Genomic DNA, 208,463 nt, shown 5'->3' on the forward strand with positions numbered 1-208,463 from the left:
TCTGCTTGCTAAGAGGCTTGCAATTTTTTTATAATCCTGACTCAATAGAATGGTTGGCCTATAGGAATATGGATCATTTGGATTTTTACCTGGTTTTAGTATGAGAATTCTTCTTGATGTTTACCAAAATATGGAGTAGAACTACTTTCCAAAATATGATTAAACAATTTAATCAGGCACGGGGATAGCAGTTCTTCAAATACTTTATAAATAATTCCCTTGAAATCATCCATGCTTTGTTACTCTTAATTATTTTAATAGTTTCATGGAGTTACTGAGAAATTACTTTCTGGTTTAAAAGAATTTTGTGTTCTTTAGTAAATTTCTTGAATATATTGGACTGCTAATACTGTTTCATTTGGTTTAGGTTTGAGGAGAACGTGGTCTAAATATATTTTAGTCTTTGAAAAACCGCCTATGAAACCCCCCCGATATTTTACTATATATTATTTTCCCCTATTCATTTTTAATTACTGATTTTATTTTGTGAAAGGTTTTGGGTTTTTATTTTCAAAATTCATAATATCTTTGATTAATATATAGTTAATTCATAGCTACTTTGCCAAAATAATTTCTTCTTCTGGTTAGACTTTGGACTGAGAATCATCATCCTTGGTTTACTGTTGTAATTCTAGTAACTTAATATCCTGTAACAGTTGATTTATTTTCAGAATTCATTTCTATAATACAATGGCCCCAAATAATTATATACTACATCCAAAAGGGTGGTTATATCTGTTTTGTTATTTTCTTTGAAGCAGTTACTTAATTCCGGTGATAATTTTATTTTTGATTCCTTTCAATGCAGCAGAATTGGATTCAGCTTCCTTGCATACATTTTGGAGTGAAGAATGCTTAATATCACCATAACAGAGAGAGGTTCATGGTCTGAGACTGTAATGTTACCAATATTAGCCTTAGCTATCTTTGGTAACAACTATGTGAAATTAAAATGTAATCAATTCTGGAGTATGTGGATTGTTTATTTGAATAGAAGGTGTAGCCTTTCTCTTATGGATGTTCAGTATGTCAAGTCTGAGAGGTTAAATTCTTGTAAAATTTGTGTTATCTGGCTCTCTTGGTTTTGTAAATGTATATTGCCCTTCCTGCTTCTATCCAGACTCTCATCAATTACTATGTTCAAATCACAAAGGATTACTCCCCCTTCCTTGAACTTGTCTAGAGTACACAGTGTGTGTTTTAGGAATTGTAATTGACCAACATTGGGGCTATATACAGCTCCCAATGTCACTTTTCGATTGAGCATATTGATTTATGTTCTGGGTGGGCTTCCTGTATCGTTATCAAGACATAGCTCTCTTTTTTAAGAATATTCTGGACCCACTGGCATTTTTGTTGTGAACCCATACATATTAAATTGCTTGCCAAAATATTCATACACATTTATACCTTCATATACACTCACAAACATACACATATAAAGTGTACAGACATAACCTTTTTGCTTGGAATAGGTATTGGCATTACTTTTCTTATTCCTGAATAGCCTCAGTACGTATTACACACATATTAAAATTTGAAGAAACCATAACAAAAACAATATCTCAACCAAAACTAACATAGTGGGTGATCAATGTTGAGGGCTCAGGAGCACAATTTCAATGGGATCATCACTCTGCTGTGCATATATTATATTGAATAAACTTATATAGAAAATACAGTATTATCCAACAGATTTCATGTGTGTGCCAACTGTAGCTACACTGGCATTTTGTTCCTCTCATGCCACTGTTAGTCCATTCTTTGTCATTTGGTATTTTAATCTTGCTGTGCTGGCACATTTGGCTGTCTGCGCTTTTCTCTTTTTTTGCTTGATGTTTGCCATTTCATATCCTGTTGCCGCATCAGCCATGTCATCATGCTCTCCTGGTGGAATCTCTGCAGGTGTTCTATTTGCCTTGTACATGATTAACTTGACTGGATGTTCCCCTCCAATCCCAACTTTGCAGAGTTGCTCTGAATAGGGATGGAACACATTTTTTTCCTGTAAACTTTCTAGGTCCTGAAGATTTGTATTTGAGCCCCTTTATATTCCAGTTTTGCCTGATGCCTCCAAGATGGCCATTTTTTGTGAGTCTCCCCCAAGACATGCTATTATGTCCTGTGTCCTTGCTCCAGGTGGGGGCTTTGCATATTGGGCCCTGTGTGCCTGATCAATTTCTACAGTAACAAGTTCCAGTTCATGCAACAATTGCATAAACTATTTAGTTAAGAATTCAACCCTCCAAATTCTCCCTAAGCCCTCTAATGTGAGGGTTTGGCCTCTGACGCCAATTCTCTAAGAATTCTAACCTAAAGTAAATCTCCGAAGGGTGCTGAAGGGTGTGTGGATCCATAGGTACATATCTGCATCATTGATACATAGGTACATATCTGCATCAACTCTTTTTTGGTTGAGATTGATTGATTGATTAGTGATTGATTAGTAATTTTGTTCATTTCATTTTCAATTAGTCTTGATGCAGGTCTTACGCTTCTTAATTTATATTACAAATTCAATATTAACTATTTTCAAAAGGATTTCATTTCATTCCTTTTGCAGGTTGCTAACAGATTTTTGCCAAAATATGGAAGTATGACAGGCTACCTTATTTGCGTGATTTGTATGGGGGAGTGTGGAACTTGGCATTATTGGAGAAATTGACTCAGCTTTAGGCATTTAAGAGACCAATCAGATATCGACACATTTGAACATACATGATCATCATTAACTTGATTGATTGAGAAGGTGATGGATTTCAGTCTGCCCTGGTGATTCATAATGATATATGGACAGGTCTACTCAGCTCTATAAGATCTGAATATTAAGACTTTTTATCTCCATATGCTTCCCTTGTCTTGAGATTTTGTGTCTCTCTCAGAATGTCTAGCAATGTCATTTGACTACGTGTTATGTATTAGTTAAACTAGCTGTATCTTCTGTTTTATATATTCTCTGTTTTATAGATTTAGATAAATTTGTAACACCTTTATATATTAATAAAGTTTTTAAAAAACAGCTCATTGTTGTCTTCCCCAAGTCCTCACTTTATAGCTTTGGTTTTGGCTTTTAAACAGGCAGTAAGGTGACCTTCTTTGTTTTGCTGATTGCTCTGTGTCATGCCAAATCTCCTGCTGTCGATCTGTTTTAATTTAGTAGCTGTTTTGCATGTGTTTAAGATGATTATTGCAATAGGTCAGAACTCCAGCTCAAAACGCCATCTTAGTCTGATGATGTCATCCCCCCCTTTAGTCATCCCCCCCCTTTAATCAAACTTAATTATTACAATGCCGGATTCATGCAGTTTCCCTATAAAGAAATGACTTCCTTATAGGAAATGCATCTTGTGTGAAACAGAGCTATGATAAAATTAGATTGTATTAGTCTAGCACAAGGAGTTCCAAGACAACACCAAGCACAGTATTTAAACAGAAAAAATAATAACAATATCACCAATTTCCCCTCTTCTAATACAACAGGGAACTATGCTACAATTACATATTGATTTGTTACAAAAGAAAAATTTCAAACTACACCATTATATTGATTTCTATAAATAGGACTATTTGGAAAATGCATTTTCCTGGGTACTTATGGAAACTTGGCCTTTTAAAATACATTTACTAATTATTGGCTCATAACATGGTGAACTGAATGCTCAACGCATTAGGCCCAGGGGCCTAGACAGTCACACAAAATTATAGATAACAGTTCTTATGTGAGCAACTAGGTAAGACATAAGCAGGGCTCTGATGAATTTACAAAAAGACCAGGACCATCAGCTATGAGTTCCAGCAAGATTGCTCATTATGAAACAAAATGTTGTCGTTAATCAGGATTTACAGCAGCAATGTTAGATGTTTAGGAAATGCTTTAAAAATATGGCACTAGCCCACAATATTTTTACTTAATCCCCCCCATGCCTGCACTAGATGTTTGTGTCTTAAAAGGGAACAAGTATAACATTTTGTAAAACTTAGCCATCATAAATGACTGACTGAGTGCTTCTTTACAGAACTGTACTACAATGAGCAATGCTGCAGATAAGAAGAGTAGTTTACCATGTGCCTCTATCTCACAGAACAGCATACTTGTAAAGTTACTTTCCCTAAAGGAATGACTTGCTTTGAGCACCAAGTTATTACTCTACATAAGAAGAAAACGACAGAATCAGAATTATTACAAATCAATAATCAATTAATTGGAATGCTCCAATCTGTTATTTGACTCCCAGTATTCTCAATGGAAATATATCCAGGAAATACTTATTCACAAAAAATAAACTCAATGTAGGGTTGATTTCACAGCCTGGCTCATTAAATAATATTTCATACAACTGTGAATTTCAAGTCTTTAGAATTTCATTTAAACTTTATAAAGGGGGAACCTGAAACAAAACTACAGATCCCATGCATACACAAACTTAAATCTAAGAAATAATTCACTACTGGCATAACATACAGGACAAATCTGACAACGCTGCAACCAAAACAGAAAGCGTACCATCAAAAACAAAAACCACCAAAATCTGGGGGGAGGGAGAGAAATATTTTCCAATTTGAATTCTTCTAGAAGAGCAGCTTAATAAGGATTGAACAATGTTTTCCAGAACAATGAAAAACCAGAACATGCAGAACACAACACGCAGAACACAAACAATGCAGAACACAACAGGGAAGCGAAGAAGTTTCCCTTATAAAATCCCTTATAAAACAGCGAACAACTATACATTTTCCGTATCACTCATTGAATCTCTCAAATCAAGTAAGAAATAACTTCCCTGTCAGTGTCAGGGCAAATGTTAAAAGGGGAAATGGTGAGAGGGGGAAGAAAGTGTCCATACAGAACTTGCGGGCACCCCCTAGCCTCTGGGTAATTAGCCTCTCCCGAAACGTGGTGTAAGAGGGAAATGCAAGGGGCCACAGCAGCCCCGCTTCTGCCTTCCCGTGGACGCGAGGCACACTCAAATTTCCCAAATTCCAAAATTCCTGCAGCTTGCAAATTTGGCCAGAGGCAACTCCGCGAACAATATGCTTGCCACCAACTTATTTCCCTTCACGAGGAGAACCGATTCCCTTCTGGGGCTCAGACCACCGCACCCGCTTTAAATCCACGCTCGACCCTAAGCACCTCTTTTCCAAAGAGCTCGAACGCTGCCCTTTTCTTCAGGGTGGCGGGAGGAAGAGAGGAAAGGAGGACAGGGCTTCCCAAGGGCGCCGCCCCCTTCCCAGCTGCAAGGGCTTCCCGCTCCGCCCGGACCCCACCCGAAACCCTCCCTTTGCTTGCCTTCTGCCTGAAGGAAAAGGAATAAGCGGCGCCGAGGGGAAGCCACGGGGGAGAGTCAGCGGAGCAGCCTCGCGACAGATACTAGCAGCCGGCTCTCTGGCAACCCTGCCGGAGCGGACTTTGCCTACTCTCTCAGCTGCCAAGTGCCCGGAAGTGACGCATATAACTATGGCCTAACGAACGTGCCGCGCGCCGGAAGTGGGTGCCGAGAAAGAACTTGCGGCAGGGACTACCGGGAGACCTGCAAGATGGTAAGTACCGGCATTGCTTTCGATGTTGTATCGATAGAGTTGGGGTTTATGAGGGCCTGACTTTTACAGCTCAATCCTGTGCGTGTTAGTCTGGAAATATATCATTCTTGTGTTACTCCTTCCCCTCGATTCACTTCGTGGACTGTCACAAAGGTATATTGGGAGGGGATATCCTAGCAAGGTATAGAAATGTCTTGGCAGGGATAGGTTTTGCAGGGTCAGCAATAAGCTGAGTGAATTCCACGCTTAAAGGTGGCCCAAAACTGATTTTAAATAAATTTAATGAATCAGCAATCATATACATAAATGGTGCTCCTCCTGTAGTCATGATCAGCTAGAGCCTGGAATAATTACTTTCAGCCAGGTGCTCTGTTTTGGTTATTGGGGACTTCTAAAAATAAAGAACAGCATAACCAGAGTGATTTTCTCTCACCAACAAGTTACCACAGCCAACCACACACATCTAGAGTTAGGGGAGAAGTCTTCTGGGTCAAAAGCTGAGCCTTGGCACCATTTTTCTTAGAAAAGTTCTGATTGTGATAATTGTATGGAAAGGAATGGAGAGAGTTTCATGGTATTTATTCAGAACCATGATATATTATTAATTATCTCTTTTTAGGGGAAACAGAAGAAAACAAAGAAATATGCTACCATGAAACGCATGATCAGCCTTCGTGACCAACGACTGTGAGTGTTTTGGTATTATTTAGAAGTAGTGGGTTCTGCTGAAGTTTTTTGATTGAACTCCAAGAGCTTTTCGTAATTAAGGGTACAATGCTATATGCTTTGCTGTGGGTATTCATAAGCCTCTGAACTCAGAGGCTTATGAGTATCCTATGCACAGTGGCAGGCGCACTGTGCCCATCACTTTACAGTTAAGCTAGGTGGGTGATTTTGACTGTCTAGCTGAGGCTTCAAGTACTGGGAACAAAGGAGCCTGGGGCAGCAGTATGGTTCCTCGTATAGCTGATGTCCCAGTCTCCCCCCCCCCCCCCTGTCCCCAAGAACACCCTTTTCCACCTCCATGCTTGATTTCTAAGTGCAGAGACATACCCAGCATAGAGAGAACCACGCCAGCTATGTGGGGTGAGTGCAGTTTCTGGGCTTCAAGATTGAAGCCATGTTTCTAACTTCGGAGCCCATAATTTGAATGATTATATAGGACTAAGCCTTTACAGTGCTATCCAATGCATGTCTACTCAGAAGTAAGTCCTGTTAAGTCAATGGAACTTACTCCTAGATAAGTGTGTATAGTACTGCAGCCATACTTGATCAGTTGTTTTATATCAGTTAGATTAATTGATGTAAAACCTTTTGATTAAAAATGTGCCTTGTTTCATTTGGTAGACCTTCCACCCCACCCTTTTTTTTTTAAAAAATGCAAGTACTTACAAAAATGACAGGTGCTATTTTAAAGAGCCATACTGCTCCAATCTTTCACAGGAAGAACTAACTCCTGCAAGATGATGCCTTCTGTGATATGGTTTCTTCAGAACTATTGTTCTTATTCATATACAACTATATTTATTAGTTGAATGTTTACATGGCATCTTTCCATTAAAAGAGTGGGTGCACTGAGCACTGTATTTGTATTCACTTCCCTATAATGAGTATGGAGAAGGCCTTCTGCAGGGTGAGTTCTTTTCAAAGGAGTTCCTTGATGAATACTAGGAGATGAGGGAGAGCACTAGAAGTATCATAAAGGGATGGGAGAAAAAACAGGGGGAGAGTCTCAGTTAATTGTATGTTCCTATGTTCTTGTTCGTTTGTAATTTGATGTGTTAAACATTAAATAAAGTTTTGATAGCCAAAAATTCCTCAGTTATTTTCACAGTAAAGTCATAAGACTAGGAACATTTCAATTTCCAAAAAACAAATCAATAAAAACTGAAAATTTGTTGGCATCAGTAACTTTAAGTTTGCACTGTGACATTTTTGTACTATGAAAAGAATTGAAATTTCAAAAAAATGGGGGGGGGAGGAAGAAAAAGATAGCCATTCTTCAGCTAAAATGTCACAGGGGAAATGGAAGGGAATGTATTCTTTTAAAACATGATTTTGATGTTTATTTCATACATGGTTTCTGGGGCTGGCTTTAGGGAATTCTATTGTTTTTACTACATTGTGCTACAGTGCAAGGGTTCAGGATACTTTAATGTTGGTGAGAGCAAAAATGTTGTAGCTTTACATTTTCTTCCTTAGTCCTATTAAGTATGAAGTTCAGGCATCTTTGCCGTTGAATTTGTATAATGAGATTTCTCAGTAGGGAAGTTGTAAGCCTTTGGAGAGATGACTTTTCTAGTCCTTTACTTGAAATTACACAGAGAGGTTGGCCTGGTTTTCTGAAGAGGGGGAAATGTTCTACTTTATGGTTTGGATTATTATTATATACATTTGAACTATATTTTCCTGCTGTGTTTATCATCTGATCCTGTATTGATATATTTCTTCCCAACTTTAATGTTATCATCTACAAGAGTTACTGAAATGACAGTAAGTAGGTGGTGCATGCAAATGTTTTTAAACTGTTATCATTTCTAGCAAAGAGGCAGATCGAGCAAAAGCCAAAGACAAGAAGAAGGAAGATCCCAGTGCAATCAAAGAGAGAGAGGTGTAAGTACCAAATGATTTCTTGTTCTCTGTGTAGTGCTCACCGGAGAGTTATGGGAAATTACAAATTCTGATCCCCAGTCTTTGTGTGAGCAATGTTGGGAATGGTCTTTTGAAGCTGCTGAATGGGTTTAAGAGTTCACAATGGACTGCTTAATCCTAGTGCTACCTTCATTACTTCATTGCTTCAGGGAGCTTTGGCTGTTGGGTGGTATAAAATGCAATAAATAATAATAAAGAATAAAGAATTATGCATTTGAAAAGGACTAAAAGGTCATCTTGTCCCACCCTCTGCTGCAATGTATGGACTATTAATACAGCCCTCCACAGATCAATGTATACAATGTGTTACAGGTAGAGAACTAGAGTACTGGGTGGTGGGTGGGGGGAGATTCCTACAGGACAGGTGGTTTGAGCTGATTTGTGCAAAGATCCAAGTCATGTTGTAGGGAAATACAAAAATACACTTCTAACATCATTGCAAGTTGCGCCTCAGAGAAAGCATTCTAACTCAAATCCTGAGTATGAACTCAGTCCCAAGGGAAATGGAGATGTGTACAATCAAAGCATCCTCTCTCTGGTTGTTATTTCTGGACTTCCAAAACTCTTCTTGGACCCAGCAGGATAGCACTTAAGACATAAGCTCAGTTCAGACAACACGTTTCTTAACGGTGGTTTTTAGAACTCCACGGTGGAGTCTTTAGACCACCGTTGAGAAATGTGTTGTCTGGCAGGAAAACTCCACCCCATGGTGGAGTTTTTTTGGGAAAATACTCCACGCTGAATATCCACGCTGTGCAGAGAGTTCCTGCATGACTGTTGTGTTGTGTGGAGGGCACCGTGGAGTTTTTTGTTGAGTTGACTGCTACAGAGTCCCACTGACTCTGTTGAGTCCCACTGCTACAGAGTTCCCTGGCAAGAGTGGCAAAAGAAGTGAGTGCCGCTCTAGGAGAGCCACCGGGATTGGGTCTTTGTTTTTTTCAGCAATGACTGATGGGATACCATTGGGAGGACCGGGGAATGAGAGAGGGCAGAGGAACTGTCAATCAAATGTCGCAATGGATTTTACTCGACTCCATGGTAGCCCACAATCACACAACAGTGGAATTAGAACATGTTGTGTGGGGAGTACCTCCTAAAAACTCAACAGTTGAGTAGAGTTTTCACACTACGTTGGCTGACATGTTGTCTAAACTGAGCCATAGTCTCGGTCCTATTTCTGTATTACCTAGCAACTCTGTATATTATCTAGATCCAAAACAAGAAGTAAGTCTGATTTGGGTAGTTGTTACTTTCAAATAAGTATGTTTAGGATTGTGTCCTAATATCATGAGAACTTTGTTATGCTGGCGTTTTCTGTTATGTGAGTTATCAGCAAACTTTGCTGAACAAGCAGGTTGTAGGACTCTACTTGCACTTCTAAATATCAGGTCTGTTTGCAGTTCAGTAATAAGATTGCCACACTTTCCTTATCTTAAGAGTGGGTCATTTCTTCCAAATAAAACTGCTATAAAGAATTAAATTTAAAGATTTCTTTAATGAACCCAGCTAATATTTGTTCAGAATAAGGATTTGATGTAGTTTCATTTTTTAAGCAAAAAGCTTTCTGGAGAATCAATTAAATCCAAGGGTAGGCAACCTAGTGCCTTCCTGAAGTTTTGGATTACAATTCTGACAAGCGCTACTCCTTCTGTCAAAGTTTGTACCTGCTGTAAAGAGGGAACAGACAATAAAGCCTGCTCGTTGGACCTCAGTAGATGAGTTTTGAGATGTAATAGCCTCTCCTTTTAAATACAAATGCTTGTGACTGCCATAAACAGCAAATGTAGGTTGTGTGGGTCTTTACATTCTGAGCAGTTGGCATACACAATAATCACACTTTCCAAGGTATTTTCTGAAAGTATGAGAGCCACAATATTCCTTAACTAGTTAAAATTAAGAAGAGGTTATATAAGCCAAGAAAAAGTGCTTCTGGTGTAAACAGTATGTCTTGTTTCCTTGTTTTAAAGTAATTTTTCTTGTCTCTCTTTTCAGTCCTAAATATCCTTCCTGCTTGTTCTTCCAATATAACACGCAGCTGGGGCCTCCCTATTACATCTTGGTTGATACCAACTTCATTAATTTTTCCATTAAAGCCAAACTAGATCTGGTTCAGTCAATGATGGATTGCCTCTATGCCAAGTGTAAGTATCTAGATCTATTGCAACTCCTTCCAGAGTAGTGTCATTGTGATAATTTAAAAACACCTCCATTTATGAAGACACATTTTTCAAAGTGATGTCATAGTGGAGACCAGGTTCTGGCTTTCATCATCATCATCATCATTATTATTATTATTATTATTATCCTAGAACTAAGTGCTTTACCATTAGCTTTGCAAGTATATCCATTTTTGTCAACACAAGTAGATCTTGTTATTATGAAATACCGTGATTAGTTAAAGTTAAACACAGCATTTCTTTAAAATAAAAGCAGCCAGCTACAAAGGTATTACTTGCTTGTTCCTAATGTTGTTGAAATATTGTTACATTGTTGAAAATAAATAATGTGTCAATTATCAAATTTGATCCTCTGACAGTTATGGTCAAAGAGGTCTCTTTGAATGATGTATTTTTCCTTCTGATGGAGAGAGAGAGAGTGTGCATAGAGAGATACATCTATACATCTCATCTATACGTAAATGTATATATAGAAAGATGGATGACAAACCAATCAACTAAAGAGTGTGTAGTTTAATTGTCCATGGTGCTTTCATTAAGATTGTCTTTCAAAGGGATTAATAGAGTGACCAGATGAATAAATATGTATAGATCTGAAACTTAATATTTTTCAGTATTGGCCACCTGTAGGGGTTTGTTGCAATGCTTGTTTGTTATATTATACATAATTATGTTCCTGCAGGTATTCCCTGTATCACAGATTGTGTCATGGCTGAAATTGAGAAACTGGGACAGAAGTATCGTGTGGCCCTAAGGTAGGGACATAATAAATACGTTCTTTTATCTATATTGTCTAAAGTATGAATGTTGAGACAGAAGCTCATCCTGGATTCAAGATCTGGTTCCTGGCTGCACCTCATTACATTCAGATAGATTGTCGCCATCTCCTCCCTTTGCTTCCCCTGAAGAGTGTTAAATATGGTAGCTAGGCTACTAACTGGTGCATGGCATTGGACCATATTAACCTGTTCTGAAAAAAACTTGCACTGGTTGCCGATTGCTTTCTGATCATAATTCAATTAAATCATAATAAATAATAGCACAATTCTCTCTCTAAAAATTGGGACTGAACTATGTAACTCCTGGATTTAAATACAATAAATTTGGTATCTCCCTAATGAAGAAAAGTCAGAAAGGCTAGTTTCTACTAGAAATTTTATTTTGTTAATTGTCTAAATGCTGTCCTGATTTTCAGTTTTATGATTCTACAGGATTGCAAAAGACCCACGATTTGAGCGCTTGCCATGCGCTCACAAAGGAACCTACGCAGATGACTGTTTGGTGCAGAGAGTCACTCAGGTACCTCCTGTTCAATATTTTTTCTACTGAGCTGTTGATATCAAATGTATTTAGAGATGCTTAATTTCTGTCAGTGTTACTGACTTGGAAGAAGCTGACATTCAATTGAGGCTGATATTGCCTACTTGGGAAGAAGGTATTTTATTTTATTGTTTTACTCTGTACAGCACCATGTACACTGATGGTGCTATATAAATAATAATAATAATAATAGTATCAATATTGCACAGTTGATCGTACACAGGGAGATCCTGCTTCCTGTACATCACCTTGGATATCCTGGGTTTTAAGGGAGTGAGACTTTGTTTGTCCAAATACCTCATTTTTTTGAAGTGATTGTCCTCTAGCACTCCATGACCAAAGGAATGGAAGCATTTATTTTTTCCTTAGTATGAGATTTTCCATTTTTCTTATAGCACAAGTGTTACATAGTGGCTACTGTAGACAGAGATTTGAAAAGGAGAATACGGAAGATCCCAGGAGTTCCGATAATGTATATCTCCAACCACAGGTAGGCGAGCTCCCAAGTTGGAAAGCACTGGATAAAATCCAGGATAAGCCTTACTTAGAGTAGATTCATTGAAATGAATGGAACTTCAATGGGTCTGTTGGGTTTTACCCTTTGTCTCTCTTCTTTAAAACTATTTTAAATTATTGTTATAGCTTTTTATTTATTTTAATGTCCTTTATGATTGGTTTTATTATTCTTGTTATATGTCACTCTTGGAGTTTCAGCTATCCCACCCCCTTGCAGCCACCACAGAAAGAACCGTGGTGTCTGCTTTCCAAGGTCACATAAGCGTCCTTGGAGGAACTGATAGAAGTCAAAAAGAGGATGTTCCAGAGCGTAGGGAGGGGAGAGGCCAAGATATGAAAAATCCTATGATCCCTCCAGCCCCTAGCAGTGCACCTCCTCTTGAAAGGCTCAGAGGCCTGTCTAAGGGGGGGTGGGGAAGGAAGAAGGACAGAGAAGGGAAAATCACCTCTGTAGCTCCTCCTGCCCTGCTGTCAGCAGCCTAGCAGGGCGCTGGACACTTAGAAGCCTCCAAGTGTAGAGGCCTCCTTCTAATAAATTGCACCTTAAATAATAATAATGTCTAATGACAAAATGAAATTGCAGTTTATCTTGAAATATAGTTTGAATCTTTGCCAGCATATACGTATGTTTCTAGATAATTGATCTGTGTAAATGAATGGCTTAATTGTAATAAAAGCCACATCATGCTTGCATTGGTTCCTTTTGATGCTGGAGTAAGCCATCAACACCCAACCTGATCTAGATTAATATACAATTGTTTGTTGTTGCTTGAATAAACTTACAGTGCAATCCTATATATGTCTACTCAGAAGTAATCCCTATTGAATTCAGTGGGGCATACTCCTGGTTATGTGATTATAGGATTGCATGTGGGTTTGCTCATATCCATAATTCGTTATTTTGAGTTATTGGCTTCCTTCCCTAACCTATACTAACTGCCATCACTGTTGAAATTGTGATCTGTAAGTTCCTTTTGGCCAAGGACCTGCATTTTTGCTTACGTTACTATTTAAAGCGCTATGTAGAATGATGGTGTTATATAAGTAATACAAAAAATAACTAGTACTACTAATAAATCATATATAACTTCTTTCTTCAGTGTACATAGCCCTTGTTATTGCCTGTTCTCTCCTGTCTGTGTGCCTAAATTCCAGCTAACTAGCTATACTTCACCACAGTGGAAGTATGATGGATGACTTATCAAAAGATTTCTTTTCTCATTCTAGATATAACATTGAGCGGATGCCTGATGACTATGGAGCTCCCCGATTTTAACCACCTGTTGGAAAGAATACAAGACTGCTATGTCAATTTGTCAAATTCCAGAACACTGAGCCTGTTATAAGGTTCCTCTGTTTTTAATTTACTTCCTGTGGAGCTTGGAGCTGAACTGGTTTTTTAGGCTGGTCTCTTCTAGAAAAAACGTACCATCTGTTCCTTTGCTCTGTGTTACAGAATAAATATTCCTTATTGTTTAGAAGTGGGCTTTTGAGAATTTCTCTTTTGGTATTTGAATCTTTTCTTATGTTGCAATCATTTCAATTAAAGTTTCTCATGACACTCTTTTGTGAAATGTTGCGCAGCTTTAGGTGTAATGCATATTTGGCCATTTGCTTGAAAATGAAAGGTAGAATGTTCTGAATATCTGAGAGCTGCAGAAAGAAACATTTCATAGGCAGGATCAGTCAAAGATACATTCCATTCAAAGCTCAATTTCAATTAGCAGTTTAAAAGAGCTAGGTTAACAACACTAATGTTTCCAATTTGTACTTTTTAAGGTATAATGAGCTCTGAAGAACAATGGAAATAGAGAAAATGGTTAAAATTAGTTTATGGGTTGGATCTACACTAAGTTAGGCACACAACGGGACAAGTTATCACAGGGGTGGTGAGCCTGTGGTCACCAGTCATTGCTGGACTCCAGCTCCTATCTCCCATGACCATTGGTTTCTTGTTCTCAAAACACTTGTTGAGTGCTGTGAACAAGCAACCTTTTGTTTTGCAAGCACTTTCTCTAATCAGACTAATGGTCTTTCCCTGCAAACACTTTGTTTCATGCACACATGTTGTGATTTCTAACCTACTTCCACATCTAAAACTCTCACTTGTTTTGTGTATGGCTCATGCTAGAATTAGTTTCTAGGTGGTGTTCAGTATGGAACCATCAGTGCATATATGAGTCAACATCATAAAGTTGGAGAGTACTTTTGGTAAACTTTATTTTTTCCACATGCTTCCCAAGAAAGCTCTGAATTTTTGAGCTGAGTTCACCTAACAATAGTTTTTAGTGTTTTAACATATATGTTTTTAATATATGAAATTCACTTCAATGGAAGTCCATAGAACTTTAAGAGGAACTGGATTGTATCCATTGTGCGCTTGGGTTTTGCACTCCCACATCCCTATCCTAGGAACACAGAATTATGTTCCACTGGAATCAATAGGACTTACTGGGTAAGCAGGAATCGGTAAACAGATTAGGCTACAAGTCTGCTTCTTCCCTTGCAGAAGTCAGACATGAAAAAAGCCCAGAGTGTCCACAGTGGCATACTAGTAGTTTGGCAGTAGACCTTAAAAATGGGAAATACTGCCATCTAATATGTATTGATGTTTTCTTTACATTTCAGGTTGGCTTTTCACAAATATAAATTATGTTTCACAAAAAAGCAAAGGTAATTGTGTAGACTATGAGAATTGGGTCGTAACTTTAAACACTGACTGTTAAAATCCTGGCCTGTATTTTCTTTCAGGCCTTTTGCCTTGAGCAGCTTACATATCATCAGTAAAACAAGAAAACCCATCTAAAAAGACACACAAGGAAAAAGGAACCAGGAAAGAGGTGAGGGGGAAAAATTTCAGCAAGGTTGGTGGAATGGCTGCCACTGTCTTCCAATCCCCCTCTTCCCTTACTTAGTACAGCCTGCTGGAATTGCCCAATTACCCACCTTTCTCCTCTCTCTTAAAAAAAAGTTTTTAAGATAAATGTGCAGTTCTTCTCTTCAGCATTTTCTATCATAATTAAAATTCACTTGTTAACTTTTTGCCAGATTTAGTCTGCACAAGCAGTTTCCTGGGAGTAAGCCACATTGAATACAATATTTAAGTAGACATGCATATGATTGCACTGTTAAAACAAATCCTAAGCACTGGTAGCAAAAGTCCACTAGTTTTGTTTGGGGAGGTCTGAGATGACAGGAATGCAGCATAGAAATAAGTGCTTAACGTAGGGAAGACACATTTACTGAGAACGAACTTAACCCAGTAGTACTTTGCTCCTGACGACTGTGCAGACCGATGTCCAAGGCAGGCGACATCCTGTGGGTGTCACCCGTTTTGTGTTCCGCCCAGCCCGTTCCATAGTGGCGAGCCGGAAACGCTCTACATTTTAAGGAAGTCGCATTCTATGGCTCTGGCGGCCTACGAACCTCGGTACGCAGGCGCAGTGGACTGCACGCACCCCCGTTGCCGCCCGCCGCCGTTGCGGCCTGTGGAAGTCCAGCCGACGTCGTGTGAGACCCGCTCCCCGGCTCCATGTACCCGTCTTGGGGTCTGTATGGCGCGGCACCCGGGTCCTACCCGCCGCCGCCCACCATGATGCCGCCACCAACTCTGCCGGCCGTGCTGCCTACCGCCATGCCGCCACAGGTCCCGGTAGTGCCGCCGCCTGCCCTGGGAGGCTACGCGGCCACCTCGGCGACCCCCGCCGCTGCTGGCACGGCGGGCTTTCTGAGTTTGCAGGAACAGCACTTGGTCCAGCTGCAGCAGCTCCAGCAAATGCACCAGAAGCAGTTGCAGTCGGTGCTGCTAGGGGGGCCTCCTCCCCCCGGCGCGCCTCCCCCGAGCATGCCGCCCCCCCTGCCCAGCACCTCTGTCCCCCCTGCTTCCTGGCAGCCGCCGGTGCCCGCCGGACCGCCGCCCGCGCGCAGCTATCAGAAGCAGTTTAAGCACCGGGACCCTCCAGCGCCGCCTCTGCCCCGGGAAACGCAGTTCCGCAACCCCCCGATGCCGCCTCTGTCTCTGGCAGAGGAGGTAGCGGAGCCGTCCCATTCTCCTGAAGATTGGGAGCCCCTCGTCCCGTCGACCAGTCCCCATCCTCACATGGATATGGACATGGACCTGTCCTCTCCGCCACAGTCTCCTTCCCAGGCTTACATGCCTCCACTTGAGAGTGACTCCTACATCCCCCCGCCTCAGCCTCTGCCGTCGCAGAGTCAGAACCCACCATCACAATCTTACCAGGCCCATTCACAGTTGTCTCAGGCAATTCCACAGACCTTTGCGGACCCGCTCCCTTCTGCTGTTTCTCAGCCTTATCTGACCCAGGCCCAGCCTTACCAACCAACTTCCCAGTCCTCATCCCAGTCGGTCCAGCCCATTACTCCATCAGTCTCACAGTCTGAATCTCGCTTCACCTCATCCCAGATGTCACAGCCCACTCCTGAACCTCAAGACTTAAGACAAGGTAGTGGCCCAGGCATAGATATGTGTGAGCGACAGCAGAACACCTCACATGCAGATCCCTCTGCAATGACCCCCCAGGTAAGAATGAAGTATGCCATCTAATTTGTCTCCAGATTGTGAAAGCTATCTGGAATAGCTATCTAAGCAATCCAATTTTGAGATGTATATAAGTGGTAATTGAAAAGGGTTAAAACTGATGATATGAAATAGTAGATTCTTATTTATATGTGAGACATCTGGGTTAAAATTAAGCCATGGAATGCAAAAGTGCACATCACCATGATTCTCTATTTGTTGAACTGCAGAATGAGGCCGGATCTACACTACTGCTTTAAAGCGCTTTATAACAGTTTTATAGCGCTTTAAAGCAGTAAAAGCGCTTTATAACTGTTATAAAGCGCTTTAAAGCAGTAGTGCAGATCCGGCCTGAGTCTTGTTTTCTGCTTTCATATAAGGCAGAGATAGGCAACTTGTGTTTATCTAGATGTTGTTGGGCTTCAACTCCCATCAGCCCTAGCCAAGGGTGAGAGCTGATGAGAGTTGCAATCCAATAGCTGGAGAGCCACAAGTTGCTGGCCCCTGACATAAAGGTGTCATCATGTATTATGCTTTTTAAAGCCTAGGAAATAATGGGAAATCCACATGTTAAGATTCCTAGAAGATCGTCATGTGAGTGCTAGTCTGTATGTGTATGTGTACATTTATGAATGTGCATTTGACTAACATAGTGTTCACATCTCTTCCTTGAAGGAAGTTCTTCATTTTAGAAAAAATGAAACACATGAATAAACTTTAAGGCAGTTAAATTTTCTGGTTTCACAATTCCCAAGCATATAGATATATTTTTAGGGCTTAATATGACAACTTCCCCAACTTGCTGTCTTGATGTGTTGGCCTTATAACTCCCTCCATCCTCAGCAAGCATGGCTAACGGGGAAGGCTGAGAGCTAAGGGGTCCTAACTCGTATTTTAAATGCTGGGTTCAGCCCAAACATGTGAAATAATATTGGAGCTTAAGCAGAATACTTTTCCTCCCTCGCCACTGAGAACCACAGACAATTCAGCATGTTTGAGATTAAGGAATAGGGCTTTTGGAAAGATTAGTACTTTGTCATTCTTTTTCTCTTTGGTCTGAAGCATGTTAACTTGGAAGCAAATTCCATTGATGTCAATGGAACTGCTAGGTAAATCTGTTTGGAATTGCAGGCTTTAAAATTAACCTCTGGGTATCTTTAAAAAGCAAAGTCATAGTGCACTCCATTATTATTATTATTATTATTATTATTATTATTATTATTATTATTTCATACTGCCCATAGCTGAAGATCTCTAGACAGTTTACAAAGATTAAAAATTATTTAAAATACATTGTACAAAGTCTAAAACCATTTCCACATAAATATATAAACAATATATATCTAAAACCAATTTTAAACAGTCAACTAGAAGACAAATTCAGGACCTGATTAAAAACTCATCATATGCTGCCGAATGCCTGGTGCCCAAAAGATAGCAATGTTGGCACCAGGTGAGCCTTGTCCGGAAGATAATTCCATAAGGGGCAGAATCCTATGGGGTGTTTCTACCCCTGCCAGTTCTCTTGTGCCCCTTCAATTCCCATCCACAAGCGGCGCCAACTGCTTGTGGAATGGAGATGTAGCGCTTCTGGGGGCCACCAGAAACAAGTGAAAATGCTTGTTTGTGGCACTGGAGCAGGGAGCTCTGCTGACCTATCCCAATCAGAAACTAATGTTACCACTCATTTTCGGGATTCTTCTGGGAAGTTTTAAATCTCTGTTCTGCATCAACAGGGCCCACCGCTTGTACAGTAGAATCTGTGGGACACAAGAGAATCTGCAAGAGTATAAGTGCCTGCTGGATTCTCTGCAAGGCATCTCTGATACTGACATAGGGAGTTCATGACAGCTACTAGTCTCTATACTTGAGCATCCAGTAGGTGGCCAGTGAAGATCAATAAAACCACAAATAGATAGTTGTGTGCCCTACAGTTTCTTCCCATACTAGGAGACCGATGTTATACTAATTGAGGACTGCTTTCAAATTGGCCATTCATTATCAGGGATACGGAAGTGTGGACTATTTTGCCCGAGAAGAGTTAATATTTCCCCTGATAAGAAACTAACAGGTATTTGTTCAGCAGTAACTGATAAATTTCTTTCTTGACTAAATGTCTGGAAATGTTTGTGTTGGGATTCTGTACTCCACACATTTGACTATATCTTAATAATTGGTTTACTTGTGCATCAATTGTAGGGAGTTAGTCTGCACTGGTGAAACTTTATAACAAATGTTTATATTTTAGTCTTCTCTTGACAGCTTTGACAAATAATTTATGGGGGAAATTTACATTATTCCCCCATCTTAAACATCAAAATAACTATTTAAAAAGCCAAGTTAAAAAGGTGTTTCTTGACACACACCCTGTCCTGACTGCAGAGAGCGCGGGAAACAGTTGCAATTCCAAAGGGAGCACATTACAGAGTTTGGGAACAAAGCAGTAGAAAGCCCTTTCCCGCATGCCCAACGAGTGGGCCTTTACAAATGGGCCTTCAAAAGGTCTTAATAATTGAGTATGTTCATACTGAGATAGGGCCTGGCTATTTGAGGGACCACCTAAGTCATTTAGAGTGTTAAACATTAAAGCCCAGTGCCTTGAATTGAGCCTGGAAAACAATTGGCAACACCGGTGCACGTCTTTCAGTGTTGGAGTGATGTGATTATGATTGAAGCTTCCAGGTACTCTTCAAAGCACACACAAATGGCACACTACAGATAGTTGTGCAAGCACACTCCTCACTGCTGCAGCCACCTGAAGGATAACATAGAATCCAGGAGCACCACAAAGATATGAACCTGATCTTTCAGGGAGAGCGTGATCCCATTCAGAACAGGTTGAAGTCTGGTTTTCTGCTGAACAGCAACACCTCTGTCTTATCTGGATTTAATCTCAATATAGGACATTGAGGCCTTGCATCTCTAGAGGGGAGGGGACAGAGTTGTTGCATTTTATGGATCTTACTGTTTTGAACCAACCTGAGAGCTTCAGCTATTGGGTGGCATAGAAATGTAATACATAAATAAATAAATAAATAAATAAATAAATAAATAGATAGACCCTGAATAGTGGTGTAGTCTGATAAATTCATTCTTTGGGGCCCCATGCACATTTCAATCTCTGGTGGATCATATGCCATAAATAATAAGGAAATAATACTAGTGATTTTATGTTCTTCTTTTACTTCTGGAGAAGTCATAACTTAACTTGATGCACAGTAGAAGGTTACTGTTAGTTGTATACCATGCTGGGTGGCAATTTACCTTAAAAGAGAATAGTATGAACTGAAAAATAACACCTGTGGTATTTGATTGTGTGTTTGGTACTAGTCTTTGAGCATTGTGGTATAACTTCCATGCAGTTATAGCTGCTAGTAAAAATTATTGCGGCACTTTGTTGTTTCCAGCAGCAGGTGCACCATTAATTTTACTATTTCTGTCAAAAATAGTTGTGCAGTGTGTCAGAAATAGGTAAGAGATTTTTCGGGAATGCCTTTCTTGGAACATGGAAGTGTTTTTTTGTGTGTGTGTTTATATATAGATTTGGATATCATGAGAGCGGAGTCATAATTTTAACAGTGTAGAAAATCAGTTTTAAGCTGGCAAAAATGAAGAATGTATGCTGCATTTACACTAGTCTTTGCTTTCGTGCTAGGTGTATTTTCACCTTATGCTGTGCAAGAACTGAATGACTGTTCAGATGACACTAAGTTATAGTGGTTAAGCATTTTGGGCTAAAATTATAGCTTAGCGTGTTGTCTGAACCATGACTTAGTGTGGCATGTGAACTATTCCTAACCATGGTAGCTACATAATCATGGTTTAAATATGCTCGCTAACAATTTGTTGCAAAAGAGTTAGCAGCCTAACCATGGCTTAGTGTGTTGTCTGAACAGGTCCAATGTGAAATCTTGCTGTCTGGTGTTTTTTCGAGCAGGGATTCAGATTTGTGCGTGCTCAGCTTCTGCTTCCTTCTTCCATGCAATGTGTACAAGTTTGTATAAGTATATATATTCAGACATTGACCTGATTTACCCAGAATACAGGTTGAGTATAGTTTGTTATTGAATCATGGGTTTTCATTGCATGTGAGCCCTGCACTATGGTTTAGCTATGGGTTATTAACCATGAGCAACCCAGAGTTCACAACCCAACAACAAACTATGGGTTCACTTCCTGCGTTACTTGTGGATCAACAATGCTTAGTTAAACCATAGTGCAGGGTTTGTATGTAATGACAACCCATGATCAATGACAGCCCATACTCAACCAATACTCTGGATTGTTGTTATGTACAAACCAGGTCATACTGTGGGTTGTTGTTATGTCTGAACCAGGCCATTTTGTGTTACATTATCATTTTTATTTCTGAAAACCATTTTGAGATCCAATTTTTAGCTGAAAAGTGAGATCAAAATATTCATGACATAGATAATGTTTACAAACATGTCATCTTGTAGTAATAAATGTTTAGCTTTAAAGAGGGTCAGGAATAATAAATGGACTATGGATGGATTTCATATTGAACAGGTCAGTAGTTTTAAATATGTAGAAATCTATATAAATAACTATTTGACGTGGAAATGGCACAAACCTTTAAAGCCCTGTATGGCTTGGGCCCTAGGTACCAGAAGTAGCACCTTCTCCTACGTGAATTTGCCCACACACTGACATAAGTTTCAGAGTTTTTTCTCTAACTGCCCTTGATCTCTGAGGTGAGGGGTGGTGATGAGTGGCAGAGAGCTTTGGTTATTGGGTGGTATAGAACTGCAGTAAATAAATAAATAAAGAGGGTTGCAGCTCTCTACTTTCAGATTGGCTTACCCAGGAAGGCTTGCTTGGCATTCACCTTCTTATTTTTTCAGTGCCAATCAAAACCCTTTTTATTTTCCCAAGCTTTGTAAAATTGTGACTGTCAAGTTTTGTTCCACTGCTGTGATTTTTTTTACTGACTGTTTTTATATACTATTTTTATGATTAATATATTTGATTGTTAGCTGCCCTGGAAGTAGCAGCAATACTGAAGGTGACATATATATAGCAGCAATAAAATTTACTACTTCCAGATTCAGGTCATCCTGGATTTCTCTTGGCTCAGGGGAGGAAACTTCATGGCTCTATAACTGGAATCTGAGTTGGCAAGATTATTGCTCAATTACTGTATGGTGCAGAATTTCGGGGGTTGGATTATGTTGACCATCTAGAGTTAGAGAGTTGTTTACTTAAAGACCTTTTTGTAATCCCTAGTGGTAAACTAGCTGCATTGTGAGAAACAGATATTGGTGTCATTTTCAGGGCAAGAATGTACAAAGTGGGCATCCAAAGTGGGAAAGTGGGCATCCAAATGGCAGATACGGTTCAGTGTAAGCAAGTATAAGGTGATGCATGTTGGGGCAAAAAAACACCAACTTCAGGTATAACCTAATGGGATCTGAGCTGGCAGTGACCGAACAAGAAAGAGATCTTGAGATTGTGGTGGACAGCTCGATGAAAATTTCCACCCAGTGTGCAGCTGCTGTAAAGAAGGCAAACTCCATGTTAGGCTTGATAAGAAAAGGATTTGAGAATAAAATTGCCAGTATTATCCTGCCTTTATACAAATCTATGGTGCAACCACACTTAGAATACTGTGTACAGTTCTGGTCACCACATCTAAAAAAGGATATTATAGAGCTGGAAAAAGGGCAGAAAAGGGCAACTAAAATAATTAAGGGGCTGGAGCATCTCCCCTACGAGGGAAGGTTACATCAACTGGGATTGTTTCGCTTGGAAAAAAGGAGGCTAAGGGGAGACATGAGAAAGGTGTACAAAAGGTGTGGAGAATGTGGATAGGGAGACATTTTTCTCCCTCTCTCAAAATACTAGAACCCAGGGTCATCCCATGAAGCTGATTGGTGGGAGATCCAGGACAAATAAAAGGAAGTACTTCTTCACACAGGGCATAGTAGTGGTGGCCACCAATTTGGATGGTTTTAAAAGGGGGTTGGATAAATTCCTGGAGGCAAAGGCTATCCATAGCTACTAGCCCTGATGGTTGTGTGCTATCTCCAGTATTCGAGGCAGTAAGCTTGTGTGCACCAGTTGCTGGAGAACATGGGTGGGAGGGTGCTGTTGCACCGTGTCCTGCTTTGTTGGTCCCTGGCCGACGGCTGGTTGTCCACTGTGTGAACAGAGTGCTGGACTAGATGGACCCTTGGTCTGATCCAGCAGGGCCCTTCTTATGTTCTTATTTTCTTAAAGTGCTCTAATTGTGGCCAAATACATATGACTGTCTCAGGAAGTGGGAAGGGTTTCCACCATAGATTTGCTTGGTTGTCTGTATTGACGAAAATGGTGAGATTTTTTCTGCCATCTTAGAACCTTTTGAAATAGTCAGGCTCCTTCCTCTGCCACCGATTAACTACTTGGTGAGTCAGTCAGTGCCTCTAATAGCAACCAGTGACAGATGACAATGAATGTGGAAGGCATTTTCCCAAGGAACATGTTGTCTCATGTCTAGGAAAAACTTGTCTTCCCTGCTTTTTCTTTATGATTTTCAAATCTTAAATTTAAGATTACTATTTCAAGTGTTGCTTATGTATTTTGAAAGACTTAATTATTTGCTGTTATCTGAAGTACTTTCTAAAATTCTCTTTGTTTTGGTGTGTTTGAGGAAGGTTTTCAAAACAAGAAGCCGTCTCCCAGAATGTGCGAGCATGTGATAGTGGTGGTGAAGGGGCTTTATGCAATGTGTGTTTATGTGATTGTTCTTGATTTCAAGGTTTAAATTCAACATTATTTTAGGGGAAATTTCATCAATATTTTTGTTCTGAATTTTTTGGGCGCTAGTAATATGAAATACTGAAAAATGAATGAAGATGTTTTTCTCATACTAATCAGTTTTACAGGATAATGAAATTGTGCAATAACTTGTTTTGGCTGTGAGTGACACAACCATAAGGGATAGAAAATATTACATAACAACTCATAGGCCATACAAAACAGCCATGGGGGGCACATATTGTCCACCTTGGTATACACAATTTTTCAGGAATATTTTTGAGAATAGAAGGGAAAAATGTTAGATTATTTCAGTTTATTCAGCCATGCAGTGCCAGAATTTTGCATACAATTCATATTGAGGTCTTTTAAAATAGGGAATTTTCATTGCTTGAACTTGTTTGCTGGAACTACAACCCAAAATGTGAACATAATTGTGTACACAAGTTCTACAGTCTATCTGCGAGCAGAAGTAGGTGTAATGCCCATTTTATATTTTATTTTGAGGGCGATTTTTTACTATTTTTAAAAACTGAAATATTCTGTATTCTGTATTTTAAACTGTATAGCAGAGCAGGCACATTCACCATCTCAAAACACCTGGAGAGTTAAAAATAAATCTTTACTACAGAAATATGGGCTCAATCCAGATGCCATTTTGCTGCTGTAATTTATTCTAGCAGACATAAAATTAAAGCGCATTGAGAGTTATTTGGAAAAAAGAATATATACGCTATCTGTCTATCCAGATTTTCTGATACCTACCCTTTTTTTAAAAAAAGGACACCACAGGGTAGAGAAGTACTTGTCTGGTCTAGATCCACCTCTTTGAAGGCGTTCACTGCCCTGCGCTGCCAGACAATGAAATCCAACTTTTTGGAAGGTAGATTCAAGAAAATCCCCAGAGATCAGCGCCTATGCATTTGCAGCGACCAATGGGTAGAGGACACCATACACTATATGTTACACTGTAACCTGTATGAAACATCTCCTTGCAGTCAGTGATATGGATAAGATCAAATATCTGTGGTCCAGTACAGACAGGTTGTAATGTTTAACATAGCCAAATTTGCTGTGACGGCTGCTCAGCTTAGACAAATTAATGTGGCCTGCCCTGAGATTTAAGATTTTAGTTGTATGTGCATGTATGTTTTAGTATTTTACAATATTTGTTATATTTTTTGTATATGACACGCTTTTATATTCTATGTATAATTTATGTGTTCTTGTCTGGCTAAAACCTGTATTTGGTTGCCTTCAGTAAATTGATTGGTATCAATAAATTGATTGATTGGTGTACACAAGTTCATATAATTGATCTCTGGCTTCTGAATATTATATAGGAAATGTTGTTGTTGTTGTTGTTGTTTATTACATTTATATACTGCCCCATAGCCGAAGCTCTCTGGGCGGTTTACAAAAATATATCTAATGCTAGAGCAAGCAAGCAACCTTCCTACTATATCCTCTTAGCCCCCCACCCCCACCCAAAGCCTCACTTGAGGGTCAGGATTGCCGTGGCAAAATTATATGGTGGTGCGTGGGATGAGAGGCTTTGGGTGGGGGGTACAAAGGACTGCAATAGTGAGGAGACGAAAGGGAATTCCCTTGTACAAGGTTTTTTCTTGCTTGCACTAGCATTGGTTGCAACTCATAGGATAACTCTGTGTATCTCTCATACTGCTAATGTGGATGGAGGTGGGGATTTGCAGGAGAGAATCAGTAGTTGGAAAGGAATACTTCTCTCTTTTAAACATCTCACACAGCCTTTAAAAAGCCTCAAGGCTCAAGGAAGCCTGGCTGCAGGGGGGAAATGAACAGGCAGCACATGTAACGGATAACCTGCAGATGCAGGAGATGTTAAGACCTTCACTTTTTTTGCTGCTGATCTTCCCCTGCAAATTTATATCCTACTATCTTCAAAAAGAAACCAAAATGGCCAAAAATAAGAAGAAAAACATACATACAGAAATTAGACATAGTAAAACAGCAGGCAGTAAAAAAAAAAGAGGTAAAGGTGTAATGTTAATTGCATGCACACCATATACAAGAGGTACATTAATCAGTTAGTGCTTCAAAGTCACTTCATAATTCTGTGTTTAATTTCTGCTACTTCGTATCCTGCAGATCTACAGGATGAGAAGTAGCAGAAATTAAACACAGAAATTATACTGTTGTTTTATACTTTGAATGTTTTTAATTTTTGTGAACCGCCCAGAGAGCTCCGGCTATTGGACTGTATAGAAATGTAATAAATAAATAAATAAGGCAGCAAGCAAGAATAATAAAACATATGAATATTGCCAGGTCAAAGGCCAGCAATTAAAAATCATTTCCATAATTAAAATTCTGGTAATATCTGTTACCTAAAGTTTCATTGGGCCTTTTGAAGTTTACTGTAATAGAAATCATTATAGCAGCTGGATTTCTTTTCTGAAGTAGGTCTCCATTTTCATTGGTTAATGTAGCTTGCTTCAAGTTCTAGGATATGATCTTATCAATTAAGTGTAGATATTACTATTCTCATCTTTTTGTTTGTTTGTTATAGGAACAGCAGCAGTATTGGTATCAACAGCATCTGCTTACTCTTCAACAAAGGGCAAAAGCACATGCAATGGGACAGCAAATGCCATCAGTCCTAGGAGTTGTAAATGATGCTCCTGAGCCAAGGCAAGAAGAAAGAGAAATGCCTGTTTCTGATGAGTTTTCTCAGCCCACCTTGCAGTATGAACCCATATTACCACAGCCCAAAGATGATGACCGTCCTTTGTCATCTGTTGAGCCTAAGGTACGCTGTGCACAGAGATGTCACTGTGTATTGTGTTAATTCATAGGGAGTTGTTTCCCTCTTTTGCTTATTTCTGATTATCCGTTATAAGTAGGAAGGACTGGTAGAAAAACTTCTGCCAGTGGCATAGAAGCCTTAAAACACAAGGATGATTAATGACAACCATTTCCAGATCAGTTGAGGTTTACAGTGCTTCACATGCTAAAATAGATTCATTCAGTAGAGGGTGAGGAGATGAATTTACATGAGCCACAGCTCTTCCTCTCTGTGAGCTGACTGGCCATTTCAGTTTCATGATTAGGGTTTCTAGTGCACAAGTAGGGGAACTGAGGTCACTGTTTGGTGATGCTGCTTACATTGAGGGATGTCTGTATTTTGGATAGAAACTTTTAAAAGTTGGTATTGCCAATCAAAACTTATTCTAGGTATCTTCGTTACTTGAGACTAGCAAAACCCAAAGGTAACACCATTTTACACAGTATAATTATTTTGCGCTTCTACCTTGACTATGGGATCAGGACCAAGTCACATTACATGATTTTTCCAACACTGTAAAGAAAAAGTGACTCCATATTGGGATCAAGCATTAACACTTTAAGGTGCCTTGCTGGATCAGACCATATTAATTCATTGGAATCAGGGTGGATAAAAATCAATGATTTTTTAAAAATATATATAAAAAATCGGATATTTTTATTTAAATCAGATTTTTTTTATTTAAATTGGATTTTTTTTAATAAAATGCTTTTTGAGGAAAAATCTATCTAAAGATAGTTTTCTGTTTAAAATACATTATAGTCCAAAGGTTATTCATCATGAAATAAGGATTAGTTTTTAGTTATGTAGCATGAGGCTGTTTAAATTTTTTGGTAAATGAATTCCATTAATCCATTCACAATGTCATGCTCTTCCAGAGGTTTCTGTGATTTTTCTTCTTCCAATAAAGTACAGCAGAAAAGTTGTCCAAATATGAATGATTAACCCATTAAATTGGAGATAGTTCACCTTGCAATAATTTCATAATTATCTATCTATGATGTGTTTCTAATAGTATAACCAAATCAGTATTTTTTTGATGTAACTGTAAAACTAATCTGGAAAGTTGCTATTCTAAAAATGAAACCTTCATCTGTTTGCTCTGTGTTGTGTAAAATATAGTGAGGAAGAGTGCACTTTTTTAAGGGGGTGAAGTCACAAGATTAAATCAAGTCTTTCTGAATATTGATTTAAATCACTGTTTATATTGATTTAAATCAAATCCACTCTGATTGGAATAAGTTTAGAATTTTGTTTCTGGCAGTGACTAGCCTGTTTTCTCAAGCAGGTAAGGATGCAAATAGGCAGCCTATCTTATCTCCTCCCCATCCACCACCACCTGACAAGCATCTCCTTCCCAGAAATATACTGACCTGGTTCGCATGAGACAACAGTATACTGGGACCAATTCTTTTCAACTTATTCATAAATGATTTAGAATTAGGAGTGAACAGTGAAGTGGCCAAGTTTGCTGACAACACCAAATTATTTAAGGTTGTTAAAACACAAAGGGATTGTGAAGAGCTCCAAAGGTCTCTCTCCAAGCTGGGAGAGTGGGCATCCAAATGGCAGATGCGGTTCAATGTAAGCAAGTGTAAGGTGATGCATGTTGGGACAAAAAAAACACAACTTCAAGTATAACCTAATGGGATCTGAGCTGGCGGTGACTGAACAAGAAAGAGATTTTGGGATTGTGGTGGACAGCTCGATGAAAATGTCTACCCAGTGTGCGGCCGCTGTAAAGAAGGCTAGCTCCATGTTAGGCATTATAAGAAAACGAATTGAGAATAAAACGGCCAGTATCATACTGTCCTTATACAAATCGATGGAGCGACCACACTTAGAATACTGTGTACAGTTCTGGTCACCACACCTAAAAAGGATATTATAGAGCTGGAAAAAGGGCAGAAAAGGGCAACTAAAATGATTAAGGGGCTGGAGCATCTCCCCTACGAGGGAAGGTTACATCAACTGGGATTGTTTAGCTTGGAAACGAGGCTAAGGGGAGACATGATAGAGGTGTACAAAATAATGCATGGTATGAAGAATGTGGATAGGCAGACATTTTTCTCCCTCTCTCAAAATACTAGAACCCAGGGTCATCCCATGAAACTGATTGGTGGGAGATCCAGGACAAATAAAAAGAAGTACTTCTTCACACAGCACATAGTTAAATTATGGAACTCACTACCACAAGATGTAGTGGTGGCCACCAATCTGCATGGCTTGAAAAGGAGGTTGGATAAATTCCTGGAGGCAAAGGCTATCAACGGCTACTAGCCCTGATGGTTGTGTGCTATCTCCAGTATTCGAAGCAATAAGCCTGTGTGCACCAGTTGCTGGGGAACATGGGTGGGAGGGTGCTGTTGCACCATGTCCTGCTTGTTCATCCCTGGCCAATGGCTGGTTGGCCACTGTGTGAACAGAGTGCTGGACTAGATGGACCCTTGGTCTGATCCAGCCGGGCACTTTTTAGGTTCTTAACAGCCTACCATGGGTTAACTTACTTGCAGGGGCTGTTCTGTCATGTCGAGCACCAGCATGCACTATTTTTGCACAGTGCCTGGCTTGTTGTGTCAGGAAACCCAAAGATTGCAGAAATACATTTTTAAAAAGCTTTATGAAAAAAATCCCAAGGGGTAACATCCCTCCCCCATCAACCCAGTGAAGACTGGGCATGCTCAGTTGTCATAAAATGCTGAGCATCTGGATTTTTTAAAAAAAATGGGGGTGGGGAATGGTACGGAGTATCCTGGAAGAGGGTATGGCTGGCTGTTTGGAACCCTGAACAGGAGCATTTATATACCACCCCATAGCTGATGCTCTCTGGGAGGATTACAAAGTTTAAATCACTGAATATTAAAAACAAATATACAAAATTTAAAACCATAAAAAGCACAAAAACAGATTACAGATTAAATTTTGTTAATATAGAAAGTACAGAATTATTGCATGCAGTTATCCTAAGTGTTTCTTTTAGGTATTTTTTATTGTTATAATTTTCTTATTTGTATTGTAATCAGCATTGTGCTGCAGTAATTTATTTTATTCTATCATTTCAACCATTGCAGTTTGTTACTAAAGTGTGTTGATTTACAGTCCGTTTGCCTCCTTTTTTATTGGGGTTCAAACTTAGCACCCTCTAAGAAGCCCTTAAACTGGGTTCATTTATCACAATTGATTTTAATTAGAGATTGGTTTACAGTCCCCAAGGGCTTATTCAGATGTAGCAATTTCTGTTTCATAAGCTATGGTTTACCAAAGCTAGAACAAGCTTCAGGTCCTTCCTATCCTCACGTTGAACTTCTAGAATAGTTAGTTTAAACCAGTTTTCCACTACATCTGAACTGGGAAGCTGTGGTTTCAACTAAAGTGCCAGACCTAGTGTGCAGCAGAGGAGCAAATCTGTGGCGTAATACTCATTCTCAGTGTAGTAAACTATAGTTTATTAAGCTGAAACTGTTACATCTTGAACTAGACCCAAGAATGAAATTTAGAGTTGCCATTGGAGAATATACTAAGTCGTGAAACAAAGTTTTATTTTGTCCTAGGTTTTACAGAAGTTTGTATCTAGATAAAAACATGAAATTCATGGCTCAGGGCTGAACAAAACCTTCAAATATAAATGCCTGGACCTCAGTATGGTTCACATCTGAACTTTTGGCTATTTTGGCTATGTTCCCTGGATTGGATCCAGAGGTGCTATTCTGCAAGTGGAGGGCTGCTTCTGTATTCGGAGGGCCTTTTCTGACTTAGCATAAGAATTTTGAGTGAGAAAAGAGAACTGAAATCCTGAGGTACACTTACATTTGGGCAAGGCATTGCACAATCTCTCATACAAAGACTTCTACAACATTACACAATGTCTTCCCATTAGCTCTTGCATAACATTTTATGGAACAGTGCAGCTACTTGAATTTCTTCTGAGCTAGCACATCTCTTGGAGCCAATCACCTGTCTCTTTTTTATATAAGTGATTTCTTTGTGAACCGCCCAGAGAGCTTCAGCTATTGGGCGGTATAAAAATGTAATAAATAAATAAATTTGTTGGCGATTCTCATTAAAGAAGCAGTCTATATTTGAAAATCAAGGAACTTGGATAGTTCTGTTCCACCAGAGACATTTCATACCCGGAGCATATTGTTTCATTATGCTGTGCCTGAATGATTTAATCTATAAACTATTGAGGGACATGTATGTGTAAAAAAGAAATCACACACACTTACCAGTATTATTAATGATCAGAGCTGTGAATCGCTGTATCTTAATGTTACTGAACAAGCTTTCTTTTGTTTGATTATTGTGCCTTTAGCTGACCATCAAACCGCCGGAGGATCCTGAAGAAAGTTTGAGATTACAGCAGTTGCAGGCTGCTGCAACGCAATGGCAGCAGCATCCACAGCAGCGAGTGGGTTTCCAGTATCAGAGAATAATGCAAAAGCACTCACAATTGCAACAAATGCTGCAGCGCTATCAACAGATCATACAGCAGCCACCACATTTGCCAGTGAGTCAAAAAAAGAATAGGATTTGATTTGTACTTTCTGCTGTTTGAACTGAAATGGTCACTGTGCTCTAATGATCATACTCAAATAGATCTAAACAGTGTCCTCATTTATCTGCGTAGACCTTTGCCCACCGGGTAAATATTAGCTCCTTGTTCTCTTCTTCAGAAGTTACAGTCTCACAGATCAAACTGTTAATGTGGAATCAGCTTCCATATGAGAAGAAACTAAAAATATTTGTTTACTAATATCCTAATTTGAAATAGATTCTGTGGAAAGAATTCTCTTTATGTTCAGTAGACTTAGTCATGCAATATGTTTGGGATCAAAGCGTGGATTCATTTTATATTGGTGGAGGGCAGGTGCTTGATGTTGAGAATGTTTTTTGGGGTTTTTTAAAGGAATAACAAGTTCCAAAGCTCTAGTGTATGATTTCACCTTTAAAGTACATTAGCAGTTCCACTATAGCTGTGGAAAGTGTGAACTGTTTTATAGATCCGTGTTTTGCTACAATGACGCATTGTGAGTTTAAGTTGTTGCTCTACAAGGAATTAACTTACAATCTGTTCATTATTACTTTTTTCTTTCTGGCAGACAATGTCAGTGGAGATGCAGCTACAGCATTATGAGACTCAGAATAAACAATTCCAGCCCCTTTACAAAGAGTGGGAACGTGAATTTCAGCAATGGCAGGATCAAATTCAGGCGTACCCTCACAAAGACCAGCTTCATGAGTGTGAGAAACAGTGGAAGATGTGGCAGGGACAGATGAAAGCTACTCATACCCACCTTCAGGAGAAAGTGAAGTCGCTTCGGAACATGAACAGTCAATATACTGGGAATGTCACTTTGCCACCTCCATTTTCTTCATATTCTCAAACAACGCAAGGTGGCATGCCCATTGTGCCCTCAACTTTGCCCTCAGCTATACCTCCCCCAGCATCCACTGGATTCTCTTCTGGCCCTCAAACATCTGAAATACCTGTTCCAAAAGAATCAGGTCCACAGAGCACCCAGGCTACTGAAACAAGGCCATCTATGTTTCCTCCTCCTGGTTCTTTTAAATTTAAAGTTACTGAGTCACTTCCCACTTCCCAGACCACAGAGATGGCCAGGCCAGGTCTACTTCCTACCCCTTCTTCGGCTTCTTTTACATACAAAGCAACTGAGTCTCCTGCCACTTCCCAGACCGTGGAGACAACCAGGCCATCTATGTTTCCTACTTCTGGTTCTTTTATGTTCAATGTCACTGAGCCACTTCCCACTTCCCAGACCACAGAGATGGCCAGGCCAGGTCTGCTGCCTACCCCTACCTCTACATCTTTCACGTTTAAAGCAACTGAGTCTCCTGCCACTTCCCAGACCATGGAGACGACTAGGCCGGCTCTGCTTCCTACCCCTACTCATTTTTCTTATAAAAGTACTGATTCATCTGTCAGCTCCCAGGCCACTGAGACAAGACCAGCTCTGCTTCCTACTCCCTCTTCTGTTTCTTCCTTTTCATTTAAAGTTCCTGATTCAGCTGCTACCTCCCAGACCATGGAGACAACCAGACCAGCTCTTCTTCCTACCCCTTCCCCTGCTTCTTTTTCTTATAAAAATACGGATACATCTGCCACATTGCCTTACCACTCAAATGTGACATCATCTGCTGGCTCTTCAGATCAAGGCAGTTCTTATGTTCCTTTGGGCAAACAGTCCATGCCGTTTGGTTCTGTCTCTTCTGAATTAACTTCTGCTGAAATGAAACCCCATTCTACAGTGTCCTCGTCATCTGCATCCTCCACCACTACCACCACTACTACTACCTATCAGAACAGACCAGTTAGGCCAACTGGGTTTCCTGACACCCCCAGAGGACCATACTATGAGGGCCCAAGGGGGGCAAGGTAGGTTTTCTCTCTCATTTTTGCATGTGACTATTGTAGAGAGACCTTTAAATTAGAGATGTATGAGAATTTTGTTTCATTTTGCAAATCCCTCAGAACTGCCCCATTCATAACTCTGAGTGAGAGGGCATGTTCTCCAAAAATGTTCGCACTTTCCTAAACTTGCAGTTGTAGACTTTACCCTTTAAAAATCCAGTTTTAAAAATGCACACATTAAGATGCACACTTAAAATTTTCACGTGTTAGTCAATGGGGGGAAAGTGCACACTTTTGAAAGATGTGTAGTTTTCCCATTCGAACAAACTGAAAAACAGGTTGCAAACAAGAATGGGAGCAAGCAGAACTAAGCTTCGAAGTGAAGTTCGGAGAAGTTCAGTGAGCTCAAACATGCCTGGTTCTCCCATCCCTACTTTAAATGTAACTTTGCTATACTGTGCACCTGGCCTGTAGAGAGGTAGCATTTCATGTGAATATGCTCATCCTGTGGTCATTGCCACATTCAGGAATGTTCAGTCCATCCAGATTTGTCTTTCTTGATGAAGGGTAATGTTTGAATCACAGCTGTGGGGCAGGTGTCAGTAGGTTTGCTCCTTCTAATAGCAAACTCAAGTGATGCAGTGTTGACAGCTTTGTAGCCAAAAAGGCTTCACCTACAAACAAGACGAAGGCATTTGCATGAGCCACAGCCACTCTGTTACCTCAGCTGCTCCATAGCTTCCCACATTCTAAACAAGAAGGGCACCTCTGAAGCTATGCAGATTGTTGATAGCTGGAGCCCTTCTCATCTTCTTAATGGAAGATGGAGAGGACTACCGGAACCTGATGCTGCTGCAGCAGAAAGGAGGTGAACACCCAGAGGAAAAGCTATCCTCTGGAGCTTAAAGGGCAACCGTCCCTTTTCTTAATCCAATCAACATTTTATTGCACGTCCCCACTTGTTTTGCCTATAGTGCATATCATTCAGCATCAGAAATAATCTCCTCTATAGTTACTTCTTTTTAAGTAAACACTTATTTTACATATGGAAAACTTATTAATTTAATATAATTATACATTTTTGTGAACCGCCCAGAGAGCTTCGGCTATTGGGCGGTATAAAAATGTAATAAATAAATAAATAAATAAATATTTAAATATTTATTTATTTATTTGTTACATTTTTAAATTGAATATTATGCCCACTAGACTTACTCTCTGTTATGCTGTATTCAGAGAGTAACGTCTGACCAGGGCCTCTTCTTTGAGGCCGAGTCTAACTTTCACCTAGTTTGCCAGAGCCTCAGTTGCCCCTGTTTTGTAAGGGCCAGGGGAATCACCCTTGGAGTGCATGAAAAACACCACCTGTTTTTCTGGTTAATTTTGAGAATCATTATTACTTCACGAAGTTTGAATTTGATAGCTATTTCCCTGACAAAGGAGGGTTATGGATTTGTTTTGTAGGTAAGGCTCATCAAATCTATTACTTGAATAAAATGTGTTTGTGTATCACACAGGTTCGATGGACCACGAGGAAGAGGCTTTGAAAGGTTTGAACCTCCAAGACCGAGAGGTCCTCACTTTCAGGGTCAACGTTTAGAAGGTTCGAGGCCAAGGCTTCAAAATCAGCACATGGATGGATCTTCAGGCAAACAGGGGACAATTCCTCGGGGGCCAGCAGCAGCATTTTATACTCCCTCAGGTGCACCACAAATGCAGACTTCCCAAGCAAGTGGACCACGGTGGCGGGGGCCTAGACCTCCTTTGGGACAACAGAACCATCAATCAGAAAGTAAAGAATCTTTTACTGATATGGCCAGCGATCAGACAGTGGTGAATAAATCTAAATTTACAACAGATACAAAACATTCTGGCCCAGTTCAGTCGGATAAGGGCCTTTCTAAAGCACAGCAAAATATATCCCAAAAAGAAGGCAGAGAAGTAATATCAGAAGCAAAGAAACAGAGTTCCATTGAGTCTGGGTTGCAAACAGAAGCATCGAAATCTACTCGTACTACAACCGGTCTTCACCAGCCACCAGTTTCTACTCTTCCTCCAAAACCAGGAGGGAAGAAAACATTGCTACCACCACCAATAATAGGAAATAAAGATTTGAACTCTACAGAAAATAAATTGGCTTTGCCAGAAAATAACCAGAGCAACGAACCATCTAAACTGGAAAGCAGGGAGAGGGGGCAAATTAAGCCAGGAGATAATCAGGCAAAGGGGCCAGTTAGCAGAGGCAGGGGCCAGGGTAGAATGGAAGATAGTAGAGGTAGGGGCCGAGGCCGACTGGAAGATGGCAGAGGCAGGGGAATTCCAAATAGAGGTAGAGGTCAGACCAGAGATGTAACTGGTAGAGATGTGAGCGGTGGGCCAGGAGCCCATGACAAATTGTCAGAGGGCCACTCGGGCAACTGGGAATCTGGCATGGGTGGTCAATCGGGCAGCCAGGAAAGAGCATTGGGTAGACACTCAGGCAGCCAGGAGAGAGGGTTACCAGGTCCTCAGATCGGCAGCAGAGAGAGAGGCCGTGCAGGTAGCCGGGAAAGAGGCACAGTCAGGCACCCCAACAGCCAGGAGAGGGGACTGGACCGACACGCTAGTAATCGGGAGAGGGGCTCAGGTCGGCAAGCTAGTAGCCGAGAGAGGGGCCCAGATCGGCGGGCTAGTAGCCAGGAGAGGGACCCAGGCAGGAGGCCTAGTAGTCAGGAGAGAGACCTATACAGGCGTGAATCAGGTCCTGGAGGCAGTATTGAAAATTTACCTCCATTTCGTGAAGAATCACTCAGGCCACCATGGGCTTACGGAGAGGTAGGCCTAGAAGAGGGGCACCCATTTGAATACAGGGATGCTCCTCCCCTAGAGCGCAGACGATTGGATGATTGGGAAAGAGACAGATACTGGTTTGAGCGTGAACAGCGATATCATGATGAGCCTTTTGATCCATATGAGAGAGAAGACTTGTTACCGCACCGTCATCCATTGCCTCCCCTTTCACCTTTGCCCCCTCTACCTCCTTTACCTCCACTGTCGGCTGATCTTGACAGACGAGAGCCATTTTGGGATGACTGGGAAAGGCCAGTCGGGAGAGAGAGGGAGATGGACAGAGACCTGGACAGGATCAGAAGACCTTTGGATGTGTATGATCATGAATTTGAAAGAGACTGGGACAGAGAATACATAAGACCATTGGGGGATAGAGATACGCTCAATTGTGATCTGGACATACCTCCTCTCCCACCTTTGCCTCCTCTTCCTCCCCTTCCTCCTTTGGACAGGTATCGTGACGATCGATGGCTGGAGGAGAGAGAAAGAGATTTCTATGACAGAGATTGTAGAGATAGAGGAGAACTCAGAATTCGAGAGTATCCAGAAAGATGTAATACATGGAGGGAGCAGTCTGATTTCCCACCTGAGAGGGGTGATTGGGAGAGGGAAAGGTTTTCAGATAGGTGGTATCCAGATGAAATGGACAGATTTCTGCCTTTGGAGGATCATATGGATCCACCACCTATTCCACCACGTTCATCTGAATTGCTGGGAGAAGAGCCACACTTAGCCTCTGAGCAGTCTGTAGGGGGAGTAATGGTCCTTAGTCAAAGGCAGCATGAAATTATCTTGAAGGCTGCTCAAGAGCTAAAAATGCTACGGTGAGTTGGCTGCTGTTTTTGTTTATTATTTTTTTTATTATTTTTTATGTTGCTTTTTCAGTTGAACCCCAGCTCCTTTGCACTGCCCCTTACATAACGCTGCAAAAAATCATACATCAAGGTGGCAGGTTGTAATAAATATTTGGGCCACCGCAGGTTTGATACTCTTGTGTCAAGGATCACTGAGATAACGCTACGCTTTAAACCAGGGGTAGTCAGCCTGGTTCCCCCCGAGATGTTTTGGACTACAACTCCTATCAGCATAGTGAATGATCAGGGATTTGGGGAGGTCTAATCCATGATGTCTGGAGGGCACTAAGTTGCTTACTCCTGCTTTAAACAATGCTTTTTTAAACAAACGAATATAAGACATTTTCTTTTAAAAAAGAAAAAGTCAGAAATCCTTCCATACAATCAAGACAAATTATGAGCACAGCATACCTGTGATAGAAGAAATTCGTAGTTGGTGATGATCCTTTATCCTTGAACCTGGGTAATGAAGTGGGTAATGAACCTAGATGATGAAGTGCAACAATCCTGCTCTTGCAGACCTGCAGTGGGTTTTTTTGTAAAGAATCCAGAAGAAGTCAAAAACAAAAGGTCTGTGAAACAGAAGTGATTCCTCATTGGCCTCCAGGACTCAAATCAGTTCGTACCCAAGGGCTACAGAATCCACTCATGCTAATGTTGCCTAAAGGAGGCAGTTAACCACTTGTTCTCCTGATCCCATCAAAATACTTAAAACTAGAATCATAGAATCATATTATGGAATGATCTCCCCGATGAGGCTTGCCTGGCGCCAACATTGTTATCTTTTCGGCACCAGGTCAAGACTTTTCTCTTTTCCCAGGTATTTAACAACATTTAACAACGCTAAGTTTGTTTGTTTTTTAACGGACCCCAGAACTGCCCTTTACTGAGCTAGGAATGTGGCCACCATTTTGGTGTTCATTAGAATTTTGACCTGAAAGTTTTCTAGCCAGGAGGACTTGCATTTTTTTTTCTCTTAGCACCAGGATGATAGCCTCAGAAGCCATAAAGAGATTTGAGGTTACAAAGAAATATATCTTGGTTGCTAAATGTTCTCTGCAAAGTCCTCAACTAACCATTTATTTAAAATTCATTTTAAAAATGTATAATCCTGCCTGTCTTGTTAAAGGGCAAGCCAAGGTGGCTAACAACACACATTGACCTGGTTTGTATGTAACAAGGATGTGTACAGCATGTGCTGTGACAAATCATGGGTTAATTGATTAACCCATGATTTGCCACAGCACATGCTGCACACATTCTGCTGTTTCTTTAAATATGCGGCTTCCAATTGGCCGTATTGGAGGTTGCTCTGTGACATCTGAACCCAGACACTGTGTAGTTAACTTTGGATTGTTTAACCTACTGTTAACTCAAAATAACCGCCAACTGGAGGTTGCGTATAAAAAGTGGCGGTGGCCGAGAAACAGGCAACTGAAATGATCAAGGGACTGGAACACCTCCCCTATGCGGGAATATTAAAACAGCTGGAATTGTTTAGCTTGGGAAAAGGAGGGTAAAGGGAGACATTATAGAAGTGTACAGAATTATGAATAGTGTGGAGAATGGATAGGGAGACATTTTGTCACTCCCTCAAAATAGTAAAACCCAGGGTCATCCCATGAAGCTGATTGGTGGGAGATTCAGGGCAAATAAAAGGAAGTACTTCTTCACACAGTGCACAGTTAAACTATGGAATTTGCTACAACAAGATCTAGTGATGGCCGCCAATTTGAATGTCTTTAAAGGGGGAATAGATAAATTCCTGGAGGAGAAGGCTATCAATGGCTATGTACTACCTCCAATATCAGAGGCAGTAAACCTATGTACACCAGTTGCTTGTGAGTTATATGAATAGAGTATGAATAGAGTCCTGGATTAGATGGACCCTTGGTCTGATCCAGCATGGCTTTTTTATGTTCTTATGTCACATGCTAGCATGCACTGGGGCAAATCATTGGTTAATTAATTAACCCACAATTCGCCGCCATTATGTTCAAACAGCCCCAGTGTTAAAACACGATAGCAACAAGTCAAAACAAAGTAAATGCAGCAAAAAGAACTAGAAGAAGAGTGATATAAACAGCAGAAATTAACAGTCACCAAAAAAAAAACCCAGGCCAAAAGAAACCAGTAGCAGAACCGATACAAATGAGTCTGAAAGTTTCCAAAATAATCAGTTTTTAGCCTGCTGTCTGGAGAGGCCATTAGGGTATTCCATGATGTTTGCACCACAACTGAAAATGTGTATGCTTTGATGTCACTGTTGGTTTTTAAAGAGATATTTAACACAAAAACACTTTTTTACTCTGCAGAGAACAGAAAGAACATATGCAGAAGATGAATGAATTTGGTCCTGAGCCCCAAATGGCTGAACGGCCACCACATGAAATGCCGAGATCCCAAAGTACAATTGCTAGGAAGGATAACTTTCAGGTAAATCCAATATTGCTACAGGAATACTGTGCAAATGTAACTTGGATGTGATGAAGATGTTTTATGGTATGTTTTAAAAAGATGTAAAAACTGGTTTTCTGCCAGAAGGAAATCCAAAGCAGTTCGTGAAGTTAACATAGTACAATGTAAGCATAATGACACCTAGTATCAAATAAAAACAAAAAATAAAGTCGCACAATATCACAAAAAAGATTTAACCGTAAATTCCTGGTTTAATAAACATTTTTAATTATTTTTCTAATTGATTATAAGGTTTAGTTCTTGGGGACCTCTACCACTGTTAAGAAGGCTCTGTTTCATGTTCTATCAGTCTTTTGTCTTAAGAATTCAGTTCCAGCTTCAAAGTTTTAAATAAAGACAGAAACGTCACTCTCGTGAATTTAAGGCACTTCGGATGACACAAGCACGTTATCTCTGATTACTGTCAGTTCCCCACCATCACTGCTGTAGCCCATATGCTTACACTGTTGTATCAAATGCTGTTCTAGTAGATCCCCCAACCCTCAGAAAGGGTTTTCAAGGAGCTCCAGAGAGGAGGAGGAGAAGCTGGGAAGTCCCCATCCCATCTCATAACAGTCAGAACCAGAATTCATTAGTAATACAACTGCAATATTTAATTGTAAAGCAAGGACCGTTGACAAGAAGAGAATATAGGTTTTCTGGACTAAATAGCAGACAGGCGGTGTTGTCTTCTTGCGCAAACCCGAATTTTAAAAAATGTTTTAAAGTTTGCAAATGCATTACCATATTTACAAGCGCTCAGAAAATAATATGCATTTGGTGATGTGATGCGGAGTGGAGCAGATTTCCTCATGAGCCAGCAACCCCAGTGGATCACTTGCAGAAAAGTTGCTGATGTAGGGAACGAGGAAACGAGGATTTCTGCTGCAAAGGTGCCTGGGGTATGTGCCGGGAGTGAGTGGGAAGACCAAGAGGAAACAACCCACAGCAAGCTGCAATACTTCCAGTCGTCAGTCAGTAGTAATGTGGGTTATCGAGCGAAAAGCCAATTCACTGTGGCTTATCTTGAGGGTGGCTTAGTGTGACATGTGAACTTGCCCATTGTTGGTAATTTATACCTTTCTTTTGTGGCAACTCATTTGGTGAATGATACTTAACTGAGGGGTGGTTCAGATATTTGTACATTTCTCTATATAGAGCAGTCCCAAAGACCAGAAATAGACACTTCCTAATACCTCCTCCTTGCTGTGTGGGAAGAGGACACCACCTCATGGCTCGCTACAGCTCATAACTGCTTGTGCATGCTAAACCGTGTTTTAGCAGGACACGTGCCCCGACAACATGGTTTAAACTCTTACTTTATAATTGATTTATAAACTTCCTTTTATCTAGGCCTCTTCTGAAATGCAGGCTGAGATGTCGATAGATGAACAACCTATTAAGCCTACTCCAGCTGTAATTATAAAGCCACCCATCTTGTTTCGGAAGCCTACCCCAACAAACAAGCCAGCTGGTATGGTAGCAAAGCCTTCTGCTTCGGTGATGAGGCCGCCTGTTCCAGCTTCAAAGGCCCCTCACTCAGCAGCAAAGCTGCAGGGTCCGCCATCACAGCAAAGTGGTCCAATTCCCATTTCAGCTGCTACTCAAGTCTCAACTCCTTTGGTAAAGCCATCACCTGGCATAAACCAAGAGCGTTGGGATGAGGATTCTTTCCAAGGACTTTGGGATAGCAGTGAAGATAAAGGGTTAAAATCAGAATACGACTTACTCTCGTCAGATCCCTCATTGCCTTCACCAACTTCCTTTGCGCCAGGTATGGCACAGCTTTCCAAGCCACCAATTATTCATCAGACTGTTGACTATGGACACGGACACAGCCATGGGCAAGGTGAATACTGTTTATTGATATGCTACTTAACACATCAATTGACGGAAGCATAAAAGAAACTTAGCCAATACTGTTGTCTTCATTGGAGTGTACTGGATTATATTCTGTGCATTGAAAACCTTGAAGGAACATTTAATGGTGATATTTAATAGGGAAATCCGATCCCTTTAATATTTTAGTCTTCTATTGAGGTTATGGACTTTTGTGAGAAAAGGATTTTGCTTTTATTCCTTTCTGTAGAGAATATGGCTTACTTTTCAGAGGTATTGAACCTCAGGCCCGTGGGCCAAGTATAGCCCACCTTGGATCCCAGTCTTGCCCTCCATGTTCTCCAGATGGCCACACCCCTTTCCCTAGTTCGCACCCCCTTTCTCTGACCACCAACCGTTTGGTGATTTCCCAGCTTTTGCACTATTTCCCCCCATTCTAAAAGGTTGGAATGCCTCTCCTGAGGCTTAGTTACTGACAGTAAGAGTTTTAAAATAGTCCTGCTGTTCTGGGTATTTGGCCCTTTTGCCTTTGGTCCCGCTCACCACTGGAATATGGCTCCCAAGAGTTTCTCTGAAATTGACTTCTGCCTTCAGGATGAAAGAGGTTCAGTGCCCCTGCTGTACTGATAAATAATAGAATAGCAACTGGCAGTCTACTGAACTACCAACATGGGGCCTAACATGCAACAGTATGAATAAACTAGAAGATCCACAAAACACTGATAGTCACCTAACAGTTTGTAAATTGATCATGTGTTTAAATGACTCTCTAATCTTAATAACTACAGCACTAAATGTGGAGCCACTTTCCTGTAAAGAAAAGTTAAAACGTTTGAGGCTTTTTAGTTTAGACAAAAGATTACCCTACCAGGTTTATAAAGCTATGAATAGTGTGGAAGCAGAATGCCGGGCCTTGGCATGGTTGAACAAGGCAATTCTTACAGTTTTGGTAAGAATTATTTCTTAATAATCATTACTGTGGTGATTTTGTTGTGTTGAAATACCTATTTTGGCAAGTTGCCACTGCTCTATAATGCCTACTTTCCATTCACCTGCCTCGTCCTTACTGACAAATAGCAAGTGGGATTTGGGTAAGTGTGAGGGACTTTGATCAAAGCTAGTCTTTTGATTAGGGTGACCATATGGCCGGATTTGTCCGGGTTTTTGACGGCAAATCTGGGAGGGGGAGGGGAAATCTGGATTTTCTTTCAAAGAGCAGCTTTAATGGGAATTAACAAAAATACTTATAACTCCGTCATTTTTTAAGATAAAGACATGAAACTTGGCACAATGGTAGCTCTTAGGAAGGGCTTTAGTCATACCAAATTTGAAACAGATCCGTTCATCCATTGATTTTTTAGGATTTTTTTAAAAATTGAGGTTTAAAATTATTGTTTTTAAAATCGTCATTTTTAAAGTTAAAGAGATGAAACTTTGTACCATGATAGGATTTAGGTAGAGCTTTAGCCACACCAAATTTGAAACAGATCATCCATTGATTTTTTTAGGAATTTTTTAAAAATTGAGGTTTTAAAATTATTATTTTTTAAATCGTCATTTTTAAAGATAAAGAGATGAAACTTTGTACCATGATATGATTTAGGTGGAGCTTTAGCTACACCAAATTTGAAACAGATCTGTTTATCCATTGATTTTTTAGGATTTTTTTTAAAAATAAGGTTTTAAAATTATTATTTTTAAAACTGTCATTTTTAAAGATAAAGAGCTGAAAGTTGGCACCATGATAGCTTTTAGGTAGAGCTTTAGCCATACCAAATTTGAAACAGATCTGGGGGCAGTAGCAAACCCTGTTAAGATAGTCAGAAAAGATATTTGAGGGAAGGGGAGAATGTAACACACAGAGAATAGCAAAAGCTTCAAAGTACAGCAAAACCTACAAAAGTAGGAGTGAGTGAAGTTAATTTCAGATACATTGAATCTCTCACTTGTTCTTTATTTCAGTGATTTTAACATTAAGATGTTATGTAGAACAGATTTGTCTTAAATGTGTGCTGTAAAATCAGACATGTGACCAAGGCTCTGTTCGGGTGGGCACGCCCCCTTGGTACTGGACACGCCCCCTTGGGGGCGACCATGTTGTTCTCCTTTTTGGTTTCCAAAATATGGTCACCCTACTTTTGATGATTTGTGATTCTTCTCAGGAAGCCTTATTGGCATCTGTTGTTTTGTTTTTGGAAACAAATACTCATGTGAATGGGTTGCAGCGTTTCCCCTATGGAGAAAAAACTCTCATGAGAGCTTTAGCTAGGCAATTGTTTTTAATTTAATTAAACATTTGTTAGTAAGGCAAAATACAAAAACATTTTGCTAAGTTGGCCTAAGTGATTGATACAGTTCATTTTTTAAAACTGTAAAGCTGTTGCCTCTCCTGGAGCCGTTGCTTATTAAGGAAAGGACAAATGTGTTGAAAGATGGACTCTGGGGCAATCTCTTTAATTCTTTTATTGCCAATTTGTATTTAACAGATATATCCACCAGTAAAGGTGGACAGATTCCTTATGGGGAGCGAATACCACTACGTCCAGAATTTCCTCATGAGAGGCCGCCCTTTTCAAAAGGTGAGTGTCTTTGAGATATCTCTTTGAAGAAGGCATTACTTTCATATTTGGTAGGTTGCCTTTTTAGAAAAGAGATGCATTTTTCTCTTCCATCTTACAGCAGAGGGACTTAAATATATTCATTACATTTTGGATTGTTTTAAGTACTCAGCTGTTCTAAATAGTATGTAGAATGTGATGGTAGGATTCACTTCAGACTGTGAGTGGAATAGAACACTTTGACTACTCCTCCGTATAAAGAGCTGGTCGCATGTAGAAAACTAGTACATCAGGGAAGAGAGAGAGGTTTAGCATAGTCTTTTCCCTGGTAATGATAGGTTTTTTCTTGAAGAGGAAGTATAATGCAATCCTTCACTTGCAGTCTGAAGTGGTTCAGCCCAAGAAATCTGCCACTTTGCTCCACCTCATTTTGAGAAATGAAAGAGTAGCTCTAAGATTATTTTGACTTCTTTTTAGAACATCCAGGCCAAAGAGATCGATACATCAAGGAGAGAGACTCTTACTTTGAGCGGCAAAATAATACCAATGTAGATCACAGAGATTTCAGGAGAGAACGGGAGTCTTACAGGGACCGAATTTCTGGAGACCATGAACGGGAAAGATTTGACAAAGAACGTTATCCACGAGAAGACAGGTATGTAGTGTAGGAATAGCTGGAATACAAAAGTAATAGTTTTTGTGTGGAATCCTCAGGACTGTCTGTTTTATTTGTGGACAATAATAGTCACACTCCTTTCTGCATTGATTCTGCATATATGAGCAACGTTGTTAAAAACAGCTGTGATCCTTAATTTGGATAACATTTAAATTTTAGTTCAAGTATAGTAATGTAGGCTTGTGTAAAAATAAAATGGCTTAACCTAAAGAACAGGTTAAAAATAACCTGTTATTTGTCACACTGATTTGTCAAATTGAGGTCCACACATTTTTGGCTGGATAGCCAACTATTGTTTCTAGTAGCAATCTAGGCTTGGCTTTCTCTCATCCTGCTCCACAAAAGCAGTGTAGCTCCACAAGGGATTCCTGTGTGGAGGGGGGCATAAAGGTTCATGTGTTTGTAGCATCCCCTCCTCTCTAACTTGTGACACTAATGCTGCATCACAGGATGAAACTCATCATGGCACCATTTTGAAAGAGGCGTACTCTGCTTGCCTGTGTTGCTGGCACCTTTAAAAGAAAAATTCTCCTGTTGCTTTCTTTGCTGGCTGCCAGAATTAAATGTCTGGCTGCCAATGGTAATCTGGTGGATGGTATTTGTGGTTATATTTATATTTATGGTGCTTTTGTGTTTTAATGTTTAGTGTTATATTGATCTGGTTTGCATGTAATGACAGCCCATCAGTTTAAAACCACGCCTCTTCCACTTTACTGCACAGGCCACGATAGGCTCCTTCATAGGTTGTTCAGCATGACAAGCGAACCTGGACCGCTGGGTTGTTTAGGGCATAAACAACTCAACAGTTAATCCATTGTTTGTTGTTAGGTTAACTGCTGGGTTGTTTCACCCCTAAACTGCCAGGTAGTCTGGGTTTGAACATCATACTGCACAACCTACGTAGGAGCTGATCATGGTTTGTGCTGTAAAGCTAATGAGGCACTATTCATGTACAGCAACCTATTGCTTTTTAACTGATGGGTTGTCATTACATGCAAATAGCCCTATTGTAAAGTGAAAGGATGTTTACAATTGCTAAATTATTGATTTTGTTATAATCAAAACAAGAGATAAGGCAAAAGTATAAATGTTTTAGAATAAAAAATAAAACTCTTCCAGTAAGTTAACATAAATATATTGGGCTGCTATAGAAACTTATATTAAAGAGCTAGCTTAACAAATCATAGTTTTTCATAGTTTGTTCTATAGAGTTGCCAATTGCTGCTCACATTGGAGCATTATTATTATTACCCAGAGGACCTTCTCTTGTTGTTGTTGTTGATAATAATAATAATAATAATAATAATAATAATAATAATAATAATTCAATTTATATCCCGCCTATATACAAAATACTCTAGGTGGCAACAAAATACCCTAGGTGGCACATCTTATAGAATATTTGAAAGGAAAGGAGAAATGAGGGTAGGAAGAGGTGCTTCTGTATTCCTTCAGATCTGTTAACGTTTCCTTACAGATATGTCATTTGGGGTGGGCAAACTAGAGTATATTCATTGCGTCCAGTAGCAATATATGGGGTTGGCCAGGGATTAGGTGATCAGAGAGCCTCATGTACATTTGTTGTAAAATGTATGTAATAATTGTATGTGTCACAAAGTGCTATGAACTGCCCAGAGAGTTTTGGCTTCTGGGCAGTATGGAAATGTAATAAATGAATTAAAATGCTTTCTCCATTTGGCAGGCCATCTCCTTCAAGAACTCAGTCTTACCGTGACAAAGACCATTCAAACTCAAGAAGGGGAGGTTTTGAAAGGCAATCATATGAGAGAAAGCCTGATCGTCCTCCCTATGATCATGGACCTTCCATGTTTGGAGGTACAATTGTTCAGCCTTGGACTATTGAGGGCTTGGAATCAGGATGGGAACATGAGCTTGTTTTCCTTCTTTATCAAGAAGGGGGGGGTATTCTTAATTTTTCTAACTTTTAGCTCTCCCTAATTCAAAGAAGAGTAGTTTTAAGTAACTATATTTATTTTGTAGATTTGTTTTATGTAAACCACCTTGGGAATTTGACTGAAGGATGGTATAAAAGATGTTCTAAATAAATAAATAATGCAAGAACTTAGTTCTGTCCCTTTGGCCATTAATATCAGTAAGATACAACTCCCGACCCTAGAATATTCTGTCATATAATTAGATACAGTGAATATGACAATGGTTTTAAAATCTGTGCAATATTTTCAGCACGTAAAGCCATTGCATACACTGGATAAATGTTATTATGCGTAGCACATTCCTGGCACATTTAGTCAGAAGCAAGTCCCATTGTGTTCAATAAGACATCCCAAGTAAATGCATGTAGGATTGCAGCCTTAGTCCTGTGTGCAATGCTACAAATAACATCTCTCAACCATATACTAAGGTTTGGATTTAGCCCCCTTCATGGATGAATTGTGTGTAGGGCAATACATGTAGAAAGGGGCCGCAGAGCTATTCTGATGCCTCCTGGCCCTGTACATGATCACCATGCATTAGGCATCGACATCTGCAGGAGAAAGTCTTTGCGCATAGTCCTTTATGGGAGCTGGAACCCTACATGACAGAGATAACAGCTCACCTGGAAGGCCTGTGGACAGAGAGGTCTGTGAGTTCTTCTGCTGGCATCTACGCCTAGCAAGTGGACATCGGGGGGGGGGGTGTGAGACCAATTGTGCAGCACATTTTTGCGTGTGATCTCTCTTCATGTGACTCATCTGGTAGTGGAAAACTTCTGCTTAAGAATGGCTCATTCTGACCTAGCGGAGCTTGCTGTGTGAGAGAAGTGATGCAAAGTCCAGTGAAGTGGTTCTGTTTGCACAAGCACTTTTCAAGACCTGTAGTGTTTATATGATACCGCCTGCTTCTTCCTTATTCACCTTGTTTCTCATACTATAATGTAGCACCCACATTATAGTATGTGGTGCTACACTATAAGAAATCTGATTGTGCTTCTGCAAGATTTCATGAAACAGCATTAAAATATTTTCTCCTCCTGCAGACAGTTCTTTGAACTGAAACCAAACTCAGTAATGATTATAAGAAGGATTTTCTCCCCAAAAAGTGTAACATATATTCTGCAATTCCACCCAGGCGTAGAAGTAAATCTCAGATGCCAGGGGCTGGAGGCTTCCATGGGTTGAATCCTGGAGAAATGTCTTGTGCCAAAGAGACGGAATAATGTGTGCAAATTAAGCAAATATATGCTGATTAATTTGCATGATTTATACAGTCCACAGCATTCCGTATTTTGTGGTGCAAGGTGTGTTTTCGCCATTGCTGGGGAACATGGGTGGGAGGGTGCTGTTCCACTCATGTCCTGTTATGGGTTCCTGGTCAACAGCTGGTTGGCCACTGTGTGAAGTGAATACTGAATTAGATGGATCCTTTGTCTGATCCAGCATGGCTCTTCTTATGTTCTTACTTAATTTTGTTTTTCTCTTTTGTGTAAACCTCATGTTAAGGTGACCGGAGAAATTACCCTGAGGATAGAATGCCTATTTCTGCTCCATCAATACCACGTCAACCACCACCTGCCCCACGTGTAGAGAGGAAACCAGAATCTAAAAATGTGGATGATATACTGAAACCACCTGGACGGGAGAGTAGACCAGAGAGGGTGAGTACTGTAAATGTGACTTTCCAATCTCAACTCACAAAATGTATAAGAAATGAAGCACTTCTGCTAATGTTTGTGTAACAGGTTTCCATGACTTTCAAAGTCATGGCTAATCTATGAATTTCAAAACAGGAAGAATATTAGATGCCTACGAAGTTATTTGATAAATATGAGTGCAGTTCTACTCTGTGCTCTGCTTCATCCCCCTCCCTTTGTTTGCCACTAAACTAATATGGTGTGATGGTGAAAGCAATCTTCACAAAGGGACTGCTATGGCTGAGTGGCAAGCAAGGGGCGTATATGGCCAGGCCAGCTACTGCTCTAACCACCCCACAGAGTGTCTAAGGTTGTGTTTTATTGATTCTGTCATTGCAAAATTAAATGTTGGCACAGAATACTTCAGAAGATGCCTATATGTGAAAAACTAAGTAGCTGGATCTTTTATCCGTTCTCTTCAGGGAGGACTAGGATTCAACTGGAACCTGTGAACTGAGGGCAAAGGATGGGCTTGAAGGAAGATCAGCTTGTAAATGTTCTCCTCCCTCTTGTGCTAATGGTTCTATCACCCCATTAACACCTTTATTGCCAAAGATGCCCCCTGTGTGTGCCTTATTACATCTCTGCTTCCTTCGATTTGTGTGTGCACTGCCTACCTTCCCAAATTCCTGCTTAAAAGGTGGTCTTGCAAGATGGCCTAATTTAAGCTTCTCTATATTCCCTTAGGAATTTTCCTTAAATAGTATTAAGTTAGTCTGAGGAATTATGCCAAGTTAAAACTCAAATCTGGTTCTGTTGTTACCATAGTAATGCTGCAGTGGTGGCTTCATTTCGTGAGTCCCTTCCCAAGAGGCTACAAGGGGTTATTTTATTTATTTATTTATTTATTTATTTATTGTATTTGTATACCGCTCCATAGCCGAAGCTCTCTGGATGGTTCACATAAGATAAAAACACTTGAACAAAAATTTAAACCCACAAAAACATGCAAAATGCACATACATTTAAAACCACTATAACAACTTATTTTATTTTATTTATTTTATTTGAGCTGCAGCTTGCCTGTGGATAGGCAGAAAGATGTTTGTCTACTGAATACTCATTATTCAACTCAGTCCAGTCTTTCATTTATGTGATCTTTGTTTTAGATTGTCATCATCATGCGAGGCTTGCCGGGCAGTGGAAAGACTCATGTTGCTAAGCTCATCAGGGTGAGTGGATAAGCAGCCACTTCCTTTATGCCTGTACTGAAAAGTAGAACTCAGTTGCATCTTGGTACTTGCCGTCCATGTGCAGTTTCCTTTCTTTATCCATTCAGAGCACAAAAAGAAATGTATTTTGTACATCTCCTGGGTGGGAGTAGTTTTTGGGTTCTGTATATTATTTATTCAAATGCCTCAGGTGCCCTTTTCCAGTACAATAACATACTGAAATGTTATTGACTGAAATGAAAAGTTGAAAATAGAATGTTCTCTTACTAATTGGGACTTTAGCTGGGGGTCTTTATATTCCAAGATGAAGTGCTCACACCAGAAACTTAAGTTGTTTTCCTTCATATTTCCTTCCCAGGATAAAGAAGTCGAATGTGGAGGAGCTGCACCCAGAGTGCTCAGCCTGGATGACTATTTTATCACTGAAATAGAGAAAGAAGAGAGAGACCCAGATACAAAGAAAAGAGTGAAAAAGAAGGTGCTCTTAATGCACATTCCAGTTGTTGGTTAAGGCATTGTAACTGACTTGTCAAGAAAGCATGGATCACAGCAGTAGGATTCATGGTCGCCAAGGCTACCATGGGATTATCCCAGCCTCTAGGGCCTACCATATTCTGAGCCCAAAACATGTGGCAGGATTTGCACTTGGTTTGGTTCTTGCTCTAGAATGGATGATGATCTGGGAGCAGAAGCGATATCGGCCATGTTCTTTTCATGAACAGATCTTTCCCCAGGAAGGTTAAGTCTCTTGGCATCTTCCAACAACTGCGCTTGGTCCACTCTCAGTGCCTGATAGATCGAAATGGGTTTCAGGTGGCTCTGTGGAATTTTCCTGCTGACATGGCTGGTATTTCTGTTCGCTGCCTGATCACTCCAAAAAACGAAAATAGCTTTGAGTCTCATAGGCATCCTCTCACACTGACAAGAGCCAGGGTGTGTAGTGGCTAGAGTGTTGGACTGGGAGTCGGGAGATCCGGGTCCTAATCCCCACTCTGCCATGGAAGCTCATTGCGTGACTTTGGGCCAGTCCCAGACTCTCAGCCCAACGTACCTCAAAGGGTTGTTGTCAGGATAAAAATAGAGAGGAGAAGATTATGTATGCCTTCTTGAGTTCCTTAAGGAGGAAAAAAGGTGGGAAATAAATGTAATAAATAAACTCCCAATATTTTCCAGGGGAATGACAGATCTGAAACAGTAATTAGGATTCAGGTGGAGAAAATCTCTGAATGAGTCCAACTGAACACTGTCTAGAGCTTACTTGAAAGATTACTTGGTGTCTTGATGGTAGCAAAGGCAGCCTAGTTTTACGACACAGTTGCATCCACAGCAGAACCTTTCCAAGTAATAAGGGGCCTTCTCCATTTTGGCCCCCAAGAGGATCAGAGACAATTCTCAGTAGCCCATTGAGATATATTTGCCTAAGTATTTTATGGATAAGATCATGTGTGTCTGATGTAGCCTGGACTTCAGCTTGAATACAGTACTGATGTAGGGTCCCCTATAACCTTGTTTGATCACAGTTGCTTGGATGAATTGCAGTTATTGTAGCCCAAGAATGTACACTTTGTGCTTAGAGATGTGCAGCCTACTACCTGTATCTTTGCCAATCTTGGCTGGTAGTATTTAGCCAAGAGGGTGCAGCTGGTTAGGTCAAGGAGGTGGTAAATAACCCAAGGGAGTGGGTTATCCACCAGGCTGCACAGAAAGAATAGTGAGGCCCCTCTTGAAGAAATACTCCTTAGATCCTAATAATCTTACCAACTATTGGCCAGTGTTGAATCTCACTTTTTTGAGCAGGTGATGGTGGCCAAGCTTTAGGCATTTCTTGGCAATAACTGATTTGTTTAATTCATTTAGTGTGCCTTCCAGCCTAATATTTGGACTGAAATGGCTTTAATCTATGCCAAGAGAGCGACACGGGAGTTCATTACTGTTGATTCTTCTGGTCGTGCCAGTGGCTTTCAGTACCATCAGCCATAGTAACCTTCTGGCTCCAATGGGAATTGGGCGCATCACATTCTAGTGTTTCCACTCCCATCTGGTAGGCAGATTCCAGGTTGCACTGCTGTATTATTTTTTATTATTATTTATTACATTTGTATACCACCCCATAGCCGAGACACTCTGGGTGGTTGACATAGGATAAAAACACTTAAAAACAATATAAAAAAATTTAAATCACAAAAACATACAATTTAAAACTACAAAAACAAACCCAGGCTAATTACATATTGCTAAATGCCTGGGAGAAGAGGAAAGTCTTGACTTGGCACCAAAAAGATAATAATGTTGGCGTCAGGTAGGCCTCGTCAGGGAAATTGTTCCACAGTTGGGGGGCCATCACAGAAAAGGCCCTCTCTCTTGTTGCTGTCCTCCAAGCTTCCCTCGGAGTAGGCACCTGACTTTGGATGTTGAGCGCAGTGTACACTGTACGGGTAGGTTCATGCCATTTACGTAGGTCTCCTCCTTGGATTTCTGGCACTTACACCATAGGCTTCCACAGGCTTCCACCCATTTCCCCATGCTGTTTAATACCTACATGAAACCTCTCAGAGAGGGTACTCAGGGTTGGTTGCCATCAGTATACAGATGACACTCTGTGCTGGAACACGCCCCACCCCCCACCCCGGTTCTCCTTTTCGTCTAATGCTTGTGAACAATGTGATTTACTGGGCTATTGCTGCTATGCTACCCTCATAAATTTAAGCTCTTCTTGAAAGAAGAATTGTTTTTCTTCTTTTGTCTAACTTTTTTTTTCCTGGAGCAGATTTTGGAGTATGAATATGAAGCTGATATGGAAGAGGTCTACCGTGCCAGCTTGTTCAAAACCTTCAAAAAGACTTTGGATGATGGCTTTTTCCCCTTCATCATCCTTGATGCCATAAATGATAGAGTACGCCACTTTGAGCAGTTCTGGAGTGCTGCAAAAACAAAAGGGTTTGAGGTAAACATTCCTGGATAATCTCTGTAGTCATTTAGGCAATTCATAAATAGAGTTTCAGTGCCTTTGAACTATGAGCGTCAGCGCTAGGCCATAAGCCGTCAAGGCCAGGGCCAAGCTTAGGTACTGTAGGGTAGGAGGTCAGTTTTACCAGGGAGTCCAAGTAGCTGATGCCCCAAGGCTCAAGGTATTACTGATGGGCCAGAGTTCAGTGATAGAATATATGCTTTGCATGCCAAATGTTCCAGGTTCAATCCTTGGTGTTTCTAGGTAGGGTTGGAAAAGATTCTTGTGTGAGACTCTGGCAACCTGCTGTCCGTCAGTGCAGACAATAGTGTGCTAGATGAACCAGTGGTCTGTCACGGGGAACTTACTATGTTCCTATCACTGGCTTGGACTGAGATTGAGATATCAGTCCAACAGCCTAGGATACATGGAGGCAGCAGACAAGGAAGGCAATGAGGAGGTTGGAGTCATGGTGCAAGGTTGATGAATCATAAACCTAAACTAAATTGTTGCTCAGGCAAAGATCCAAGTCTGAGCTGAAAGCATATATAGCCAGGCCAAAGGAGACAGCACAAACAGGTTTGGGGTAGTGGGGAAGCCAGGCTGAAATTTAACGAAGATACTATTGCACTGCAATGCAGAGTGGTTGTTTGACTGTGGAATTCCGTGCCAACAGACCCCCGAGTATTCACCTCCCTTTCCACCTTTGGGAAGTTGATGAAAAGCAACTCAGTTCTGCAAGTTTTGCCTTGTTGGAGCAAAAGCACTATTTGACGTGGCTGCTGTGATTTACTTGAGAACTGTTGTGTCGTTCTTGTCTTTGATATTAATGTTGTGTTTACAATGGTTTGTTTTATAACGTGATTTTATTGCTATCATGACTGGGTTTTTTTTAAGTACTTGCATACACATTCAAGAAATAACTGAAGGGCATGAGCACATAGGCCATGAAGTTTCCAGTTTAGGTCCAACTGATCCTGATCATGTCTTTTTTCTTTTCCATCTTAATTTGCATACACTATTTTTCCTTTGTCTACCAAACTTATATTGGAAAGTACTTCTTAGGACATTGATCGCAGGCTTTTGAGCACATACTATTTTCTTTCTGCATTCTAGGTCTACTTAGCTGAAATAACTGCAGACAACCAGACTTGTTGCAAGAGAAATGTCCATGGACGCAAGCTCAAGGAAATCAATAAGGTGATTGTATAAAGATGCAGAGGCATAGATTTAATTTTTCCCGGGGCTGCCAGAAGCAAATCTATCTATTTTGAAAGACTCTATGAAGCTATTGCCAACATTTAACAGACACACTTTTAAAAACTTGTGGGTGGGGGTGGAGATTTCTTTCTCTTTTTTCTTTCTCTCTCTCTTTCTTGCACACACAGACACACCCCATAATTCTAATCCAGCTGTACTCCGAGAAAGGTCACAGTCCTGATCAAAAACAATATTTCCCCCTGAATAATTCATATGTTGTAGAAGCTTCTTCAGTTCCCATTTCCCATTTCCAGATGGCTGATCATTGGGAGACAGCACCCCGTCATATGATACGTTTAGATATTCGCTCTCTGCTACAAGATGCTGCTATTGAAGAGGTGAGGTTTGCAAGATGTTAACTTAAGCATATAGATAATATTCATGACTGAAGAAAATATATGAAATGTGCTTATTGAAGGAGGAACCAGGCACAAGTGCAGGGTTTGACTACAGATTGATCAAGTCATTCTTTAGTGAAATCATACTGAAAATTATTTAAAGTTTGGAGGAATTCTGTCAGAGGACTCACGTGACAGAATAGTTTAATTAAGATAAGAGTGAAAGAAGCATTGTAAGATTTCTTAGAGATGAATAAAGAACTTAGCTTTTTGAAAGACATGGCTGTAGTTAGAAACAACATGGCACAAATAGAAGTCCACTTGCACAGTAGATTTCTCCTGCTGTCCTCTCTTCCGCAGCCTCCTGTGTCCCCAGAAATCTGCTCTAGAGGGTCCCCCCCAACCTTCCAGAGCAACTGTTGAAGGCATGCAGGTGGCTGCAGGTGGGAGGGGGAATCACCCCCCCTCCCAGTTCTGCTGACATCAGAAAAACTGGATTGGATTACACTCTGTAACTGTAGGCTTCATTCTATTCTAGTTTTGGACACTGGCTTTGGATTCTAAGGAATTTTGCAGAAAAACTTGATCCATTATGGATATAAACATCAGAAAAGAGAAATGTTAAAAGTATAGTATATTAGTATGTTGAGTGAATCCCCCCAAGGTGTTTTATGTGTTTAAGTTCATACAATAGTATGCTTCAGTGAGTTTCATGACTAGCTGATGCAAAATTTCATATAGTTTTGAATAATCCAATAATTATGCATTACCTTAGGTGGAGATGGAGGATTTTGATGCAAATATTGAAGACCAGAAAGAAGAAAACAAAAAAGATGCAGAGGAAGAAGAGAGTGAATTGGTAGGAAACACGTCATCCAAACCCAGCAACAAATTTCTTTTATTTCAGTGCCTAACACAGCTTCTGTCTGCTGTAAAGTCCAGCTGCTTTCCCCCAAACTCTTTTCTCTTTCACTACTGTCATTTCCTGGAGCACTGGATGTGTAAATTACTGTTTATGAATTTCTCAGCAATTTTAAGACGTTTTCAGTACCAGAGCCGTTTTTATTTGAATTTAGTTAAAGGCCTGGTTTGTATTTTCTATCAGTAGAAGTTAAAATCTGAACAGAGCTGGCAGCATGTCCTGGGGATTCTAAAGGCTCTTGCTAGTTTGAAATGTTTACAGGTGGGTTAGATAAATTTCCTTTGAAATATTGAATGTAGAAAGAAACAGTTAAATGAGTGATTTTATTTTGCAGTTTTTATAGGAACTATATTTAACGACGCTTTTTCTAACTTAGAAATGTCTCTTATAGCGCAATCCTCTGCATGTTTACTCAGAAGTAAGCCCTACTATGTTCAATACAGCCTTCTCCCAGGAATGTGCACAGGATTGCAGTCTCAGAAGACTGGGTGGAAGCCTTCATTCCCATTCAGCTGATAAGACAGCAGTCAGCAAAGAGCTAATATGTTCTCTGGCTCATAAAACAGAACTCACAAATATGACACTCTTACAAGGAAAGAGTCCCCTTGTTTCAGTCCTAGTTTCTGACTGGAGGGCTGGACTCCTTTGGAGCTCCAGCACAGAACCAAAGCCAACATTACTGTAATCACAGATATCCTAGTAAGGGATAGTGATCTTCATCTTTCACAGCTTTTCCTCCTGAACTGCTGAAACAGGTAGATAGGTTTGGATGTGCCAACACAACCCACCCATTCTTGCATGTCTATACTGTTCTTTGCAACCTCATACTCCGGTCGCACCTTGATGGGGAATGGCAGGGCAGGTCCACAGACATGCTCTCTTTTACTCTCACTGGTGCTTTGTCTGGCATGAAGACTGCTTTGAGAATGGGAGCCATTCTAGGCAAAAAACAGATCTTTTCTACTTTGTGGGAAGAGACATACTACTCCACAGGCATATCAAGGCACGGTGACCAATGGTCTCCAGTTATAGATCAGCTGGAATCCAGATAATAAGAGCATTCCCAAAAAATATCTCAGAGGTGTTCCTTGTGTCTTCCATTCCAAATGCATGGTTCTTCTTTCAAATTCTTCAAAAGGGCAGAAGCCAAGGACCCAGATAGGGCTAGGGTCCCCTGCAATCTAGTTTAAAAACCTGTAAATTCTGCCTAACTGTGAAAATGTGGATGTTGCTGTTGGGCTTCCATTTATTTATTTATTTATTTATTTATTTTATTTAGAATATTTATATACCGCTCCCCATTGAAAAATTTCGGAGTGGTGTACAAGGTAAAATGAAAATAAAAACAGAATAAAACAGTTTAAACAAAATTTAAAAAGAAGCAAAAATCAGAAATCTAAGGCTGCATGTTAAAGAAAGGCTTCTTGGAATAAAGATGTTTTCAGGAGGCGCCGAAAGGAGTACAAGGTCGGAGCCTGCCTGACCTCCAGAGGCAGGGAATTCCACAGGAGGGGTGCCACCACGCTGAAGGCTCTTCCCCTGGTGGATTCCAATCGGAGGATGGATCTAGGTGGAACCACCAGGAGCAGGCCCTCGGATGACCTCAGTGACCGGGCAGGTTGGTAAGGGAGAAGGCGCTCTCTCAGGTATCCTGGTCCCAAGTTGTTAATGTTTAGATGTTACCCCTATCATCTAAGATGATAGCGCTCAAAGACGGGAATGAAAAGCTTGGAGAAAGGAGAAAAAGTCACACTGGAATTGGTCACAAGTACCTGTGGAAGAAGCTGAATAACCTTCCCTAGGCAGAGCTGGCTACAGTTTTTTTCCTGCTCCATATTAACTAGTGTGATAATCTGGAAAAACATGGCTAACATATTGGAATATAAAGTTCAGATCCAAGTCCAGCCACCTCATAATTCCTAACGAAATAGTCTAAGAAGTGGAGACGTTTCCTCTTCCCTGTTCTTCAAAATGAGTAGACTGTAAATCTTACTCAAGGAGGCTTGAGGACCCAAACCTGTTTGATCAAGAAAGTGGCAAACTGGTAGGTTAATAAACTCTTCTGTTGAACAAAAGCAACAATAAAAGCAGGAAGAAAGCAGATAACAGCTGTATGCAAGGACCCTGCCAGTGACAGGTGGGTTGTGGCTACAGTTCCTGCTACGTATAGGAGTCTGTGATCTTCAACTACGATATCCTCGAGAAATTACAGCTGTGAAACAAGCCACTGTGGCATGAGACAGATTTGTCATCTTTCTCCGAACCAGGTCAAACCAATACCATCGGACAGTGCTTGATATCATTGCTTATTTCTTGGACGTAGGAGCCCTCAAGGAAGTTCCGCGGGTCTAATCCTCCCCCTCCAGCTTCCAAAATAAATTGGGCCTGAAAAACACTTTCTAGACTTCAAGTTCCTGAACCATTTCCCAAGCAAGAATTCTGAACTGTTATTATTGGAGGTTGGGGGGCATTGTGAATTGGCCACCTTGAGGCCCAGTATTGGCTGCCTTGAGGCCCAGTATTGGGCAAAAGGGGGGATACAAATAAATAGTAGTAGTAGTATAATAATAATAATAATAATAATAATAATAATAATAATAATAATAATAATAGGACCTAGAAAGGTTTCAGCACCTATAATAAACTATTTTTATTTGTGATACTTACAGCGTTATATGTTAATATGCTAGTATTCATTGCCATTTATCCCCATTACTAAGATTTTGTACCAAAATGGGCTATTGGACAAACCTCCCACTGAGAGGGAGCATGATGACGTTTGGAGACATATACTCCAAACCTACACACCAAGGGAGAAGGAATTGATTTGACTTGACATGCATAAAGCATTCAGTGTTTTCTTCAGAAGGTGCAACGACATCAAATGCTCAAAGTCTCCTGTTTATAAGTGTGCAGATCCAATGTCATCAGATGGACTGGGGAATGAACATGTCTTTTTCAGATCTAGGGGGATGTTGCATCTGTCAGTAGAGCAACATATCCCTTAGAGTTTTCCAATAATGTCCTTATGGATATTAACCAGAAACAAGAGATGGGCTGGAGGAGAGCAACTATTAAAAATCCACAGTGTGTACTGTTAAGCTAAGATCAAGATTTATTGAGAACAATTCACAAATATGTAACCATCAGGGCATCTGGTGAAGTCTTCTGAGAGTTGTCTGCTGACCCAGCAAAGGACAGGGTGAGGATTAGCCTGGATGTATTCATGACTTCTGAAGCATCTTCAAAGTGTAAATGGATGGATAAACAACAAAGCCTGCTAGCTTAAGACCTATTCTTAACGTGTGGTAAAGAAGGGTCACCAGACCTCTGGATCTTGCCCATTGACAGTGATTAACCAGTCTTATTGGAGAGAAATTTCATAACTTGTCTCCTAATTTAGGTAGATTTGGTTATGTTATGAAACATAGAGGGTGTATTATGAGAGACAGTTCCTGGTACCTACCTCCACATGTTATGGTTTTCGAATCTCATAAGAATATGAGAAGAGCCATGCTGGATCAGACCAAGGATCCGTCTAGTGCAGCATTCTTTTCACACAGTGGGCAACCAGCTGGCAAGGGGAAACCCACAGACAGGACATGAGTGCAACAGCACGTTCCCACCCATGTTTCCCAGCAAGTGGTGGACATAGGCATATTGCCTCTGATACTGGAAGTAACATATGGCCACCAAGACTAGTAGTCATTGATAACCTTCTCTTTCATAAAGCTCGACCTCTTATTTATTATTGGAGACACTTCCTCATGTCATGGAAATTTTGTTATGGAACATAATTTCTACTGTGTTGTTCCATCTCTCTGAGAAGATGAATTTTGCTTTATAAGATGGTCCCTTTGCACCATAATCGCTGAGGCCTGGTCCTAGCTACTAAAGTACACTGAAGATGAAGTACATATATATGGACTTTTCCCAGCCACGTTTGCAAGATATTATGAAGTAGGAACCAAAGCCACAACAGATTGCTTTGGAGAAGGATGCTACAAGTACTGCAGGGTGCAGATTATTTCCAGTATGATGGTCCATCCCTGGACTGTAGGTACTGTTGCTGTGCATCCATTTGTTGGCTGTTCTTCTACCATTTGAACTAGAAAGGGAAGCTGGACTTTCTGTAAGGTTCTTTTCTGTTCAGCAGATAGAAGACCAGTCAGGCTCAGCCTTGTGACTGCAAAGGCCTCCCAGTGATACCCTTTTATTTTGTCAACTTTCCATGCCCCCTTTTTCTGGTTTTCTTGCCTATAGAGTGGCTAAATGTTTTATTATACAATTATAGAAGTTGGAATGTTTTCTCCAGTGTGCTGACATTATATCACCTATCTGTGCAGGAATTCCTTCCTAAAACAGTTGTCAAGTAGAAATGTACGAATTGGGTAAAATCCATTCCATCTGCATTTCGTGGGCTGTCAGATGCTTTTCATTCCATTGTGTGCTCATTGATTGGATTTCTTCAAGTTCCCGGATTTGTGCAAATTTGCCTCCCTAGGATCATTAGCTGGAAACGAGAGGCAGAGCTGAGTGTCACCCACATATTGATAGCACTTCAGCCCAAACCTCTGAATGACATCTCCCTGCAGTTTTATGTGGATGTTGAAAAGCATATGGGAACAAGATAGAACATTGCAGCACTCTGCAGGCCAGTGGTCATGGGATGGAGCAGAAGTCCCCAAGTGCCACCTTCTGTTCATCCAGGAAGGACTGGGACCAGTATAACACCTCACCTCCTATTCCCAACCCGGATAAACGTTCCAGAAGGATACCACTGTTGATGGCATCAGAAGCCTCTTGGGAGTCCAGGAGAACAACAGGGTCGCACTCCCCCCTTCCATTCTCCGGTGTAAGTCATCTGTTAAGGCAACCATGGTCTATTTCTGTCTCTAAACCAGGCCAGAAACTGGATTGGAATGGATCCAATCAACATCATCCAACATTACCTGGAATTGAGAAGCCACAACACATTCAAGTATCTTGCCTAAAAATGACAAAATTGGCACTGCACAGTAATTATCAGAAATTAGCTGATCTAAGCTAGGGTGTGTGTGTGTTTTCAATCGTGGCTTCAACAGTGCATTCTTTAACAGGGACCACCCCTTCCTTAATGCCTTCAAGGAGGCATTAATCACCTCTGAGGACCAAATACCCAGCCCAGTTCTGTCCAGTTTCACAAGCCAAGATGGGCAAGGGTCAAGAGACCAAGTGGTGGGCTTTAATTGTCCAAACAGTTTGTCCACATCCCTATGCCGTAAAAGCTGGAAGATATTAATGATAACTTGGCTAGAAGCTACTGTGGTCACATCCTGTGCTGACTCTGTTAAAACAATAGCATCTAAATCTGCACGGATATAAGCAACTTTATTTGCAAAATGTGCAGCAAATTCTTCACAGCAGGCTTTTGAGAACTTAAGTGGTTGTTTCCCAGGGCCTACTCCAAGAATGCCCTTTACCACCAAAAGAGCTCCCCTGACAACCTGAAGCAGACACAATCAAGGTAGAAAAGTACAATCCCTTCGCCACTGCCACAGAAAAAGATCAAGGATGGATTCTTAGCTGTGTTCGGTCATACTCATTACAAGTCTTTCATCATTTGTGTTCTAGTTGTCCTCTGCTCCCCAGAATTCACAGGGCTGATGTGGCTCTATAACTGAGTCAAGAACATTTGAGAGCAATTGAATCGAGAGACTGGGTCAGACCCCAGCAAACCCATTGAATTCATCAGCCTTCTGGGACACCCCACAAATTCAGTCCACTCCAAGGCAGGCAGCTCGAAGGTCAAAACTGATCAGATAATGATGCCAACAGAACCATTTCTGGCTGTTCCACCCACAGATCATTGTCTCCTAGTCCTGTTCAGAAAACCAAATCTAAGGTATGTCTTGCCACATGCTTTGGGACAGATATCTGAGAAAGGCTCATGGTTGACATGGAGGCCATGAAATCCTGCCCCTGTCAAGGCAATTTAAAGTCCCCCAAAACAAACAGTCTTGAGGTCCTCAGCATTAAACTTGAGACCACCAAGTCAACTCAGTCCAATCCTGTCTTGAGGTCTTAAGACTAGGCATTCAAAACTGTCTGACTGCTGGATTGGGTACCCAATGAGGGCGATGGATTCCCTATAGACTAGAGCTACCCCTTCTTCCTGCCCCTCGAGCAAGCTTGGTGCGAACTTGGTGGTCACATCTGGGAAACTATTATCGCAATCACTTAATCCAACCAGATCTCAATGACGCCAACTAGGTTGGCATGTTCTTCCAGAATTAGGACCAAAGTATTGTAATGCATCCTTTTCCATTAACCAACCTGACATTTAGCAGCAGCACCTGCAGGCACAAGAGGCTGGAGGAATCCTCCAACATTACTGAGGCTGCGAGGCAAAACAGCACAGAGATGTCTCATCCACCTCCCCCAATGGCGTTGCTTCCCATCTTCATGAGATCTTCTGCCATGCACTATACTTACATTCGTCCCAAGTTCCTCACCTCTAGAACACATAGCAGGCCTCAGTTGGCTCCAAGACCCACAAACAACAGTAACTCAACCCATAGCAATGTTCCTGGCAGAATCCTGTACACACCAGGATGGAAATTACCCCCTCCCTTGAACAGGTGTTCCTCCAGCTCTTTGGGCAGCGCTTAATGTTCTGAGATCAGCTCTGGGCAATCTGACAGATTTTACTTATCCCATCCCTCACCCCTGCAAAAGCAGCCGTCTGCTGCTATGGCTGAAAACCTTTGCACTCTTGTTCTTCGACTTCTGCCAGAAGCTTGCACCTCCAGTGAGGTGCAAGCAATGGAAGAACCAGAAGAACAAGCACAAACACCAGGTGAAAACAAATCTGCACCCGCCCTGCTCTTCTCCTACCTCTTGGTTGTTGTTTTTTAAGCTCTTATTTAAATGGGGAACACAGGTTGGCAGATACATCTAGCTGTAGTCCTCAGACCACTTATTTATCAAGTAATCCTACTGAAATAACTTCGACAGTGGCTTGGACCCCAAAGTGGCTTTGCACAAGCAAAATACAATTCTACTCATACAAAGGAGAGGGATTACGAATTTTCACTCATTCTCCCTTCCCACAACAGCCCCCTATGCTGTTCCAGAGAGCCTATCAACCTTTAGAAGCTGCTTTTCATGGTTAGCCAAGGGCTACAGGGGAGCTTGGAGAACACCATTTTGTAAGCAGAACTCACAGGCTAGGATCAAAGCCATTGAACATTAAGAAAGTTTGGATGAAAGCCATTGAGGATAGTTTGAAGAAATTCAGCTAATATTATTTATTTACTTTATTTACAATATTTATATACAGCTCCCCATACAGAATTTTAGAGTGGTGTACAAGCTAAAATAAAATAAAAACAGAACAAAAACACATTAAAATAGATTTCTAAAAAAGCAAAATGCATAGTGAACCATGGCTGGTCATCAAGGGAAGGCTTCCTGGAACAACAACATTTTCAAGAGGCGCCGAAAGGAATACAAAGTTGGTGCCTTCCTGACCTCCAGAGGCAGGGAATTCCAGAGGAAGGGGGCCAACACACTGAAGGCGCTTCCCCTGGTGGACTCCATTCGGAGGACAGGACTATGTTGGACCACCAGGAGCGTGCCCTCGGATGACCTCAGTGACCAGGCAGGTTGATAGGGGAGAAGGCGCTCTCTCTAAAACCTATTCTAACTATACAGGGCAAATAGAAATGTGAGATTATTTGCTTTTATTCTAATAATCAAGATTAGTCCATTGATTTTAGGCTAGCTGTATTGGATTTCTGGCATTCTTTAGAAATACTTGTTGGGCTTGATGACTGAAAGTTGCATTCTAAACAGAGTAATTAGGATGCAAGACCCATTGCATACAATGAGATATACTTCTGGTTACTAATACGTAAGATTGGACTGAAATTTTTGCGTTCGTATTGTATTGGCTGAACATATGTGGAACAGTGTTCTATTAAAAAGATGCATATAGTTCAATCCCATGCATGATTTTCCACTGAATTCAGTGGGCTTATTCCCAGGTAAGTGAATATAAGATTCCCACCTTAAATATATAACAGATACCACTTCATACTAGAAGCATTTGCTCACACATCAATGTTGCTATAAAAAGCGTCAGGCTTATAGAAAGGGTGATGTTGCAGGGTATGCAGTATATTCAACAGCATGTCTTTCTGCAGTTATATTTTCTTGACTTACTATACTACCTTTTAATTATTGATATATTTATATCATCAAATATAATAATGTACAAAAGAAAAATAGAATAGAAATGGGAAGAACTTAACATAATATTAAACTTGTTTATGTAAGGTGCTCATAAAACTTGTTAGGAAGGAGATGAGTTTATTCCTTTTAAATTAAGATTCTGTTACTAACAGCCTTTTTGCATACCCAGATAGCAATTTGTATAGCATTCTTTATAACAGAATTGAGATCCAAGTTACACATTACATGGAGTTCTGTATGAATTACTTCTGGCTTTCCTCTCCCATCTTTTCTCCACTCCTGACTACAGCCTTCCGAGTCTGCTTTGGTTTTGTTTTCAAAAATCCAACATATAGTTTAGTAGTTAAGTTCAAATGAACACTCTTCATTAATTTGATTTGTATGGACTACGGCCATAGCTAGACCTAAGGTTTATCCCTGGATCGTCCAGGGGTCAAACCTGTTCATCTAGGTGACACACAGGGGATCTAGTGCTCAGGCAGAGGCGAACCCTGGATGATCCCAGGATAAACCTTAGGTCTAGCTGTGGCCTACAAGTTAAGTTAATACAAATTAAATGCAAATTAATTTGATTTAATAGAATACACAATTATTTCGGGGGGGGACACCTCAAAACCAACAATGGCAAGCTGATTAGGGAATAATCCATATGGGAAAAACAAGAGGCAACAGAACCAACTGATTCCGCAGGCCTTCCTAAAAACCTAGGTTTTTGACTAGTGAGCATACAGTATTGTGTAGGCATACAGTATTGGGGCTAGGTGGTTTTTACTGGGGAGGGTACTCTATAGATTCATTCTTTCTTCAGTAGCTTCCAGAGTCAATTACTTTAACACATTTAATGTAGGCGCTTGAGAGGTGTCTAGAAACTTTGATGCATAATGCTGCTGCTAAAGTGCTGCTAAGAACTGGCCAATCAGAGCATTTTACTCAAGAATTGCTCTGCACTGGCTGACTGTTGGTTTCTGGGTTCAATTGAAGATGCTGGCTTTTACCTTTAAAGTCTCACATATCCTGAGATCTGGGTATCTGAAGGAACACCTTCTCTTCTATGTACCCTCTGAAGTGCTCCGTTCCACATTTGAGGTCCTGCTCTGTGTACTCTCAATGACTGAAGTCTTGCAGTTGTCCATTAGGAGCAGGGCCTTTTTAGTAGTAGCACCAGTTCTGAACAGGTGAGAATTTTCCAGCAGAGGGTTCAGCTGATATACTAACCTAAGCTGCTAAAAGGTGTTCATAGTGACTACTTCCATCTAAGCCTATAAAAGCAGTGCTGGATCACGGAGAACACTGTAAACTGCAAACCTGATTATTCAGAGGGAGTACAAACCACATCCAAACAGGTTTTACACCTACTTCTAGATCAGGCGGTCTGCCAACTAACAGTACTTCCTTCTTATCTGGATTATGTTAAATGTTGTTTACATTCACTTGAGACAATAGTTATAGTCACATAAAGTATATGAAACAACAATTAAGTTTTAATAGGGTTGGACTTTCATTATTAAAAACTTTCACCCTGATCCAGTTAGGCGTTGTATATGCGTATTCCTAGCTGGGAGGGTAATGATATACACAAATAATTGCTGCTCTCACTATACTGCTTTTCAATCTAACAGTCAAGGTGGTGTGCGTATCAGCTTTTTCACAAAGCTGAAATCGTGTCATCAGCTGTTCAGGAAGAGGAGCAAAAGCTGGACCCAGTCCATCATTTGCTGTCAAATAGCTGATTGGTGGGATTTCATCTTTTTTTAAAAGCAGATTACTCATGGACTTCTGGCTGCTTTCTATGTGCTCTGCTGGATGAGAGCCAGGCCCAGCTATGTTTGCATTTTACACTTGGCATTGGCCATCTAGCTATCCCTTGATAACTTGAACATGTGAACATCATCACTATCCTCTAAACTGGGCTAGACTGGTAAAGGATTTAAAATTGGATTCACACTCAACTCTTATGCTCACTAATGCATGTAACTTTGTGCATTTTCTTTTGTAATTCTTTAACACAAATACATAAGAAAAGTCTGACCATGACTTTCAAAAAATCCATATAATTGAAGAAGACAGTTACTTCAGAATAGTTATTTGAACCTATATTTCTAGAAAATCCTCCAGGCACAATGCAAGAGAGCTTCGGCTATTGGGCGGTATAAAAATGCAATAAATAAATAAGAACAATGGGTAAAGTTCGTACTCCTACCCTGGGGCTTCTGAAGACCCCTTCCTACTATGCTCCATGCCCCCTTCCAGAAAGTCGGGGCATTCCAGTGGAGCCTATGGAGTTTCAGTTGGAGGGGGAAATCTGGAAAGCTCTGGTGTGCACGCGGAAGGACTTACGCATGAGCATAGGACTCTATGGATCCTGGAAATGTGCTGAGGTGTCTGTCTTCTGGACTGCAAAGTTCACACCACATTGAGAGAGAGGTGGTACATATTTGTACCACTGTTGCCCTGTGCTCACTGCGAGTTATTTTCTTGTACTAGATGCAAATTGAATATGAAAATTAACATTATTTTGTATTTTCAAATATCTTCTCTCAGCTCACAGTTCAGATTGAGTTTGTCCTAAAGAAATGTTTGCAGTATAATGCTGATGCAAGTTTAAATGTGTGATAATCTCTCTCTATATATCTCTCTAATCCTTCGAGCTTCTCTCTGTATATGATTTAGGGTTACATTCCGAAAAGCAAATGGGAGATGGATACTTCTGAAGCAAAACTAGGTGGGTATTTCTATTATTATTATTATTATTATTATTATTATTATTATTATTATTATTATTATTTAAAATCAGATGAAATATTTGCACAACTGTAGTTTCCTGCTATGATCATATGCCTAAGGCAGAATGATATGGATTAAATTTGACATTTCTGAAGATACACATATCTCTGAGCACTTTGTCTTCTGTAGTTGCAGAGACACAAATAATCGAATCCTTTCACTTGTAGCTTTTTGTGCGGCATGTGCAATGCATTTACTTTTATATTAGTATTCAAATAAATACATTATGAGAAATGGTAAATATTTGCAGCGTCTTAAGATTTCCTACATAGATGCTGAGAACAATAGGAATTAGTGTGTATTCTTCCTTATACTATTTTTGTTTATGGTCCATACACATTAAATTCTTACTAGTTTGCATACGTTGTCCAGCATTATGCTTTGCTTTGGCATGGCTGCAGGAAGCAAGTGACCACTAGCATTTTATAGTATTGTTAATGGGAAGTAGTTGTTGTGACATCACTTGTTAATTGCATTGAGACTTCAGTGCTTTTGAGAGAAAAGAGAGATAAAGGCTACAGTCAATGTGCTTCTGTCTTACATTTATTTTCAACCATCTTCCTTAATAGCCTTTTGTTTCCTTAAAGGCCAGCTTAAGTGCATTGACCAGCCTAAGGTCCTTTCTACGTTCCTGCCTGCTCCCGGGACCCCCTGTGTGTCATTTGCATGCACAGTGATGAACCCGGGACCATCCCTGGAAAAAAGTCAGGTGTAGGAATGGCCCAAGTGTATGCTTCCTGGTTTAAAACTAGCTATAACCAACCAAATCAGTGCAATAATATAATTAATTGAAAACACTTGTAGAATCGGAACCGTTTTCATAGAAACAGATCTTACTGAAAAGGAAGCCGCTTTGAACACTGAATTCTTATTAGCATCTTTGTGCTGCAAAATGTCCCTGGTAAGAATCAAGAAGATATATAATGCTGAACAATGGTAAATATATGGACATTAAGGAACTTCCATTACACTTAGGTATCTGTATCACATAACAAAATAAATCACTGGTGCATGCCTCCCAAAATCATTCTTGGAAGCTTTGTAGAAGATACTAAGGAATGCTTCATTCCTTCCTGTGTACTTTTGACTTCCAGAGATTTAAGGTATTCCAAGCAAATTCAATCTTGAATACCTTAATTCAGCATTAAGATGGATTTATTGAGTATTCTTCCTAATAATCTATTGCTATACTTAAAAACAATACTTTGGATTGTGTTTATTTAGCAGACTAGTTGGTTGAGAGAGTGTAACATCAACTTAATGACGTGTATGTTGTGTCCTTTCAGAGTTTGAATCTGGGTATTGGTACATCCTTATTTAATCTTTTTTTTACATGTCCAAACACTTCTACATTCTGGAACTATTTGCATAAAATAGCTTTTTGATCGTTCTGGCACCTTTGCTGCTGCTATGTTCTGTTGATAAGCTATTGAAGTTTCAAAAGAACATAATAATTTCGTAATACTTAAGGTGTGCCCAGCAAAATGACCATGTTGGGGAATTAAGTAGTTGGAAAAAAAACTACTAATAATGATGTGTGCGTTCATTGAATTTAGAGCTTACTGTGATCTTAAGCCAATTGCTTAATGTCATGATTTTGTCTTATTTGCATGGTGTAAAATAGTATCAATGAATTTAACTGTCAATAGTTATATAATTTTTAAAAAAATCCACACATTTTACCACATATAAAGAACTGTTGTACATCTCACATAATGTTTACTAAAGTTTTCTTTGTTCCCACAGTAAGTTTTATATCCAAATACATAATCTGTGAATCTTTGCAAGATATATCACAATTTTGTCCCCTAGGAAGTTCTGTTATCTTTCTGGGAATTTGTCTTTATATCCTAGTGGCTCCACATGGTTTCAGTCTATTAGGATAAATTAAACTGAAAATTGGTGGTAAAGGTTGCTGATAGAAGTCCCAGAAGTTTAAAGATGGGAGACTGCAACACAATCTGGATCTGGACAGAATACACTCTAATATGTATAAATATAGAAAGTGGCAAGGTTGGTCTCTACCACATTCTGTAGGTATTAATTGGGGAAAAGTTATATATATGAAACATCCTTCACTATCCCAGAGTCTAGAGATTCCTGTAATTCTCAGCTGCTGCATGGAGCAAATGCTAGAAAGTAGTTGTCTTATAATGGTGCCCAAATTAGTGGATGTACACGGCATATGATGTGTGTGTGGATAGGTGGTCATTATTAGCTTCTGCATTTTCTGTAACACAAGGTTTGTTTTCAATGAAGAAAAACAATCCAAGACTGAAGGGGAAAGAATAAAATAAAAATAATTTTATCCAGTTTTATAAGCAATTTAAAACAGCAGTGAAAACGAGGGGTCATAAATCCCACTTAAAGCCCATGCAAAGAGCTATGGCTTCCACTGGCATCTAAACACCAACAAAGCAGATTGCTAAGCAAATGGACAGAAGGAAGGAGTTCCACAAACATGATACTGTGAGCATGAAGGGCATATCCTTAGTTGGAACCCACCTTACCTTGGAGAATGAGGGTGGGGTGGGTGGGTACTCTGAGCAGAGCCTCTGAAGGTCTTAATAGTTGGGCAGGGTTTTATAGGAATATGCTGTCCTTCAGCTACCCTGATCCCAAGCCAATGCTTTAGGACTTTGTAAGTCAAAGCCAGCATCTTGAAATGTGCGTAGATGCAAATTGGTACACAATGAAGCTCTTTACATACCGGTGAGTTCAGTTCTTTACTATCAGTACCAGTTTGTTTGTTTATTGCATTTCTATTCTATACTGCCTTTCTGAGGCCAAGCAAGGCAGTTTACATGTTAACAGCCTTGCAGTTGTATTCTGGAGTAACTGAAGTTTCTGAACAGTCTTCAAAGGCAGTCTCACATAAAGCACACAGCAGTAATCAGGGCATGGGTAACTGCACTTAGGCTTCATGTTTCTACAAATGGCAACAGCTGGTGTGCGAACTGAATTTGGTTAAAAATGCTGGGAGCCATTGAGGATGCCCAAGCATCTAATCCTTTCTCAGTCAACTACAGTGTCAGTCAACTGAACTTCAGACTTTTCTGGCAGTATGCCACTGAATACCAATAGCTAGAACGCAACAGTGGAAGAGGGCTATTGCTTTCATGCTCTCCTTGTGGGCTTCCCAGAGGGATCTGGTTGGCCACAGTGAGCAATGGCATGCCAGAGTACATGGACCTTGATCTGATCCAGCAGGACTCTTTATGCTTTTATATTCTTAATGCACTTCTGCTTTTTGGCCCACATCCAGCCCATTACCGACTTCAAACACCTATTCAGAGCATTTTTGTGAACCACCCAGAGAGCTTCAGCTATTGGGCGGTATAAAAATGAAATAAATAAATAAAACTACATAAGATGCAAAGGAAAGAGATGTCATCTGCATACTGATGACAGTTTACTCAAATCTCCAGGTGACTTCTCAGAAGTTTCATGTAGATATTAACAGCTTGGGGGACAAGATGGAGCTTTGTGGAACCCTGCAGCAGAATGCCATGGGGCAGAATAGGAGTCCCCCAACACTACCTGCTGGAACCCATCGGAATGTAAGCACAGAAGCACAATGCCTTCCAAATATCCATCCGATACGAACAGTGCAGAGGTTTACCATGGTTAATGGTATCAAAAACTGCTGAGGGTCCAGAAGACACATCAGTGATGCACTCCTCCCCTCCCGGTGGAGGTTAATCTAACGGCAATGTAGAGAGACAATCATGTAGGCAGTGTAGCAGTGTTGCTCCTTTTCCAAAGTAGCTCTGAAGCTAAAGTGCTGCTGGATGTTGTGATCTCAGCTAGCACTGAGATCACAATAGCAGTAAAATTCCTCTATGTGTTAGGTTCCTGATTCATAGGCATATCTCAGATGTTGAATATTTTGCTGCAAATGTTACCTGTAACATATCATGCTGTATTGGTGATATATTCTTCTGAATACTGTGTACCAGCAATCTCCTTGCATACTTGCTTGCAAAGGAAATAATATTTCAGCTAAAATACAACTGCTGCTAAATAGTCATGAGTCCATCTGACAACCTCACTTTTGTTGTAAGTCCTTTCATGCAATAATTTCAACATGGTTTCAGTATCAAGGCAGTCTTCATGGAAACAGAAACCAATTCTATTATAGGTCTAAAATTTGTCTCCACTCTCTCATTTTACAATATACATATATATACTTGTGTGAAATGGTTATTACTGTTGGATGTGCCTTGCACCTTAAACTGCTCTTCAGTTCTTTTGCAATTGCTTAGGTGAGTATTCATTACATTCCATAGAATCATAGAATCTTAACATCACATTTTAAAAACATACTGTAAGGAAGGAATGAAACCAAGAAATAAGAACAACATTTTATGAAGTAGTTTACAGAATGAAAAAGGACTTTGCGCTCAATACTTGTTTCTCCCTCTTCTATGGGAGTATTGCATACACCATTACTATGCCACTTGAATGAAAGTATTAACTCTTCCATGTTGATCAGATATGCCTGTTAATGGTTTGATTCAGAACAATTTGATGCAAGGAACCAGTATCCAAGGAATTGTGTGTGCAGCACGGCTTTTCTGGGGGCCCTTTCCCATTGCAGTCTTCCCCCAAATTCTGCTCCAAAACATGGGCAAGGGGTGCTCTGGAGCAGAATGTGGTGCAGAACTGTTAAGGACTGCAGATGGGAAGGAAAATCAGCAAAATATCACACACACACCACACATCTCATGAGCAAAAATACTTTTCGCTTGTACTTGGGGCTGTTTGGAACTTGGCCCCAGTTTGTGAGAGTTTCAGTGTGGCTCTATTTCATATCACAGATCATTTATCTTAAATATGTACATATACTTCTGTCTTATGTAGCTTTTATGCTATTCATGGTTGAAGCTGTGTAATAGAAAATGGTTTGTATAAACTAATTTGTGGTTAATAGTCAATAGATTTCAAAACGCTTTTACTATTGCAAAATGTTAAAGGTGCTTTTCATATCATGCTGCTGGCAGATGGCATCTTTTTATGATGCCATCTGTTTTAATTTGAATATAGCTGGCATATTAAACTGGAGCTTTTTAAACTACAATTAGAGTTTAACTAGAATTAAATTGCCCCAAATAATCATAATATTATGGATAAACGTAATACTCCATTTATTGGCTATATGCCGTCTTTTAAGCTTGAAGTAGTTTCAGCAAAAGTGGCGAAGTGGGTATACACGTTTTGAATTAATATGATTTCATATTTATAAATTATGTTCCGGTATATAGAAATGCATTTGTTAAATTACATGTAGCTGCCACCCTTCTGTTTGCACTATTAAGAAATGAGCATTTATGATTTGTAATGTTCTATCCTACAAACAGGGAGGATGGGGTTTTTGCTAATTTTTAATAGCAATCTCTGGTAGCCATTTAGACAAACTACAACCTTAAAATATACTATTGTGCATGTAAACATTGACATATTTGTAAAAAACATTTAAAATGTTTAGTCTACTACACAATATTGTGAACCTGTGAGAAACATAGATTATGCATATGGAAAGTCTTCGTGAGTTAAAACACTAATTTCATCCATTTACACCTTCCTGCATGCTGACAATAGAAACTGCTTCCTAATAATACAGGTTTTGAAAGATATTGTTCAGGAAAAAGTGACAATACCAAAAAATTACAACAACCATAATTCTGAACTTCACATCAGGGAGTCATGTTCTTTTAAGCAAAGGTAGAAAACAGTAAACTGCTTGTGGATTTAATCTCTTCGTAGTGGATACTCTGTACCATGGATTTCTTGGTGAAGTGTAAATGTCTGGTGGACTCCTGATGTATCTGCCACTGACTGGGGAATACAAGAAATGAAAGGTTGCTTTTAGTAATTAAACTGCTGGAGTCAAAGTTTCCAGAACATGTTGAAATATCACTATAGTATATGAGCTCTGGCATGATTATCCAAGACAAGAAGCGTTTCTTCCTCCTGTGTATTTATCTTAATATATTTCAGACTCATGGCTTGATGATTTGAAAGGGCAGAAATGGGTTTTCCCATTTATCTGAATTTATTCCACTCATGAAGACACCCAGCAACATGTGGAATCCACTGCTATAAGATACAAACTTGCCCCATTTAAGAGTATTCCCATGCATCTTGTTTGTGTTGGGCGTTGTACAAAGTTTTCGTCTTTAACCCTAAGGCTATATGTTTGTTCTCAGACAAATTGGATGGATTGCGAACTGGTGCTAAGAGGAAACGTGACTGGGAGGCAATTGCCAGCAGAATGGAAGATTATCTTCAGCTTCCAGATGATTATGATACCCGTGCTTCTGAACCTGGAAAGAAGAGGGTAATAAATGCCACTTTGGGTTTAATGTCTCAGAGGGACTCACCCAGAAGCCTTTCCACAAAGCAAGGACTGTATATTTTCAGTCATCTCTGTTTGGGGGCATTGTTGGGTCCATTGCTTTCATTTGATGGTTTCATTAGGTTCCATTTCTCGTATTGACAAACCTGAAAATCAACATTAGTCATGTGTCTGTGGTAGAAAGAGAAAATAGCAAAGTTTAGTAGTATGTGTGCAAAACTAAAGACAGGAGAGGCTATATAGCAAGAGGGAAGGGGGAAGTAAGTCATTGGGGAAATGGAAAACATGCAGATATTTGATAGATTTGCAGTATGAGTAGAGGGCACATATTAAAGCTATCCACTGAAGCTGCTACAGGTTCCCAAAAGGATAATCGGTTTCCTTTTAATACTGTGCCAGATTTTCATGAGGTTTGATTTTTACACCAGAAATTACTGTTTGGAAAGACAGTAGAAACCATCTATTCTCTCTCTCTCTCTCTCTCTCTCACACACACACACACACACACACACACATTTTACAAATACAGCTCTTGTTCCCCTGATCCCCATTGCCCAGGCAACAATCCCAGTCTTGCTAGAGTGTGCTGGCAATTTCATGGCCCTACATTGTAATGAAAGTAATGCATTGCAAATGGATGACGTTTGGATGTGATTCATCCATACTGCCTTACGTTCAGTAGGATACACATTCAGATGTACATCTAAATTCACATCCCCATCCTGCTCAACTCGTTAACTAAACACAATTGAAACAGGGCAACATACTATTAGCCCTGCTGCCTCTGCAGCGGGGATGGATTTGCGCTTTCCTCCAGCACCTCCCTTATGAATAGTTTCACATCCTTTCACAAGGGATGCAGAAAAGGCTAAATTGTGGGGTGGGGAGGGATCTTCTGACTCAGCACCAATTCCTTTACAATTTGGTGAACTTTGAGAGTTGAAAGACAAGTGGAAAATAAGATGAGAGAGCACAGCAGAGTAGCACATCTTTTTGTTCCTTGCAACTCCGATGCTTCATTGATAATTTCATTACTGTCTATTTTTATATTATTTTAACAGGCAAATAATGTGGTTGATAGAAAATAGAGTTCAGTGAACAAAGTGAGGCATCTGACTTGTGCCCATTTTCCCTGTCCCAGTTTTGGATAGCAGGCCTGGACAAGACCATTGTGTTGCACCCTTAGTTTGAGACTCCACTGCCTGTGAGAGTTGATAATACTAGGTTCAATGGACACCTGTCCTCATTTAGTATATTGCAACACCATACATCTAAAAGAAGTTAATCACAAACAGCTTTGGAGAACCACAGGAGAAAGTTTCAGTAATTGAAGTAAGAAGTAGTAAAAATATGAATGAATGGTCTACCTATGACATCATCATGTTTCAGTAAAGAAGCAAAAAGCGGGTCTGAAGTGATGCACTTCTACTTTTGGTGCTTCCTAGTTACATATGAGGAAGGACATTGAACAACTTCTCTAGGATAAGGTGTGTGAATGTCATACTCATGAGTTCCAAATGTGTATGGAACGCTTACATCTTACTGCAGGGGAATTTCCTGTACGGTATGCAACTGGGTTTTACAGTCTACAGCAGTGGTTCTCAACCTTCCTAATGCTGCGACCCTTTAATACAGTTCCTCATGTTGTGGTGAGCCCCAACCATACAATTATTTTCGTTCTCTACACGATCCATTGTCATGGGATGGTTTGCTAATGAAAATAATACATAACAATAGCTTTAATAATACAAAAGATGATACATGACATAGTTCAGTCAATACAATTTCCTAAGACCATCGAAAATATGTGTTTTCCGATGGTCTTAGGCGACCCCTGTGAAAGTGTCGTTCGACCCCCAAAGGGGTCCCGACCCACAGGTTGAGAACCGCTGGTCTACAGTAACTAGCACTGAAAAGGAGAGCAAGTCAGAAGGATGCTCTCTCATCATCTTAGACTTCTTTCTTTATGAGCAAAGTCTTCATCTGAATTGTGCAGTGACGTCTGAAATTACAGAACTGAAAGTGGCTCAGCCTGAAGGTGGTGTGTCCACCTCTCAATCAGTATGTTCGGATGCTCAACTGATGGGATTGCTTATCCCTTCTCTAAATTGTCTGAAATCTTTACTAAGTGCTAAACGTATTGGAGTAAAAAAAAAAAAAAGTTTCACTTCCTTTTCCTGAAATGAGAATCATCCCGACCTTGTGTTCTTTGTAGGTGAGGTGGGCAGACCTTGAAGAAAAAAAGGATGCAGACAGAAAAAGGGCCATTGGTTTTGTTGTGGGACAGACAGATTGGGAGAAAATCACAGATGAAAGTGGTCATTTTGCTGAGAGAGCCCTCAATCGCACCAAGTACATCTAGTGCAGCTGTCAGATGGATTTTTTTTCTGCGTTTCAGGTAAAGAGCTAAACCTTTTGTGCCTTTGTGGTTTTTTGAGAATGAGTTCAAGGATGTTCAGTGATAGAATTCTCCTCTAGATAATGTTTTGGACGTTAGGGCACAGATAGACCTGTCAATTGCGCATATCTATTTGACATCTAATCTCCTATATTATGTGTGATAGGAGGCAATGGAATGCCACAGTTCAACTATTTAGCAATGAGAAATTTTTCAAGGGAAGCCTGAACTGTGGTTATTCCTTACAAGCCCAGATACTGACTAGTTCTCTGTAACCATTTTCTTTTCTCTGCAGGCCAATTGCTTTGGTGTGAACTGAACACAGGGTGGCACGGAATATGTTATTCCCCATCTCGAGAGTTGTGGGATTCTTTTCTTTTGAAACATCTATTTTATTGTGTTCCTTGAAATTTAAACTGGTGGTATCCAGCATCCCCAAGTTATATGGAGTCCTCTTGCATCTAAATGTGAAAGAAGTTTTTTGTTTTACAATTGGTAGTCTTAGCTTTTATGTGTGCAGTAGAATGGAAAGATAAGGCCAAGGACATTTCCTCTGCTGTATTGTCACAGAATGTCAGCATTACCCTTGCATTGTTGCTTTGTGGCTGTTGTTATTTTATACTGTACAAACTTTGTAGTTTATTGTACTAGAAAGCGGAACAATAAACTTTCACTATGAACCTAGTGAATGATGTAGTCTGCCATATATATTATTTGGGCTGTTTTATGCGTGTGCGCGCATTACCTTTTAAAACATGGGTTCTTCATCTCTTGGCAGAATGTCAAAAGTTCATATTGGGGAAAGCAAGTGAAGGAGCCTTTGATGATAATCCAGAACGCTTTTGGTCATTAAAGGATCCTGTTTCCTTATAAACATCTTCAAAGCATTTTTACTCTTCACATAAAGAATTGAACGTGCACACAATTGCCAGAGGCATTGGTGTATGGATAGAGACTAAAAGACACCTCAACTGTCCCCAAGAAGAGGGCTTTATTTCATGTTGGAAAGAGTGATTTGTCTGCAGGACGATGGTTGAGCAACTTTAAATGTCTCTGTCTTATGACATGCAGAGCTTCACGTGCTTGCTAATGAACAAATGGAATGAATTGTTCTTGTCTTTTCAGTTTTCCAGTTCAGTAGTTTGCGTTGTGAATTGTATGGCTAGAGAAGGAGACAGATCATCTGAATGAGGCTATTTCCATTACTGAAATCTTTGAAATTGTTGTCTCTTATTTTATTTTAGAAAAGGGGGGGTGGATGACTGAAAGCTGCTTCAGCAACTCTTCTTAGTCAATCAGTTTAGTGATTACCGTTGCAAACAATTTCTATTCATAAGTACATTAGTACTGATGAGGGCATTTTTTTATATATTGAAGGAGGACCACTGTTTAGTATTTAATGAATCATTTCTTATTGTAATGCATTTGTTTACTTGACATTTTCAAGTTTGCTTAATTAGGTATAATTTGGGAGCTGTTCCCAGAATGAATAATAGAATAACTGAATGAAATGCAAAATGCAAAAGGGCTACAAAAGCTTATTCATATATATAGTTTCCCATTATGCCGTTCTATGACATTTTATTGTTGATAAGTTATTTTTGGACACACATTGCACAATAATTACAAGAAGACATAGGAAATTGGAAGCTATTATAACCTTGTAAAGGTCAGGATGAAACCCTTCATTTGATAAGGAGACAAAGACATGCTACACTGTTCTCAAAGCCAGAATAATAAATGGATCTTTTGGATAAAAATGCTTAGGAGAATCTCTTGTTTGATATAGGTGATTTTAAAAATAGCAGTGTCATTTTTTTATGTAAGCATGCCTCTTATGTCTAACCTTTTATCAAAGAAAAAGGAATTAGTTCCACATTGTAGTCAGTTAAGCAGGCAGATGTAGTATTAATCAGAATAATATGGTTTACTGCTCTTGTGTGAAGTGAAACAATAATGGGAAGACTCAGAGTCATCTGCAACATTTTAAGAAAATGCAAACTTTCAAAGTGCACAGCACTGATTTGGTTATGAAAATGTTCTGTGCATGCTGTGTTCAAGTTTAAGCCCACTGAAAGCTGTCCTTTGTCAGTAGTACCTGGCATGGTAGATGTTTCTCTTAATCTTTTGCACTGGCTTCTTTACAAGAAATTTGAGCATCTTGTAAATTTGTGTGAATTCACAATAGTAGTGCATAAGAATAAACTTTTTTCAAATACCCTTTTGTCATACATGGCTGAAGACTAAAGATCATAGAATTATAGAATAGTAAAGTTGGAAGGGGCTTATAAGGCCATCAGGTCCAACCCCCTGCTCAATGCAGGAATCCACCTTAAAGCATACCTGACAGATGGTTATCCAGCTGCCTCTTTGAAGGCCTCTAGTGTGGGAGAGCCCACAACCTCCCTAGGTAACTGGTTCCATTGTCGTACTGCTCTAATAGTCTGGAAGTTTTTCCTGAAAAACTTCCAGACTAGCTGGAATCTGGCTTCCTGTAACTTGTTCCCATTATTCCGTGTCCTGCACTCTGGGAGGATCGAGAAGAGATCCTGGCCCTCATCTGTGTGACGAACTTTCAAGTATTTGAAGAGTGCTATCATGTCTCTCCTCATTCTTCTCTTCTCCAGATCAGTATCTGCTCTTCTGACATCAGAACTCTGACCTGTAGAGTCAACATATCCTCGAGTTAGGCAGATTTAAATGTAATGCCAGGTGAACAAGAAGAACTTACTTGTGCAGGATTGCATGCACTCAGCACCTCATTTAAACAGCCACTGTATATTGTTAGTATACCAGCGCGGTGCTCACCTGATCTATGGATCCCTGGCACAGTACCACTGCACACACAGAGGCGAGGAGATTCTTTTTGGCCACTTGGCATCATGTTTAAATTAGGCCCGTGTTCTTCCTATCCTAATATATCTGGTTGCAGATAATTGTACTCTAATTGTTGTTTTATCATGGTTGTGTCACCACAATTTAGTGCCTTTTTGTGTATTCAAGCCTTATACTGTGGTTCAATACATTATTTGGAACAAATTGCATATTCTAGGGAAGACTTCCTATTCCGCGCCCACCCAGTTTTACAGTTTAATAGCACCACCGATGGCAAGTTTGCTACACATATTGGAATGCAGCAGTTGATGCTTCAATAATACAAACAATAGATTGGCCTGTTGGATCTCTGAAATGCATATTCCATTGGATCACCGTGGATGACGTTCCGTGTTTTCAAAGCTTCCTTGTTCTCTTTCTCTTTTCTGTGAGCAGCACTTCAGGAATACCTCCATGGTCAGAGGCAGTTGAAGACTTAGTTGTTGGTGAACAAGCAATGTGGAAGAACTGTTGCCTTCATTTTATTTTATTTTCAGCAATTATTTTTTATTTTTCTCAAATATTTGAGGCAATTTACAACCAAATAAAACCATACATACTGATTAAAATAAAGAATGAAATGACAATGACAATTTTTTTTAAAAAAAGCAAAAGGCCAGGCAGCAAAAAAAAAAAATCTAATGATGATACTCTACAAAATTAATAAACTAGTTTTCACTGCTGATGTAAAAGTTAACAGTGAAGGAACCTGGTGGATCTCCCTTGGGAAAGCTGTCCAGGATCTGGGACATCACAGCTGAAAAGGCCCTGTCTTGCGTTCCCAACTACCATTTCTCTGAAGCACAATTCCTGAAGATGAATGAAGTCTGCCAGGTTCGTGTGGAGGAAGCTGATGCCCTGATTATGGGCTTCCTGGAGGAATCTGAAAGGCTAATGTTGAAAAGAAGATGCTGGACTAGATGAATCCTTAATCTGTTCTTACAAATGAAGGTAGGAAAATTGATACTAAAGCTGGCAGACAACCTCCCCTTAAAGGCAATGGTAAAACTGGCTGCTGCTATTAAGGTTGAATTGTTTCTACTACATTTGGCAACTCTGAATGTCTGATTAAGCTTTTTTATTTGCAGACAGAGTTTGTATCATTCTGCCTTAAACTGACATCCTGGAAAAGGTACATTTCACTCAAAAGGCCATTAGTACTCAACACTCTTTAATTCGTCATTTATTTATTTAAGAAATTTCTTAGCCACTGTTCATTATATAGTGATGAAGTCTCTTCTCCTAGTGCAGTCTTAGAGTTACTGTGTCCAGTGAAGCATTCTGTGTTATAAGAAGAGCTAAGAAATAGTTGCATTATGGCTACAGGCATCTGATGTCATGAATAATATTAAGGCCATGGATCCAGATGATTTCCCTGTGGAGTGGCATAAAAACCATCAAGAACCTCCAATCCCTTTCTTGTTAAAAGCTGTAGAGCAAGAATGGACTTGTAGCCCTCTGGATGTTTTGTCCTACAACTCCTGTATCATCCCTCACCATTGGCTGTGCTTCCTAGGGCTGATGGGAGCTGTAGTCCAGCTACAAGTTGTAGGGGATACCCTCAAATCTATCTCCCTAGTGGGATGTATGAGGCTGTCGTATCAGTGCTTCTTAAACCAGCGAGAGACCCGTACTCTTTTGCAGACTGTTGGCTGATTTCTATAATGAAAGGTGACACAAATTTGAATCATGGACATGTATCTTAAGGTTTTCTCCCATCTTCTCTATCAAAATCAAGTGAGATTTGGGAGGGTTGTGGTTTTTTTCAAGCAGGGTTTGAATAATTTATTATTTACATTATTATCTTATTTACATTATTATCAAAGTAAAATATTGATGTCAGGTATGAAGAGAACATCTATCTTAATGATATATTTCATTTACCTCCTGTGACATTATTACGGCATTGCCTGGGTTTTAAAACTGTTGACAGTCTTGGAATAAAATAGCATGTCTAGCTATTGCCGTATCTAGCAGTAAAAGAGTGAAATTAACAGTGATAAAGTGAAATTTCACCTAGAACCAGTACGCCTTGACTGGATCACTAACCTAGGAGTACTATTATGACCTTTGCAGTCAGCTTCGAATTGAGTGAGGATAACATTTTTCAACCTCAGGACGTGTCTGGATAAAACAGGGGGGGAAATGCTCAAATCACAATGGTCTCATTTTTTCAAATGTAGCTTTGCCTTGAAGGCAGGTGCCAGAGATGTGGATTACCACAGGTAGGCTATGTGCATATGGATTGCAGTTATTGAACTTTATTATGCCATATTAGCTATATTCACTCATTTGGTCTTGAGAAGTCAAATATATCAACAAAATATACTTGTTATATTTTGTTCATAGAGGTACTTCCTAAATATGACCTTTCATGGTTTCAGCAAGCTGCTTTGGTTTCCGCACATTACGTGATAAAAATTCTTAAAAGGGGGAAGACTCTTGACATTCATCTTTTTAAAAAGTAAAATTATAGAATTTTGTTAATTTCTTTTCAGTGCTGAAGCTCGGAATACTTTCTTCTCACTCTTTTCCATTTTTTCCTCCCAATGTTCTCTTTCTCTTCCCACAGATGTTTTCCTTTTCTTTCTGTTTCCATCTTCCTTCCTCCTAGCTATTTTTTGTCAATTTGGGGGTTGGAATTTTGTGATTGGGGAAGTTCTGGGTTATTGTTCATGTGATGAGGTGTTGTTGAGCATGCTGAGTAAATTTAGAAAACTAAAAAGCAACATTTTTTTAAAAAAACAACTAGACTGTTTCTAAAGATTTTACTGGGACTTTTAAGTCTCGGGAGAAGGCAGGCAGGGTTCCTCCTCAGAATTTCTCGCCCTTGGCTAAAGGAAATGTGGTGCCTTTAGTTGAATATCTTTGGTTGCAGTCTACTTCAGTTGTGCTGCCTTCTGCAGTATAGGGCAGTTGTAACAATGCCAATTCCATTTCTGCACAACATGATTAACAGTCAAATATTCTGGGGACTTACTGCTGAAACTTCTAGACGTTAAACCTTATGCTGAAATTAGATATGACACAAAAACACGAATCAATAATTGCTGATTACCAGATGCTGGTGCCAACAGCAGGCAATGGTATTTCCCTGAAGCTGTGTTTGAGAGCATCCTGGTGTTGAAGGCAGAATTGCTGCGGTAGATAATCCTTTGATCTGGTTCAACAACTAATTCTTCTATTTAAAGAAATACTTTCCTCTCATGCATAGAGTGGCTTCCAAGAGTAAAGATTGCTCCTCACCATTCATTGACATAATTGTGTATATTTTGACACATTTATATTAAAAACATAAATAAATATGATCATTGACTACACCAGGGTAGTCCATGATTTAATATATTTAATAACATCCAAGGCAACTTGCATTCCTCTGGAAATGTGCAGATGAAAACCAAGAACAAAGTGTGTAAGGATCAGAAAGCATACAGAGTGGAATGAGCTGTTGCTAGAATTGCCTTAGACTACTATTGGACACTGGATAGGTGTAGTAGTCAACTCTGCAGATGTTGTCCAAGTTACATTCTAATTCTTTGCCAGCTAGTTGCTATGCTATAGTGAAATGGTCCTTCATTAAATAAGATAAGCTACATCATCTACATTGCAAGTAGCTGTGGAACTACCATGTGGCAATTGTGAGTGCAGTGTGCACCATGGAGATGGAATGCAACTGTACCTCCTAAAGACAGTGCAGATAAGCTCATGGAGTTATGAGTGGAGCTGCATGATTACTTTATGCCTTTTGAAGCAGAGCTGCACAACCATTTCAGTCCCAAGGGCTGCATCCAATGTCAGCTCAAATACTGGAGACCACGCACACGTGTGTGCGCACACACACACTCTTCCCACACACATACATCTCCCTTTCACTACTTGCTGAAACCTAAGATCTCTTGGGGGGAAAGTAAGAACTTACCATCCCCAAGTAATCACCACTAAGACTGAGCAGTGATCTCACAATCCAGAGAACAGCCCAGCTAAGTGGGTGAGGTCCTGCCGGCTCAGGGGCTGCACAGGGAATGTTCAATGGCCACAGATTGTGCACCTTTGTTTTAAAGGAAGAATCTTGTTTTTCCCTCTTCTTGGCTTGCTTGGATCAGCAGGATGCTATTCTGATGGTGGAGATCATATGTATAGAACGCATAAGAGATCCATATATGTTTTTGCATGACTTCTATTCAATCTGAAGTCTCACAATAACTTGATATTGGTATATGTTGGTAAGTTACATAATAAGAACTTCAAACTGAACTAAAAGAAGCACTATAACAATGCTAGCATTATACAGTGAGTGCTTTTATTTTCACAGGTCTGTATGTACATAGCACTAAAAGAAATCTGCACCTAGACAATCTTAATTCTGCACCAAGGAAAGCTGAATTCTACAAGCTGTATAAATGAAATATGCGCAATATTTTATTTTACATAATTTTGGTGTGTGGGGTAGTGGGGTAGTCACAGTCCTAACCATTGAAAATCTAATTTACCTCTCTGGCTTTTGAGGTTTCAGTCATAAGAACTGGACTCTTGTTTTAAAATAAAAAATAATTTAAATGCTTGTGATTCCTAGTTGAATTATGTATCCACTAACACACTTCGTACCTCTCTGCATTCCTGTGAAATCATGGCGTACACATCACCGTTACATACAGTGCAATCCACTTACACCCATGCGTGCTTTAGAATGACAGAAATTATATTCTGACACCCTTGCTTTAAGAAGCATAATGTCTGAGGCCAATGTACATGAGACGTTTGGCCTTATTCAGATACAATGCTGATCTGGTTTTGTGTTATGGGATTGAGTGGCAGGCTTGTCAGGTCCTCATTTCCGTTTTTAATTAAGCATTATGTCCAAACCCAGACAAACTGGTTAATCTTAACTATAGTTTAGGAAAAGAAGCTAACTTCATACCATGGTTTCTGAGGCTGGTTTATTTTTATAAACCATAGTTAAATTAACCACAGTTTGCCTGAGTTTAGACATAAGAGCGCAAGACGGGTAAGCTTCCAAGCATCCAAGATGAACCAAAAAGAGAGAGGGATAAACATCTCAATATGGTGTAGACAAATTTATTTTGGACATAACAAACTGGTTAATTGAAAACAAGCACAAGTGTCTGATCTTTGTTTGCAGCCATACCAGCCACATCTTTAGGTAATGCAATGACTTATTATGGAGACGGCTGCTAAAGTATGCAGTGTGCATGTATCATGTGTATAATTAACCATCTTGAGATTTATGCATTGGAGATGTATGTCTGGGGGTTTTTAAGTGCATGACCGAAGCAGCCAAAACTCCATTTGAAATAATCGACATTAAGGTTGTTGTGGAATCCCAACTTTCATAGTGAGTTTAAATTAGGACTAACAAACACACTCAGACTGGCTCGTATTTATTTATTCCCAGCTCATTTCACTGAAGTCTATGGAAGCGGGGCTGAACTGAATGTCCGTTGATTAAATATTGAGAATTAAATCATATTAAACACAGGCCAAAGTCAGCATGCAGTTCAAAATCACTTAATGGGCTTGAAATTTTACAAATAGAGTACTTATTTTACTGTTTTCCCAGTGTTTGCAATCTAAATATTTCTGTTCCAGGAATGTACAGTGTATTCTTTTATGTAGCTTCCTTGCTTGAGAATAGGCTAATGGATCTTACGTTCAACAAATGCTGCATTTGGCCATTCATACAACCACTCCACTGTGGAGTTTGATATTTCTAATCATAATCTTCAACAGGAGAGTGGTAAGTTATAGTCCTGTAACACACTCATTTTCTCAGCAAGTGAGTTTTCCACAATTATGAACAACTTCTTTATTTATAAGCTGGAACAAAGTGTGAGTATTATAGCATTAATAAAAGTGGCACAGGAACTAGACTAATGTTTACATTTCCCTGTCTCGTTTCTTTTGTAATTTGAGCATTATAACAATTTAAACTCATTTTTCAAGAATCCTCTTGCCTTCAAATTGTTGAATAAGCATGTATGAACTTTCTTCCAACCAACTAACTGCCCATACCCCAGATTCCAGTCTGTGATCACAGCATCAGATGATGTCTTGCACAGAGCAAATGCTGGACCGAATGTCCATATTGCACCAGTTCAAATGACTCTTCTCATTATAGGCAGTTCTCACATTGAACTACTATCATTGTACCTACACATGTAAAGCAGACCTAAGGCTGAGTGAAGAGTCTGCACAGGTCTTTCTGTTGGGTATCTACTCCTTATTCACATTTTTTCTGTGTATTGAATATGTTTACACTAAACTGGAAATGATTTGTTAGCTTACTTTTAATTGTGAGCAAAGTGAAGTATGAACTAATTTACTCTTTATTATGTCCTTTGTAATGTTTCTTCCATTGCATTACATGGGACTGAATAAAGTGTAACCTCCTAGAATTACATATGTCTCCAGTGGGATATTTTGGTTCATAAGGAAGAAGCTTATCTGTAGTTTCTTTCACTTATTCAGTGATTTGATCTTCATTCCAGTATTTGGTATGTGTTGAGAGGTTATTTACCAATCAAATTCAGTAGAAGAGACATATCTGCTGCAACTGCCTAATGTGAGATTGGCAGTCACACACCAGAGGACCTTTTCCTTTGCCGCCCCACAGCTGTGGAATGACCTGCCAGTTGAAATGTGCCTTCTGACTTCTTTGAATGTCATTAAGCAGGCATTAAAGACTATTTTATTCCACCAGGCTTTCCCTTTTTAGAATCTTACTGGTGACTGTTATATATTCTTTTTATGCTGTATGGTTTTATTGATTATTTGTATCTTTTTAAATTGTTTTTTTTTTTAAATTATGCTACCTATGATATTTTATTGATTGTTTTTATCCTGTTGAAATTTTTTTAATTTTGTATGCCGCCTAGGGTATTCTGTATATAGGCGGGGTAGAAATTGAATGGATGAGGATGAGGATGCAGTGCTCACAGAGTTCCCGTCCGTGGCAGGGTCTGAGGGCATGTTACAGGCAGCCTTGGATCTACAAAATCCAAAGTCCCCTCATTTCCCTAACAACCCACCTCATACCCTTCCCCCACAAAACAGCCAAGAACTGCACCAGTCCAGGAGCTGGTATAGGTTAAGTTTTAAAAGATTGTGCTGGGGGGAAACCTGCCGCGGCCACTTTAAGCCAGCAAGGCATAAGAAATGGTTTTTGCTTCACTATGGATTCTCTCCTCCTCCATAGGATGTTAATATGAACATATGAATTGGCCTGAAATGAATTCACGCATGCAACTGCTATCTTCAATAACAGAATTAAGATAAGTAAAGTATCTTAAATCTATGATATTAACTCATCTGAAAAATCTGTCAACAAGCAATGCTAACAGAGGGGTGGAAGGCAGCAATGCCATGAGGAAGAAATCCACACACTATTTGGAAATGTTGGTTTTTTACGTTTGTTATTGTGCATGAGAGAAACATTTAAGCAAAATTTGTAATTTCCCCCTCAAAACCATTCTTTTTGTTCTATTGATATACGAGGGCCTTGAAGCACTATCATGTGAATCTCCAATCCAAAAAAGGGAGTTTCATGGAACAGGAGAGGATTGTAGAACGTGAAAGGTGGAACTGAAGAGGAAATTCTCAATTCGTTCCAGTGTAGAATACACTTGTTCGTTAATGGCTTTAGTATGCTGTTGTATCGAAACAAGGATGGAAAAAATAGTGCACATTGGTGGCCATGAATCCAATGGTGTGCTATCATCAGCTGTAGGAAACCACTGGCGAAAATTATTTCCTCCCCAGTTTTGGCTTCACTATGTACTCTTGGTGGTGGGAGAGAGTACAGGGAAAGCTGCTCCACCAATGTTGGATTTAAGGCATTGGAGACACTACCAATCATTTAGGAGCTAACCTTTAATTTAGATTCCCACCCACCCCCCAAAAGCGCAATGCAGGTTACAAAAGTCTGTTTACAGGCACGAGAACATAGTTGGAACTATGTCCAGAGTTTAGAAGCCTGAGAAGATCCCTGGCATTTATCTAGCCTTCACCTCTGTACTTGCAATAATCTGTCAATAAGCACTTAAATACTTTTAAATGCTGAGAAGCAGAGACACTGAAAAGGAACCTTTCTTGCCATCATTTGCCTTTACACACCGAAATGTAATAGTAAAAGGAATAAAAAATGGTGATGATGCAGGAAAATAAAAATAGGTGCCATTGGTATTTTGACATGGGAAAGCTGAGGTGGGGGATCCTTAAACCATTATTTTAACTAAACATTCACTTCTTTCAATGGACAAATGGCTTTTGGGATCATCTGCGGAGACCTGGCCCTTTTCTCATGCTTCATTTTGCAACACAAAATTTCAGACTACTATACCTAGCAACTGAAGGCAAGAATTTACCTTGCATCTCCCTGCTTTTTGGGAGATACAAGCTAAATTCAAGCTAATTGTCTGGCTACCTTAATTTTATAGTTAACATAATTTTTACTACTGAATGTATCAGATGTGACTCCCATCTTTCATTGCTATTGCAACTATACCACAAATCCTGGGTAGGATCTACACTACTGCTTTAAAACAGTTTATAACAATAGTGACAACTGTTGGGATACAGGACACACACCATATACAGTTTTCAAACCAGTTTCAAAGTGTTATATCCTGCTTGGTGTAGATCTGGCCCTAGTAGCAGACTGAACAACAGTATCTTTGCTGGGAGAACATTGCTAGCCAGAAAGGTCCACAAAGTAAGTTTTCAAATCCCTGCTGTAAGTGTGAAGGCAAAGAAAATTAGTACTGATAATAAGAACCAATACAATGTAAATAACCAGTGGGTTGTGCTGCTACATGCATTGTGGGGTGTTCTAAATGCAGTGGACTTACAGAGAAAAGGCAAAAAATAACCATCCTGCTGGATGGCCCCCCATGTTTGGGGAGGGACTGCAGCTCAGTGACAGACCACATGCTCTGCTGGCAGAAGATCTCGATTTTAATCCCTGACATCTCCAGTTAAAAGAATCTTGGATAGCAGATAATGTGAAGTACCTCTGCCTGATACTCTGGGAAGCTGGTGTCAGTCAGAGAAGTTAATTCTGGGCTAGAGGAACAGTTTGATTTGGTATAAGGTAGCTTTCCGTGGTAGCAGTTCCGTTTAGCTCATGGCATACTTAAGAAAACTAGGTCACAAGAACCCCATGCTTTCTCGGCGGAGCGGTGGCAGTGGCTAATCCAACGCAGTGGGAGGGCATGGGCTTTCCAGCGGCCATTTTGATCGCCCGGCCCATCCTCTGACCAGGCTGGTGGCAACCAATTAGGTTGCCATCTGCCCAGGAACACTTCTGCAATGCTGGAGCGAGGTTAGAAGGCAGATGCGCCATCCTCACCCCACTCCAGTGAAACCGTCAGGGAAGGTCCCTGACTTTTTAAATTTGCAGCTTCACAAGGAACCTCTGCGATGGCTGCGAGCTGGCTGCTGTACAGACACAATGCCACCACACAGCCACCATAGGGCTTTCAAAGTGTACAGACAGACAGGCCCTGGTGTGTGTGTGTGTGTGTGTGTGTGTGTGTGTGTGTGTGTGTGTGTGTGTGTGTGTGTGTGTGTTCCACTTTTATGTCCTCTTCCAAAGAAGTTCAAGGATTATCCCACTTTATCCTTACAACTACCCTAGATTAAGCTAGCTGCGTGGGCATGTGTGAGTGAAAATGTGAGACTGGCTGGAGGCCATCCAGTGAACTTTGAACCAAGATTAAAACCCTGGTCCAAATGCAATTCTTTATCTGCTACACCCCACTCTCTCAATAGGACAATGACTTCCATGCATGTTCAGAGGGTGATTTGTCACAAATTTAACTACACTGCCACAGCTTGGAAGCCATTTTCCACAGTGTCTGCTACATTAGTACATAAAAGTCCCTTTTCTCTCCCAAGGTTTAATTTACTCAAGTCCCTCAGTTCCTTTTTGTGCCTTTAAATGTTTTGCTTGTAGTATTACGTTCCAGTTAGTGAGAAGACTGAAGAAACTTCAGTGGATCCAGATCTAGCAAGTTTCTTCCTTGCCTTCTGTAATTTCCAACTGCAACTATTGTAATATGCTCTGCACGGAGTGCAAAAATGTAATAGTCAGGACCACTTGAGAGATGTGGGTCACTAGGAACATGCACTGGCTTCCTGTATGCTCCTGGACACAATTTGAAATGCTAGTTTTGATCTCTTCTGTTCTAAATGGCTTTGGCCAAGAAGCTCAAGAGGCATCCACTTCCCATACCTCTTTCTCTCTCCTAAGTGGTAACAGAATAATATATATATACACACACACACACACACACACATATCTTCTTGAAACATAATTTCATGGCCTGGCTGTGTGAAAGGTGGGGGGGTAGCTATTTTAAACTGGATTTTAATTGTATATTTGAATATATACATATGTATTACCTGAATCTGGGATGGAATAATCTATAGAATGATAGAACTAACTGCATTTCAAGTAGTTTCTCACAGAGCCACTTCTCTTGAAGATATACAGCAAATTGTAGCCAAGAATCTCATTAATCTGCCAACATTTGAGAAAACATCAAGATTTTAGGCTTCATATGTAATGCTCTTCCAGTATTGCCAAGATGGTGATTTGTAAAAAAAAAATGCCTGGTACATTTCATCTTAGCAGCATCCAAATCACCTTGCCTGGTGTCTTGGGTAGAGTTCATGATTCACAGTAGGTACACAGTAGCATTTACAGAGGCCCATAAGGTGATGTGATTGTGTGAATAAGCCTTTAGCTCCATTTTGTGACCTGGAAACACCATGTTTCTTTGCTTGTTAACTGCAGAAAGTGCTGCCAGTAAGTATGTCTGTGCAAGCCAAGTCTCGTGTGGTATGTAGGTCTGTAAAAAGGTGGTTCTTAAATGCTAGCATGCAGGTAAGTATTGAAACATCCACTTATGTAGCATCTATGCACCAAAATAAATGTGAACCGCCCAGGGAGCTTCAGCTATTGGGTGGTATAAAAATGCAATAAATAAATAAAATAATTCAATTCCTGAAATAAAGCATGCTGTTGAGACCAATCAGCAGCCTTTGCCAGTCCAGTAATGAGTGTACTGCTGCTGGCAAGATTTAGATCTGGGGAAGGACCACAGCTCAGTGGTAGAGCAAATGTTTTGCATGGAGAAGGTCCCAGGTTCTATCTCCTGGGAAAGACTGCAAATATCCCTGGAGAGCCACAGCTAGTCATTGTATATAACACTTGAGATAGATGAACTAGTAGTCTGACTCTATGATTTGTGTTCCTGGCCTCAATTTTAGCAGTGGATGCAAAAAGTGTATTAGGTTGTGAATATATTTCTGTCATGACCCAATGAAATGTCCGCTTCAGTCCTCACTTAGTCTAAGCATCCTGATGAACCAACAGTCTAAACTGGGCTTTTAAGAAGTGTTTGCCTCAAAGGTCTGAACCAAAAAATACTCCAACCTCTGGCCTTCCCCACCTGACTGGGCTGTGGTCCAATTCATGTATCTAAGCAAGCCTATGCGAATACCTTGATTTGCATAGGGGGCTGATTGATTCTGGAACCTGCATTAAACATTAAAGCAAAATTTGTGTGTTGATTTTTTCATTTAATATTAATTTAATGTCCTTGAACTCATGGCTGAGAAAGAACCTCTTGGAAAGTCAGGAACATTTTTAATTGGTTTTTGAAATGAGAAATGTTTTACCTATCTTGTTAATTTTGCTTTTAATTCTATGAGATTGCCACACTGTATCCATCTTGGTCAGTTTTTTAAAAAAAATTAGTTTACAAAATAATTTCAGTGGACTTTTAAGAGCTACACTTTTCTTTCCACTACCTGGCCTTCAGAATTACATGATGGTGGTTGTTCTACAGAGCAGCTGATGATATCTGACATCATTTATTTTAAAAAAGCTTATAAAACAATATGCTGATGCCTTGAAATTCTATGATACTAACGTGGAAAATAACTGGGTCAAAATGGAAGTTGCCTTATACAAGTTGCATTCTTTACTGCTGTAACTTCAAAATGTTTCTGTCCTGGTGTGAAACTTGACAAATCAAGAAAGAAGGAAAGAATCAAAAGTTAAATGGAGAATGCTGGCAGAATGGTCCTTAAATACTACTGTTGGCCTGATTCTGTAATGTTCTATGTGTACACACATCAACCCTTAAGATTTTTTTTTAATGAAAGTGAAAATGCATGTTTGCTAAAAGCTACTCAGTAGAATTGCAAATAAACATTTATTTTTCTTCGAGCTTAGTGATATTCACTACTGTGTTCCCCTGTACGTTATTAAGCTTAGTATATATTAGTATATATTATGAGAACATTTGCTGATAAGTACGCTTTGTGTGAAAAATAATAAAGAATTTTTTTTAAGGTATATGTGTGTTGTTCTTCTGTATAACCCAGGGTGTATGTATGGGCTTCTCCCGGAAAGGAAAGGCAGCTTCCTAAGATCCCTTTTCTTGAATGAGTTGCAATATCCAACTATTAATTGCCCAAGCTTTTATGGCTAAGGCCGTATTAATAATTTCCCATAAAGGTGGGAATCGCAGCACACCCCTCATTGTCTGTAAAAGGATCCATATGAGTAGGTGACATCATTAGATCGCATGGCAGCCTTGCCAAGAAGTAACCACCTCATTTGCCTGGCCCACGTGGTTTTCTTACTAGCTGGCCAACTATGCAGAATGCACTACAGAGCACACTGCCCTTGTGCACTCCTAGGTCTTCTGTTATCCATTTGAAACATACGTGAGCAGCAAGGAAGAACTACAATGTGATGTCAAAGACCAGGACTTTCTTTACAAGCAAGCAGATTGGTGATAGAGGGCAGGAGGTCAAATACAATTGCTCAGCATGGTTGCTAGGTGGAAAAAATGGAAGAGAATGCGGTAAAGCAGGAGTTTTAACCAATTCTGGACTGCTACTCAGAGCCATAACTGGGAGTCCACTTTTCCTAACTGAAAACCAATTATTGTTTTGGGCACACACAGGCCTATTAAGGCTCATTTTAAGATATGTGACTCCCCACAGCTTATACCAATCTTCTCATACCTGGTGTCCTCCAGATTTTTTGGACTCCAAGAATTCCTTACTATTAGCCATGCTGGTGGGAGCTGATGGGAGTTAAAGTCCAAACCATCTGGAAGTCAGCAGGTTGGGGAAGGTTTCCTTAGACTTCTTGACCCTGTTCACATGGCACACTAAACCATGGTGGTTAAGCATTTTGAGCTAAACATGGCTTAGTGTGTCATGTGAACCATGAGTCAGCATGTTATATGAAGCATTCCTAACCATGGAGGCTACATAACCACTGTTTAGACACACTCCCTAACCATTTACAGCAAAAGGGTTAGTGGCCTACCCATGGCTTAGCATGTTATCTGAAAAGGCCCAGTACCTGAGTGCCTGCTAAATACGAAAACACCGATGAGAGTTAAATGGAAACAAGCAAGACCCAAAGTACTCAAATTGCCAAATAACGGCTTGTTCTAGTTTCTCAGAGGCTACGTTCTTCAGACCCTCTCTTCCATGTTCACATCTGTGGCCCCCTGTTAATATCATTAGAGGTTAAATTATACCTGTTTCATTGTATCAGCAGATATGCAAATAGAGCATTTGCTAGACATTGCACATCTTAGAGCTGGACCCCTATTGATCAGACCACTGTCTTTTGTGGACTAGAAACCACTGCTTCTTCATGGAAGCAGGAGCATTGTTAACCAGACATCTGTGAGAAATTAGATCTTCAAACCAGGTTACTATACTGAGGCGCATGCAAGTTCCACCACTTACTATTTATTTAATTATTTAAAATATTCCTAGGCCAAGTTTCAGGGCAGAAGCCCTCCTATGCCAGATACACCTAAGAGAGACTGCAGCAAAGAGTTGCGTACTTTTAAAATCTATGTTGGTTTGTGACCAGTGTGCTTTAGTTCTAGTGTTGTTGGATTGGGATCTGGGAAATCAAATGGCTCTGAGGAAATTATATATGCATGTGAAAAATGGAACACATTTGCCAGAGTAAATGGGACAACAACATGTTAACAGCTCTGACCTCCAAGTGACTTACACATCTGAATGATATGTGGGAGAAAGCCCAGAATACATAACCAACCAGCTCAAGCAGAAGATCAAGCCCATTATTTCCCTACATTTGCTTCCTTCCAGAGATGTCTCTTTAGGTTACCATTACTTAACAGAACCCAGACATAATCCAGCACAAAAAAAATTGGAGTTGATACTGATTGACATTCCATTGGCTACACTGAATAAAGATATAATGCATTCTCTTCCCCTCCTTATTGTTTTACTATGATTTTATTAGATTGTAAGCCTATGCGGCAGGGTCTTGCTATTTACTGTTTTACTCTGTACAGCACCATGTACATTGATGGTGCTATATAAATAAATAATAATAATAATAATAATAATAATAATAATGCAAATTTGTTTAACAATGTTCGTATTTCTCAGCTTTACTAACATTGCACAAGAAAATTACATCAGCTGGTTTGCCCTGTACATGCATCTTTATTGAAATAAAATATTACAAAAGAAAGGAAACATATCACTTGGGAGATAGACTTGTGCCTCTGAATTTAATACTTGACTTGATCTGGCCAGCTTTACTGTATGAAGCTTTGCTGTAGTCTGTGTTCTCCAACAAATTATCCAGAGGAATTCTCGAATGCATTTCTCTGGCCAAGCAAAGAACAAAACGTTCTGCCATTCCTCATATGTATGCAAGCCCATGTAATATGTTCCCTGGGATGGAATTTGTCGCCTGGGCCTGCAGGCCAAAATATCTATTTTATTCCCTCTCAACAGACAAAATATTATGAATGACTGCCATCTCAATCAATGTTTTCCTCTTCATCTGTTTTGTCATGAGATACTTTTTTAATTATTGGCCCTTCACTTCCAAATGTTTTACACAAACCTTCCACTCTAGTTTCACTCTCTAGTTAAATCAATCATGCACTGTATTTACAGTTGTTGCATTACTGAGAAAACATTACTATATACCTGCTATAATAGAATGGCCAGAAACTAGCTGAGATGTGTGTGCACGTTTGCAGATTTCAGACCTGTCTTTTGGGCAAAATAACAGCAGCTACACATCTCATGAAACCTTTAAAAATACAATGTGTACGATTGACTGTTTTTAATTTCTTTGCATGTAAATGATTTTTATATTTTATATTGTATTTTTAAAGTTTTGATCATTTGTAAACCATCCAGATAGCTTTGGCTAATGGGTGGTTCACAAATACAACTACAACAACAATAATGGCAGTGTAGATGCACTATTCACCAACAAATACCACTACAATGCAAAGTATATCTTTATATTTGTTTAAAAAATGTATTTTAGCAACCCTTCAGGGAAAAGACTCAACATGAACGAGCCTACAGCATTCTTTCCTAAGATAGAGGTGATGATGATGTAATGGGGCTTATATACATCTATTTTCTAATAGCAGTCCTAGAAGTGTTTTTCCCCACCACAAACAGGCCAAAGCATTTACCATTCAATAAAATTGGGTTTAAGGTTAATTCAAAATAGTTCTTCATTAAAATGAGAGAAGGAATTTAATGCTGGCTTGAAATGTAGGGGTTGATGAGGCCTAAACCACACCCTATTGAAGCCATATGGCAGCGTGTAAAGTTCAGGGCAAAGAGTTGAATGCAAATAATGTTGCGCTAGGCTAGCCGAAACCAAGTTCTGGACTGCGGGCAAGGTAACTTGCGCAAGAGCTTGGCGATCTTTGACAAAGTAGTCCGTTCGTGCTTCCGCAACGGGAAAAGATATTGGAACCAATTATTGGTAACGATGCATTTGAGTTGAAGCCAAAATTGACGTCCCAAGTGTCTGGCGAGACCCTCTGCGCTACCATCTTCTCCCCTCAGAAGAGGAACAAGAAAGCGACTTCGGAATGATGTTCGTCGCCTGAGCATGCAACAGTTCTCTCCCCACCTTTGGCCACCGGGCTTAGAGAGGGAAACGGGCCGCAACCTTTTCGGAGGGGGGGAAGACAGCCCCGTGAACCGGAACAGGCGGGAAGGATTTGCCCCTCGTCTTGGCACGGGCACTTTGGATTGTGCCACCGCCACCCCTCATCGCTCTCAGCGGCGCCCGCGCCTCAGGCTGCGCCCGCAACGGTCGTTCGGAGCTGACAGGCAGGCAAATAAGGCCAGGCCCCGTCCTGCCCGCCCCGCCCATTCTCTCCGGTATAGCCGGCAGCGCGGAGAGTCGAGAAAGAGGAGGAGCTTCACTGGCTTCATGCAGATGAGGCGCCGCCACCGAGCATTCTGGGAGAAGGAGAACCGGGACGCACCTCGCGATCGGACGCGCCGAAGCACCCACGAGCCTCGCCCGGTGGTATCCTGAAGCTGTCCGACTATGTCCAAGCATGGGTGGGGACTAAGCGGTGGGTGGTCGTGTTCGCTGTGCGTTGGAGTGCAGCGGAAGAGGGTGGGTGTGACGATGGGCGCAGCAAAAAGCATACTTACCTGGCAGGGGAGACACCTTGATCATGAAGGAGGTTTTCCCAGGGTGAGGCTCATCCATTGCACTTCGGGTGTGCTGACCCCTGCGATTTCCCCAAATGCGGGAAACTCGACTGCATAATTTGTGGTAGTGGGGGACTGCGTTCGCGCTTTCCCCTGATCATTTGGTTTAAAAAACAGATTTAAAAACTTTTTTAATTATATAACTATGTAGAAAAGGGGATTGCAGCAGTTGTCAATTGAAGTGGGTGAAATTCCCTCTTCATCACAGCTACACTAGCTATAGTAGGAGTGGCCAGATACAAAAGAGGGCAGGGTTTCTGCAGCTTTAACTGTGTTGATGAGGAGAGAATTTCACCCTCTTCAATTGACACCTACTGACATTCCCTTTTCTACATTACAGTTAAAGATACAGGAGCCCTGTCCTTTTCATATGATCACCCTAGTCTAGCATCTTTGAACTTATTTGGAAACTGGAAATTTTTGATCGTCTTCCTTGTGTTGTATAAATTCAAGAAGCGTTTGTTCTTATAACTGGATGCTTTTAATTTGATTTCAGTGTTAAGCAGATTAAGGAATAATCAATTTTGTAATAGCTGTATTGAGCAGTTTCCTGGTAGGAAAAAATGGCCACCTACTCGCAACTAGCTGATGAAAACAAAATACGGTTTTTTAAAGTATTCAACATGAATTTTCCAAGTACTTCGTTAGAAATACGATAGAATAAAAAGTTTTTAAATCTGTTTTTTAAACCAAATGATCAGGGGAAAGCGCGAACGCAGCCCCCCACTACCACAAATTATGCAGTCGAGTTTCCCGCATTTGGGGAAATCGCAGGGGTCAGCACACCCGAAGTGCAATGGATGAGCCTCACCCTGGGAAAACCTCCTTCATGATCAAGGTGTCTCCCCTGCCAGGTAAGTATGCTTTTTGCTGCGCCCATCGTCACACCCACCCTCTTCCGCTGCACTCCAACGCACAGCGAACACGACCACCCACCGCTTAGTCCCCACCCATGCTTGGACATAGTCGGACAGCTTCAGGATACCACCGGGCGAGGCTCGTGGGTGCTTCGGCGCGTCCGATCGCGAGGTGCGTCCCGGTTCTCCTTCTCCCAGAATGCTCGGTGGCGGCGCCTCATCTGCATAAAGCCAGTGAAGCTCCTCCTCTTTCTCGACTCTCCGCGCTGCCGGCTATACCGGAGAGAATGGGCGGGGCGGGCAGGACGGGGCCTGGCCTTATTTGCCTGCCTGTCAGCTCCGAACGACCGTTGCGGGCGCAGCCTGAGGCGCGGGCGCCGCTGAGAGCGATGAGGGGTGGCGGTGGCACAATCCAAAGTGCCCGTGCCAAGACGAGGGGCAAATCCCTCCCGCCTGTTCCGGTTCACGGGACTGTCTTCCCCCCTCCGAAAAGGTTGCGGCCCGTTTCCCTCTCTAAGCCCGGTGGCCAAAGGTGGGGAGAGAATTCTCAGAACTCTCCTGCCCCCCACAAAAAAATATTGGGGAGGGGATCTTTAAGGTGGATCCCTGCACTGAGCAGAGGGTTGGACTCGATGGCCTTATAGGCCCCTTCCAACTCTACTCTTCTATGATTCTATGGTCTTCATCAATTTCTCCTTTCCTTCCTCTTGCAACCTGCAGTGCCACCTCCCCCACTGTTCCTGAGGGTCCCCCAATCCTCACAGCAGATTTGGAGTGGCATGGGGGAGGGAAGAATCAATAAAGACCACCAGCTCCATTCAGTGAGTGGGATTCCTTCATTGAATGAGAAGCCTCCTGTGGAGCCCTTTCATCCACGGGTGGCAAATTCTATTTATTATTGCATTTATATCCCGCCTTTTTTCCTCCAAGGAAGCCAAGGCAGTGTACATAATCCTCCTCCTCCACTCAATTTTATCCTCACAACAACAACCCTGTGAGGTAGGCTGGGCTGAGAGTCTGTGACTGACCCAAAGTCACCCAGTGGGTTTCCATGGCTGAGTGGGGACTAGAACCCGGATCTCCTGATCCCCAGATCCAGTGCATTGTCTGTGCAATTTAAAAATACTAAACAGATGTGCTGCCTAATTTTGGATCTTGGCACCACAGTGTAAGCAAATACATCCCAGTGTTAGTAAAACCTATTTTTCCTGCAAAGGATAGAATTGGATGCTTCCAGGATAGATCCTAATGGGCTCAGAGTGTGCTTACTGCAGCTTCTGGAAAAACACAGGTTGAGTACTCAAACATTCTCTATCTCACATCACCAACACACCAAAGGACTCATTTGATAATATACACATGATAGCTTTTAACAACAAGCTGCATTCAACTAAAAGAAAAGCATTACAAAGTTATGTAAGGGCTGCAGCCCTGTGTATATCTTCCCCAAATGGAGTTTTATTGCATACAATGAAACATGCATAAGATAAGGCTGCAGATTGTTCTCAGATAAGGCTGCATTTCTTGCATCCACCTCACTTCTGGAGTTGAAAGGGTTTACAGAAGCTCATTTACAGGCACACCATTTTGTTTTTGAAGGTTAAACAAATTGGGGGAATTGGGATTAGTCAAACAGCAAAAGTATGGAGATACAGCTGTGCTGGCTGAAAGCTTCTTTTTTCATGTAGATGTTAAGTATATGAAAAGAAATACTTGCTTAATCATTAAAATTGTGTGTGTATGGCTATCTCAGGGTTAAACAGAGAAAGTCTATCTGTGGGCAATTACCTTGAGATAGAGGCTGTTCTGGGAACCTTGCCAAGATTCTAAGTTAGCCTCATCACAGCTGTATGTAATGTAGATAAGAATTGTGTAGATCTGTATATAGTTTCTCACTTGTGTAAAATGGAACTGATCACTGCTTACTGATCACTGCTCTATGATCACTGCTCTCTGTGTATGCCTCAGTGTGCTGATCTGAACTGAACTGCACAGAAGCCTGAAGGAAATAAACCAGCTCTGCTGTGTAAGACCTGCGTGATGTGTGTTTGTTTCTGAGCACAAACAGAGTTCCAGAAGGAGAAAAGTTCTGGCAATAACCCAACAAAGGTTATGGGCCCAGTCCAGTCCAGGAAGCCTACGCCAGCCTAACCCAGGCAGAAGAACCAGAACTTGGTGGGAACGGTGCAGTATCAGAACCAGGAGTCTGCTAAAACAGAAAACTGTTGATGAAGGAAGACATCAAGCTAAAGCCAGTGCTGCAAAGTGAGGAAAAATCTCAGTCGGCTGACTCTGAGGAGGACTCTGAGCAGGAGGACGGTGAGATACCAATTCCTAAAGCAGAGGAAATGGCAGGAGCTAATATGTCTGGTTTACATCAATTGTTGGAAAAGCTGAATGACTCTAACTATGCATTATGGTCTTACAAAATGCAAATGTATCTGATTCAGGCTGAACTGTGGTATGTAGTCACAGAGGATCCACCAGATAGAGCAGATCCACAGAATGCTAAATGGTTTAAGGACGATGCAAAAGCAATGGCAGTTATTGCATTAGCTGTGGAAGACTCTCAAATTTCCTTCATTCAGTTTTTGAATACATCAAAAGAGTGCTGGAATGCGCTACAAGCTGTATATCAAAGAGAAACAGCGGGCAGTAAAATAATTCTAACCCGGAAGCTGTATGGAATGAAGCTGAAACCAGGGGAGTCTATGTCAAACCATTTGAAAAGCATGAGAGAAATCTTCAATCAACTCAGGGCACGAGGGATGGAGTTTACAACTATACACCAAGTCTATGTGATTTTGTCAAGTCTTGATTCATCGTACGACGCGGTTGTCACCATGATGGAAAGTCAAGAGGAGAAAAATTTAACCCTCGAGTATGTAGCTGGAAAACTACTGGAAACCTATGAAAGAAGACAAGCTTCAAAACAACAGAGCCTTAAACATCCTGCGGCTGAATTTCAACAAAGTCATAAATCTTCTGACGTGGTGGCTGCATTAAAGGCAAGGAAATGCTTTAACTGTGGTTCCACAGAACACTTAAGGCGGGATTGCAACAACAACAAGAAGAAAAAGCTGTTGACAGCAAAGTGGAGAGAAGAAAACAACATGAATGAAGCTGAATCAACAAAGAAGTGTCTTCTAGCAAGAGTCAAAGAGAAAATGAATCCTTGGTTTTTGGACTCTGGGGCTTCAATAAGTATGGCAAAAGACAAACTTTCATTTGTAACCTTGGAAATTTCTACTTCAGAGCAAAAGTGTGTTACCCTTGCAAATGGAACAAAAATCCAGATTTGTGGTGTGGGTAATGTATATTTTGATTGTCTGGGAGTTGAACTACAAAGTGTTTTATATGTACCAGAATTAGAAACAAACCTTCTAAGTGTGTTTCAGTTAACAGAAATGGGGTATGAGGTTTGTTTTACTGAAGAAAATTGTACTATAAAACAGGGAAACAAGGTGTGTGTGCAGGGAATAATGAAAGAATCTTTGTATGTGATTAATACTTGTACAGAAAATGAAGTTGTAGCCAGCAAAGTCACAACAAAAACAATAGCCAATTGCAAACCACACCAAGAGTGCATCCATTTAACTCATAAAAGGTTTGGTCATGCTAACTATAAAATAATTTCTAAGATTCCAGAATTGTGTGAAGGGGTGAAAATCAAACCATGTTCTAACTATGTAGAATGTAATGTATGCAGTGAAACCAAGTGTCATAAGTCAAACATTCCAAAACATAGTGAGAGAACAACAAAAAGAATTTTTGAATTAATTCATGCAGATCTTGCAGGTCCTTTTGAGACAAGTCAAGGAGGAAACAGATTTTTCTTGTCTATTGTTGATGATTACAGTAGATTTGGATTTGTGTATGTGTTAAAACAGAAGAGTGAAACTTTTGGAAAGTTCAAAGCCTTTGTTAAGTGGAGTAAAAATAGATTTAAAGAACCTATAGCTAATCTAAGAACCAATTAAAAAAACTGAACTGTGCAACCAACTGTGCAACTTAGCAACCAATTAAAAAAATTCCTTAGTGATGAAGGTATACAACATGACCTTACTGCTCCATATTCACCATTTCAAAATGGAGTTGCAGAAAGGAAAAACAGAACCTTGCAGAACATGTTAAGAGCTCTATTGAAAGAGTCAGGATTGTCTAATCTGTTCTGGGCAGAAGCTTTGTCCACCTCAAATTATTTGTTAAACAGGCTTTACCACTCTGTACATGAAAAAACCCCATATGAAATGTTTTACAAAAGAAAACCTAGAGTGTCACATATAAGGGTTTTTGGAAGTAAATGTTTTGCTCATGTTCAGAAAGAAAACAGACCAGGAAAGCTAGCTCAAAGAGGTTTGGAATGTAAACTGTTGGGATATGATACACAAACAAAAGGCTATCGTTTGTGGTCTCCTTATCACAAAAGTGTAATTGTGAGCAGAGATGTAGTTTTTCATGAACAAATGCAGGAAACAAAACAGTATGTAAGTTTGCCTGTAGAACAGAAAGCTGTAGAAACAGAAGAAATTCCTGAACAATCTCAGCAAGAGAGGGAGGGGGAAGAAACTGTAGAGGAGGAAACTATGCCTGTAACTATGCCAAGACGATCAGAAAGGGAACGCAAAGCTCCAATTCGTTACTCAGATGAATACCAAAGCAAACAGGTTTCTCATAGAGCTTTACTAATAGCCTATGAACCTACTTCATTTGAGGAAATTCAGGAAATGGAACCTACAGAAGCTCAGGGCTGGCATGAAGCAATGTCAGAGGAAATCAGAGCAATGGAAAAAAATGAAACGTGGGAGCTAGTACCTTTACCTGAAGGTCGTAAAGCCATTACCTGTAAATGGGTATTCAAAGTAAAACAAAATGAGAAAGGACAGGTGGAACGTTACAGAGCAAGATTGGTAGCAAGAGGATTTGCTCAAAAATATCTAATAGATTTTGAAGAAGTTTATGCACCTACAACAAAATACTCAAGTGTAAAACTTTTGTTAAAAATTGCAGCAGAAAAACAATTGAATGTATTTCATTTTGACATCAAAACAGCTTTCTTATATGGAGATTTAACAGAGGAAATTTACATGACTCAACCAAAAGGTTTTGTTAAAAATCCAGGGTTAGTTTGTAAATTGAAAAAATCCATATATGGTTTGAGGCAAGCAGCAAGGTGTTGGAATAAGAAACTGGACAATGTATTGATCAAAATAGGTTTTAAACAAAGCAAAGCTGATCATTGTTTGTACACAAAACAGGATGGTTCAAATGTAGTGTATCTGCTGATTTATGTAGATGATTTGTTACTGGTTTTTAATGAAGAAGAACAGAAAAACACATTTGTAAACCAGCTGCAAAGACATTTTGAGTTAAAAGACCTTGGTTCAGTGAAAAGTTATTTGGGAATGCAAATTTCAAAAGATTCTAACACAGGGTCATTTCTGATTGAACAAAGTGGCAAAATTAAAAAATTGCTGGAAGAACACAGCATGGAGAATTGTAAAATTGTTGCCACTCCTATGGTCACTGATTTTCAAAATCAGACAGACAGTACTGAAATGGAAGACATACAGAAATATCAGAGTGTGATTGGAAGTTTACTTTATCTAGCAAACCTAAGTAGACCAGATATTACATTTGCTGTAAATCTTTTAAGCAGAAAAATGACAAAACCTTCTGTAACTGATTGGACAGCTGTAAAACGTGTATTGAGATATCTAAAAGGTACAATTAATCACAAATTGGAAATATCTACACACAAAGATGGAAATTTCTATGTTTATGCAGATGCTGACTGGGCTAACGCAATTGATAGAAAGTCTACCAGTGGAGCAGCATTCTTTTACAATCAATCCTTGATTGATTGGTATACAAGAAAACAAAATTGTGTAGCAACCTCTAGTGCAGAAGCAGAATATATCAGTTTATCTCTGGCTTGTAATGAGATTGAGTGGTATAAACAATTATTTGCTGATCTAAGGTTGGAAATTGAGACACCAGTAACCATATTTGAGGATAATCAGGCATGTATTAGTATGGCTACATCTGAAAAGTGTAAACCAAGAACTAAACATGTGGATGTTCGTTATTCTCATGTGAAAGATATAATTCAGAAGGGCTGGATTAAGCTTGAATATTGTCCATCTGAAATGATGTTGGCTGATTTATTCACAAAACCAGTATCAATGGTAAAACACAAAGAGATGCTTTTAAAGCTGGGTCTCAGATTGTAACACAATTTAAACAACATGCGCAAGAGGAGGACTGTTAAGTATATGAAAAGAAATACTTGCTTAGTCATTAAAATTGTGTGTGTATGGCTATCTCAGGGTTAAACAGAGAAAGTCTATCTGTGGGCAATTACCTTGAGATAGAGGCTGTTCTGGGAACTTTGCCAAGATTCTAAGTTAGCCTCATCACAGCTGTATGTAATGTAGATAAGAATTGTGTAGATCTGTATATAGTTTCTCACTTGTGTAAAATGGAACTGATCACTGCTTACTGATCACTGCTCTATGATCACTGCTCTCTGTGTATGCCTCAGTGTGCTGATCTGAACTGAACTGCACAGAAGCCTGAAGGAAATAAACCAGCTCTGCTGTGTAAGACCTGCGTGATGTGTGTTTGTTTCTGAGCACAAACAGAGTTCCAGAAGGAGAAAAGTTCTGGCAATAACCCAACAGTAGAGCCCCTGCAAGGTTTATGTTGTGCTGTAAGTAATATTTAATCAGAATTGTGACAGGATGGGGGCCTTTTACTGACCCTATTTTATAAAAGACGTTAATGTTCCATGGATGTCCAAAGATGTTTAATGTTCAATATAGTGCACTTTAGGATTAAGGGCACTGGCTGTAATCCAACAAATGTTAGGCATGCTAAATTCCACTGAAATAAATGGGACAGGAATCCTATGATTGTGAACTCAAAAGAAAGTCCTCCTGAGGTCAATGGGACTTCTCAAGAAAACGTGGATAGAATTTATTTATTTATTTATTACATTTTTATACCGCCCAATAGCCGAAGCTCTCTGGGCAGTTCACACAAAAAAATTTTGCATCCTTAATCATTTAATGGTATACTTCAGTTCCCCTGGTTTCAGTGCATCTTGGCCATGTCTAACTTTTGCTGGATCATGATACTGGATGACCACACTGTAGCTTATCTTGACAACTCCAAGGGAATGATATAAATTAAGTGAGAGTAACTTGGACTGTGACTAAAACTGGCAATCGAAAGATATACCAGACAGAATGCAGGAAGTCACTACTGCCATTCCAGGACATGGGCTTTCGTATATTTTACTCCATAAAGGACTACCAATATTGATGGTGTTACAATCATTCTCCATGAATTCAGGTTTCAGTTGTTTGACTGGTTGGTATTTATGAAACATCTTGACACCAACCAGGGTTGTCCTCAAGGCAGTGCTCCATCCATGGTCACATGCCAGTCACCCTGATAATTCTGCATTAACCTTGGATCAACTCCTTGGGGAAACTGGCGCATTTAAATCCATCTGGGATCTCACTATCAAGTTTGGAAATTATTTTGTAAATTGGTTTTTTCCAGGAAGGGTCCAAGTCCTTCCCTGCCCTGACAGCACTAAAAAATTCCTTAAGGGTCAGACTGGCAACATCCAGGAAACCATCAGGAACCTGCAGAGAAAGAAAATAACAAGTTTGGGGATATGAAACACACCATTGGTCAATTTAGCATCTGTGTAGGATGGACTGGTCTTTGTTTGGCATGTATACTGCCCAATTAACAATTTCCTCTGGGCAGTGAACAATACAAGTTAAAAACCATAAAAACAATCAACAGGAGTTCTAAAAATCAAATAGAATAACAACCAACCACAATACAAAACTAAATAAAAATAAAACCAGCAAGAGAAAAGACTTAAAACAGCAGTTAAAGGATAACACATTTCTGTCCCTGCTTATGCAAAAATAAGTTCCACTATATTGAAAGGGGTTTGTTCCCACGTAAGTGGACATAAGGTTGCAGCCCTTAAATCTTAAAATCATCTTAAAATTCCTGGGAGAATAAAAAGATCTTCAGCTAATGCAAAAAGGATAATGTGGGTGCCAGGTAAGCCTCTCTGAGGAGGGCATTCCACAATCAGCGCCACCACTGAAGAGGCTATGCTGGCTGAGAATGCAGTTCAACACATCTGGAAGATACCAGATTTGAGAAGGCTAGTTTATGTATTTCCATATTACAATAGATACTGTGGTACCCTGATTTGAATACCCCCCCTATGGTATTCCTCTGATTTGGGGAGTTGGACTCATTGGCCTAAATGGATCCTTCCAACTCTATGATTTTATGAATATGTTATTGTGCCTCTCCTATGGTGTTCTCTTGACCTCCACTGTTCTGAAATAACTACACACACACATAAATCCATGGGAGTTGTCCAGTTCTAGAACAAAAGTAATGTTCTTAGAATAAGGCACATTCAGTTAAAATAAGGAATACTTGCTAAGTGTAGGCTCTCACCTCAAAATCATTCCCTTTGTTGTAGTGCACATTGAGGATCCGGAAGAGCTCAGAGTCCCTGGTGACAATGAGGTTACTGGGATCTGTGACTCCTTCCAAGAGGGCTTGCCTGGCAAACTTTTCCATCTGGATGTAATAAAATTCACGGAAATTGCTAAACCACTTGATGAGCTGGGAGGTGATACAGCGGGTGAACTGTGGAAAGAACATGTTACATTGGATTATGCGTTAAAGCCTCCCATTTTCACTGGAAATACACTGTATCTCTTGTATACATGTACACTTCCTCTGATCATGTTCATGCATCAGAGTTCATGCTCTGATGCATGAACATTCACGGCAAAGTAAATTTGTCAGTCTTTTAGGTGCCACAAAACATGAAAAGGGGGATGCTCTACAAACTGCCACTAGGGGTCACCAGTGCTCCACAACTCATCTTTTAAGTGCCCCCCCCTTACCTCCCTCCTGCAAGAAGTCAAGGAGCTTTCACTTCCAAACATTTATTATTTAGTCCTGATTTGAATCTCTGCAACCTCCTCCCACATCCCATTTTAAGACTGATTAAATGCTGACTCCATGGCTTCAGTATCACCAGCTGATTCCAACCTTTTTTGCTTAGCTTAGCATCTGACCCAGCAGTAGGCAGAAAGTAGATTCCAGATGTTTCATCCTTTAACTCTCAGCATTTCTGACCACTGGAGATGCTGGCAGGGGATTCTGGAGTTAACATCCAAAACAACTAGACATCTACCTACTGCACTCCTGATTTGGCCTAGGCTTCCCCAACCTGGTGTCCTTCAGATGGCTATGGCGGCTGGGAATGATGGGAGTTGTAGTCTAGCACATCTGGAGAGGAAGGCTAGGCTAGCCTAGTGAAGAGTTCTGGAGAACTTTAAAGTTTGCATGCCATTTGGGGTTGGCTTCATAAAGGTATTGCCCTAATATAAATTTTGTAATTTATCTTATGGCTCACACAGCTACATTTGTTTTTAGTTTGATTCATACCCGACAAGCCACAACCCAAACAGGGTTGCTACTTCTACTTTTCTTCATCTTCTGGTTTATCACAACAGTGCCTAGCCAGCTATGGGAGAAGCTAACATTTGCACAGGGCTTACATTTACTCTGAGGTACATGAAGCTGAATAGCTTTACCTGGACATCTAGGAAGTAGGCTTTCAGCAAAGATGAGGTCGGGTAGCGAGAGAAAAAGAACATCAGCTTAGCCTTTTTTAGATGGCCTGGGGTCAAAGCTTCCTGGATGTAATCTAGAGTCAAGGGAAAAAATGCTTCCTGTTCCTAGTCGTGATAGTCAACGTCAGCTGGTTTAGAGCAAGACCTGAATGAGTTGAATTTGGCCTGCTGGACTTCCTTTCTTGTGGTGCTATTAGGGCAGGACTCTGGGGCAGATGTCCAAGGCACAACTCAGCAAAATGCACTGCGGGGGCCCAAGCTGAGGCAGGGCAGGCTCACCACATTCTGAAGTAAGTGAACTAATATACAGTAAAGAGTGGGGACCCTTTACATTAGCTTTCCTCACCTGGGTGCCCGCCAGATATGTTGGAGTACAAATCCCATCACTCCCAGACTATTGGTTGTGCTGGCTGGGGATGATGAGATTGTAGTCCAACACATCTGGAGGGTGCCAGGTTGGGGGTGGAGGCTACTGTAAAGCCATTAAATCCAGACTCTGTTGCCTAATCTGATGCCCTGATCTGATGCAAAGAGACCTAGCAATAGGAGGTCTCCACCTGATTTTGTGCTCCAGACAGTAAACAAAGTTATCTTGCATTTTGTTGCTTGATTCCCAGCAGAGAACAGTCTGCAAAGGAAAAAAAATCAGGGAGATCATACTCTAGGTTTCAGGGTTACCAACTCCAGATGCAAAGGTAAGGATAGTCATTTTGAAGCTGTGATCTAGCCTCCTTGCCTATTGACAGCAGCGTGTAGGACTCAACTTGTCACATCAGCAGCCATTGGAGAAGGCTGAGCAGTCAAGCTGCTGCAATGTTATTGAGCACAGCCTGTACTGTACCTATTAATCTTTTCAATGAACAGAACTCCACAGCAGGTCAGGAATTGGCAACCCTATCCAGGCAAGTGGCACAGTTGTGCCATTGACATTTGTTTTCTTGAAAGTTGCTCTTGTTCTACAGGCAGCTTTAGGCTGAATTAAGGTTGCCAGATCCAGATCCTAAAAGGACTGCATAGGAGGAAGAATTTGGCCAGGCGTGGCTTTTCCAATCATAATATTGTAGAACATGAAGGGGTAGAGCATACAGTATGTGCCCTTCCTATGAACTATAGTGAAGGAAATCAGTAAGATTTTGGATACAGAACATCCAGATATGTTCCTTGCTCTTCAAACATGCTAGTTCAAGGTGGAACTGTTACATGAAAATTCCTGTAACAAAAATCCAAGTGGCCACTGTAGTTAGATAAAAGGTGCTTTGGGAAGGAGTGATCTGGAGTGGGGAAAGGATACTTAATCCTTTGCCACCTGCTTTTTTGCCACTGCAGTGTCTTCACCCCCACTTTCTCCTCCAAGGCTCCCTAGATGAGTGCATGGCTAAATTCATATCTGGAATCCTGCAAAGGCGAAAAGCAGTTTTGGGAAAGTTGTGGTGGAAAACAGCAGAAGGGAAAATGAGCGAAGCACCCTCTCTGCCCACTTCTCCATGGCAAATTTCCTCCTCTCAAAGCAGCTTTTTGTCACAAAAAAGCCACTGAAGTTTTACTACACATTTGAATGTGACATTTCACTCTGAAGTGACATTTAATTTAGGCCACATATGGGCAACCTACCGTGGGCCCACTGTGAGAAATCAAACTGCCAGATGCCCCCCCATCCTTAATTTCCCCCCTGCTCTGCTACCGCCACAACAGTTTTGCTGGGGAAGAGGGCACATGTGGACGTTCCTCCTCACCCAGACTTTTCCCCAGCAGAATTGGGCTCCCAACAGCCTGCCAAACAGACAGAAATGTATATTTTATTTAACCAGTCTAGATGAGAATGCAACACCAAATTGTCACCTCTGGCCAAGGATATAGGAGGGCTCCTAAAGGATATATGTGTTGAGGGAAAGTGCACCCCATCCGTCAAAGCACACCTTTCAGCAAACTCTGCATTTGAAACAGGAAGAGAGGTCAAACCTTCCATTTCAGCTGATCTACAGGATGTTGGACAGCGTTGTTGTCTCATGACAGATGGCTTCAGTTTGATTGGCTGCCATGGCACATCTAAGGACTTTGGAGAAGATACTATTCTTGGAGGGGGACTGCTCCATTGGCCATTTTGACCACAGAGTAGCATCTGGCTAAAAATGCCACTTCCTTGAACTTCAGAAGAGGTCATGATCAAGGGACAATTCGCAGGTGGTACCTGGCACAGTTTTCTCTCCATTTTTGACTGGATGGGATAAGTAGGAAAGGCTGGAGGTTTCTCTGTGATTAGTGACATGGAGGCTTTATAAGGAGACATCTTAGGAAGACATTGACTGGATGCATTTTCTCCAGCACCTACAAATTCTCTCCCAGTGGGGGACACGGACACCCGAGGGCCATTGGGTAACTGAGATTGGAGGCCTGCTGACTTAGACAAGGCTTTTTTCAAAACAGAGTCCACAGCCTGCGTCACCACTTGGATCAACTCATGTTTTAATATCTCTGAAAGAGGTCTTTCTTCTGAAGTTGAAATTCCTGAATCCATCATTCCTGTTTCTTCTTCCAACAATTCAGGTCCTCTCATCTTGGGAATGTGTCTCTGAACATTATCTTTGTATCGGTCACTTATGACAGATTGATTGCTGTTGTCCAAACTTTGCCCAAACTTCTCCTTCAACAGGTCCATCATCTTCTCCATACTTCCTTGGCTTTGACTGGAACCATTGAGCTCGGAAGATGGGAGGAACCTCTCTTGCAGCTGCTTCAGCTGAAGCTGCAAAACATGGAGCTGTTTTTTCAGCTGGAGGCATTCTTCAGTTGGGACACTGCTTCTGCCAGGTCTTGCCAGAGAATTCTCATGCAGACTTTGCTGCTGAGGAAGCCTCTGCTTTCTCTTATTCTCTCTATAGTCCTCCTTTACTTTCCCAGCCTGGCATTGGTCACCTTCTCCTAGGGTACCAGGCACTATAGGGGTTGGCATGATGCTCATTCCCCGAATAATATTTTCTACCCTGGCCCTCTTAGCCTGTAGGTGTTTGTTATGACTAGAGTTACTCAAGCTGTACACAGGCAACTGATTCATGGAGGAGGCTTCCCTGGAAGATGCCCCGTTCCCACTACTTTGGAACCCCAGTTCAGTTTTCTGTGGCGAAGGGAGAAGAAAACTTGGATCCAGCTCACAGTTAGCTTCTGGCTGGCTAAGGAGGTGTGATATTACAGATGCATAGTAAGAAGCAGGAGAGAAGATGTGGCCTCTTTCAACACAAGGCTCCCTTTTCTGATCATCTGCATGTCCAGATGTAGGACCATAATTATATTGGTCAGAAACAGTGCTCCCCTTCATATCTTTTTCTCCTTAGAGACCAAGAGCTGGTATCCAACAAAACACCAGGAATTGCTTAGGTAATAAGGTTGCAAAACGGGCACAACTGGTGATCTTGAGACCAAGCGTATGTTGTGTAGGTTAGTTTGATTTTTTTACATTTTTGTTTGTTTTCGTTTTACACTTTTGATTGGCCAGAAATCTGTAGGCGCAAGAAAAGATCAAATACTTTATCTGTTGGTTAAGAAACAACAACATAATTTATTAGCCTTCTATATTTATTTTTTTATTTAAAACATTTATATCACGCCCTGTATCATTAGGATCACAGTGCGGCATACAGATAACAGCATACAGTATAAAACAATAAATATACATAGTTGGAGGCATGGATAGTGAGAGGAAGAATGTGTATTTCAATTACATGTAATTCAGCCTAGTTAAAGTACAGGGTAATGTGTATTATATGGCTTGCAGAGACTTTCCCAGTATGTTGTATCTGACATTCATTAGTCACAGTGGGAAAGGGTGTTGCCATTTGGATTTCCTACCTCAGGCACTAAAATGTCTTAAAACCCATCAATACTTCCCCCTTTAATATTTGTTTTTTCTCCTGACTAAAATCGCCCTGTTCCTTCAGTCCTTTATTGTAAAGATTTATCTACTAGACCATTATTAACATAGTTATCCTCTGAAGTTTTCCCCTTTCCAAAACATCTCTACAAGAGGCTAAAATCCCGCATCCTTGCCAGGGCTTCTGCTTCCAGATTCCTTGTGGGATTCTGGAAAATCATCGGAAATTTATCGCGCTTCAAAGCTTGCTAAAATCTCTTACTGCATTTTCCCCGTTGAGAATAAAGCTGCTACAATGGCCAGAAAGCATGGGAGGCGCTCCAGAGGTGTAAAGGACTCCAGCTACACAAAATCGCAAGCGCAAAATAAAAGCCTTGCATAGAGAAGACCTGTGAGTCTTATCAAATTTCCAAATGTTGTTTCATTGTATAGTGTGGCTGCTTCCAGACAGAGGGCTTCTAGCACTACCAAAGAAAAAGGCACTGTGCTACTATTCTATCTTTTCCTCCTTAATGGATCTCTTTCTGGTGAGAAAAATGGTGAAAGAAGCAGCAAGAAATCACAGGACAGTTAGAAATGGAAAATGACAAAGTCTGGATCATCATAGTTGTATGTATTTTATAGTGTTTTTATTTGTGTTGTACCTCACCTCGATCCAGAGGGAAAGGCGGGTAACAAATTTATTATTATTATTATTATTATTATTATTATTATTATTATTATTATTACCCTGTAAAATTCCATGAATGAGGCAGGGCAATTGCACAATTAAAACCTCATCTGGAAGCACCCAGGGTCTGCTGCACTAACACAGCCAAACTGGTTCAACTCAGAGTTCAAAGCCCACCTGTTTCACACACCGTCTGTAAACCAATTTCCAAGGAGCAGTTTGGAAAGGAAGCTGAAAGAAGGGACAATAGTGCTGAGTCTGGAAAGAAGGAAACGGACAGGCATGAGGGATGATTATACAGCAAAGAGAGCAGAAGAGGAAATACTAGTTGTAGAAGAGAGGCAAAGACCTGTGCAAGGCCCCAGAATCCCAACTGCTGACCTATGAGAGCCTTTTGGTTCCTGACACACCTGTAGGCACATCACACACACTTCCAAATTTTCTTTGCAAACAGAATAACTATAAACTTGTAAGCGTTTTAAATGAAAGCCGCACTTATTCTCTATTACTAATCTGTCCTTGCATGCTGGCCCCCTAAATGCGCCAGTCCACAGTTCATTTGCCAATGTTTCTTTTTTTCTACAGCTTTTAGACCTTGACTTTGTTCTTACTTTCACACTGTAAGTTTTATTGTCCTGTGCCTATTTGGTGCGTTCTCTTCCTTCTCGTACTGGCCAGGATCTCTTCTCGATCCTCCCAGAGTGCAGGACACGGAATAACGGGCTCAAGTTAAAGGAAGCCAGATTCTGGCTGGACATCAGGAAAAACTTCCTGACTGTTAGAGCAGTGCGACGGTGGAATCAGTTACCTAGGGAGGTTGTGGGCTCTCCCACACTAGAGGCATTCAAGAGGCAGCTGGACAAGCATCTGTCAGGGATGCTTTAGGGTGGATTCCTGCATTGAGCAGGGGGTTGGACTCGATGGCCTTGTAGGCCCCTTCCAACTCTGCTATTCTATGATTCTATGATTCTATGATTATGGTTTTATTAGAATGTAAGCCTATGTAGCAGGGTGTTGCTGTTTTATTCTTTTACTATGTACAGTACCATGTACATTGATGGTGCTATATAAATAATAATAATAATAATAATAATAATAATAATAATAATAATAGAGCCATGCCTGCCTGCTGTGTTGTTTTGATATAAAGCCATCTGCATCCTCATAGCCTTGTATAGAAAACCTTTACAAAAAGAATATAAAGCCATAAATAACATATACTCTAGTCAACGGTAGAATTGTAAAAGGTGATTTGGATACTTTGAAGTTGTTAAAAGTTGTTAAAAGCTATAAATAATTAAAATTTAGTTACGATAAAACGCCGCATGTAGAGGATAAGGTAGAGTAGCCACATAAATAAAGTTCCTCAAAATCCAATGAGAAAATACTTCCGGAAGCTCCCACTCATCATAGTCATCCAACAGTAAGCCATTCCCCCAAGAAAACAATTTGATGCTCCGTCTAAAACAACCTTCCTCAAAAAAAAAAAAAAAAAAAAAAAAAGATACTCCCAAAATTGGTCCTCAGAATTTTATGCATACTCCTGATCTTTCTGAGACACACACCAAATAGCTGGTTATTGACGGAATCCCTTAATCCTTCCCAAACATCTCAATCAGCCAGACACTACCAAAATGAACAAAGATGCTTTTGCATCCAAACTGCAATTTGAAAGATATTATAAAGGAACAACATTAAAAGAGAAATGCATGATGAAGAGATATTATCAAAGCGATATTTTAAAACAAGGTGCTTCTACAAACATCCTAGCAAAAGTCTGTGAAATTAAACTTTAAGGGGGGTGGGTGAAATCACAACATTTCCCCATGGAGAGACTATCCCACACTAACCACGGAGATTCTTCTCTTGCATTCCAAAAGACAGAACACTCACCTTGGCTTTCAAAGCATCTGGAGACTGCTGTTGAATGAAAAAGGGGACACTGAATCATTGGTGTGGTCATGAAAGATCCCTCTAGATGCTGTGCCACAGTCACTGATAGGGGTGTGAGGGAGGCCAAGAGCAGCCAATCAGCTTGAGGAAGACCATGAATATGCAAAAACAGAGATGCACAGGTCCAGTCCAGTTAAAGAAATCTCCCCTTGTATATTCATGGCCTTTCCAATACATAGGAAGGCTAGAGACACAATAGCTCTGAAGAGAGTTAGAATTTGGAAGGAGCTTGAGAAAAGCATCACTATCCATGGTATATACACACATTTATTTTATGCCATGGTCAAACACATTTTGCAGGTTTTGAAACAAAACAAAAACATGCAAAACCTATTTACTAGAGGCAAATGTGGGATGAGCGTCTACACATTGAGCAACAATGCCTCTTTCCAATCACTTTAACTGTCCCTCAGATCTAGTCTAACCAAAGCAGAGAACATTCATGAGGCTTTGTGTGGGCAATGTTGCCTCAGATCTGACCTGAATTGCATTGGAGGGAAATAAAGCCATGCATGACTGTTGTCTCAGATAAACCTGAGAGCAGTTGCTGTAGTCCCAGCCGGTATCAGCAATATCCACTACAAAGGAAAAGGAATGAGGAGCAAGTTAGAGGGCCCATACTACAAGATTATGCGGGCTGCATTGCTTAGTTGGAATTGCATTTATTCACTTATTTGTTCTGAAGATTTATCTTTCAAGTGATCCTCAAGGTGGCTGACAATAAATTGTAATAAACACACATCAAACCTTTGTCCTCCTGGCCCCTGCAAGGAGCCAGAGTATTCTTCTTTTCAGCTCTGCAGTCTCAAGACAACTGGCAGGTGATGCTGACTATTTTTTTTCTGGCAGGGAAGGAGTAAGCAGCTCCCTCCGGCTACTCCTTCTCTGGATGATGGATGGGCCCAGCCTGGTCTCCCCCATGCTATGATGCTCTCCCTGGGAGGCAGTGGTTGCAACCTTCCACTTGGTCTCCAAGTGGATAGCAAGTGCGAGAGTCCCAACTCATTTCACACGTACTACATGCACCATGTACGCAAGAAAGTATATATGATGCCCAATGACTCATTAGTGAGATTTATACTCTGGAAACTTTGAGGGCAGGCAATATTTCCATATATTAATTTCCGCAGCTGTCTTGATGTTGGTCACTATTACTCTCATCTTACTGCTGAAGGAACAAGTGGGACTGAAAAAGACTGAGCTCCTGGCTGAAATCGAATGGGAAAGCAGTCCTTTCTACATCCAGATCCAATATTAATAGTGACCTATGTTTAACACAACTAGTGCTCCCTTTTTCAATAATGGCAGGACTCTTCCGGGAGCTTTTGTAGTGTTTGTCGCCTTCTGGGGCAAAAGAATTGCTTTATTTACAAATTCATCCTCTGCCAAAACTTAGTGTCAAGTTTATTTATTTATTTATTTATTTATTTATTACATTTCTATACCGCCCAATAGCCGGAGCTCTCTGGGCAGTTCACAAGTTGGACACGATTCAACACCTTCTCATAGAGGACACTCTTCTGGCGGGATGGGTGTGTCATTTCAGATGGCCAAAGCTTAATGTGCAATGCATACTTCCAATTCATTATTTGTAATTGCCATCTGGGATTATGCCATATTAATGTTGTGCAAAAACAAGTTTTGATTGGCAAGAATTGTATTGGATCTTGAAGGGGACAGTCCTCCAGTCATGGAGATATATGATATGGGGTAGTCCAAAGTTTATTTTGTTCAGGCAAGGACATCTCAATTTAGTTTCTTAGTAAATGTACTTATTTACTTCCTGTTTCGAACTTCTGTGGAATTAAGGTACTGGGCAATAGTAACCTACTTAAATACTGTGTCTTATCCAGCAAGGCCCTTCTCGGTATGCTTGTGCATTTAGAGGCGATAGATATGGCAAAAAAACTGTACAGAATTAGGGTGAAATCCTATGCATGTTTAGACAGAAGAAAGTCCTACGATTCCCAGCATGGGCTGGGGAATGCTGGGAGTTGTAGGACTCTCTTCTGCCTGAACGTGCATAGGATCGCGCCCTTGGTGTGAAGACGAATCTTCATCGGGATATTTTTTCCCCCTCTCCTCTGAAGCGGAAGTGAAAACTATTTCTATCTATTACACTTATAGAGAGATATTGTATACTGAATAATTCTTGATGGTTTAAAAATTGTTCAAAATTTGTATTTAGATATATGTCGTCTGTGTGTGCTATCTATAGCTTTTGCACTTTCTAAAATGTTTTTTTTATGGTTTTAAATTGTTGTGAAACCCCCCAGAGAGCTTCGCCTATGGTGGCGGAATAGAAATATAATAAATTAATGTATGAGTTAGAAAAAGCGCAAACACCTTTTTTTGCAGCTACCTTGTTGGCGGAGGGGGGCAGGCTTGAGGCCCGGGGAAATACTCTCCTGGCTTCCTCCATTGTGTCCCAGTGGAGACCAAAAATGCCGTTGTGTCAACTCGGAAGTTGAATGCCCAGTGTGTGTGTCTATTTATTGTAAAGTCTATGCCGACGGGCCCCGTTCCTCCCTCTCCCGTCCTCAGGATGCTTCGGCTCATCATCACCTTCCTTGGCCCGTTTCTTCCTTTGTGCCCCGCTTAGCCGCAATTGGTACGGCCCACTTTGCCCTGCCCCTGTCGCTAGCCACGGTTGGTCGATCCCAGGCCGCATCCGGCCTGCGCCGGGCCTGCTTCCGGTGTGCGCCCTGGGGCTCATCCTACTGCCGCCGCCGCTGCGATGCTGTTCCTCTCTTTGGCCCGGGCTCGTTGCCTCAACCGGGTGCTCGGCCGCTCCTTCTGCGCCGTTCGGCAGGTACCTCCCGGGGAAGACGGGGAGGAGGGCGGCTACCGAGGCCCGGGGGGCATCGGCGGGTGGACGGGCAGGCGGGCGCCAAGGGCAACGGGGGGACGCGGGGCAAGGAGCGCGGAGGGGAGAGGCCGCACTCGCAGGTGGGGGCTGCCCTCCGTTTCTCTTTCCGGCCCGTGACTGCCTGAAGCCCCGAGCTGGGTGTTGAGGACGGGCGGCGGCTCCGGCTTCCTCTTCTAACCGGAGTGTCTCTTCGTAGATCCACGCCTTGCTCAGCGCACCCTTTGCTCAGGGCGAGACAAGCCGGGCAGGAGGCGACGTTTGTGTCTGGGGGGCTCTCGGGTGTGTTGGGGCTGCTGCAAGGCTGGATCGGGGCGGGGAAACTGCCTGGCGTGAAGGTGGCTCTGAAGGTTGGAGCCTCCAGTGACATCGTGAATATGTGCTCGTGTGGAAGCGCGTGCGCGCGTCCGTGTGTGTCCCTGCATGCAGAAGTGGTCTTCCATTGCACCCAGATTTAGTAAAGATCAGTTGTGACGGCGTGACCCTATTTGCCCTTGCACCATAGATGTCGGCAAACGAAGCCCTTCCCCCTCCTAAATGCAAAGCAGGTGTAACCCGCCTTAATATAGAAGTAAACTGCTCATCTGTTTTCTCTATTCTATATAAAGTATGAGTAACGGGATCTTCGTTAATGATCGTCACCAACGTTGCACTGTTGCAAATTATTACAGTGACAATCCGGTTTTGTATTTGTGTAGCAATATGTCTTCAAGACAAATTTCCATTGGCTCATTTACAGCTGGCTCATTCAAGCTCCTTTCAGCCCAGCTGATATTGCCCGTTGGCAGCATCCTCATTAACTGCTGCTAATCTCTCTTCACTGGTATTTTTTCCCTTATTTATTATTCCATTTAAAATAGAGGAATTGCTATGTTTTTTATATTTTCAGAATTTATAAAATACAACAAAATAGGGGAAGGTGTAGCAGAAGGTATTTGACTTTTATAAAAACAACAACTAAAATGCCACTGGAAGAACTTGAACAAAAAAAGGAGAGGAGTTTCAGGGAAGGAAATGTTGGTTGCACTAAGTTAAATAAAGAAGAGTGAAGACGTTTGCAAGGCCAAACATGCTGTTTTGTATGTTAAGAGATCAGAACCAGGGCATGGACAACGTAGGATTGTTGCTGCAAAAATGAAAGGCAAGAACACAAGATGAATTCAGACTTGTGGACTTGATTGATTAGGTGAGAAACTTAGATTTCGCTATCAATGAAACAAAGAAGGAATGTAAAGGAAATGATATTGGTGTGAGAGACTATTCTTCTTGGGAGAAGAGCTGTTTGTATTGCTACTGACGTCACTCTTGAACCATCTGAGGAGAAGGGAAGCTAAAGTATATCAATAAGTTGTCTGCAGGTAGAAGGAATAGCTGTAAGCATGTTAGAACTTAACCACTAATTAACTTCTTGAACTATGGCTAGAGCTGAGACCTGTGTTCTAAATATTACTTTATATGTACCATTTTTACCTGTTCTCCTTACTACTCTACTATGGGAATTAACTAGTACTTGGCTTTGCTCCATTTAGGGCTCCAAAATGTGTGTTCTCTTGAATGCATGACATTCCAATAATGGAAGTAAAGAAGAATAACATGAATTAACTTGTGTACACAAATAACTGTGGAATATATAGTCTAGGGTATGTGTATGATTACATGTTGCAGTGGGTAGCCATAGTCTGGTATCAGTGGTTTATCTGTAGTTTGTTGAGAAGTTTGTGGAGTGGGGGGTGATAGGATGATAGCTTCCATTTGATGCTCCAGAAACTGATGTAGCAGATCATAATAGGAATTCCTTCCGGATTATAAATATCATTATGCTATCCCATTCAAAGAACTTTATAAACTAGTGTGTTTCCTCTCAACTATGATGATTAACATTTTACAGGTTAAGATTTTACAGGACTGAGGCTTAATGATTGATTTTTGTTCAAAACTACCTACGGTATAGATTTGACCCCAAGGATTTGACCCCACTCCTTGCACTGCTGCCTTTCACTGTACCAGACTCCTATTGTTGTACAAGGGTGATACATAATTGTCACAATGTCACAACCTTCTTGATTGGCTCAAACGTGCCAAAAATACTTCTTTGGCATGATCTATGTTTTGAAAGCTGTTTTCACTTTAAATACTCCAGAGTTAAAGTCTTAGGCTTCATGATAACTCAAAGGAAAGACTTCACCTAATACCAGTGACATTCTTGAGGGTTGAACCTAAAATCCAGTTGGTGTAGTATGTAACAGTCATATCTCAATACTTAGCTACCATATCAAATAACAACACACGTGGTTTCACCAAACCATTTCCATTCTTCTTTAAGGCTACAGCCTTAAAAACACATGTGGAGTATTTCCCATTGAATTCAGTGGAACTTAATTCTATTTATTTATTTATTTATTTATTTATTACATTTCTATACCGCCCAATAGCCGGAGCTCTCTGGGCGGTTCACATTCTGAGTAGAAATGCATAGGATTGCTCTGAAGGTCATCCATTTTGTGAACGTAAGAGAGAGCAGCACATAGACAAAGAAATGTAATCTCTTGTATATGATTGTGTAAAAGGGTGAGATGTTAACTTGTGGCTGCTTTCTTTGGCAGGCATGGGCAGGGTAGGTGCATCCTAGTGTTGTGAGGAATCATTATATGGACTACTGAGTCTGAGTGTTTTATTACCTAGTTTAGAATGTGTGAATTTGAGTTTTATTACCTAGTTTTATTTACCTAGTTTAGAATGTGTGAATTTAACTCCACTTTGAGTTACTTCTGACTATTTTTTGCATTTGTGATTGTATCATTTTTCTCTTTGGCAGGGGAACTGTCCGCAGGGGAAACGTTCACTCCCTGGTGAGTCTTATATTTGGGGTTAATAACTCATGCTTTTCATAATTCCTGTAAAAGGAAGTACTTCTTCACACAGTGCATAGTTCACAACCACAACATGTAGTGATGGCCACCAGTTTGGATGGCTTTAAAAGGGGGTTGGATAAATTCCTGGAGGAGAAGGCTACTAGTCCTGATGGCTATGTGCTGCTACCAGTTGCTGGGGAACATGGGTGGGAGGGTGGTGTTGCACTCACGTCCTGCTTGTGGGTCCCTGGTCAACAGCTGGTTGGCCACTGTGTGAACAGAGTGCTGGATTAGATGAACCCTTAGTCTGATCCAGCATGCCTCTTCTTATGTTCTAATTAAAAATGCCCTCCATTTTAATTCCCCCCCTTAAACTAACTATTTAAGAAGTTGTTACATTAAGGATGAAACCAACTGCATATTTCTATAGGGAAATCTGACAGTCGTGTAGAGTAAATAGCCAACTTACTCAACCAACAGATAGGAGCATAAGAAGGTGCTTTATAGTGAGTCAGACCACTCACTGGTCCCTCTAGCCCTGTATTGTTGACACTGACTGGCAGTGGCTCTCCAGAGCAGTTTCCAGCTCTACCTGGAGATGCCGGAATTGAACTTGCAACCTTCAGCATGCTAAGCATGTGCTCCAGCACGTAGCTACAGCCCCACCTAATAAGATCTGTTTCTAGGCTAGAGTAATTGAAAGTGATCATGACCCAGAGGAAGCATTAACCAGTTTTTACCTTCCCTGGTCATTTCTGCTTCCAAGAATAAAATTATTCACGTTTCTTGCACAAATGTTAGGATGCGTAGGTGGGCGAGCATAGTTTTTCTGACCCAATGACATAAGGGAGAGATTATGAAAAATGAAAACTAGTCTCATGCATTTCCCATTAATTCACTTCAGTGAGGTTTGGACAGGAGAGATTCTTTATTTTTGCACAAAATGTTTACATCTGGATTAAAAACCCAAATGCAAGAGATCTTAGAGGTAATGCTGATGTAATGCTTCTGCTTGAACAATTACTTTCTGAGTTCATCCAAAAAGGACATACATGCTGAAAATTTGTATCAGAGTGCATTAGCCTCTATTGCTTTCCTTCGATAATTCCTCAGGTGGATCCAGCAGGTATCTAGAGTCTTGCTCATGGGGATTGTTTTGGGGGAAAACATGTTGGGTGATTCATTCTGGCATAATTCTTCTGTGCATAAGTACTCACAGGATCATTGCCACCTGAGTGGAAAATTAGTTGGAATTAGTGCTTTGTAGGATTTTTATTCTTTCCCTATCATTGTAATTGTACTATCAGTACTTCTCTTTCCAGTTCTGTTTTGACAATCAGTAAGTTCTGCTTGGTTTCTCCAGTTGAAATCTGAGGTTTCCTGTGTTTTCGTCAGTGATTGCAGTAATGTAGTCTTAACTGATTTTGTCCATATGGCATTTCCAATAGAACAAGATTTGTGTGTAGTAAACTTTATTATTTATTGAAGTGGGGAAGGTCATGGAATGTGAAAAGTTAACTAGCCATTTTCCCAAAATGCAGGCGAATAGAGTGATTCTAGTGAAAATGTGGTGGAGTTCCCTAAAATACTCATAAACCTTTCAAGACAGAGCCAGTCTTATGCCAGTGCATTCTTTATTTCCTGATAGACATTAATGTTATCATTCTCTTTGATCAACACTTAGCTTTCTGACACTGGGGCTGGTTTAATCCCATACAAAACTGTATGAAGATTGTTGAGGATTCGGATACTAGTTTAGAAATTTATGGAGGTTATCTGTACCCAGTGCTAACCAGCAACTGACCTTCCTATGTTTTATAACCTTTAAACCTTCTTGCCTTGGTCCATAAGCTTCAGCTATTGGGTGGTATAGAAATGCAATAAATAAATAACCGTGGTAAGTGACCTAAGATAACCAGATTTCTAGTTGAAATGTTTTCTATTTCACAGGTGTGTCGCGATGCCAGGGGCTGGCTTATGCCAACAGCAGGAAGCATTTGTAAGTATACAGCTTACAAAGTCAGTGCATGTAAATTGCCACAATATTTTAAGGTTAACAATGGTTCTTAGTTACATTATTTACGTAGGTTTGAGCAATTTGCGGCCTTCCAGATGTTTTGGCCTACCATAGCCAACATAGCCAATAGTGAGACATGTTGTAGGCCAAAATCTCTGGAGGGCCACAAGTTGCCCACTCTGTATTGTAGTTACAGAGGGAGGTAGATGTACTCTGTGCCCCCCAAAATCCTGCACCAGAGTAACTCACATTCTGATCCAAGAGTAGCAGTACTGAATTACATAAATAATCTAAATTAAGTAGCTATGTGTATTTGATTATTTTGCATTACTAAGGGCACATTCCTATGAAGATTGTTGAACTCAGAGGCTGCTGAGTATCCAATGCAGGGTGGCTAGAGCATGGAGATGATCTTCCCCTCTGCTCTCCATCTGTCGTGCATTTCTGCTAGAAATTTTAACTGTCTAATAATGGTGCTTCAGTGGGGGAGGGAAGGAGGCTCGGGCAGCCATAGGAAATGCTGTATGGTTGATGCTCCAGTCTCCTCCCCACCTCACCTCTGGGAACACCCCCATTTGCTGTCTCCATGCTCCGTTCTCAGCACAGAGATGTAGTCAAAACCATGCTGGCTTCAAGGAGGAGGAGGCAGGGACCATGGTTTCTGGGCTATGAGGCCTGATCTTGGAACCCAGAAACCAAGTAATCCTGTGTATGTATCCCCAGACACTGTCTTGTGGGACGTAGGATTGCTACTTTATTTTGCTAATCAAAGAGGAGGCAACACTCTAGGAAAGATACTGAAACCTTGATCTCTGCAAGTCCTACTCGATCCGCCTTTGTTATCACATACACAGTTCATTGTTTGGAATGATGGTGCTATGTCAGTCACACTTGAGCTACCTACTGCAGCGTTCCCCAACCTATGCCCTACAGATGATTTGACTTCAGCTAGGCTAATAGTCAGGAATTCTGGGAGTCGTTGTCCAAAACATCTGGAGGGCACCAGGTTGAGGAATTGTATTCTGCATATGAAGGAAGTACATGAGAGATGCTCGAATGAGACTTTTTGTGAAGCTGTGCTAACCTGTTCAGACAGTGGTATTAAATGTGAGAATAATCACTAAAGCAACTTGGGGCAGTGTGGGTTGGGCCTTTACAATTCCTCTATGACAGATGGACAGCCATCTATCAGGTGTGTGCTTTAAGGTAGATTCCTGCAATGAGCAGGGGGTTGGACTTGATAGCCTTGTAGGCCCCTTCCAACTCTACTATTCTATGATTCTATTAAATTTTAAATCTCCTAACACATGCCTTTCAGCCACTGTGGTACTGGCTCAGGATCACCCCAGAAATAGGCTCTCCCTTTGTCTAAGTTCTGGGCCTGAACTCATGTGCCCCAACGAGCAAGTTAAAAATATTGGCTGGCAGCTGTTTGGCGTCCAGCCACCCAAACGCAAAATCTGAACTCTTGTAAGCTTCCTACTGATCATCAATGATCTTTTTCTTCTTTCTTGCTCTCCAGGGTAAATGGCTCCCGCGTCTTCACTGTTCGTTATTTCAGAACCACTACAGTGTGCCGTAAGTAACTGAGATGCCTGCAGCTGATGCGGTGTGCGGATGTCTGCTGTAGTACACATAGCCTTGCCTAAACTAGTGTGCAGGAGTGCAAACACATAGGAGATTGTATTTGTGCTACTTATACTGCTGATTGTTAATGTCTTTTTGGAAGTTGGACTCCGGGATGTTACGTTGCTTTCTGACCTTTTCCTTGCATCTCATTTCAAGCATTATTGTTTATCTTGTGACATCAACGTAAATGGTGCTGTGCAGAAAAATATGAACCTAAAAGGCAGTCCACTGTCCTAAGCAGCTTAAAATTTATGTTTCCACAGTGTGGGAGAACATGGCCATATTTGCACATCAAGCTATCATTTGTGACATGAACAAGGGGGAATGAATCTTAAGGTCGCTTATGGCCCCCATCAGGAAGAGAAAGAACTTGGAAGCTTTCCCTTCCGTTTCTGTTGTGTCATCAGGACTGACAAACTGTGGTTAACGTTAACTGTGGTTAGTTTCAAGTAAACCAATTTGAAACCATAGTTACTAAAGCTGGCGTGTTTAAACTAAGCATATTTAAGATTAGCCACAGCTCCACGTCTGAGTGACACAGCAAGCTGTGGTTAAGCATTTTCTGTTGTGTAATGATGTAGTACCTTATTTCATCAGTTTCACTGAGGGCTTTCCCAAGTTTTAGAATTATGAGAGAGGGTGAAAAATATCCAAACAAGAGGTGTGTTTTAGGCTATGGTTTGGAGAGAGAGCTGGCACCACCTAAGAATATAAGAAGAGCCCTGCTGGATCAGACAAGGGTTCATCTAGTCCAGCATTCTGTACACACAGTGGCCATCCAGCTGTCTGCCAGGAAGCCACGAGCAGGACATGGTCCAGCAGCACCCTCCAATCCATGTTCCCCAGCAATTGGCTTGTGTATATAGACTTACTGCCTCTGATACTTGAAGTTCATGGAGGGAGTTCTAGATATAAGAACAGGAGAGGGCAACCAAAAGTGGGCTGTTGGCTAGATGACCACCCAGCAAGCCCTACACAGACCAAATGACATCATTTGGTCCCCAGCGGGTGTTGTGAGAGCTTGTCCACCTGAAATCAGCTTTGCTGTGTGTGGATCTTCTCCCCTCACAGAAAACCCACACACAGCGAAGCCACTTGGCCTGCCCTGCGCCTTCTCCCATTGGGGAGAGGATGTAATGCAGGCTCAGCTTTATGTTCTCAGGAGGTACATTGGGAGGATGATCCTCCCAGCATGTCCACCAGGAACCTGTGTGTGGGCCTTTTCCCACTGGAGAATTCAGAACCTCTGCAGGGCAAATGAGGCTTGCAACCTGGGAGTTCCTGTTTCCTGTATAAAAAGTTGCAAGGAAGAGTGTGCAGAGTCATTTAAGGGAGAACTTGCTTTCACTTTGTGATTATTCCCATGACATCCCTTTCTAGAAATGGCACCTCTATGGGATATGAGTGAAATGACTAAATGTGAAGTGTTTTACTACATGTGCATGTATACGTGTCTTCTGCAGGAGAGGAACTTGTTACAGTGAACACGCCAGCATTTGCAGAATCAGTCACAGAGGGAGATGTCAGGTGGGAGAAAGGTAAGAGGCTGCTCCTCTCCTCAGTCATTAATTGTGTGTGTGTGTATATATATGTATATGCACCCGCCCGCATACGTTCTTACACACACATACACATTACTTGGTCTGTTTTGGGGAAAGGGTGGAGTTATAATTGGGTAAAGGAGCTCTGGGTATTCTTATTCTTTAAGTAAAGGCTGATCAAACTTATCCTAGATTACAAGGTCAGTCAAATGAGCTATGCCTGTCTAGCCCATTATTATGACCTTGCAAGTCTATCATGAAGGTACATGTAAGGATTAAGGCTTGCTGTGAAGCATTAGTGTAGGCTTGAAGAAAATGGCAGAGCACAGCTCCTTAATTTTGTTCTTTTCTTTGTTTAGCTGTGGGAGATACAGTAGCAGAAGATGAAGTAGTATGTGAGATTGAAACAGACAAGGTAAATGTCCTGTTTTTCTTTTATTATCATTATAACACACAGTGTGAGGATCCACCTCTATTACTTTCAGAATGGGTAAACTAAATATAATGGATAGTCACAAAACCTAAGCAGGCACAATCACTTATAAATTATCCAAAACTTGAGCTTTTGACTAAAAAAATGGTCTTGATTTCAATTATTGCCTCCAGTTCTGGGCACCACACTTCAAGAAGAATGCAGACAAGCTGTAGCATGTTCAGAGGAGGGCAACGAGGATGATCAGGGGTTTGGAAACAAAGCCCTATCATGAGAGACTGTAAGAACTGGGCATGTTTAGCCTGGAAAAGAGAAGATTGAGGGGAGACATGATAGCACTTTTCATAAGGTTGTCACACAGAGGAGGGCCAGGATCTCTTATCAATCCTCCCAGAGTGCAGGACACGGAACAATGGGCTCAAGCTACAGGAATCCAGATTCCGGCTGGACATCAGGAAAAACGTCCTGACTGTTCGAACAGTATGATAATGGAAGCAATGACCTAGGGAGGTTGTGGGCTCTCTCACACTAGAGGCGTTCAAGAGGCAGCCGAACAGCCAACTGTCAGGGATGCTTTAAGGTGGATTCCTGCATTGAGCAGGGGGTTGGACTCAATGACCTTATAGGCCCCTTCCAACTCTATGATTCTATACTTGCTAGCAGCTGGTGTATTCTGCCTTCATTTTCAGGTTGAGAGTAAATCAATTCTCTTTACTGGGCAGGGGTGGGTGGGCTGACACTATACGTCTTCCTTCAGGGACTCTGGACCTTTGAAAAGCCCTTTTAAATGATTCACTCTCCACTTTCTACATGTGATGAAATACCAATGGTTGATTTCCGGTGTGATATATATTCTTCAAGATGCACGATGCTGTGTTTATTTCATGACTTTTGCTAAATAGCCAATTGCATTTTCGGATTTTTCCTCTTCAGGAGCTGGTCCCATTTACTTACATATGATTAGTGCTCAACCCATTTATCCTCTATTTGCAGACATCTGTGCAGGTTCCAGCTCCGGCAGCTGGAGTAATTGAAGCACTTCTGGTCCCTGATGGGGAGAAAGTGGAAGGAGGTACACCTTTGTTTAAACTCAGGAAAACTGGAGGTAAGTCAAGGTTGTATAACTAACTTGATCATTTTCCTTTTCTACACTGTCACAGCTACCAATCAGTTTAAAATAGAAAATGATGGGGTTTTGTAGTCCATCCATCTCTCCATCCACCCCCAAAATATTTGGATGCCTGTGTAGATTCTGTAGCTGGACTGAATTCATAGAATCATAGAATAGCAGAGTTGGAAGGGGCCTACAAGGCCATCGAGTCCAACCCCCTGCTCAATGCAGGAATCCACCCTAAAGCATCCCTGACAGATGCTTGTCCAGCTGCCTCTTGAAGGCCTCTAGTGTGGGAGAGCCCACAACCTCCCTTGGTAACTGATTCCATTGTCGCACTGCTCTAACAGTCAGGAAGTCTTTCCTGATGTCCAGCTGGAATCTGGCTTCTTTTAACTTGAGTCCATTATTCCGTGTCCTGCACTCTGGGAGGATCGAGAAGAGATCCTGGCCCTCCTCTGAGTGACAACCTTTCAAGTATTTGAAGAGTGCTATCATGTCTCCCCTCAATCTTCTCTTCTCCAGGCTAAACATGCCCAGTTCTTTCAGTCTCTCTTCATAGGGCTTTGTTTCCAGACCCCTGATCATCCTGGTTGCCCTCCTCTGAACATTGTACATATTTGATTGTACATATTTAATTGACTTCCTAAGTTCTGGCAGCAGAACTTCATACTAAAGTTTTGCAATTCTTTACTGGCAGTGTGGGAACGCATTAGATTCTGTGACTTGTTGAAACAGATTTTTGGAGGAGGTTGGAATACGGGAATATGCGATTCACAAGTAGTTCCTGCTTTTGTGCTCATGGGAGCTACTGCAGATTTCCAGAGGTTTGGATTTTAAAGCAGCAGTCAGTGGAACTTACTTCTCACCATCTGGTTGGTGACTGCTGTTTCGTGACCACAAGTACTTCCAGAATGGGCCAAAAATGAGGACCGCCAAATCTGAGGCCTTCCCTGAAAAGCTGTAGGCTGGGGTGCCCCAGGTTGAAGATGGAGATAAGGAAAAAAATAATATGAAAAATTAATAGCAGCAATACTTGTTAGAGTGGAGCATACCCTAAAATAGGGGCATGCAACCTACTGCCCTCCAGATCCTTTGGACTACTGCTCCCATAATCCCTGACCATTGGCCATACTGGCTGGGGCTTATGGGAGTTGCTAATTAGGCTTTTGTTTATGTGCTTATATCCTGCTTTTCAAAGCAAAAAGCCTTCACAAAGTGACTTATAATATTAAACTGGTATAAATACAAATCAAAACCATAAAATTAAATATAACAAACAATATAATAAAAAACAGCCATTTAAAATAGGGGTCCAATACTGCGAGAAAGTTAAAAGGCCTTCCAAAATAGGAAGGTCTTCACAACGCAATGAAAAACTGTGATGGAGGAAGCTTGGCAAATCTCCCTGGAGAATTGAGTTCCACAATTGTGGATCCACCAGTGAGAAGGTTCCAGGTTGGACCCAGATTTAGGCATGTACATCTGGGCTCATGGAAGCAGGCATCCCCACCCCTGTTTTCCCCATGGCAGTTTGTCTAGCCCCGTGAAAATGCTGCCCCGTTGAATGGGCTGAGCTTTGGTGCATGGGAAGGGCAGAGGTCCCCAAAAGTGTGTGATGGAGCACTTTCTGTCAACATAAGGCTGATTCTGAATCTAAGCCCCTGTCTCTAGGGTCTTCCAATCAGCTCTTAATTAATGACAGGCCTGAGAACATGGCTTCAGATGCCAATCTCAAGGTTTGGGTAGTGTCATGTGGGCATAGGTGGTCCTGGAGATGACCTGGTCCCAGGCTGTTTTAGAGCTTTAAAGGTCATCACCTGCACTTTAAATGGAACCCAGAAACTAATTGATAAAATAATTTGGCCCCTGGACCTTTCTGCCTCGTGAACGTGTAGGCTCTGTAAAGCTATGCCATTTTAAGGGTTAATTCTGTGGTGCTAGCCATTAATGAGACAAGGTAGCCACCTCAAGATCATGTTGATATAGGCTCTGCACCCCAAAGAATGCTTTTCTTCAAGATACGGAGAGAACCTGCTCAGAAGGTCCGTGGAAAAGGTATCCCTCTGTTAAGTTCTGTTTGCATTTTCTTCTGTTCTCTTGTCATTCAGCTGCACCCGCCAAGGCCAAACCAGCAGCAGCCCCTACCCCAGAGCCTGCGACTCCCGCAGAACCTGCTCCGGCAACACCTCCCCCTGCAGCACCAATTCCCACCATGATGCCTCCAGTGCCCCCGGTGTCAGCACTTCCTGTTGATGCTAAACCAGGTGAGACCCAAATCCTCTCTTGTCCTCCTTAATGAGGCCCCTCTTCCTGACATAGCAGAGGATCAGTCAGAGCTGAAGACTGGAACTATCTGAAGATCCTGATTCAACAACGTGCTTCAGGCATCATCTCCCAAACGAGTGCTTCGTCTCTGCCTCAGATGGAGTTGATCCATTGCTTGCTGGGACGTGGACCCTGCTCTCTCAGTCCCTTGACACCTTTTTTTCCCCACTTACTTTCAGTGTCTGCAGTAAAGCCAACAGCAGCTCCTGCCGTCGAACCTGGGGCCAGCAAAGGTGCCAGATTGGAACAACGGGTAATTGGAGGTTTCTCAATCGGATGCGGGGCGGGAGTGGATGGCCACCATCTAGATAAGGCAGGGTAGTATGGAGCTGATCGAGGCTCTCATCTTGGAGGAGAATGGGTTATCCTACGTCAGCTGGAGCTCTCAAGCACGGACCCCCCTCCACTGGCTGTGGCTGGTTGGTTGAGGCAGAGACATTTCCCCCCACCCACCCTGAAAAAAATAATGAAAAGCCTCCACTCGGAGCCTCATGAGATACGGTTCTCAAGTTGTGCTGTATGATTTAGTGGGCAGTGGCTAAATGCATGAAGTTCTTGGTTCATGAGCCCTGCCTTTCCTACTCAGTGTTCTCTGTGGTAGTGAGGGTCAACAGTGTAAATCTTTGGCTGTGTTACCAAGCTGGCTGCAGTACTGCTCTTGTGAATGTGTGAACTCTGGTTTGTTTTACAGTCCCTCCTACTGGCTTTCTCACTACTCCAACCCATGAACCTCCCTTGAGCACAGCTTTTGACATGTATCAGTTTGAGCCCTGAAGCCTCTGGCATCACTTGGTTTTGCTGTTACTCAGCTGGGCAATCTTCCAGTCTCTAGCTGACTTCTGGGTTCATTCCTCAAAAAAAAAGTGTTAGGCTCACTAGGGCAACCTGTTCCAGTGTGTTAATTCGGAAGGGAGGCACAAGGTCTCGGTGGCTTGTTTTGGCATTGTTGCAGGAAGAAGAAAACTTTTCTGCTCTCGCTTTCTGTTCCGCTTCAGGTGAAAATGAACAGGATGCGCCAGCGCATTGCTCAGCGCCTGAAAGAAGCTCAAGACACATGTGCCATGTTGACCACCTTCAATGAAATTGATATGAGGTAAGGACCATGCTTTCATTTAGTGTGAGCAAGTCTGAATCATTCTCTGTTTCAGTAATGGGAATGTTGGCTCATTGGCATGCCACATTCCAGTTCTCATTGAACTTCCTCTTTAAAGTTGAATTAAAGTGCCAGGCTGGTGGGTTTTGGCCAGCTCCTTGGGAGTATTTTTTATGGTAGAGAGAGAAGCTGGATAGCACGTGTTAGGAAAGAGGCATCTCCAACTAGCAGAGGCATAAAATCTGGCTACTACCTCCAGTTAACCCACAATGTTCCTGTGTGGAAGGCTGTATTGTATATTCCGATCTAGGTAGCTAATGTATAGAACTGAGACTTTTTCTGAGCAAGGACTCTTTTAGTGCAGCTTAACCGAAAGGCATTCCCGGAGCTCTCACCCACCCTGTCCTTTCTACTTGGGGGTGGGGAAAACCAACTGCATTCAAGCCAAGTGCTTGTGCGGCCTGAGCACTAATGGCTTTCGGGAGGGGGAAGCTTATGTTTCAGTGCATTAAGGGAAATGGTGCCCAAATCAAATTGCCCCATGAAATCCTATCTTGCTTCTTAAGACAAAACATGTAAATATTTTGTGCTTGAAATAATAAGGTTGGCAAAATAGTCATGATTGGAGAGGAAGTGCTGCAACATATCTCCTTTTAGAGGCTAATGGAGGTGTCGCTTTACTCTGGCCTTGGGCTCTTGTTGCAGCCAATAATTTGTTTTGGATTGATTGCCCCCAGCCCGTATGCCATGGACTCGACTTGCAAGGGCCTAGGCCAAGGCCTTTTGCCTCCCCACTGGGGGTCCATGTCTGCTGTGAAGCCTGCTCATGATGGCTTCCTCCTCTCAAGCCACTACTTCATTCCAGCAGCCCTTGTATCTTGGGAGGCAGTAATGTCTTTGGACAGTAATCCTAGCTCTAAACAAGATTAGGCAAAGGAAAACAAACAGTCTAAACCCAAAGGAGCACTTCTACTTGCTAAAAACTGCCTCTGTAAAGCCATACTGTCTGGGAGATGGAAGATGAAGGTTTCAACTTCAGTATCTGCCTAGAATTGCTAAGACAAAGTTGTTTAGTTCAATTTGTGCGGCTGGCTTTTGTTCCAGTAAGAGAATGATGGCAATTTCTATTTTCTGTTCTCACTTTAAAGATGTTTCTACGACTGGGTTTGGATGACACAATAACCCATGATGGGTTAAATAATCCACGGTGGATTACTGTGCCATGTGGCGGGATTTTTTCAACCCATGGTGGGTTATTTTGCCGAAATAACCCACACAAATAACCAGCGATTTGCAGAGAAGGTTATTTAAACAATCATTGGTTATAGTGTCGTGTAGAGAGCACCATTGGTTATTTTCGTTGGCTACAGAGTTGCTAGGCAGGAGCAGTCAAAATGGCGACTGCTGCTCTACCCAAGCCAGCAGAACTCTGTTTTTGGCAGCAAGTGATGATGGGATATAAGCAGGAGGACTGAGAGAAGGAGGGAGGGTGTGGGATGAGTTAGTCAACGCACCATGGATTAATAAGCTACTCACAGTTGCTTACAACCAACTCACGGTTGGTTATTTCTCTGTATGGGGAGTACCCACGAAATAATCAACTGTAAGTTGATTATTAACCCACCGTTGACATATCGTGGCATCCGAACACGACCAAAGAGTCATTGTGTTGGGAGCCTCCAAAGGCCATACCCCCAAACTCATGTTACATATTTGTTTTGTTTTTAATTTTGGCCAAAGAAATTGAGTACAGAGTTTTCTTTTAGATCCTCATTTCATAAAATGACAGTTGAATTCCTCCAGCGTAGGTAGGCAGAGCTTTATTGGAAACGCAAAGCTCCTTGCCACTTCACAGTAAACTTTACTCTAAAGCTTTATTCTGTTGTGTCAGACCGTTTGTCTTTCTGGCCCCTGCGCTATCTCCTCTGACTTGGCCTCGGGACAGAGATCTCTCCTAACGCTCCCATCAGAGACGTTTTTCTGGTTCCATAATAGAAGCCTGGGACCTTTAGCAGAAAGAGGTGCTCCCCTCACTGAGCAATGGCCTATTCCACCTTTCATCCAAGTGTATGGTGATAAAATCACCATGATTAGGATAGCTATAGGAATTTAAAGTGTGCGCCTGCCTGGCAATTCACCTTCACATCTGTGGTGTGGGCCGGAAAACGTTCTGTTTCATAAGTCCATTAGTAAAAATGAATGTCAATTGCAAATACAATATTAGGCAAGTTTAGCAGTTTCAAAGTTGTGGTCAGTGTTTTTCAGGTGATGATCCTTAGCAAGTATGGGAAGAATACATATATTTCACTGAAATATATATTTATGTCTCAGAGTGAAGTGGAATCAGTGGCACTTCCGGTTTCACTGTCACATCCACCTTAGCAGAAGAGAGTTGAACTCTGTTGAAATAGATGAGTGGTTGTCAGCATATTGTGCACATTTCTTTGGGCTGCTAAAATTATTTAGTGTAAACAGTTTTCAGTATCTTTCCCCCCCTCAAATTTAAACAACGTAAGGGAAGTAAATGCTTTTGTCTTTAAATTTGTACAAGCATTCCACTGAAAAAAAATTCTACATAATAAAACATTTGTAGCACACTAAGCGTGCTTTAATTCCACACACGCGCTCAAATATTTCAGACCAAATAATACTTGAGGTGAATTAGGACAAAAAAATTAACTTGGGGTACTTTTTTAAAACTTCATTGTTTATAAAATATGAGTTTTTTTAAAAAAAAACCTGTGTTAAATTAGATCTCTCAAGTCTAGAGCATCAAAACATTTTCTGATGCAAACTGAATTTTTTCCAGTCAGGTGAACTTAATTTGAATTGGAAAAAATTCACATGCAAACTAAAAATGTATATATGCAAATGACCCTATACAAACAATCTAATTTACATGGGGAAAATTCCGATTCAAAATTTTCCAGTAAACCCACGTCGCTGTTTCACATGGGAGAAGGCCTGGAGCAATTGTGTACATTTCAGGATAGTATACAACAGCCTGTTTTGACAAAGCTCCTACGGTGGTCTTCCACAATCTAGTGCCCTCTGGATTTGTTGTCCTACAACTCCCGCAATCTCCATCCTGAATGTCAATTGGCCATGTTGTCTGGGGATTGTGGGAGTTGTAGTCCAGAACATCTAGAGGGCACCAGGTTAGGGAAGGGTGTAGCAAGGAAAGGTCTTGTTTTCAGCTGTATCTCTTGAGCATTCTTTCAGTTTCAAAATGTTATAAAAGTTTTGTGTTGTATTCTTGAAAAAAGCTGTATTGTAGTGTTCTGTCGGACTTTAACATCAGTATTAATCTCTTTTTTAAAAGAAGTTGGGAAGGGGTGTTGGAAATGTTGACATCTCTTGGAACATCTTAAAGTGGAAAGTGTGTCAATCAGTCTGGATTTCGAATCTGCAGGGTTGGTGAATGGTTTCATCTAGTCTTATAGTGCGTGAAGCTGGCATTAGCATTAAAAGAATTGCAAGCCATGTTTGATATGTGGGTTGGTCCCACAAATTAGCTATAAATCAGGCAGGATGCACTGCAGATACTGTGCCAGTGTTGATACAGAAAGCAAGAACTTTCCTCTCACTTTGAATACTTCTAGTCTCTGGTAGTAAATGTTCTTATGGCGTTTGCAGTAACATCCAGGAAATGAGAGCCCGGCACAGGGAGACCTTCCTAAAGAAGCACAATATGAAACTTGGATTTATGTCTGCCTTTGTGAAAGCTGCAGCCTTTGCCCTGCAAGAGCAGCCCGTTGTGAACGCAGGTGAGAAGAATAGGCCCGAGTCTCTGAGATGAAGAGTGCCCAGGAGTGTGCATGAACAAGCCTCTATGGGAGTTGGGATTGTCAGGCCTTGTGATGAAGTCATTTCCAGCTGAGAGTCTTTACTCTACCACTGGCTGTATTGTGGTTGGATTAACTGCAGTTGTTATAAACCCTCTGTCAGCAAAAAGTTATTCAGGTGGTGATGGAGGAGAGAGATTTTGGATATTTGCACCCAATCTAAATCTGCTCATTTGTAGTTAAGGCACGCATCACCATATTCATCATTCTGTTGGTCTTACTGGGGAGATAGTTGGCCTCCAGAGATTAAGATGTGTGCCTCTGCAAAGAGACCTAGAGACTTAATTGCAGCCTGAAAATATATATTTCCTCCAGTGATCCACAACTCTCTGTTTGGCTTACTAGCCAGTCTTTATTCGTTCTTTTTGACAGCTTCTCCCCCCCCCCAACCTGAAACCCCCCCTCCATCTCTTAGCATATGTCAAGACAGAGGGATTTCTTCCATTTCTGCTGCGGTGTGGAGAAGTGATGGAACGGCAGGGTTTTCTCCTGCAGTGGTCCAGTGAATTGTCTTGTGAACAGCACGCACTGTAGCACCGCTGAAGTTAAATGGGTTATGGACCTGGTCAATAATTGAATGAGAGATTGCTGGGAATTCCATGTAAAGTCAAGATATACATAACATAAATACTTTGCCCAAAAAAAAAAAATCCTGTTGTTTCTTTCCTTATCCAAACTGCTGCAGAAGTAAGAAGGAACTCCACTGGTCTCCCAAGCCCTGTAGCTCGCATAGGAGGCTTGGAAGATGGACAGAATTTCCTCTCACTTGGGTGGAGATTTGGATAAGATAAGAAACAGCAGGGTGGACGCCTACTGCTTCTTATCTTGTCCAGGCCACTGTGTAAAGGAGACAAGAGTCTGCCTGGCCCTCCAAGCTTCCTGACAAACTCAGAGGGTTTGAAAGAAAGAAAAAATGGAGTCTTCCCTCACTTTTTTGAGGGCAGAGAAGAAGCAAAAGGAGAAATTCCTGAATCTCCCTCTCCTCAAGCACAACACAGAGAGCGTATTTTGGAAGCTTTTCTCAATCTGTTTGGTTGGAGGGTCGGGGCACTTGCCCGTTGTAGCCTGGTGAGTAGTGGAAGCCTGATGCTTCTTCTATACTTGGTAATTCAGGCTTATTCTCCTCCAGTGCTGATCCTCAGTGAACTGAAGGAAGAGATGTAAAACAAGGGTTGATTCTTGCTGCTGTGGGGCCACCTGAGTAAAGCCTTGACTCTTGGTGTTGCTTTATGTAACAGCCTGCTTTTCTTTCTCAATCTAGTGATTGATGATACAACCAAAGAGATTGTATACAGGGAATATGTGGATATCAGTGTTGCGGTGGCAACTCCTAGGGTATGTACTGTGGGAACGTCTGTGGCCTGGCCCAGCCTGTAGCTCAGGCTGACTGCGGGGAGGGGATTTGACTAGCATTGGGTCCTCAATCATATGAAATGCCTCTTGGGCTTCTCTAGCCCTACAGCAAGGGAGGGCACTTGCTGCTGTCCAAAACTCCAGGTCAAAATGGGTGATCTGGGCATGAGCTAGAGAGGCTCCTCTTCCTGACTTCCACGACATGATATGCCAAGAGGTGCTGGGAAAATCTGTGGCTGTGGCTCATGTTCATAATAAAACACAAGAACAATCTGCCTGATTTGTGGCATTAGTTCACCATCATTGCTTAGACACAGGAGTTTCACAAACCTACGTTTCAGCAGAGGATGCTACTTGAACACAAGGCAGTATCCATCTGGGGCCTTTAGTGCCTGGCCAGCCCAGCTGGCTCCAGTCTGCGCATGGGAGGCCCCACCAGGTCTGTCCCGCAAGCTGCCCGTACTGCTTGCGCAACACAACATCACACTTCCAAGGGCAAGCCCCCAAACATGCAGGGACACTCATTTCCAGAAAGGCAGAGGCCCCAGTCAGATAACATCCCTTTGAAGAAGAGTTCCTAAGGCATCTGGTATCCCATCGTGTGAAGGCAAAATTCTGCTTGTAGTAATAGAGATCCCTGATACTGAGTGATGAAGCCAGGGTAGTTTTGGCCTATGCATTGTCTCTTTCCTTAGAGTAAGGGAACTGAGTCCAGCTCCATTTTTCTCAAGGTGAAACTGGAGGCCCGGGGGCTCGTCTTTCAGAAGTCACACAGTCCTGCTGCACTTGAACCATTGCTGGTTCTAATTACCTCTTTCATGCACTGACTAACATTAATAGAATATCCTACTAGCAAAGCCAATTTTTTGGGCTGTGGGAGTGACAAAATCACACCTGACAGCTTACATTTTAATCAGCTCTTGTTGTAATGTTTTATGACAATATGGATATTGTGTTTGACTCAAAGATCTTTCTTGCTTATAGGGTCTCGTGGTCCCTGTCATCAGAAATGTAGAAACAATGAACTTTGCTGACATTGAGCGAGCGATCAATGAGCTGGGAGAGAAGGTAACGGGTGATGAGTGTGATGGAATCCCAAGGGTGAAAACAAGATGGATACACACACACACACACACACACAGAGCTTTCTGGTGGGGAAAGAAGGAGATAGCAGGATAAAGGATCTGGTTCAGCCATTTGAGAAAAAGAAAAGGCAGCAAAAGAAAAAGCAAACTTCCACAACTTGGTGCCTTCTAGATGTGTTGGACTGCAGGTTCCATCATTCCCAGCCAGCATGGGAAATGATGGGAGGTGGAGCCCAACACACTTGGAGGGCCCCAGTTTGGGGAAGGCTGGCCTAAAGCAATGCATCTGTGGAGCCTCCGCTTTCAGAAGCCTTAAAGTTCGAAGATAGGTCCCCTACTAGATCATAACAGCGATCGATCTAGGCCAAGATACTGTTTCAAACAGGAGTCAGACAGATTCCTCCAGGGAGCCTACAAGCAGGACATGCAGCCAACAGCCATCCTCTGTCATGCCCCAAAGTTAATCTGGCCCTGCTGGACCCAGATGTCTGGCAGACCCACCACCTGGCCTTCTTACATATAGTGCCTCGAAGCGTGGGCACGTCCATGGAGACGACATGGATAATGGCTGTTGATAGACAAGTTGATGGAGGATAGATGCACTGTTTTAAAAAAGCCACCTGTCTAAGCTTGTGGCCATCACTACAAGTGGTTGCATTGGACAAAAAACTCTTTTAAAAATATTAATAAATGTATTATTTTTGAAAACATTACTTTACAAACACTTCACTGTGATCTGCTTAAGACATTACTTGTTTTTTGACATTGACATTGTGAACCCTAAAGGCTATTAAAACTTTAAAAAATTGAGACCTATCAAACAGTAAACTCATCTAGACATAAATAAATCGTCAAACAATAAAGGAAATGGCTTCCATTCCTCTACAAATTTATTTACCCTGTATCTTCCCTGCTTAACCTGGAGAATCCATGTAATTTTTGCTTAAGGTTGCTAGACAAAAAAACATCTTGATGGTTATAGAAACCTGCTGATGGTATGAAAACAAGTTAGATTTTCAACTCCTCATCAATATGAGGGGGCGTCTTCTTAAGGAAGCGTGTCTAGGTGCTAGGAGAGACCCACAAATTCATCCTGCTTGTCTTCTCCTGGACGCAATGCAGCAACGCAGTTTAAATGTTTGGGAGTGAGAATGAAGATCCCCTCTCAAGTACTGCAACCAAGTTTGCTTTTGTTCCTTTTCTACATGCTCATAAATGATACGTTAGGTAGTTGTGAAATAGGAGGTAACCCTCCCCTTCCTTAGAATCCTGGTCTATATGCCCTGCATTGAAAATAGGCCCATTCTGGTAAGCCTTAAACTGCCTGAACACACGGTTTCTGTTCCCTCACTTCTATCTTGTTGTGTTTTGACTGTGCTGAACTTGATAGCTCCTTCAGCGTTGAAACTGAACTTTAGGGGTCTGCGCCTTTCACAGTATTTTTGCTGGCCATTGTGGATTGGAGAGCTATCCAAGGTGCCCACATATTAGCAGTGTTGATAGCTGGGAACCAGTATGCCTTTTTCTCTCTCCTGCTCACCCACCCCTCTTCATGTATACCAGCTTAAGTCATTTTTAAAGTTCCTGTTCTGTCTCGTTTCAGGCCCGCAAGAATGAGCTGGCCATTGAGGATATGGACGGCGGTACATTCACCATCAGTAACGGCGGCGTATTTGGGTCCCTTTTTGGAACGCCTATCATCAACCCCCCTCAGTCTGCTATCTTGGGCATGCATGGCATCTTTGATAGGCCTGTTGCTGTTGCAGGCAAAGTATGTACTGTATGGAAGGTCCTGGCTTAAGGGCCATTTAAAGATCATCCTAGCAGCTGGGGTCTGGCGAGCGGCGGCCGAAGCGGACTCAGCTGGGGCCTCGAGGAGCCGCTCCTCAAAGCGTGGCATGCCAGCTTGACTCCTATTCCCCAGTCAAGGAAGGAGCAAAGCTGACTGAGCCACAGCCTCAAGGAGCCCTCTGGCCAGCCACAGCTCAATCCCTCCCCTACCCACACGGCCTCATTCAAGGTGGGCTTGGGGGATCCATGAGCTGGATGGTTGTCTGGGAACCAGATCGAGCCCATGGTCCGGAGGCTCCCCAACCCTGCTGCTGGGGAGCCACATTTTTGTAACTGGCTCCTGCGCGGCTGGGAGAACTTCTAAAAGACTCTGCCATATGCACGCTGGAGCTGCTCATGGCAAAGTAGTTCAGGGATCTCCAACATGGCTATAGTAACTTTTAAAGGACCCTTTAGTCTAGTTGAGTGGATGAGGAGAAAGTGTGCCTTAATCAGGAGTCCTGCCAAGTTCCACCGATTAGAAACCTTGACTCCTGGGAAGTTCCTCAGAGAAGATAGGGGTCTATTTGGGAAAGGATTCTGAGTTTTAAACAGGATGTGTATGTGCAAGGGGGGGGGGGGTTAGAAGGGTTTGTTTGCAACAAAACCCCAAATTCTTTAATGGAAGAACCCTCTAGTTCAGGGATATTGACATATTTTTGAGGGGTGCTTTCTTGGGTGTGCCAGGGCAACTGGAGTATGTTAACGTGGGTTTAAAATGTTCCTTGCCTAGGCCTTGAGGCAGAGGATTCAAGTGACTGCCAAAGGAAGTGCTCGGTTTTAATGATGGCATTTCCCTTCTTCTAGGCTGAGGTGCGACCAATGATGTTTGTGGCCCTGACATACGATCACCGGTTGATTGATGGTAGAGAGGCAGTGACTTTCCTGCGCAAGATCAAGGCCGTCGTAGAAGATCCTCGTGTGCTGCTGCTTGACCTGTAAAGGGCAACAGCACTTTTCCTCCCCATCCAGTAGAGCAAGGATGCTGCACCAGCAGACAGAACAGAGGGCATTCAGAAACCAGCAGGGCTTCATTCCAGTCTCCTCCTCCTCCTCCTCTCTAGTGACAGGAGGTGCTTTGAAAGGAACCCTGAGGGTCGTGGGCTGCCCACCTTTTCTGCCTCTTCCAAAGATGGTTCACTTACTTCCCTGGACAGACAAGCAGATGTCATGGCCTGTTCAGACATAGCCTACCACTTCCCCCCACCCCTCCTTCTCACTCAAATCGATCTAGTCTTGCCTCTCTTTCCAACATCTCAAGGGAACAGAAGCTACCTGCTGCTTAGCGAAAGCTTCCCTCCCAAACTGGTCTTGCACAGGATTTCAGCTTTAATTCACTTATCACCTGAGGAGGCTGCCAGAAAAAGGAAAGGTTGATGCTGGGTCTCTGCTCATCTTGAAGGCTCTAGCTGCCTTGCACAGAGAAGCTAGCCTAGGGTCCTCTAAGCTGACTCTGTTGCAGTGCCTGATCTTATACGCCTCCAGCAATGGAGAGTAAATCTTTATTCCAGCCACCTTGTGGTTTTTTCTTTTCTTTTTTTTAACCTTACCAGGGTTGAGGCACTTCCAGGGGCTACTTGCCTCCCCAGCCATTTTCTACACCCTGTATGACTAGCTGAGAGGCAGTTTTAAGGATTGTTTTTGGGATTCTCCTGCATCCTGTCCTTTTAAGAGCAAGAAGGTGGTAGTAACTACTCCAAGTGGGGGAAGGGTAAGAGCGGTTTCTCGCATTCTGACCTCCAGTACGGCAGAATCGGTGTCCCTTCTGACCATCAAGTCCAGCTTGGGTTGACTGGTCCTGGGAATAGAGGGAGGTAACAACCCTCTTGCAGCTGTCCTGCATCCCCTCCAATGCTCAGTGGATGGCTTCATCAAGTTTTTGTCTGCAATGGTTTGGCCTGATTGTCCAGTAACGTGGGTTGGGACTAGATTGTCGTGTGAGGCATGTATCCTGACCCAAGACTGCTGGTTCATGGGGACATATCCTTAGTACAATAGCGTGCACATGTATTGTTGAGTGAGAGGGTTGCTAGTGCCTGCAGGGTTTATTACTCGTGTCTGTCGCACAGAACTTGTAATTAAAGTATTTAACGCAACAGATTTTAAACAAAATAAAGCAAGGAAATGATGTGCGTGCGTTGGGTGAAATGCGGGTGTGGGGATAGGTTTTAAAGTAGGGATGTAATGGGGTTAAACTCTAAAGGTGTCTCAACTGCTTATAAACACAAAGGAAAGGAACATGAACTGAATTTATCCTAGGTCTTAATACAGGAAATAAACTCTTGATACCTTGCTTCTGGGTAGTAGAATGGCCAATGTGTCTACATGAGCTGCCTCATTCTAGTTCAGTTCATGTATACAGCCAAATTATTGGTGCTGTGTGAAGAAGCCATGTCCTTAGATACTCTTAGCATTGAAACCAAGAAATATCTTAAACCCAATTCAGATTAATTTGCTATCATAGTTTGCATGTAAACCTTAGTTTACCTGGTTCAAATGTGAAAGCAAACCATGATTTCAGTCTCTGCATCACAGGGTTTTCTCCTCTGGAAAGGGTTAGGATATGCTTACATTCTTTGTAAACACACTGAAAATTTTATAGCTGTCCCTTTAAGGGATCTGTTAACTAGATAAACAAAAGAGCTTGGGTTCTCTGAAGGGACTGTCATAGCAGGGATGGCTATAGCAAATGTTACCTATCAGACACTGGGCAGAGCCTATCCTGTTTCCCTGAGCATTGCAGGATGGATTTAATTGAGAATATATGAGGGGTGCGGGTTTTTTTATTGTGGCTGCACTGTTTTTATTACTCCATTAAAACAGTGTTGTAATACAATGCGTAAGCAGCCTTGAAAGCCATTCTGGCATAAATGTGGGACAATTAAAACATCTGTTTAAAATATAGGCCCTCCCTAATTTTTTTCCATGGTAAAAATGAAAATGCGGTGAAGCAGAGATCAAGTCAATGTGCGACTGCTAACAGGAAGCTGATGGAACTCTCAGTATCCTTACAATTTCCAAAGAGTTTGGAGGAAGCTGTTATGATGACAATTCTTGAAGTTAATACATTTGTGTGTTCTCTTAACATTGGTTAGGAGTTAAAGCACCGTCTGTGGTGCTTTTTTGCATTCATGGGCCCTTCTCAGCTTCTCTCCCCCACGTTTGGAGGCTTTGTGGGGGGTGGGTAGTTGCTGTTAAGAAGTATGTTCAGCAGGGCAAGGCGCTAAAGGGGAACACTCAAATGGATTATAGAATCATAGAATAGCAGAGTTGGAAGGGGCCTACGAGGCCATCGAGTCCAACCCCTGCTCAATGCAGGAATCCACCCTAAAGCATCCCTGACAGATGGTTATCCAGCTGCCTCTTGAAGGCCTCTAGTGTGGGAGAGGCCACAACCTCACCAGGCAACTGATTCCATTGTCGTACTGCTCTAACAGTCAGGAAGTTTTTCCTGATGTCCAGCTGGAATCTGGCTTCCTTTAACTTGAGCCCGTTATTCCGTGTCCTGCACTCTGGGAGGATCGAGAAGAGATCCTGGCCCTCCTCTGTGTGACAACCTTTGAAGTATTTGAAGAGTGCTATCATGTCTCCCCTCAATCTTCTCTTCTCCAGGCTAAACATGCCCAGTTCTTTCAGTCTCTCTTCATAGGGCTTTGTTTCCAGACCCCTGATCTTCCTGGTTGCCCTCCTCTGAACACGCTCAGCTTGTCTGCGTCCTTCTTGAATTGTGGACCCATTAGCTTGGACCCATTGCCTTTCACAGGTGTTTGTATACTGCAGTAGTTGTGCTTCTAACCAAAGCAATGGGTAGATGTAATAGTTTGCTCTATGGCGGTAGTGTAGAAAAGAGGTGACTAGTGTTTGGAATGTGTGCTGTCCTGCCATCTGCTCTGTCATTCTCAAAAGGCTCAGTGGGATGGTTAGAAAATACACCCTCACTTGGAAGCCTATCCTGGGAGGAGAAAGGAAACATACTCTAGTTATGGACCCCTGGGGTTGGGGAAACTTTTGGCCTTCCAGCTGATGGACTGCAATTTTCATTAACTATGCTAGCCGGGAGTTGGAGTCCAGCAGTCTGGAGAGCTACAGAGACTCCCCATGCCTACATTAGTGGCACCAACACTCTGAAAAGCACCATGAGAGCACTTGGGCATCTGAAATGTCTTAATGAACAAACAAAAAGCTTCAATTGGAACTTTGCTATCACCTAGTGAGGAAGACAGTGGGCAACACAGCCTGAAATGATACAGTATAGCGGGGCTGAGAAACCTACAGCCCTCCAGGGGTTGGATTGCAACTATCAGCTCCAGCCAGTCTAGCCAATGAATCGTCCAACATCTTGAAGGCTACAGGTTCTTCGTCCCTGACATATAGTTGTGATGTTGGTGGGTAATGGAAAGGGTTTCAAGTTAAATGTCAGCTACTGTAGTTGTTTTGTATTTGTTATATAGCAAAGCTCTCTATGTTCTGTAAGGATTTCTTTAGTTCCTTTTGATCTAGTTTGCATGTTCAGCAGCATTATAAACTAGGTCAAAAGGCACTGTAAAGAAATCCCCACTGAACATAGAAGCTTTGCTATATAACGAATATGAAACAACTACAGCAGCTGGCTTTTAATGGCTTTTCTTTTTAAACATAAAAATGGATTGCCCCTTCCTGTATTGAAGGAGCTAGACTACTATCAAACAATACCTACTGCAACAGCTTCAAAATCCACTCAAGTCATACAAAGAGAAAAGGGACCCATATCATTATTGAATCTTTAGTGAGATTATTTAGCTAGAGTAGACTAGGACATAAACCAGTTCCATGTAGGCTCAAGTGATGTGAGCGAAGAATACAGAGTTATAGGTAAGAACACTTATAAGAAGGAAAATGTACTGTATATTACTGCATCACTGTTACATATTTGAAATAAGGGTAAAGGTTGGCGTTGCTTCATTGAAAGGTGAATAGTTTTCAGGATGGTTGAAAACCTAACCAGACATACCTCCAAATTGGATTTCCAAAGATAGATAGGGCCCACCTAAGATTTTTTGTTGCAGGGTAGACATTTTGTGCCAAAGCCCATCTCTGAAACACTAGGCTCCCTGACTGGCCTGCTATTTCCAATATTCTAGGGACGCCTTGCAATAAGGCTATTTGCAATGTCCATAATGTTGGGCTGGCCCTGCTGTGGAACCCAAACTAGGCCCTTGCCTAGGAACTGCCGATGAGACAGCTGGTAACACCTCTGAAGATTCACACGTGCTTAGTTGTGCTATGATCCTTTTATTGGATTTTAAAACATTCACAGACAAGAAAATGGAAGATCCATTGAGAAGGGGTCACAAGGAGAGCCTTTTGCTTACTTTCCCTCTCAGTAATAGCTTGTCTTCAATCTGCAGAAGAAGCAAAGTGTAGAAGGTGCACATGCAAGCTGTGAAATACATAAATTAGTACCCAAGACATCCATCTAGTGGCACTTTAGCAGAAGTGCACCAGTAAGCTGGGATGAGTTAAGCTTGTGTAGAAGCAAAATGCTTCAAGGGTAAAATTAGGGAAGACTGATGGGGCAGATATAACTGCAGAGCACGAAAAGAGAGGACGCAGGTCAAGGGAGTGGGGGGCAAGCAACAGAAGCTAGAGGGGGAGGAAAGCTACCCCTTTGGGCCATGTCTGATTTGGGGAAGCCTATGATGAGGCCCTACTTACATTTCTCAAGGAGCAACGAATAGGGCCCCCTAATATTTGGTCTTAAACATGCCTTTTCACAGGATTCTTTGACAATAGCGCCAGGATCATAAATGCTCCTCTGATGCCTAACCTGACCGCCCTCAACTGCTAGTGAAAGAGAGCCTGAAAGTAGAGTAAGAGCAATTCAAGGCTGAAAAATCAGGACCCAGAGCCAGCTCTGTAGTTTTCCCCCTGAGCAACAGCAATGTTAGCACCAACCAGGTTCATCTGGCCCAGGACATTCTACAAGGGGAACAGGTGCTTTTGGAAGGGTTAGGGGTCATCCTCTGGCAAAGACACACGCCAGCAGATAAAACTGCCAGGTGTTACATTTTGGCAGCGTGGCTCTTCTCCCTCCCCGCCACCCATTTCTTCAGTTCTTAGTATGCAACCAGCTTGGTCCACTGGATAGTGCTGAAGAAAGGGTGTGACTTGATCCTGCTCACTCCATCTTCTCCAGAGCCCAAACGGTGCTCGGGATCATACTGCAGCAACTGAAAAGAATGAGAAGGAGGAAGTTCAGGCTTCCAATATCTAGAAAGAAGCCTGTTTCTACTAGCCCAGGCTAGGAGGGATGGGGATTGCAGTCCAACATGTCTGGAATGCGCCAACTTGGGGAAGGCTATTTTAGCCCCTCTCCCATTCCTTGAATTAGTTAAAAGCAGCCTTACCTCTGACAGCATGGAAGAAGCAGACTGGCTGAGCTTTTCTGGAAGGTGGAGCTGGGTGTGAGGATGGATCCCTGAGGGGTGATTCTGAGCTAGGGACTGTGCGAGAGAAATAAGAGCAAGTTAGAAATGACATTCTGCAGCAAAGGCTGCCAGTGCAGAGGGGGTCATGTCCTGAAAACCACCTATCACTCCTGACTTGGCCAACAGATGTTAACCAAATAAATTCTTAACAAGGAAGTAGAAGACACTGAGGCTAAAATGCAGGCCATCATGCACCTAGTCATACTCACTGATGTTATGCTCCACACCTTGAGACATCTTTTACTTAGCACCACTGCCCCAGACCTTTTCCTGAATTCCCAATATTAGACGACTCCTCTAGATGTATGAGAATGTCAGGCTACTCACCGTTCCACTCAGTAACTCATAGAGCAGTGCACCAAAGCTCCACCAGTCACAGGCTTCTGTCAGCGGAGAAATTCCACCCACCTCTGCAGTGAAAAGAACATGAATTACAAAGCAGAAAGACGTTGAGAAACAATGAGGCTGAAAACCCTCCCCTGCATCTGCTTGCGTTTTTAAGTTGTATGTTTTTGTGGTTTTAAATTTTTGTATATTGTTTTAAAGTTTTTTTATCCTATGTAAACCACCCAGGGAGCTTCAGCTATTGGCGGTATACAGACGCAATGAATAATAATAATATGAATAATAATAATACCAACAGGCTGCATTCACAACAAAAAAGAGGAGTCTCAGCCTGCATGTCAAGTGGGGGGTGGGAGATACCTGCCTCCCCCCCACCGCAGCTGCAGAGAACAAGGAGAAAGATTACCTCTCCCTTACCTGGAGCACAGTATAAATCTTCCAGTGCCTGGCTGCAACACTGTTGCTCTACCTCGCTCCACTGGCCAAAGAATGTGAGACGGATGTTACCTATAAACCCACAAGAATGTCAAGAGAGGTTATGCAAAGGCGTACGACAGACAAGCAGGCACTGTTCATATTTCTGCCACTTGCCTCCCTAGCTGATGGTTTTGCAGTTTTGCTCTAAAAGCAGTGGTGGTGTCTGATTACAGATGTAAAATAGCACCAAATAGGGCTGAATTCTGGCGTTGTGGAATGATGGAAGTATCCCCCACACCCCAGTGGCTAAAACCTGGCAAGTTTGATTTGCCTCACAGTCTAGATCTCTGGTGCCTGTTGCATTAAACAGCACTATGCGCCATCAATTCACAAAGGCCCTTTAGGGCTGAGGAAAAAGACACTGTCAGATAGTCCTCTTGCCAAACATAGTCCAATAACAAAAACCTGACTGAACACTACAGTAGTACAAATCTCAGCATTCCAAACCACTGGCTGGGGGTTGATGGGGGTTGGAGTCAAAAATATCTGGAAGATGTCTGGTTGGGGAAAGCTGCAGTAGCAGGAAATTTTGTTTCTCTGTTGTGTTATGAAACTCAAAGACAAAAGAAAAGAAACAGCAATGTTCTTTCCAATGAAAACTAAAACTGCAGCTACCCTGGATGAGGGACAAAAGCGCAGGGGTGGGTGGGATTTGTAGGTCTCCAGATGTTGGACTCAACTCCCATCTCAACTCTGGACATCATGACCAATGGTCCAGGATGATGGCCACAGGTTCCCCCTAGCATGGACTTAAGCAGTTCTCCACCCCCTTCTCAAGAGAAACTTACCAGTATCATCTAACAGCAGATTTCGTGGGTTGAGATCTTGGCACAGGACCCCCTGTTGGTGGAGACCCTCCAGAGCCAAAACCAGTTGGGCTGCCCAAACTTGGATCTGGTTCTCCTTTATATCCCAGGTTCCAGAGTCATGCCTTTGGGCAGCCTGATGTACAGGAAACCCATATTGTCCTGATGGCAGCTGGCTTTTGTCCTGTTGGGGATCAAGAACCAGCTCTTCCTGCACAAAGCGCCCTTCATCTCTCATTTGTGCCACCTTCCACTGATTCTCCTGACTGCGGTGGTTCGGTGGAAGAGGACAGATCTGCCTTTGTCCTGGGAGAGATGCTGGGGAATGCGCAAGGCTAGGCATTGGCCGACATGGGCTTTCTGTCTTTGACATGTCGCATCTTCTTGCTGCCATCAGGTGTGACTGATTGCATCTCTCACCTGTCTGTCGTTTTGGCTCCCGCTGAGGAGTGGTCCTCTCAGGTATGCTGCTGATCTCATCAACTGTGGTAAATGAGTCCCGTGGTGGGAAAATCAGACCCTGGCTGACCAAGTGGCTCTGTCCCTGAGGTGTTGGTTTTACATCCGATTTTGTTGCACCAAACAAAGCGTGTGTTGTACTTAAATCCTTTCCTCCAGTAATTTCCAAAGGCCCGGTGGCAGGTTCAATATGCCACCTGTGGTCGGTCACTGCTCTGGCATGCATGTGGGCAGGTGACCGAGTCAATGAATGGTCATCACTTCTCAACAGGTGGTGATTTACAGGAGCAAAGATTGGGCCAGCACTGTTCTCATGGTAGTCGCCACAGCTCCGCTGGGACGTAGAATCAGCTTCTTGAGGATTTCCAATGAAGCCGTCCTCACTGGTTTGCCCCAAAGCCAAGCTGAGCTTTGGACTCTGCATACGGGAGCAGTCAGAGGCATCGTGCTGGAAACAAGGATGTGAGTGAAGATGGAGCCAGAGGGTCCCCCCTGTGGGAAACGGAAGGAGGAGGAATAATAATAATAATAATAATAATAATAATAATAATAATAATAATAATAATAATAATAGCTATTGGAAACATTTCAACTCTAGATCCCTAAAGGCTAAGCCTCCTCGTCCATTATTCCAGGTTGTGGAGATTAACACTGTGAGAGAAGAGAGAGAATCCAAAACAGTTCAGATCTCTTTTGTTGACTTAACTGGTTAAATTGGGTGGACAAGGGGGCAAAATTTTAAGTTGCACAGAGAAAATTATTTTTTCAGGAAGGTTCCCAACCCCACTCCTATATGAAGAAAAATTCTGTGCCGTTCAAACCTTGGTTAACCTACTGTATCTCTGCAGTCAGTCTGATAAGTGGTATGATCTAAAATAGCCTTCTTGCGGAAGGCTGGTTTAAAATATGCTGGCCCCACAGGGCAACTCCTTAGGAAGGACATGTCAAACATGCCTGGCAAGACCCCGCATGCCCAGTGCTTTCAAGTTAACAAGCACACAGTGGTTGACCTGCAAAAATATGTACAACAAACTGCTATGAGCTCAAGGACAAGACATTACAAGAATTGTCTGTACTGCGAACTAGAGAGCCAGTGCTCATAACTGCACAATCAAGGAATATTCAACTGCATTGGCTAGCTCTGTTATAGTCAAATAACTTGAGGGGCTTGTCTTAGGGAACACCTACAAGTCCTGTGCATCAGACTCCTGTCCAATATTTTTGACATGTCACTGAATTGCCTATTTGGTTATTTCTCATCCTGTTCTGCCCTAACCATGCTAAGATTGGAGCACAGCCAACCAGACAGCCAAATACTGTGAGCTGAATCCACATTTACGTGTGTGGTGGAAACTGACTTCCGCACCCCTTCTGTCACCTGAAAATGCTACATAGAGGTTTGAGGGAAATAGGGTGCTAAATAGGGTGAGGTGTGGTGTAGTGTGGGGGACTCCCTAAAACTGGGTGGAGCCACCTTCCATGAGCAGAGCCCTTCTGTCCAGGGAAGGCAGATTCTTGAACCAATTCAGTGCCAGAGATAGCTGGTGCTGTTTCAGCTATTGTAACACTGTTTGTTCAATGCATGTGCAGAAACAAGATTCCTACCCCAGTTTCCTGAAGGGAAAATTAGTTTACAGGTTAGTTATCTTCCTAGGCTGCAATGCTCCTACGCCACTGGTCTCTGATGAGCTGTAGGATGCTGCAGAAGAGCTACTCCAACGTGGAGAAGAAGTCTGATGACAGGGCAGCACTTGCTCCATCAGAGGCCCTCCAAGGAGCCCCAAATATGCTAGTAGAAAGCTCAGCCTCTTAAATTTCATATAATCATAGAATAGTAGAGTTGGAAGGAAGGGGCCTACAAGGCCATCGAGTCTACCCCCCTGCTCAAAGCAGGAATCCACCCTAAAGCATACTTGACATATGGTTGTCCAGCTGCCTCTTGAATGCCTCTACTGTGGGAGAGCCCCCGACCTCCCTAGGTTATTGCTTTCATTGTCATACTGCTCTAACAGGACGTTTTTCCTGATGTCCAGCCAGAATCTAGCTTCCTGTAACTTGAGCCCATTATTCCATGTCCTGCACTCTGGGATGGCCTTCCTCTGTGTGACACAACCTTTCAAGTACTTCAGGAGTGCTATCATGTCTTTGCTCAGTCTTCTCTTCTCCAGGCTAAACATCAGCTGTATTTCAGAAGCATTAGGGCTGGGGGGAAGGGGCACGCCGGGGATGGATCAGGGGACGCTTTGGATCCATAGCACCCAAAGCCACCTCACTCAACCAACAAGTGCCTGACAAGAGAGAAAACTATTCCACCTAGCATAGTGATTCCCCCTCCTGTTATGGTCTATGGGAGGATTCCCCCACCCCCAATTCAAAGGGACACCCACCCCCATAGGGCTTAGAAAGTGGTGGTTTCTCTGCATCCTCATAGGATTGTTCTGTAAGTTGATTCTTTCATCTTCCTTTGAAGTAGCTGGATCAGGCCACTACTGGAGAACATACCCAACATCTCAGAGGGTTTTTTGGGTCACAAACACAAGTAATTCCATTCTCGTGCATGCATTTGCATCTCCCATCCTTTTCCCTTGCTACTCTATTATTTTATTATTATTATTATTATTTATTTATATAGCACCATCAATGTACATGGTGCTGTACAGAGTAAAACAGTAAATAGCAAGACTCTGCTGCATAGGCTTACAATCTAATAAAATCATAGTAAAACAATAAGGAGGGGAAGAGAATGCAAACAGGCACAGGGTAGGGTAAGCAGGCACAGTAGGGTAAAACTAAAAGTATAAAGTCTGCACAACATCAAGTTTTAAAAGCTTTAGGAAAAAGAAAAGTTTTTAGTTGAGCTTTAAAAGCTGCGATTGAACTTGTAGTTCTCAAATGTTCTGGAAGAGCGTTCCAGGCGTAAGGGGCAGCAGAAGAAAATGGACGGAGCCGAGCAAGGGAAGTAGAGGCCCTTGGGCAGGCGAGAAACATGGCATCAGAGGAGCGAAGAGCACGAGCGGGGCAATAGTGTGAGATGAGAGAGGAGAGATAGGAAGGAGCAAGACCGTGAAAAGCTTTGAAGGTTAACAGGAGAAGTTTATATTGGATTCTGAAGTGAATTGGAAGCCAATGAAGAGATTTCAGAAGCGGAGTAACATGGTCGGAGCGGCGAGCCAAGAAGATGATCTTTGCGGCAGAGTGGTGAACAGAAACCAACGGACTGATGTGAGAAGAAGGAAGGCCAGAGAGAAGAAGGTTGCAGTAGTCCAACAGTGAAATAACCAGTGCATGAACAAGCGTCTTTGCGGAAGAGACAGACAAAAATGTTCGAATCCTGGCAATATTATACAGGAAAAATCGACAAGATTTAGCTACTGCCTCAATATGAGGAATAAAGGAGAGCGAGGAGTCAAATATAAAGCCAAGGCTACTCCCCATCTTATTCCAACAATTGCCAATGCTGCCCACTGGTACTTCTCATAGCCTCTCCAATTTGTTAGAGGCCTTCTTTTATACAAACACTAGCAGATATTCCCAGCATTGCTTGGGTCCCCAAATAATGTTAATCCACTTCACTCCGCTTGTTGCTAACGCTGCTCCTTGCTGCTCTCTCAAGGAGTAGCATCACCGAGGAATGGAGGGAAGTGGCTCTCAGTGGACACTGGCAGCTCCAGGTAAGGTATGCTGGGATGTGTAGGCATTTCAGAAATCTTGGGCGATCGCCCACATGGCCGTGCGCAATTCCCCATGATCTCTGAAATGCCTGAACCTCCCAGCCTGCGTTTGGCGGACCGCAGGTGGCCCCATCCTCTGAGAGGCACTTCCTTGGGAGTTGTAGGCGTCCACATAGGATTTGTTTTAAATTATTTAAAAATAGTTAAACCACAAAATTTGGATTTTGGGGGGAACATTGTACAGGAAGACCTATCAGCGTCCCAAATTTCAAGTCTGTAGCTCATCTAGAAGTGGGTAAACATTTCCAGACATACAAACTCCCACAGCTTTATATATAGACAGATAAATTTTGTGCCTCTCACACAAAATAATCCCATTTGAACCATACAAAATTTACACCAAATGAAGCTAAGAGATGGGAGTGGGTATACAACAATACTCACCCTTCACATGTTCCAAGTGGAGGAAGATGGAGTCCTCACTTACAGAGTAGCGCAACAATTCAGCCATAAAAGGGATCCCATGTGGGATGATCGTCTGCCTTTCACGGGTCTCCACATGAGATTTGGGGAGGCTCTGAAAGGGAATATGGAATCAAGAGCTGTAGACCGACCAACTGGACAGCCCCTGGCCAGAAAAGCCCAATGGCCTATTCCATTGGGGCAAGGGCCCATGCGTTTTCCTTACTGCCTTTTTACTATAGAATGCAGTTGCTTCTGGTTGGCCACTGTGGGAAGAGAAGTCTGGGCTGGATGGCTGTTCTTATGGGTATCAAGGAAGCCCTATTGATGGTTAACAAGCCACGAGAGATAAGGCAAGTCCAGATGCCTCATAATTTAGCATCGGCATGAGGGGTACAAGTTTAATGTTTTGCTTGTGTCTAAAATTCCTTAAGTCTGATAGGCTAGAATGCAACAATGGACACTATCCAAAGCAGAGATGGAGAAGCTATGGCTCTCCACATGATGTTGGACTACAACTCCCATCATCCCTGACCATTGGCCATACAGATTGGGGATGATAGGAATTGGAGGGCCGCAGGTTCTTCAACCATAAACCAAGGAGTGATATTTTATTTATTTATTTATTTATTACATTTTTATACCACCCAATAGCCGAAGCTCTCTGGGCGGTTCACAAAAATTAAAACCATCATAAAACAACCAACAGGTTAAAAACACAAATACAAAATACAGTATAAAAAGCACAACCAGGATAAAACCACACAGCAAAATTGATATAAGGTTAAAACACAGAGTTAAAACAGTATAATTTAAATTTAAGTTAAAATTAAGTGTTAAAATACTGAGAGAATAAAAAGGTCTTCAGCTGGCGACGAAAGGAGTACAGTGTAAGTGCCAGGCGGACCTCTCTGGGGAGCTCGTTCCACAACCGGGGTGCCACAGCGGAGAAAGCCCTCTTCCTAGTAGCCACCTTCCTCACTTCCTTTGGCAGGGGCTCACGGAGGAAGACCCCTGTGGATGATCTTAAGGTCTGGGCAGGTTCATATGGGAGGAGGCTTTCCTTCAAATAACCTGGCCCCAAACTGTTTAGGGCTTTAAATGTCATTACCAGCACTTTGAATTGGGCCCGGACCTGGACTGGCAGCCAATGAAGTTGTAAAAGGACTGTCGTAATGTGATCTCGCCAGCCAGTCCCTGTTAGTAAACGGGCTGCCTTGTTTTGTACCAGCTGAAGCTTCCGGACCGTTTTCAAAGGCAGCCCCACGTATAACGCATTGCAGTAATCCAAGCGAGAGGTTATCAGAGCATGGATAACTGTAGCTAGGTTATCTCTGTCCAGATAAGGGCGTAGTTGGTATATCAACCTAAGCTGATAAAAGGTGCTCTTTGCCACTGAGTTCACCTGTGCCTCAAGTGACAGTTCTGGATCGAAGAGCACCCCCAAACTATGGACCCGATCCTTTAGGGAGAGTGCAACCCCATCCAGGACAGGGCAAACATCACCTCACCGGTGATAGATGCAGTGACTTCCTGGAACCTGAAAGTTGGATATATTTGTGAATTATTTCATATAAAATAGGTTTTGATGCTTTGTGGCAGTAGCTCCTGTTTGCCCTGAAGACTCTCTTGATAGAATCAGGCAAACCAACCAAAGATTTTCAGCAATTTGGAATGTTCCAACAGTTCTGATCCACATAGATTTTGGAGTCTTCCTTTGGAAGGCAGCTTATATTTGAACATACAAGAGAAGGATGTATTACATTCTTCTAAAAGTGGTGGATATGCAAAAGGAAAGGAATCCCTCAATATCACAGGACATGTTGGAAACTTCCCAAACTAGATTCAGCTTTGTGATAGTCTCACAAACAAACAGAACAAGATGAAGGCCTAATCTACACCAAGCAGGATATTGCACTATGAAAGCGGTATATAAGAGCTCCATCATACCTACATGTTTGCCCTGGTTTGCCCTCAAATTATCCGCCTTCGTTTCCGTAGTGTATGAAAGCCTGAGCACTTATACCTTTGTGCTTTTACGTTTCATTCATCTTTAAACCTCTCCTCTCCTGCGCACCAGCGTATCGCTGTTGTTCAGTTGAGATGCACGCTCAGATCTCCTTTGTACCTCCCCCTACAGTTCATTGGTTGTTGGTAGTTGGGCACCTCGCCCTCCCTAGTAATCGACATGGGACACTCCTGGTCTTGCACTGCTTTTTCCTCGGAAGTAGCTTCTCTTGAAAACTCTGTCTCTCTCCTACGTATTTTTGTGGTTATTCCCTGTTGCCTAGGCTACGTCCACTCCCCTCACCCTGCCTGGAGGCTTTGGAGTGTGAACTGGAGAGGGTTGCAGGGTTGTGTAAATCCCACTAATTTCAACTGCATTGACATCTAATTCATACTGAAATCCCATGCATGCTTACCTTTGAGTAAACCCCATTGAACAGAGACAGATTTACTAAAATGGAGTTTACTTAAAGGTAAGCATGGATGGGATTTCAGTATGAATTGGATGTAAATGCAGTTGAAATCAATGGGATTTACTCTTTAGTGAAGGAATCAGCAGATAGCTATTTTATAAACTTGGAAATGCAACGGCTTAGCATGATCAAAGGATCGATCCTTTGCACTTGTGGACTACCAGGAAAAGGGTTTAAGGGGGTGGGAATTTAAAAAATCCTAAAAAATCAAGGGATGGACCGATCTTATTCAAACTTGGTATGCTGAAAACTCTACTGAAGAGCTATCAGTGTGCCAATTTTGACCTCTTTATCTTTAAAAATGAGGGAGCTATGGGCAAGGAGGGTGCATTTTCCACATTTCTTTTAAGGTGAAAATGTACCCCTGGTCATGCTACTCAGGAGTAAGAACATAGAGTTAAATGGACCTCACGCCCTCCCCCTTCACAGCTGAGTGGAGAGTCGCACAGCCCTCCTCTTTTGTTAGCGAGACCACCCTTAGACACACACGCCCCCAACAAAGAACGGCATGGTCGATAGAACGCAACCACAGAAATACACAGGAGGGAGGAGAGCATTTATTTCGCAGGGAGGGAAAATAATCCAGACTTTCTGCGCTCCAAAAAGAAATGAAACATGGAGGATAAGAGCTGAAATGAGTGCAGGACGTGAACGACGTCATGTGGGTATCGGGCTGCAAAACTGCACACCAGGCATGTGGAGTGTGCGATAAATCACTGGTGTGATGGAGCCCTAAGAGGCAGGAGCCACACCAAGCAGGCTATAGCACTATGAAAGCAGTATATGATATGTGTCAATGGACCCCAAAACCTGTCAGTGCACTTCAATACTGCTATAAAGCAGTAGTGTGGCTCCTGCCTCTTATATACTGCTTTCATTCTGCTTTCATAGTGCAATATCCTGCTTCGTTTGGATTAGGCCATAGTCAAGAAAGATTCAAAACCATGTTGGTTCTGTGGTAGTACTGTGCCTAGGATTGCCAAATAAAAAGGACACAGAGGAAAGGAGAGGCACATACCTTCAGTATAAAGGTCCCCCCAGTAGCCGGGTCCTGCACTATCTGCACCTATAAGCAACACAAAAGCATAGATCAACACCACCCTTTCAAGGACTGCCAAAGCCCAGAGACAGTCTAGGGATATGCCAATGCTTTTGCCTTACTCAAAGTAAGTGCAGGGACCTGGACCAGATCACAGCCCTAGAACAGGAGTAGGGGGCTTTTACCCTTTGCCCAAATCACACACCCCTGCAGCTGCAATTTGCATAGGAAAAAGCCCCCACTCACTTCAATGGGAGCTTTTATCATCTAAGCAAATTGCAGGTGTGATGGCGGGGGGGGGGGAGAATTTGGATTGGGACCCCAGCAAAGGGTTAAAGCCCCCCAATCTCACACTAGGGTCTTGATCTCATTTAGGTCCCTGAACTTACTTTTGAATAAGAAAAAAGCAATGCCATAGTCATGATAAGGCTCTAGTCCATAAAAACTCACATCATAATAGGTAGTTTAGTTTAGTGCCCCAGGGTTCTTATTGCTCTTGCTACAACTGCATAACATTTATTTTTAAAATGTATAAACTGTGCTTTCAGCACAAAAAGGATTTTAAGGCAGCGTACGTAAAATGATCTAAAAACAATACAATAAAATCAAGCTATATAAAATATATAAACAATCTAAAATCTAAATAAACAATAACATTAGCTGGCATAAAATTAAAAAAGATATTAACTTGAATTTTAAAATATAACATTTTAAACTCTTATTTTAAAAGGCTGGTGCAAATAAAAAGCTTTTAACCTGGCACTGAAAAAGGTACAGCTTTGGCACACCTCTCAGAATTCCAAAGTCAGAGTGCCACCACAGAGAAGGCCCTTTCTTGAGAAATATAGAAGTACAAAAAAGTGCCTCATTTGATGAACTTAATGCACAGGCAATTTGATATGAGAGGAGGCGCTACTTGAGCCCCAAGCCATTTGGAGCATTGTAGGCAAGCACCAACACCTTGGATTGGGCTTGGTAGTGAATAGACAGCCTACAACATGGCAATGCTTCTGGAACATTTTTGCCCTCAAGCTATTCTCAAGCGCAAACAATTAGTTACCTTATCAATTATTCCCACAACTTTACAGCGCCTCAGGTTCTCCACTGGTGTGCTGAGAGTCCTAATTGGCCGAAAGCGAAGGCTGCTGTAACCCTGTCGATCAGTAAGAATTGATAAACATCTTCAGTTGAAAAATTAACGAGATTGGCGTGGAGTGAGGGAGGAAGTAGCAGGACTCAGGGTTTATTTATCCCTGGAAGCCAACTGTATCTACACATCTAACACAAATTAGTTGGTGTTTTCATCCTTTGTTGGAAGCTTCAGCACTTGTAATCCTTCCCAATTTACAAAACTATCTTAACCCTACACACACAAAAATCCAGAGTGTCTATTAAGTATTGCAAAGGAACTCCATCAGGGTTGAGCAAACTTTAGTTCTATGCAGGCATTTAGCCTGCTCACACAAGGCCAAAATGGGGGAAGGAACATGGCCACATATGTAACCCCCACCCCCAATATCCCTGTTCAGTCCCCAACTTCTCGATGTTGAGGAGAAAGGTCTGAAGGGGTTTCCAGTCACATTCTCTTGCACCCAAGTAGAAGCCTCTGTGAGATCGTGATCCCTGATAAACTTAATGCAAGTAGAAGCCCCCTCATGTGAGCAGGATGTATACTTTTATACCAACGAAATCCAATTTCTGTGCTCAGAAATCCAGAAAATCTTAGGTAATATATTTGCAAATGTTTATGTATTCAGTTTACATATTCTTGCTTCCAACATTCAGGTATTTAAAGTACACGCTCCCTACCTTTGCTTCTCAGCTAGTGTTTTCATTCTTCAGTTACTTCCTCTTTTCAAAAGAGGAAATACAGAACGAGCATGAAGCTCATTGAGGATGCAACTCCAGTTCTTGCTCATCACATCCATCTACTGTGCCCTCTCACTCTCATTCCGTGCACATTTCTCATGTGCCAAATGCTTCAATAACAGCCTGCACCTGGAGGTATTATCTTAGTCATTAAGCGACATCCCTAACCCCCTAGTTTCTCACCGTTTCAGTGGAATTTCCATACCCCAGAGTCCGTTGTAGATGGCAGTTGAAGATCTCCTCTGAACGTTTCAAATACTGGGTGATCTTCCGCTTCACAGCTTCACGGCGCTCCTTGTTAGGATCAACTGTGTGAGAGTCATGAGCATCAATCATTCTTAGCCCTCATATTAAATACGTGGTTCTCCCTAGGTCCTTGAGTTTTCCCAACATCACAACACTTGCCCTATAACCATGGCCATTTGTACTCTGCACTTTGAAAAATTAAAATTCAGCAGCCCGGCAATCCAGCGCTGTACTAGGAAACTGAATTCTGTAACCATGAATAAATTTTGCAGATTTCCAAAGTTTCTCTTACTTTGCATCATTTTTTCCAGTTTTGTCTAGTCATTTGGATGGGCAGGAGCCAAATCAACACATGCAGCAGAATGAGGTGTGGTAATGAAGTGGTAGAGTCCTGAACAAGTAGAATGGACTGTACCATTTCAGACTGCAGATGGAGGATCACATTTTTTTTAAAAAAAATCCCTATGTAAAATAATCTCCCTGCAACTAGAAAAGTAACACAGCATGGAGCAGGAGAAGGTACAACCTTTCTCCTGATGTGTTTGTTTTTCTAACTTGCAGAAGGAAAGAAAAAAATATATGAGAGTGAAATGAAAATTTGTATCTCCCAACAGCAAACAGAAGTGGTATAGGTTTTCTTACCACCTCATCCAGCTGCATATGTAGACCACGCCAAGGCATTCTGCAGGGCACCAGAGCACAACCCTCAACCACTGGAAATCTTATTCAGAAATCCTCTGGCTTCTGAGATTCCAGCAAATATTGTCCTCAACTTCAAGCATATCTTTGCAGCTATAAGGGCTTCAAAATAACTTCAGATCTCCTATTTTCAAGATGTAGAATTCCGAACCATATTTTACAGATTTTCAGTATTACCATATCTTGTTTTTCAATATTATCATATCTTGTGGTAAGACAAAGAGAGCCACAATATCTTAGGGTGCAATCCTATATATGTTTAGACAGAAAAACATGGCTGGCTAGAAATGCTGGGAGTTGTGGGACTTTTTTCTCTGAACACGCATAGGATTGCCCCTTAAAAGAACAAAAGGAAGACACTGCAGCAGACCAGCCAAGTGGTCATTTGCAAGCTGGACAAGGGCCTTGCAACTCAGCCCTTCCATGTCCCCACCATACCTTGCACCCCATTGAGGAGCACATCCACACCATTCTTGTAGTGGTTGAATGCTTCTTCATAATCCTCGCTTACATCCCGCTCCAAAGCCAGACGGATTTGCTTCGCAGCATCCACCAGGTAGTCTCGCTTCCCAGTTCCATGTACATCAACACCCCCTGGTGCGACCCGGCTTCGAATCTGCTCAAGATACACTCGGGCTTGGGAGAAAGCTCGGGTACAGGACTCCGAATCCATGCCCAACTGGCACTCGAGACACGGTTTAAAAACTGGCCATTCTCAAGAAATCCTCACCAGTCCATTTCTTGTACTGCTTGAGACAAGACAGAAGTAGAGATAGACAAAAGAAGGCTGCAGCTAGTAGCAGGTTAGTGAAGGGTTTGGGGAAACAGAAAAGGACTACAGACCGGAACTAGAAAGGAACAGGGCTTGCAGGCAAGACAGAAGGTGCTTCCAGACCAAGGGATAATATCCAATGTTATTCCTATGTAGAATAGACCCATTAAACTGAATGGGACAAGTTAGTTGGGACTAATTTACCTCTCATTCATTTCAATGGGTCTATTCTAAGTAGGAATAACTCTAGATACTACTCAAAGCTTTATCATGCAATCACCCTGCCTCATTCATAACATTTCACAAGAGATTATTATTATTTCATTTATTTCTCATTGTTTCATGGGGTTTCAGACATCGTCATCTTTCATTTGTAACCCTCCTGTTTTTACCTGAGATTTCTCCTTTTTTTCTATAAAAATTCTGTTCAGGAAGAAAAGACAGAGTAGCTGCATAATGCCTTTTGTTGGTAGTGCCAGGTGGCATCCATCTGGAAGTACTCTTAAATCTTTGCTGTCACCAAATGAGAGCTATCTTAATTTATTAACTGCATAGGTGTTAAAATCAATTTGTGAATTAAATTATATTTGCATATGAATAAAACAGTAGTGCTGAAGAAAATATCAATCTACCTTTTATATATCAGGGCTAAGGAACCATGGGCCCTCCAAACACTATTGGACTACACTCCCATCATCTCTGCCCATTGGCCATGCTGGCTGGGGCACAGGTTCCCTATTTCTGTTTTAAATTTCAGCAAGTACCATCTTAGAAAAAGGATTCCCTCCTGCACAGGAAAAAAAGCCTCTTAAGAGGATACCAACCACAGTGCCATCAGGTCTGACTTTGGGGAGAAGTCCTACTGTGCCAAATGAGCAGCAGGAGACCCCCCAAACACAGCAATGCTGGCTTACCATATTTTGAAGTAGGTGAAATCATACACTGCCATCCAGAGAGGGGTCTCTCATAAGACAGCTAAGTTCAGAGTCTTAAATTACTTAACTGCACTATGGTGCAACCATCTATGGTCTTTGTAAATTACTGTATTGCGATTACCTATTTTAAATTGCTGCCAAATAAACAGGGGCGTTTTTGACCTAAAAGTTTTTTAATCCATTCTTCTAACCAATTAATCAAACAAATATTGCAGCCCAACTTTATAGAGATGAGAATATAGGGGAAAGGGGAAGGTGTGGATGAACCATTTCAGTGGGGTTGTTTAAGAATCACATTACTTTCAGGTTCTCCACCATCTTTTTTAGAGGCAGAAATGAAACCCCAGTGGCTATTTCTGGCTCTTGTTACTGTTAGTGGCAAACAGACAGGAAGCAAGACAACAGCAGTGGGACTAGTTGGTATGGTTAGTTTCAAGTGGAGCTGGGTTGGGTGTAGGGAGTTACAGACCATTAATCCCGCTGTGGAGACAATGGTGCTCTGGGTAAGGGTGGGAAGAAAGTAAATCTCCAGATATTTGGGACTTCGGCTCCCAGAAGCCCCTGCCAACTCGGCCAATGGTTGAGAGTGCTGGGAGTTGAAGTCCAAAATCTGGAGATCTACTTATTGCTCATCCCTGTGCTAGAGGATCCTTCTGGCTGCAACAGGCGTCCTACAGCCTCTCTCACGACAATGCCACCGTTTGGCGCAATCAGAGCTTGGCAGCAGGGGCCGAGTCGTGACAGAAACACACACGAGAGGAATCCCAGAAAGGCTTAAGCCAAGCAGTGGTGCTAAGAGGGCAGGCATCCGCTGCTGTCATTACAAAAGGCCGCACTAGGGAGATGGCCATATTACCTTTGCTACCCCCACCCCAGAACCGAAAGAGGCAAATAGGCAATGCCAAGGGAAGCAGATGAGCTAACCCATCCCGTTCTGTTCCTGGCCCCCAGCTAACCAAGGACAATGCATTGCAATCTGAAAGCATCTGGTCCCGGGCGTGACGTAGGTGCGCGCTGGGCTGGCAAGGCACAGGTGCATATGGGAGGGAGCAGGTGCCACAGGCATGCGAGGGGGCAAGGCAGTACCTAAAGGAGCCTGGGAGGTAGAAGTGCAGGTGGCGCACAGGCTCTTCCGCGCCGGCTTCCATCCCAGTCCTGGGACCCGTCTTCTCTGACTAGGAATCAGGTGTAGTCTCCAGATCGCCGGGTCGTGGTGGTCCACGAGTCCGCCAATTGGCTGCGGATGAGCTCATCATCCAGGCTTTTAGAATAACCTACCAATCGCCAGGCTGCCCATTCCCCGGCTCTCTCTTAAAGAGGCAGCGTCTGCAGAACCTGCTTATAGAGGCCGAAGTCTAAGCAACTGCATGAAGGGGGAGGTGTGGGGGAGCCCCGGCAGTTGTCTCAGCTACAGCAGAGGCTGGAAAATGCGCGGGGCTAGGGGCAAACGCAGTTAATTAAGTCAAAAGCAGTAGCCGGCAGAGAAGGGGCGGAGGGCCCAGCAGTTGCTCAAAACTAGAACTGAAATTGAAATTGCTTCTGCTGGGCGTGTTTCCCCCGAATAAATAGGTGATTGTACTCCGTGATAGCTACCTCAGTTCTTCCCCCACACTCATACACTATCATTATTAAATTTCTGAAAAGAAGGGCCAGCACTCAAGCCTTTCTTATTTTTTGGTAGCTGTTTCCCCGACCCCTGATATGTGGGGCTGTGTTGAGGGAAAGACATACTACCCATGTTCAACAGCACGAGGGGGGGTTTCTTTATCGTTACTTCACACAACCAGGGCTGGCCTAAGCCATTTTGCTTGCCAGAGGCAAAGGACAAGATGGTGCCCCCCCCCCCCCATTTCAGGTACAAAAAACAACCAAACACCGTCAACACTGGTGACAGGAGGATAGCATCTCTGCTGCACCTGAGAGCATTAGGCTAACTTAGGCCCTTTCTACACCTAAGGCTTATCCCAGGAAAATGGAGGGATCATCCCTGCCTGCTCCCAGGATCCCCTGTGTGGCATTTACATGCACTGGGATGATCCTGGAACAATCCCCGGGGGGGGGGGGGGCGAGGCAGGTGTAGAAACTACCTTAGAAAGCACAAAGCAGGCCAGGTTCTACCGTCCAATATCTTGATGTTGCTTTCCAAGCCCCAGCATAAGCCGCTGGCCTCACACTGGGGCTGTCTTGACGACGGCGCATTGGCACCTCGAGCCCTCAAACTCCTGCGTTTGCACTCCGCATTGTCCCCATGCGAAAGAACGAGGCAGGGGGGGTGTATCAATTGTGGGGGGAGCCGCTCTGCCACATCTTCTCGAGCCAGCAGGGAGCTCTGGGGCAACCAACCAGGGCAAGATCTGCCTGTGCCAAAGGAAAACAGGGATCGGTGAAACTTCATTTGAACAGGAACTTTCAGCTACCACTATCAATAAACTTATCTGGTTTTCCTTATCACAATATACCAGCATGCCAACAGTCTTATTGTATTTATTCTTACAAGTCTTCTCTACAGAAGGCCTAGGGCTTGTCTTGACAAGGGGAAAGCTCCAGGATGGATCCACAGTGGCGCACTGTCATTTATATGATGCAGCAGCCATCACAGAGCTGTCCCAGGGCATTCCCCTGAAGCTCTGGTTAAAAAAAGTTGAGACTTACCCTGACTTTTTGCTGTGAGCAAAGGCCGACGCACATTTGCCACCTGTCACCTTGCTCTGGTCTTACAGCTCAGGTGTGTCCCAGGGAATGGCTACCCAATTGGTCAGCATCAGCCGGGACAGGGAGGAAGGGCGAGCCGAACAGCCACTGGAACACCTCCATGCCCACAACAATAAGCAAACAAGGCCATTGGAGCCCAGTTTGATAGCTCTCTGAGCAGCTGAAGGTCCACCCTTGTCCGGTGGAAACATTCCACTCATTGCCAGTGCACAGGCCTTGAGGGTGCCACTGGCAGGGAGGGGGAAAGGCGCACCCAGCAGAAACGGTTTCACCGATCCCCATTTTCCTGTGGTACAGGAAGATCTTGCCCTGGTTGGTTGCCCCAGAGCTCCCTGCTGGCTCGAGAAGATGCAGCAGAGTGGCTCCCCCACTCCCATTGATACACGCCCCCCCCCCCCCCGGCCTGGTTCCTTCGCAACACGGAGCTCAAATGTGGGAGTTTGAGGGCTCGAAGCGCCAATGCGCCATCGTCAAGACAGCTCCCTAGTTTATTATGTTCACTTTGCAGGTAGAGAATAGCAGGTATCAAATTACTTTCCCCAAAGTACACAGACGTTCTCCCAAATCCTCATCCCTTGGCTCATGCATTCCCACCCTGTAGTAAGATATTCAGCAATAATGAAGGGTCACAATGGCCATTAATGCATCATACATCCAAGATACACTTGTTCTTGGAGGTTGTATTTTCATAAGAGGTGTTGCGGTGAGCTGACCAAAAAAGAAAATAGAAACTGCATCTGGATTTTGATCATAACATTTTATTTAGAATAACTTATTTGGAATGTTGCTGCATTGCACTGAATGGAAAAGCAGAAAACCCAAGTCCCATTGCACCCCATAAAAGAAGACTCCCACTCAAGGCCAGGTTCAATATTAAGTTGCACTCAGATTATTGTAATATAAGAAACAACAAACCTATTGGGTGAGATCAAAGGTCCAACTAGATATATATCTAACAGCGGCCTGTACGAGATATTGTATAGGAAATGTATGGACACAGAGCACATTAGGGAACACCCCATTTCCTGTTTTCATTAGGAACCTCTAGCAATTGCAGATACTGGAATGATCAGTGCTTATCCTACCTTGATTAATAGCTATTGATATTTCCTATCTTTAACGTTTTCCCTATATCATTTTGAACACATTTATTTATGCCATATATCCCTTGGCAGAGCATTCCACAGAATACCTATGCAGCATGGGAAAATACATCATTATCCTTGTTTTAAATTTAATAGATGTACTTTTCATTTGGTGTAGTTCTTATGGTATATGAAAGATAACTAAGGCAAACTCTCCTAGTTTCACCCCCCAACCAAAAGTATTTTAATATATATCACTCACTTCATTGCTGAGTCATCCCTTTTCCAAGAGAAAGAATGCAGGATTCATGAGATACTCAGAATGCAAACATGCCGCTGATTTATATATGGACATTATATACATTTTTGTTATGCTCTGCTCATTTTGTAGTAGATCTTAATATCCTGGTTGGGGTAGCTGCAATGCTATAAGAAGACATTTTCTGTGAAATGTCCACAATGGCATCAAGATTTCTTCCCAGAGCTAATTTCAGAGTTCAACAGTAATGTTATATATTGCTTTGCAACTATCCATATTGAGTTTGACTATTATCATACAGCCCACCTGCAGTTATTTTTTTGTTTCCCTTTCATATATGGCTAATTACTAACAGACTTTTGGACCACTGTGCTTGTGAGATGGATGGGCACGAATATGCTGGCCACCGCCACCACTGACAAGTGTGGGGAGGTGTGTCACACAAACCTGTGAGAGGAGACACAACTGGGTGGAGAACAGGTAGGAAGCAGGAAGGGTCTGTACTGGAACTCTTCACTTGCTTAGATTGCGAAAGTATTTTCCAATCCCCCTTCCCCACCCCCCAGCCAGCTACATCAACCACCGTCTGCAGCTGATAGTTATAAAGTGATTGCAATGGGTAAATATGCAGCAGAGAGAGGCAGACTGGCCAAGCACAGGATACTGCTGTAATTCTGTTGGGGAAAGTGATTCTGTGCACTTTTATAATAACACATATCTTAGGATTTGAGAGTACTCAATGCTCTCTCTTGCGTGGCTACCAGAACTAGGAGAAATTCTACTTGTGCATTAAACCTGCAGCAACCTGAGCACCACACACACTGCCTCCCCTCATAAGTAACATGCTGGAACTTCTTTCAGAACAGCGTCCACTGCCTTTGAATGAGGAAACTTTCCCCACAATTTCCAGGAAACTACTTCATAAGGAACATTAGTTCATCCAATTCATCAAGGAAAAATGCCATCTGGATGTGTTGGGAGTGACAAACCATTGCTTCTTCTGAAACATGAGTCCTTGGCACAGAGTGTGTTCGCAATGCATTAGCATTGGTTAAAAAATAATAATAAGGCTTAAGCCAGGGGTTGGTAAAGCTTGGCTTGAATGACGTTTTGTTTTGTTTTGGCACCTCAATCCCCAGCCAGGACATCGCATCCAGATAATTCAGCAAGTAATGTTTGCTTCTGACTTGAACTCGTTCATTCTAAGTTTTTCAAACGACATAATGCTGTATATTGCAAACAAGGCCAACTGCTCTCTTCTCGGACTTCCATTTTAATCCCGATTCTGCAGATGTCAGCATGAACTACTGCCTACATGTTGGCAGGAAATGGACCTAGACAAGTATGTGGCCGCCTCTATAACTGCTCCGTTCACCTGTGCCTGGTGCATCATCCTTGCAAGCAATTATCAGAAGCATCTCCTTCATAATAGCCTGAAATATTTCCCATGGTGACACTGTCTTTGTTCCTCTCTTTTTGCTCAGGAGTTGCAAGTGAGTGAGCTGCTGTGAGTCCCCCAGAATTCATCAGTCAAAAATGCAGTTGGCTCATGTATACAGGAGTGTTGAAGAGGACTGAGTAATAAATGCAGGCACTGTGGCATTGCCCTCCTGCTGATAAACCAGCCATCTTCATCTGGAAAAAGAGCACAGAACAGGCTCAACAACAACAAAAAGACAGCCGGGTCTAATATTAGGCATGGAAAGTGGACATCTGGAATGGTATTTCCTGCAACAGAGTGGCTTTATATTATTAGGATGGTAGTATCCAACTAAGTCTTCTCACTGCATCCACTAGCAGAATGGAGGATGAGGATTCTTCCTCCCTTTGCACCCCCTTGTGTGCCCTCAAAATCTGCTCCAAAGGGTTGGGGGACTCTCTAAAGCAGATTTGGTGGGGTGCAGGGGGGTGTAGAAAGGAGCAGAGGAGGAGAAAGGATCTCTCCTGCAGCTATCATGAGAAGAAGAGATGCTCCTGCCCCCATACCCATTGGCCACAAGAGAAGGGGGACGGGACACACAAGCATGTCTCCTGGCATGGCACTTGTGCGTCCTGTCCCTTTTCTCTTGTGGCAAATGGAGACAGGACACAGAAGCATTTCTCCTGCATTTCTCCATTCAGCACAGCAGGAGACATGCTTGTGTGTCCCGTCCCCCTTCTCTTGTGGAGAATGGGGATGGGGGGCAGAAACATCTCTCCTGCTCATGTCAGCTGCAGGAGAGATCCTTGCTCTACTGCCCATTTGTTCTTCATGGAGAAGGGGCAGTGGCGACAGCACAAGGATCTCTCATGCAGCTATCAAAAGCAGGAGAGATATTTCCCCCACTCCGCCCCGCTCCGCTATCCATTTGGATATGGGGTCAGAGGGATAGAAGGAGCTCTCTTGCCATCTTCCTGACCCCATATCAAAATGGATTGCGGGGAAGGGGGGCAATTGACATGTAACGTCTTGACATGTAACGTCAAACGGCTTGACATGTAACGTCAAACCACAGGAGACATCCTTCCGCCGATCACAGCGGCCTGCCTCACCCAGGGACATGTACCTGGGAACATGTGGGATGCCACATATCACAGTGCCCCACCCAGGGACAGCATGTGCATGTCACAGGAAGTGCATGCACATGCCGGGAAGGTCCATATGTGCATCCTGGGACGGCTGACACATGCCTACAGAGCCCCACTGGGCAAGAGTGGCAAGGGTTTCTGCCACTCTTGCCTCTTGACTTTGTAGGCCCATGAAATAATCAATGGAGCCCACCACAGGACACAATAATCAACGGTTGTGCAAACTCTGCACACCATTGATTATTTTCGTTGGTTATTTCTGGGAAGCAACCTACCATTGTGTGGAAAAGGCTCGACAGATGACACAATAGTCAACTGTGGACTATTTAATCAACCGTTGACTATTATGTCGTCCAAACCCAGGCAGTTATGTTTGAAAACTCTGTGAATATCTTATATTGACTGACTTCGCTTTCTCATACTGCTAATCTGGGCTTATTGTTCAAGTGTTAAATTACACAGAATAAATTTGGGTTTATTAATAAAATGCTCCAGCACAGTAATGTGGAACATGTGGCCCTCCTGATGCTGTTGGACGGCAACTTCTATCATCCCTAGCCAGCATAGCCGATGGTGATGGATGAGGGAGTTGCAGTCAAACAACATCTGGAGGGCCACACATTCCCATCCCTGCTCTAGCATAACCCAAAAGGCAAGGCAAATCGATTAGCCATTGGATCCAATAATTTTCAAGAATTAAGGCCATGCTGTCTATTTTTATATTTATATACCACTTCTTATCAATGGCTTGGATGCTAAAACAACTAAGGAAGATCACAGAAGGACAGTAAAGGACAGTTCCTGTCCCTTCCTACAGCCCCCTGAGGGTCAGGAACCCTCCTGAATAATGTGGGATGCAGGAGACCACTGGGGGAATTGGGAACTGAGGTCTGCACAATTTGGAGCCATTCCCCCCTCCAGTCAGCAGTTCTCTGCACCCCGTCCCACATTCCACTTAAGTTCTTATTGCTCAGGAGTTGCCTCTGCAGAGTCTTTTCAAGGAGTGCAGGGGACCGCAGTGAGGGAAGGGGGAAAAGGAAACTTTCCTTCAATGAAGTTAGTTTGTCTTAGGATCCAAGCTAACAATCCTGAAGTAGTTAACTGTAAAACAATAAGGTAACTACCAAGGTCACACTATGAAATACTCAGTAAATAAATTCAACCCTGAAGTCCAAAGAAACCGCAGAAAGAGCATTTCTCCAGTTAAACAATTTCCTCTGTGTACACATTTCTGCTTGCATGTCTAAGGGATTAGGATACTTGGCTTGGTTCTTACAAAGAGCTGGGACAATTTTCACATACAGCTTTGCAGGCCACCGTAAGCATGTTCATGCAAAATTAAATCCCAGAGAGTTCAGGTAAAATATACATCCAACTGCGGCCTTAGATTGACAGTTGCTCTGACAAGCTGTCAATGTGATGAACCAACCACTGCTGTCACACACAGTATTATAGAGTAAAGCAGGTAACAGTTAAAGACAGCTGCTCTGTTTAAAGAAACAGAAAAAAGTTTAAGGGTACAGCACTGTCCACTGAGTACATAGGAAATGCTCTGGTTGGCTTTTCGTTGTTTTAATTGTCCACCCCTTGGCCATAAGGGGTCTTTGGTACTGCGTTTCTTGAGCAGCAGCCCTGCAAGTCACCTAGCTACCTCTTTTTTGAAATGGGGAGCATTTGTGGGGGTAGGGGGAAATAGCAACGTTTGTGATAAAGCAGGAGAGTCTGTTGCTTTGAAGAAGAAAAAGTAAAAATCTCACAGTACATACCCAAGCCTATGGGTGCATCTCAAGTAGCTCTTTGGATTCTGATCTTTATGCCTTAACTCTGCATTTAAACCAGCCTTCTCCAATCTAGTCTCCTCCAGATTAGACTAAGTAACTCAGGCCTTAGCTAGACCTAAGGTTTATCCCGGGATCGTCCCGGGGTCATCCCTGCCTGCTCCTGGGATCCCCTGTGTGTCATTTACATGAACAGGGATGACCCCGGGACGATCCCAGGATAAACCTTAAGTCTAGCTAAGGCCTGAGTCACTCTTTATTAGGGTGGCCACTTATGAATCATTAATAAAGAGAAAATGCATCACCCAAAAAGAGGACAAAGGAAATTTGCATAACATTTGCATATGGTAATTTATATGGATAGATGCAAATTTAGAAATTACTGTTCTAATCTTAACAGAAATACATTACATCTCCCCGTAGTGCGGATGAGATGACCTGCTTGCCTGCCTGTTCAGTGTGCTGCCCATGTACTGTGGTCCTTTATCTTAAAACCAGAACTGAACAGGACAGCCATTCAAACAGAGGAAGGTCCTCTGGCAGCAGTTCAAATAGAAGACCCCACATTGTACTTTGTATAATGTGTTTTAATGGTTTTTAATTTTTGTGAACCACCCTGAGAGCTTTCGATATGGGGCGGTATAGAAATGTAATAAATGAAATGAAATAAAAGAGGACACCTGGCCACCAACCACCATAAGTCACAAAACTTAAAATAATTACCACAAAACAAATGTTCATAATAACAATAAAACATCTATTTTATCTGTCATACTGCTGAGAAAGTATAAAATTGTAAGTATAAAAGTTGCAAAGGGTCAGCTTGATATGAGACACTATGCTGGCTGGGAATTGTACTCCAATGTATCTCGAGAGTACTAGGTTGGGGGTGGCTGTTAAACAAACCAATGATTGCCACCAAATGTACTTTATAGTGTCTCCATCAAGACACTCTTGAGATGAGCTGTTATTAGGCCTCACTTTTTCAGACTGCATGTTATTTTTCTTTGAGGCAAACCAGATCCATGGATACTAAATAGATTTTTAAAAAAACAAACGAGAAGCGTTTAAGCTGTTTCTCACGTCAATAAGGCGAAATGGAAAACTTGCTAGTTTTATCTCTTCAAATCCTTTCTATATCCTCCCTTTCTCTGTAGATAAGGGCTTCAACCTATTCAAATAAACCACTGTTTTGCTTTTTTCTCCTGGAAGGTTAAAGTTTACTTTCTGGACAACAAAAGCAAACAAATCATTCAAGCCCTTGGTATTTGTTCTTTTTTATCTCAAGGCTTTAGCTGCTGCATTACATGAAAAGATTTTGTGGCTAGCTTTCAAATGACATATAGCAAATGAAATGCATTTTAATTCGAGGTGGAAATTTTAATTGGTTAGTCTGTGCAATTTGTCAACAGAAGGTTTAGTCTCAGGTTAAAAGTTTGCTTCTGGCCTGATTAATTGGTGAGGCCAACAGCAAGGGAAAACTCAGGGTTGTGGAAATCTTGGGAGATTTATTGCTGAGAAGGCCACAGAAATGCCTCACGACCAGCAGCACTATTGCAAACTTGATTGGAAGTGATGGATTGAATTCTACTCAAATCCTGTTGAAATAAATGGGACACATTAGCTACAACTGCTTTAAGAGCACATCCTATGCATATTTAAAGAGAAAAAGTCCTACATTCCCTAGCCAGCATAGCTGGCTGAAAAAAGCTGGGAGTTATAGGACTTTTTACTGTCTAAACATGCATAGGATTGCACCCTAAGCCTCATTTATTTCAATCGGACTTAAATGCAACTACTTTTAGCTGGATCGGGACTGCAGATGCTATTACAATTGTTTAGTGCTCCTATATCAAAAGCCTGCTTCTGGAACTGAGCAAATAGCCCCTTTTCTCCATAGGTACTAAACAGGTACTTTTTCTTTATAACTCGTATAAAGAAAAAGAGCATCTCAAAAATGATTCTGGTGCCAGTTGCAACACAAGTCGTATTTCTTTGGCCTGAGAACCTGAAGATGCTATCGCCAAAATAAAGCCAGAACCCAAAGTGCCATAGGGATGATGAGATACATGCAGTAGAAGACATAAGCATGTAATGAATATTTAAGGAAGTAATTATGATGATTTCAGATGGGCAATAGGCCTTTTCTTTGCAGTGGAATCCACCAGCTTCATATCACCCATGCTGGAAAATTGGAGCCAAAGCAGGGCACTACTGGAAGAAGACACCTACCTCTATCCATGATTCACAGTATTTATTCCTCCCCCTCTCCCTGGTGTTGATACTCACTTAGAGATCAATTTTTTGGGTCTCTGCTTTGCCCGCTTCCTCTTGCTGCGTCCCTTGGGTCTCCTCCCCCTTTTGGAGGGAAGAGGGGGAAAAAAGAAGAGTGGGTGGGAGATGAGACACCGCAAAGAGTCCCAACATCCAGAATCCTTAGTCATTCCACTTACCTCCCAGACTTCACAGCACTTTGTCGAGGCCTAGGGAGAAGAGAATTTCACAGTCACATTTGGGACACTCATGGATATTAAAGGACCTGAAACTGTGGAACTAGCAAAGAGGCAAAGGTCAGAGCCTCTAAAGGTGACCAGTTGGGGGTGTGAAGCTCCTTGTGCTGTCCTTCTTAAACAGGCCCACTGTCGCTGCCTCTACCCTCACGCCACCACCACCACTCAATTCAGAAAGCTCCAGAGACGGCTGTGAGTGCAACACGAAAAGCGCCATCAGCAGTGCATCAAGAACGTTGAGGTCACAGGAGATCCATGGGACAAGCAATGAAAGGTAGGGTGATCTACAGGGGGCAAGATAGCTCTGTTTCAGACATGAACCTTCCTGAAGCCCAAAGGCCCTGGCAAATGCCCTGCAATGCTGGGCCTGCAAAGAATACACTGGCATTGGATCCCATTTTATAAGCAACTCAGTGTCTTGTTCTTGCTCACACTACTCAAACTCATGCCACCTTCTTCTGCTGCATAGTTGCCAAGGTTCCCCACATCCCTTATCATGTTCTATCGTTGAATCCAGATCCCTATTTACTCTTACTCAAGGCCAGGCTTCCCTAAATGAGTGCCCTCTAGAGTGTTGGACTGTAATTCCCATCATTCCCAGCCAGTATGGCCCATGCACTGATTAGAACAATTGCCTCCTTGATCTGGGCCCGCAAACCCAAAAGAAATTACATTAACAGTCTTATGACAACATGGCCTGGGTCTCATGGTTATTTAAACGATGGTTTGTTGCACTACCCAGGGTTTGAGATGTAACAACAACCCATTTATTTAAAACTGATGGGTTGTTGTGCAAGAGTGGGGACAAGTGGCCATGCTGCTTGCAGCGCACCTGCCTCTTCTACTTTTATTCGACAACCGAGAGTGTGATAAAATGCTTGTCTGAAGACGTTCCTAGCTGCTGTCTCATTAAACATGAGGCATGCAGACCACCTGCAAACCTGTATATATGCTGCAATTCTGCTGGAGCCCATAAACATACAGAATGTGTCACTGGGTGCAGAATTTGGCTTCCTGAGAATCTTAGTTTAATGTTTTTGTTTTTAAAGCAAGTTTCTAGCATTTGTGATTGTGACGGTATGCTTGAAAGTATATGAATGATTTCTGTTTAAATCTCTGAGGTTGGGGATGGGCCTTCAGTGGCCTGGACATCTCTTTGTTGCTTCCCATGACCAGCAAAACCAGGATAAATGGTGCAAATGCAGAATTATGAAAAACAAGAGAAACTATGCACATTTGCATAATCTGTGCCATCACAGAAGCCATCTTTTTCTGACAAAAAAGTTAAATTGCTTGGGTACACATTTTCTATTATTTATTATTAATTTATTTTTATCACAGAGAACATATACAATGTGAGGGATCTCTTTAAGAGCATAGGGTTACTATGAAACTGACAGCTTAGGACAGCCACCTCTCTGGGTTCTAAATTCTCATTCGTTAAGGAGTGGCAGACTGGGGAAATCTAATTACTCGGGCAGCCTTAGCTGTAGTGGAGCCAACAAATCCTAATTATTTCTGACAGGTTGTACACAAGCCTCACAGAAAAACAGTGGAGGCTGATGGCTCCAGTGTCAGTGAGGCAGTGAATTTGCTCCAGATTTTGTGAACCACCCAGAGAGCTTTAGCTATTGGGCGGTATAGAAATGTAATAAATAAATAAATAAATAAATAAATAGTCAGAATCAGTCAGAACTCTAAAGGAGCTCCACACTGGAGAATAGTGTGCTTTGTGCTCCTGAAAGCAGAGCAAACGGTGGAACAATTGCTTCCTGCTGAGAGAGGCCGTGAGTCAACTTTCTGACCCCTTGGAAAGTTTACATTACTTTTGCTAATTTGGGTATGTAAGACTAAAAGGATTGAGAAACCCAATGAAAAAGTCCTTTTCAATCCAGGGGTGGTGGGGATCAGCGAAGATTGCTACGATGGCAATTAAAACATCTTCCCCAGCTAGACATTAATAGGATTTCTGAACCACCAGTGCTTGAATTGTAGGGCTTCTTTAGATTAGGGAGAAATTGTGTTGCCTTACAGGGGCTTTGCTTCCTGCTTGTCATGCACAATTGTAATGGGCTGCATTACACAGGTGGAGAGGGGCGACCACATGAATTGTAACTGAGAACTTCCCAACCTCATAGCATTGAATGGAACAGTGCCCTCTAGTGGGTGCTTAGCAGCACAACTTCAGATGCACACAGTAAAAAATCCCATGGTATTTCAGAAGAATCAGGATATCCAGGTGTTTTTTTTAGAACGGGACTACCGGGGGAAGGCCCAGGAGATGTGCAGGAAGTTGACATCATCATCAAAAGTACCCGCAAACTTCTGTGAGTGGCCAGTCATAAATATGCCTTACTTTGTTCGTGTGAAGTACTCCATAGAGCGCTAAGCCCCCCTCACCTTTTGTGCTGGCTCCCTCAGCTAATTTTTTGGAAGCTAAAATTAGGGGGAGTCAAGGGGAGGGGCTTGTCACAGTTTCATGAAGGAACCCCCCTCCCCAAATTTGAACACTGTCATGCACTGGATACTCAGGTTTGCCCAGGGCTGGCCCAAGGTATTTTGCTGCTTGAGGTAAAGGACACAATGGCATCTACTCCCTACTCCATGTACATAAGCTGACTGGACTGACAGGTGAATCTTCCTTCAACCCTAGCAATGGGATCCTCCACTGTATCTGAGACAACAGGCTAGTTTAGCGAGCCCAAAACAGGCTGTGCAGCATACACAGCTCAGTCCTCTTAACAGAGAGGAACAGACAGGGGACTCAAGATGAACCATGGTGGCAGGGCTACCACTGCTGACCCTCAGCCATTTTGACTGAGGCAGTCTTCTCACTCTGCCTCGTGGTAGGGTCTGCCCTGCATTTGCCAAACGCCACAACGGAATTGCATACCTGCACAAACATTTCCTGTGCTCAACGAAGGACAGCTCTACGTAGGGCGCCTGCTTCTCTGAATGGATCTTCATGACCTGAAAGGGTGAAACCGAAGTAAGTCTCTGCCGCCCTCTGTTCCTGCCACACAGCTGGCCCAAGACATTCTGGGGTCAGAGAAGGAAAATCCAGGAGGCAACTCCCTCTCCTCCCTCCCTCCCCCTCCACTAAATGTTCCGAGGGAATAGAGCATTTCCCATTCATTTCAATGGCATTTGTGCAAGAGAATTTCCTGGCCCTATGAGGCAGATCTGCTGCATGAGGGTCAACGTTGACAATACGTTAAACACATGTATGGGTTAATAATGTGTCTCTTTTTTAAAACTTTAAAAATAACAGCCCAGAGGGGACGACAACAAGCAGGATGAGGTCCACAGAGTGTTGTTTCCAATAGAAATCTCTCTGTGAATTTCCCCTCAGAAGGGAAGCTGCCACTGGCACCCATGGCAGCTTCTCTCTGAGGCAATTAACAGATTCAGGGACTTGGTTTCTGCTAGAACTATACAGCATGAGAAGAAAGGTTTACCTGACCTCCACACATGCTCTGGTCCCAATCCAGATCAGCATACATACACATATCATTTTTTATTTTTAAAGTAAAAACAAGACACATTAACTGCATACACATATTTAGGGCCCAATCCTGTGCATGTTAAGACAGAAAAAAATCCTACATTTTAAGTCTTTTTTGTCTAATTAGACATAGTATTATGCTCTTAATAGTTTAATTTGGCCCTGATGCAAGTGTCTCATTTCTCCTCATGACAAGACTGCCTCTGTACCTGCCAGAATTGTAATGTTTTTAAAATATAGGGAAATAATCTCCAGCTCCTGTTTAAGCTAAACATTAGGAATTACTCTGGGGGTCTATTTAACCTTTGTGAGCCTCAGCTTCTCAGATGTGCGTATCGTCATCCAGACAACTATTACTTGGAGAGAGAGTAGGGAGGGACCCAAATCTTCAATCTGGGACTTCATGACAACCAGGACCACGTAGCACAATCTCCTACCTGCATGGTGACGTTGGCCGTCTCTGTCGGGACACACTGGAGCTTCTCATCGGAGCAGCACCCGCTGCAGCGGCGCAGGGAGACGCAGGAAGGACTGAATACGTGCTCTACTTCACTAGGGTACTCTGACATAATACTGACCAGTTTTTCCAAGGGCTGGCAGTAGCTGCGATTCCAAACGTCCTCAAAGGATAGAACTAAAAAGATACAAAATGGTTTAAAACACACAAAACACAGGAAGGGATCTTGCTCTGCTCATCAGATAACTGATGAACAGCAACCTTGTGCTAAGTCCCCACCATTGCAGTATTTTCTACATGGCCGCACTGGCTGGGAATTATGGGAGTTGCAATCCAACACATCTGGATGACACCAAGTTGGAAATAGCTGGCCTACTCCTAAGTGGCTGTGGTTCTCTGTGGTTTCATGCAGAGGTTTCTCTTGTCACATGCCACCTAATCCCTTTAACCAGAGATGCCAGGGGCATAAACTGCGACCGTCTGCATGCAAAGCTGGTGGTCTGTACCTGAGCTATGGACCCTCCCCAGTCCTCAACCTTTGGGTTATTTGCACAATGCTCTGAACAACTAAACTAGCTGCATCTTTCTTGCAGATGATTTAGGAAGCCAAACTGGATGTGCCATTGAATGAGCAAATCCCCCATTGAAGATTTCCTCTCTATGCAAATAGGATTTCCTGCCTATGCAAATACCAGCTTTATAGGAGGATTTTCCTTAGGATTGCAGTGGCAGCAGGAAGAATTACATTAGATCCCATCCCACCCCTCATCTGCTGCGATCCCAATACTTCTCTCTCTCTCTCCCCCACAACACACATACCAATGACTCCTATTTGCATTTTTAGAAAAACTGCACATTAAATACAAAGACATATTTCACATCATCAAATGCTTAGAAAACTTGCTAACAGCCTTTGCTTGAACCAACTAACAAGTCTCTGATGTGCCAAAAGAAAGAGAAAGATGTGGGGCGTCCAATTTTGTCCCTTTCTCACGTGTCCCCTTGCAGCCACTTTCACAAATGTAAGAGAGAAACAAGCTTCATACTCACCTGCCCCTTCAGTGGTGTTGTTTGGACGAACCTTGTTCTGTCTCTAGGGAGAAGGGTATGGGGGAAGAGAGGGAAGGGAGAAATGGTGATTTCCCCAAGGCATTCTGGGAAGAGAAAAGTAGCCAAACATACTACAAGGGAAACTTGAATTCAATGTAAAGACAGAAATCTGTGCCTTTTCAGTAATTTTGATAAGACACAGAAGATAAGCTATATTTCCTGTGGATCCATAGCCTTCCCGCATTCCACCAACACGCCCATAGAATCCCTCCCCCTCCCCATTTTGTTGGTCATGCCAACATGCCTATGGAATACCCCTGTTTTGCCCCTGTTAACATCAGAGAGGTCAGGTCCAAGGCAGTTTCTGGGGCACCTGGAGGGGGTTTGCGAAGTCGGATCTCCCACTCCAAAAAAGGACCTTTCTCTCCACCCTTACAGGGGGAGATCTGAAGATGCTCTCTCAGGGACCATAGGATCTGGGATGCTCTCTCAGGGACCATAGGATTGCAGCCTTAGTTAATTGCAGCCTTTTTGTTGTTCTGTTATTTATTATGATTTATGATTTATTTTTTAATTTATTATTGCATTTATATCCAACCTTTTTTCCTCCAAGGAACCCAAGGCGGTGTACATAATCTTCCTCCTCCTCTCCATTTTATCCTCACAACAACAACCCTGTGAGGTGGGTTGGGCTGAGAGTGTGTGACTGGCCCAAAGTCACCCAGTGGGTTTCCATGGCTGAGTGGGGACTAGAACCCAGATCTCCTGACTTCCAGTCCAACACTTTAGCCACTGTACCACACTTATGGATGTATTGACATGATGCATTAGAGAGTAGCAAGATTATGAGTCCTGAGGAGCTTAAAAATCCAGTATTTGACACAGTGGAGGCAACAAAGAACATAACAAGAGCGGTGCTGGATCAGACCAAGGGTCCAGAATTCTGTTGACACAGTGGCTGATGAGTTGCTGACAGAAAACCCACATGAGTGCAAAATCACCCACCCACCCATGTGCCTCAGCAACTGGTGTACATAGGCATATTGTCTCTGATACTGAACACAAGAGCCATACTGGATCAGACCAAGGGTCCATCTAGTCCAGCACTCTGATCATACAGTGGCCAACCAGCTGCCTGTGGGAAACACACCCACAAGCAGGACATGAGTGAAACAGCACCCTCCCACCCATGTTCCCCAGCAACTAGTGCATACAGGCTTACTGCCTCTGATACTGGAAGTTGCACTTAACCATCAGAATTAGCATCCTTTGATAGCCTTCTCCAGGATTTTAGCCAACCCCCTTTTAAAGCCATTCAAATTGGTGGCCATCACTACATCTTGTGGTAGTGAATTCTATAGTTTAATTATGCACTGTGTGAAGGAGTACTTCCTTTTATCCATCCTGAATCTCCCACCAATCAGTTTCATGGAATGACCCCAGGTTCTAGTATTATGAGAGAGGGAGAAAAATGTCTCCCTATTCACTTCTCCACACCATGCATAAGGAGAGGAGGAAGACATAGGAGAGGATAAACTAGGGAGGAATATGAGTTTAGTTCAGTTACATGTTCTTAGGTGTAGTCTCAGTATAGGTGGAATAAGCAACTTAGTGCTCTCAGATGCTTTGTACTACCTTAATCCCTGACCATTGGCCATGCTGATGGGAGTCATAGTCCAAAACATCTGGAGAGGACCGAGTTTTCTATCCCTGCAAAATAGGACGTGGCCTAAAGAATTACGCCAAAAGCTTAAAAATACATATTTAATAAGAAGCTCCAGGGTAGGGTTTACTAGAGGCCAGAACATTTATTGAGCAAAGTTCTTAATTTATATTCTATCTTTCCACCTGATCAAGACTACCAAGGCTGATTCGCAATAAAAAATGCAATATAAATGCAACACTAAAACCAGCTCCAAGTTTAAAATAACATATTTTAGTATCAGGCCCAGATATGGAAGACTTGCATTTTAATTGTTCTTTGGGTTTTCTTTTTATGTAAAACTACCGAAGGAATTTCTATACCGGAGTGGTATAGAAATGTTAATAACGCTGCCAATAATATGTCTGTAAGCAGGCACAATGTGCTTTTGCTTCACTTATGAGTAAATACACTCAGCTTGCATGTATATGGAACTAAGGATAAGAGTTTCCAAGTAAGAGGACATGACTCCCTGAAAAGCTTTAGCTTCAGTACCTCTAATTACTTTCCCTAAAATCCTGCTAATAATAATCTAGTAGTGCTGCCATATCCCCTTGCAAACCTCTTGAAATGCCAAGTTAGGGACACTAGATGTCAGTCTAGTGCACAGCTTCCTGGATCCAGAAAATCTAAAGTTTTTACAAGGAAGGGTGAGGCAAATAAAGATTGTTAGCGATAAGAAAGAAGACATGGAAAGATGCAAAAGGGCAATAGAAGATTGAATGTGTGTGCCCTAAATGGCAGAGGCCTCCATTCCTAATGCGATCAGCAACAAATCAGCTTCTTCTTAAAATATTTTTTGCCCTGATGGTCCTAGAATAAGACATTACACTGATAAAATGAAAATAAATAAATAAAACAAAATGAAAATAAATAAATAAATGAAGTTTTGGACGAGTTTCTTCTTGTGAATTTGACTGTAAGCTCTGGAGCCTCACAAGACCTTTTTCAGGCAGCATATGAATTTGATTATAACCACTTTCTAAACAGAGAAATGAAGTATTGATGAGTGTCTCAGAATTAAAATTCATAACCATGCTTGATTGGATGAGAAATCAGTTGGATAAGCAAAAAGGTGTGTGCAACTAACATGAAGTGAAATAATGTGATGGGCAATGTGCATTTGATCAGTAACTTTCAGCTAACGACAAAGGTGGTATGGGGGGGATTTTTACTCCCCAGCACTACCACCACCCATGGGGAAAACTGGTTCTTCATTGGTCAATCCCACCTAGGTTTTCTTATTTTTAGGAAATGCTTATGTTTCAGAGCCTAAGGAACTCTCTGCCACTATAATTCCACATTCCACAAAGTGAACCTTTTCTGCTGCCACCAATTCTCTGAGAATACTTTAAAACCTCCTAGTAGTCTGGTATAACAGACATAGGCATGAGATGGACAGAGACAAGATGAACTATTAAACAAGTTAATTTATTAAAGAGATATTTTACACATAAGGGAATACTAATATTTACTCTGGGGTTTTCAAAAGATGCTTAGTGACAATAATTAAGGGCACAAAAGACACCATTGCTGCTACAAGCCTCTTAATGGTTTCTTTTATCCCAGGCAAAATTCCCTAAACCTCTACACCAGCCAAATAAACTCACAACCAGCCAGCTGCCTTGATGACGCAGGGTTGCTGCTGCTTTTGGGAAAACCCCGTGCTTTCGCTGATGTGGTGTGGTGGCGGGTAATCCCAACACAGGAGGATGCGTGGGCTTTCTGGTTAAGAGGGCAGGGCTCATGCAGCTTTAACTGTTGTGATAAAAAGGGAATTTCACCAGGTGCTGCGTGCGTACAAATGACAACTGCTGAAATTATTATTATTATTAATTAATTAATTTATATAGCACCAACAATGTACTTGGTGCTGTACAAAATATACAAATAAAACAGCAAAATTCCCTTTTCTGTACTACTGCTAAAGATACAGGAGCCCTGTCCTCCTTTTCATATTGTTGTTGTTTATTCGTTCAGTCGCTTTCGACTCTTCGTGACTTCATGGACCAGCCCATGCCAGAGCTTTCTGTCGGCTGTCATATGGTCACCCTATTATAGCCTCACAAACACCACACAAAGTAAACATTACAGAACAACAACAGTTATATACATGGCAATTATTTACAGTTGGGTAGCACTGATCCACCATGACCCCATATATACAGTGGTTCCTTGGTATACCGTGAAATGCCAGCATCTTACATTGCTTTATCCACTTGAAGGATCAATCCCCAGATTAATTTCTTTCTTATGTGCAGCAGCAGCAGCAGCCAGCATGGGTTTGCTATCTACTGTAGGGTGACCATATGAAAAGGAGGACAGGGCTCCTGTATCTTTAACAGTATTATTATTATTATTATTAATTATTATTATTATTATTATTATTATTATTTATATAGCACCATTAATGTACATGGTGCTGTAAAGAGTAAAACACCATTTCCTCTTCATCACACCAGTTAAAGCTGCAGGTGCCCTGCCCTCTTTTAAATCTGGTCACTCTAGTATGAATTTCACCAGGTTCTCCATATATACAAATGACACCTGCTGAAATTCCCTTTTCTAGGCAACTGTTAAAGATACAGGAGCCCTGTCCTCCTTTTCATATGGTCACCCTACTCTACTGTAACTGCATTTTCAGTTCTTCTGCACTCAACTGGATCCCATTGGGTGACTGTCTTGAGCTACTAATTGTGTGATCCCATTTTGCTAGATCAACACAGTAGAATATTCTTTAAAGCAAGCTTTTGATCATAGAGGTAACCTGAGACAAAGAAGAAATATTCAGCGAAGATGTTCAAAGCTCCAGAAAGTAAGAAAAGGTGTAAGTGCAAATGAGAGCCAGGTTAAAGGATGGTAGGGGACATGTTTGCATGCAAAAGGTCCCAATCCCTAGCATCCCCACTTAAATGTATCAAGTATCAGGTGAGGGGAAAGACCTCTGCCATTCAGAGTAGACAGTATAGGGCTACATGGACAAATAGTCTGTTCTAGTATAAGGCAGCTTCGTATATACCTTTCTTTAGCTAACGTGGGAGGCCACACATACTTGGACCATGGTACCGATAATATGATGCAGGTATTAGTACTGAACATTATTCTACACTTGGATATATATCTGCTCCTCCATCATGTAATAGGGAAGAGCTACTACATTCAGAACTGTAAAGAAGTCTTTAAAAAAATGCAAATTGTAGAACAAAACAGAGAGAGAATAACTGCTCAAAGATATGTTTAAATGTAGTAAATGGTATATAAATCTATTAAATAAATAAATAAAATAAATCTTACTTCTGATTTAAGACATTTTAACAGATTAATCATAGGAGTTTTATTTGATTAACCTATCAATTATATGAGTTGATTGATTTGGGCTGCGATTCTATACCCTTGTCATCTGGCCTCTGACAAACTGTAGGATGAGGCTGCACAAGTGGGGAGCAGTTATGCCCTCAGAGGAGCCCCCAGGAACTTCTGGTATACTGGTGGAAAGCTCTGTTGACATGATGTAACACTGGCAGTATAGAGGGGGAGTGGAAACACGTGTTCCAGGGCATATCAGGGGTGAGGCCTTGGATCAGCAGAAGCCAAAGCCCCTTTCTATCCCTAACACGCCCCCATGGGACTAAAAGCCAACAGCCCCCTTGTTTCCCTGACATGCCTGCAAGAGAGGAAAACTATGCTACTCTTGAAGGATTTAAAAACACACACAATGGAAGCGGGAGAGATGAAACTCGCCCCCTCATCTCCCACTTTGGCCAGAGGAAGTGGTGATCCTCCACTCTCTCACACGCAATAGCATTGCTCCGTAAATCTGCATATGGGCAAAACTAGTTCTGAAATAAAAAAATGCATACTTTAGTTTTAAATAATACACACAACTTGGAGTAGGTATCATTTTAGAAGAGATATTCCCTCTTAACTGAGGAAAAGGAAGGGGGAATACCTGTTTTAGAAGTATTTTTAAATAATTTGGTGCCCAATTAATTGGGGGCTTCTTTATGTGATTAAAATCTTTTTTCCATAGATTCAGCTCAATTTATTTTATTTTCCCTATGCCAGTGAACATCTTCAAGGTTTGACACTTGCCTATTTTAAATAATTAACCAAAGCAAATGCATATTTTTTTAAAGTTATTCAGTGTGACCAACAGAGAGGTGTCCTCTAAGCTGCTAGTCTTCAAATGGTGGGTCAAAAGGACCCACTACTGGGTGGGTTGCAAGGACAGAACTACCATCATAGAAATACATGGTCAAATATTAAGAAGTAGGTTTCCAAAAACATATTTGGGCTAAAGGGGAGTCCTGGGTCAGAAAATTTTGAAGGTTGTAAAAACCTTAAACTTTTAGCTCTTCCTCAGCAGCACACAGGGAGGGTTTGTTCTTTCCTCCCAGCTGCAACCCCCTGAACATTAACCCCCGCCCCAGGCAGCAGTTAGCCTTAGAAAGGAAAAAAAAGGGTCTCATTCAGGCAGGAGGCAAGGCCATTGAGGGGAGGCGGTGGACTGGATCCAAAGGTGCAATGGGGACTTCCAGTCCATGGACTGGAGAGTTCCCACCCCTGCCTTAAGAGTCTAGTGCAGCCTTCCTGAACCTAATGCTCTCCAGATGTCTTGGACTACAACTCCCATTCTGGCTAGCGATGATGGAAGTTATAGTCTAATACACCCAGAGGGCAACAGGTTGGGAAAGGCTGGGTTAGTGCCTAAGGACATGTGCTAAGCCAGAAGGTAACTTCCCATGGGCCCAGCTGGACACTGTTACGAACAACCGGGAGTCCAAGTTATGTCCATGGGCAAGGATGTCACCACAATGCACAGAGGGAACTAACAGGCATGGAAAGTCGCCATGCCGATTGGTGGAGGACTGAGGCAGGCATCCCCCTGGGCTGCAGAGATTGATAAAGCTGAAATGACACCCCTGGTTTCCAAAATCCCAGCCAGACATGTCCGAAGGATGTGATGCTGAGGAAACGATAGATCCTCTTCAGGAAATCGCCTTTCAGAAGACAGGGAAGCCTCCTGCTCCTGCTCAATCCACCATAAGCATGAGGCTTCTCTTCTTGTTGGTGTGACAGGAAGTGGGTTGCTTGGCACCGGAGAAATTCAGTCGGAAGTTTGGGAGGCAGACAGGCAGGCAAATGCTTACCTGCATTCCATTCCAGTTAATAACTCCAGAAAACCCTTAAGGTGCTTTCAGCCTCGGTGCTCTTGACTTCAGTGAGTGTATCTGTGTGGTTTTTCCTAGTCCTAAAGTCTACCTGGGTGCAGCAACTTGACACAGGAGTTAAAGAGAGAAAGAAGCAAGACCCTGAGGATGGGGGTGGATACTACCCATGATATTCACATTATTGAAAATGGCTGTACAGATACTGCATAAGACATATGCAAGATTACACTTTTACACTCTCTGTTGAACTGGTTCTGTAATTCCTTCTGCCACTGCTTGAAATTTCAGAGTACTTTGAGATGATTTTTTTTAATGGTATACACCAACTTAGGTGGGAGGGTGCTGTTGCACTCACGTCCTCCTTGTGGGTTTCCCACCAACAGCTGGTTGGCCACTGGGTGAACAGAATGCTGGAGTAGATGGACCCTTGATCTGATCCAGCAGGGCTCTTCTTATGTGCTTACGGTGCTATCGCCCTGTCTCATTCACAGAATTTTACAGGGAGATTCAGATGACATGGTGTTCCATTTGTAACACTCCCATGTTTTCCCACCACTTTTCTTGCCGTGGAAAATCCTTTAAGAAGGGAAAGACAGAATAGCTGTACAAGGCCTTTCAGGGTGTAGCCCTAAGAGCTGTCCAACTGGAAGCACCTTCAGTTTCACCCATAAGGAAGGGTGGGAAAGTGCATTCTGCCTGCAAATAGGATGAGGCAATTAAAGGGTGTCAATTGATTTTGAGCAGGAAAGTTTGGACCTCTTCAGTTATATTGTGATCACATTACATAATTCACCAAGCCAATAAAGTCATTCCAGAACTGAATAATCTGCTAGGAATTGCTGCTTCCCCAGGCCTTTCACATAACCAGCATTCCCCAACCTGGTGCCCTCCAGATAGGTTGGATTACAACTCCCATCATCCCCACCCAGTATGGACAACAGACCTGCTGACTGATCATGATGGGAGTTGTAGTTCAATACAACTGGGGGGCACCAAACGGGAAGGAGTATGCTTCCTGCCCCATCTGAACCCAAGAGACATCTCTCCAATACTAAGGTTCTGCCTTGGAATATAGGAGATAGTCACAGTGCCTCTGAGCACGCGCAGAGTGCTCCCCCCCCCCACATTACTAAGTAATCCTAGCCACCTCCTACCCATCTCAGATTAGGAGTGAAACACTTCAGAAGATAAGCCCAATACTAGTTCCACCCTTAAAATTTAGCACCAAATACCATGAAAGCAAGAATTTTATTTTGTGCCTGGACTCAACAGGGTTTAAGTCCCGGAACCTCTTTTTAGCGTTCGGCTTTGGAACACCTGGCAGTAGCAGTTCTCGAGCGTGTGTGGAGTTCACCGCTCAATAACCACAAACGGCTTCCACGTATCTGGAATCGGGGCAAGGTTTCCGAGACAGAGGATGTGAGTTCCAGACTTGAGCCCCGATTCCTGGCATTTCAGCACGGCACCAGCGCCAGCTGCAGAAACCGACCGTACGTCTTTTCGCTCACTCCCGGGGCGGGTGGGAGGCAACCGCACGGCCAGCAGTGTGTGGCAAGGCAAGCAAGAATGGTATCTTTTTACGGGATGAGGATCCCATCCAGGGCTCCCCCATATCCATCCTGCCAGGCACCGAGGAGGGCTGCTCTGGCCAGATCGGACGTTTCCCTCACCTGCGCGCCCACCATCTGCAGGGCGAGAGCCAGAAGGAAGCCGCTGAGAAGTTGCATCGCGGCGGGCGACAGTTGCCTCCACCCTGGAGTTCCAGTAACAAGCAAGAAAGAGGTTATCCCTGCGCAGCCTCTCAGAGTAGCAGCCCTGGGGGAAAGCCGCGCCGCCGCGTCTCCCGGATCCCGCGCGTGGGTTTTGCGCCGAAGGAGCCTGGCGGGCGCCAGGAGGAGAAGCCGGCGTTGCGCCTCCCACTCAGACACTTCTGCGGCTGCTAAGTGAGCTGAGAGAGGGGCCGGCTCCAGGGCGCCTCCTGCCCCATCACCAGCTGATCTGGGCGAGCAACGCCGGCTGCCCCAGAGCCATGTGAAGACCTTCCAGCTCCTCCCTTCCAGACTCCCTCCCTGCCTGCAGGGCGTCCCCGGAGCCCTCGTGGAGGACGCTTCCGGTAGCCGGGCTTGTCTAGACAAGTGTGTGCAAAACGCGTTGCAGGACGGCGGGTCCTCGTGTGTCAGCGGGAAGGGCCTGGATGACCTCCGCCTGGAAGAAGGCCCTGCTCCATAGTAACCTCCGCGGTCATCGAGTGTACGCCTGCCTGCACCGTGACACGTTCCACTTCTACAGACGGTCTTCCCTACTGCCTGCGGGACTAGTATGCGGTATGTGCGCGCGTGTGCTAAACAGCCCTCAAATAACCTATGGCATAACCCAGGCACAGCCCATACCCGCCAAGTTCAGACAAGTCGCCAAGCTGCAGTGGTGGCTCCAGTATACCAAAGCTGCCTGGCAAGCACACCACTTTGGCTTAAATAAGGTCTCTTGGTCAGATTGTTTCTTTGAACAGTGACCAACTTCACTTGAACTGCCACTATCTATGCCTCAGTTTACCTTGGCGTGCCATGGGGCTTTCCCTCGGCTTTATAGAGTGTATTCTGAACTAGACATTTAATGTATAATTTTAGAAAGTCCATCATCCCACAAATTTTACTTCATTTCATTTCAATGCCACCCAGAAGTTTACAACTAAGAACATAAAATACAACATGATAAAATATAATATAAGTGTTTTAAATTATAGTATAACATCAAAATTAAAACCAAAATAAAACCTAGCTGACAAAGATTTAAAATACAGTAACAGATTTAAAACAACAGAGACTGTAAGAGTAAAATCAGCACTTAGAAATTAAAAATATAACAACCAAAGAGGGAGAAGCAGTGATCAAGATGTATGATGTGACAATATAGGGGTTGCACTGAAAGTTAATAACTAAATTATTCCAGGTGTGTAATAACCAGTAAAATTAACTGAGAAGTTAAAATGCTTTGAAAATATCAACTGAGCATCAAAGGAGCCAAAGACTGAAAGCAAAATAAGAATTAGCCAAATAAGCAAAAACCTCACAAACATTTTTATGGATGTCACCAGTATCAACATCTGTTTGATGATAATACTGATATGAGAACTGCCACAACAGAGTCAGCATTAAAAAAAGGAACTTGCAGTTGAACATTCAGCTGAGACATTTTCAAATTCACATTCTATTCTGTCATTGATGGTTCTTTAGAGATTATCCACTGGCCATCCTAAGAAGGGGATGCAGGCAAGCTTTCATGCATTCAAAGAACTTGTGAGGCAGTTGCTGGGTAGTGTAGGCTTATTCCACCCCTGCTGCCAACAGCGTGTCAGCCACATCCATCGTGCATTCAGCCCACATGAGGCGGGATCTTACGTGCATGCTGATAGACATCTGTAGAACTCCGTCATGCAAGCGTGGTGTGTGTGTATTGGGCCAGGAAACCCCCCACCCCATGTATGGAGGCGCTCTCCAAGGAACTCGAGTTCTCCAGAATAATGTGTAAACTGGGGTTGACAGTGCTGTACTGATGAAGCGATGATCTGACTCAATATCAGGCAGTTCCTATTTCCCTTTTAATGTAAGATTCAAATTCAGTGTAACTGCACCCTTACCCACTCATGCTCTGAATCCTAAAGCTTGATCTATCAATGCTACCGGTTTGGTACTCTTTCCTCCCCTGAGTAAGATACTGTGCTTTTGTTTTCTCCCAAAACACATAACTTCAAAAATAAAATTCTTTTGGTTCTTCATTGCTAATGGTTGGATGCTTGATACCAAACACAGTGTAAGGATGGAGCTCCATTGTTTTAAATCAGGGGTGGGGAACCTCAGGCCCAGGGTCCCAATCTGACCCTCCAGGGTTCCCCAGAAGGCCCCTCCTTCCCCTGCCCCTCCATTTCCTCCAACCACCAATAGTTTAATATTTTCCCAACTCGTGTGTAGTTTTTTTCCCTGTTCTAAAGAGTTGAAATGCCTTTCCTATTGAATCTCTGTGACTTTTTTTGCTATACACCATTAAAATTAAGAAATCAAACTCAAAAGTCAGCATGAACTTCAACTTTGCTGCCCTTGGACGTGTGCCTTGAAACAGAATTCATTTTGTTACTATTCGTTGTTACTAATAATCTCTATTTCAGCTGTTGCACATCAGCCAAATCAGGATTAATATTTTATTTTGCTTTGTGCTGTTCAAACGCAGAGGTGGGCGTTGTCCTGGCACAAAAGATTTTTTTTTGAAAAAAACATTGATTGTTACTTATCATGCTATATAACTCAGTTGTGCTTTGGAATTTTACAAGTTTTTGGCTTTAGCATTAAATTTCACAATGTTCATATAAATATATGAGTTTGTGTGTGTTTGAAACACTTCTCGGTTGGAGCCTGAAGGTGAGTGAGATGAATGGTAACAGTCTAGGAGCAGCCAAATTAATCCTTGGCTTATAACAGAGATTCGGGTAGTTCAAATGTGCTGTTTCTAATGTGGGTAGTTTCTTTTCCAGTCTGGACCACCTCAGAACAGGGCGTTCACCCTCTCCCTCTTGCATTAGTTTTTTCCCCAAAATGCTGGGAAATGTTTGACATGGGAGATTTTCAATTAAGGGAGTTCTGTGTGTGGTTCAGATCAGTAAGGAGCCCCTCCTATGCTACAGATTGCTGCAGAGGGCACGGTATGGATTCTGCAGTGTATGTGGCCCACGTTATCTGAGACATCAAATTAGTTGGAAGGCCACTTTATGCACACACACACCCCTATCTATCCATCACACATTTATTTATATGTTCTGCATTTTGGCCCTAAAAAGAGCTTCCAGAACATACCATACAAACCTATAATTAAAATCAAATAAAAAGACAATTAAAAATGAAGAATGGGAAGATAAAATGAAGGGTTGATATCATATGATCTGCACAGATTTCTGTGCAAAAAGGCTCTCAACAATAAGGACAAGTGATTGGAAATGAGTAACAGAGTCCAGTTTCATTTCAAAGCCAGTTTAACAGCATTGTGTTAAGACATAGCTGGGCAGTGGAAGATTCACTAATACAGTGGTGATGGCCCTGCAGTCCTCAGTTCCCATCGTCCCTAACCATTGGCCATGGTGACTTGGTTTTATGGGAATGGGAGTCCAAAAATATCTAGAGGAGTACACGTTCCCCACACACTCCTAGAACTGCCTTGTCCCACGATCTCTACAGCCGCCATCTATGAATGTATTAGAAAGAAGCCAGCCTAACAACGAAACTAATTGTTGATGTGAAACAACAGCAACAAACTTCATAATATTCTTTCCAAAACCAGGCAGGCATTCAATATCGCTGAAGCTGCTCTGTGGATTCTAGCCCACACTTCCATAACAAATACACCTAATAATTTCACACATCACAGAATCAGCCCTGTGAGCTCCTGTGCTGGATTAGTCCAGGGCCAGTGGTTTCATGATATGTGAAAAGGGTGGTTTATGGGTGGGCAGAATCTCCTATTGGAATGAGAGAATGCAAGGTTCTTGAAATGCCATTATCACAAGTAAGATTCCACAAAGGCAAAGACAGAGAGAAGTACGAATCATGGTTACAAACACAAAAATGCAAATAATATTTAACATGCTATGTGGTTATTGCATACATGCCTTGAAGAGCAATCTTGCTAGTCCAAGGAATGTTATCTGAAGTCTGATGATTTATGTATGTATGAAAGGATAAATCATATGTACTGATTCATCCTGAATGTGTTGATCTCTTCTGCATAACTCTCATTCCATTAAAATTCTTCAGAAGTAAGAGGAAATCTGGAGGGACAAGGAAGAAACAATGCATACTCTCTGGAGACAGGAAAACAGGGATGTTTCTTATATTTTTTGAGAACAGATGAAACTCAGTGGGACTTACCCCTGAACAAGCATTCATAAGATTGGTCTGTAACCATTGTTATATTTTCTATGCAGTCCACATTCCACTGGAAGCAGGAATAAAACTCCATTGATTCAAAAGAATCTGTATTATATCCTTAGTTCGATTATCTCTAAAGTAGGGGTGCCTTCGCCAAACTGGTGCCCTCCAGAAATTTTGGGCTCTACCTCCCACCTGTTCCAGCCAGGACGACCAATGGTCAGGGATGAGAGAGAGAGTTGTAGTCCCAAAAATCTGGTAGGCACCATGTTGGGGAAGCTGGGTCATCACTTTTGACTGGGTCAATTTATGGCTTTTTATTTATAATGGTATAGTGGTAAATTTTCATCATGACAGTCCCCATAACCATACTCCCAAGGAGAATCCATAGTCATGCTTCCAGGAGAAATGCCTCCTAAATACAATTTAACCAAAGGCGACTGTGGGAGAAAGGAAATGTGTGTGTGTGTGTGTGTGTGTGTGTGCCAGATGAGAAGCTAATCCACTCAAATAATTCTTAAGAACTATGGTATTTTTTCCAGTTTAAGGTGCATTAATATAATTGGGGTGGTTTGAAGCTCCACAACAAAGCGGAAACCACTAGAAAGCAGTTGAAAAGGGCAGGGTTTGAAGATCACAGCTGGAATAATAATGGGTATTACAAATCAGGACTAGGGTGCAATTAACTGGAGACCCTGCAGGCTTTGGCTCTTGACAGACAATAGATTTAATACAGCTGAAAAGTGCTTTGAGAGCAGCATCGTTCCTGAAGGTGTACACTCCATGGTTCTTTTGACCCACAAGCACATCTGGTCAAAGAGGTTCTGCAGGATTTTTAAACAATACAAAAACCTACACAACCTGTTTACCAAAAGCAAAAGGAGAATAATTGGACATACCATGAGGAGATCTTCTGTCAAACCACCTCCAACATTCCTGGAGGTGGGCTATCATCTGTGTCTGGTCTTCTTTCAACTGGATTTAAATTATATAGAACTACCAACTCAGCCACTGATTTTAGAAGATTTTAAGTCAGAGCATTCTTGAACCACATGTTGCTAATTCCTATAACACTTCAGGGTCTTTCAGGCCAGGTGTGTTAGGGCTCTGTTTGCTCAGGAGGCTGACAATTGGGGGAAGTGGTCTGTGTTGTTCATCTCCATTGCCACGTGCATTGCTGTTTGTTTCTATCAGCAATAGCAGGAAGCTACAGCTAGTTACTCACCTCCAGCTGCACAGGGCCAGAACAGCACTGTTTATTTTTGTTGCTCAAAGCCATAAAGTACATTTGGCTGGCACATGTGAGCAATGTCAGCCTTGTCCCAGAGTAGATTGAAATGAAAAGGATAATTGAATCTCAGGCATTTTTGTCTTGGTTTTTACTGGCCCGTGGCAGCCGGTCTTGAGCAGTCGTGTTCTGCCTGAACACTTTCCCGATCTTACATGTGAACTCCATCCAAGGTGAGCAGGTGACAGGCTTACAGCATCTAATTTCTTCTTTACTAGAATGCTGGGGTCTCCCCATTAGAGCCAGAGGCAAAATAGTGGCTCTATGGGGAGATGGGGAGGTAAAATTAAGGAAAAGTGTATACATTTAGAGTATGTCCTATGTCAAGAAATGTGTTTTCAGTATCAGAACGGAGCTCACAATCCATTTGCACAAAACTCCACTCCAGGTTTTTCCCTAAGCTTTGTTCATTTCAGCAGGCTAACTAAGGAAAAGAGGCTGAAAGGGACTTTTTCAACAAGAGTCAGGCAAGCTGTGGCCTACAACTCCCATCAGTCTTAGCCACTATAGCCAATGGTGAAGGATAACACAAGTTGTAGGCCAAGTCATTTGGAGACCCAGATGTTGCCCACCGCTGTTTTAGATGTAGCTATGTTTAAACCCAGGGTGGGGAGCTTTTAGTGGAGTTCCTTCCCTCCCCCCATGTTGCTGAAATTTGGCAGTGCAGTGGTAAACACACACCCCCCCAGCAGTTTGCAGCCAGATGACAGCAGCAAACCGTGAGGGAGGCTTAAAAGGAACACATTTAGCTTGAAAACAAGCTAGTGAGGTGTAGTGGTTGGAGTGTTGAACACCAACTTTAAAATCACTTCACTGGCTGCCAATTATTTTCTGGGCGAAGTATATTGGTTATTACCTTTAAAGCCCTACATGGTTTGGGTCCAGGTTACCTGCAGGATCACCTTCTCCTGTACAATCCGCCCTGCACACTCAGGTCCTCTGGGAAGGGTTTACTCAAGTTAGCCACAACTACGCTAACAACTGTTACTCAGAGGACCTTTTCTTTTGCACCCCCCCCCCCCCCCGACTGTGGAATGGCTTGCCAGAGGAGATTCGTCGGCTTAATACTCTCTCTGAGTTTAAGATAGCCATAAAGACTAATCTCTTCCGGCAGGCCTACGCAGATTAATTTTAAACCTTAGAATTTTAAGATGTTGTGATTGTTATTCTAATATTGTATTGGTTTTATATGCTCTTTTAACTAGTTTTATGTATTGTATTTAATGTTGTTCCCCGCCTCGATCCAGAGGGAGAGGCGGGTAAGAAATAAATTGTTGTTGTTGTTGAACTGGGACTCAGTAGATCTGGTTTCTACGTCTCCACTTGACCATTTTATTATTCATTCATTTCTATACAGCCCAATAGTCGAAGCTCTCTGGGCAGTCCACAAGATATAGCATAAAATATAAAGTATGGAAGCTTAAAACTACAATATAAAAGTACAACCAGAATAAAAATAGCAGCAATGCAGAGATTTAAAATACAGATTTAAAACAGCACAGCTAAAAGACTATGATTCTAAAATACTGGGAAAATTAAAAGGTCTTCACCTAGTGCTAAAAGGAGGACAATGTAGGTGCCAGACAAACCTCTCTAGGGAGCTCATTCCACAGTTGGGGTGCCACAGCAAAAAAGACCCTGTTCCTGGTAGCCAGCTGCCTCACTTCCTTTGGCAGGGGCTCATGGAGAAGGACCCCTGAAGATGATCTTAGGGACCAGGAAGTGTCCATGAAGTTCACTGGGTGACTGATCAAGAGGGCAGGGCTCCTGCAGCTTTAACTGTTCTGGTGAAGAGGGAATTTCACCAGGTGCTGCATGCATACAAATGACACCTGCTGAAATTCCCTTTTCTGTGCAACTGTTATACAGGAGCCCTGTTCTTCTTTTCATATTGCCACCCTACTTTGGGCCAGCCACTGACTCTCAACCTAACTTACCACACAGGGTTATTGTGAAGATAAAATGGAGAAGAAGGGGACCATGTAAGTTTCCTTGGGTTCATTGCAAGAGGGAAAAAGGAAGGATATAAATGTAATATAAATAAATAAACGATGTTTCCCTTTTAAGCCCCTGTTGTGGTCTGTCATCAAAATTCAGTTGCAAACTTCTGTTCTTTTTGCTACCGCTACCATGTTGCTATATATTGGTGGTGGGATAGCAGTGGCAGGAGTGTGGCCCATGGATTCCCTGCAGCTGCCCACCCTAAACAGTTGGGAGAACTACTGCAACCTGCCCAGGAATCTGCCATTAAATCCAAATCTACCTCCTGCCCACTTAGGAGGCTTGTTTTGGCAATGTTCCTGTGCTTTCAACAGCTACCCAATAGGTAGAAATTCAACAGATGAAGCAATGATGGAGCACAGTTCACCCACTAGACATTTATCTTTCACAATTATATTAACAGGGCCAGAATCTTGCTAAGCAAATAAACATTGGCATCTTTTCACTCATGACTCTGATGCAGCCCTCATAGGAATGAGGCCCATTTATGAGGCAGGATCCCAGGCTCCTTTTGAGCAATTTTGTTAGAAAGGAAGAATCAGGCCTCTGTAACATGCCTTGGATTGCCACCCATTTATAATTTTATGGGTTCTCTGTATTTTGAAAGCTTTGTCCACAATAAGCAGAACATGTCTTATAGGAGGAGTTTGTCCATATTCAGTCAGACCTGCCTTTAATTTTAAAAAGTTGCACTGAAGGAAAAATGGACTTCTTAAAAGATAGCAAAAGGCAGCAGCAAGAATGCTTTTTCAAATGGTTTTAAAGCAATGATTGCATAGAAGAAATATTTATTAATATAATATGTTTAGTTAATATGTATTATATTTATACCCCATCCCTATCCTATGGGCCAGGATAACTTGCAACATTTTAATCATCCATCTCTGTTTTAACATAGTAGGTCTTGCCTTTCTGCTTTTGGAGGTGACAGTTTGCCTAAGATAAATACAGATGATATCACAATTGAATTTACAGGGATGCTGCCTAAGACTGATGGCAGGGCTTTTGGGTTTAGCTCTGAGGCATAATTTGTGTAGGTTTGGAGGCTGGTGGAAACCCATAGATGGAAGCTTTCTGCTAGCTTTTTCAAGATATTGTGAACTGGCTAGTAAGGAGAGTTATTTATTTATTACATTTTAAAACTGCTGTTCTCTGGTTGTTATACAAATAAATGTAAATAATAAAATACAAGATTAAAATAAAACAGTAAAGTTAAAATAGCTCAGGGTAAAACCAAAGTAAAAGTAAGCACAGAAGATCTAACAGTGCAGAAATCTGAAAGCACTAAAACTATTTCTGAAATGCCTGGGGTGGGGGGAAGGTCTTCAAAAATCAAAACAAAAACACCCCCAAAATGCCAGTCGCTAGAGAGGGTCACCACCACTGAAAAGGTCCTCTCCCATCTCACCTCATTTGAAGCGAGTACCTGGAGGAAGGCCTCAAGTGAAAACCTTAGGCTCCAGGTAGGTAAATATAGGAGATGTAATTAGAAGGTGCTGAATTCCATCTCCCACAAAAAGGATCCAGTGTTCCTTGTCAGTATTTTTCTTCATTTTGTGAAGGAGGGGAACTTTAGATAGCACAGATGATCAGTTACAGACATGGTTGAGGAAATTTTCCATGGTGGAAATTTCATATGCTGATTCTCTGATGGTAATTTTCCTTTCTTGTTGCAAATCTGTTTAATTCTGAGGGGCCAACCTGTGGATCGCAGGTAGGCAAGCTGTAGGCCAAAGCCTAATTACAGAAGTGATAGGTCTTGATATCAGGTAAGAGCGATCTGTCCCTCTCCAGGCAGTCCACTGCGTGGGGAAGAAATGGGGAACAGAAGTGTGTATGAGAGTGTGTGTGTGTGAGAGAGACCAACAATGTCTGTCTCTCATGCTGCCTTGAGCTTCATTTTCTTGTTGGAAAGGAGGAATACAGATAAAAAAAATAAATGCCAGTACCACAGCTTGTCCTGCAGCCCCTAAGCTTTCCTGCTGACCTCAGGCACAGTAGCGGATGCTGTCCTGTGTAGGGTGACCATATGAAAAGGAGAACAGGGCTCCTGTATCTTTAACAGTTGTAGAGGAAAGGGAATTTCAGCAGGTGTCATTTGCATACATGCATACCGCACCTAGTGAAATTCCCTCTTCATCAGAACAGTTAAAGCTGCAGGAGCCCGCCCTCTTTTGTATCTGGTCACTCTCGGAAAGCTCTTGCAGCTTTAACTGTTGTGTTGAAGAGGGAATTTCACCAGGTGCTGCATGCATACAAATGACACCTGCTGAAATTCCCGTTTCTGTACAACTGTTAAAGATGCAGGAGCCCTGTTCTCCTTTTCATCTGGTCATCCTTCCTTAGAGCCTGGATTAGGCCATTATATAGTGTAAAAAAAAAGAGACAACAAATTTATGCTGCTTGTTCAGGGATTAAATGATAAGAATTAAATAACGAGTGTCTTTAATATATGATGGACGATGAAGATGATTTAAATGTTTATCCAGCCTTTCCACGAAAAATGGTGCTGAAGGCAGCTACCAATAATAAAATAAAGATTAAAAACAAAATCTTAATTAAACCACAACATAAAAAATGCAATTAAAATCAAAACAAGGGAAGGAATAAACAGAACCCAACAGTTAAAAACCCCTTCAATAGCAGAGCAGGGGCCCCCGGGGTGGCTCTATGTCGCTTATACAATGCAGCAGCCACTGCAGAGCCGTCCTGGGGCTTTCTCCAGAAGTTCCGAAATTTAAAAGTTGGGGACTTACGCCAACTTTTGTCCATGGAGAGAGGTGAAGATGGTGCATCCACTGTCTATCGAGGCATGGTTGGGGGGATGGTGACCCCTGATTGGTCACTGTCCAGGGCTGGGGGTGGGCCGGCAAGCTGAATGGCCCCCAGAATGCCCCCGCGCTGCCTCTGGCATGGAGGGGAAGAGTCTTTCTTTGGCTGGGAAGTTCTCCATTTCCTTTATGAGCTGGCTGTCAATGCGTGGTAATCAAGCCCAGGGAGGCGGGGGGGGGGCACTAATGATTGATGTAAACCCCACACTCGCGCTTTGGTGTGGGAATCACCTGGTACAACCCCGCAGGAGCAAAAGCCCAGGGTTTTGAGGGTTCGCAGCGCCAAAGCATCGTCGTCAAGACAGCCCCCTTTCTGGGCCTGGCAACCTGAGGCCTGGGAAATGTAAACAGTGAAGGTCCACCCGGGTCTGTTGCAAGAATGATCATTGCTGGGTTGCCAACTCTTCAACTGCCATTTGTAGCTATGTCTTTAAATGTGGCTTGACCTGTGGACATTAGGTGGTGGTTATGTTTATCTCTCCATGCTCAACCAGCTGCTCTCTGCATATAAGCGTGCTGTTAAGGGCACAATGGCAGGTCAGGCCTGGTCTGAGCTGGATTTGCCTCTCTGTCAATTAGGAAACTTAGATCGCTATCTTACACCCTGGGCTCATCCCATGACTGGGTTTTCCAGTGTTGGGGTCTCAAAAGGAAACGGGGGGCAGTGTCACAAGGAGGGTTTAACGTGAGTCCTCCCCTCCGGTCCCTGACCTACCTATTCTCAGAACTGCAGCAGACAAAAGGCCTTGCCATTATCGTGGACCACATGAAGGGAGCTTGGCAGCCCGAGAGATTCCCGTTCCCATGGCGATTTTGCTTAATCGGCTGCAGAGTTCTGAGCCTGGACAAAAACAAACAGCAGGCTCCAGATGCTAGTTAACAGAGCAGGGCTGTTACCATAGCGAGAGCAGGCTGAGGACGTCTGGTGGGGCTGTGTTTGCACTGCCTTCAAACACTGTTTATACTGCATGCGCATGCATGCACATACGTCCTGCAGCATGTGCAGGTGGACAGCTGTCACAATGACGCACAGTGGGAGCAATCCAAAAAGCAGCCATGCTCTGCAAAGGAGGGAAGTGAAGAAGGTCTACCTGGGATTGAACTGTGGGTCTTTTTGCATGCAAAACACATGGCTGCTGCCACCACTAAACTACAGTCCATTTTAAGGTGCTCATTATTTGCCTATAAAGCCCTAACCGGGGGGGATCTAAACTACTGCTTTAAAGCGCTTTATAAAAGTTTTGACAACTGTTGGGGCCCAGGACACACTGCATATACAGTTTTCAAAACGTTTTCAAAGTGCTTTAAAGCGCTTTAAAAGCAATAGTGTAGATCCCCCCCAGAGATGCAAAATCTCAGGTCCAGGAGCCAAATCTGTGCCAGGTTTTGCAAATGGCCACGCCTCCTCCCCTACTAGACACTGATTGTTAGGTGGTTTCCCTGCTTTAGTGCAGTTGTTTTCCCTTTGTAAGACTGAAATGCCTTCCCTAAGGTTTAGTTACTGGCAGTAAGAGCTTTCAGCTAAAATATACTAGTATTTTGGCCCAGTCCCGCTTGCCTTTGGCTCCCCCTCTGGAGCTTCTCCAAAATGGAATTTGGCCCTCAGGCCTAAATTCCCTAAATGGTTTGTGGGGGTGCGTGGGTGGGTAGGGGGCTAAACATCTGAAAGACTTCTTCCTTCTCTATGAACCTGCCCATAGTTTATGATCTCCTTTGGAGGCCCTTCTGTGTATCCCACCACTAAGAGAAGCTAGGTTGATGAGAACATAGGACAGGGCCTTCTCTGTGATGGTACCCCAGTTGTGGAAGTCTTTCTATAAGGAGGTTAGACTGGCCCCTTCTTTGTTTAGTTTTGGGTGGCCATTAAGATTTTAATGTTGTTGTTGTTGTTCTGCATGGTTTTGAGTGACTTTAATCATATTGACTCTGCTCTGTTTTTAAAATATTGTTTTTCTCCAGTTCTTCATTGCAGTGTTATTGCCGTTTTTAAAGTTTTAAAATTGTTTTAACATTTTAAATTGTAAGTCGCTTTGGGGGCCGTTTTCAGGATAAAAGGAAGGATGGATGGATGGATGGACGGACAGATAGATGAGCTTTGTGGCCCAGACTTCAGAATCTCAAATAGTCTATGCTCCCATCTCAAATATCTATTTATCATAATAGATACAGCTGGCTTTAGCATCATAATAACATCAACCCAGAATGAGATAAGATGGAATTTGTGTGTGAGAGGAAAATAGGTGGGACGCCAAAGGGGAGCCCCTTTTGAGTGAAAGCAGGTGTCAGTATGGTACAGTTGAACTGGACCTAAGTGTGGGAGATCAGCTGTGAAGCTTACTGGGTGGCCTTGGACAAAATATTCTCAGCCCAGCTGGCTTCACAGAATTGTTGTGAGCATAAATGAGATAAGAACTGTACAGCAGGTTGTAAAATGAAGAGTCTTAGAACTGAGTCAACTGTATCCTTGTAATCCCAAACTCAGGGTTCCCATGCACAGATGTGATGCTGAGGTATTATTTACCAGAGCACTAAACCAATGGATGAGGGCTGGGAGGGGTGAGGACTGTGAAGGATGCAGAACTTCAGAAAAATACACATACTGAACAACAATAAATGAATTAAGAATGCATACATGCTGTGGGAGAAAAGCAGTACATACTGCAGCTGCTCTGGGAATTCTAGAAGAAACCATGCAGGTGGTCATTGGAATGCATTGTGTTGATGATATCTTCTTAGCTGAGAAGACAGGGCATATCTCTCTCCAAGCCTAATAGTAGTGGTGGTGGGAAATAGCACTTTAACTCAGTCTATGCATTCTTGGCCTATTCCACCCTACAGCCCCTTAACGCTAATAAGGTCTTGCTCTTCCACTATTAGCTGGAAGCAGATCTATCACTGCAGGTCTACATAGGCCTGGTTCAGACAACACACTAAATCATGCTGCTTACCACAAAATAGTTAATGGAATGCATTAAAGTCAATGAATTCCATTAACCCTTTTGTGGTTAAGCAGCATAGTATAGTGCTATATCTCCCATTAAAATCCACAATGCTCACCCTACTCCACAGCCAAGGCAAAAGTACATAGCACAGTACTACGCCAGCTCTAGCAATCTCCCAAAATTTGAACATTTGCTTCTTTTAAAAATTGAACTTACACATTCATGCTGTAGAACACAGGTGGGCACAAGATAGCTCTCCAGATGTTTTAGACTTCAACTCCTAGAAGCCCACGCCAGAATGGCCAATGGTCAAGAATGTTTCATACGTTTTGGCCTACCATTCCCATGATCCCTCACCATTGGCTGTGCTGGCTAGGGTTGATGGGAGTTGTAGACCAAAATATCCAGAGGGGCGCAAGTTGCCAACTCCTGCTCTAGGGCAAAAACAAAACAAAAATTTAAAAATTAAGAAAAAAGGGAAACGTGGGCTGTTGAAAAGTAATGGTGGAAAGGACTGCATTGCAAGACATATAATGGAGAGTGGAGGTGCAAACAGCCAATGCAGGGTAAAGATCAACTGTTTGCTGGGGAAGAGACTGAGGTGGAGGGCCAGGATGTAACCCCCTGCTCTCTACCCCAAACAGCTAATATGTGAATTTTGACCAATTTGAAAAGGCACCATGGGTGCAGGATAAGTAACAGCAGCAGTCCAATGAGGGAATGTGATGCAGATAGGTGTGGCTTTACTACCTCTATCACCACCTGCATCGCAGACCATTCCTCTATGGCAGGTGAGTCAATAGCACTTGTCCACACAAGAAAGGCTGGCACAGCAACTGCATTTTAAGGCATGGAGGCAGAAACTAAAAATCAGGAGTTTTTTTGTTTATTTGAAGGAAAAGGGAAAAAGAAGGGGAAAGGATAACAGGAAAAACACTGGAATGCAAGGTTTTAACAGCAATATACTCTAGATTCTCTAGAACAGCTTTTCCTAACTGCAACTTAGAAGGTTGCTTTAGAATATTTGTGTGACTGTGTGATATCAATGCCAGGCAAAAGGGCTAGTGTGCAAGCAGCTCTCTTCTCCTAAAAGACCAACTATTTTAGGAGATAGCTCTTTTCCTTGCAGCAGTATTCTCTTATTGCAGTAGGTTAACATATGGACTGCCTCCATCCAGTGCTGGGCAGGGAAGATTTAGGATTCAGTCATACTTACCAAATCAGTGCTGTGATTGTACTGTTTATGGGTTGTGCTACATATGGGCAAAGTGTGAGTCATCAAGAGATTTAGCTCCATTTGCTGGGGTTTGAATGAGGACATTCATGCAGAAGAAGGCGTTCAATGGCTATCAGTACTAATGGCTATATGCTACCGAAAGACAAAAATAGGGTACCAGTTGAATAAGAACCGAAAAATAAATAAATGCTACAGAGCATACAACTGTACAAAAATATACAATAATGAGTGACAAACCAATGTAATAAAAAATAACTATTTGGCAATGTACAAAGTAAGCAGAAATAGGCTGAGTGTCGCACAGGTAATTGAACAGAAAACAAAGCTTGCTAGAAATTCAGCATAACACAAAAGCACAAATGTTTCGCCATGTCCGGCTTCTTCAGAAAAGCGATATTTTATCTGTAAGATGCCACTAATGAGCAATACCATGGGAGTAAAGATACGTTGAACACATAGGCAGCCTCTTTGACTCAGTATCTCTTATTAATTTCCCCTGAAGGAAGTTAGGGTGGACTCCACAGCGACTCACTCAGTCAGCTTCAATAGTTGCAAGTTCTGCAGTTCTGCTATATGCTACCTTCAGTATCAGAGTCAATATGCCTATGTGCACCAGTTGTTGGGGAACAGGATCAGGAGGCTGCTGTTGTACTTGGGTCCTGCTTGTGAGTTCTCGGTTGACAGCTGGTTGGTTTCTGGGTGAACAGAATGCTGGACTAGATGGACCCTTGAACTGCCCCAGCATGGCTCTTCTTGTGTTCAAAAATGATTTTTAATCATATCTTAATTGGCCCATCATTGCAACAATGTCTGGGTTATCACCCAATAATGTTTTTGAACAGCGTCTGTTAAGGTCATCATTACAATCTGTACTTTTTTGCATTTGAGTTCTCTCTGACACAGTTTGCATCTCTGCCCTGCCCCCAGCATGTTTATATAAATCTGTCAATTTGAGGTTCAGACATCATGTATCTGGTGAAGTGGATAGTGTCCATGAAAGCATATGCCAGAATAAATGTGTTCGTCTTTAAGGTGCCACAAGACAGTTTTGCCGCAACTAATACAGCTGCCCCTCTGGAATCTGCCTTTAAAGTTTCACACTTTTCTTTTATATACACATTGCTCTCAGGTTTGTGTGTCCACACCTTTTTGAGACACTTACTGTTGCCATATTGCCTTTCCAGATGATGAAAAAGAAAGCCAAAGATTTTATTTTTCATGCTGGAGTAGCGCTAGTTAGGATCCAGCGTCAGTGGTGAAATATTCCTTCTTCACATAATTCATGGGGAAAGACTAGCTTTTGCTGCCAGATAGCTAACTTTGCTGGTGTGTGTGTGTGTGTGTGTGTGTGTGTGTGTGTGTGTGTGCGCGCGCGTATGTATCTAGAAATAGCTTGCTCGCTTGTCTCTTTACTTTTTTTTTTTTTTAAGTCAAAGACTCAAAGTTGTCCCACTACTGCAGAGAACATAAAGCAGCCTTCTCCCAGCCCAGTGACTTCCACATATTTTGGACATTTATTTATTTATTTATTACATTTTTATACCGCCCAATAGCCGAAGCTCTCTGGGCGGTTCACAAAAATTAAAACCACAATAAAACACCCAACAGGTTAAAACACATTTCCAGGATCCTGGACAATTGGTCGTGCTGTCTGGGGCTGATGAGAGTTGTAGTCCAAAGCACCTAGAAGCTGCCATATTGGGGAAGGCTGGTGTATGGACCAGTCTCGGTAGAAATGTAACAGATTTCTCCACAAACACCTCTGTTAAGACCAGATTAACATAAGGAACTTTAGAAAAAGGGAGGATAAATGGGGAGGGAGGAGATGGGTTTGCTACATGAAGATGAGCACGTCTGGGATTCCCATCATAGGAAGCACACTTGGCAGGAGGAAAGATGACGTCTCATCCAATGACTCAGCTTTTCAGTGGAAATACACTGAAGAGCTGTTTGAAATGTATAGGCATGAATAAATGTGCCTATACAGCTCCTCTCTTTCTGGACCTGTGATGTCTATCCAGCAAAGCAGCCGTAAGGTATAAAATAAAGGCAGTGCGATGCAGTTTAAACTGTTTCTTGTTTGCTATATGATTTGTATTGAAATCTGAAAGAACTTGAATAAAATGTTTTCCTCAGAAATTTCCACCTTTTTTATATTTATAGGCAGTTTTTCCACCTAAAGGTCTCAAAGTGGCTTAAAGAATAAAAACAAATACGACTAAAAACCAAACCAATAAGTCATCACTATAAAATACCACAAATAAAAATATAGGCATGAAGCAGCAGAACATCTCAGGTAAAATACAACAGTAGAAAAAAGTAAGAAAGAAAGTAATTCAGAGATGGGGCAGCAAAAATCAATCAAGAGCCACGGCTTGGAGAAATGCAACAGACTCCGCAGCTTGACAAAAGACTTGCAATCCAATCCAGGGACCGTGTAAACTACTCGGGAGGGTTACCATCTTGGGTTACCACCAAGCTCACCTCTGAATGGCTCTTGCCCAGAACTACCAATCAAAAGGCATTGTGCACTATTCTGTATTTCCTGCCTTAGAATCATAGAATAGCAGAGTTGGAAGGGACCTACAAGGCCATCGAGTCCAACCCCCTGCTCAATGCAGATTTCTTGTGTGTGTGTGTGGTAAGAAAAAAGATGGAAGAAACAAATATGGAAGGAATACAAGTGGAAGTCCTTGTCATGTGGACCCTGTGTAAAATTCTATGAATGAGGGCAATTCTGCAATAGAAGACTAGCTGAAAAGCACTGGCAATTCCTTTCCTTCAAACCAATCACCTGGAAAGGCCCTCGACATCTGGCATCTCTGCTTCCTTCTCCATTAGAGCTCCATCCGAGTGTTTTATTGTATGCTCGTTTCTGGGCACTCACGGATTTCTTGGAGGTCCCTCACATGACAGCGTCTGCCCCTCACATGACGGCATCTACCTTCTGCCCCTTCTGGCCTTCCTTTTGCCGCAAGAAAAAACAAAAAAAGTCCGGTTGCTGCTCTCTCCTGCTGTGTGTGGGAGAAGCAGCGTGATTACAACACTGGACTGAATGGGCCTCGTGCTCCACGTTTACTTCCTGTTTCTTCCTAGGGTTTGGTTTATGTGAAGGAAAAGTAAACAAACAGGCAGAAGTTTGGAAGTCTCTTCCCATTCAATTGCTCCTTTTTTCAGAGGTATAAAAGTGGCAGAAACACCCGTGGCCTACAAGCAAAACAAGAACTGTAGTAGAAATAGCTTAGAACAGCCTTCCCCAACCTGGTGCTCTCCAGATATGTTGGACTAGAACTCCCACCCACCGTCTCCCAGCAGAGATTCAGGAAGTTGTAGTCCCAACACATCTGGAGGGTCCCAAGGTGGTTTAGAGGGTTTTGCGCTGAAAGGTCACCACCTTTATCTAGGTCACCGTCAGGCACCAAAAGAGCCCAAGGCAGACTCATGCACAGAAGCAAGCAAACCCGGCCAAGGGCACAACCCAGCGGTGCCACACTCTGAGATTTTACTAGGGCTGCGAGCTGTGCCAGCACAGCAGACTACACAGCCTGGGAAAAGAGTGGGGCCCACTTATAAACTGACCTTTAGGGCTCTTGCCAATATAGCCGCTTACAGGAAGGCTCCTGGGACACAGGCTCCAACTGTGGGAAGGCAGCCCCGTTCTGCGGCAAATAAAAAGGGCAGCCTGATTCCAGATATACTTCCATCAGGGGAGGGTAATTTCAGCACAGCAGGAAAGAGTTTAGGAGTTCAAACCAATCTCCCCACCCGCCATCTGTCATTAGCTTATCTGCAACTATTCCTCATCCCCAAACCCATCTTTTCCCAAAAGGCGACTAGTCCCCTGCATAAATCCAAACGGATCTGCTAGGTATTAGGATTAAGCCTGAAGTTCTAGTGAAAGGAAGTTTGACCTGGTCCCCAGGGAGGTTAAGGAGAGCGGAGAGATGAATCAGGCAGTCTCCATGCTGAGAAAAGTCTGATGTCTGCAGCCTAAGCAGCAATTTCCACCTTCCATGAACTGCAGCAAAAGGAGCTGCTTTGGGCTTTTACCAACCCACCACTTCAGGCTGCCAGGAATGGCCACTTTCCCATCCCATTTACTTTGGCTCGGAATCTCTCAAATATTGCTCTATCCAAAATAAATCCAGCATTTCCCCAAAGAGACTCCTTCCTGGTGCTTAACATAGGCCTGCATCACACCCTACAGCTCACGATACAGACTCTTCATGCTCTCCTTTATGTGGATTCTGCATCCTGCCCCCATCCCGACCACCACCACCCCACCCGGACTGCTTCGGTTTCTGCTTCTGGCAACTGGTACAAACTGTGCATCCCCGTTGGGGCGCATATAGGTGGCTGGCTCTTTTCCATCAGTAATTGGAATTGGGACCTCTACACCTCTTGTCTCTTGTTCTTAGGCAAAATATTTCCCCCATCTCTCTACTGCAGCCTTCTGCAATTTGGCCCCCTCCATATGTATTGGACTACAACAGCTAGCATGAGGTGATGGGTACTGTAGTCCAGCACATGCTGTTCGGGGAAGGCTGCTCTACTGCCTCCTTGACCCTTCCTGGGACTTTGGTCTTAACTAAGACTGACAGTAAGAAATAAAAAGTTTGGCATTATTATTATTATTATTATTATTATTATTATTATTTATTTATTTATTTATATAGCACCATCAATGTACATGGTGCTGTACAGAGTAAAACAGTAAATAGCAAGACCCTGCCGCATAGGCTTACATTCTAATAAAATCATAATAAAACAATAAGGAGGGGAAGAGAATGCAAACAGGCACTGGGTAGGGTAAAACTAACAGTATAAAGTCAGAACAAAATCAGGTTTTAAAAGCTTTAGGAAAAAGAAAAGTTTTTAGCTGAGCTTTAAAAGTACTTAAGCAGCTACCTGATTTGCTGAGGCACACTAGCCGACTTCATCATATGCGTCCGGGAAGGCTGCGGGAGGACAGTAGCACGTGGGTTGAGGCACAGTAGGCAATCAATTGAATTAACAAAGTGAGCGCTGAACATAACGTACAGACAAATTAGAAACATCGTGATAGAATCTCCTGTACCAACTGTCCTCATCTCCATCTGAAACAACGCCTACAGGCAGAATCCAACCTACTTAGAGTAGACCCACTGAATAAATGGGACTTACGTAAATTTAAATAGGTCTACTCTAGGTATGACCTGGTCTAGATCCAAGCCAGAGAACATACAGTTGTATTCCCCCCCCCCTCGCCCATATTCATCCCTTCCTATTTCTGCTTCCCCTTTCCCTCCCAGTGGAGGCTGGTGTCTCCAATGTCAGTGGGGTGGTAAATTCGCTCCGGGTGTCAATCAAAACTATAAAGGAGCTATCCATGGTTGGCTAACTCGTTTAGTGTTCTGACTGGTTCTGAATGAAACCCAGAGTGGATTCACCGCCCCATTGACACTGGCAACATCAGCCACCACTGTTCTCTCTTCTACCCAACTGTCTCCCTGACTATTGAAATTTACATTGTAGGCTACTTGGGTCAGGGATGTATACAAACAGATATAACACAAAAAAGAAAGAAAGAATGACACAGAACACTAAACAACATTAAAAGCCTGCCAGAACAAAACACTCTTTAATGCCCATCTAAAACAAAATAAGGAAGGAACCAATCACACCTCCCTTAAGGAATTTCACAAATGGGGTGGTGCTGCCAAAAAGGCCCTACCTTGAGTACCCACAACTTAGCCTCTAGGCCATATAACAGGGCCTCCAATGATGATAATAAATTACAGACAGCTTCGTATAAAAGGACGTGGTCCTTCAGATATCCTGGCTCCAAGCCATTTATGGCTTTATAGATCAAACCAGCAGCTTGAATCGTGCCTGTAAACTACTGGAAACCAGTGAAGCTTTTCCAAGATCAGTGTGATAGGGTTTACAAAGTGCACTCCTAACAAAATAATGGTTGCCACATTTTACCCTAGCTGTAGTTTTTGTGAACCGCCCAGAGAGCTTTGGCTATTGGGCGGTATAGAAATGAAATGAAATAAATAAATAAATTGTTTCCCAACAGTTTTTCAAGGCAGCCTCACGTAGAGCACGTTACAATAATCCAAATGTTGGGTGATTAAAGGATGACTCACGGTGGTCAGATTTGTGATTCACTATGACAGAATAGTAATAACAACCCAACCCAATAGTGACATCTGGGGGCCACGTTTTAAGAAAGGCACTGGCAAGCTGAATTGTGTCCAGGGGAGGGCAACCAAGGGGCTGTCTTGATGAGGGGAAAGCCCCGGGGTGGATCCGCAGTGGCGCTAGGTCATTTATAGGATGCAACAGCCATTGGGGAGCCATCCCAGGGCTTTCCCCTGAAGCTCCGAATTTAAAAAGTTGGGGATGTACCCCAACTTTTTTCTCTTGGAGCAAGGCAACAACGGCTTCTGCCAACTGTCGCCTTGCTCCAGAGCTGCATGGGAGGCATGTCTGGGCAGATGGTGAACCCTTATTGGTTGCCATCTGCCCAGACGGGGGGAGGGGGCAGGCCAGTGAGCCGAATGGCCGCTGGCCCACCTCTGCGCTGCTCCGGTGTGGGGAGAAGCCAAAAAAAGCTTTAAAAGGGGGGGATGCGAGGAGGCGCAGATGCCCCAGTGCACGGGCATGAGCGGAATGGCTGCCTCCGCACCTCCTCTGAAAAAGGTTTTTAAAAAAATTAAAAATTGAAGGGACCAAGGAGGCACTTAGCACAGCCGCACCTCCTCGCTGCAAACCTTGTACTCCTTCGTGTGAGGATAACGTGAAGGAACACAAATGCAGGGGTTTGAGAGCTCGCAGCGCCAAGGCACCATCGTCAAGAAGGACGCCGGGATGATGGAAACCAAGAGCTTCATCACAAGGGGGAAAATAGCACTTCCTTACCATCATTTCTCTGCCCTCGCTTTTGTCCCTCATTACTTCCTCTTTCTGCCCAGAGGGGAAAGAGGAAATAACAAAGATGTCGTGGCCCACTCTGGGGCCATTTTTTTCGCTTCGCTTTTCCTGAGCACAGCAGGAGATCATGCTACATTCTGTTGTTGGTTTTTTAATGGATTGTTAAGGAAAAAATGAGCGGAAGGAATGGGAGGCACGCAGGAGGCAGACATCATCTAAAGGACCCCCATAAGTGGGCAGTACGAGCGTGCGATTAAAAGCTTGTCTGATGAACATCCAAGTCCTCTGAGGAACAGTTGAAAGAGGTCAGTATTTTTCGCCTGGACAAGAGAAGTTTAAGACATGATAACTGTCTTCAGATATCTGAAAGGCTGTCCAAAGATGGAGCAGACTTGTTCTCTGTTGCTCCAGAGGGCAGGACCAGAATCAAAGGTTGAAATTGCAGGAAAGCAGTGTTGAGGTAAATGTTAGGAGAAGCATCCTACTCAAAACAGCTGTTCAGCAATGGAACAGACAGCCCCGGGAGGCAGTGGGCTCACCTCCACTGGAGGCATTTCACTAGAGGCTGGACAGCCATCTGTTAAGGCAAATGGTTAGTGAGTGTGTTAAACGGTGGTTATGTAGCTACCATGGTTAGGAATGGTTCACACAGCACGCTGAGCCGTAACGTTTAGCTCAAATGCTTAACCACTGTGGCTTAGCATGTCATCTGAGCAGGGTTGCTCTAATTGTATCCCGCATTGAGCAGAAGGTTGGACTAGATGACTTCTGAGGTCCCTCCAACTCTACAATTCCTTTTTTTCCTTAAGTGTTATGATGCAATCTGCTGCTCTCTGCTTTTCCTTGAGGATTGATGGCAGAAGGGGGAATGGCGTGGGGAATGGCGTAGGGAATGGCGTGGGGAACTGGTGTCTGGGGAGCGGAACAATTCACTTCTTGCCCTTGTCAGATCACCTCTCTCCCCTTTGTTTCTTGAGGGCACTTGGTGCCAATGTTGCAACAACCTTCCCTGGGAATGCGCCAGATGGGTTTTCTCAGACGGGTTACGCTGGAGCCGCCTCCCACAGCTGAAATAACAACTGCTGCCTTAATCCAAAACTTTGATATTGCAGCCAGTAGGAAGGATGCGAGACACAGGGCAAATGAAAGAAACCGGGGTCCAAGACTGGAGACAACTCAAAGTAGCATCCTATCTGAAAGGCCCAGGGAAAAGGACAAACTAGGCTGGGCTCAAACAAACCCAGCCAATCAGAAGCAGTCTGCAGACATCCAGAAGCTGAGCAGGAAGCTCTCCATGGGCATGTATAGGAAAGAGCATGACCTCAGAAACGTCTCATTCAACTGAGATATCGTGGGATTGTTACTATTTGGATCAGGGAACACCAAAGGGAGTTATGGGTAAAAAATAACAACGATCCTGAGAATTGCCAAGATTAATCTGTGGCTGGGAGATACAGCTCAAACCTCATCCCACTCTTTCCAAATCAGCCTTACAACAATTTATGCTATTGGACCAAAAAAAAAAAGGGGGGGAAGGTTCCTAGAGGAAAGAGGCCCTTCTTTTACTCCAGGGCACAAGGCATTCTCTTATTTTGTTAGTTTTGCAAATATCTGGCTTCAAGTCAATGAACAGTATTATGGAAACAAAAATGTGATAAGTTACCTCCAGTAAGCTGTCCAACTCAGGTTAGCAGCTGAGAGCCTTGTCTAAGAAAAGCCATAAAAACTGATCTTTTCCGGCAGGCCTACACAGTTGAATTTTAAGATGCCTTTTAATAATGTATTCATTTTATATGTTTTTAATCAATCGATCCAGAGAGAGAGGCAGGTAAGAAATAAATCTATTATTATTATTATTATTATTATTATTATTATTATTATTATTATTATTAGATAAAGCGTTGCCCATTATTACAATCCAGGGTCAGCAGCAATGTCCTTATGACATGACAGACTAATTCAGAAACCTTGAGATGGAACATGTTGGGTATGATTTGGTAGACGGCAGCTTCCTATGTCCCTACGTACTTGGGAGTCTGCCACACTGAATTCAGCGGGAATTACTGCCAAGTAAACATGCAGTGGATACAGTGGTCTTTTGCCTATTCAGTGCTAGCTCCAGGTGCCTGAGGACCCTTGAGCAAGACACCCACAATGTGTGTCATCGGAGTCATCTCCCCACCACCACCCGCCCCCTGTCCTGCTGCAGTCCTCCCGGTGCTGTTTCACCCATTAACAGCAACAGCCTGTTTTAACCTTCTACGATATCCCAATGAAAAGGGAAAAGTGTGGGGTAAAGTGCAGGGGCTTAATTCAGCGCTTCCAGCATCACCCCGACAAAAGCACTGGAAATATGCAGGATTGGGACCAAACTCCATACACAGCCACCCCTAGCAGGGATGCATGCAAGGCCCATTGAGAATCCTGTGCACTGCCAAAGCCACGTGCATCAAAACCCTGCACAATTGCACACAAAGGAGCGAAACGCCCAGGTGCACCAAAAGAGGGTGGTGCAGATCAACCCTTGGAAGTCTGCAGGATTGGGACTAAATTTCATACACAGTCTCCCCTAGCAGGGATGCATGCAAGGCCCATTGAGAATCCTGTGCACTGGCAAAGCCAAGTGAGCTAAAGCATCTTTTCGCCAAAAAGGGGGTGGCGGCTGTAATTCCATGGAAGTTTGCAGGGGCTGGACAAAACTTCATAAACAGCATCCCCTGGCAAGGATGCACACAAGGCAAAATAGCACCCCTGTGCAGCTGCTGGCACCAGACCGGGACAGTGTTTGACATTTGGGGAGGCTGCAGAACGCACTGCCAGGGGAAGGGTTAGGGTGGGGTCATGCTGTGAGCACTATCAGTTGCTAGGCAGATCATGGGAAAAGGGATCTGCTGGCTGGAGGAGAGCGGTGGCAGCAGTTTTGACCACTCTTGCCAAGCGACTTGGAAGCCAGCTAAAATAACCCACTGTGACCACCACACAATACAATAGCCCATGTTGGGTTAAATAATCCACTCTGCAGACCGTGGGTTATCAAAGTGGGTTATTTTGGCCAAATGTATCATTGATAACCCATGATGGGTTAAATAAGCAATTGTGGAATTCTTTAACCCATCATGGGTTATCATGAGGTCTGAATCAAGTTAGAATTCTCTGAATCTGGAACTTAGCATCAGTTTCAAGGAACTATAAAACACTCCGAATTACTCTGGCATGTAAATTACCAGCTTTCCCCAGTGAAAACCTTATCTGCAGTGTTCCTTCTGTCCTCTTGGAGAGAATCTGGACCTGGGCACTGAGACGGGTGGTTTCTTGCTGCAGCTTCTCCTGGGCAGCCAAGCACTTGGAGATTAAACCACTCAGACACAGATGTTACTGCAGATGTTTTCTCCCCACAACAGGACTCTGCTGAATCCAAGAGGTGCTGCTACAGAAGACAGGAGATTTAGGAATATGTACATATCTACTCGTAATGTGTGAAATCTTCAAAACCAATGCATGCCCAAGTCATGGTAGGAAGTGGCTTGAAGATGAAAGCAGAGCTGCTGAGAAAGCAGAGATGAATGTACTAAATAATGGAAGAAGTATTTTTGGATAACCGGTGCAATGAAATATTAGCTCATATATAAATCACTGCCAAACCTCAAGCCACAAACCTGAAATACGTCCTTCTTTGGGCATGACAAAGCTAAAGGCTTCATCCATTTCACAGCTGTTCCTGTTTCTTGAAGAGTCTTTCTCATCATTGCTCCTACTGGCTTGTCTGACAGGCAAAGAGCCAGTATGCAAGTATGCAGTGGCATCTACTGGTCCTCCTTCTCGCTATTGTTGTCTGGGCCTGAGTGAGAGGCAAGTGAACAAGCAGGCTGCAATGGTGAAGAGAGGAGCAAATCTAGGGGGCTCTTGGCAGTGGGTCCTTGCCTAGGTCTAGGACCTTGGGAGGTGCCCAACCATGCCTATCCTTGATACAGGCCCTGACTACAGAGGCTTCAGGGCAAAGCCAGGAATTGAACCATGTCCAAACTGATCCTGTAGCCACCATGCTGGTTTTCTGGTTCTCCTATGAGCACTCAAGAGGATGCTGCCCCCAGCAGAAGGGATGAACTGCTGAAGTTATATGTGGATATGCTGCACTCTGGACTGTCTATTGAAAGTGCTTGGCCGATGATCTTCCTTTTCTGGCAGCATATAACAAAGTAAATGGTAGGCATCTGAATGCCAGAAAAAGACACTTCCTCTTCTGAAGGCTGAAAGTAAGAGAGAGACTTGAATTCATGACTCCCTTATAAATGCTTTCGGTGATTTGTCTGGCTATTCAATTAACTGATCTGAAATTATGCCGATTGAAGAAAATAATATATATCTTCCAGAGTGTTGGCTAATAGTTGTAATACACTTAATGCTTCTTTTAGCCATATGTTTTAGAAATGCCCGGTAGTCACCTCCTTTCAGGAGGACGTCATAGTATGGTTAAACTTTGTATTGGAACACTCTTTAATATTGGAAGATGTACATGTCCTCCTAAATTATTTGCCGATTTCTTGAAAACTAACGTATAGTCCGCAAATTGATTTTTCAAGCCCTTTTGACTGCCAAAAGGCTGATATTACAACATTGGAAGGACAAAAGTTCACCTCCTATAATACAATGAAGGCCTAACAAGGTTATCAACATTTGAACAGGTGGTATACAGGCATCACATGAATGGATAAATATATGAATATTTGATCTGCTTTTCTTTATGCTTACATATTATTTTCTGTCTTTGTTTTAGAATTTTGTATTTAATAGAACACTGATCTTTCTTTCGTATGTAATCTTTTGTTTTTTTTCTACACATCTTTTTTCTACACATTTTGTTTCATTTTGTTTTGTTAAAATCACAATAAAAAAGATTTAATTTTTATAAATGTATTTATTTCATTTCTGTACCACCAAATAGCCAAAGCTCTCTGGGAGGTTCACAAAAATTAAAACCACAGAGTACAGCTTAAAGTATAAAATACGGAAACTTAAATCACAATATAAAACCACAATATAAAAGTAGAACCAGAATAAAACCAAGCAGCAATGCAGAGATTTTACAGACTTAAAATATAGATTTAAAACAGCAGAGTTAAAAGACTAAGATGATAAAATGCTATAAAGGTCTTCATCTGGCACTGGAAAGAGTACAATGTAGGTACCAGGCAAACCTCTCTAAGGAGCTCATTCCACAGCCAGGATGCCAGCAGAAAAGGGTAGCAGTAATCTGTGAACGGGTCTCATTTTTATTATCTAAATAGTGGAGAACTAAGTGTAATATGATGCACATTGGGGAGATAATAATAATAATAATAATAATAATAATAATAATAATAATAATAATATTCACATATACACTGATGGGGTCTGAACTAGCAGTGACTGATCAGGAAGTTTTTAATTGATAGCTCAACATCAGCCAAGTGTATGGCAGGTGTCAAAAAGGCAAATTGCATCATTAGGAAAGGAATGCCTTTATACTAATCTATTGCGTGACCACACTTGGAATACTGTGTACAGTTCTGAATCTCCTGCCTCAAAAAGGATATTGTTTAGCTAGAAAAAGCACCAAAATGGTCAGAGAGCTGGAGCAATTCCCCTACAAAGAATGTTTACAACATTTAGTTTGGGGGGAAAAGTAAGGGGGATATAATATAGATATATAAAACTATGTGTTGTATGGGGGAAGGGGCTAGAACAGTGGTTCTCAACCTTCCTAATGCCGCGACCCTTTAATACAGTTCCTCATGTTGTGGTGACCCCCAACCATAAAACTATTTTCGTTGCTACTTCATAACTGTAATTTTGCTACTGTTATGAATCGTAATGTAAATATCTGATATGCAGAATGTATTTTCATTGTCACAAATTGAACATAATTAAAGCATAGTGATTAATCACAAAAACAATATGTAATTATATATTGTGAAATATTTATTTCTAATTACAAATTTCTGATGGTCTTAGGCGACCCCTGTGAAAGGGTCGTTCGACCCCCAAAGGGGTCGCGACCCACAGGTTGAGAACCGCTGGGCTAGAAGGTCTTTTTTCTCGCTCTCTCATTATATTAGAATCCAGGGTCATCCACTGAAGTTGAATGATGGGAGCTTTAGGACAGATAAAAGCACTTCTCTGTACAGCGCATATTTAAATTATGGAATTTGCCACCACAAGATGAAGTGATAGTCATAAACTTGAATGGTTTTAAAACGGTTAGGCAAATACATAGAGAATAAGGCTAGTCAAGATGGCTATATGCCACCTTAAAATCAAAGGCAGCGTGCCTCTAAATACCAGTTGCTGGGGAAGTACTGAAGGAGAGGGCTATTGCCTTCATGACCAGCTTGTGGGCTTCCCATGTGCATCTTAATGGCAAATGTGGGGAACAGGATGCTGGACTAGACAGGCCTTTGGTCTGAACCAGCAGGGCTCTTCTTATATGGTGCTTATGTCAGATTAAATAATCACAAATGGAGGCATGAGCATGCATTTAACCTTTGAGATCATAACAACTGCAACTCTGGTTTTGCATGCCCTCTCCAATACTGGCAACTGACTGGAAAGTTTTCTGTCACATTCTATATACTGCTACAGCAAATAAAAATGCTCTTATGAGGACGTATTTATCATGGCTGTTACTGGAAAGCAAATCTTAACAAAACCCCAAAAGGGCTCTAACAATTTAAATAGAAATCTAGTTCTTGGGTCATCATATAATAATGTACTAACATCTCTATCTTCCCCTGGCCATATATACAAAAATATTGCTAAAATGGATTTAAAAACACACACTATCAAGTAAAGGAGATTGCAGAGTTCAGAAAAGTACTCTTGAAAAGACACCTTCACAACGTAATTCTATAAATATATACTCAGAAATAAGTTCCATTGAACTCAATGGGGTTTTCTCCTAGGTAAATTAAAATAAGATTGGAGCCTTAGAGGCTGGGATTTAAGTATAGTTCTCGCACATGCCCAATCTGCTAAAAATAGTTTGTGAAGTTGAGTTCTTCCCCAAAATTCTGTTCTTTTGGGTCATATTAAATGTGATGAGAGTATTCAAGGAGAGACAATAAGAAAAGAAGTTGTTGACGTTGTTTTAGGGCCTGATCCTGTGTATGTTTAGACAGAAAAGGGTCCTATTTTCCTGTCTAAACAAGCACAAAATTGGGGCAACTATTTAAATATTCTAGATTCCTGTCTGCATCCAGAGCCAGCACAAGCTCTTTGCCTTACCCTCAACGATCACGGCCTTGCCCTCTCTGCTGCTAGCACCACCATCTTACCCCCAAGCTCCGCTCCACCACTCTCAACTATCCAAAGGTTTCCTGCTCCA

General features: G+C 42.2%; 6 protein-coding genes and 2 non-coding genes across 11 annotated transcripts; 4 read left to right on the plus strand and 4 right to left on the minus strand.

The window, feature by feature from the left end:
• Positions 1-5,440: 5,440 nt before the first annotated feature.
• FCF1 (FCF1 rRNA-processing protein) lies at positions 5,441-178,793 on the plus strand. 2 transcript variants are annotated; one of them, XM_063118905.1, is made up of 9 exons: positions 5,441-5,538; positions 6,158-6,225; positions 8,080-8,151; positions 10,183-10,331; positions 11,050-11,122; positions 11,579-11,666; positions 12,083-12,177; positions 13,431-13,515; positions 178,783-178,793. In XM_063118905.1, exons 1-8 carry the CDS (start codon positions 5,536-5,538, stop codon positions 13,477-13,479), a joined length of 597 nt encoding a protein of 198 aa, XP_062974975.1. In that variant the 5' UTR covers positions 5,441-5,535; the 3' UTR covers positions 13,480-13,515; positions 178,783-178,793. The 2 variants fall into 2 exon arrangements, with proteins under 2 accessions (XP_062974975.1, XP_062974974.1); XM_063118904.1 differs by lacking the exon at positions 178,783-178,793 and having other exon boundaries at positions 13,431-13,684.
• YLPM1 (YLP motif containing 1) lies at positions 15,736-74,661 on the plus strand. Of its 3 annotated transcripts, XM_063117867.1 has the most exons (21): positions 15,736-16,743; positions 26,048-26,287; positions 30,636-30,830; positions 31,423-32,717; positions 34,211-36,346; positions 38,692-38,812; positions 40,187-40,682; positions 43,159-43,251; positions 43,708-43,885; positions 45,609-45,742; positions 47,368-47,522; positions 48,668-48,730; positions 49,089-49,208; positions 51,498-51,674; positions 52,794-52,877; positions 53,192-53,275; positions 54,051-54,134; positions 65,103-65,154; positions 71,426-71,556; positions 73,790-73,972; positions 74,268-74,661. In XM_063117867.1, exons 1-20 carry the CDS (start codon positions 15,736-15,738, stop codon positions 73,934-73,936), a joined length of 6,993 nt encoding a protein of 2,330 aa, XP_062973937.1. In that variant the 3' UTR covers positions 73,937-73,972; positions 74,268-74,661. The 3 variants fall into 3 exon arrangements, with proteins under 3 accessions (XP_062973937.1, XP_062973941.1, XP_062973940.1); XM_063117871.1 differs by lacking the exon at positions 26,048-26,287; XM_063117870.1 differs by lacking the exons at positions 65,103-65,154; positions 74,268-74,661 and having other exon boundaries at positions 73,790-73,878.
• Positions 93,360-93,523, plus strand: LOC134393851 (U1 spliceosomal RNA). The gene has a single exon (XR_010025130.1). It is a non-coding gene; the product is annotated as a U1 spliceosomal RNA (small nuclear RNA).
• On the minus strand, positions 94,126-94,289 carry LOC134393852 (U1 spliceosomal RNA). Its single transcript, XR_010025131.1, has one exon. It is a non-coding gene; the product is annotated as a U1 spliceosomal RNA (small nuclear RNA).
• Positions 101,754-107,292, minus strand: PROX2 (prospero homeobox 2). The gene is made up of 4 exons (XM_063118476.1): positions 105,939-107,292; positions 103,941-104,053; positions 102,787-102,981; positions 101,754-101,939 (listed from the first exon to the last, which is right to left on the minus strand). The coding sequence occupies exons 1-4, from the start codon at positions 107,290-107,292 to the stop codon at positions 101,754-101,756; spliced, it is 1,848 nt and encodes a 615-aa protein (XP_062974546.1).
• On the plus strand, positions 113,138-136,610 carry DLST (dihydrolipoamide S-succinyltransferase). Its single transcript, XM_063117872.1, has 15 exons — positions 113,138-113,279; positions 116,149-116,182; positions 118,136-118,184; positions 119,725-119,780; positions 121,295-121,369; positions 121,732-121,787; positions 122,799-122,910; positions 125,028-125,183; positions 125,424-125,497; positions 126,240-126,337; positions 129,974-130,104; positions 131,444-131,517; positions 132,520-132,603; positions 134,224-134,391; positions 135,258-136,610. Exons 1-15 carry the CDS (start codon positions 113,205-113,207, stop codon positions 135,390-135,392), a joined length of 1,377 nt encoding a protein of 458 aa, XP_062973942.1. The 5' UTR covers positions 113,138-113,204; the 3' UTR covers positions 135,393-136,610.
• RPS6KL1 (ribosomal protein S6 kinase like 1) lies at positions 139,996-154,256 on the minus strand. Its single transcript, XM_063117873.1, has 10 exons — positions 153,909-154,256; positions 152,709-152,833; positions 151,717-151,809; positions 150,636-150,683; positions 147,120-147,252; positions 142,528-143,496; positions 141,680-141,769; positions 141,245-141,327; positions 140,837-140,932; positions 139,996-140,659 (listed from the first exon to the last, which is right to left on the minus strand). The coding sequence occupies exons 1-10, from the start codon at positions 154,141-154,143 to the stop codon at positions 140,546-140,548; spliced, it is 1,986 nt and encodes a 661-aa protein (XP_062973943.1). The 5' UTR covers positions 154,144-154,256; the 3' UTR covers positions 139,996-140,545.
• PGF (placental growth factor) lies at positions 165,865-179,706 on the minus strand. The gene is made up of 6 exons (XM_063118477.1): positions 179,645-179,706; positions 171,102-171,144; positions 170,032-170,228; positions 168,983-169,059; positions 166,033-166,062; positions 165,865-165,937 (listed from the first exon to the last, which is right to left on the minus strand). The coding sequence occupies exons 1-6, from the start codon at positions 179,699-179,701 to the stop codon at positions 165,865-165,867; spliced, it is 477 nt and encodes a 158-aa protein (XP_062974547.1). The 5' UTR covers positions 179,702-179,706.
• Between the last annotated feature and the right edge of the window lie 28,757 nt (positions 179,707-208,463).

This window comes from Elgaria multicarinata, chromosome 2 (genome assembly GCF_023053635.1).
Source record: "Elgaria multicarinata webbii isolate HBS135686 ecotype San Diego chromosome 2, rElgMul1.1.pri, whole genome shotgun sequence".
Lineage (NCBI taxonomy): Eukaryota > Metazoa > Chordata > Lepidosauria > Squamata > Anguidae > Elgaria > Elgaria multicarinata.

Excerpts from the sequence above, each read along its gene's own strand:
- DLST (XM_063117872.1), top strand. The coding sequence starts at position 113,205 with ATGCTGTTCCTCTCTTTGGCCCGGGCTCGTTGCCTCAACCGGGTGCTC. Across the intron at positions 126,338-129,973 it reads TTCAATGAAATTGATATGAG|TAACATCCAGGAAATGAGAG; the intron begins GTAAGGACCATG and ends TGGCGTTTGCAG. Across the intron at positions 130,105-131,443 it reads GCAGCCCGTTGTGAACGCAG|TGATTGATGATACAACCAAA; the intron begins GTGAGAAGAATA and ends TTCTCAATCTAG.
- PGF (XM_063118477.1), bottom strand. The coding sequence starts at position 179,701 with ATGCAACTTCTCAGCGGCTTCCTTCTGGCTCTCGCCCTGCAGATGGTG. Across the intron at positions 171,145-179,644 it reads TGCAGATGGTGGGCGCGCAG|AGACAGAACAAGGTTCGTCC; the intron begins GTGAGGGAAACG and ends CCTTCTCCCTAG. Across the intron at positions 166,063-168,982 it reads CACAGGAAATGTTTGTGCAG|GCCTCGACAAAGTGCTGTGA; the intron begins GTATGCAATTCC and ends TCTTCTCCCTAG.
- YLPM1 (XM_063117867.1), top strand. The coding sequence starts at position 15,736 with ATGTACCCGTCTTGGGGTCTGTATGGCGCGGCACCCGGGTCCTACCCG. Across the intron at positions 26,288-30,635 it reads TGTCATCTGTTGAGCCTAAG|CTGACCATCAAACCGCCGGA; the intron begins GTACGCTGTGCA and ends TTGTGCCTTTAG. Across the intron at positions 32,718-34,210 it reads GAGGGCCCAAGGGGGGCAAG|GTTCGATGGACCACGAGGAA; the intron begins GTAGGTTTTCTC and ends TGTATCACACAG.
- FCF1 (XM_063118905.1), top strand. Across the intron at positions 6,226-8,079 it reads AGCCTTCGTGACCAACGACT|CAAAGAGGCAGATCGAGCAA; the intron begins GTGAGTGTTTTG and ends TATCATTTCTAG. Across the intron at positions 10,332-11,049 it reads GGATTGCCTCTATGCCAAGT|GTATTCCCTGTATCACAGAT; the intron begins GTAAGTATCTAG and ends ATGTTCCTGCAG.
- RPS6KL1 (XM_063117873.1), bottom strand. The coding sequence starts at position 154,143 with ATGGATTCGGAGTCCTGTACCCGAGCTTTCTCCCAAGCCCGAGTGTAT. Across the intron at positions 141,770-142,527 it reads TCTGCTGTTAGATGATACTG|GTAACATCCGTCTCACATTC; the intron begins GTAAGTTTCTCT and ends GTGGGTTTATAG. Across the intron at positions 140,660-140,836 it reads CTTCTTCCATGCTGTCAGAG|TTGCTGCAGTATGATCCCGA; the intron begins GTAAGGCTGCTT and ends CATTCTTTTCAG.
- PROX2 (XM_063118476.1), bottom strand. The coding sequence starts at position 107,292 with ATGAAGGGGAGCACTGTTTCTGACCAATATAATTATGGTCCTACATCT. Across the intron at positions 104,054-105,938 it reads TAGATCAGCTGAAATGGAAG|ATTACATCCAGGAAGCTTTG; the intron begins GTTTGACCTCTC and ends CCTTGACTCTAG. Across the intron at positions 102,982-103,940 it reads CCTACTTCCTAGATGTCCAG|TTCACCCGCTGTATCACCTC; the intron begins GTAAAGCTATTC and ends TTCTTTCCACAG.